The sequence below is a fragment of the Pempheris klunzingeri genome, chromosome 16 (assembly GCF_042242105.1).
Source record: "Pempheris klunzingeri isolate RE-2024b chromosome 16, fPemKlu1.hap1, whole genome shotgun sequence".
Classification (NCBI taxonomy): domain Eukaryota; kingdom Metazoa; phylum Chordata; class Actinopteri; order Acropomatiformes; family Pempheridae; genus Pempheris; species Pempheris klunzingeri.
The window spans coordinates 22,563,315-22,851,672 of record NC_092027.1 but is presented as its reverse complement, the minus strand read 5'-3'; the positions used below and the strand labels follow the sequence as shown (position 1 = coordinate 22,851,672).

Genomic DNA, 288,358 nt, shown 5'->3' with positions numbered 1-288,358 from the left:
GTACAAATTCATCTTTCAAAGCTCTCTGCAACCCTTCAACTTCACATTGTTCTTCTCTAAAATGATTCTCTGTCCCATCCCTCTTCTGTGAAGTCTACTTCCCCACACTGGTTTTGTGTTTGGCGTTATGTTTCTGTGCAATGCCGTAGGGCACGTGGGCAGCGATGGTGCCCATCTCAGCTGCTCCCTCCACATGAAACATCTGATCATCAAAGTAGATGTGAGGCCTGATCTTCTCCAACATGGGGCCCTTCGGTGCTCCTGCCAGGAACAAGGCCTCGTCGATCTCCAAGCCCCAGGCCCTCAGTGTCTTCAGCGCCCGGATCCCGGAGCTGGCGGCGCTGCGAGCCGTGACCAAATACGTTCGGATGGGACAGTCTAGGCGTTGGCCTTTAGCGTAAAACTTTTTCTGGAGCTTCCCCAGCGTCTCCAGGAAGCCTTTCAGGGGACCCTGTCAGAGAGGAAGACTACGATAAAGCAGACCTGCCGAGAGGGTCTTGTTTTGTGTATTTCATGCTTTGCATCATTGGTTGTTGTTGTTGATCTTTATGCGGACGCAGCATAAGAAAACTTTTATTGGATTAGCAGCATTTTGTTTTCATGGAGGCATGTTGAAGCCTTGTCAGCTTAAAGCTAATTCTATAAACTGCTGGCTGTCAGACAGGACGAGGCGCCTAGCTGACAGGCTCCATCTCAGTGCCTCTTGAGCCATTTATCATATCATTTTGCATAATTTATTCACAGAATAATCAGTTAATGAAATGGGTTTCATATCGAGAACATCTGCCTCGTCACTTACAGGTGATTAGAGTTTAAAGCTTACCTTGATTTTATTGCTTCATCTTATGTTACGGGAAATGCAATCTGTACTGATTCCATCTGTTATTTAGCATAAAGTAATACAATATATTTACAGACTGCCAGTGAACACTACATACGTGATCCAATAGCGTGTCCTCGTTGTCCCTCTCGTGTTCGAAGAACTTGTCCAGCCCGTGGGCCTTGAAGATGCGCTCGGACTCATCAGAGAAGAGGACGGCATCGCCATCGAATGCCACCCTCAGCTGGGACTGTGACACCTCGGTCTGCTTCTCTGGCATGAACATGGTGGCCGCTGCGATGCCTGAACACAAACACAGACGGAGACACCAACAAGAAGAGGTTCAACAGTACAGCAGTTGAAGGCAGTGAAAGAGAAGTGGAGGTTGAACAGACTTCAATACAATACACTTTACTGGATACTACTTTTCTTCGTTTCACTTCACTCTGCTGCAGCTTATTTCACTGCACTTCACTTTTGTTTTACTTCTTTACTGCATTTTCATTCTGCTTCACTTCGCTACGAATCAGGAAAAAACAGTAGAATCTATTATTATTATTATTATATCTGCTGATAATCAGATGCTTGTTGGATGAGAATTAAACACACAGAAGAAACACTTGTGGGGATGAAACCAGCCGTCATTTCACTTCACTTCATTTGTAGATCAGGAATGTTTTCACTGTTCTCAGAACAGATCCTTGTAATGGCCCCCAGCCTACACGAAGCATTAACAAACGGCCTCACAGCTAATTAAGAGCTTTCAAGTAAAATGTCAAGGACAGCTCCTTTGCTTGACCCGTGTGTGTGTGTGTGTGTGTGTGTGTGTGTGTGTGTGTGTGTGTGTGTGTGTGTGTGAGTCGCTGCTTTAGTGACATTAAGTGTGTGGGTCACATGAACAAAGTCCCTAAAGTCACCCTGAGGGGATCATCAGTCAGATCTCCAGTTCGTTTGCCCTCAGCGCTCTGCTCACTGACACTGTGTGACACAAAATACATCATGTTGTTTTCTTCTTCTGACTGTTGGAAAATCAAGATTCTGAAAAACTAAAAATGTTCCATGTCAACTGAGCCAATACCAATCCTGCTTTTCAATGAATCTGAAGCTGGTTTCATCCTTCATTCTGTTCTGGCTTTGCAGGATTTTTGCACTTCCTTTTGGTTTCAACCCTCTCTGTCTGCCCTTGGTGTGCCCTGTCGCCGTATGTTCTCTTCCTTTTTGACAGCAGTAATAATGCGTCAGGAAATGTGCTGCACCGAACTAAATTAAACCTTCAGAGGCGGTTGTCACCAGAGTCCCACAAATTTCACATCAACGTGTTCTGTCTCCGGCTCCCTGTCACCTGAGCATATTAGCATCTTGTATTTCTCTGGCAGAGTCCGTGTTTTGAAATACTGATGTTTATTCAGAGCCGCAGCCAGAGCAAATGGGATGTTACTGCTGCCTTTGGTGTGCTGGTTCACAGTAATGTCACTGCAGCTGTGGAGAACATGTCAATCACTGCTGCTCATTATGCAAACAAAAATCAGAGCATATACTTGCAGCTCGCAGTGTGTGTCAGAATTTTATAGCAGCATACTTTGCTTTTAAATTGAAGTTTCAAGGCATTACTGACGTTTTTGTGAGTTTTATTCCATTTATCTGAAATCACATATATCTGTCAACCTCATTATTCTGCACATGACAACAATACAAGATAGCTATGATGAAAAAAAAAAAAAAGATCCGATGCAAGGTCAAAGTTTCTGCATTTTCCACACTAATGAAGTGAGTGAAAACAACGGAAGCCTGGAAGGTCGGAAAGACATTCAACTTTGTGACACTACAATATAAGTGCTGCTGTAAAGTTTCTGTGTAGAGAATGGACCAAAGTATGCAAAAGCAGCGCATAGAAACGTATCTATGTTTCTAATCATTGTGCAGAGGCGTGTCCTCAACTGAATTAATGCAAAAAATGCTGCTGACTGCAGCTTTAGATATGAGAATGAAATTCTATCAATCTTTACATCTAACTCTCAGCAAGAAAGCTAATAAGCATATTTCCAAAAATGTTGAACTGATCCTTGTTCTTGTGCAATTTCCTCAGGTTACTTGCTTCAGTTTCTGTAAAAATCTAGATACATCATTAAAACATGTCACTGAGACATCTAAGGATTTCTGTGTAAAAAAAAGAAAAATGCAGCAGATGGGTTAAACCTTTGTTTCTGATATGTAATTAATCATGTGATCGCATGGGAGCTGGAATAAAGAATTTTGTTACTCCCATGTTGGCTCTTCAGAGCTGTTTTTTTTCTTACAAGTTTAATAAATATGGATAATATAGATAATATCAAAATCATTAAGATTTTGCAGCTAATCAAACATGTTTTCTATAAAAATGTCACATCCTGAATGTGGTAAAGAGAAAAAAGAATGGAAAAGCGTGAGTCTAAAGCTGGTACAACTGTTGGTCCTCAGCTTTAATTCTCAAGTAAAAAAGATAAAATTAGACGTTCCCCTCTTCATGTGTGTGTGTGCTCACCTTCAGCCAGCGCCTCCCTGACTTTATCAGCGTCAGCAGACAGGTAGAGGTTGGTGTGCCAGGCCTTCAGGTAGCCAATAGGACTGCTTCCTCCTGTCATGCAAAACCTCTCGATGAACAAGTCTGAGGGAGAGAGGAACAAACAGCAACAAGGATTTTAGTTTCAGTACATCGCTGAGTGTTAGATGTCAACATACAGTACACTGGATGCCTTACAGATCCATTACTATATTGGTCCATGTATTTATTTGTATGTTTACAGACTGTGGCTGAGCAAACATCACGAGACAGAACAGAAAAATCTGTTATTCCTGCCTGGAGATGGGGTTTTATGGAGTTCATGATATGCAATGTCAGGGGTCACAGGAGGTGAAGCGTCAGGGAGATGGGGGGTAAGGACAGGGTCAGAGGATAAACTTACAAGCACTTAAAAGGTGGATAGGGTCCAGAGAAGTGGGTTAACTAGAAGGGGCATGAGGGGACTGTAGGAGGGGCTGAGCTGTGCAGATGAGAGGCATTAGAAATTAAGACTGGTGGGAAAGTGTCTGTTGCATTTTGGCTTAAGGAGGCTCTGATCTAAAGGGCAGCGGGGAGACGGTATGTGGAGAATGAGAGGAGAATTATTAGGTAATTAGATCCATGATTACGGAGCTGTTCAGGTAAAATAAGCCGATATATTTTAGAGAACAGAGAGAGCAGAAGCTGGGGAACAGTTAGAAAGAGCACAGGAAACAAGTAATGGACTAATGATGGGATGGGGGATGACTCTGAGAACAGCTAAAGGTTATAATAGACTAAGAGCAGGTGGGCGACACCCTAGATAGAGGGTGATTTAGTAAAAGTGAAGGTTAGCGTGGGAGGGAGATCAGTGTGCTGATTAGGTAATGTCATTTATTTAAAGCTGCACTAGGAAGGAAACTTGGAGTTCATCCACATTAAGGGGCTCTCTACAGGGGGGGTTAGTACAGCACTTCCATAAAGACGGGGGACCTTTGAGAAGACGTACTTATAGAGATATCCTGACTATAACACAGCTGGATCCTACATTTCCCATAATGCGACCAATTTGTAATAAATGCCCATGTTTTTTTAACTCCAAGACTCAATTTTGTGATGCATTTTTTCTTTTACAAATTTGTTGTGCCCAAGCTCAAGACACGTTGACCCTGATGACGTCACTGTGACATCATCCGGGTCATTTTCTCAGACTTGACTTTTATGTAAAACCACCAGAATGCCCCTTTAAGCCAGCTGAAGACTGAATGTGCATTTAACTTTTTCATCTGTTTTTTTGCATTCCTTCCACAATTTGTAAAGTAGCTTTCCTGTGACTCTCTGTGTGATCACTCTTTTTAAATGCCAGTGAAGCTCATTTTGCCAAACAGCTTCACCGTCATAAATGCGTTATGTGATCGGCACATCTCTGCAGCAGCACACAAACTGCTGTTTGTTGCTTGACGATGGAAAGAAGACAAAGAGATTTTGGTTATTTTTGTTCTGCTGTGTCGGCAGAGGTCCTGTGAATGTTGCTCTGTGTTAATGTGGACAACAACACTTCCTGTCCGAGTGGAATTCTGACGTCAGGCGAGAAACTGGTGGGAAACTGTTGCTGTACAACAGTGTACGATGTATGAGAAATGAGAAAGTAATCATCTGAGACATTTTCATCTGTTTTGCCTTTTCTTTATGTTCTGTAAAAACGTCACAAGGTTTCCTTTTCCTCACTTTGAGAAGGCAAAACCAGCAAAGTGCAGAATTCTGAGAGCTTCAATTTTTAACGTACAACTGTTTGCATTGTAGGTTGTATTTAGCATGAGCCAGCATCAACAGTAAGTCTGAAGACCTGCAGGACAGAGGTGCACTCAAAGTGAACTAGTGTCTCTTTGTGACCCCTGGCTTTATGTTGAAGACGTCTGTGTTTAGTGCAAAGTGACTGTCCCATCTAAACTTCTACGATTGCTTATATTAAAAGCTGTCGAAGGCCTTAAGAGGTAAAAAACTATTCATTATTGCATGAGAAAGAAGGCAAGCATTGGAGAAAAGTCAACCACGTAACCGAAGACAAACTGTCTCCTGAATAGCTGAGTGACAGAACTCCATCCAGAAAAAAAATGGAAACCCAAGTTTTAAAAGAAGAAACACTTATGCAAACAAAGACTCATGAACAAACAGAGGGAACTGAGGGCAGAGGGAGATTAAAAGAAACAGAGACTTCTTTAACCCCCCCCCCCGGGTGACCTCGCCATCACTCAAAGAACCATCTGTCCTCTCCAGCGTCCCTAAACAGTTTATTTAGCTTTGTAGTGTGAGCCCTGGTGAGTTCGAGCCCCACACTACGCTTATCATACCTCATCATATCAAACCTCTCAAGCGTCCCCCGCCTCAAAAACAGGTGTGGGAGTCACTCGGGGAAAATGTCCTCGCCATTGATGTCTTTGAATCTTGTTTTTTCCCTCCTTGCAAAAATATTTTCACATCATCCATCTCCGAGTGGTTTATTTGCTTGTTCAGAAGATCTAAGAAATGGTAATGAGGAGGCAGGAAACCAGCCGGACTGCAAAGAGACGCCGGCGTCCCCTCAAAGGACGAGCAGCTTCGTTGTGTATGAGGTGAGGTGGTGAGGTGGCTCCAGTCGTCATTTCCATTGCAAACGATTATGTCAGCACAAGAAATCTCAATTACCAGCGCACAGAGCACATTACAGGGCGTGCCAGTCATCTAGGCCCTTGGGTCCTATGATGTATACATGCAAAGTAGATGCATGAAATCGCTGATATGGTGCCTATGCTTGTCATTCCCAGTCAGGCTCTGGCTGTACAGTTGTCCCCAGTGCATCTAAATGCTAAGTGAGAAACTTAATACTTCATCCTGCAGCTGTTAGAAATAGTTAGCGTAACCAGATAGACACATCAGTATGTAAGTGTTTCTCCCATTGCTTGCCGACACTGGAGGGACGACAATCCCTGTGACATCAGAGAGGCCATGTTTTCCTTCAGAACTACAGGAGAGGTCAGAGGTCAGGGGACTGTTTGAATGCGTCGGGCCCGTCACGCAGGGAGCCACCCGAGAGATCTTACGTAGAAGCATCTGGGGGGCCGTGCGTTGCTTTGGTGGCTCCGCTCGGAGCTGTTTTTGTTTCAGGCCTTTCGGGTTATTGCTACATCCCAAAGGAGGCGATGTTGAACTCTCCCCGGCCTGGGGCTCCGAGGATATGAAAACATGCGAGGAGCTGAGCAGGAAGTGGTCTGTGAGGAAGATGAGAGTCTGAGATTTCCCTGGGAAGGATACCCGCCAGTCAGCTGTTCATACACGTTGTTGTTTGTCTCTCGGCTGAGCTTGCGTCAGTTTCAACCAACTCCAATTATCTCATCCACATCTTCACATCTTCCAATTTACATCCACTAAAGAAGGGATACTCTGGGGTGGGGAATAGGATAGGAAGGGATATTCGACTCCATTCAGTGCAAGTCATCAGAGGAAGGTAGTGACCATAAATGCATTGAATGTTCCAATTCCTCTGGTCACTTGTGTGCAATGTTGATGGTTCCATCACTGTTTGTCACCTATGTGCCTTACTGCTTTTATGTGTAATACCAGGGGTTACATTAGCTGCAGTTATGCAGTGTGCGCCAACATACATTGTATATATAAAGTATACTCAGTATATATATATATAAATAAATATAAGTTTAGCATTTTTAATGTAGGTAGATCATTGTGACCTGGTCATTTTAAAAGTAGCTTGCGAAGCCGAAAAAGTGTGGGCACCCCTGGTCTAAAGGAAAGTAAAGGTTTTGACCATTCCTTATGGATTAAAGACATCCTCCACTATGCTACCTTTGAACATGTCTGTTAAATCTGCCGCCACTCTCCCAAGCATGCTGTCCCTCTGTGTGTGTGAATGTGTGTGTGTGTGTGTGTGTGTGTGTGTGTGTGAGTGTGTGTGAGTGAGTGAGTGGACACAGGTGTGCTCAAGTCAGAGCAGAGTCCACCAGCTGCAACCTGTTCTATAATCAAGACCTCTACAAGTAATCAGATCCCAGCCTGTGTTCTGCTTCCCTGCAGTTATCACTCTGTGCCTGTTTGGCCCAGTCTGACGCTGGAGTCCGTCTGCTTTGGTTCTGTCTCCTTAGTTCTCCTGGATCTCACTCCGGCCCTGCTTACTCTGCCCCAACTCTCTTTGCCCCAGCCTCAGTTCCTGGTTTCCAGCCTCCAGCTCAAGTCTTAGCCATTGATTCCCAGCTACCAGTCTGAGCTCCCCCCAGCCTGTACCCCCCCCTCCTGTCAATAAATGCCTTATTTAGGCATCTCCATGTCTCCCTGTACCTTAGCCCTAACTTACCCCACGTAACAGTGTCTGGCGCATATTGACTCCTATCCTTATTCAGAAAAGTTTTCCCCTTGGCTATTCCTGCCTAAACTAAGACACTGACCGTATTGGTCTCTACAGTATACACAGCTGGCAGCACACTTGTATTTGCACATTTAGCCATTTCTTCTGATCCCTTCCAAGTTGTTCTGTTGGACAGTGTTTTACTGGACTGGATGATTAAGTTTCTGTTTTCTACTTTTTTATTCTTGTTCCTTTTTCCTTTTTTCTACATAATTTCATGTGCATTCTGTATTTAAAGCCACGTTGTTTGATCTGATGGGTCGCCAAAGTCGAACATTTTCATATTCTTCGTTAACCTTGTGTTTTGATACCTGCTCTCTCTGTTTGGACTACTGTTTCTGTCCACCTCTGTAAGACTTACTGTGATGGTTGATGGTGTTGATGAGGCGGATTCCTACGTGCGCGTGGTTGTACGTCACCAAAACAATGTCGAACAGCTCTTCACTCTGTGGGTACAGCTCCCGCAGACGAGCGTTCACTGTCTCCAGAGCCTGTCGGGACACAGCGACAGTTGGCTGAGGACGGCACCGCAGGTGACACATCTCACTCTACAAATCAAAGTCTGTGCTGCATTTGTTCCTTCTGTGAGCGCGTGTTTGTGTGGCTTTAACCTTGACGAAGGGGAAAGCGGGTCCAGGCGCGAAGGGTTCGTTCTCGTGTTCGATTTGGTATCTCAGATACTCCTCCACTCCTTTCTGCTCAAACACCTTCTGCTCCACCTCAGTCCGAAACAACACCCGCGAGGACACAGCGATGGTCACTGCGTTCTCTGGCTTCGGCTGCAGTAAAAGAAACACAGGGCAGATGATGGTTTGATGAAGAGGAACAGAAGGAAAGGGGAAGATGAGCGAGCATTGATGACCTGTTGAGACAATGAGTGGAAAACACTGGGGGGAGGTGGAAGGTGTCAGAGGAGCAGATGAGCCTATTTTTACCTGTGCTGCCAAACCGACCCTCAAACTAAACCCTGCTATTAATACTTTAAATGTTACGGATGCACACGGATACAAGTGCTGTTACCTTTTTAACAAGAGGACTCGGGGGGGTCAGCATCATTAAACCTTTACTAGAGCTCTGCACATCACAACACATGCTGGGCTACATGCAGAAACCATCTCACTTTCTGTCATGCCTGTTATCTGTTGTCACCAGTCTGAGCTGCTACAAACTATATGAATGGAGATCTGTCACTATTAGAGCGGCTGCATACAGTCACATGACCACCCTGCAATACACTACGGCTGCAACTACAACTACCTGAGTACAGCTTCATCTGACGGGGCTGCACAAAAGTTATTGTAATGGTTTAAAAAACAAGACCTCCTCTGTGTTCTTGATGTTTTCTTTGACTTAGGGGAAAAAAAATGCAAAAATCCTCCCACTAATATCTTCAATTAACATAATAGTGCTGAGTTGGTAAAACTCCTTTCAACAATAAATAACTAAAAGAATTAAAGATGATGTCCCCAAATGTAAGAATGTAATATCTTAATAGAAAACATTTTTACAATGTGTGTTACGTTGGTACAAATGTGTTCAGCACTTGGGTGATGTTGAACACTGATGTTGAACACAAGCTGGTAACACTGCCCACAAATTCCTGTTATGTGGGGGGAAAAAATGTAAGATTGTTCTGTTCTGCCCCTGAATTACTGTTTATACTCTGAATCCCTAATTCTTTAGCTACATCTGGCTCGTTAGCTCCTCAGCACCAGATTCCTGCAACAAATCCTGGCTTCTTGAAGCTCATGATGTTTTCGACTGTGTCGTGTGAATGCTGATTCTGTGTGGTTAAATCATACTGCACACAACTGAGGGGGGGGGTTCTAGTACTTTGCCGGCACACATTTATGTCAAACGGTGACTCATAAAGGCACGCGCAGTGTCCCAGTCCTGCTGAGAGCGACGATGCCGGAGCTGTGTGTGTGTTTGTGTTTGTGATTCTTATCGAAGACCACTCCTCCATGAGCTCTAATGAGCAGCACTAGAAGGCACAGCGGCCTCATGTTGCCTAATGTGTGTGTGTGTGTTTACGCTTGGGTGCGAGTGTGTGGAGGGGGAGGGCGGCATTCTTGGGGGGGCAGCCGGCATTAGTGCCCACAGTGGGCAGCTGCACTCAGATGATGCCCGGTGGTGGGAAGAGGTCCCTGTGTGTGTGTGTGTGTGTGTGTGTGTGTGTTGTATCAGTGCACACAACTAAATGTGTGTCTGAATGTGCTGAGCAATAAATCATGCATGTTGCCTGTAATAATCTAACAGGGGAATAAATATTCTACTACAGGTGCTGTTGACTGTTGTATGGCTTGGTAGTTATTAGTTACTGTTATTAGTAATTAGTGCAACTGGAAAATTAAAAACATGTGCAGGCATTAAAAGGCAGAAGCACATAATGTCAAAGAACAATGCTTCTTTGTCAACATGTGTGTACTTCAGTCTGGTGCGTTTGCAGTGGGAGCAGGAATCTGTGTACTGAGACACGTGTGTTTGCTTCCATGCCCGGTGGCTGCGTGCTGGTAAATAGGCCACAGGCTGGCAGGGGCGCTAAGCCATTGTCCCTTAGCCTTATTCCATCACAACCACACTGCCTGCTGACATGTCACCTACTTACCTGTAGGTATACACACACACACACACACACACACACAAAACACTTTGTCAGGATTAAATCTGACCCACATGTAAAGCAGATTAAAAGTTGAATTTGATCAAACATTATCCAATTTCCACAATTTCTTGTGTGCACAATGACGAGCGTCATCTGTCTGCAATTATACAGAACACAAATGTTTTTTGTCCGGTGAAAAATATTCACAGGAGATGCACGGAGAGGCACGGGACCTTCCTGCAGGTTTGCCCACATATGGTAATGTATACAAACAGAGGTGTAGTTAAAGGTGGTGTTTGTAGCACACACTGATCAGACTAGCTTTATTTAGCCTGCATCACCAGAGTGAGGGAGCTTCTCCTCTGGGTGTAGCCAGGTTTGTCAGGGCAAAACTAAAAGAACACGCAGGTCCTCCAGAAGTGCGGTGTGGTGAAGGTAAAAACACTTAACCGCAAAAAGAGGCTGCTTTGTCTTCTTTGGCTCATTTAATAATAACATTCTCTCTAAGTAAACTTCAGGAACCGCGGGGGAAAAGAGGAAAAGGCTTCTTTGTTTTTAATCACACTGCAATTAAAACTATTTCTGCTAAGGAGCCAGGATAAATAAATTGGTGTCGCAGCTTTAAAGTCCTGGGGTTGTTTTAACTTGTGTACTTAGTGAAAATTAGAATTACTTAAAAAAGGAAATCAAAGTTATATTTCTTTATCAGCATCACATCAGTTTTCTCCACGGACCGTGAACCTTTGGTACAGACTGTCACTGGCAAGGCTGTAATTTGATTGGTGTAACAACTGTGGATTAAAGTCACAGTAACTCCCAGCTGTGACTTGAGCACTCAGAGGGTCATAGAAATACTCAGACTGTCCTGACAGTCGGATCATTTGCTATCAGCACAAGAGAATCCATTAAAAGAGACACAGCTAATGCCAGCTGGACCATCCCTCTTTGTAAAATGCAGGGCAAACACATTATGAGTGTGCAGGAGCTGTCAGTGACTCAGCAGGTGGTGAAATAAGCTGAACAAACGTCTGGTGGGAATCATTGCTAACAGCAGCAAACTCTCTGAATAGAAGCTACTGGCTTGCAAGCTTCCATGTTGCAAGTGTACAGGTGCGATTATATACGGAAAGCCTTTGTCATAATTCGCTCCTATGTACACCATCTACAGGTCTGCAGCATTACTGTGGCAGGCAGCTTTCATCAATGCATCGCTTTGGTCAGAGGTTACTCTTCACTGATTGTTTATAGAAACTTTTAACATATTAGCTATGTAAAACAGAAAGAGGGGCTCATTACCATACACAGAGATGGTCTTAAAAGCAGCGTTTGGATTGATGTCATATTCTTCACCAAAGGTCCCATATTATGCAAAATGCGCCTTTTAATGTCCTTTCGATATATCTGTGAGACCGCCAAACTAAGAGAGAAGACCGTTCTCTCTCCTTCTCTCCTACTTAATGTTTCTGTAAATGCGTGTGTGAAAACATGCTGTTTAGATTTGGCTCCCCTTATGATGTCATAAGGGTTTGTTTGCTCTTCTGTAAACGGAGCATGCAGACAGGAGTCATGTCAACAGCTGAAACTCACGTCTGGTATGAGAAAAATAATCTGTTGTTTGAACATTAACTTGAGTAAATGTTTTCTAGTAGGATCTCTAAACACAAAATATGGGATGTTTAATATACGTCATAAAAAGGTTCTTCTGAAAGCTGCGTCTTTGACTGATCTCAGTGTTGTAAACATTGCAGCATTAAAAACGAGTGTAGCATACTGTTGTACAGCATGTGTAAATAGAGGTGAATTATGGCTCTAATGGCCTTCCATAAAACCAGCAGTGGATCCTCCAGTGTTATAAAGAAACAGATGTCTTAAAAGGTACATCACCAACTCTATGTGGGCTTGTGTAAAAAGGTGGTAAAAATGTCTCCAACATGTCTTCCAGTCAGCAGGATGCCACGGACGTTGACAGTACATCTCCTAGCAGTACAGGCTCCTAAATATCAGTCAGCTGTTGCCATGGGAAACAACCACCCAGACTCTCAGGACAATGTGAATCAACATGACAGCACACGCGACGATGCATCGGGTCGGGTTGTCGGTTAGTAAAGTGGGCGTGTCCGTGCTCATGCAAGACACGTGGACAGCCGTCACAGAGGAGGTTAAAAGAAGGTGAGGGGGCAGTGGTGATGGTCATTCAGTAGCCATGGACACAACCTTTGGCCTCACATGATGATGGGACATACTTACGAAGAACACGCCTCCCTCCACCTTCCGGGCTCGTCTCCCTGTCACCTTAGCAGAATGACATTTTGTTTTTATTCATCGGGTATTCAGAGAGCATTCATTCACAGCCGAGCAAAAATACTTTGTCTGAATTTTTCTCCTGCAGAGAGATTGTCTGGCACTAAGTGCAGTGTGGTTTACAATAGAAAACATGGGTCTTGTGTCAAGTTCTGCTCAGAAACAGCCTCACTGATGAGCGAGACCTTTGGTGCAGCTTATCCATTCGAGTCAGTTTACTCTATGAATAACATGTCACACAGTCGGGGAGTGATCCCAGTGCAAGGGTCTGGTTCTTGGCTGTGATCTGATACTGGTAGTGTTAACTGCCTGCCCTATCTCAGTGGGCCTCCTACCCGCTGGGAATGCATTGATCACAAGGCTCCCCTGCACAGGAACCCACAGTCACTGTCTCTCCTACTTATTGAGTTGTGAGATGGCAAAGGTAAGTCAATATAATTAAACCTGCTGGAAAACTAAACACTCGTGTGTTTACTTTACGGTGCACTTAATTATAGCACCATTTATTATCCCGTAAAGCGTGAAAAAGAACCGTCCCCCTCCTCTCTTCCCTACACTTCTGTCAGACTGGTGTCTCTGCATAACCAAGATCCATAAGTCATCTGTTTTTTTTGTTTTTTTTTTATCTCAGGCTGTGAGACGTCCCCTCCATCCATCCAAGAAAGTGGAAGGGATTTCCAGGCAACAGACAGAGGGGAAGCAGAGGGGGAAATAGAGGTGTGGGCAGACAGTGACGGGTGGGGTGGGGGGTGAGTAGCAGCAGGGGTGCTGATATTTATAGATAAGTAAAGGCCAATGATGATGCAGTGTGTTCAGGCCTTGGCAGATATGGTAACAGAGGAGTGTGACTGAACGCTCTGCCAGTGAGCGCAGTTTCAAAGTAGTGGGTTTTTGTTTGTTTTAAATCAGGCCAACATTAATCTGTTATTAACGACCACATATGAGCCAGAGAGTGACAGAGAAGTCTGATGTGATGTTGTACGGCCACATATTTAGTGTATTCAGTATTTAGTAATGGATCAGTGCTTTGTGAAAAATAAGAATATGGTTATGTTTCAGCATAATTACATTATGTTAGTGTCTAAGGGTGTTGTTTCACTATATAAAAATATTCTTCAAAGATGAATCAGTTGAAACTTATTTGTGATAACATGAAGGATGTTTTATTATTGAAACACTGACAAAGGAAAGCGAAATTTAAAAAAATTACAGTAAAGTTAATGTCGAAATATGGCAAATAATGGCACATCATTTTCTAAAAGTTTTGTTCAAATAATGACAGCAGGGTTTCAGCCTTTCTTGTCAGCCTGTTGGTGGATTTGATCGGCTGCAGCTAGCTAGCTGATCAAGCTAATGGTGATCTATTTAGATGACACGGAAATAAGGAAACAGCGTTCCTCTTTTATTACAGTCTGGAGCTAACAGAACCTGCCTCATGTTAGCCAGCATCTAATAAGTTGGGTTGGGGTAAATTTACCCGTATTGCTAAACCCTGATAGCATGTGTAGTTGTGATCCCACGACACGTAGTTAGCTCATGACTTCCTCCATGGCCTGATTTATGTTAGGAAGTAAACTAGTTGTCCGCACATGCTAACGTTGGGTGCATAACACCCTGTTAAGTCCATTCCTTACACCTTTGCTCCTGTTTTTAAGTTGTTTCTCTCTCCAGTCCCTCTATTTATTACTTCATTATTGAAAATAACTGCAGCCCCTGAGTCATTTTCCTCTCTTGGTCCTCACCTTCACATTTACTGTGGGTGAGAAGTGGATTTAATTTATTATGAATGCTACTTAATTACACTGCCCTGGCCATTTAATTGGTGGGTTAAATGAAAGAGGTAGTGAATTCTTTTTCGTTATAACGAGGCCTGCGTTGTTGAGCGAAAGCTGCCATTACTAAAAATTACATGTTCCATTATCATCCCTTATTTATCTTTTGAATTAATTCTCTTGAGTAGGCAATTATGCATGATGGGGCTGTCATCCGTGAAAATGCATCATGAGGTGAAATTTCATCACTTGATTTGTCAGGTAAATAAAGTTCCAATTTAATGTGTCTGGAATAGAGATATGAAGCCTGTCTGTGTGTTTCCATTCATCTTTGTCCACCACCAACAGAGAAACGTGTAGAAAGAAAAAAATGGAAGGTTTTTAAAGTAAAAACACTGATAAAAAAAATGCTATTTTTACTTACATTTATCACGTAGCAATAGGTAATTGAAGAACTAACACAGGCACAGTAGAAAAGCTTGGAAAGTCTGAAACTGGTTTTACTGAGTCATAGTTCTGTGCTATGATAACAGCAATATCTGATGCTCTTAATAACAGACAATGATTAGAATAAAAGCCCTATAATCTGTGTGGACCATTACCTCTGATGAATGATCACATGCAGCAGACACTAATGCTGTCATGTATCTCTAAGTATGATATCTTTTACATGCGAGTGCAGATAAACCCTCTACGTATAGTTTGAGATGAAGGCAGAGATGATGGATCTGTGCTGTGTCATATCTTTATTATGTAAGAAATGATAATAATAATAATAATCTGGATAGATGGAGGATGTTTACAGTGTGAAAACACACCAGTGTGGTCGCACTAATCCGCAAGCAGCAGAGATTACTCAGCTTGTAGCTACTTTTAGCTCTAATACTTTGTCTCACTTTGCCAGTATTTTCTGCTCATACTGTTGTTTTTCTATTTTTATCATTCTCTCTTTTTTCTTTGTTTCTTTCTCGAACGTTGCGTATGTTTTTGTTTCATGCACATAATTCTGTTTCAGACAGCTGATGCGTTCTGGTCACGATGTTAAAAGTCTATTAAAAACACTAGAAACAGCACTAAACCCTGCCGCTGCAAGCGTCCAGCTCTCTTTTGCTCGTCAGCTCGGATTCATGTTAACCTTTTGCAAATACGACTTCACTTGTAAGAAGCTTCTCAGAGGCCAGGCTGCTCTGAGGCAGAGCTAAGGACCTACTGGTTGAGTGAAACCTGTCAGGGGAACTGAAAAACATCTGGAGTCAGAAATATCTGTTTGCGGTGCTTTCAGAGTGGCACTGCTCCAGCTGCCACCGTGTTTTTATCTAATGTCCAGTGCATTTTAAGCAAACTTTCAAAATGTGGAAAAGAATGGGAATTGGGTGCCTTTCCATTAGCTTGGAGCAGATAAACTAGGCTCAAATCGGGTCTGTGATGCTCTCATGGAGGCCAGTGCAGGTGGCCAGTGCACCCTTGGCCATGTTTCATGCTGTCTGGAGACAAAGACATGTAATGATCGTGATGCGCAGGCCAAGGCGTCTGCAGCAGAAACAGCTGATCAGTCATCTAAGTTAAAAGTTTGCTGCATCGAAACTTGTTCAGCAAAAATGTTTGTGCATGAACTACTTTTCAAAAAAAAGGCAAACATCACCTCAAATGAGTGTAAAAACTTTGATTCTGAATTTTGCCATTTCTGTCTACTTTGTCTAATGCTGTAGTTCAAAATGGTCGTAAAAATATGAAGGAGGAAACCTGGTTCATGCCATTCATGATAGATAGAGTGACATTACTGTAATTAATTGGACAAAAACAGATATATCTGAGAGACCGTAAAGTCCAGTGAAACGAGAAGGATCTGGACATTAAGCTGTGTGTTAGCTTGGTAGTCTAGCTGAAGAACTTACCTTCACACTATTCTTTGTTGTTGGTTTTTAAAAAAACTCTGTGGCACTCTAACCTTATCTAACCCCTGACCCCCCATTTAGGAACGGCACTTTAAGCCGCACGTGGGCGACGTAAACTCCAAGACTAAGCAATAACAGGACAAATGAGAGGACAGAAGGACAGAGGGACCTTGGGAAGAAATGTGTGGTCCAGTAAAAGTCTTAACAAGAGGCCTGATGACGTACAAACTCTAGTCTCTAAAAACCCACTTGTTTGGCCAACAAACACAGACACACCGACAGACGTCCTCACTTACTGGTTTCGGCTTGGTGCTGAGGCCAAGGTGGTCTTGATCAAACTTTTCTTTCTCTTCCCATGATCCTCTGCTGTCCCCGTTGGACGAAGGGGCAACTTGGAGCTCCTTGACCTGTCCGCTCATCACCTGTACAGGGTCCAGACTCATCTTCACCATAGAGAATCTCCCTCTCTGTGCTCCCAGAGGTGCCCTCCAACCCGCCCTCCCTTCTGTACCCTCGATCAGTTCCCTTCTTATGCAAAACGAAACTCAGAGAACGACCCTGCGACAGCCCCTACCATTTATCGAGATGCTCCTGTCAGTGCATCGGTAGCAGGCGTACTACAGTAGTTTGCACCTGCACTGTGAAAGCAGCCGAAGTGGGAAGTGTTCACTCTCCTGTCTCCTCTTCTGTATCCTTTCTTTTTTTTATTTCTCTGCTTACATCCAGTTCCAAAAGGACATGAAAGAGGCTCAGTCACTCACTGTAACACCCACTGATACACATTTGCTCTATCCTTTGTGAGTGTGTTGCAGGCTATGCAGCAGTCCATCTGCTGCTATCTCTCTCTCTCTCTTTTCCCCACTCAGCGCCCCCCACCCTCACCCCCCCGTCCCTGTCCCCCTCCTTCCCTCCCTCTCTGTCCTATTCAATCACTCTCTCTGCTCCATGGCTTCCTCCATTCCTCCCCGTCCTCCTGCTGACCAATCGCAGCCTCGCTTCCTTATTCAGCGTGGCTCCACCCCCACCCCCCCATACCGCCCCCCCCACCCGCTGTCCCTTGTTGACAATTTGCCCAAGAGGCTCATGGGATATTCAGGCACACACTAAGTACGCAGCAAAAAATAGCCATCACGGTGGGCCGTTTAATCTGGAGGCAAATCAGAATAGTTTTTCAGACAAGCGAGGTGGACTGAGATGAGTTTTACCATTTAAGAGCCAAAAAACAGTTTAAAACCCCACATTGACAGAAATTGTCTTCCTTTTACCATGTTTTTTTTTTAAAGTGTATCTTCCTATACTCATTATTGTTGTAGGTTTAAGGAAACTACGCTCATTTTCACGTGAGGCCTTTGGTCATCTCTAACGGCTGCACTGGAACAAAAGTCTAAATAAGTAACTTTGGGAGGTTAAAACAAGTTCAGCTGGGAAAGATAGTGGGCTGAGAGAACGAGACTGAGTAAGGGAGGGGTTGATCAGGGAATGGGGGAGTTAAAGTAGCCTAAAGGTAGCAGATAATGGATGTAACCTTCATTTAAAGCCAAGGTTGTTCACCAGGGCCATTAGTGTCCTTACTCACGCATGCACAGTGTACTTACTACAGCCTGCATGCTGTGTTGTCAGCTTTCATACAAAGGTGGCTTTACAAATTCATTCATTTATTTATTAATCACAAAGAAATGGATGCTTCTGTCCCATCATCCACGTTTCATGTGTTGAGCAGAGCCCTGACGCTGCACTCATATTGGCTTCTCTTCACCGCCTGCCAGTGCACTTAATTCATTTCTATATGACTCTCGTCGTCTTTGCAGCACATTTTGGACGTACTGCTGCACTGTAGCTGTACAGCTGTGATCTGCCAGTGCTCGGGGCTGAAAATGAGCTTCTTACTCTGTGAAACTAGCGAAACACACAAGGTTTAGTTATTCTGTGCATTTGTCTTGTAGTATTTGATTTTATTTGCATTTAAATGTATCAGTCACTGTTATAGATTGTATTTTTTGTTGAGGATGATCATTTCTAATTCACCATTGCTTGTAGTAGTAAGAATAGTCGCGGTAGTATAGTTGGTATCATTAGTAGTATACTATTCAGTCAAGTGATTGCAATACTTCGATAAAGGCAAAGATAAAGGTGTGCCTGTTGGTCAGTCCACCATGTCGGTCCAGACTGAAACATCTCAGCAGCTGTTCAGTTTTGTGCAGACACTCCTGGTCGACGTGCACTGCCTGTGGGGATCCCCTGCCTTTTCATCAGCATCATCATTAGGTCAGAATTTGAATTTGTCCAGTTCTTAGTGATCACTCAGTGATCAAAGAACGAATGAAATTCTCATCAGCTTTAGCTGTACGGTGTGTTTGGAGCTAATTAGCAAAGGTCAGACACTCAGACAGTGTTGAACTGCTGAGCTCTTAAGCTCGTTATTATGAAGCTTCACTCACACCACACTGATACACTGTAGCTCCACAGGTACTGTCTACTACCTGGTGTATGTATCTATGTATGTATGTATGTATGTATGTCTTTATTCATTTCATCAGTGCTGTATTCATCCTCTGTATTATATTTTATTTTTTAGATATTACATTTTGTTACTTGATCTCCTTAACTATTTTATGTCTTCAGTCATTTTTTCCTTTTCCTTGCATAATTTGTTCATATGATATGATATGATATGCATAAAGACATATAAATAAACATATATATATAGATATATAGATATATCTATATATATAGGTATATGTATAAAGACATTGCTGACATTAGCTATTAGCTCAACGCACAGAGCTGCCAGTAGCTGCCAGTAGCTCCTATTTCCTTTAAAAAAAGCCACAAAACCCATTTGACCACATGTTTTCTGATAGTACTTCTCATGACAAGTAGACACATTGGTGGGAAAACTGAGTGCCCCTTTAATGTTTGAACATGTGACCTGAACATTGCATGCAGGTCATTTCTCTGTATAGATCTGGGCCAGCTTTTGGGATATCAGATACTTGTTGATCTCACGGAGACTCGACAGGAGCGGAGAGGTCAGTAGTATTAGCAGGACCAGGGCAGCGGTATCAGTGCTACAAGTATTTGCTAGTGGCACGAGCAGTGGTGGGAGGTGGACTGCTGTCCTCTGCTCATTCACTTCTCTCCACTGGTCCACACAGGGTTGGTAGACAGGGTCTGGAGATGAGTGTGGCCGAGCCTCCGGCGCCACCCTGTGGCTGCTCTGCAAACTGCCACTCTTCGGTGTGACCTCTATCGCTGCAGTGTGATTCACTGATTCTCTGCTGCTCCGCCTGTGTGGGCGCATTTGTGATGTTTGGTTTTCCACTGAGCTGAAGCCTGATACAGCGAGGCTCAGAATAGATTTCTATTGATCTGCGATGGATTGCTGAAGGAGGGGCAATGGAAAACAAGGGTTTATCCAGCTGAGTTTAAGCAGAGAAATGAACTGAAACAAGAAGGCAAAGACTCCGAAATTGGGATGAAAGCTGGACCGATTAACATTTATTCTTTAAAACTAAACTGTGTTCATTTGGCAGTGCTGTCTGTGTTTCCAGTGTTACTGGGGTCTCCTGATAGACCGACCTTTTGTCACACCTGGTAAAAAAAAACACACATTGACAGACAAATGAGATGTTAAATAGAGCGGTTCTGTCCTTCAAAACAAACATTTGTTCCATTTCTCCTCAAAGAAAGTCTCTGTGAGTGAGAAGTGTGTGTCCAGGATAAATCTTTGTGAATCATTTCATCGTTCTCTACTATTTCTCCACTGCTGCCCAGCTGAGTAAATGAGGGTCCGCGGATGCCAGGAGCAAAATTAATTTCCGCAGTCATTACATCTCCCTGTGTGTGTTTTCTTGTATAAATATGTGTAGCAATGTAGGTGTGTGTGTGTGTGTGTGTGTGTGTTTGTACTCCCTGCCTAGTGGCTTCAGCATGGTTACCATGAGAACAGCATGGATGGTGACATCACTGCAGCAGTGTGACATCACTGCTAGACGGTGACTCATACTCTTGGCTCAATGGTGTGTGTTTAAATGTGTGAAGACGCTGCCGGAGGAAGACAAGCAGTCACTCTTGACATCCATGTGTTTTATTCTATGTAACAAAAATAATTACAGTGTCTTTGTTCTAGGAGCCTAACAATATTGAAAACAAAAAGAAAACAAAAGCAAAGTCATCAGACGGGACAAAGAGACATTTACATGAACATCATAGAGAAATGTTGAAGAATAGAATTATATTGCACAACCGAGCACAAATGATCCCCTGTCAAATAAAAGTACAATATCCGTGTTTGTGTTCATGTCTCGCAGCTCAGCACTGATGAACTGCGTCACACGTGATCAATACAGCACCAGTTCATGTCCAACTCCTGATAATAACCACAACAATCATATTTCAGTTTCCTCACAATCCCATCTTTGGCACATTAAAGTCTGCAGAGAAAATGCTGAATTGTGTCTAAGTGGTTTTGAATTGGATGGAAAAAAAAACAAAAAATCAAACCAGAGAAAACAAAAAGCATTTGTGTCTGCAATCTTGGGTGGTGGAAAGCAAAAGCGGCTCTCTTGGTTCTGAGCCGCAGCTAATTAGGATGGACAGAATCTAATAAGCAGAAGAGTGCGGAGATCAACACATTGTGAAGCCACTTTGTGAGCCAATCTGTTCTAATCAAGCTGTTTGACTGCGTCCCGCCCAGCGTAGAAGCAGGGTGATTAACCGAGCCTATGACAATAATACAGGCAGGCAAACAAGACGCAGCAAAACACTTGGGGCTGTGTGGGCGAATATTTGGACACTGCAGATAATTTGTGAGACATTCATCCAAGTGGCGTCGACCCTAATCTCATGTCTTGTCCTAAAATATGTGCAAAAAAAAACCTCCCGGTGGAGCGGGGTAATCTAAACGGAACAAAAAGACATTAAAGCCCCATACGTGTCGATTTTTTAAAAATATAAATAAAAAATACATCTTTCAAGTTGCTCTTATTCTGGCTGACAGTTGGTGTTTTGCTGTCATATGCTGGGATGCTATTACTGGGAGTTGCTAAAGTAAGACATTTCCAAATCCCACATGCTGCACAGGGGCTTTAAAGCTGCATTAATAATATTTTTTTCATAGTTTGTTTTGCCACTTGGGATCCGTAGAAAAAGCCAAGAAAGCCCTTCTGAGCTGAAAGTGTCTGCAGAGTTGGGTGATAATTCTCTGTGGGCTTGTCGCAGACATAAACCGTTGGATAAATTCTTACTCTGAAACGTCTTAATGCAGCTTTAAATACTGGTGGTTCATTCCAATTATTTCGCACAATAACAGAAGCTGCATCAGCGGCTTTTGTTTTTTGTTACTCCCTCTGTTCTTTTACATGTAAAAGAGGCTCAGCCTCTTCATCACTAATATTCTGGTCTGTTTTTCCGCCTCCTTCACCTTAACTTCTAGCATATAAATGCCACTGTGTTGCTCAATTCAAGAAAATCCATGAAACTAGCGGAAAAAAAAAAAAAAATTAAAGGTGAAAAGATCTCGCTTCCCTTTCAGATTTCTGCGCTTCTTTTGAGAAAACTCAAGACTGAACAAGTGCTTATCAAGTTGAACATCATTCACCATGTCAGGATTGATCTGGAGGCATGTTCATGACAGAATAAACTGAGCTGAACAGTAGTTGGGTTCTGTTGCTGTGAGGTTTAGACATTATACCTCCAACCACTGGGTGACACTGTGACACCAGTCAGCTGTTTTTCTCATCATTGACACCCATCACCTCACACCTCAGGCTTCTCCTGCCAACAACCTCTCAGCGACCCCCATTTCAGAAACACCCCCACCCCCACCTGCTGGCCACGACCTGTCAACTGGTGAAACCTAGCGTGTATATGTGAGTATAACTTGTAGAACTGCAACAGTAGACTACAGCAAACGAAACGACACGTCCCATGTTGGACACAGTACATACCGTATACCAGCGGAGCACAAAAGCAAGTGTAGGCGTGGGTAATAATACTCGGTGTGAGGGTTTACACTCAAGTTTTTACAAAGTTAAACTAGACTGAGGCATGTCCTGTTACACAAATGATACAAATACAAAACACGTGTGAACACTCGCAGAAGTGTCCCGACATACAGCACACACAGAGCTCAGGCTCACTCTATCACTCTCTCTCTCTCTCACAACCACACCCTCACACACCCACACACACACACACACACACACACACACACATGCACAGTAGCCGTGTCATCATATGAAATTAGGTCTACGCTAGTGGTACATTTACATTTACATAATATATTTGTTCATATTCATAAATACGATTACAGTCGTATCATAATGTACATGTAGTTTTATCATTACATTATCGCACAAACGAGGCTCGTTCTTTACCCCTTTGGGGAGGAAGCGCGTTCACTGGCCGGATGAGAAGGGAGGAGATGAATCTGATTCACTGTGAGTAGAGACGCCAAGGCGGGCAGACATATTGGACTAATCCAAAAGGAGAAATGTAGCGATCCACCCCAGTGAGTCACAGTGAAGTACCTGACACACCGGGCCGACCTCAAGGAACCAGCAGCGACGAGAGACGACAAGTTGCGTCGCCTCACGTCGCCTGCGTCTGGTCCAAAATGTCGCACTTGAACACACCGCGACGACAACGGCTAACGGCCAACTACCATGTAAGTTCTGCACAGTTGTGAGTCTGGGGAGGGTGGTGGCCTGTTTTTCATTCAAAAAGGGGAAACCGGAAGACCTAGGGTGAACAAAACAGCGTTTTCATACCATTTTCCCATTTTCACACTTGGTTTTGTCACATTAATTTCTCTTATTGTGCCAATCAGAGTGACTTCTGGCCAAGATGGGCTCGATTCAACGTACTGAATCGGTTGAAAAGCCACTGATGGGGGATCAACTAGTGTGGGACACACCGAAAAAAACTAAGGACACTGACCACTGACCCACCATCGGCCTGGTGTGTCAGAGCCTTTAAGAAGGAGGTGCTAAATACTCAAGCACAAAGAAAAGGTGCTTCATTGCCTCCTTTGGTTAATCCTTTCTTCCTCAAATGCACAGGTTCCATTCATACTCTGCTTATCAATTCTTCTTTTATCTTTCCACTTACTAATAATGTGTACATCACCACCTCTGATAGGATAAGATCCGTAGATTTTGATATTTGTCTTTACTGGCTTCAGAAAAAGCAGATAAACCTTGTTTCAGCTAACACCGGGTGTGTTTGCCTCTGTGAGTGTGCTAGTAGTTTTCAGCACTGACTGAAATGAATAAGAATAGTCAGATGTTTTGGGAATATTATTCACTTTTGCGATTTAAGAGAGAAGAATGATACCAAATATGAAGCTACAGCCAAGAGATATTTAGCTTAGCTTGCAAAGCACACAAACTAAAAGCACCTGATTCTAAAGCACTAATTACTAACTGTTTCCCCCTGCTATCAGTCTTAAGCTACACATCTCCTGGCTTTAGCTTCACATTTATTCAGAGATGAGGAAGTGGCATCGATACAGAGTGCTGCAGGGGACATGAAACGTCATCACACTGGACATGGACACTCATCTACTCACTAGTCCACCTTCACAGCTTCTAGTTGTGTTTAGAACCGCGCTGCTGCAACTATTCCTGCTTTCCAACTTGTAGATTTATCAATTTGAAGTATTTTAGAACTTTTACAGACTGTAAGTGTAGCCAAGGGGTGTGACGGTAAAGTCAGGCAAGCGTTGTGTAGTTTGTTCCACAGCCTAGTAGTTCGCTTTTTACTTCAGACAATTATGCAATTATACTTTAAAACTCATTAAAATGATGCTCATTTGTGGAGATTTTCTTGCTGAGTAAAACATTTAAGCAAAGTTTTAAGCTTTTGTTTTCCACAGAGACGATTTTCTGCAGTAATCCAAAATCCAATGGAAAAATGTCATTGTCTTTTTGGCGAGGGAACAGGGCGATGCTTCTGTGTTAGGATGTCATCCCTGCAGCACTCTACTCTCGTCTAACTCTCTATAATAAATGTAAAATTAGGCCGATATTTTATCTGTTGGGAGAAATCCTGCTTCTAGCCACATGCTTCCCTTAAGATTTTAAGACGATCAACTGGAACTCACAGATGCTGGGATTATAAACTACAACATCACTGACTTCTTTCTATTTTAATGTTCAGGCAGAACTACACTTTCCATTTATCTGCTGTCACAAACAGGTGAGCACACACACACACACACACGCACACACAAACACACCACCCAGGTTTCCTCTTCAACCTTTTGCTCTTTTTCAAATTGATTTTAGATCTGAGCTGAGTTCAGCTAAGTTCCTCTCCCTCCGCCTATTATCAAAGCGCTTCCTCTCTGACATTTAGGGAGGAAGAATACAAAAAAAGGGGGGAGAGCGGGACAGTCGGAGAGGAAGAGGAGATAGGGCTTTTTCAGCTTTTCATGTGACACAACTATGAATCATGGAGGCAGGTCTGGCCTTTCCGAGAAATACCGTATCTGTCATTGGGCCTGTAATTACTGTCCTGATTATCCCCACTCCACATGGCTCTAGTGGCTCCTCCTGTTGCTCAAATTACTGGTCTTAGAGGAGCAAGATCATGTTTCATATTATTCTCACATATCGTCTGCCTTTTTCTGGTGATGCATAAATTACATATACGTCAGACTGTCGACACGATGTCAGGGGAAGTTTAGTTTTGCTGCCCAAACCTACAAAATATTGCTGTACAATGACGAACCAGCTGTGATACTGTGTTAATGTAATAACTTACACTTACTTAATAACTTATCAAAAGTTACTTAAAGTCTCCTTTGCAACTGAATCTATTCATGAAATAAATGCCTAAAATAGTACCAGCATTTTTTAAAATGAATTAATTGTGATATTTTACAGCTAATAAACTTAATCTACTTAATACAAATGATAAAAAAGTCATTACTGATGAAGCAGGTTTAGTTAAGATGTTAAACTCTAAATAAATAATAGCAAAGGACATTGATTCTTGCTTTTTTAGACATCCAATCAGACATCCAATCATATCGACGTAATCGTGTTGGCATATTGGTGATGGGATTCAATATAAACACTTTTTTGTCGAACTTCCAAAAGTTTTGGTTATTTCAAAAGAGAACTCTCTGTCTGCTGTTTTCAGTGGTTGGAGGTGGGCAGGTCTGCGTTGGAGAGAGTCGATGTCATTTATTTCTGTTTTGAATTCGAACCAGTATATGGTGACAGATGTGGGGTCATTCTCTCATGCTGCCAGGCCTCCGTCTGTTAAAGCTGATAAAATCGCACCCACACAGTCCTGATGAAGCAGGTTAGCTAAGATGTTAAACTCTAAATAAATAAATAATAGCTAAGGAACATGCACATTGATTCTTGCTTTTTTTTTAGACATAAGAAGAAATTCTTAAAGTTGAAAGGAAGTTTTCAGGCATTTATAAGCCATAAAGTATAGTTACTTCAATATTTTGGACTTTGGTGCCCTCAAGTGTTGGAAAAAAGACAAAAACAACACTTGGCAGATAGCTGTGCACTGAAAAATAGGCTGAAAGCAACACATACACATCACCAGATTTCAATTCCTTTTTTTTTTGCTGCAAGCAAAAGCTTATTCCACCATACAACATAAGATCACATAAAACCTCTGCACATGGTGGCTTTAATTATGACAAGCTGATGTGGTGATTTCACGCCATTCCTCTTCTTTCTTATCGTAACAATCATTATTATATACTGTTAGTCCTCTGAAGTTCATTGTCAAATGTGGCCTCAGCCCTGAAAGCTGGCATTCCAATAATCACAAAAAGAGCCCAGATTACATTATGTGGAGGACAGGGCTTTATTCTAACCTGTCCTTCCAATAAAGCACATGTAGTCATTGTGAGAAGATATCGATTTAGTCAGATTTTAGTCGCAAGTCTCTGAGCAGCACATCAGTATGCTTCACCACGCTGCCGTCTCGTACATTCATCACCTGCCTGCCTCATGGGAAGCGTAAATCTATCATAAATGCTTTCTTTAAGTGCCATATTACTGGTTGTGGAATTGGCTGTCGAGGAATTAATGAATGCAACTGCACACACACACACACACACACACACACAAACACACACAGCAGGGGCAGTTTGTGAAGTGTACTTGGCTTGGAAAATGTCCGCACATACATTCTCACATTCACAGGTAGACATATATGAACACCATAACAAAAACTCACACACGGCTCGCGGTGTTGTTCATTTACATCATTCCTTCTCTATAAGCCAAACGTCTGCTCCACTCTTGTTGCTCTACACGGACCACGTGGACAAAACAAGAGGCCCTTAGCTGGTTTAATGCCATTCTTTTTTTTTCTTTTTCAAACTATCCCACGGCACACAGCATCCAAACACCGGATTTGTTTCGAAAATTGTCAGTCTGGGTGCCAGAAATTACACCAAACTGATGTATATGATAGGAGAGGTTTGACATTTTGGGAAATATGTATACTTGCTTTCTTGACAGGAGCTGGACTTGAAGATCAATATCACTCTAACATCTGTAAAGTAAACATGAAGCCTGAGCCGGGAAACGATTAGCATAGCTTAGCATGAAGGCTGGAAACAGGTGGGAGCATCTAGTCTGGCTCTATCTGAAGTGTAAAAATGACAAGTTGCAGTTATACCAGGGATTATTGACCAGATTATTTCTAGGCCTGGAGATGGGACTGTTTTTCCACATCCATACAATCAGTATATAACATTTAGAGGTTCTAGAGAGTTTTAGAGGTGCTGGTAGACAGAACCCTTGAACAGAGCCAGGCGAGCTGATTCCTTTTTGTTTCAGCCTTTATGCTAAGATAGGCTAGCCCTCTCCTGGCTATAGCTTCCCATTTAAGCAACAGACAGAAAGCGACCAGCTTTGGAATTATGTCTTTTAAGACTACTATAGCAGATGCTCACATAAGTCACGCTGCAGTCTTCTCATCTCACATGCTAGGCACAGAGCCTGACGGTGTCAAAGTGTGAGGGATGCCTCAACATATTTCCTTTGTAAATCCCTACAATATTTCTTAGGTCTGTGCCAAATGAGTTGGAGCACTTGATTGGATTTGTGAAGACACCCAGCTTGACTGAAGCAGGAGTGCTATGTGGTGGGGGGGGGGCAATTTGGATGAAAAGAATGGCATCAATCAGAGGGTCCACTGTGTTCCAAACAAGGCTCATTCCCAGTCATCACTGCCTCAAATAAAGGAGCTTGCCTACCTCCCCACCAAGCTGCATCCCTCCCTGTGTGCCCCAGCCCCTCTCTTCTTATCTCCTTCTCTTGTTTCAGTTCTCTTCCCCCGTTCCTCCCCTCCCTCCCCGTTTCTCCTCCCACCCCTCTCTCTACTTCTGCATGTCACACTGCAGCAGTAGGACGATGGAGGGGTCAGACTTGGCGGCCTCTTTAAACTCCTCCAGGGTGATCTCATCATTGTGGTCCTTGTCCATCTTGGAGAAGATCTTGTCCACGCGCTGCTGCGGGGTCAGCCCGTCCTCATTCATACGCATCATGATCACAGTGCCCACCATCTTGTAGATGGCCTGCAGAGGGGAAAGGGGATACAATTTTACATTCTTTTGTTGCTAAAATGTAGAAATAAAGGCATTTACACACCGACAGTGAATAATTGGGATTGAGATTCCTGACTTTTCACTTTAAGTGTGACACGATTTTGCGAATAAGTAATTAAGTTTCTAAAAAAAAGACAGACACGTAGACCAGGCTGTTTAACCTTTGTGCATCCCTAAATCATTCAGGAAATTATCTTCCCACAGGCGTGAATGCACACAGCGCTTCAGAACAGCAAAGCTGTTACATTTCTAAATGCAGAGGAGAGACTGAGCAGCTGTTCTCAGACAGAACAGCAGTCACTTGTACAGCAACAAAGAAAATATTACAAAGATGTTGCAGTCAGAGACTCAGGTGGAGATGAGACGGTGACTTGCCCTTCCTTTATTTACACGCTTCAAAACACAGCAGCAGTTGCTTACAGTCCACCTACATATTTTCTCTGCTGCTAAAGCCCACTAGCTTTGTGCTAACTACTAATAACATGAACGGAGGGAGCGCGGACAGTGCCTCGACATGCACACACACACTGTTATACTGAAGCTCATGAGCTATTCCTCCTCCACACGCTGTCTTTGTATTTCATTGTCTTTGTAGTTCTTTTTCCTTCATACAAAAAAAAGCTCTGTAAAACAAAGACAGGCCACCGTAGTGAATGTTTTGAATGTGACATTGTCAACATTTTGATCGGTCAGGTGTCACATTCTGCTGCTGATATGAAAGCTTGCATAGACACAAAAAAGCTTTGAACAAAAGTTAATAATGTGCTAATTAATCACACAAAGATAACCTGTCTAGTGTGTAAAAGCCTCAGGAGAGAGGATTTCTTTTATAGGAACAGGAACCAGTAAAAAGCCCATGATCTCATTCCTGAAACCTTCTCAGCTGCAAGCTAACAGGCACCCTCTGCCTCCTCACAAACCTCGATGATCTCCAGCATCTCCATGCGTGTGATCTTCCCATCCCCGTCCAGATCGTACATGTTGAAGGCCCAGTTGAGTTTCTGCTCAAAGCTGCCCCTGGAGGTGATGGACAGGGCGCAGATGAACTCCCGGAAGTCGATGGTCCCGTCGCCGTTCTTGTCAAATGTCCGAAACGCATGCTGGGCGAACTTGGAGGCATCACCATATGGGAAAAACTGGAGAGTGAAAAATGAGAATAAGGGGACACATACGGTGCATTGTGGGTAATGTAGGATCCAGGGTTTTTGGAGTTTGACCCACACTAGAGAGTCAGGATATCTCTGCTGCATCCATTTTGAATATTCTTTCTAAATCTGTCTCTTGTGAGTCCCCTAACTTTATTATAGGATAATAATAAATCACTGAATGTCTCCTAATTCTTAATTCTCTTAATTCTGAAATGTATAATTTTGATTCACTTACATTTTAAAGTTAAAGTTTTTGAAATGACAGCTACATTACTGTAAAGACATTTTTATATCCACATAATGTAAAATTTGCATTTTTCTAACTTTAATCTTACCTCTATTTTGAATGATTAATTGTGTATAATTCAGTTTCATTTTTGAACCCATGAACACACACATTCACATATCTCTGTGAGCATATTACTTTGCTTATTTTCTTCAGTTATGTCCTCAACTCTCCTCTGCTCTTCAAACTATTTGTTTTCAACTCTTTCTGGGAACCAGAATGTGAAAGTTGTTGAAAACTATGGACAGCAACACAGAGCTGGATCAGGAGTATTGGACAGTGTTAGCTCACGTCCCGTTAGCTGACCAGCCAGATAGTCGATCCCTGTGTTCAATGCACACAGCCACATGAGAACAATGATTTGTCATTACATAAATGATAATTAGCTGTGTTGTAAGAAATCAATACGTTTTGAAAAGCGTTTCTTGGCCTTGCTGAGTGATTTAAAGAAATGACTAAATTTGGGGGAGTTTACTGGTGCAATATTAATAGCTCACTCTGGGTTATATGAATAATGTGCCTCTAGAGACCAGAGGTGTGTATGTCTGACAAAACTCCCACACATTTAAGGATTAATCTTTCGTTTTAGGGTTAATAATAAGACAGTCTATGTATAACTGTTGGCTTAACTGGGTTTAACTTCTCCATCATTCTCTCTTTTCACTTATCTGCGGCCTGACATCTTCATATAACTTTGAATAACCGACAACCAATTCACAGTGACACATTAATATCTGAAGTACAAGCCACAGTTTTTTTTTTTTTATGCGATGGATGTGGGTGAATGAGAGGATGTGCAAAACTGCTCTAAAAATATCTTTAACCCCTGCACATCCATGAAAAATCAGCCTCTCTCTGTCGCTGGCAGTATTAGAGCCTCCGCCCCCTCCCTGTGCCCCAAACAGGATGAGTAGTCCGCCATGGTAACATAAGCTTTCCATGTAACAACCCGACAATGCTCTGAGTCATGCAAGAGGTAACTTTTTATATAACGAAAAACAACAATGAGCACAATTTTCACTGTAGGCAATGCAGGAAACAGCTATGAAAACATTATGTTATCCATTTGTAAACACCTCAGCTCTGCTTATTATTGCTTCACATCTCTTTTCATGCCTCTCTCCTGTCCTGCAAATCACCCTCACCTTAACGTAGAGCTGCTGAAACTCCTCCAGGTTGAGGATGCCAGAGGGACAGTCTTTGAGGAAGCCTTTGTACCACTGCTTCAGCTCTGCCTCGTTGAATTCGGTGTTCTTGGTCAGGTCATCCAAGACCTCCGGAGCCAGCTTGCTGTTGTGTTTCCCCATGATGCTTCACCTCTCTGGGGGGGGGGGAATACAGCCAGAGAGACAGGCTGAATACACAGGTGAGGAGGTGCTAGATAAACAACAGCCAACAGCAGTGATCCCCTTGTGTTGTTGCAACAGCACAGGTCTCTGAGGACGGATACAAACAAGGAATTACCTGCTCAGAGACCCATGTTGATGAACGCTGCATTGTCTTTATATGGCTCTATATATGTGTGTGTGTGTGTCCATGTAGTCCTAAATCTATTTCTAAAAATGAATTCCATTTACAATCACATTACTGACATTTTGTCAGTAACATTAGCTACTAAACTCAGCTGAACGGTCCACCTTGGGGATTGCCTGTCTGATTCTAAAGTACAATATTGGAGCTCCCCAAGGTTCAATATTAGGCCCCTTTAACTGCTTAGTGCCTAAATACATTATTCACTGTACATAAATATATGCAGTTTGGTATAATCATGGAACTCCATGAAAACCACAAGAGGCTGAGGCATTAATAGATGCCACGTCAAATTCCCTCCTCATTGCACCTACATATTAGCATATTACCACATAACTGTCTTCATGCTTTTTGTCTAGGAAAATGGCAAGAAAATTAAAAGTGTTGATCATTTTAAATATGTTGGCGTTGTTTGAGAGTTTTCCTTGTCCAACTTGAGACTGATGAGGCCTATTCAGCCACTAGATGGTGCTAAATTGTGCATGCATGCAATGATTCTCACTGTGTGGTTACTGCCTTCATGTTCAAGCCAATGGTCTCAATCTATAAACAATCACTTCAGATACTCAGTAACAAGCCCGACTATCATCACCACTGTTCTTTACTATGGAGAGTAATGCAGTAAATTATAGTTTAGTATAGCAGAATGGCACCTCCCCCTATAAGCCACTTTGCCACACTCAATACACTACTTCCAGGGAAAGAAGAGCAGTGACCAGAGGTGACCGTATCAAACCATTCAAATGCAGCAAAGCTTATTAATGAGCCTTTTCTGTGATTGCAGCAATCCTATGGAATACTGTATTTACTTCACTATATACAGCTGTTTCCAAATCAACCTTACAGAACATCTTGTGATGAGTTCACAACAGCAATAATCGGTGTACGGTGCCATGGAGCCATACTGTCTCGGCTGGTAAACATGCTTAAAATCTACTCTGATATGAACTGATGTGCTGACGCTTTTAGATACATTTTTAGATATGAACTCATGCTTCAGACTTATTTGACTGTAATGTTTGTTTCAGATTGCGTGAAGTGTTGTCATGCATTTCCTCTGTTTTTTCCTCTATTATCTTTGGAACTTCACTTTGTACCAGAAAGAGGCAGCAAAAACCCCAAGTCACTGCAAACGACGCAAATGTTTATATTCCTGTGACAACTGGGGGTACTGTAGGAGAGCCAAGAGCTCAGGGGAAGAGCAATAAAGGATATTAATAGGGAGACAGGCCGTTCCAGCATTAACTTGTTTTGAAAAGGTCACCTGTGATCTTATCAGGCTGAAACAGAAAAATGTTTCTCTTGTTTAATTAAAAGAAAGATTACTGTTCAGGAAGAAAAGGAAAAGTAAATGTGCCTGAATTGCAAATTTCTGAGCAGGTGCAATCAAAGAGTCAAAGCCTTGCCACTCTAAACTTCCACTTTTAGCATGCTCATAACTGGACTCAGCCTGTGTGTCAACAATAAAAGAGCAACTGCTCTTTTCTTTCACAAATGAATCTGTGTTTAACTCTTGCATTGACACAAATGGATCCTTTCAGATATGACTCAAGATTTTTTTTAGCATTTGTGTAATTCACCACTTGCACAGATGCAAATACGTGCATAGAGCACACAGTTTCACAGGGTTAAGTGCTGCAGGTTGGATGCAGACAGATGTTGAGGGCAGCAAAGTGGAGGAGGATCACACAAGGGGGTTCATGTTGTGGCAGCTGTACATGTAGCGCCATTTTCTCCTGAGAGGGAAGGGGTCACTTTGGAGGGAGCATCATTAAATTAGAAGTGTGAATTAATAAATCTCCACTCTCTCACTTAAATGTCTGCCGACTCTCTGCCTCAAGGAGCAGACATTGATAATGAAATTTTAACTATCTGTAAATTATTGCCAGTGTCCACTCAGGTAGCTCTGTAAATCGCTGACGCCATCAGCAAAGACACACACACACACACACACACACACAAGTCCACAAAGTTGCAAGACTGTTTCTTGCCTCTGACTGAGGCAGATGAGATTGTATCCCTCTGTTGGTGAAGCAAATGTAGCAGATAATAGAGTTTCCTGTGGAGGATGGTGAGAGGTGTGACTTGCCAGGTGAGCGAACGCATTGGAGACTTACTCCATCCGAAAGAGTCAAAACAAACGCTGCTCACACCAGCTACACAAGCAACCCGTAGGTTCATTCTAATCCCTCCCAGGTCTGATGCTGCCTTCCAGTCAGGTGCTCACACCTCTGCCAGCTCATCTTACTGAGGCAGGAATCTATTGTGGGAGACCAATTGGGTGTTGGGGGTTAACTGGAGATAACCCCGGGCTTCTTTTTTGTGGATTAAGCCGCCTCTCATAGCAAATAAATCAAATCCCTAGGGAATTAATGAGATGCACTCACAGTACAGATCAACTGGCTCCTATGGCATTTTCTCATTCTACCTGCTTTGGAGAAGGTGACGCTTATCTGAGCATATTTACACATGCGTATACGCGTGCATGCCTGTGTTGCAAGAGAGATGTGGTTCAAAGAATGAAAAGACAGACATGTGAATGCATGCAGCCTGGTTCAACATCTATTTCTTTAATGATTTAAAAAGGTCTAGTGCTCCCTGTTAGCTGATTACCAGCTTCAGAACAATCATCCAATCAGAGCTTCATGGGCAGGATTATGAATAGGGACGTCAGCGTCCATGAAAAAAGAAAAATTGCCACAAAAATTCAAACAATTGTGTATGAGATCAACACGGCTGTACAAATTTTATTGTAAATTGACTTACAACAGACTCTTAGAGCTAAGGTAATCAATATTTTTTAATATTGCAACTTAACTGTTTTGTGTCACTTTCAGCACTCTCGTGAACCTTGTTTTAATCTTTAATCTTACTGTACGCTACCTGCCCAGTACCGAAGAGCAGATAAAGTTAGTGACTAGCTGATGGACATTTTGCAGCGCAAAGCTCACACATTTCTCTCACGAGTTGGTGGAGACTAAAATAGAGCAAAAAGCAGAGTGAGTATTGTATTCATGTTTGCCAGGTGGACACAAACTCCACACCAAATCAACGCTAATGTCTACTGGATGTCCAAACAGGCAGCGATGTAATTATGTTCAGCATAATAACTTTATGATGACAGTATGTGTGTTGGGTGGTGCAGCTGTCAGACTGATCGTAAGCACAAAGTTTAATCTGGTTTACAAATGTGTGCGTGTATCTATTCAAACATCCTGCAAACCCACTAGTAGAATTTCATTAGCATTGTATTGAAGTGTCCAGAGACATTTAAAGCTCTTTCTGAATTTTCCATGGAGAAAATCCCTGTATCTTTTCATCTATCATCAGTTTTAGAACAAAATTAGCTATTTCAGCCTTGGCTTCGATAAGCTCTTAACAGTCAGACAAAGGATCAAATCCCAGGAGAGAACCCATTTCTGCTCTTTTATGCCAGTGAATTCAAAGTGGCTCCCACTGGTGCTAATATGAATACCTTTATTCACATGAATACCTTTATTATTTGCTGCTATTTCCCTCACATGCACAGGCCCGAATGCCTTCACTGCAACTCCCGCCAAATGGGATCAACTGGCCTGGCAACATGCTGTTGCTGTGCATGATGACGTCTTTGACAGTCTGTTCACGTCAACACGCGGCGAAGGATACAGCACACACATTCACACACAAAAACATGCAAGCTTCTACCAGGTACAAGCCGGATATATTAGTCCAATCACACACAGGCACTCTCTGGACACTCAAATACTGACATGAAAAACATCAAGATAAAGGAGGAGAAAGGACGCAGCAGGACAAGATGAGCAGGCTGTGAGGAGAAAAGGAATAGGGGAGGGAGGATGACTCAATCTGGATTCACACCTCTGAGGGAGAAGACAAATAGACAGACAGGGAGAGAGACAGGGAGTGAAAAGGCGATAAAGATGGAAGGACGGAGAAAGATGGGAGGCTGCGGGCAGATAAGCAGAGCTTGTGGAAAACTGTCCCAACAGGCGTTCAAAACAGAAAGACATGAATCTCATTGAGTCTGAAGGGGCCTTAATGCATGTTCATTCCAGCTGTCAGACTGATAGTAAACACAAAGTCTAATCTGAGATGTAAATGCGTGGGACACTGTGTGTGCGCGTGTGTGTTGATGGCAATTTAGCTGATTGGACAAGCTAGTTAAACACGTGTGCGTGCCAGAGTCAGTAGTAATAAAGCTTAGATTTTGAAGGCAGTTTTCTCAAAGTGAAGGCTCTTGTTATCAGGCTGATATATGACATGAGTGCTGTACATCAAAAAAGTGGCATCTGAGGACTAACAAATTAACAAAGGAGGAATAGTTTGGTTCCACTCGTATTTTGCTGTTTTGAAGTTTCCAGGATGTGTGAAAGATGTTGGCGCAGTTTTTCCAGGTGGATATGGAAGCTAAACTTTCTTTATTCGGGTCTCACTGAGGGAGAAATATGCAGAACTTTTAACGCTAACCTAAACTGTGATCTGGTGTCATGGTGAAAGTTTGTGCTTGTAGTATGAGGTATAGGAGTAAATATGGAAAAAAAAAACTCTAATGGGACCTAATGTGCATCTATTTGGTAATCACTGATAGGAAAACACTTCTTGTTGTGTTAAAATTTTGTTGAACGAATTAATTTATTAAGCAAAGATTCCAAGCCTTCCCTGGCTCCAGCTGGTGAGGCTTTGCTGTATTTCTCTGTAATGTGAAATCTTTCACTCAGTTTAGACCACCAGTTGGACAAGACAAGCAATTTGAAGACATCACCAGGAAAATGTTATAGGATATTATTTTGTGATAGATTAAACAATCAAAAAAAGGAAAGGAGACATTAGTTGGAGCTCTGAAACAAATGGATAATTGCAAAAGATGGACAAAACCTAAGATACCAATACCAGGAGGCTGAAACTGAGGCAGCTATATGGAATTCAGCCTTCATTCATTTTACTTCGCATACCTGTGACTTCCCTACCATGACAGGTCAAAATGTCTTCCATGAAAGACATTCAGTTCTTCTAAACTCTACAGAGGCCCAGATCAGCCACAGGCTACAGACATTAGAAAGGCAATAGTACGCCCCTTTCAAAGGAAAACACAAATAATGCTAAAAACTTTAAAACAATCAAGTTAAGTCAAATGGGTATTCAGGATGACACCATCATATTAGAATTATCCATTAAGGTTTTCTTTTTAATGAAAACATTTTTCGTTCCTGGGCACTGAAGCAGCCACAGGAGGAGCTGAACAAGGTTGAAAAGCAGTGGGTGCACAATGGCTTTGACTGAACGTGGCCCAGAGGGGGAAATGAGTCGGTGTCCCCTTGACTGAAAATGATTAGCTGGCAAAAGCTGTAATTGAGTTGGAAACAGAGCAAAAATGGAAAGCTGGGCCTCCCGTACAGTAGTCATTTCCTGTGTGGGCGCATGTGTGTGTGTGTGTGTGTGTGTGTGTGTGTGTGTGTGTTTGTAGTGGCAATAACCTCTGTGAGAGTGGAAAAAGTACAATGGACTGTAGCAGCAATAGGGGAGCAATCAATAGGATACCAGTCCAATACTAGCCCTCGCCTTGAACTACACTGTGGTGTGTGTGTGTGTGTGTGTGTGTGTGTGTGTGTGTGTGTGTGTGTGTGTGTGTGTGTGAGGGAGTATAGAAATCTGGTGGGAGACTAGCGTATTGATATGTGACTGATAAATGACACTCTGAATGGTCTTCACAGCAGCTCACCAAACTGTCAAAAGTGGAACAGAACAATATGTTGTCTTGACAACAGTTGCCTGGTTCACCGCCAAACAGCCGTCCAACAGCAGATGATGCTTTCGGCCAATCGAAACAACCCGCCTGCCAACTGGACCTGACCAATGGGCTAATTGATAAAATGGGCTTGATGTGGGGGTTTTATTGAAAATCTAAATATTGGCCGGTGTCTCACACATCGCACATGACGCTCTGTGTTTGATTAGATTTTTATTGTTGAATTCAACAGCAGTGTTACACTGGTTGTTTACCAGAAACAACCTGATTAAATCCTATATAAACAAGTGAAGATAATTGTTGCTTTAGTGCTATAGCAGCAATATTGCTGAGCAATATTGTGCTGTGATGATATGATCATATTGTGTTGACATTTCAAAATTGTCTACAAAATGAAATTCTTCACTTCTTGTTTTACTGATATGATAAAAACCATTCAAATGTTTATTTGTGACCAGCTAAAATGTAGTGTAACTGCGGGACAGCAGAGAAAGTCAGCCAACTGACTCAGTAATATCAGTTACACAGTGTCTACAGAGGCTAAAGCTGCATGTTAGCAGAGCGCCAACAGCAGCTTCGGCCCGTCTGTGTCGACACAGGATGCATTCAGGCACAGGACTGAGTGTAGGTCAGCCGCTTCATGGCAACACTCAGAGTCCAGCGCACAATCACTGCACTTAACGTGTGTAAAACAGAAGAAAACAGACCTGAAGCGTGAAATATGTGCAAGTGGAAACATGAACCATTACGGAGCCAGTATAGACAGCTGGATTTTATTAAAATACAGGAGTATCTGTTCCTCCTGTGTAGACAAGCTTTTACACAGTAATATCTATCTATGTTTGGCAACATCAGCTACTATAAGCGACTTGTCAAACCAGACCAAGTAAGGCTGTAGAGGTGAAACTGCTGACTGTAATGATTTGAGGAAAGGAAGACTGTGTGATTGCTTCTTTCAAAAGAGGAGGAATAATAGAGGAATAAAAATAAATAAGACAGTGTCACACAGCCATACAACTAGGACTAAGTCTAACTTAGGTTATTAAAACGGTTAATCTTGACATAATAGGGTAATTTTCAAAAGGTTACCTCTTGTACCTTGCAATTGCCCTGGAGTTTGCTTGTCTTAGACTTACCCTCACGGACTTGACACTTGACTTGAGACGTGTATCGAATGACTTTGAACTTGGCCGTAACCCCAAAAAACAGCTTTGACAAAGCTGAAAATCAGTGAGAAGTACTGCTTCACAAAAATCCTGCAAATCCAAAATTGCTGTGATGACATAGTTCATTCACTGGATTAACCGAAAACATCAGAATATATATCAATATCACAATATGACATTACATATGGCGTAAAAGAAGATTTTATTCTCCCATTTGCTATTTTGCACAGTATAATAATGTTGGAAAATGTTTTCAATATGATAATACCTTGACTTAATGTCATTATTATTCAACCATATCACCAAACCCCAAGTAGTAGTGATAGTAGTAGTTCTAATCTAGCGGCAGAGCAGAAGAAGTATTAGTAACAGTAACAGTAGTTATAGTAATTGTGTTATCATGGCGTGGAATGTTTTGATTTCCGAAAAGAAAAGAAATATCAGCAATCGATGTTTAAATCTATGACAAAATGTCGGTATTGTGTTGGTCTTCATGAATAATAAAAGTCTTGTTAACATGGCGTGAAAATGGGTGCTTATGTAATTACAGAGTTCTGAAAGGAAATGTTGGTGCCGAGGCGTTGCTTCCTATTAGTAAGATCTCCATATCATACTAATCTACATATATCTCTCTGGTGACTGGAGCAGGAAGGATACATCGCTATAGAAACGCAGCTCACCTCGGTGCAGTTCAAACTCTAATTTAAGACCAGGCAGCATGTCGAGCCTGGGGAGAAACACGGGGGACAAAACGAGTGTGTGCGTGAGCCCTTATGAGTCAGTCTCTCAGCTAACCTTTATCTGCCATATCTGCAAAACGACATTTCTTCACCTCAGCATGTATTTATTACCACAATTATTACACATGCACTGAAGTCTGGGTGACTCATGTCTGAGTGCTGCTCTGATCGTGGGCCATTGTTTCTGTCTGCGCCCTATTGAACCCCCACAGCACTGTAAAATGTGGACAATAATATTCCAGTGACACCTTTTAACTCTGGCATAAGTGGAAATATGTCTATACAAACATGCACACACACACACACACACACACACAAATGTACACACGCACTGATACACACTTTCTCAGCCCTGGTAGGGAGGTGTTTGGCTGTAAGGCTCAGGTGTTTCCAGATGAAAACAGTCTCTAGAACAAATACACCCTTGTCCCATAAGCGCACACACACACACACACACACACACACACACAGCAGTCGTAGTGGTATTGTGTAGTGTGTAGTAGAGTATGGGACAAATACTTGCAGCACTTGTGCTCCTGTGCTGAAAGCTATCCTCTCATCACTATCCACTGCTGCCATGAACATTTAATGTTCTCTTAAACAACGACTGATGGTAGCTTACGTCCTACAGAATAATGTCAGAACATTGTGTTCACAGCCGCTGTGTGTCATTTTAAATTCCACTGCATGTTAGATACCGCTAAATACGACCACCTAGCACTCTGTGTAATGCATGCATGATATACATTACACTCTACACAGAATATGTGTGCAAAGCACTAAAGGATAAGGTTTCATGCTCTAGTGGAAAGGTATTTTGTTCTAAATATGCGGTATTGCAGCAGAGGTATTTATAGGTCAATTGACCGTTGGATTGTTTACCTTAATGTATTTAGTGTCTACAACCTTGAGATGGACTGTTTGGCTTATTTTGGCAGCGTCTCTGCCTGTTTTGGACCTGGTTTAGACACTAACATAACTCAACAAACACTGGCCCTGACTTATTTTGACTTCCACTTATCTCCTGGTAAAAGTTGAGTAATTCCCAGGAAATATCTCTAGAAGACTGGCAGTGGTTGTTCGGTACAAAAATGTTGTACACACATTTTCACACATTAAATGACAACTATTTTTTAACTATTTTTAAACCTGGGCCCTATTTTTCATATTTTGAGCTTAACCTCTTCAGACCCGAGCTCTTGTTTGATATGCATTTTTTATTTCTCCTTGCTATTTGGGCTTATTGGAGCCTGATAAGTATAAAACCTAAGCATCATCTTTTTGCATGGTGTAGTTTTAGAGAAACATTATGTCCACATATGTGGACAATCGGTCTTAATTTCCAGAAAACACAATAAAGTCACCTTTGTGCAAAACTCTTTATTTCCACCCTGAACATAGCAGTTTTTTTTCCTGACTGCTTTTGCATGTATTTATAACACATGTTTTGAAAATCACGGTGCAAAAAACAATATGAAATATCAACAATCTTGCCCACATACATGTCCATACGGCCCCAGCTAAGCAGAATTAACTACTATGGTAATATAACCCTAAATGTGATGTCCACGCATGTGTACGCCAGGTCTTTAGAGGTTAAAATGACTGGTAGGTACATACATTTTTGAATTTGGTCGAGTAGATCAACTCAGCCAGCAGCTGTCAGCAGGCTGCAATTTCTGTATTAAAATACTTTTAGGCAACTTCGTCCATCAAAGTACTTCCACTGAAAATGCTTGTTTCTGCCACTGACAAGCTCAGATTTTGTTTAAAGAGTCTGGCAACATTATGGAAAGGTTCTCTACAGAGACAGACCTGTAAGACCCTTTTTGTTTGACCAAAAATAACCATTTTCTCCCTCAGTTCATTTTAAATGGCAGAACATAGGAGTTGTTGTTCTACCACTGTCTCAATCAGTACATTTGTTTGTGCTATTGTGTGATTTTGGTGTTTTAAATGGTTAATTTAGATCCAAACTTACATGTTAAAATACCAAAGACACAGCAACTAGACTAGCTGTTTTTTTTCCACCTCTGTTGTGGCATTCAAAAATCAGTAAGACAAGCTAAAACTCCAGTCTACAGAGAAATATCTCCTGGATGAAAAACCCCAACAACTCCTGTTCTAGTTTTCCTAACCGGGTGACTGTAGTTGACTTTATGAAGGTATCACATCGTCCATCCACCCACCTATTCTTTCAAATCCTGCTCAGGGGTGACTGGAATCTATACCAGCATGCATTGCGCTAGAGGCAGAGTGGCAGATTGTCAGTCACACATACAGTGTAGACAGACCTACATGTCCACAGTCACATTCACACCTACGGACAATTTTAGTATCATCAGATCACCCAGCATGCATGTCTTTGGGCTGTGGGAGGAAACCGGAGCACTCAGAGAAAACCCACTCAGATTTGAAGCCACGACCTTCCAGCTTCAAATGAGCAGAGCTAACCAGTGAACCACTCTGTGGTATTTTACTGTATTAAGGTTGTCGAAAACACCTTGATGAATATTTCTTTTAAGTGGGTTTTAAACTCAGCCAAAATGTGACCCCAATAACTACCAAACGAATGTCTCTTTTGTCTCAGCTCTGAGATCAGCAGTTGCCAGTTACCTTTCCATTGTGCTGTATGTATTGTTCTGTATCTGTCAAGCCACTGGAGGACACTATCAATGGTGTCCACTGATAACTGTGGGTGTTCATTAGTTATCCGCTAGTGATGCCAAACTCTTTCACTCAACATTCCTTTGTTGTTGCTCAATCGATACGAGTCGGTCCATGGGCTCACAGGAGCTGTGTGTGTGTGTGTGTGTGTGTGTGTGTGAGTGTACGCACAAACATCCAACATCTGTCTGCCTGGTTAATAAAGCATGTGACGGGAACGGATGAATCAATCTGTCAAGAGATATACACATGCAGCAACTCATGCAAGCCATCCCATACAAACAAACACACATGCACACAATGAGTCAGTGATCCATGAGACAGATGCATAGTACACCTGGCCACCGGCTTAAGGCAAAATGGAAATGATACAAAGGCAGGGAAAGAGAGATACAAAAAGTGCGGGGGGGAAGTTGTGGGTGTCATAGCGTCATTCATCGACGGCTGTCAACAGAAACAAGACTTGAAAAACAAACAACACACACACATTCGCACGCACGGACAGGAAATTGTAGCGTAACATGTGACTCTGCTGCTGATATTATTGTACTATATATAACATGGATCAATAGGACTTTCCAAAGTAGAGGAAGAAGCTATAATCATGTGATTTCCCACCCAGATGTCTGCCAGTCAGCTGTCACGTGTAGCTGCAGCTTCTCCCCGTCTGTTGTTGTAAATAACAGGGAGCTATGACTACGTCTAACATCGCTGCAACCACCAAGCAATCAACTTAGAGCATCTTTAGGAAATAGAGTGTTTCTCGTCTTAAGTGATGAGAACATAGATACCAAAATGATCCATGTGTCTGTGGTGGAATTGCTGCAGAAGTGCTAAAGCTGAATGATACACACCGCTAAGTGGCAGTTTTGTAAATCCGGGCAAGATTTATTGAGAATATACAATAACAATGTTCTTCTCTGAAAAGCCATACGGGAGAAGCTAGCAATGGGAGCCTGGGTCTGTATAAAGTCTTGAAGTATGGGTCAAAAAGAAAACAGTGAATACTCCGTCCTCTTTATTTGGATCATCACTCAACAGTGCGTACCTGGAGTTTTAGCATGGAGCGCTGGAGTTAGAATGGCATGATTTTGCAGTCTCAGACGCTCTAAAACACACAACTGTTGCAACAGAGTATGTGAGCAATCCTGCAATTTCTATGCAGAAAACAATAATTGGTTGGGCACATGGCGGTATTACCATAGGAGATGATAAAGGGCAGAAAAGATTTACAATGTGATGGCTTCAGGGGCATTTTGGAAGGGATGGTGGTTATGAATAAATGTGGCACTGTAATAACTCCCTCATGGGATGCTCAGCAGCACTTTAGACAGCCTCACTCTTATGAACTGTGCGCTGTGTTTAAGTGGGTTCCAGACGAAAATAAAGCTACAGAACCCACTGTATTTTTTGGCTTACTTAACAGACCTTATCACGAGTATTGATCGGCTGTATCACTTAAAGTTAACCCGCACTTGCTTCGTACAACAACAGACTAACGCGTACCCATCGGCACTGACACCCATCATGCACTAAAGAGCTGCTCCTGCTCAGTTAAAGGCTGCTAGCCAAGGGCTACTGAGCCACACTGAGCTGTCACTGCCACCAGCTGTCTGCCGTGGATGTGCCCATCACTGGTGAGCGCGCATGTGTTTGTGCATTTTCATGGAACACTGCCTTGCCGCTTTGTATTGTATATAAACAAAATCAATGAACACTACATTATGCACAGTGTATAGACCCAGCAAGGCACACATATATGTAGACACACACGATCAGTAACTATGATGCAATGACCAGTCTGGAATAACCCTTTATTGCACAGCGCCATGAAGGCCACCAGTTATGGGACCGAGCTCACACACTGGAAGGCGGCCCTATTGATTGTGGGGGGATCTGGTGTCATTAACAGAGGACTGAATGATGCAGATAGAAATGTATTTCTCTGTCTGTCTCTCCCTCCGTTTTTATTCACACACATCAAATCAAAATTGACTTTGAAGGAAAAACAGTGAGACTTTGACTAAGTCCTGACAGGGCTGTGCGATATGACCAAATATATCGTGTGATGATGGAAAAATATCCATCGTTCTATCGTAACACTTCTCTCTCTTCTGCACAGTACAGATTCAGGTAGGGAACTTACATGGCGGCAGCACAAGCAAACACTGAGGACGGTGAAAGTGGCACAGTACGGTGTGACTCCAAGTCAAAACCAGGAGCGCGTACCGAAAAGAGAGGCTACATCTGTGGTGATCTGGTAATGAAAAGTCTGACACAGAGCAGAAAAACGTACTTTAGATTTTGCCGCAGACCGGTCCCACACAACAGACTCAGTCAACGCTCAATCACCACCCAGTGTGCTGTATCGTGATGCGTATTGTTATCTGGATATGAAATGACCGATATCCGGATATGAGATTTTGGTCACATTGCACAGCCTTTACTCTTGATCTGTTGTCATTACAGTTCGTACAACCACCAGCTACTCTGAGGAATTCACACCCTACGCCTGCATCTTACAATCACACACACGGGCACAAACAAACACATATTCCATTCAATTTACACGCGTGCGTCCTGCTGATTTGTGCTCTGCATGTGCGCAGCACAGAGTGAGAGTCCAGTTTCAGTGGTGCGACACACAGGTAGCCTGATTGTGTTCATCCACTGATTGCTCCGAAAGCATGAAGGACATTGTAGCCCTGACTTCCCTGGCTCCGTCTTCAGACCCATGCGGCAGTGAACGGTTCATGCATCAGTCCACCATGTACAGGGCATCCTCTAAAAAACGACTCACCCCATGTAACACATACCAGCACAGCACAAATAGGCTGTTAGCTGGCACCACGGCAGACACCATCAACACAGTGCCCCTTGTCTGTAAACCAGCAGATCATGGCCCCAGGTTCAGGTGACTGTACAGCCTTAAGTGTCCTTGTTAAGTGTCCTTGTAAAACAGCTCAGTGTGACTGAAACCATGACTTGACCCATTTGTAGTGTTAAATAAGTGTAATGCACCAATACTGGAAGGGTTAAAGGTTCAGTCCCCCCCTTCCTGGTGAGACACCTTTGATAATAGTTCAGTGGAATAACGTCCATGGATTCCTTTCTCATCACTCATTGCTTCCCTCAGTTAGGAATTAAAGGCGAGCAGAAGAGTATCTGACACATTTTGACCAACACTTGTACACATTAACGTGATGGTGCAAAGAGACCATGTACAAATAAAAAATGTCCTCCACTTACCCTGTAATGTTTGGAAGAAGAATAAGCTCCTCACAGCTCCGGAACAAAAGCCTCGTCTCTGCTTTTCAGCTATTCTCGGCAGTGTTTTGGTCCAAAACAGTTCTTCCCTCAAGTGAAATAACCTTCGCGTTAACTCACCTCTCTCTCTGGAAGAAGATGAATGAACCGCTGCGTCTCCCTTGCCAACACATTTGCATAAAGGCCGCCTCCCCCGCGCGCTCATTGGCTATCACGCTGTATGAAGGTGGAATCTCCGTGTGTGATTGGACGGAGCGGCTTGTCAATAAAAATTACCGTGCGCGCGCGCCTGTGCCATCGCGTCCTCTGAAGCGCCGCCGAACGCGCGCGCACGCGAGAGGGAGAGAGGGGTTGGGAGACAGAGGGAGAGAGAGAGAGAGAGAGAAAGGGAGGGAAAGAGAGGAAGAGAGAGAGAAAGGGAGAGGGGGGAGTGGGAGAGAGAGGAGAGGGAGAGGAAGAGGGGGGAGAGAGAGAGAGAGAGAGAGGATGCCAAGGTTGTTAAAAGCTGAAAAGGAAAATCAAACAGCAGTCAGAGCAGGAAAATACAGGATAACTGTTCAATATGAGAAAGACTTCTGTGGCTGTCTGTTAGTCCTCCTTCAAATTCACCTGGTCTCTGTAGAAGATCCATAGTTTTATGGAGATGTGAGTTCAGTCTGTGGCTCGTTGGTCTTGTCTGTGGTGGTCATTTGGGCTACTTGATAGAGCTGCCTGGGTAATTGGCTTCATTAGCCCACTAGATGTGGCTTCATTTAAATAACATGATTTCATACACAAAAGCAATTTAACAATTCAATAGGTTTGACATCAAAATAAATAGAGTAATAATAATAGAAAGAAGACACATACAAAAAAGAACAGATGAGTTTAACAGTATAGAAATGTGACTTTGGGAAGCACTGGTTTAACCACCAGAGTTACACTATCAGTTCCTGGCAGGAGCTTTAAACTGTCACATGCATGGCTGGACAGACCTGCTGGGTGACCCTGGGAAAAACCAACTGCTTGGCCCCTGTTCACCCCCATTCCTTTTTGCATATTCAGTTCAGTTCAGAAAGTATTATGAATTATATCACCACAAAAGTGAAATAACCAAGGTCTTGAAACTAGATTATACACGAGGAGCCACTTCCGTACAGGTCCTCATGTTTACAGTATGTAGGCTGATAAAGGAGGGCTTCTATCTTAAAGACCCCCTCCATTTCAAAAATGTGTACAGTGGATGTTTGAGGTTCGCTGAGCACAACGATACATGAGCAAAGTCTGACACTAGTTTTTATATGTAGATGCTGAAGGAGCAAAGTTCCTCTACGCTCACCTTAAATCTGAATGGGATTTTATGACATCACAACTAGTTTTGAAGCCAATCGGGATCCAATATGCAACTTCCACAAGTGTGAAGTAAAAAGTTGAGTCCTCCAGTGCGCACACACAAACTCCAGCGGTTAAACTTCAGAAATGAGCAATATTTACACGTTCAGAGATTTGGGCTTTTTAATGAGAGAGAAGGAACAGGTGGAGAAGTTTTAATGAGGCGGTTCAACTTTTTGGTGGAAAAACCGTATCAGACACAAAGTATTACTCCAACCATCTGGGTACTTTCATATGTGCTTAAAACATGTCTGGAGAGGATCTTTAAGACCTTTATTATGCCTGCAACCCTGTCACTGCACAGAGCCGGCTGACATACAGTAAACCCGGAGCTCCGAGGGCCCTGGGGCAGTTGGGTAATCCGGCCCTGCTAATGAGGTTTACAAGGTGATTCTTTCTGTGATTAGTGTGTGATTAGTCTGCGCTCGATTGTTCTGCTTCCCAATTATCAAACCAGAACATGAAAAATGTGAAGAAATTGAATGAAAAAAAAAACCACTGAACAGGAATAAGGCTTCAGTAAAGTAGAGACTGTGACCACAACTTAAAAAAACTCTGTGGTATATACCACTGTATATGACTTCCATTGTGAGTACAGCTCACACAGACTCATTTTCTGCTGTCTTGCAAAGAATAAAAGGAAGTTAGACACGCTGATTATAGCGAACCATTTCCATATTTCATGTGTTACTGGGAGACAAAGAACACTGTCTCTACATTGTCTCGTAAAAATTTCAAGGGAGAAACTGACTGCAGATAATTAGTTTGTACCTTTTGTCCTCCTCTGTGGTTATGTAATGATTTCAACTGTAGTGCATTATTGATTTCTTTTATGCTGACATGGTTTTACACTCTATTGTGGTTATTTGATAAAATCCATTGACGATAGCATCCATTATGATTCTATCTGAGTTCATATAAGGTACTTATTATGGCATATCATTTGCTAAATTTAACAGAACTCAGGTTAGTGTCTGAGTGTTTGAATGGGGATAGTGTGCACAGTGGTTTGCACTAGTGAGTATTTCATCTCCATTTATGTGATGCAGTTTTATTGTTGTTCTTATTCAATGAGCTCTAGTTAAAGTTATAGAGTAAAACAGAAGCTTTTTAATTGTGCAGAAGGACAAGAAATGAAGCCCTGTGATATTATCTGTCTTTGCAGCAGGTAGACATAAGTAGATGTGTTAGTGTGTGTGTGTGTGTGTGTGTGTGTGTGTGTGTGTGTGTGTGTGTGTGTGTGTGTGTATCCTAGAGCATTAGTGCGCTGGGGGAGTGAAGAAAAACTGAGACTGACTTATAACACAAGGGAGGAAAAATATGTTGCAGTCTCATTAGCCAAGGTCGGCCTCTCGTTGGGAGTGACTCAACCTCTAGCACAAGGTAACATCCATCACTCTGCAGGACCACTGCAACGCACACTTATTGTATGCTATGGTGTGTGTGTCCTTCAATCCAAGGTAAGCATAATTCACTATGAAAGCAGTCTGACTGACAGGATGTAGGCTGCGGGCATAGAGAGCCTCCCATTGGCCGACTGTTTCAGTCGGCATCTCCTCTCCTTCCTCTATCTGCACATAGAAGTTTTGTGAAGTGGAACCGATCAGTACGTTGGTCAAATCAATGTCGGTGGTGCATGCCAGTGGTAGAGTTAAAAGCTGAATATATATATAAGTGAAAATCAGCTCTGACTTATTACGGCTGTGTCAGAAAATGGATCAACATCTGGCATTTTCCAAGGTGTGTTCACAAGTTTAATGACACTGTCATCTGTGGTCTTGATGAGCAGGGCTCTCCTCCCCCACATACAAATGTTCCACCAAAGCAAGTTACCTGCTGACACTAGTTTGCAAGAGCACTGTCGCTTCATCCTGGGGTTCAATACATCTGTGATTGGTTTAAAGAAATAAACAAGCCTGAGCACAGTATTATACCAACTGGGTACCGAAGGCAAAGGTGGCACCTATTCAGTCCTATAAGATTTGCTCACGTGGTGCATACGCCAGAAAAGTGTCTGGCTCCCACGTTGCAGTAGCTGCAGTAGTGATTGGCTCGTACCACAGCAGCAAGACTTTTCTGGTCTTTGGTGAAGTTTCCCAAAGCTCAAACCCCCATAGCTTACAACTATGCAACACAAGAGTGCTAACTGACTGTGTTTATAGCTGGAGGTGTCCTGTCAACAGTTTTACAGAGAAAATGGCTTTTGGGCTGCAGGGGATTTTTCGTTGCAAGTGGGCACTGGGAAAAATTAGAATTAGAAGCAAGGCTGGTCTTATAATACATCCATGGTTCTTTTTTTTAATATATCAGAATAATAATGGGTTCAGCCAGACCTTTCTCCAGAAACACGGTCTGGTGATAAGTTAGACTATGTGAGACGGTTCTGAAAGAGACACAGAAAACAACCTGTTTCAGCCCGAGTGGGAGGCTGTTCTGGTGAAAATCACCAGTTTAAAGACTAGTCTAACACTTATTTGCACTTTTTACCAAAACTTTGAAGATTGAGACCATATTCATGTCTGTCGGATAAACCTGGAGCTAACTGGCATTACCGTAGTTTAGCTTAGCTTAGCTCAAAGACTGGAAACAGGGGGAAACAGCTAGCCTGGCTCCATCCAGCACCTGCAGAGCATTGTTTGTTTAATGAGTACAAAGTACAAAGTGTAAAAAATGATGGTTTACAGGGTTCTATGAAGGTCTTTTGTTGCCTTTCCAGTCCAGCCAGGCTTTATAGGGTTATATTTACTGTTTCGGTATCAATCTTCTCATCCAACTTTAGGGCAAAAAAAGCAAATAAGTATGTTTCCCAAAATGTCAAACTATTCCTTTAAGTATTATAGCATGATCTCCTTCTCCAATACGTCTTCCGGCCTCTCCGTCCTCTCTCCCTAATTCAAATATGTATTATTGAAACCGCATTAATTGATATAAAATGAATCTCTCGTCCTCTAATTGAAACATGCTTTATTGAAAATGGCATGAATATAGTATGAGCCTCTCGCTCCCTTTTACTTCTATGAATATTCATGGCAGCGTGCGTGTGTCCATCGGCAACAGAGGGTTGCCACGGGAGACAACCCATCGAGCCTGTCCTCATCCTCTCATCGCTCTCGTCTCTCTTTCATCTCCCCTGTCCTCTGTCACCATCCTGCCATTAATCTCTACGCTTAAGCACTGCTCGGTGTTCTACTTTCCTCAACTCCTTTTTCAACTACTTATTCTATATACACTGCAGGTTGGGGTTTTTTTTGCATTTTTGTGCTGCTTCATGACATTTGATGTAATAACAGGCTCAAATAAATTCATCTTCCACTGGAAATGAGTGCAGGTATCTCTTCACAGGTCGATCTGTGTGTCACACTTGAAGAATGCCAATATGAATGAATATTTTTTACAGTGCGCTGTTATAATAATAAGGGCAGACCTGGAAGACGCAGTGTGTGTGTGTGTGTGTGTGTGTGTGTGTAGCTGTGATTTCAGGCCTATTCCCTCAGCGAGAGGTGATACAATCTTATTCATGCTAATTGATGGGTAAGTTGGCAGCCCGATAATGAAATTCAAACCTCCATTCATGCCTGGGTGTGCGCCTGAGCTTACGCGTGTGGTGTGTAATTGTGTGCGATGGTGGCCTGTAAACTGTCTAATTGACCTTTCCACACTCCACAAAGGACGGCTCCTCCTGCCCGTCTCCTTCCGCCTGCTATTCCCTCTCTTCTCCTCTTTCTCCCATCCTCCATTTCCATTCTCCCTTGACACTTCCGCCCCTTCAGTCCTCTAGTTTCTCCCCTCCGTTTTTACCCTTCATTCACTCCTTTCAGTGTGTGTCGTACTAGTTTATTGTTTGTTAGTCTGCTGGTCATGGAGTTATTATATCTGTTCTCTCCATCTGCATCAGTCCACTGATCTTTTTTTTTGCTTCTGAGGGGCACAAAGTCAGACAAATTAAAATTCTACACACACTGAAATATTTTCCCTGAAAAAAAGATGACACATTTGTTACTGGTCAGCCCAGAGATACTGTCCTCACCAGACCACACATGAAGCAACCCAGTTTATGTTTTCCTTGTAAGGACCTCTTGTGGTTGTGTAGTGAAGCAAAGGCAGAAGTAGCATGACTCTTAACAACGACATCAAGGTGGATGGTTGGGTACATAAAGTGTTTGACTTTCCAAGAAGCTGTTTGCAAACTACTAACACATTTTTCAATAATCTTAAAAAAAGCAGTTTTAGTTTCCTAAAATTAACAAGAGGGGAGGCAGATCAAAAGTAATGTATATGGGTGCTGGGATGTCCTAATGGCCAAGAGGACGGCCTCGTATCCTCAGATTGACTCAGATTTATTTGGATTTATGTAACATTTTGCACAAACGACCTTTCGCCGAGCCCTTCCTTAACACGGCTACTGTCCAATCACATATTAGAAACCATAACCAGGCGCAGGAGGCCTGTCGAGCTTCCAGTAGTTTTACTGAAGCCACAAACTGTTTTGACACTGAAAGTTTTCAGAACAAAGTGTCTGACTGCAGACATCCTCGAAGAGGGTGTCATATTTCACTTTGCCAAAGCCAAAGATGAGAGAGCAGAGATGTTGGATATGTATGATACATGAGTATCATAAACGTTTCCTGTTTCCTGACTCTGACACTTATTTGCTCACATTCTACTAAAATGTCTCTTTAACTAATTGATCAAGGAATGTTCTCATTTAATTGAATGGTGTTAAAGTCTAACTTCTTACTTTTCTAACAGCATATCGTTGTATACATTTACTTTAACTCCATCCTTACCCAGCAGAGGGATGCCATCGCTGTTTCCATAGACTGGCTGTTTCCTGAGTTGGCCAATGTTAGCATTACAGAGGAGGTTGAATATTAATAATCAGTTACTTATGTTTTAACTTTATGTTAGGTAGTAGTGTAACATTTGAGGTTGTACATGTTTGTCCTTCACATGAATTTAAAAGTGCCTGACACTCGCAGTGGGACCAGGGAGGTTTTCCCTTGATTTTAATGTCATCTATTTGTATTTTTCAGTAAAACCAAATTATCCCAGCAACCGCTCTCCAAAAAGGACTAGATGTTACTATAACTGAGCTTCTTGGCCCTGAAATTATTACAGAAGTAATTTTTCAATGTATTGGTCCTCTTGCACCTTTTGTCAAATCAAACGCTAGAAAATCAGCCATTAATCAAGCTGTTTTCAGATTGTTCTAAGTGCAGCAGTTAGGCGGATGGATGTGAAGTCTGAATTTAGTGCAGGAGATGGGAATTTGTGTCCTGTCATGGACTTTTTTATTAAATGTAACCACAATCTTTCCCTAACTTTAACCTAAGTAAGTGTTTAAGTTGCCATACCTCTAGTGCATTTGTCATAACCGTACTTCTATGATAGAGAGCAAAAATTCTAAATATGTTGTCAGTATACATAATCCAGGATTATGCAGGATTGCTCATCGTGGATATTCTTGTTTCTCTCTACTCTGATTTTCTGGCTGTCTCTATACCATCAGCTGCTAAAGGCAAAAATGCCTCAATAAAAGTGCTGACAGACGAGGTCCTTGTGCTAACTAAGGCATTTTGTTTTGTCTGTTTGCAAGAATTATGCTGCCATATGGCCAGGTTTCCTTTTCAAAAGAGATTTCTTCAGAGGGGCTTACCTGGTGAAATAAGAGACGAATACACGGGGTTCATCAAATGTTTTTCCTAAAAGTCCTGTTCCTGCCTTTCTCCTCTGTAATCTGAACTCATCGTCTCTGTTCTTCCTCCCCACCCTTCCTTCCTCTTCTTCTTTTCATTCTTCTCACTGACTGTCAGAGTGAGAATCTAGGAGGCAAGAATGTGTCCTTGAAGCTGATTAAAAGCACTGATGATTAAACAATGTGTGTGTGTGTGTTTGTGTTTGTGTGTGTGTTGTCTCTCCTTTTAATGACCCTTCTTTTCTTTCCTTCACCCTGTCTCCTTCTTCCTTGTCCTCCTCTCTCCTGTCTGTAGCGATGTAATGAGATTATGGAAAATGTCCTATGCTGATCTCTCCATCGCAGGTCAACATCTGCCTTTTTTTGTTTTGATGATGTAGATAGAACCTTGGAGCCAGGCTGCACACAGCAGTATGAACACTGTCATATTGGACAAGCAGAAGCATAAGGAGGTGTTGATTCAGGATGATCTCATAGGACCCACTTAAAACTGGCTGATATCCTAAATCTGGGATCATAAAAACCGCTGCAATAAAAACACGTAGGGAATTATTTACTATTTAACCATTTAGTGGCATGGAGGGGCCAACACAGCACACACCCTAGAGAGCAATTTGACACATTTTCTCCTCTGGAAAGGACCCTAGAAGGCACTGCACTGCATTTTTCCCACTGGAAAGGCACTCTAGTGGGCACTGCATCACGTATTCTCCACTGGAAAGGCACTCTAGTGGGCACTGCATCACGTGTTCTTCACTGGAAAGGCACTCTAGAGGGCACTGCATCATGTGTTCTCCACTGGAAGGGCACCCTTAAGGGCACTGCATCATGTGTTCTCCACTGGAAAGGCACTCTAGTGGGCACTGCATCACGTGTTCTCCACTGGAAGGGCACCCTTTAGGGCACTGCATCATGTGTTCTCCACTGGAAGGGAACCCTTAAGGGCACTGCATCATGTGTTCTCCACTGGAAAGCCACTCTAGTGGGCACTGCATCACGTGTTCTCCACTGGAAAGGCACTCTAGTCGGCACTGCATCACGTGTTCTCCACTGGAAAGGCACTCTAGAGGGCACTGCATCACGTGTTCTCCACTGGAAAGGCACTCTAGTCGGCACTGCATCACGTGTTCTCCACTGGAAAGGCACTCTAGAGGGCACTGCATCACGTGTTCTCCACTGGAAAGGCACTCTAGAGGGCACTGCATCACGTGTTCTCCACTGGAAAGGCACCCTTGAGGGCACTGCATCATGTTTTCTCCACTGGAAGGGAACCCTTGAGGGCCCTGCATCATGTGTTCTCCACTGGAAAGGCACCCTAACCCTAACCCTTGAGGGCATTGCAGGGGCATCTATGAATTCACCTGCCCCTGCATGTTAACCAAAAGAGCATCTAATAAAAGACGACACTGAGCTGTGTTTGTGGGCCTCGCAAATTCCAGTCTTTTTGGAGTTTGACCCATACTAGGGACATCTCAGCCATAAGAGAAAGTGTGGAACTCTTAAGCACCCTCTTTTCACTCCGCCTTGAAGTGTGGCTGTTCGGAACAACTATAAACACTTTTCATTTATGACGTGGCCAGCACAACACATCACAAGAACTGGTTCTGACCAACACAACCTGCAGCTCAACAGTCCATCCTTTCCCTCCACACCCACGCCATCATGCCATCACTGTCCTTAGGAGCAGCTGTCCTGTTAGCAGCACAGCTCCTGAGCTGCTGAGAGGACAGCAGGCAGACAAACTGTCATCACCAGACTGACTAATATCAGAATTGGTCTGGACGAAAATAGCTTTGGTGTAAAATGTTGTGTCACAGGTATGTTCTCCTCTACGTGAAAATCAAGTTTGAATAGATTATGACAGCAAAATTCTGTTTATAAGCATTTTCCTCCCCATTAGTACTGGCCTTAAATCCTGATATTACCTCAGGCTTTCTTCTTTGTATTTCATTACAGTATTACGTTTTTTTCCTGCCACTTTTTCTCCCATTGAACTAACGACTCTCACCTCTCTGTAGATGGAGTTCACTGATGTTAATGACTCTGTCTTTTAGCAGACCAATGGATGTACCACCTTGGGCACTGAACCGCTTAATCATAAGGGGACAAAAAAAAGGGGGGCAGACAGGGAGAGATGAAGTGAGGGAAATGGGGGGGGGGGGGTTAGGCGACCATGACGATCACCTCCAATCTGACACTGATTCCACTCCAGTGACTTCACATGGGAAGGAAAGAAGAGCAAGGGAGGTGATAAGAAAAAAAAAGGGGGGGGGGGAGAAAGGAAGAGGGGAAAGTAGTGACAGATCTTTAATTAGCTGTGGTAATGAGTCTGCGAGGAGAGGGGGAGAGAGAAGGGAGAAGGCGAGCGAGAGGATCCTCCACACCTTAATGCATGTGCAGGGTTTCATTATACACAAATCATGCAGACCATATGCCCCCTGTTGTTACTGTTGCTACACCTGTCACCTGGCAGATTTATCATCAGAATTCAGAGATTTAAAAAAGGTTGGTTCACATATCTATCTAGAAATCAGCTGCTGATTTTGTCGACTGACATGACAACTACAGTTTTGTAACTGTAGCAGATTTTATCAGACATCGCCTGCTTGCCACTTAAGCTATCATTAGTTCTGTGAGTGTGTGACCTCTCTGTTTCCAGCTGACTTGCTTGAAAATGAAAGTCCTGTAAAAGGCTCTTAAATATGCACTTGATGTCTCCATGCAGGATATCATGTCTGATATTCAAGTCTGAGGCTAAAGTTTAAAGCTGTCAGCGTCCCCACCAGCTGATATTCCATTTAGAAGACACAGGAACAGAGAACCTGCACAGTTCTTTGATTTGTACGAGGAATAACGTGTGGTCAGGATATTATTTTATATGTCTGCATATTCTCAAACTGTATGCTCCACTTCTAGTGTGAAAGGAAAAAAGGTTTTCTTAGGATGACAATTTAACATTGTCTTAGGCTGTGCAATATGACCAAAATTGCATAATTCCGATATAGGTCATGTCCATATCCAGAAAACGATGCATATAACACATTTTCTGTACATTTAAAAGCCGCCCCTCCGCATCCACATCCGCACGCCCTGCCACACACACACACACTAGCGCACACAGACATGGTCTGGAATTAACAACCATTAATAACAAAAGTACATAAAGAATTATAATACCAAATGTATAATTCTAAATTAGAGTAGCCCGACTTTTAATACACGGATACACTCCAGTGAAAACAACACCAAGGAATGGACGGCCTGAGAGCAGGTGATTAGCTAGTGGATTTTGGGAGTGGAGGATGAAGTTGTTGGAGGGTAAAACTACAAATGACATGTCTACACAATATACATATATATAATAAATATAATCTAACATAGGTCGTAAGGCACAGCCCTGCTCTGCGGTAACGTTAGCTGGGGCTGCTGAAGTGTAAAATTCCATAAATCCAATCCAGAGCAGAGCAACTCAACCAGTGTGTCTGCTAGTCTGTTTCCTCTGCAGGTAGTTAATGATGTTCGCCTTGAACTTGAAAGTTAGACTTGGTTATATTATGTAATATATATATTTGTAGGTAGTGAGGTAGTTATCATGGCATGCTAGTGGTTGTAAGTTACATTTGAGAGGATAAACACAATTAAAAGCATTGCTCACAGCCTCGCATACACAGCTTAAGCATGAGGAGAAAGTTACAATCGCTCCCCCATGATGGGAGCTCACTGGTCACAGGCATATTTTCAATGCAATGCAGGATTAGAACAGCATCAACATGGTACGGTATGCAATGGTATGATTGCTTTTATAGTGCAATGTTACTCTGATACAGAACATATTGTTATTATAGTTAGAATAATGTCATTGCCATGTGATGTCAGTATCCTCTAAAATGACCACATTATAACACAGTATGAGCCTCTCACACAGATTTACACATGAACACACACATGAACACACACACACACACACCTGTTCACACACTTGTTTTTCATCTTCCTCGCCTGTCTATTTCCAGAATGCCCCCAACCAGCGCACACATGTCACACACACGCTCACACTCACCAATCTCAGATTCAAACACACGCGAGCACACACAGACACGCACATACCTGTGGCAGGAGAACACACACATCTCACTGCCATGGCTACGGTGAAGCTGACCCAGTTTCCATGGCGACAGAGACAGGGTCGGTTGCTGGCTGCTGATCCCCAAGACACACCCTTTTTTCACTAATACAGAGAGAAGGGGGGGGGGGGGGGGGGGGCTGAAGAGGTGGGAAGAGAGACAGAAAGACAGACAGATGAGGGGATGAAGGAGTTGAAGAGAGGCAAATGGAGGGATGAAGAGATAATAGAGATGGAGGGATAAGAAAGGAAGTAGCTCAAAAAGAGGCAGAATGGAAGTTGGGCGTGAGGAAAGTGGAAATATTGAGACGATGGTTTGAAATAAAAGTGTAAACTTCTGTCAAAATGTGAGTAGTAAACTACAGAGGATTGTATTTGTCATGAAAGCGTGTTCATGTAGCAAAAAGTAATGACCCACAGTGGTGGAAAAAGGACTCCAATCTCTTCCGTAAATAAGAGCAAAATCATGTTCTAATAGTCCACTAAAAGTCCTTCCTGCCATTTCAGTATAATTGCATGAAATCTCCATGTCACCACATGCATGGATGGTAATTTGGTGTCTCTGTGGAGCGTTCATCCTACTGTATGGTCATGCTTCCTGTCAAAATGTTCCTACATTTGCATAAAAAGCGGCCCACATCATTGAAATTGGCTTAAAAAAACCAATATGTCACCATACAGTATATTTGCATTACAATTGCCTGTGAGTGCATAATTTGCATGAACAGGCTGTGCCCCCTCAGCTTTGTATCAGCTCTGCCTCTATACCTGTCTGCGAGTGGACACATTCTGTACGCAGATATATTTGACGTAGGCAGGTTACAACTTGCTTTTTACTCATTTAGGATTCAAAGCAGTGACTTGCAGCCTATTTTATCATATGAATAAAGTATTGTCTACATGTGAGCCCACATAATGTGCTGCATATGTCAATGACTTCTGAGTGGTTCCACTTAAGAGTGATTTGTCCCTCTCAGATTGTTTTTTTAATAATACGAAGAAGGAATTAAACAAAGAAGAAATAAGCAAATATTAGAGAAAAGGGAAGAATATGACGATGTTTGGTTTTTCTTCCTGTCTTGACTAGTGAATCCCTCAGGTTTATATGGTGAGTCCATGAAACCGCTGATCTAGAGGTCATACAAACGTTATATACATGCAGATGATGTGAGTTTCTTTTAAAATGGCACAAGGCAATTGGATGAAAATGTTAGATATTGTTTTTCCAATGTGTGACTCATTCACATTCACGGTGTTATTAAATGGGTAGATTTGATCTAAATACACTGTTGCCCATAAAGGTGGAATAATTGTTCAATACCCCCAATTTAGTTAAAGCCTGAATACACAGTTTGCAAAGGTTCATTGTGGTTTAAGTTTCACTGTGATATGTTTGGAAGAGTTTGATCAATAAAGTTGAGAAGATATAAACTTTATTTATCAAGAATAAATCACATTGCCACAATCATTTCATGAGAAGAGGTAAAAAACATTTTATTCCAACTTCATGGGCAACAGTGTAGATGGTCACATTGGGCATTTATTGCAAATTTTAGCGACCTAAGTAATGAGGTTTGTTCAAATGATGAGAAACTGAATGAATCAAGATGATACTGATGCCGTATAGTTGATAATAAAAAAGCAACTATAAAAAGTGCTAATATTTTTCCACATTTCACATTTTTATGAGTACTCATTTTATTGGTCATCATCATCATCATCATCATCATCACACCAGCAACCAGCCAATGTGTATTCCTCATGTGTCAGACCTGCTGACAGCATGTGGAGGAAACATCAAGTATGAAAACCCATTAGTTCATAATTATCTGTGTTTTAACTGTTGTACCTGTAAGAATATCGAGGCGCAAAAGTGACAATTTTCCATGTTAGAGTTTTTTTGCCATCTAACTCTTGACAAGAGAGCAAGTATATCTACCGAAATGTCTCATTTCCCCTGTATGTTTCTTGCCAAGTTTAATCATGTTTCCATCCTGTGTTATTCACCAGTGATAGTAAGAGCAGACCTTTTCTCTGCAGCTCTCCACCCAAACCTCTGTCTGCTCTTTCCTCCCACTATGAAAAAAAAAGATCTCTTGCTGGACGAAGTTGGAAATCAGTTTCTATTCTTGTAGATATAAATTTATTACCGCAGACAGAAAGTGATGTATGTTACAGAGGCCCTAAAATAACTGCTGGGATAAATTTAGGTGCCGCTCGCCTGCAGCACAGTAGAATCGAGCAGAATAGGATATGTGAATGAGAGCCGGGCTCCTGGATGAGCTGCGAGTGTGCGTTTACTATGACAAAGATAACAGGTGGTTGTCATTTGTGGTTTGTTTGTGTGTGTGTGTGTGTGTGTGTGTGTGTGACAGAGTGTGAATGAGAGGCAGCGAGAGGTGAAGGTGACAGGGATTTTCACTTCAAAGGCAGGCAAGAGCACAGCACAGATTAAAGCGCACCAGGAATCAAAGAGCCTCAGGTGGTCGGCAACACACAGGTGTCCCCCGTATGTATGCTAGTGTGTGTGTGTGTGTGTGTGTGTGTGCTGTAGAGGAGAAAGCCTGTCTATTTTTGCCTCTTATTCCTCCAAACACCTTCCTTGGTTGGACTTGGGAGTGTTGTCAGAGATGAAGGGAAGTCTCCCACAGACGAGAGCGTTTAGAGGAACCTTTTACAGTCTGTGTTTAGGTCTTTGTTTAGTTCTTCCAACAGAGCAGGCTGCTGCTGCTGCTCCTGCAGCGGTGGAGGGCACATTCACACCTCTGCTTAAAGGTGCAGTGTGTAGGATTTAGGAGGACTTATTGGCAGAAATGGAATATCATTTTCAGAACAATGTATTCAGTCGTGTATAATCGACCTCAGTCTAAGAATTAGCTTACACTGACCCCTCACTATCTCCATACGGAGCGGGTCCTCCGCCATGTTGCACTGCCATGTTCCTACAGTAGCCCAGAGTGGACAAACCGATGGCCTTCACTATTTCTCCCCGAAGTGGCGGCTTGAACTGGTTGGACGGTGGAACAGAGGAAGAGGAGTAGCTGGTTTCTGGTGTTGTGAGAAGTTTCAAAACCCAAATTTTGACAAATGGTTGGGGGGGTTCACATTCATATCATTCACCTGAAGGCCACCGTAGTTTCTCCTAAGGGAGGGGTGAACTGTAGGCTGGTTGCAATCTGCAACCTGACCACTAGATGCCACTAAATCCTCCATACTGTACCTTCAAGTGCCAATACAACAATGTAAAAATACTTAAATATAAAAATGAAAGTCCTGCATTCTAAATCTTATAGTAAATATAAGTAAATAAATATTATCAGCATGTATTTTTGGTTAGAAGTACTCAGAGGTAGTTCTTTTTTGTACTTTTTCCATGAATCTGCCTCTCAAGGTCTCTCACTGGCTCCAAATATAAATGTATGACACATGTACGCACTTTAACAGCAAGCTTCATTTAAATACTGAAACACGTGATGTGAAGATTCAAAGCACATAAGGGATTGTATATTTGTACATCTTTGTTATAACTGACAAAGTATTCACGACGACATCATAACCAATAAACAGCATTGATTATGAAATCCATAAATTACAGTATTTTTCAAAACTATATTTCGTTCAAACACCATTTTTCTTTATCATACTTGAGCTTGTAACACGCCTTTAATGTCTCAGGTGAGATATCGTGTTGAATAATGACGCTCCAAACTTTGCAGAATGGTTTAGTACTCCTTCATGCACATACTGTACAAGCACTTCTGTGCAGGGCACTTTCCCCCATCGGGGGGGATCCAGGACCAGAGACTCCCTGAAGATGATCTCATGGCAAGAGGAAAATGGAGGCAAACGGTGCGAATAAAGGGAAGAGAAGAGAGAGAAACCTGTGATATACAGGTGGTGAGAGCTGAGAGGAGGATAAACGCAGGAAGGAAGAGTGAGTGGGAAAGTAGAGGTCGAGATTACATGTGTCCTTAAATACCACACATTTCAAACGGAGCTCTGACACATCTCCTCCTCCGAGATGCACCTGTTTAGATAGATAGATAGATAGATAGATAGATAGATAGATAGATAGATAGATAGATAGATAGATAGATAGACAGATAGATAGATAGATAGATAGATAGATAGATAGATAGATAGATAGATAGATAGATAGATAGATAGATAGATGGTGCAAGGATCCGTGGATAATGAGAGAAGAGAGGAAGCCACTTTAGACTATTGACATTTACTTTGTGTTTCACCTCGTAAGTGAAGTGTGCAAAAGTAGCATCAGGGAGAGGGAGAGATAGTGCACTAACACACACACACACACACTCTCTGAAGTGCTCCCCCCCCCATCCAGTGCAGAGTGCTAACCATGCAGCCATTAGAGCCCCCCCCCCCACCCCCCTCAGCGGAGAGCACCCAGCGTGGGCCACAGGGCCGAACATCTCAGCCTCCCCTCTCTGCCAGCCACAGCTCTCCACACACCCACTCAGCACTCCACCGTGGGGGGGGGGGGGGAGCGGGTGAACTCCATTTACCACCCCAACTGCCAAAGTAGTATCGTGCAATGCCAAAAGTGTCTCTGCTGCTCACACTCACACTGTGCAAGGAGCAGACTACATCAGCTTAGCACGCTTTTTTATTATCCCCCCCACCACCAACACCACCAACACCACCAACACCACCAACAACAACACCTCTGTCCTGGCTGTCTTCCAAGAACACATAGCCACACACACACACACACACACACACACACACACACACACTTACACAAGCTGACAAGTGTCTGCTTCAACACAGGTTGCCATAGCAACACGGGCCGCAGCATTCTTGCTCTTTGGCTTCGCCGAGCATGACAGTGAGGCCAGTCAGTGTTTGAAGTGCACTCACACACCTAGCAGCCTCTTCACACACACACACACACACACACACACACACACACACACACACATGCAGCAGCATGAGCTGTGTCGTCTCACACACAGGACGTGTATGACAATGTTGGTTTTAGTCATTTGTAATATTTCTGCAGGACTTAGTGGTGATTTGGTGGCTCTGTATATATACATACTGTATATATATATATATATGTGTGTGTGTGTGTGTGTGTGTGTATATATATATATACACACACACACACACACACACACATATATATATATACATACTATATATATATATATGTGTGTGTGTGTGTATATATACATACTGTATATATATATGTGTGTGTGTGTGTGTGTGTATATATATATATATACACACACACACACACACACATATATATATATATACATACTGTATATATATGTGTGTGTGTGTGTGTGTATATACATACTGTATATATATATATATATATGTGTGTGTGTGTGTATATATATATATATACATACTGTTTTTTCTACCACATCTTTTCCTTCCCTTCGCCTCTCTATTAATGTGCTTGGACACAGAGCTCTGTGACCAGCCAGCCTCTTTAGCAATGGCCTTTTGTGTCTTGCCCTCCTTGTGCAAGGTGTCAATGGTCATCTTTTGGACAACTGTCAGGTCAGCAGTCTTCCCCATGATTGTGTAGCCTACAGAATTAGACTGAGAGACCATTTAAAGGCCTTTGCAGGTGTTTTGAGTTAATTAGCTGATTAGAGTGTGGAACGAGGTGTCTTCAATATTGAACCTTTCCACAATATTCTAATTTTCTGAGATACTGAATTTGGGTTTTTCATTAGTTGTCAGTTATAATCATCAAAATTAAAAGAAATAAACACTTGAAATATATCAGTCTGTGTGTAATGAATGAATATAATATACAAATTTCACTTTTTGAATGGAATTACTGAAATAAATCAACTTTTTCATGATATTCTAATTATATGACCAGCACCTGTATATATATATGTGTGTGTATATATATACACACATCTGTATAAAAATCTAGAAATCGTTATTGGTCACATTGTGGCCTCACGTGGTTCCAGTGTTACAAAGTTATTGCGGTATGTGGTATGAATGACTCCAGCTCCCTCCCACAGTTCATAACTCACGTCATTAGTGTGTGAGGAAAACAAAACAGGTGGCCGCACATCCTTTGGGTGCTCCGCATTTAGGATGATGTCAGAGGTTGTATGACTGCACCTCACCCCGTGTGAGCAGCTCTTAAATCTTAAATCTGCTGCACACGTTCACTGACAGTGTTCAGCGGGGCTTCGTGGGTTCAATGAATCACTGACACACAGGTGGAAACTAAAAGAGGACAATTCAGAACCGCGGCCAGCGACACACTGACTCACTGTAACGGACACATGTGACCACTAGAGGGAGGCACAGCTTCACACCAGCAGCTCCATGAGCGGCCGGAGGTCAGCTTCCATCCTGTGACCGCCAGGATCTCCATCCTGCTGATGGAGCAAGAGAGCGGTGATGAGAGAGAGGAGGGGAAGAGTTTCCCTTTTAGTTTCTCACTCATCAAACAGGCTTTTACATCAGCACTTACAGATGAACAATCTTGAGAATTTGAAGGCAAAAATGAGTCATGAAATATTCTGTGTGTTTGTGGGTGGACGCTCCAGTCGATAACCTAAAAACCAAAGGTCTTATGTGAGAACTCCAACCTTGTTTTTCATAAATAACATGGAGCACCGTTTCAATAAGCAGGCAACTATTATTCAGTGTCCTCCCATCATAGAGTGAGACATTTTTCCCTCTACCTTTCCATGGATGGACTTTGGTAAATGAGGCTAGTGTCATATCGTGTTCAACACACTCGGCTCTTTTGTTTTAAATAATTTACAACAAAAACGGAGCAGTGTTCATAAAGCACCAGTGAGGCTAAATGTGATATAAGATATAACTCTGTCACTATTTGGCCTGCAAATAACGACGAAGAAGAAAAACAGAGCTACTAAGAGGCAAAACTTGTTTACAAAAAAATCTTTATTTGGCTGTTGCTTGTTGACTTTGGTGTGCGGTGAATAACAGTCACATGACGACAGTGTTCACAGCCCATTCAGCTGATCTGAGGGCAGCACCAGTGGTTACACAGGGGGCACAACAAACAGCTGCACGTCACATGATCTACGTACTGCGGTGTCACACTCAGAAATAAATTGCATAGATGTGAAAACAGTATTTTCTCGAGCTACGTTAGAGTCACCGGTGCAACACTAGGGTAGAGCACCTAGGGCTGCACCTAGGGTTTCCTATGGTCCCCGTCCTCCAGGTTACAGTGCACAGCTCTGAGGACATCACATGAAGGTGCAACACTAAAGAAACCAGTGTTACACGTTTACTTTGATAGAAAAGCGAGGCCTCCCTCACTGAAGTGACGGGGTTAGGTGTGTGTTTTGGCAGTGCAGCCGATAAACAGCTCAGGTCACACAGGACTTCTAACTGTCTTCTAACAGCTCAGCTGCCTGCTCGCATGCTAATAGATAGCTGTCTACAGCTCAGAGGCCGTTTAACACCTCCTCCTCTGTTGTTTATGGGCGGCCTGTTGTGCTCGGCCAGTAGAGGCACTGCGGAGCATCACCGCTCAGGGCCCAGCGTGGTTGGCATCACGCCCACATAACAAGAGCCCACATAATGTAAAGATAAACAGCAGCAGGTAAAAGGAGACAAACACAACATGTGTACTATGCAGGTTTCATGACATTAAGAAGGCTTTGGAATGATTGTATGAGGTAGTAACTGATCTCAGTGTGTTTGTTACACCTGGATGAAGAAGAATTGTTTTTTGGTTAGAAAACATTGAATGTAAAGGAAACCAGGTTTGTTTAGAGTAAATCTCTGAGCCCATTGGTCAGCTGCAATTATAAAAATAAATAACGTGTTAACATGGCGTTAGTACTGACATATTTGTTAGCACGTACATTTGGCTAAAGTGTAAAATGATATCAGCTTTAGAGGTAAACTCTGAAGTCCTGTTTCCAGGTTCTGGATGAACGTGTGCAGCTTTGTGAGGTCGCTGTCGGCAAGGCAACAGGAAGCCCTCGCTGTTTTTGGACGTTACGTGACGGGAGCTCATCCGACAGATGAAGCGTGGGCCTGCCGTCACTTTGGAATGGCCTGCTCCTCCATGCCGGCCTGCGTCATGAGCTGGGCCACGTTCTTCTCCAGGTCATCGATGCGGTTTCCCATCTCGTCTAGTGTGAGAGTGAAGGAGAAATCTGGCAGGGACTGTCGGTGTCCCCGACGCCACAAAGCAAACACCAATTTTACAGCAACACTACGTAGCTTTTGACGAGCAACGGCACCAGTAGCCTCTGCTGCCACGGGTGGATATTACAGGGTGGTACCATAGACTGTATAAAAGAAATGGACTGTAGAAAAGTGAAGCCAGTGTTGAAGTGTCTTAAACCTGCAGTCTTTCTGGTGGCCAGCAGGGGGCGACTCTGCTGGTCCACACGAATGGAAGTCTATGAGAAAATGATGCTATTTCTCCCTCTTTACTTTATATTTTCACTTTATTACCTCACTAATAACTATATATAATAAATAATTATAGAATATTATAATAATTACCTCAGTCTTCACGATCATTTAGTAGATTACGGTCCCATTTAAAGGAAAATAGACGATAAAGCAGGGTATGCTTTAGGGCGGGACTACTTTGTGACTAACCAATCAGAGGTGGACTTTGTGGGCTGAAGATCCCTTCTGGCTCCAACAAAATCAAAGATGGCGACGGCCGTAAAGCCAAACTCGAAGCTTCAAAATGGCCGTCCATAGTCTAATGGGTGATGTCACGACGGCTGCGTCCACTTCTCAGACATCAACCGTACAATCTATGGTGGATATCTGAGCGATGGAAGCCGCCGCACTCGTCCATCGAGAGCAAAACACTCGAAGGGAAACGGACAGGACAGCAAAAGCTCAACCAAAGTTACTGTCAATCCATCACAAGTCGGTGTAGCACAAACAATGGTTTGAGGCTGTTATATGAAGGTAAAATAGTACAATAATAACGTAGCTGCAGTCATTAGGGGGATGGGACTGGACTAAAAGGCTGAAAGCATCTATTATTTAACTCTACATGAGGCCTTTCTCACAGAGGACACTTTTCTTACAGGCAGACACAAAATGTCTGCCGTGGAAAAGGCCTCGGGTTCAGTTTCACTTTCTGTTTGTATCCTAGTGTTCATCATGCTCACAGGCATCACTGGGGCTGGTCTCTTCCTCTCACGTTTACTCTCCTACTAGTGTCATTTGACAGACTGTCGCCCCCCGGTGGCCGCGCGTGTCACCACAGGTGTGTGTGACCGCCAGGTGCTCTCAGGTGAACACCGCTTCAGTCCAGACTCCCCCCTGAGCTCCCTGTGTCCAACAGTGACACTGTGCTGCGTCACTCCTGAGCTAAAAGCCCAGTTACCAGCTGTGAATAATTCAGATGAACGGGTTACAGGATATTTTTGGACTCCAGCTGTTCAGAAACCGTCTGGAATCGACCTTGAAGCCGCTGCAGCGTTTTGTCCATCTGCAGGGAGAGAAAACAGTCAGGGAGGGAGGGGGAACCGTATTTTTTAAGACCCACGTCTGATATTCCATCAAACTCACCGCATCTGTCATGTCTTTGGCTGCTTTGTTGTCTGTTCTAGACATCGTTTCTTCACCAACACACGCAGGTTTTACACGAAACCGGAGTCTGGGTCGAACAGCCGGGCTGTGTTTGGTTGTTCGGCTAAACTGAGGTGTGAAGACGACGATGAAGACCCCCAGTTCAGCCTCACCCCAACCACACCGGCAGTGACTCCCAGAACTTTGCGGTAAGTTGAGCGGACGGAGCCCAAACAATGCAACTTCCGCCTGTAGTGTTCATCCTTTCAAAATAAAAGTCACTCGGCGAAAGGGACGCTGCGTTTTCCTTGTTTCCTCAGTAAAGTCTCAGAGAGAGAACAGAGAAATATATTTGAAGTGTATTCTGGGCTTCGGTTTTTATTATTCGTTCGTGTATACGTCCACCAGAGGCGGAAGTTCAAACTGGATCAGCTCATATCATCACATTTAGAACATGTGTGTGTCAAGGGGAGGAGATAAAGTAAAGTTAGTTTGTACAATGAATATGCCAGTTCTTCTCGCTCCGACAAAACCACCACCAATCATGCCAGACAAACATTTACATAAAGCAAAATGAATGTCAATTCATAGAAGTTTTGGTATAAAGATTTAATCATTTCGATATGTGTCTGATGTGATTTTGCACATTTTGGTGAAGTCAATCTGAGAAACGCGTCTACAATGCAAAATGTGACGTTACCTTATAGTAATACATGGCAGCAACTATATGAAATTGTTTGATTCATTCTCTGCAACACTCAGACACATTTCTCCCAAGTGACATATTTCACGCTTTTATTGTGAAGGCAAATTTAGCATGTTTTCCGGTCTTCTGCTGACTCACTTTGACTAACTTGACTGTAACATCCGTAGTGGAATGAATGCATTGTTGCACACAGGCAGAGCATTTTTATTAACTCTTTGTGAACTGGTTAATCCTGTCAAGCGGGACACTGTGTGTGTTTTGGGTGATGTGGATCCTCTGCACCCCCCCGAACACACACACACACACACACACACTGAAGCTTTGGTTTTTATATAAGAGATCATCCTGGATCATAGTGGCAGATGAGACATGAAAAGCTTTCAGCCTGGAGGGTTACGTAACTTCCATTAAGCCTTAACACAGCTTCATAATCTGGACTTTGTGCCAGTGACATCCTGCATTTTACTCCTGCTGGAATGTGTTAAATATAAAGGCTGTGGTGTGATGTGCTAAGACAAGGAGAAATAAACGTGGTTACATTATATAGCTCTGCCATCAGGGGGAAAAGACAGGCAGTAGGACCCCAAAAGAGCCCAGAGGTCCCCGATTTCAATGTGTTTTGCACCACTTAATGTGTTTTAATGCATACAGAGGTAGGCCCCTTTCAGTGCAGGTCAGATTATTATAGTGTTCAGTTCCCAGCAAGCCATGACAGTTTGATAGTGATGCAGCAGGGACAATACCAGGACCCTGAAACTGAAGCAGCTAAATGGAATTCTGCCGCCATTCATTTTATTATCTACACCTGTGCTTTTCCTACACAGATTAGCTAGCTAACAATATTTAAGAACACATTTAACGACATGTATCGTATTATGGTCCATAAACAAAGCTGAATATATATATATATATATATATATATATATATATATATATATATATATATATATATATATATATATATATATATATATATATATATATATATATATATATATATATATATATATATATATATATATATATATATATACTCCTCCGAAATGTGCACACAGTCAAGCTACAAGTTAAGGAACCACTCTCTCCAGAGCTGCCGACCACTGACGCCACAGTTAGTGGGTCGGGTGTGAACTATCTTGATCGCGTCGAACATCTTTGTCGTAACGCATGACGTGTGACGTTTCAGGAAGTGTGGGCTAGAGCAGAGATCAGGAATACAGTGAAAATGGGCCACTTAGAGAAGACAACATTTGTAATGTAGGGACGCTGAACAAAAGAATGCTGTTTTTTTGCTACTTAAGTTTTCTTTTGAAAAACCTAAGAGCTTCATATACACTTTCAGGAACCTTGGGAGTTTCTTTTGCTGAGTTTTTCAAACATCGCCAGCTAGCATCAACAGAGGGGTTGAATCAGAGAAAGGAGACGCACGGAGCAGATTAGCAGCCTTTGTGGTGAGCGTCGCTGTCCTGTCGGTACAGAAGCTAAAACATTGCTGCTGTCACTGTATTCCTGTAACATTAGCCCCCCTGCTCGTCGGTGCTGCCGGTGCACCGCCCGGCTTGTGATGGCGTGGCAGTAGCTGCTTCTCTGTCTATGTAATCCAGCCTGTGCATGAATACCACGGATGTTACACTTTTTTTACACAGTCAGACTCGGCACCAGGAACCAGAGGAGGATCAGCACTGTACCTCGGTCCCCACTGAGCCTGGTGGCATCACTTCACAGCTTGTTGGCCCAGGTGCTGGACTGGTGAGCAGCTGAACATGGAAGATGAGGTGTTTGAACAGATCGTGGTCGTGTTTAATAAGCTGGTGTTGTGGGTCGCTGCTGGTGCCATGGTGTTTGGTGGGGTGGTGCCCTACATCCCCCAGTACAGAGACATCCGCCGGACCCAGAATGCAGAGGGGTTCTCCACCTATGTGTGCCTGGTCCTCCTGGTGGCAAACATCTTACGGATACTCTTCAGGTGATAAATCACTCCCTGTTTGATCCCCCCTTTGTATGGTGACAAACCTCCATTGAAAAGTCCTGCAATTTAATACTCTCTTGCTTATAAAGTAAAGTATACATCTGATTCAACAAGGACTCCAAAGCTTCTCGAATGGATGGGATATCTGCTGCAATTCTGCTCTAAAGAGATCAATCTAGGAGCTTCCATTGCACTGCAACACCAAGTTTGGTTCTCATTTGTTGCTGCCACCTACTGAAGTGGTGGACACACATTGTGACCAACAGATGAACCACTTCCACAAGCTGCTAGAGGATTGGATGCATACCGAATTAAGACTAACGATATCAAAACTCCAGCACCACTTGTAGTGTATGGAACAACTTTATTATTAGACCAACACGGTTGGGCTCGTGGCTTTCATCGGGATCATCTTGAAACACTGAAACAGAGAAGCAGGAACAAATTTAAAAAATGAAATAAAGGGCATTAGTGACATCAGTTTCTGGACGTATTTGGTCTAAAAACTGTAGAACTAAGTTTTGCTGATTTAAAAAGCGTTTGCTAATTATCCATAAAAGGTCTTACGTTGATCTTAAAGTTAAAGTGGAGCACTAACCAGGTGTGCATGTGCCCTGACACACACGGGGTTGCCGAAGCAGAAAGTGCATTCACCTACAGCTATTTTCAAAACACCAGACACAGCAGTAGTCGCTTAGTTGGCCAGCTAATCTAAAGTGGCAGGTACTTGGTGGATGTGTGAGAGAGAAGAAGTACAGTGGGACGGGGTAATTTTTGCATGATTTCTTCTGTATCCTCTTCATGAAGGGTAAAAGCATCATCATCATCATCATCATCATCTTTGCGACAGATACTGTAGGAGAACTGGAAAAGTGAGCACGTGTAGCACCCCTGGTGGCAAAGCTTTCACTGTGTTTCATTCCTGCTCAGCTGTACACATTCCTCTGTTTGTTTTTTTTCCCCCCTTTCAGATTTGGCCGCTACTTCGAGACGCTGCTGCTGTGGCAGAGCATCATCATGATCGCCACCATGCTCATCATGCTCAACCTGTGCACCAACGTCCGCATGGCCACTGAACTCAACACCAAAAGACGCTCCTTCATAGGTCAGAAACCGTCTGCAGGGCCTCTTTACGGCGCAGATAAAGCTCTGTGTGTGAGAGCAGCTTCAAATGTTATGTGTGTGAAAGAGCGAGTGTGTGTGTGTGTGTGTGTGTGTGTGGGAGGGAGAGGTGAGAGAATGTGTGATAGAGACGTGATTGCTCGTGAGGGTGTAAAAATATCGAGCAGGAGTGAACGTGTGTAGGCAGCTGCATGCGCGAGTGATCGAGAGAAACGGAAGTGTGTGTGTGAATGAGTGTGTGTTTGAGTAGTGCTGGAACTCGCTTCAACACTCGCTCACACACACACACACACACACATAAGTGTCGTGAGCTGAGCGGACTCACACTGATTACTGTTGCCTGTGGACGTGATGTGTTTATTACTGGAGAAAGTAATTCTCAAAGATCAGCCCACTGGGGGAAGAACTGTACTTGTCGTTGAGCTGCTGTTTAAAGTGATCACATCTGTCTCGAGTTCAAACTGGAAAAAATCAATTATTTGCATGCAAAAAAAAGTTTTTTTAAACCAGTTTTCAATTAGTAGACAGATGCCTGCTTGAAACAGCTTATAGACGCCTGAAATATTGGCCCTATTAATACTGATGATCAAAAATCTTTCAACAGTGGAGGCAGGAGGTCCAGAAGTTTAGGATGACACTTTTTTTTTATTGTCCTTTTAATTCTTAAAGTTACAGCTACAAATTAGATATTATATTATTATTATTACACCTCCGATCAAGAGAAATAATCCAAAATATCCACAGTTCAAAGCCCGCCGCTCTTTTCAAGTGCCTTTGTCTCTGTGAACTGAGCGGCTCTCTGAAGTTATTCAGTACATGCACATGCTGTGACGCACTTTTTTTTTTTTTATTGCACAAATGAACGAGGGGCAGCCCTCTGTGCTTTTACAAGTCATGTGTTTAAAGCTTGAATCATGTGTCGCATGCAGCGCTACGTCTGCTGCTGCTGCTGCTCCGTGACTGGACGGTCAGCGCCATGTGACAGTTAAGAAGATGTGGGGGGGGTAAACTTGGATAATGAGAGCTGTTGTCCTTAGGCTCAGTGTCAGGTGATAAAATACAGAGTAAGTGAATGAAACCCAGTAGAGAAAACACTGAAATACTCTATTGTCCATTCAAAGAGGAGAACCTGGAGCCTCGGGCCGGTCGGACATCTTGACTACCAGTGTGAGTCAGGAAATATGTCCCAGCAATGAAAAATTAATTTTCTAGCTTCTTTCCTTATATAAGTTGATTATATAAGTTATATAAGTTGACTGATGGCACCTGTTCATGTTAATGGAATCGAGACACAGTCCAGGTCAGACATTGAAAAGTTGAGTGATGAAAGCTCAACTTAAAGGGATAGTTTTACATTTTGAGAGATGTGCTTTATCGCTCTCCTGCCAAGAGTTAGATGAGAAGAGTGATACTGGTAATATACAACTACAGCTAGCAGCCAGTTAGCTTAGCATGAAGACCGAGGGGGCAGGGGCACGCAGGGCTCTTCCAGAAAGTAAACTAAATCTGTCTTGTTTGTTTAATCCAGACAGTTGTAGTTTTACAGGAAGTTTTGTGCACATGTCTCGGCAGGGAGCAGCATCGTCTTGAGTCAGTGTGAGGTTGCCAGGCAACCAGCGGAAGTGAATGACTGCATTCGCAAAAATGCCAAAATATAGGCGTGAAAACCTGGTGTCAAACCTTATGCTTTTTAAAAAAAATTATGAAGAATCACAACTTTATAAGCAGCAACTAAAGTTTAATTTAAAAGAAAAAATCTTACAGTGTTAATGAGATTTAAGCTTCAAAAACTGAAGCTAATCTGCTCCTCCAGGACTGTGCGGGAGCTTCAGTGACCCAGCCAACAAAGGCAGACAGCTTTAGCTTTAGTTTGAAGAGTGCAGACAGAAATCCAGACATCGCTCATCTGAAATAACCAAATCTGTTGGCAGACAGCTGTGTCTTCATGTAGACACAGTTCACTCAGAGTAACTGAGTGACTGAGAAAACACGTTTTAAGGGGCTTTAAGATGCGAAGATGCCGAAGATCCTTGAAAAACCTCCTGTACTAAATGATCCACAGTGTCACACAGTGCTAAAAAGTCACGCCCAGTCTCTGTAACCTGACACATCACGGGTCACCTCTGGCTTTGCTGAAAAAACTGAAGAAAACCAAGCTCTTTTTTTTTTTTTTTCTTTCCCCTCTTCTCCCTGTTTTCCCCCCCTTTTTATTTATCTTTTTGTCTGTAGCTACAGACAGTAAGGACGAGGAGATCAGAATCCCTAAGAGGCTCTTTCTGGGTACGTACAGAACTCACTGTGTCCGCCATGAAACATCAGTTGTAGTTCATCTGCCTCTCCATCTCTGTGTCTCGTGCATGACGCCCCAGTGTGGCTCTCCCTCCCTCCCCCCCGCTCCGGCCAGCACTAACCGATGACTAACACCCATCCAGCACACATTCGAACGAAGCATGAGCCCATTTCACTCGCACGTAGTCCCGTTGTCGCATCCACGTTTGACTCGCTGAACGTCATTCACTGCTGTGCCGCTTTCAGTGCATGTTCCACTTCACACCCTCGCTCGGTGCAAGTGAAGGATCAGCTTCCACTGAAAGGCCCGTGTGGATGTGACTCTGCATGCGTTTGAACCCGTCATTTATTTGAAATGACAGGAGAGCTCACACAGACTAGTTGATAGTTAGTAGTGACTGACAGTAGACTAATCTGTTGATGTAACGTGTTATAGCCACTTTCTCATCTTTCTAACTTTATGCTTCTTGTTTTTTCGTTTTTTTTTTTAAATGACTGTTTGATGTTCGCACTCAAACCAAATGTGTTTTCCGTGTGCGTGTGTGTTTAATGACCCTGAATATGGTGCATGCTGATGTGTTCCTGCCCTGGCATGTGAATGAATGCATCTTTGTAATGGCTGATTTGTGCAAAGTCAAATGCAAAAGACTTTTGATAGATGTTGTCATCTAACCGGCTTTTTCTTTGAACTACACTTGGTTTCAGCACAATGCCCCACATTTCTGATGGATATGTTGAGAAATCTGTAGGGTGGGATGTACCGAGTTTCAACAGGAGAAAAGCTGACAGTGTCTCCTTACACACGTGTTGATGTCAGACTTTGTGTGTGTGTGTGTGTGTGTTTGTATAGCTGTGAGAACAAATATTGGTTTTGACTTTCACTGTGAGGACATTCTGCGTCGTGAGGACAGTTTGCCCAGTCCTCAACTTCAAAGGTCTGTTTGAGGGTTAAGACTTGGTTTTAAGGATAAGGTTAGAATGAGGTTAAGCTTAGGCTTTAGGGTTAGGGTCATGGTTAGTTGTGATGGTTACGGTTAGGGTGAGAGGCTAGGGAAGGCATTAACTGTGGAAAGGTGTAAGTGTGTGTGTGTGTGTGTGTGTGTGTGCCACATCGTTGTGCTGGGATCTCTCCTTACCATGAACACACTGTGTTTTATTTTGACTCAATCCCACATACAGCATCAGGTTGCTGGAAATACTCACTAGAGCACCAAATGTGTATTGATCCGCAGCTGAAAATAGTCCCCAAACAAATGTGCTTTTTCCTCCCGGTTGAGTTTTTTTTAGCTGAGTGATTTTTTTTTGAGGATTTAAATCTTCATGAGTAACAACTGGGCTCGGGGCAAAGTGACACAGCAGACAAGGTAGGAAAAATAGGAAACTACCTGGAGACAGACCAGATCTTATTTAATGGATTTGATAACGGTAAAAAAGAATACAGAATAACACCAGATTTAACCATTAATACAGCAGAAACTTCACGTCCAAATGGAATTCAAACCTTATTTTTTACTGTTACACCTGTGCGACGTAACAAATTGCCTGCTGTCAAAAAAACATCTTGAGTCGTGGCTTTGGGCCACGTTTCATAAGTGAATCGCTTTGCCGTACATTTAAGAGGCTTGTTGTCAGCTTTACTGAATGGAAACCAGGCTTTTACTACTCCGTTTCACAAATGCTAGACATCACATGACCTGGATAAACAAAAACCAGTATTATTCTAAAGTTTCAGTTTGACGTCTGATGATGCTCGTTGTTGTTTTGTTTCTTCTTTGCCTAAAACTATAATGTATATTGATTTCTTGCATTCTAAAAAGCACTTCAAAATGAGTGATTAAAAGGCCAAAATGTAGTAATAGGTATGTGCTGTGGAATAAGGATGCAGCATTGGTGAAGAAAGGGCTGTTGTTCCTGGTGAGGCCACTAGATGGCAGTAGGAAACAACATTTGAATGATGTGCTTGTACGCTTGGCTCAGTTTGTTGTAATATATCAGAAATTCTCCTCTCGGGACTGACACTAATGCATACTAGATGGCTTGGTACTGAAGTGCTATTTTGTACCCTTTTGTTGGATGCTTTCAATCATTTTAAGAGCAGCAGGAGCAGAAAAGCAGAAAGCGTTTTCACAAACATTGCGGCCGTCTATGGTTCAGCCTGTTTGCCACGTCCTGGCACCAGAGCAGGAGGAGGATGTCTCTCATATTGTCTTCAGTGCCCAGGTGAGGTGCCGCCGGCTCGGCCCACGTGCTGTGGCTGGCTGTGCAGCGCCAGAAGCTCGAGCCTCTGTGAATGGTCATCGATCAGTGCGCTCTGCCAAGCATCATTAGAGCTGACAGAAAGCCATGTTGTTTGATCGCAGCTTTGCTGGTCTGCAGCTGCTCATTGATCTGCTAGTGGAAATATCAAGCATAAGCATGTTGTAGTTTACTATTGATAGAAGCGTGAAAAGACCCACGGAGAGGGAGGTAGAAATGGGGGGGGGGAGTGTCAGAGAGGCCTGGTGGTCAGGAGCACGGCTGATGCAGCAACAGAGAAGAACATTCCACAGAGCTGAAAGTATAACATATAGCACTGAACTGTGTGCAGCCATCAGTTTCACAGTGTGGCTTCCTGCAGTGACCCGCCATAGTGTTTAGCCAGCAGGACAAGTTCTCAACCTGTACGTTCCTCTGTTCATTGGTCACTGTGCTCCCTATGTGTCCCCTAAGCCTTCACCGTAGTTCATGTTTGTTCTCCTAGCAGTACAGCTCCACTGTCACACCAGACACTTCCATCAAACAGCTGGACACTTGTACTGGGAGAGAAAAACACCCCGTAGCTGACTGTAAATAGAACTTCCTAGGAGGAGGAGGAGAAGATAATAAGGCCGTATTATAATAGATGTACCTGGCTGTGACCATTTTATGTGGAGACGTCGCACTTCATCATTTGGTTGCTGAGATAATGTCATGTAACTGAGGGCGCACACAGGTTCAGACAACTGGACGCAATCTGTGCTGTTACAGTATGTCAAGAGTCAAAGGCTGTGCAGTTTTGGTTTTCAGACAGGAGAAATCCCGGTGTAATAGCAGCTCAGCGTGATTTATATGGAAGACTGCCTGCTGCAATCCTTTAAGGAGATTAAAAGATCAGATCATTTGGCTGTGTCAGAATCGGAAATGCTGGCGATCGCTCAGGTGGAGGTAAAAGGCTTTGAAAGGAAAAAAGTAAGATGAAATATTTGTAGAAAAAGTTCCGACAGCGACAGTGGGGAAAGTTTCACTGTGTCTCTAATGTGAGCCTCAGTCAAACTTCACTGTTACTGTGGAGATCTGGAAGAGTAAAAAAAAAAAAACCCTGATTGGATTTTTCTAAATCTCCAGCAGCATAGAAATGAATTTGTGTCAGCAAGCAAACCTTCACACCCCGTGATTGAAAATCCTGTATGCTAACCGTAGGGTGCCCGCGGTTTCACACTCCGGGGTGGTTTGTTCCTGAGAGGCTCCATATTCTCATTCACTTTCAGCTCAGTTTAATCTTGGAATGACTTTTTGATATTTCAGCTGCAAATAATCTATGAAATGTTTTTCTGATTGCCAAGGGAAGTAAATTCACCCAATCATTACAATTTTTGCGATAGGAATTCTGAAACACTTGTGGTGGAACACACTCTGTTTTAAACATTTTCCAAAGCACATCTGAATCATTGTCTGCGCCCTGAAGATATGAAATCACCATTTAAACATTGGGACGTTAATGATAACTGGTTTATTGGAATAGAGTCCACAACATGGGGAAAAAAAAAGATGCCAATTTTTATTACCTTTCCCTGAACTAGCTGTGGCTTTACCCAAAAGGAGCCTGGAAGAATTTCATGGAGTCTGCAGTCATCTTGGTGATGCCACAATGATTGAGTGATCCCGTACCACAGAGATGTCGGCCTAACGATGTTACAGAGGTACACGGCAATACAGGAGAGATCCATTTCTTTTTATTGTTTGGCTATGGCTCGTTGCTCATTCTGGTCCCACTGGGGTCTCTACCTGTAGCTTAGTTGGGTTTGTCAGCTTGGAATAAATCACTTTATCGTGTAGGTGCAGCCATCCCCTCCCTAAGGGTAGGTGGAGGCCTAACTTTTAGTCTTTTTATAGAGGAGACATAGCTTTTAGTCTTGGTGGCAGTGCAGAAAAGTTGCTGTGTTTTGGCTCACTAGTGAAAGCCTGTTAGTCAGTGTGAAATGGCTCCATGTCTAAAATTCAGAAAATGAAGCTTGTTGAAATCTGAGGTTCCATTTCCCGGACTCTTATGCCTATCTTTCATAGCAATGTTTGCTGCTTCTCCCATGGGTGCCTTTGAGTGACAGCAAGCCATTATTTCAACTACCCCCATAGACTTTTCCAGGGCCTCACCATAGCTGGCGGGGTACAGCTGGTAAACAAGCGACTGAAATCTCCAAGTCTGACCCGTGTCTTCCTACACACAACTCTGTGGGACTTCAAACCAGGCTGTGCACAAGACGTTCGGACACCTCAGGGAGTCCATTGTATGCAGCTCCAGTCAGTTCCCACACAGCGATACCGCCACCGCCACACAGCACGGGGATAAAAGAGGAGGCGAACAATGCCCCAGGGTGCACAAGTGGCACAGCGAGAGAGGGCGAATTGGCAGGATATGGCTCAGGTACAGCACTGAGATGAACATCCCTCAGCGGTCAGCAGGAAACGTGCGAAACGCTGATCTGCCTACAAGATGTTGTTTTTTTTTAACATTTGCCATCATTCAGAACTGGAGGCAGGTTTGCGTGTACCTTCAAAGTCTGCACACTCAGGGTGAAGAGTTGACGACAGTGCAGCTCCTCTGGCGTGAAGAAATGTGCAATTACTAAAACATGAGGCTGAGAAAAGGGCTGCACAAATAATTGAGAGGCATGTCATAATCACAGTGTTGCCTTTTTTGCCAAAGGAGTGCGTAAGAAAGGTGCTCAGTACTTTGCGGTCCCTTGCCACCAAAATTATATTGCAAGATGGGGAAAAAGATCTATAATTTCACCACAGAGGTAATTTCATGTATTTTCCCTCCTACTCTCCTACCCACCCCCTCACAACAGAGACTCCGAGAAAGAAATTCTCAATCTTTTTTATTTTAAGAGCTGAAAAGGAAATCTTGTGGGTGAAGCCGTGCTCATGTATCATCGACATCACAGTCAGTCATTCTAAAATATTGCCTTTAGAACAAATAAAAGGCATATCTCAAGAAGTTTGAGGTGATGTAGAATAAGATATAAGACGGCAAGAAAATATCCACCCTTACCAAAATAAAGTGGTGCTCTTGTGAGGATGGAACTGTACTGCATCCCAACGGGAACTTTTGGTTTCTCTAAGAACAAATTGGCTCAAAAGCTTGACACACATTTGTATTAACAAACTAACATTATATGGAGTAACGAGACCTCAGACATCATAAAAGTACCGATGCACTCTTAGGATATTGCGAACTTTAGCTTTAGCGTTTGTGTGGCTAGTTGTGGGCGGTAGAAACGAGCACACGTGGTGGAGATGTTTCTGCTAGCGTGGTCGCACACCGCTGCTTTTTTACAAACTTATGTCACATTGGCAAATTAATGCTGATGTTAGTTCTGTTTTAGGGGCCACACTTTTATGTTCAGCCTCAGTCTCTACTCCAAAAGTCTGCTAAGGTTGAATATACTGTTAGCTAGCTTACTAGCTAACACTAAGTTCCACCGTAACTGTTTCCATGGCTCCTGCCACCCATTAGTGTGTGTGTTGTCCACTAGCCAAGCTGGGGCCCAGTCGTCTCATCACTTGGAGCCATACATTAAACATATCATATGTTCAGTTTTGTGTTGTGTGTGAAGCTGAGCTCGCCTTTAGGAGCCAGCTTGGTGGTAAATGCTGCTCTTTTGCCCCTGATTGCTTCCCTCTGTGTCTGGCTGTTATCAGGCAGCGCCAGCCTGGTGCTAGTTGGCCCAGATTCACAGTCCTCTGGCTCTTCTGCCAGCAGGGCTCCTCTGCCAAGTGCACCATGCATTTGCAGCCACAACACCTACAGAATTACTGCTATACAGTACACATAACAGCTCTCAAAGGATGGAGCTCTCAAGTGTTGATTATACTAAACGGGGCATGTATTTCGGTTTTGTTTGCTTGCTGGATTGTTTTGCCGTCCTACAGAGTTGTAGGGGTTTAGCCGTGGTAAATCTTGGTGTATGGGGTGTGTGGATGGTTGACAGAAGGCGGTGACCTGGTTTAAATTGCTCTTTGAGATTTATTCGATTACCATTTATGGGATTTGTTTACCGTATCTGTCAGAAAGGAACAATTGGATTGGATCAATTCTGCACAGCCAGTTTACCCTGCATGCAAGAATATGTGCCTGCCATGTGCATTCATGTAGAAATGCCATCTAAATGTCAGGATCGGTCACCGTTAATTCTCTAATAAAACAATATTTCATTAAATCATTAACTCAAATGTCATCAACGCGTGTATGTTTTTCACTTTGGATTTTTATCAAGTTTTGGAAAATAGCAGGTTTCTTTATTTTAGGCATGGTGAAAATATACCAAACAATGCTCTGGGTTTTTTTTTCTGTTTTGTTTTGCTTTATCTACTGCATAGGCATTTCTCTGGAGGCCTATGCAGGCCTATGCAGTAGGCCTCCTCGGAGTGCTTAGATGTGCCTCATAGATAAAGAGAAGCTCATTTAAACGTGATTAAACGAATCGGCTCTATTGCAACTGAGGCTCGCAGAAATCCCATTTAGGATACAGCAGTGCAGAAACATCTTTCGCTCTCAGCCACGATAGAGAGATTTTCATGATTAAACTCTTTCAGTGTCCTCCGCTCACACATTAAACCAGCAGCTACACGAGAACTTCTTTCACAGCCCTCATACATAAAGATAAGTTGAACGTGTAGAAGAAATTAGAAGATGTCCCACATTGCTCAGTGTGCCTGTCCTCTCTTCAGCTGTAGTTAAAGTCGTACCTGAGGCGATCAACACTTCGCAGCCTTAAGAATATTATCACAGTATGATTAGTTTTGACTCTGCTGCTTATTACAGGAAGCCAGTGTTGTCGTGCTCACAGTCTTGTTCTAATCATTTCCTCAGAGAAGGAACTCACATGAGAACAGGGCTGAAATCATTCAGCAGCATCCAGAGTCACACCCAGCCCGTTACTACTGTGTGGAAAAACACTATAACCTCGGCTGACTGTCACAATCCCTCGGGGCTTTTTTTCCACCTTCAAGTTTAAAAGCTTTTTTGTTTTTGCGAGAATCTGAATGAAAGCGAGTCCGAACCATGTGCAGTTCAGACAGCCTATTTGTGGCCGTGACATATAGTTTTTCCTGAATACATGCAGGGGATTGTGGGAGTGGTGTGAAAATTCGCAGCTCGAGTGTGAAGTTCGTTAAAGAATTTTCACAATAATAGAGTTTTTGCTTCCTTTTATTAACTAGACAAAGCTCAAAAAAGAACAGGAGGTAATGGAGGTGAGGACAGTGGGGAAATTTGACTGCAAGTACGAAAGAGTGTAGAAGTGTCTCACGGCTGATGCTGTGATGATGATATTATGACATTTTCCTGCAGAGAAACATTTTTCGTGACAAGATTTTTGCAATATTTATGATACATTGCAATTTTAAGCCACACTATAAAATTTGTATCAAATTTTTCCTGAACTGAAATTTCCACTTTTACACAAGAAATACATTTATAAAATATATCCAGTAAATATACATATATACACATATAATATACATATTTTACAGAGATCCCTCCAGACCCACCAAAGATATTAAACAAACGACCATATTATACTGACCTGTATGTAGTGGACTGTCCCTTTAAGTAAAGCAAAATTATCAAAATGTTTATTCATTTAATTTGGCAACAACAACACTTTTGTATCTTTGGATGTAATTAATATTTTATCTTCTAGGGGTCACTAGCTAGGCCCTGTGATTGGCTGGCGACCAGTCCAGGGTGTAACCTGCCTCTCGCCTGAAGTCAGCTGGGACTGGCTCCAGCTCCCCCGCCACCCTGACGGATAAGCGGTATAGATAATGGATGGATGGATATTTTTCCCCTGGATTCACTTTGTAGTAAAACTCTGTGTGATGTGTCTGCAAAGTATTTTTTACGTCACCTAGGAACAACATCACTGTTGCATCTCTTTTTCTTTTTTTTTTTTTTAGAACCGCTGCTTCACTGGCTTTTATATTTAGAGATATAGCGCATATCACATTATGTTTCAGTTGTTCCCTTGATGTTAATAAATATTCAGTTCTGTAACCTCATTTGTGGTTTCCCCATGTTGTGCACCTTTTTAGACTTTGACTGGAACTACTTCTGGTCGTGGAGTCGCTTCATGGACTACGTGGAGTGCGTGCTGGCCTTCACGCTGCTGGCGGCCTACATCACCTACCTCCTCCTGGATTCCACGCTGTACGTGGAGACCCTGGGCTTCCTGGCCGTCTTCACCGAAGCAATGCTGGGCACACCGCAGCTCCACTGCAATTATCAGAACAAGTCCACAGAGGGCATGAGGTACGGATTCAATACTGGACATCTCAGCTTATTACGGTCATGTACACAGAGAATTCAGCTGTTTTGGCAGTTCGCCTCGAGAGGCCACAGTAGAGACGCAGAGAAGAGCTTTGGGTCAGGCCATAGACAATCACATTGATTTTTGCATGGTACACACTTTAACTGCCTGAACTTTACTGCATAATATGGGAGTTTTACTCCCATATTGAATCGGTCACAAAGACTCACACAGCACAGTGGGAATATTTTGATTTCAAAAAAGCAATACTTTGCTCTTAAACCTTTTCTTTACATGCATCAGGTATAACCAGTCAGTCAGTTTGATTATTGGTTCGTCAGACTCATTAGACACAGTCACAGGATATCAAACAGTCAGATAAACAGCTTTACCCAATATTCTGTTTAACAGCTGCAGTCACAGTGTGTTTCTTATACACGCGTATGCATTCAGAAACTGCTCTCAATCTGTTGAATTCTAAATGAAAATATATTCACAGAGCTACTGAAACAAGTGTTTTGCCTCTCGCATCCCCACCTGACTGGAGGCAGACAGCTCAGTCAGTCACAAAGGTTTTCTGTTTTCTTACTTACTTTGCGACATGCTGCCCTGATTAATTACTGCAAATCGATCGCCTACAATGTGATCGATCCATCAGTGTCACCCGCTGAGCTGAATCAGACACATGTTGACATACGGTCTGGTAGGACTTCCCTCTAGAAGTTGATGAATCAAGTCGTCCGTGGAGTCGACTCGCATTTTTTATTTTTTTTTTTATTTTCCGTCAAATCGGTGCACTTTACATTCAGCTGTGTCACTGTACTCAGTGCAGCGCAGCAGCAACAGCACGGCAGGCTGTAAACTACACAAACTGAGTCATGTTACGAAACAGCTAAACCACAAAGCTAACAGCGATGGAGACGGAGACGGAGACGACTGAAAGGAAACGGAGAGCTGTGCGACTGGAGGCAGTGCCACTCGCTTCTGTCGTCTGCTCCAGTACTCTCAGCTCCAGTTAAAGAATTTTAGAACCAGACGCTGGTACAACCTCCTCTACTGTGTCATTGACTCCTCAGCTGTCAGCGCCGTCAGCAGAGGCCTCTGCCGGCTCATGCCGCAGCTATTTGGGCCTTAAGTATAGTTCACCAAGAGTCAGTCAGATGGCAATCACAACAAAGCTTGTTGTATTCTTGATTAATGATAATGATAATGTCTCTCTCCTGATGAGTGCTGTTTTATTTATGAGTGCCACCTCCATCCCGGCAGCTCTGAGGGTGTGTTGTACCGGAGCACACGCTTCTGAGTAATGGCTCCAGATTGTATTGTCTCACATACGATCATTAACACTGACACGTGCTTATTAAGTATTTCTGGCACCTGTCGAGCAGGAAGTAAGGACGAGGAGCCTGACAACTATTTATTATGCTAAGGTGACACTTGGCCCTGTAAGGTTTCTCTGAAAATCAGCATGGTAATGAGGTATTCTGTCTTGCTCTATTATTTTGCTAATGTATCATTTTGGCTCATCAATGTAGATTTGCACCCAGTCTCAACCTATAATTAGAGTCCCAGTCGTAAAATAGATTTTTATAAGCATATACAGTCTCAACGCAGGTTCCTCTAGCTGTCTGAATTGTAGCCAACCCCTGGAAACTGCTTTTTATTGTGTCGAACTTTTAAAGCAGTCAAAGTAAAGCAATGAGATGTAAACGGATTGACAAAGAACCCAACAGGACCTGGTGATTCAAAGCAGATTGAGGCTAAAGGAAATCTGTTCAAGTAAATGAAAAGATGAAACTGAAGTCTTGGGAGTTTGAGATTGTCCACAGAGCTTGATAAAAAGCTTTCTCCCAGTGTGTGTCCTTCCTCGGCAGTGCCCCCCCACCCCTCTCTCCCCCCTCTCTGCTGGTTGGCTTTCTGCAGCAGACAGATAACAGAGCTCCAGCAGGGCTGCTTGTCCATTTAACCGGCCATGACAGCTCCCACGCTGGGCTCGCTCGTACCCTCTCTGTCCCATGCCTTATTTATTTTTGATTTTTTTTTTTCCTTTTCTTTGTACTTCCTACTTACACTTTGTCTGCCCACCTCATCGTCCACCAAGATGTCTGCAGTGTGTGCTTACAGGAGGAGCTTACCTTAATATTGCTAGGTCTGGATTTTATGGTTTATTTTGAGATTGGTGGCTGTATCTGACTTATTTGGTGCTCCCCACTTTCTGTGACCTCCCCAGCCAATTGCTTTTTACAGATTCCCAGAATGCATTTCAACAAACCCCCAGACAACAGTTGTAAACTTGCTTTCAGTCAGGGTGAACATGGGGTCTCTAAATGTGGAAAGCAGCATGGGACAATGTCTGACGACTGCACCCTATACTCACAGGGCAACATTTGACTTCATTTGTTCATTTGTTTGTTTGCACATTTCATTTCCCACATCAATGAATATGTGCCAGAGTTAACTAACGGGCTAAGTCTTGATTGCGGTTGTAATGCATTCTGATTCTGGTCTATTTCGGCTAATGTAGAGGCATAAAATAGTGGGTACGCCACTCCTTCGAGATTGTTCCTCCTGTATGATTGTTGAAGCCTGTAGAGAAAAAAAAAAAAGAAGCACTTTCTCTTTTATTCTAAAGTCCTGAAAACAAAACCTAAGAATTGCCATTGATGTTTTACAAAGAGCACAACAATTTTCTGCTGTCAACAGCAGCGGCAGGAAGTGTCTGCGTCTATATTTGACCCGTCACCCATTGAGATAAAGTGCACCACATTAAAACCACAATGCAGAAACGCAAGGCATATTGCAAATAGCTGCTTCAAATCGTTTCATGATAAATGTTTGTGTGGGTTGTCTCCTAATACCCTCGGCTCTGTTTTCTCAATAAGTTTCAACGTGCAAATCTCTTGCAAAAACTGGCATGCTGAAATCTTACCTTAAATGTTGTTTGGCATCATTCTCACTCTGCATCACCTTCATATACAAACTCCTGCATTTTATTTTAAAATGCGACAATGATTCAAATTCAATGATAAGTGTACACAGTGTTGTGCTGGTCTGATAAAGGCACTGCAGTCTGCATAACCTAATGTGATGCAGGCGTTTTTATTTATGCACCCTGCAAGATTTTGAGGCCAAGAATAAGGGATCTAGCATTTCGTATTATGAGATTTGCAAATTGAAACAGAGCTAGGTCAGTTCTGAAACACTGTGATGCCCAGTGTGTATGAAACATGCAGCTTCATGTCAGTTCTGCTCGTCAGTCCCTTCGTCTTAGCCTGCGACATTTTCTGCCAGCCATCAGCAGATAAAGCTGCCATAGGAAGGAGAGGTGGCCATTGTCATTTCTCGTTCTGTTTATTGTTTGTGCCCTCGCTTCCCCTGTGCCAAACCTGTTGAGTCTGGCAGGCTGTTGCTAGGTTACTTTACCTCAGCACTCCGTTCAAGGATTGTGTGCGTGTGTGTGCGTGTGTGTGTGTGTGTGTGTGTGTGTGTGTAGGGACTGGAAGCAAAGTCTTATAAAGAGAGGATATTTTTAAACCTGTGTAGTTTTTAAAGCAATAAAAAAAAATACTTTAAAGATACATTTAAAGTACTTGGCTGCAAACAGGCCAGATCTACTTCTGTTTCGAGGGTATGTTCAGGCAAGCAGGAGTAAGGGTGAGAGAATGAATGAATGATTTGGTGTTTGTGTGAATGAATAAGCACACACAAGCATTTTGCAGTGACAAAAGCAGACAGACAGGAGAAGTAAAGCAGAGTTCTCTTTCCTGTAAGCGTGTGGAATCAAAAAAAGGAAAAAAAAAAAGATCCCATGCAATACATCTGTGTGGGAAAAACCTCACATTGACTTCCTCCCAGTTAATGGCCCAGCCAGTGTGCCTCCATGCCAACGAATACAACATTTCAACAAGTGTCAGACTACTTCCAGTACTTGCACACTCAGGAACACAGTAGGAGACTTCACTACCGCATGCACCCTCCCAAGTAGGCAGGGGATGGAGTCAGAGCAGAGTAAAGGTTACTAGTAGAATGAGTCATGTTGGATGTCATCAGTGTGTATAAACACCATTCCTACACCATGGCACACCGTCAGGTAGGCAGTAGCAAGGCAGTTTTTAATAATGAAATATGGATAGAGTTCAGGGAGAAGGTCCTGGAGTCGTTTGTCCCATGAGGACCTTGCTGAGGGCGCTGGGTATTTGTCTCATGTTAATTCATCAGCAGGGCGCCTGTTAACCTCACTGATGCTGTTTGACACCGGTAACTGGTCTGTTAGCATAATGTGGCCCCAGAGGTTTGCACTAATGACACCCATACATTGTGTATTCTTCGTCCCATCCAACCACCCCAGTGTCATTGAACTACTCTTCTTCTCTATGCCGGTTGCAGTGACAGCAGTGGCAGAGGTTTCTAGCAAATTATCATCAACTTTGCAGGCTGAAATGACAGCTGTTGCTAGCTCGCTAATTAGCTAATTAACATGAGCTCCGTGAGTTGCAAACACAGTTTACTTGGTGTCTTGGACTTTAGCTCAGCTCATGTTTTTTAGTTTTGATAAGCTTAAAGGGTAATTCCAGTATTATTATTATTTTTTTTTTTCATATTTTGGGTTTGAAATGACTGGCAGGTATAAAAAGATTTGGAATTAATCCAGTTGATCCAATCCGCTGGCTGGAGAAGTGACGAACGAACTACAATCTCTGCAGTTTAATCTGGGGCAATAGTAGTCGTGCTTGTTTCGCCACTGACGGTGTCTGACAACATTACAGCAATAGGCCTGTAAGATCCTTTTTGTTTAACCAGAAACAGCTGCTGTATCAGGTTATTCAAACCCACCAGGTTCCATTGACAGAAACAGTCATTTTACCACGTAGAACACAGGAGCGGCTGGTTTACTGCCATTTGTGTTATTGTGTGTTATACAAATACTGTGTTGAAAATGGACTCGACCTTGTGGACCAAGCCACACAATAACGAAAACAAAGAGAGGCAGTAGTACACTAGCAGCTATTGTGTAAATTAAAGTTTTGTTAATGGAGTTTGGTGACTTTGATCAAAGCAATATAATGGTTGTTTCTGATCAAATAAAAATTATCTTACAGGTCTGTCTCTGTAGAGATCCTTTATCTCAGATTGCTATTCAAATTGTCTGTCAGACACTTTGAATACCAATCTGAGCCTGTCCTTGACAAAAACAAGCACCTTTAGTGGACGTGCTTTGATTTGACGCAATAGATAGATAGATAGATAGATATTCCTTTATTTATCCCACAATGGGGAAATTTCAAGTCATCAGCAGTTCTGATTCACACATACAGGATACAGTTCACACATACAAAGAAAGGGAATTGCCCCGAAGGATTACATTGCAGCTATTACAGCCCATTTGTGTCCCATTCCTGGCTGCCGGCGGAGGCGATCACCCGGACCAGTTGCAAAACTTTTCCTACTTATCGGTCACTTCAAACACAAAATATGTAAAAAAAAAATAAATAAAAAATAGGAAAAAAAAAAGCAAGTATGGCAGCGACTCCAGCTCCACGCACACCTCTTTAGCAGGTGAAGGATTAAATGTAACACTTAATGTTTCAAAAGCATCTGAACAGCTATATGCACTGTTCAACAGTAACATGTTGTGGTCAAATTGAATATAATACCTTCGTAGAAATGCTGAAACAAATGACAATATGACTTGTCAATGGGACTGGTTGCCTTTTCCGCACTGTTAATATGTAAAGAGGATGTTGTGAAAGCAGCAGTCCTCCTCCTCAGTCTCAGCCCGTGTGTGTATTCTCTTTGGCTCATGATAGCCATGTTTGATTTTGTTTATTGTCTTTTCACTCCCCAGTTGCTATTAACATGTCATGTCAAACTTTCACCCATATTTGGACTGAAGAAATGGCACCCTCTCCTCCTCCTTTTTTTGTGCCATTAAGTAGTCCAGCTCTTGCGTTTCGGCCCCAGGGTCCTGCCCTTCTCACAGACTTATCAAGCCGTAACAGCTCACAGCCCAGACTTCTTATTTTGCAGCACAACTGAACCCTTGAGAAATGGAGAAAGAGGCAGAGAGGAATCTGAAAACACACCAGGATCATGATTCATTACATTGAAAACCGAGCAGTCAAACAATCATACAAGACGGAATGAAATAACACCCAGTGCGGAGGCCCACCTGTGTTGTTGGGAATAGACTCGCTTGCTATTCATAATTAGACGCAGTGATTTGTCTCAGACGTTAATTGTACTTTTCAATAAGTGGAAACTTAACTTAGATTAAATGCTAGGAATGGCATTTAATTTAAAATGAAATAAAAACTAAGTGCCTCTAATACTGGCTGCGTTATTATGGCCCAATTTTTAATTTCAATTAGTTTTCTGATGTAAATCAACTTAGTTGAAATATTGCCTTGAATCTTTTGAGGTAGATGAAACTGGAGTTGGAGCCATATGAAATTATCTCAGCCAGCGCTACTGTAAATACTTGAAGACAGATACTTTATGGGGGACATTAGAGCCAGATGAAAGGTGTGTGTGTGTGTGTGTGTGTGTGCAGCGTGTCGAGGATGTGTTAATAGTTTTCTGGCTGCTGCTATTATTAGACACAGAGCGTTGAGAGCCAGAGGTACATGCTGATACTGACCAGCCTGCTATAAAAAAAGCAAAAAAAAACAAAACACAACACACACAGACAAACACAAAACAGGGAGATGGGACATCCAGACAGCCAACTGCAGCCTTATAAGGCTTGCAGTCTTGAGCTGCATCTCAGTATGCTAGATAAGAGTGCCAAAGCCTTATTTAGCCAGCAGGCTGCCGTCTACACACACATGCACACGTGCTGGGTTGGATCTGTATTGACTGCTGATGCTGCCGGGCCGTCGCCCCTATGGCCGGTACGTGGTGCTGCGGCTGAGTGCAGCATGGCTGGAGAACAGAGCAACTCTGGCCCCCTGTAGCGGATCACTGCAGCCGGAGAACCTTAAGATCATCTGTCCAACCCCCCTGCCCCCCCCCCCCCCCTCTTTATCAGAATAGATGAAAATGAATCACTCTTTTTCTGTTCCTTCAAGGTGAAATCCTGTTGAGCTGTGATGATGGAAGTCGATCTTATTTAGCTGCTGCATGTGTCTTTTTCACAAAACAAACTAGACATGATTTGAGACGGTGACAGATTACACTGACAATGTAGACAAGGACCACCAAGGCGAAAACCACTAAAATAAAGTTGCTGGTTAAAGGAAAATATTTGGATAATGATACATCAGAATCTGGTGTAAGAAAGAGCGTTTTTGTTCAGTTCAACTGTTTTTACACTTGGCTGAGGGAGGACAGTTGACGTACTGATGAAAATAAAATCCAAAAAAGTGCAAAGGAAACCAGCTTGGTCAGTAAATCATGATGTGCATAAAGCGTGTGACTCAAACGTCTACTGAAGAGACAAAAAAACAAATTGAGCAGATGACAACATCAGGTCCATGTAGAGCAAGTTAATCCGTGAGACAAACGCTGTAGTCTATTATTTTGAGAGACATTCTTCAATTCTTCTTATCCCTCAAACACCTCTCCTCCCAAATAATTTCCTTGTGGTCTCATACCATAGTGGTAACCCCTTTTACCTCTTGGTTTTTAAAGTATTTCAGCAAGTTCATGAGGACTCAGTGCTGAACTCCACCTGATCTCCACCATGTGCTCACTGCTGTGGCGTCGTAGTTTAGAAGTGAACAGAATTGCAGCTAAATCCAAAGAGATGCTCTAAAATGCATAAAAGCTGGCAAGAGACGATAAGATTAGGAAAATTAATAGCACAGGCAGCAGACTTCACTAAGCCTGTTTAGTAAGATAAGACTACTTATGAAAAAAGTCTTATAGTAGTATTATATTCTGGTTTAATACATCAAATGGGTTTGGCTTCCTCAAATGTGTTTTGGTCCAAAATAGGATTTAGTTCTGTGGCGGTTAATCCAAAGTAGCTGAGTGATCAGGATGTGTCCAGTTTACAAACATCTGTAGCAACTGGCTCAAATTTAACTTGTTTATAGCTACATCATGTGGTTTGCGTGTCTCTACAAGTGTCTATACAGCCATCAGGTGTAGCTGTTGTTGCCTACTCTAACCAAATCAACAATAACGTTAGCTTGCTAAGATATGACAAAGACAAAATGCTGTTTTAAAAAGAAGTCAAACTACATTTAAGAAAAAATAATACAACATAGATCAAGTTATGAAATATTGTGTCAATAACGATGGACTAAATGACCCAATAACATTAGCTATCATTGGCTATCGTTAGCCAGGTAGTTATAATCAGATATTTCCCACCCATTCTAATCCGTGTGAATACTAACTTTACACTTACTACTAACAAAGTAATACCCAGACAGTCACAACTAATATATCTTTGCTTCCTAAAACTTTTTTCCTCTACAGAACCTCATTAACATGAACACATTTACTAACAATAATGACATGAAATTGAAATTTTAGTTATTTAAGTTAAGGTAAATAATACATTAAAAAAAATAGATTAAACATACAAGCACATTTAGAGGAAGCCTTGGGTGTGTGTGTGTGTGAATTGTACGTAGGTGATATTTGCTTTGTTCCAAAAATGACTTCATAGTGCTTAACTGTAGGAACAACATTTATATTCGGGTTGCTTTTGATTGAAACAATGCTGCAGATGTTTCCTGGCACCTAGCTAGTAGTTATGAAGAACTTTAAGCACAAATTTAATGGATTTAAGAGCAGAGCCAGTCCTGTGTCGCCTTCTACAGCTTCACTTCTCCTCCTTTGTCAGTCTTACTCAAAGTAATTGATTTTATCCTGAAACGGATCCAAAATTCTTGTAGTTCGTTGCCATTTCCTTCATCCTGGTTTAAAACAGTCCATAGAAAAATCAGTCTTGTCCTTTAACCTTCAGTGTGGCGTTTTTGTATTCAAAACAAATACAAAGCCAGAGCTGCTGTGGAAATTGTCTGGTCCACTGCAGCTCGACTCCACTGCCAGTGTCACTTCAGCCCAGAGCTCAGCATGCTTTCTGTCCTCCTCCCTCTATATGTGCCTCAGCAAAAGTGACAAATAAGTAGCCAGACATGTTTCGCACCCTATTCCCCGGCCCTCCCCGTGTTACCTCTTATTAGGGAACTGATCAAACACGAATGCTGCCTCTCTCATCATTACCTGCAGGTACACCTCGTCATAACTCAGGCACCAGCCACCGAGGAACAGGGGGGAGGAAGAGGAGAGACGGGTGTGAAAGGGGGGAGGAGGATCTCTTTCCACAGAGCTAACAAGCTTCTTACTGAGAGAGAATAGTGCATTTGCCTCACCCCCCCACCCCCCTTGCCTACCATCCTCACAAACCAGTATAGAGAGGCGAGGGCGACTGTGGAAGGAGGTGGTGGGAAGATGAATGGCCAGGCAGGAAGAGAGAAGTGCTGTAGAGAGTGGGCTTGTGAAGAAAGAAAGAAGATGTAAAAATGGAAGCCAGAAGGGAAATTCGGAGATGCTGCAGAGAAAGAGCCTTGTAAAAAGAAGGGAGTTTAAGGAAAATGGCAAGGTTTGCACAAATTGGCCTTACAAATGAAAAGGGCTAAGGTGAAGCTGGAGGCATGAATAATGTAAGAGGAGATTTGTCTGCAAAGCTTTGCCCCAACGAGGCCAGAAGACAGACAGACATTTGGGGTTGGAATCCGCTCTGCTGGGGGAACACTGGCTTACCTCTCATCCATCCTTTTACATCTGCTGAGAGGCTTATAGAAAAGCAGGGAATCTGCTAACACAAAGACTGTTTTCTTTATCTTCACGGCACCGTGTTTCACCTGCTGCAGGAAACAAAGCCTCTGGTCTGTGACGTTTCTTTCACGTTTCATCTGAGGATCCACAGGGGTCATGGATTTACAGACGATAGTTGACCGTGCCATGGATTAATGGTCGTGACCCTGTTATGAGATCACAGCTGTGATTGATCTATCTTCCATCAGTGGAATGTTAAATTGATACGTGTCCGATGTGGAGAGACATATCATGAACATCAGCCTGTGGTCAGTTGTTGAGTGCACTTCATCTTTAAATTATAGTGCTTTAATGGAAAGGTCAGTTCGCTCCAGCTATTAAACAGACAAACAGCCATAGACATCTCATACCAAAACCGTGGATATTGATCTTCTGCTAAAACTAGAAAGTCTTTTCACAATATTGTGAAACTTGGCTGTAGGAATTTACTCTCCTTCAGCGCAGAGTGGACGATGCTGCTCCTTACAATTTATGTCCAGTGTTAACATTCGTTGCCGGTGTACGAAGTAGTGCGGCCTAGAAGTAGTCAAGCGAAAAGTAATTGTGTGGGGGTCAGAGTGGTTTAGCTTTTCTGACTCTCAGGAGACGGTAGCTTGCTTCCCAAGACAGACATGCAATTAATATTCACATTATTATTAAAATGTTACCACGGTCTTTCCACAACCATAACCGAGTGTTGGGTTCCATGCACAGATATATTGTAGAAAGCAATAATGATAATCCTGTATCTATGTTTGGCTCTGCGATATGATTGATCCACTTAAAGGAAATTAGGCACTGATATTGGGTAATAAGTTGGCATCCCAGTTCATCCCAAAGTCCCAAAGTTGGAAGGGGTCAAGGTCACGACTCTGTGCAGGCCAGTCAAGTTCGTCCACATCAAACCTTTCTTTATAAAGCTGACTTTGGGGGCAGTGTAATGTAATTGTCATGATGAAATAAGGGAAAGGCCTTGGCCACACTGTTGCCACAAAATTGGAAGCAAACTAGTTTGAAATATCTCTGTGTGCTGCAGGATTATGATTTCCCTCAGTGGTACCTGAGGAGCACAGCCAAAACCATGAGCCCCAGACCGAATAAACACAAAAGTATGAGAACAGGGCTGTCGGCATATTTTTGGCTACATAGTTTTAGCTTCTATTTCATCTGCCCCTGGGGTTTCTGCCTGCACCCAAGTATAATAGAGATGAAAAGTCCTCACAGCATTGAAAAATTACATGAAAAATGTCAACAACAGCATGTCTTTCCAGAACAGTTTCATAGGCCGAATTAGAAGTTAATTAAAAAAAAAAAAAAAAAACAGTTGACAATGAGGTCTGTGGGAACCTTGTCTCTAATAAGATAATGCTGATTATTTGTTTAAAACCATAGTTCCCAAGGTCTGTGCCTTGGCACCCCGTGGTACCTTTAGAATGGGCCACTGGTGATGCAATAATTATTTCCAGTTTTTACTGTACATATTCATCATTTAATGAAACAAGGCGAATTTTACTTTATCGGTTTTCAAATATATGACAACAGAAGCCCGAAAACCAAAAATATCTAAATCACTATATTAAACTCTAATCTAACTATTTTAACTCCAGCGTTTTTAAACCTGAGCCCAATTTTCACATAGTTTTGGTTCAAAATGACTGGTAGGTACAAAAACCTTCGGGAATTGGTCCAGTTGATCGTCTTTACTGGCACCAGTATCAGGTGGTGAGCAGACTAAACTGTCTGTAGTGTTATCCAGGGCAACTGCAATCAAAGTACGCCCACTGAAAGTGGTTGTTTTCACCACTGACAGGGTCAAATTGTAATTTGAAGTGACAAACCTGTAAGATCATTTCTGTGTAACTACAAACAGCTGTCATATCGCTCAGTTCAAAGCCTCCAGACTCCATTGACGAAAACAATGAAAGCAACGTTACCTTGCAAAACATGGAAGTAGCTCGTCTAGTTGCCTTGACTTTGATGTTTTAACACATTAGCCAAAGTAATAGTGTAACACTAACTAACTGAGGCAGCGGTAGATTAGCAACCCACGTATTCTGCTAGGTAGTATTACTGTTTTTGTCAATGCAGTCTGGTTGCTTTGAACCGAGCTATATAACGGCCATCTACACGACGACACAAGTTGTCGGAGTAACACAACAGACGTTTTAAACTACAGCAGGTGGTGCTGAAGTGGTCTAGTCAGTCACGATTAAGTGCTGATGCGTGAGAGAAACAACTCACTGCTGCACTGCAGGTTGCCACCAGGCTGAAGTAAGTTTGATTACTAACAGCACTTCAGCTGGAAAATGTGCTTTGGATTTGGGTGGAGGCAGAAAATCTCAGCGGCAGATATCTCAAAACCTGGACAGATAAAACAAAAGCTCACTGGGGATAAACCCAGTTAAACCCAGTTAAATTCAGTAGCACTTGGCTCAATGACAAAAAAAATTTCCTGCAAAGCTTATTCAAATAGTGCTGACCAACCAAACCGACACGCCTGAGTGAAAGGATTTCAAATGTCGCAGCATGTGTTCGTATTGTTGTAGGCAGGTTGCTTTAGAAAGCACCTCCAAAGAGTCCTGAGTGTGTATGTGTGCACACGGGTATATTGTAGACACAGCCAGAGTGCTGGCTGAGTCCTTTCTTTGTCAGCCTTGCCTACACATATCCCTGCCTCCAGCAAAAAAAGAAAAAGTTTATGAAAAAAAAACACACGAAAGTGAGCTCTGCAGAAGTTGATAGGTGTGTTGAGTCATAAACTGTTGTGGAAAACACTAATAACCAGCAACGCTTGACTTTTTGGGGCATTGTCCCCACATTTCCTCAGTGCAGGGGCGTACTGTGTCTTTGTCTATTCTTGGAGAGTGGGACATTTATATAAAGTTGTGTGTTTGCACCCCAGGGTTTGGTTCTTTTCCTATGTTTCGCCCACTCTAGCCAGACTTCCTTTTCCATCTCATTAGTTGGGTTCACAGTGCTTCCTAGTGCCACGAGAGGACAAAGCTTATGCTTAAAGGAACTCTGCCATCTCAAATTGCATGGGCGCTTTTCTCCAGCCGCTTCTAAAACAATAACTCTTTTATTTTACTTGAATTCATCCCCTGGATCGTCTCAGGAGCACCCTATAAACAGCCGGCTCAGCACGTACTAGAAATGCATTTATGAGTTTCATAGTTAGAAACGTGCCACAGGATGTGGAGGTGATGAGAAGCTTGTGCCCTGAGAAGATTCATTATTTCAATTTCCCATGGTTGTTATTGTGGCAATTTGCTACTCCCTTCCTGACTGAACTGATATTGCATTTCTCTGACCCCCTTTCCCTCCGTCATTAACATGTGCTGTTACTGACCAAATTGAATTTAGACAGCAAAAATACATCAAGACCAGATGGAAATGTATTTTAGATGCCTTAAAAGTCTGGACAAGCAGGGTCTGGTGATACGATGTGGAAAGTGTTTGATATGAAATAAATAAATGAAATGAAATGAAATAAATGGTGTAAATTAAATAGAATAATTTCTGAAATGACTTCAATAATTAGAACTTGACTGTACAAAATTTTTTTTTTCGTAACTCTCATTGTACGTTTATTTGTTGAGTTTTATTCTTCTATTTTATGTAAAAAGACCTCTTCTCAAAAGTCAAATAATTCTCAATCAATGAACTAGAGGTTAATTAAGCACAGTACACTAAGGAAGTGTTAAGACTATACGTGCTATTTACTTAAGCTAACTAGGATGGCTGAGTTGTTGGCTTGTGAAGAGGTCATTTAGAGTCACCAATTTACCTAAGCTGCATGTGTTTGGACTGTGGGAGGAAGCCGGAGAGAGACCATTCAAGCTCGGGGAGAACATGCAGACTGCACACAGAAAGGCCCCACGTTCAAACTGACCACCGTGCTGCTACAACTAAAACTATGGCAGTCCATGGGAAGGGGACAGACTTTGCATCTCTATAGCTAACAAGAGTTCGATGGTTACGTTTGGTAACGGTTGTTGAGCTTGCCAGCTTAAAGAGGCAGCAGGCTGAATGAATGACTGTTGAGGCCGCTGTCATGAAAAGTGACAATATGAAATAAAATAATTGGGAAAATACCTTAATAAAATAAAAACAGATGTTTGAAAGGGGGCAAACTCTTGCTTCAACTAAATCACCAAATTGTATTGTTCTCCTTTATTCATCATCCCCTCTCTTCCTGTTTCCTCCCAGCATCAAGATGGTGCTGATGTGGACCAGCGGCGACACCTTTAAAACGGGCTACTTCTTGCTCACCCAGGCTCCTGTGCAGTTCTGGACATGTGGCCTGCTGCAGGTCTTTGTGGACTTCGCCATCCTGTTCCAGGTTTACTACTACAGCCGCTACCCACAGAAACCAGTGTCCCACACCGTCTCCCACACCACCAGTGCCAAAGCCCTCTGAAAGCCTCCGAGCTCTCCGAGGATGTGCCAACGCTCAAAAACACCAGTGAGGACGCACTTTTAGAGGCGCTTTGGACATGTATAAACATACATGAGTACCAAAGCGCCTTGAGAGAATGCAGGCTGCTCAGCCTCACCTCCATGTATACATAAAGGCATACACACATCCATAAATAAGGCATGAACATACACTGATGCTTGGTGTTGGTGTCTGCAGCCATTCCTGAAGGACACTTGTTACAAGCAAGACCTTTCTGTTTTATTTATCCTACTGACTCCTCCTCGATGCACCAGTATGCTTATGTCTTGGAATGCAGACTTCTCAAAGAATATACCCTTCAATCAATTTGTGCATGTGGGAATAGTGCACATTTATGAATATATACAGTACATAAACTGCAGATGTTCGCAGTGAAATCTCTGCTCAAGGGAACTTGGACCAGCTTTTCTCATCCACGTTAGCTGATGATTGTTGCATGGACCCTCTGCCTTAAAAACACACACACACACACACACACACACACACACACACGTTCAAACATGGCTTGCTGCATTACCAGCAATATAAATGTATGAATCAATCAAAAAAAAAAGATACAACACTGCTGAATGTACAAAATGTCATTTGTTAATCAGTTTTTTTTTCTCCCAACTCAGTGGAAGAATGCGGGTCAGTCTACCACTTGTTGGACAGATGGTTGACATGCAGTCTCAGTGGGATAATAGAGGAATTATACTCTTAGGAAACCACAGGCAATCAGACTTTACCAAAAGAATTCAAGTCAAACATGCAGCACATATGCTTTTGATAAGAAAACGGTCATAAACAATAATGATCAGTGTTCAGGCTGCTTGGGTTGTCGAAAGGTCAATGCCGAGCTTTTTGTACTGAAGATGGTGATGACATTTCGTATATAATTTTCATTCCACAAATTCCAAAAAGTGATCTCAAAATTTTAGAGGAGCAATTGCATACAAAGTCATTAGCGCAGGTGAGCGAGTTATGCTACAGCTTATCCTCCGGCCTTAGGAATCCACTTCATTGCTGTTTGGGGCAAATACAGAACACATTTGCAAAAATAATCCCATTCAAACATTTCCTTCACTTTCAGCCGGAAACAGGATTATCATACAATTGGTTGGGCTAGATTTGCAACTCCTTAAAAGATCATTTTGGATAATTATAACTTAATGCTACATTCATAACACTCATAATGAGAAGAATGGGAAGAACAGAAAAACCTGCTATTGTTCAGTTTGGGAGTTTTCGTGGCATTATCATAGGTTGGTTCCTCCCACTGCCAGCCTTGTGTTCACCCTATAGACTGAATACAAAGATGGCCGTCATGACAGCTCCCCAAAAGTAGAGCCAAAACGCCTGGATCGTCCCCTGGCGGCTGGCTACAGTATCAGACGTAAACAACACCCCCTCTATGGGTGTCATTTTAGGGAGGTCTTATAACACTGCTTTGTTTTCAGTGGTTCATATTTGCTGATCAGTTTGGTTTTGATTAATCATTTGATGTTTTAAAAAGGGGGTGTGATGTCATGATTGACAGCTAATCCTGACAAGCAGATGAGTCGGGTGGGTGTACGGCAGGCACCTCGGTACTGTGGCTTCACTATGTCTGGGATATTTTGGCTTGTTTTTGCACAGTTGGAGGAAGTGGCGACACGTCATCCATCTTTATATGCAGTCTATTAAAACATAACTGCTAGCGGCGGCTGCTTTGCGGCCATTTCGCCACCAGTTTGTTGATACTTGTGTCAGTTCTTTCTCACCTGGTGGGACATAATATGACTATCACAATTTTACAATACCTCTGAATTACGTCTAGGAAGCTGTTTTTTTTTTTTCCACCACTTGGCTGCTCTGAGTTATGGTCTGAACAGAAGTTATTATTCTATAATAGAAATTTGCCAAAGCTATGAAATGAGAGCCAGTAAACCCCAATTATCTTTTGAGAGGCTCATTGTAGATTTTACAGACTGATACTTCTGAATATGCATATCTTCACTTCCCATTATATTGGCTCTGAATAACACTGACTGGCCAGTTTGTTACTGATATTGCAAATCCAATAACGTCCCCCCGATACCATCGCTCATGACTCCACATCACCGTGTGGTGCTGCTTCTGGGCAGGCTGAGCTCATCACCATTTCGGTATAAGACATGAATATCCTGTTGAAAAGGAGGAGCGGACACATAGCACAGTGAAGATTTTCTTTGTTATTGTTGCTGTTTTGTAATTTTTCACTGGGGAGGAGGTGAAATGCCAAACCAGGAGGTGTACGACTGTCAGCCCTTCAGTGAACTGTGCACCAGAGAAGACCTGATTCTGTCCTCCTCCTCTTAGGCCTCAAGAAATGGAAACTTCCCCTGTGTTCCAGTGGGACGTAGCAGAAGTTTTTTATGATTTATTTTTATTTCTTCTCTCCTCCTCTCCTCTTAAATATACACAAAAAGATATGGTGGAATAGGTCTTTGGTTTCCTAGTAGTCAGTGTGAATGTTTTGTCTTCACACCTGCTTAGTCATCCTTTTTGTTTTAGTATTTTTATAATCTTCCAGTGTCGGTGTAAGATAGTGGATGTCTGTTCTTTACTCAGACAGCGGTGCATTGTTAATAATGTGAGATACCCAACTGGCTCTTGTTGTGCTCAGCTGGATCAAAATGACCTCAGTTACACATTATTTACCCTTTCATTCCATGTTTCTGATATTCTTATATGTATAAGTACTTTTTTTTTTTAACTTGTGTTTTAAATCATTTGGTTCATTCATTTTATTATATGAAGGAATTTTCCCATAGAAACTGCCATACTTTCCATTTTATTATCTCTGAACCACACACCTAGTTTGATAATATACCAAAAATGTAATTTCCACTATGTTTCTTATACCATTTTCTTTTTTACTGTTACATCTGTTGGTCTGTGGTTCATCTTTCTATTAAACTGCCAATTGTCCACCTAGATAACTAGTGACATCCATCAACACTCTAGGCTGTTTTAACACAAAGTATTGCTGAAAATCTGATATGGCATTGTCACCCAATAAAGAGGACACAGACTCATGCGTCTTGTTTTGTCTGATGGAGATGTTTGTGTCAGATGTCCACCGTTGCTCCCATCAGCGATGCAGCTCTGGCAGACATCAGTTGTCAAAGGAAGAACAGGCCCACCAGCCGTGGTCCTTCTTTGGGCTTCGGGCTTTGAGCAGATCTAAATAATAGGCACATAAATTGCATTGTGCCGGGCTTTCACATCAAGGTCCCCACTGCTACAGAGAGGAGACAGCACGCAGATAATACATACTGCTGTACCAGCCAAATAGGGGTAAAAAGATAGATTCGAAAAGCCGATTTGCAAAAGCAGAGCCAGATTATTAAGATGCATTCTTTTTTAAGTCTTTCATAAGACACGTCTGTCTCTTATAGATGAGGCTTGAATAACATTTGTGCATTGGTTTTTCATTTTTGTTGATGTACGTTGTTAATTTATAATTAACCACAATACTGTATGAACGCCTCACTGTATAGACAATACAAATATACCAGTCTACCACTTGGGCCCTCACAGACAAATCTGTATTTAAATTGTATTTCTGACTCAAGTTTAGGAATTCATAAACACAACCCTCAAAATAAAATGCTGAATTATGCCCAGTGCCTCAGGAATGTGAGTGGGTGAGAAAGAGCTTCCCTGCATGATAAATGCTGTAAAATCGCAAGTCAAGGTTAGATTTATGCCTTCGTTACTGTGTTTTCAAATAGTATATTTCATTTTTAACAGTACAAATTTAAAGTCCTTTCGGCTGAGGGCTAATCGATGAGTTTGCCAAACGTAACACTATCTGGGATAATAAATTTGGCTGTGTTTGCTGGAGTGTAAACTTCCCCAAACCCAATAAAGAGCAGAACAGAGCTGCTAACATCAACCCTCATCTCTGATATACTGTAGTAACATCCAGGACCAGTGCAGTAGGAGAAATACTACACAGTAGATATGTTAGCTGTGAGACGGTCTGTGTTTTTAATATAAGCAGTAACCCCAGAAAATAAATGTATGAAATTCTCCTCCGCCTTGGAAGTAAAGCTGTAAGTGAAGCTGTAATGCTGCACATTTTAACATTTGCAGCTTTGATAAAATTGTCTTTTGGGTTTGGAAAAGCTACAATGGAAGGCACCACCATCCAAACTCTTTACATAAAGTGCACATAAAGAGTATCATCTTACAAGAGCCCCATGAAATCCGCTTCACTATGTGGTAAAATCCAGTGGTGGGTACTTAAAGTCTGTACTCCAGTAAAAGTACAATTACTGTTATAAAAAGTGACAATTACCATGTGAAAATGGGTTAGGGTTGATCAAGTACATGTAAAAAAATAACTTCTTTACTCAAATTACTCAAAAGTACACGTTGCTCTCCATTTTAATATTTTTTTGTGTAAAATAATGACAAAACACCAATTTCTGATAAAACTTTAAACAAGTGTGGCCTGATGGAAGCTGGCTCTTGTTCAGGGTTTTGCTCCCAGGTGCTCCTCGCTTGCTTTCCCACATTTAGAGCAGACTCAATCAATCAATCAATCAATCTTTATTTATATAGCGCCAATTCATAACAGTGCTATCTCAAGACGCAGCAGTGATTCATGAAGCTGGAGAACCACAGCAGGAGAACCAGGACCAGGATCCACAGGAACCTGAGGAATGAGAAAAGCACAGAAAGGCTCCGGGGAAGATGCCAAGTTAGTAGCAGACATTAAAAAGACATGAGGCATAATGATGGAGAGGAAGAGGAGGAGAGAGGAGCCCAGTGCATCATGGGGAGTCCCCCGGCAGTCTGAGCCTATAGCAGCATAACTAGGGGCTGGTCCAAGGCCTGAGCCAGCCCTTAAATATAAGCCTTATCAAAGAGGAGCCTGATAGCTGAAAGCTCTGGCTCCATCACTACTTTAGAGGACTTTAGGGACCACCAGTAGGCCTGCAGTCTGGGAGCACAGTGCTCTAGTGGGGTAGTACGATAAGATATGATGGAGCCTGACCATTAAGAGCCTTGTAGGTGAGGAGAGGGATTTTAAACTGTATTCTCCGAAGCCGAAGCCTAGGTAAGCTAAATTAGTGACTAACTGGTGAGAGCCAGATATTTTTTGAGAGTGAATATTGGGCTTCCTTTCATTGGGGGGTCAGAAACATCCAAACATCCAAATTAATGCTAATCTAGCTCCATGTCTGCTTTATGTGTACAGAGGCAACTGTTAGCTAATTAACGTTAATATGTTAATGATAGCATCCTTTGAAAATCACCCTTGGCCAAGAATGTAACGTCTTTCTCTGTACAGCCTTCTAAATATTCTCTCACTTACTTGTTATCAACACGTGGCCTTGGTAAACATACTCTGAAGTGCCATGCTGCAGACTATAATGAACTGCTGAAGGCCATGAGGTGAAATCAATTCAAGGTCTATTTTTCCCTTTTGCAGCACTTCTTCAGCTTGACCCCGCAGCGCTAACAGCGTGAACAGGAGAACCCACTGAACAGGCTCTTTTGTCGTAAGATTTACATTTCATTGAAGCCAACATCACTCCTAGAAACAGAATTCATTTATTATTAATAACAGATTTGGAAAAAACACACGAACCAAGGCGCAGACAAACCAATTTGGGATGTTCTAAGTGCAAAAGTACAGCACACGCTGTCGTGCAAATTTCAGAGCATCCTTGTGAATAATACTGTGTTAAATCAAAGCCTCTCCACATGAGACTCGATTCATTGTCAACTTTATTACATTTTTACAACAGGCTCTTCCTCAGGCTATGGATTCATGACGCAAAGCCCAAATCCATTTAAGTTGGGTTTCTTTTCAAATTATGTCATTGCTCTATCTGCTCCTGAAGGAAACAGTATCTATACTGTATGTCTTAAAGCCTAAATATTGTAGATTTATTGTTTTAAGTGTTCTGTGCACTATTTCCATGCTTTAGAATGATTCAGTTAATCCAGTAACTGCAATTCAGAGTTGGCAGACTAAATCTGACGGCATATTAAAAATATCAAAACCTAATTTGCATTCTGAAGCACTTGCGTTGCTTTGATGGGTTCCAACTTGACAACAATTTGGGGAAATTGCTTTTTAATGTACAAGGCACTCAAGTCAAAGAAAACCAAGTGGGGTATTTGCAATTATTTGAGGAAATCGTGTAAGACTGTGAAAATTATTTGCAATATCTGAAATGGTTTTTGGCTTCAGTATTTCTTTTCACTTTCTGAGGGTGGTGGTATAATGTTTGCCTCTTTGAAGAGAATCAACTCTAATTACACCTCTCGGTAAACGTTTGCTCCTCTGACTGTTTTCATTTACATTAAAAAATTACTTTTTTGCTCCTCTGGTCACTTTAACTCAATATGTGACAAGTAGGATTGGCACCAGCCATTTCATCACCATTTCTCCAACAGATATAGTGTCTCTACCCAGTGCATATTACACATTTGGTATCAAAGAGGCTAAGAAATCACATATAATGTCCAAAAGGTGAGAAAATCCATGCGTCACTATGGGAAACACTATCTGATGGGGAAACAGACTTCATCACAACAGCTGTGCAGACAAGATGGTGGCGAAGATTAGGGAATTTATTCATGTTGTATCGTACGTGACTTAAGGAGATCATAACACATCAGGTATGGAATCAATCTACAGATGCTTCAATGTTCAAAACTAGATCAAACTTTTTCAAATGGGGCCTGCAAACAGATGAGGTAAAGACCGCATCCCCAAGAGGTCGCTCAGCAATCAGGCATAAAAGTGCACAAAAAATATGAGGCTGATTGGTCCAGTAGTTTGAGAGATTAGCTGTGGACAGACAGATAAACACACACACATGACCAAACACCTGATCCCTTCTAGGTTCACACCTGGCAGAGATAAAAACATGGAAACAGCACAGGTTAAGTTTTTCAGAGTTAAATTATAAGCAGTTGCCATTTTTAAATGACTAAGGCAGCAACTAAAACCACATTTGTTGATTAAAAAATCTCAACTCAGTGTCCACGTACTATTTTTTTCCAGTGCTTTCAATCACATTTCTATTTTTTTCTTTAGTTGATGAAGTTAAGTAAGTTGCTAAGTTGCTATGGAGATGGTTTAGTTTCCATCAAGTGCGGAATTTCAGCCATGCATTAAGAGATGATTGTAGATATATGAAGAACTCCATTCTACCTGTAAATATACTGTAGGTATAAAAGATACAGCCAGGAGGTGGTTAGCTTAGCATAGCATACAGATAAGGAAACAGCTAGCCTGGCTCATGTTTCTATTTTTCAAGCTTACTGACATGGTATATCTCGTTTGCATCATTTGTACAAAATCTAACTGCAAAAACAACAACTTGTGGTTTTCTGTATGCTGGACCACCTCTTAGGCCGGCGCTGTGACTTCCTGAAGTCCTATTGTCCTGGTGAGGTTGCTAGGCAACCAGTGGAGTCTTGTTTTTATGTTTGATGCTTTTTATACAGATTAAACAAACAAGATCCAAAATGATAATTGGGGAGTTTTAGATGTGCTGGTAATCATTATGTTACTTTCTGGACAGAGCCAGGATAGTTGTTTACACCCATTTCATGTGTCTATCCTAAGCTAAGGAAGCTGTCTTGTGGCTGTAGCTCATAGTTCGTGACATACTCTGATCTAACTCTCAGGATAAAAGTGAAATGCCCATAAGAAAAGTGAACTATTCTTTTTAAGCAAGTGCATCAGACAGAGCTGTCTAATGGTGACACTAATGTGAAATTAAGCCTCTTGTCATTTGCCAGTGAACAAACCGTCCCAACCAACTGAACAGCCCTGTGACAGAAAATTAGTTTGTGTTGGAGATTAATTATAAATGCACAGAGAAGATCATGTATATTTGTGAACCTTATATAACAGAGCCCCAAATGGAGATGATATGGAATAACAATAATATACTGCATGTCTGTCATCTCAGCAAAGAGCTTTATTTCAGACAATCCTCTCAAATGCAGCTACATGAGGAACATTAATTATTAGTCTGAGGAACACGTGTTGTTTTGGTATTAGATTTCCCTTTTGCACAGACTTATCACAAGTCTGAATTGCAGTCAGTGTCAGAGTAATGTCTCAGTCACTTTCTTAATCTCATTTGACTTCAGTCCCTTAATCATGAATATTGTACTGTTCCCATCTTTTAAAGTCAAAATTGTGGGGGAAAAAAGAACCCTGCAGCTCCTCTGTAAAACTTAAGAAACTCAGCTACACTCTGGTGCACAAGTGCTTCATACGATCAAAGCAGAGACCTCAAGCTCCAGAGAAGAAAATCTCCTCCCTGCTCACAATCCTGCAGCTAGTCATCTTTGAAGTCCCAGCGCTGGGTGTCACGGCCTCCTCGGCTGCCACTTGAACGAACACAGACAGACAGAGAGAGCAGCTAAGTTTGCATGGACGCTCTAATCTCAGCAGCCCTCTGAACAGCCATCAACTTCCTCCGCTGCAGGGACGAGGCCGCGGCTTCCGTGATGCCGTGGTAGCTGTCCGTCTCCTGAGAGTCTTCGCTGTTCTGGGACTTAGTGCTGTCCTGAGAGTCCGGCTTCTGCCTCAGCGCCCGGCTCTGCTCCTCCTTCAGCTCCAAGTAGGAGCGAGAGAAGGTGTGAAAGATGGACGTGACGGGGAAGGCCATGAGGAGGATGCCGCTCAGGATGCTGCTGAGCGCCACCACCTGGCCGGGGATGCTCCGGGGCACCATGTCCCCGTAGCCAACTGTGGTCATGGAGATCACGGCCCACCAGTAGCTACCAGGGATGCTAGTGAACTCCTGCTTGGCGCCCATTTCGCTCTCAGCTAGGAACACTAGTGGGGAGAAAAGAGCCATGGCAACGCAAAGGAACAGCAGCAACAGGCCAAACTCACGCGTGCACCTCCTCACTGTCAGACCAAGCGTTTGCAAGCCTAAGGAATGGCGAGCCAACCTCATCACGTAAAAGATCCGTAGAGCTCGCAGGACTCGGAGAACTAAGCCCACCTTCTCCAGGTAGTTGTTCCCTGAGCCTGCAGGTTTCTCTCCCACTGACAGAGCGTCCACGATGAGAGTGATGTAGTAGGGGAGGATGGCCACCACGTCGATGACGTTTAGAGGCGTGCGCAGGAACATGCACTTGCTCTGTGTCTGAATGAAACGCAACATGAACTCCAGGGAGAACCAGGCAACGCACACCGTCTCCAGCACAAAGATGTTATAGCACCTCTGGGAGCACTCACCCTGCAGAGAAAAAAAAGAGCAGACATTAGAGGTTATGTTACATTACGCAGAAGAATTAAAGCTCCCATACTCTGCTCATCACAAAGTTCTACTAGAACAGATTTACATGGTCTAATGTTCAAAAAGCACACTGTGTTTCTCTTAGCAGACGTGGCTGCTGGAGCTGTGTTCATCCTCTGTCTGAATGCTCTGTTTTAGAAGAACATAACCATCGGCTGCTTCGCTGTCGTGAAAAAACAACAAGGTGGATTCGGGAGGTTTTTTCAGGAGGACACATATTTCTGTTGAAAAAAGTGAACTCCAGAAGGGCTTCAGGAAGAGTGATGTGAGGACGCAGCATCAAGTCAGTAATTAAGAATCAATTTCAAAGCCTGCCATTGATTTGTGGGCTGTCATGGACTAAAGACGCAGACTGATCTCTGTCCTCCTGAGGAGTTTGTTGATCTCACATCAAAAAGGTGATTGTGTTCACAGAACAAAACACGACAGCGAAGATGCTGAAAGATCCATCAAGCGTAAAACAAAGGCTTTAATTAAGTCGTCTCTTAGCCCTTTCTGACTTATACACTTCAAACCTGAAGCCCTGTGAAAAGCGAAAGCTCTATACGAGCAGACAATGTTATGTAAGAAATTAACCAGAGCCAGTCATAGAGACGCTGATGCTGTGGATTCTTAAAGCCACCACAGCTGAAATATTCTCTCTTTTAATGATAATATATTTCTTTAAGACTGCTGAAATAGCGTTCATAAATATTTAAAAATACAATTATAAGAGATTACTTGGTTATTAAGTCAAAGTCACCCCTGGAGGAGACTTTGAAAATGCTTTTCATTTTTCTGCACATACTTGAGTCTTATTAATGGAAAAAATATATATATTGTCTTAATTTGTGTCAATTAATTATGTGTGGATTAATTAGAATATGAGGATATGCGGAGAAAAAGCTATAAAGAAAACTTTTAAATCTTTCCTCTTTGAAATGCTGTGCAACACTGTGAAATAGCTCTTCCTAAAAAGTCTTTTCAGGCTCAGGCCCCTGCTGTGTTTCGTGGCTCAGATATTCACGACGAGGCTTTTGTGGTTTGTGCAGAAACATGTGATGACATTAGCGAGTCATCAGGGTGATAGCTACATACACCGGCCTTCTGAGGGCTATTTAATGGTGTGAATGTGCACAAGTGTGAACATCTAAGCACAACACTTCCCTTAGCATTTAGCTCGGTTCCATGGATATGTTCTTCCAACTGACTCCCCCTTATGGCGAAGAAGTCCTCTCAGACTGAGCCTCGTGCTTTTTTCACTGAGTGAACTTAATTTTGCATATAGCGTGCTGTTTGCCCTTAAGACATCAAACTTACTAAACCCATTAAGAACCGTGTGACTCACTGATCGCCAAAGCTGGAGCTGCAGTTTTTCACACAGCAGCAGCGGCAGCAGCAATATAGTGCTAAAGTGAAGGCTGGCAAATGAAATGAGACACAATAAGAGAAAATAACAACACTGAGCAACTAGTCATCATGATCAAAGTCTCTAGTAACGCTAATACTGCAGAGTCAAACTCAACACCTTTCCACTGACAGTAAAAGCTGAGGTGTTTTGATTGATCATGGTCAGAAATCGCCCCCCCTGTTTTGCACACACCCCCCCTGCCTTCAGTTCAAGTAGAGTCTCAAAATGCTAGTTTGAAATAGATTCTTTCACAGGCCTTGGGATAAACGGCGCCTCTGTGCCAGTGTGTCAGTCGCTCAACCACTTTGGTCCAGACTAAAACGTCTCAATAACTACTTGACGGATTGCTGTGAAATTTGGTTCATACATTCGTGGTCCCCAGGGGATGACTTGTAATGACTCCTGATTATCTTGATCTCCTGACTTTTCATACAGTGCCATCATCTGGTCAAAATGTTATTTTGTCCAATACTTTGATGTGTGACCAAAACCTCTCTCTGATCTCTTTCCTCAGAATACCATCATTTGAAGCCTCTAGTATGAAAGATTAACAGTGGCCCCCCGTTAGCATGCTGCATTAGCATTTAGCTGAAGTGCAGAGCCATTAGCCATTAGTTTGGCCATAGGCAGTTATTGATTACACCTTTATTTTAGTGATTTTAATGACTAGATCAGACTCTACTGGATCTCCTGCACATATTTCTGAGGAAAAACTGATCAAGACTGGTTAGAAAATAAATCCCTCCATAAACGTCTCATTTTTTTATTCTGCAGGCTTTCAAGTGAGCAGTAATGGAGGACATATGGAATCTTATTTTCAATTAGACAGTGTCACAGCAGAAAGTCACCATTAGGGAGTCAGTTCCCTGCTCCATGAGTCCCCGGCCAGCTGCTAACAAGCCTTCATAATCATAATTTGAAATGTGAAATGATAAAACAACTATGAGGTTAAGAGCACAGATTGTTAGCTTCGATTTGAGTGCATTTGAAGCCAAACTGGGCCAGAAATTTGAAAACAGCAACACTTTTTGTTCTTATTCTCTCTTTTCAGAGAGCCAAAAACATTTGGATAGATTATAGAGGCAACAGTGTTTTGCTGAATTATTATTATTCAGTAAAACAGCCACTTTATTCAGTCCAAGCTGAACTATATATGTGCTCCTCGGTAAAGTGTAGATCCCCATATCGCCAGTATCATATTTTCAAAGTTTCTCACTCTAAACCATTATACACTTGATGGCTGGGTTATCAAACCACTCCGGAGTCCTCGTGTTCCTGTGGCAGACCTTTCGGGGGAACTGCTAAAGTATTTTTCTTCATAGCAGTTTTCCTAAATAGCGAGAGAGACTAAAGCACCGCAGCACATGGCAATCTTGAAGCTTTGCTGTTGCAATGCAGTGTTTCAAGTTTGAGCTGAAATCCACCCTCTAACCACATGCTGTCATCTCACATCCAAAGTAATAAGAGTCTGGAGCCAAAACAAAATAAATGTGCTGCTGTCTGAGAGCTTGAGGAGCTCACTCAGTTTCACATGCTAACCAGTACGTTTCACTTCATGCTGCTCCTCTGCATCCACGAGGGAGTCTGTCTGCTTGTGACACGTGTGCAACTGATAAAGCCCCTTTCCTTCAGTTTGACCTGCGTGTTTGCATTGTTCTCCCACAGAGACTTTCTGCCTGAGTGCATTTTCCACTCGCTGTCGCCTGTTCTTCATACTGAAAAGCCTCTGATGTTCACAAAAGGGCGGGGGATCAAATTAAAAGCACACAATTACTCGTCTCAGCGATCTGGGGGACTCTGACCCTGTCACAGCTGAAGACAACCATGTAAACCAAACAGTGCAGGGAGCGACGGCTCACCTCCGATCCCCACAGATAAACTGGAGTGGGTGAGATTCACACAAACTGGCAGACGTCAAGTGCCGAGCTGGCCGTGTTTTAAGTGCACCCATGCTTAATGAACGTATTTATCACTCTTATTTGTTCTCCTCAGTGAGCTCTGCTGTGTGCACCGAGTGCCTTGTGTGTTTGTTCTGCCAGCCAGATTAACACTCCTCTCTTCCAGAAACCATCTTAATATGCTTCTTCACAAAGAATCTTGCGACAGAACAGTGACGCAATTGTGTGTAAATGCTCAGGATTTCAGGATGAAACAAGTACGTATTTCCCTCCATGAGAAGACATGTCACTTTAGCACTGGTTGTGTTTTAAAATGTCATTGCAAAGAAAAAGCTACATTTGTCTGGAAAAGGAAAACTTGTCTGGATGCTCTCACACGTGAGCTGCCGGGCATGTTGAGTTCACACATAAATATTTAAATAGGTTGAAACTAGTTATATACAGGAGGAAAACAGCTCCATTACCAACAGCTGGTGCTGTCAGTGAAGTAAATGCATATGGAAGCAAAACTTTGCCTAATTTCTGCTTCTTACATGCTTTACACAAAGACACTCATCTGTGTGTGGGTCAGCAGCTGCCATCTAAAACTTCAGCAGGACAAAAACTTGTAGCGGTTTAAGAACGAAATACAAGGACATAATGGTTATTTACTGTTGTATGCTGTTGTTTTAGACCAATATAATTCTGTGAGATATACAAAATGTTTCTGAACAGAGAGTCTACAGACACACGAGCCCTTCTGGGGAATATCTGCTGCATGGGAGACAGTTACAGATGGTTCCGGTAGTCATCCAGAGGTGCATTTGCTGCTCCAAACAATTGGTAGTTGTTCTTGAAGCCCTCTTTGTTGTAAAACTGAAAAAATGTGGTTAGGATACATACAGCATACATTTCATGTCCAGTTTCCCAGTGCGCTCTCTGAGGCCGGAGGCCGGAAACACCGTCTGGGAGTACAGCAGGGTGAGAACTGCAGTCTTACAATGAGCACATCCCATACTCACAAACACAGAGACTAGCCACACATTCTTTTGATCCCATGGATTCTTGTTGGCAGATCATTTTTAAATTATTTTACATTTTTTTGTTTTCTTACATTGGCTCTTTTCCCATGTTTTTGTGTATATTTTTAGCCAAATGGCATCACATGACACCACTGCTGTAATCACACAGTTTGGCCTCTATATTGAATTGGCTGCAGAGCTGAGCACACTTCTTGTGGCCTTGCCGTGTCTCCTCGCCCTCCACATCACTGCCCAGCCACACCTTGCTGCCTCCCTCCTCCGCTCCACTCTTTATTATGCTGGGAGAGAAGGTCCCCACAGAGTGTGCGGGTGTACTTACCCTGTAAATTTTTAAGTGTGTTCAAACCATATATTTCTGTTTTACACAAGAGGGCTTCAAGGATGAAGACTGTTTGGTTAACTTCCTCCCCCTCCAGTAACTCCACTGCTTTTCAGTGGAGAGACCACAGTACACAGCACACTGTCTCCCACACACAGTGGATGAGAGACACATTGGCTGGAGTGGGCACAGCAGTGCTTTGGGCTGAATCCTAATGGCAGCATGCTAACAATGACAATGTTGGAATAATGTTTACCACTGTGGCGTTTTAATGTAGCACGTTAGCTTTCGCTAATTAGCAGTGAACACAAAGCTCAAAGCTGACGCGTCATCCTGCAAATTATGTTTTGCAGGTATTGTATTAGATTGATTAGATAGATTATTTCTTTTTTGCTTTATGTATTATTATTATTAACACAGTGAAATGATCACACGTCATCCTCTGGGGACCATGACTGTCTATAGATGATTTCATGGAAGTCCTTCCAGTATTTGTGGATATTTTACTTCTGACCAAAGTGGTGGACCAGCTAAAAAACAGGGCCTACATTTTTCAAGGTTTCTCTGGGTGCGACTTTCTTTATTTCCATATGACATCATCATGGTATGCAAGGCACTAACTGTCCAAGCTGAAATAAAACTGCACAGCCAACACACGTTCACTTAACACAAGCTCTTTAACAGTGTTTCTGTTCCACGGGCAGAATTCTGGTCATTTATGGACGGGTTGCAGTTTAAGTGAATTGGAAACTCTGCACAGCCCATAGAGGAAATATATTTGTCTGCCTATTTATAGTCCTGTAAAAGACTGACGACCTGTCCATGGTTTACCCTGCTACTCACCCAGTGCATGCTGGGATAGGCTCTTTCCCCCCACAATTAACGATGTATTCAATAACCATTAGTGCTTATTAAACCTGCTACATTTCACCGACAGCACAGGTCCTCAGGCCTGTCTACTGCACATCGACACACTGTCAGTCAAGTATTATTTTCTATCCTTATCTTAATTTTACTTCCACAGCCTTAAAATTACTTTCATTCAATATAAAACCTGTGACATTCAATTTTGGGTTTGAGATTACTGCTAGTACCCAGGATGTCTGGGAAAATGGAGAAAGCAAATCTGAAGAGCAGGGTGGTAGAGAGGGAGAAATGCGAGCAAATAGAAGTTTGCTCCAGTAATTTTACGCAAATTATAAGAAATGAGACCAAACTTTCCAACACGTTAATGGCTTAGTGACCAGCTGTGTGTCTCAAAATGGCAAAATGATATCTTATCTGTAATTCACTTTGTCTTTAGAAACCAGGATGTCTTCTCTTACAGCTGCAGTGAATTTACTCAGCACCTCTGTGTGTTTGCGTGTGTGTGATTACGATGCAGAATCTTGATCAGCAGGCAAAAGTCTTCTGCTCAAACCCAGATTCAATAATTACATAATCAAGATTACTTTGTCTGGAAGATTTTAATCAACATCGTCTTTGGCAAGAAGAAGAGGTCTGCTCCACCTCCGCCGTGGAGATTGATCAATTCTTTTAATCATTCGGGACATTTATTTGTTTTTCCGTAGCCTGAAAATGCTGCTATAACTCACACACACAGGGTGCTGGCCTCGACCCGAGCACTTCTGTCGCTTGTCAATATGTATTTATTACAGTCAGTGCTTTGGGAAGGGCAGTGGAACTTTATTGCTTTCTGTTCTTTGCCGTCCAAAAATATTTTATTCCATTCAACCTGCAGCTTTCAGAATAAATGCACCCTGCTCCCTGTGGTAAAAGCCACTAACGCACATTTAAACACCTTAATACGTGCATGTTCACTATAACTACTGCTGTGCTAATTGCTTGCACTGTGTATTTGCACGTCAGGACACATCAGTGCATTGTCCTGTACGTTACACCTGATAATGGTATATAGCTGAATAGCAGGCCATTCATTTCCTACATATTAGGAACACTGTGTCTTTGCACTGTATGCCCATCCACTGTTATTTATATCCTGTTCTCTGCTGCTGCGACAACCCAAATTCCCCATGGGGGTCATTACAGTTTCATGTGATCTGATCTCATCTTAAGTACCGTCGATATTGATGGCTGTAGCCCCAAAGTATATGCTCTCACTCTCTCTGTAAAATACACCACTGTAACTGATGGACAGAAAGCGGGAAAAGGGGAGTAAATGAGCGAAAGTGGTCCAGTTTTAACATCTAGTTTGCAGCTTCTTTGGAGCTGAAGTTCGTCCATGGTGTTTTAGGTTTATTGTGATTCAACGAGGAGTCAACTCATTTGTTCAAAACGGGTCTTACACCACTGTTTCAACACAAAGCCATTACAGTGAGACTTTATTCACATTAGCATTTATGACCGAGGCTAATGCAGCTCAAATGGGCTCAAAATGACTGCTTTTAAAGATGTACAAACATATATATAGTTTTGAGTGATATTCTACTTGAGAAGAACATTTGGACACAACTTGAAAGCTCAGGGCTCAAAGTCCTCTCCATGTTTTGATTAGATTTTGGTACAGCTGTACCATCATATCCCCGGAGAATCATCACTGAATATCCTTCATCTTTTCCACACAGCAAAGTGCTTCCTTTGTGGTTACACTGGATGGAATATTTTAAAAATATTGGGTGTTACTGGACATTGTTTCAGTTAATGGCAGGCTACTTTAGCTGCAAATTCAAATGCTTCTATGGTAACAGGAGAAGGATTTTCTAATACTTAAAGTCAATGGCCTCTTCCCTCTTCATGTGTTGAGAGGCTGTTCAGCTGGGTGTGCTTCCAATTCCACAGGGAGGAGCAATTACAGCAAGCACAACTGAGGCATTTTTTCTGTTAGCAGTAAGTAGCCAAGGGGTTGAAGGAATACATTATTTAACCTCTTTTACTCTCTGCGGGTAGGTTCTCAGTGTATTCTCCAAATGGCAGCGCACCGGCCTACTACTAGCATGTGGAGAAGAGTTAGATACCTGCTGTGGTAAAAGCTTCAATTTAGCCCCAGCAGTAAAGCCATGTCAGAGTGAGGTTTACATGTGAAGGGTAATGCAATCAGAGCAAAATTAGTCTTCAGATCTTTAGCCTTATTATTAGCCTGAGTGCATCAACACTGAAGAAATATTCTTTACAACAAACTTTTAAACCTTTTCTTCAAACTTTCAAAATGTTAAACCTGGTCTTTGTTGCAACTTTACCATGCTTTTGTATTCAGACAAACCAACGAAGGCACTATAATCTCTCTTATCTCACTACTAAACATTTAAGAGCAATAGAGCAAAATTAGTAATGTAAAAATAGCTTGGTTGTTGTCTTCAGCCAGCTCAGTACAGTAGCTGATATCATTTTTGGTGGATTTCATGGTTTTTGTTTGAAGAACAAGCAGATTTTTACAAACAACATTGTGAAACTTAAATAGCTAAATATATATATTTTTGAAATGATAAATTGATGGTTTTGTGCAGCTGGCCAACTGTGACTGAGCCCATTTTAATTAACATTGTCTACTCATTTGCTTTTTAGTAGTAATAACTAATGTGAACCATTTTATACTGTACTGTACTTAAACGTCTCTCCCTGTATATCAGCCATAACACTGTGGAACTGGCAGAGGGTTTGCTAAAATTCTAGCATAAAACATGAGAATATTTCCATGGGGATTTAGAGTTTGTAATCACTCTTCGACTCGCCAGAAATTATTCACTGAACACTGGATGAGAAATACAAATCAACACCAACATGATGGATTGCACATTTCTCTGAGCATGAACAGCGGTATGTCTAACTCACAGTCAGGAGGAATGACTGATGTGCACCTCCTATTTTCAGCATAGACTCAAATTCTCTCTATTTTCCTACAGTATTTGCACACATTTCTCTTCCACTAGTCTCTGAGCTCTGGTTTCCCATTCCCCCGTGATGATATATGGCTGGGTTAAGGGGTGCACTTTAAAGTGATTGGGATTTACATCAGAATAGACTGTATAGGGCTCTGAAGCATGAGCAGAGTCACTGAGAGGTTGGATCCACAGTCGGGACTCTCACAGGAGAGAAATGGGACAAGAAGAGAGTTTTCAAAGATGCTTATGTGAACAGAGTAACAAATTCTGGGGGTAGAAATCGACAAAACACTTGAGATATTTAATGTTCTATTCATCAAGTGTGTGGACGAGGGGCCATGAAATGTGAAAGGCAATATGGCTTCTTCTTTTTTTTCCCCTGTTTGTGTGTGTAAGGGGGTTGGGGTGGGGTGGGGTGGGGGGGGGGCAATCCTCCCAGCCACTGAATGTTCCTCTAAGAAGCACATTAGATTAGACAGCCAGGCTAAGTGCTTTCTAAAAACTTCTGGTTTCTGGCCGAACTCTCTCCTCCGGCTCAAGTGACAGAGTGCATAAAGACGTCCACTTCCTGGGTTTCTGTTGCATTGCCCTCCTGCTTCACAGTGCAATTTAATTTGGGCCAGAATCCACATCTGACACATTCATAACACGACTCTGTTGTTGGAAATAAAAGGTTTTGCTTTGAGCGTCTTGCATGGCTAACACGACTATGTGTTTGTGAAAGGGGTTGCTGATAGTGACTGATCCACAGAGAATTATCACCAGACTCTGCTGCTCTCTTCAGCCCTCCTCTTGTTTAGGGGCTGCTTAGATGTGCCTCTGCCTCTTTCACATGTACAAATTCATTATTTTCCGTGGAGGCGCGTGACGAGCACATTAAAAACTGAAAGCGCGTCCACTGCACACTTTTGCTTTACCTTTTCCATCCAAGGCTGAAAGGTCAGCCAAACTGAGGATAGAAGAGCAGCTGATTGTATTAGTTCAGGGATACAACACGTGGAGATATAGCAGCTCAGAACTTAGGATGACTGTTTTAATATTACTATCTGTATCGGTTAATGGTTGTGCTAGCTCGCTAATATGGTTTGTTCTAATATTTGCTCTAATGTTGTCTTGCTATGCTAAACATTTCCAGTGTCTGGTTTTAGTTGTTTGGCAACCAAACCAATAGCACAACCTCAGTTTCATCATTTGTTAAAATGATGAAAGCTGCACAGCCGACATTTTTCTAGACACAACATCTGAATGCACCCTACCTGTGCCGTGTATTGATAAATCCATGGCGCTGTCCAAGGTGCTGAAGTACAGACGGATTTGTAATTGCACCTTTTCCCCTCAGTCCTGCCCCAGTGTCAGGCTCATTTTGGACCTATAATATTCTCTATATTATAAACTTAAAATACTATACTATATTGTAGCCTTCAGTATTTACTCTATTGACATGTAGAAACATGTAGTCACGGATCATAGAGATGCAGTATTCCTACCATATTAGAAAAAGGTGGGGATGCTTCCTTTGGGCCTTTAGCACAGAAAGAGGCGTATATTTTTCCAAGGAGTTGGTGGAGACCAAACAGAGAGTAAAGGGACAAATAATAAATAAGCCTGTTAATAATAATAATAAACATGTTAGCCATATAAATATCCATCCATCCATTTTCTATACCGCTTGTCCTTAAAGGTCGTGGGGGGCTGGAGCCAGTCCAGGTGATCAAATGTAGAAGCTTGTTTGTGCTGCACAAACAATTCCTTTCATTAAAATGAAAACCAGAAGCTTTAGCGTAGCAAATATGTGATTTAAAAGTTAACAAGTCATGGTTGGTTTACGTAAGTTTAGCATTATATTGTACAACAATGTGTCTGACGTGGAGCGCTGCTGCCAACACTAAAGCCAAGACTGAGGCCTCAAGACATTTGTGATAAACACACAATATATTACAATAAAGAAATGGGTATCTGAGGAAATGATCATTTCATTAGTTTCATTAACATTGGGAGGATCTGTGCAGATGTAAACGGCTGGCTATCAAAGCTAATGGATATTAGGAGGCCGTGTAATGGAGGAGGATGAGTGGGCGGACTCAAACTGAAAGAGACGTGGTAATTAGCAGAAGCAATTCACCAAGTTGAGCTGGATTCATGAAAGTGCTCAGCTGCTTAAATGCTTTGCTTGACATTAGCGTGACTGGGGACAATACTGGAAGCTGAGCCCACTCGCGAGAGCGCATGCATACGTTTTCAGAGCGAGGCCAAACTCTCTCTCCTAACATGGTAATGAGGAGAGGAGACGCTCCACAGCCAATTCTGTCTGACACCTCGGTACACACCATGACTGCTGGGAACATAACAGTAGGGAATCATCACACCGTTAGTTTTCTTCTTGAACTATTGTCGACTAGTTTTTGTACAAAGCACTGTTTTCACTAATGTGACACCTTATTTTAATAGGCTGTGGCACTTGGGAATGACACTTCTAATTTAGCATCTCTGGTGTTTACGGTGCTTAAGAGTATGTGAAGAATTGGCAGACTGCGGTTTGCTTCCCTTTGTTGTGTAATGCTCAGTTTTCCAGCCACCTCATTATACCCATAAACCCTTTTGAGTTTTGAGAGACTGTCTTGTGTGCTTTTTGGGGGGGGGGTTGCCTCCCATGGCTGGTGCAGGTTCGGTTCTCACTCCTAATGAATCACTTTTTCAGGCATCTCCATGCGTTTAATTGGTGCCACAGTGACACTGCATTCAGGTGTCTGAAACACAGAGCGTCCGTTTCTCTTCTGAATCAAATAATTAAAGCTGCAAATTCGTACAGGCGCATAATGACAGATGACACTTCATTAAAGATAATATGAGACTACGTTTAAGCTGGTCTTCATTCAGCTTTTGCACACGTTGTCTCCCTGATTGATTCTCCCTGTGGAGCTCGCCCCCCTCCCAGCCCACTGATAAAGACATATCTTTGACAGGGGGAGAAGCTGCTGGGCTCTTTAATCATACAGTGGCCTGCTGATGTCATTCAGGAGGTGAATGCGTGCGACACAAAGGTGCTGTGGAGCCAGATCTCCAAGGCTCTCTTAAGTATCAGAGGCAAAGGCGGACATGAAAAGGCTCGGGAGGAGGACATTGTCAGTTTTAATATGCTTTTTTGCTCCACTTGTCACAGACTGTGGCAACATGTGTAGTTAGCGGGAACCAAAGCCTGAGGTAGAAATATTTCTCTTCCTGCGAGATCAAAGCTAAACGCAGCAACAAGTGGATGTGCTCTGCTCTCACTCTCAGGCCTAATTAGAGACCAGAGAATGTAAGTTATGAGTATCATCGTTTTATTTAGACATTTCTGCCAAACAGCTGTCAGCTTTGGAATATTATCAGATACCAAATAAATTACTCACCAGAGTCATGTTCCATATGTTCTATAATTAAAGGAATAGCTCAACATTTTGTAACCAAACCTGGAAAACTAGAAGTTAGATGAAAATATATGGGATGACAACAATGACTCACTACAACAATAACTAATATCAAAACTGGTCAGTGTTAATTCATTCAATGAAAAACATTTGAATCTTTCAAAGTCTAAATCTTTTATAGACATGTTGTTTTCTGTCTACTTTTTGAGGAGCTTAAAGCTACTTTCCACTGGAAATATTTAAGTGGCTGCACACAGTCACTGCACCCAGCTACTGTTTGTTAACCCTAGAACACTAACGTCACCTACGTGATTGTGGTCACGTGATTTTCATTGTGTTTTTTAAGGAATTTTTTGTAAACAGTTCCCTAATTTTTCACTAATTTTAGAGCCTTTTTTAGAGCCTCCCCCCCATGATACCTTTTTTTCGTTTTATGAGACGTTGTATAGGGCAAAATAAAAGAAGAGCACTTCAATTTGCCATGTTTTGTTGTACTTGTTGTATTTTTTTATCGGGTATATTATATCAGGTAAAATATACCCGACGTTAGTGATGGTGTTACTGACTGTTAGGTTAGTTTTCTAGGGTTAAGTAAATTTCCTCTACAACCACCATTTGGTGTTTTTATATTTCTTTCCATGTGGATTAAACCAAAGAGATTTGAGCAAAGTGAACAAGACCCCAGCTGCGTTAACGCACAAACCTGAGGTTGATGCTAATCTTCTTACTTCACTCTCAGAAAGAATGCAAATATACATATTTCCTAAAATGTTGAAATATTCCCAATTTTCCCCTCAGGACTAATGCCTTTCCGCAACATCAAACATGTTGACATATTTCCATTTACAGCTCCCAACTTGTTTACTGGTCAGCTGGTCTGAACATAGTTAAACAAGCTAAGTAAGCCTCTTACTGCATGGATTAAGACTTCATGGCTACAATTTGCATAATCATCATGTAGCAATATAAAGCTTATTTCATATTCATGTTAACTTATTTCATATTCATCTTTGGAAGCAGGTCAAGTAAGATCAACAGTATGAGGAGAATATCTAATCACAAAAGCAGAAACCACTATTTATTTAAAGATGTGTGAATATATTGCCCTTTCCCTCATCTTCGTGCTGTGTATGCGCTGTCAATTACCGCATACATTTGGGAGAACATGGATCTCATGTTGCTATGAAGGAATGTATGCTGCAGAAACAGGGGAGCTACACAATAACCTGGCATTCAAGTGAATGGAGAGGAAGGATCGTTGTCCCTGAGCTTTCGCCTCTGTCTCTGTCAAGATGATTTACAATAAAGCCCAGGAAGACTCTGTATGTGGGCTGCTGCATCAACATAATCTGAATTCTACTGTAGCTGCTGTAAAGCATTCACATCCCTGAGGCTGTTGTGAAAAGAAAAGGAATCCTGAGGCCGGAGTTCCTCCAGTTTACAGTTATGTGTGTTGTATAATCCCATAACTCCAGTATTCATCATGAAAATCTGTTCATCGTGATGGTTTTAACATTTATTCTGCCGTTAGATGCCACAGAGAGCATACTATTCTACTCTAATGCTATTTTACTGACTGCTTTTTCTTTTTTTTTGCTTTTCCAAAAATGGTAATTGGATCCTGTCTTACCTTCAACATTGAGACGGCTTGCTTTGGAAGCTTTGTGTGAATTACCATGGTTACTAAATGATTTTGATGCTGAGCGCTGCTGCTTCTGCAGAATAAAATCATTCCCATCCAAATGTCAGGACTTTGCTCAAGAAACTAAATATGAGAATCCAGATGTGAGTTTGGACTTTCTGGATAACGTAAAGTGAATCTGTGAAAAAGAAGGGCAAAGAAATAAGTAATTCCTGGAAGTGATTAGTGAGTGAACTCACCCTCTCCTCCTCCTCTCTGAGGTCCGGCATGGTGCTGACACACAGCGTCACAGCGGTGATGGCTACAAATAACACTGACAGACAGGCGAAGATCTTTCCTGGCAGGCCAGAGTGGGGGTTCTCCACCATGTCCCTCAGTCTTCGCATGCAGCCCCCCGTATGGTTCTCTTCCAGTGAACCCACTCCAGGAAGTTGCTGGCTCTCCTCGCAGGATTGCGGCGAGGTGAGCTCGGTATCCTCCTCCTCCAGCCTCTGCTGCTCCTTGTACTCCTCCTGCCTGAGCCGCAGCTTCCTGAGGCAGCACCACTCCAGGTTGTTCTCCTCCACCCCCCAGTACAGCAACTCCTCCTGGAAGGACAGGGCGCACATCTCCCTCAGCAGCCGCAGCTTCCCTGCCGCTAAGAAAGTGACAATGGTGCGGAAAGCTGACGGACTTCGGTCGAAGAAATATTCGTTGCGGCTGCCGTCGTAGTCGTCGCACACGTCCATGATCTCGGCCTCGTTGCTGCAGCTGCGCAGCTTGCCCAGGCGCGTCAGGGGGAACTCCTCTAGCGTGGACCAGGGGATGTGGTACTTGATTCCCCCGACGTTGATAATGGCTGCTCCATCAGCCAGGCCGATCTCATCCCCATCCTGTTGGCGAGGCTGAGGCTGGAGCAGCAGCTGGGCTCGCTTGTAGAACAAACCCTTCTTGGAGGTGACCTCACGTGGGTTCTCCACACGGTTGAAGCGGAAGGTGGTGAACTGGTGCTCGGTGCTGCCTGCCAGGAAGGCCACTTCCTGGTACATCACTGCCACTCTGCTGGGGGACCCTGTCCTGAAGAATGCGATGGGAGGGGAGCTTCACAGGGTACGAGAGGTGACTGGGAGCTCGTCACCCATTCAGCAACACAGCATGTCTCTGTGGGACAAAAAAAATAATTTACCTTGTGCAGTGTCTTTACACACTTCTCTGTCAAGCATCTTTCTACGTCTGCATCTCTATTCTGTCAAATATTCCAGACAAGAAAACACCCAACAGTGTCGGGTTATCTCACACAAAGTGCTTGTTATATGGTCCAACACTATCAGATGTCCTGTTCCCCTCACATCTGTCTGACGCTGAATTAGCAAGGCTGCATCCAATAATTCTTCAGAAACTGACATTTCGACGCTCCTGTCCACTTTACCTAATGGCTGACCAGATGTGTGTGGCATGTGTGCTTTACTCTTGTCACTCTTCATCCATCCAAACAACCATTAATGCCTTCAAGGAGAGGCTGTCCCCATTACTCCCATTTAATCATGATGTCATACATCTTTAGAATAAATTGTGCGATCATTAGCTACCAAGACGAAGAGCTTGCGAGCCTCTGGAAGGAAATATTTTGAGTGGATGTGCAGGTTAATTTTTGTTGGTCCTATTTGTGTCAGGTCTATAGAGGTCAGGCTTTTTGTCTCGCCATGCTCTGAGTTTGGCTTTTCGCAACAAACACTTCAGATGTGTTTGGACGACATGTTGTACGAACTGGCTCTTTCTGGACATTAACTGTGACTTAAGTTTCATATCGTCAGGCTGTGAGGGTAAATTCAGTGAAACACAATATGAAAGAATAATTTGTAAGCTGTATTAAAGTCATTGACAGAGTAGAGCCAAACATCATGGTTTTTAACCTCCAGGGTTAGGGACAGACTTTTTTCTTCCACTAACCCTTATAACAGGTGAACTGTAAAGCAACCCAAATCCTAACCCTAATGCAGGACAGGTGGAGTTTGAGAGGTTAACCACCTTCCTTGTTCGGCTGACAAAAGAACCCCCAAGAGATCCGATCACTCAGACCACATTGGGAGGTGGTCTGGGCTGCATAATGTATACATGTGTCCTGGACTACATGAAGGACCACCTACTCAACTGACTAAGTCTGCCTAAGCGGAAGCTACACCGATATTAAGGCGAAATTTAACTTACTATCAGAACGACAAGATGTTATAAAAAATAGAAGACCCACGTGTCAAAACAAGCTGTAGTTTTTGAGAGCAATGTAACGTGCTACTTCTGTGGAGTCTAATTGCAGCAGAAGCTCAAAGAAAAAGCAATTCAGTGTCAAGTTGTTCAGCTGGGCCTGAAAGGAAGACATCAGCCCATGTTAGGGAAACATATGTTCAATGTTTAACCTATGTGGTAATGTTTTATTCATATTTCATTTCACATGAACACAAAGCTGCTGTAAAAGTAGATTATTATTCAAAACAGGCTTTCCTGTTCTGTCCTGCATGAAAACTAGTCAAAGGGACCAAAATCCAAAATGAAAGTCACAACATTTACAGCTATTAAACAAACCACACGGTGACATTTTCTATACCTCAGGCAGAACTGATAGCACAAGCAGAAAAGGTGAAACTTCGCAGGAAAATGGAAATGATTTCCCTTTGAATGCTCTGAGTGGCAGCGGCAGAGTGAAGTAAAAGAAAAAGAAGGGAAGAAATGTGGATGAGTAAGTGATCACACTGTGTGTGTCTTTTTTATATGGATGATGTTCTTTTTCTATGTCGAAAGTGTCTTATGTCCAGTTTTTGGTTTTATGATGGGTTTACATCTTGGGTTGGGTTTACTCTTCTAAGTGTGTGCCACACCACCCTGGGGTGCCTCAGGGATGGGCCCTGGGTGATTTATCATATCATGTGTGGCTTTTACTGTAATGGCGAAAACAGATAAATAGTGATGGTCACAAATGCTGATACATCTCTGTTCCCAATGCAGTCTGGGACAAACTAAGATCAGATTGAAAACTACTCGTCTAACTGCTTAATGAACAGCTTTTGGCTGCTTGTGGAAAGTATGCATAATTGTCTAATACTGCAATCTCTCTGTATGTGTTCCTAACATTTAGCAGTGGTAGTACTACATCTGTAATGCTAAATGGACTGTACTTTTATAGCACATTTGTAGTGTTTTTTTTAACCACTCAAAGCGCTTTAACACTTCATTCACATTCACCCATTCACACACTGAGAGCAGGATGCCAATCCTCCATTAGGAAACGAATTATTCACTAAGAACAGCTTCGGGAGCACATTAGTGTTCACTGTCTTGCACTTGGACACGCTGACTAGAGTGGTGGTCTACCTGCTCTACCTGTGAGCCAGCCACCACATTTACTTTGGTAAATTCTGAGAGTGGCTGTTATGCCGAATACTTTTCACTCTTACTCACGTACATTTGCGATAAAATATATGCAGCTTTACATGCATTATATTGGGCAACACATTTCTCCATACTTTCACTGACATATTCAAGGCAAAAAGTGTGTGTGGCGAGTGTGTGTAGTGGAGCAGCAGAAGAGTTTAGCAGTAAATGAACAGGTCGCTAAGAATAAAGGCTGCAGCTTCCTAAGAACAACGTAAAGCTCCCGTGTGTTATTTTGCTGGCAGCTGCTGGAAAAGTGACAAGTGTTAGCCTCGACGTAGGGATCAGCTTTGGCCCTGGAGGCCCTGAATCTCCATTTAAGATTCAGCAAGTGAATCAAATACTTTTTCTTGTTGTTCTAAGAGATTTAGCAGCGCTTAACAGCAAGTATTTTGTAATTTGTCAAGTTCTGAATGTGGCATTTAATGACAGTTAACGTGCACTTCTCTACCTGTTGAGGACCTGTTTTACTCTTACTCAAGTAGTAATGTTTCCAGTACTTTCACTTCTACGTGGGTGAATATAAATATAAAATAATTTAACTTGGGCACCGGTTTTGTTTATTCTGCCCATCATCATGTATGTGTGTATGTGGCTCTCTCATGCCTATGCATGAGAACAAGACGGGGAACCTTCTCTCAGTGGAGTCAGATCTGCAGGCAGTGTCACACACACACACACACACACACACACACACACACACACACACACACACACACACACACACACTGTGTGCAACAGCAGCAGCTGTATTTAAGATGAAAAATGTAAAGGCTTGCGCACCTTGTTTGTTTTGCATTGTTTGCCCTTGTAGACCTACAATAGATGCTAATGTTAAATTAGAATAAAATAAAATAAATGAATTGAACATATTTGGGTAATTCATTGTGCTCAGGTTTAACTTCATGTGTCACAGGAGAAGCCCCGTGCCAGCACAGGATTAAATATTCTCACATTTTGGCGGCTGATGCAAGTGAAGAAAGTCACCATCAAGGAAAAAAGGCTACTTTTACAAGTTTTTCATTTTATCGAGACAGTGGTGTCCGGCTGCCTGCTGTTTTTGCTGCTTCTGTCACCTTCTGATCAAGCAGTAGCACATGTCAGCCTGCGTGGACCCTTTTCACATCTTCGGGAAAAAGAAAAGCTTTTTAGATCCAGTTACATATTTCTGAAGCTATGCTGTTTTAACAAGCTAAGACACTTCTTGTTTTATTTAGCATGAGCATCTGGATACACAAATACACAATCCAGATAACACAGGCTGCAAGGGCAGCAACGCGCCAGTGAGCCTTTACTCGCAAAGGATGGCTGGACCTGAGGCAGTGGAGCTGATGTAGGGAGGCTGGGCACATCATCACAACAAATTAAAAGTGGGACCCCTCCAGCTATCCTCAGAGTTTGCTCCTCTATTGTGAGGCCAATCATTTTTGAAACAGGCCGCTCTCTCCGAGGGAGGGGGTCAGAGAGCAGCGCCTCCACAGCCACTCAGCAAAGTGCTTCTGACAGGAGCAGTTTATTGAGCATGACACTGCAGCCAGGGGTGGCTTCCGGAGCAGGCACAGAGAGAATGAATTCAGGTTATATAGGAGAGACTCCAAAGTTGACACACACAAAAACACATCTTCTAATTTAATAAAGCTGACCATTAAGACAGCAATTTACCTATTACATGTGATTTTATGTGAAAAATTGCTTTCATTTCAAGTGCTTTGCGGCCTTCTCATCCTCGTTAAGCGGTGTGATTACAACATACATAACGTGGTTGTGTTCTTTCTACAAGAGGCTTTTTCCATAGACACGTGACCCTCAAGGCCCGTGTGCTTGTATTTCAGAAGCTGAATGTGGATCTGTGGCAAAATGACTCAATTAAAAACATTCCCTAATCTGTTCCTTTTCACAAAGCTAGAGGTTAAAGATGCCTCTTTTAGGAAATGCTTCCAAGGTGGATTGAAGTGCCCTTTCTCTTATTCTCTTTTCCAGAAAAACTACCTGAAGTACTTTTCAGCTCTGCATTATTCCATCACCACCACTTGCTCACACAAATATAATTTACATGCCTCTTTGCATAAATCTGCTCATCCATGCATCACGATCTGCCTTTCCACATCCACTCTGTCTTCATCTTCATAATAAGGCCTGATGTAGAAGTCTATTTTGGGACACAGAGATCTTAAATGACACTGAACCATCACCTGACCTGCTGCTAAATCACACTGATTGGTCCTCCTCCGAGCGACTTTTTTGTTAGTGACAGTCTGCACTCAAAAATATGAGGACAATTACATTTCTTGCCTGCAGAAGCGGGCACGGCAATCAACGCAGAGACAATGGAGTTTAGAACATAGAATGACGCAAAACGTCTCTCTTGAACTGCAATAATCACAGAAAGAGTACTTCTCACAACATAATCACACACAGAAGAGTCTGAAGAGATGAGGAGAGGAGATGAAGAGAGCACATTTCATACAGGAAGTGATCATTTTGTTGACCACACGGGTTTTGTCTCACTAAAAAGATGCTTTATTATTGATTCAATGCACATGTCCATAATTGAAAATGGTAAAACATCAAGGCTGGTTTCTACAGTATGAATTATAGATGGGCTAAATGAGTTGATCCAAGCAAACAACACTTCCTATATCCCAAAGCTCAATATCTTTCTTATTGAAAAAGCTTTAAAAGATTTTTAAAAATCTAATTAAAAAAGACTCAAACACATAACTCATTCAGCTTGGAGCTGTTTCATACTGGAAGATTTTCTTTTGCAGAATACATTGAATTGCAAAGCCAGTAAAGGTCCTGGGGGGCACTGACCCGCCTATGTTGCTCCCAGGACCACCCAGCCAAGTTAGACCATAATCCATTTTATAACAATGAATGTGATTTAGTTCTGACTTGTTTATGTTGCACCTGAGTCTGCCCAGCCCAGCCTCTCAGACCTATTAGCCCACAGTGAGGTTAGCATGGCTGCTAGCTACAACTAATCCCAATGGTAGCCCTTTGTCCTAGTCAACTTATGTGCGAACCTCCTTCACAGCCAAATATGAACGTTTCCACGCAGTCAGGAATGAAAAGTCGAGGTGCTTCTCATCAAAGCTGTATTTTTCTTTGTTGGAACAGAATAAGGATGTGATTTTCTGTAAATTGTACAGACTTTTCTCCAGCTGAACTGATGGGCCTTTTTCTGGAAAGCTGTTTGTGGACTGGAAGAATTTAGTGTCACTGGACAAGTTAATGGCTACAGGGCCAGCAGGCTGAGGCCATGATGCTGTGGACTATTTCTTTATCCACAGAAGTGTGTGCACCTTCAGAGCTTTCTGTTTGTATGTTTGATTGCTGCTTTAGGCAGTGAAATGGTTCAGTGTGGTCATGCACAGCGCTGTGTGCTGTACATCCAACATGGTTCCCAGATTTTTCGGTTTTAAATGCATTTTCTCTCAGAAGGCGTGTAATAACAGCACAAGCAGCACAACAGTGGCCCGCTGTTGTTACAGATAAGTAGTGGAAAACAATGACGGCTGGATGGATGATGAAAGACAGGTTTTTGTTTCTAATCTTGTGCCCATCCTGTTCATGACTGGCACTCTGTATGTTGAGCATGTTGCACGGGCGAGTAAAACTGTCATTTTTTTTCCAGTTTGTCTTTGTTCTTTCTTCTGGTACTAATGAATGCACAAGTCCTCCAAATTAAACAACTATTTAATAAATTAATCCAAGCCTTCTTGCACCACACATAGAGGTGTCTTCTGATCCGACACCCTTACTAGGAGGACAACTGTGCCTTCCAAGCCTGTTACACATCAGTATTGAAGAATAAATCTGTTTAATGTCGCAATAGTGCTATGGTTAAGGTTTGGTTAGATTTAGGCCTGAAAACGTCTGGTTTGGTTTAGGAAAGCATCATGGTTTGGGTTAATATCACTACTTTTTAATGTTAGGAGTCCTTCATCATTATGGTGATCCTCCTTGAATTCTCTGAGAGCACAGTCAAGTTTGCATAAGTAATTTTTTCTGGGAAAACTTGGCCCACTCACTTTTGCATGGGCCAGCACAGAACACAATCTCTGCCGGAGCCTTCAGGACTTCATTCTCAGTCTATCACACTTCACATCAGTGCAGCTTTTCAGAAGTTTCAGAAGTACTCCGACGACGGAAAATGAAACCTGCGCTTCCAGCCTGACAGTCAGTGTCAATCAGCTGATTCAAAGGGCTGGATTTTAAGCGTGAGACAGGGAGAAGGAGATAATGGGATGAATAAATCGCTGGAAGGGAACGGATCTATTTGATGGTGAGCATGAAAGTGGATAACGTGACGTTTGTGTGCGGAAGCGCAGCTATTAGGACAGAGAGATTAGAGATCACAGCAGAATGCAACAACAGCAACCTTCTTATGAACACATGAAGAATATGGCACAGCTCCCCTCTCTTCACTCTTTTCTATGTTTTATCTTTGCATCGTGTTACTGTGTACATCCAGGAAGTAGAGCTGTAACTCTATCTTGTGTCAACATGGCCCAAAAGTCTGCAGGTTCTCTACACTTTTCAACACTTTGACTGATTAGTGAAATTAGCTGCTTTGGTATTTGGTTGCAGGAGCAAACCTGATGCACAACATGGTGAAACCCACGGTGATACAGAACAGGCTGCCATATTCGGCGCAATCTGTCCTCATTAGTTTGTTCTCTCTGCTTGCAGGAGGCCACTGGTGAGTGCTTTGTTATGTGCATTTACTACGCAGGGGAAACACAAGCGTCCGTCTCCACACATCAACAGGTTAATGATCCGGGCACAGGGAGGCCGTGACATGTACATATGGACAATCCATACCAGGGCGTAAGAGGGGTGCGTCTCTGAGAGGCAGGGGAGCTGTTTTAAAAGCTTCTCATCTACTTAAGGTGTAACTCATTTGCTCAAACATTGGCAGGCAAATCCAATTATCCACGGATGATGCTCCAGAAATGTATGGATTGTCTGCTGAGAGGGAGCTGCACACTGACAATGCCCTCCCACTAATTTGATCAAATTAAAAGTGGAGCAGTGTGATGACAGCAGCTCATTCAGTGTGCAAGGAGACATCCCTAAATGAAAGGGAGCATCCTATAGTACTCCAGCTACACCCCCCCATAGGAATAGTGTAATACCATAACAGGAGGAGATAACATTAAGTATCATCTGGACACTTCTGGCAGAGTCCCTTTAGATGAATGAGAAATAACAGGAGGACATTATGAAGGCATTAATTGAGAACCATTAGCCTCTGTGGCCCCTTTATCACCCCCCCAATGGGAAACTAATGGGATATTACAAACAAACTGAAGAAAGAAGTAATGGTTAAGAGGTGAAAACAAACTGTGCCTCTATTCTAAAAGACTTGGATCTACTTAGTGCGCGTCATGTTAGGTTGTTCTGTTGTTTTCCCCGTCATGGCTCCTAACGCACTGGACAAATCCGTCCTCTTTGTGGCTTTAATAAAGCAAAAACAGAAGGTGATGTGATACAAATCGCAGTTGCCGGACTTACCCAGGGTGTTGTTGGGCTCGTGTCCATTTGCTCCAGCTCACACGCACGTTCGCGCCCCTCAGGATGCAGCATGCCTTTAAGTTTTCCACGCAGACGGTGCGGGACATTGTAGTACAATGAACGCTGGGGCTCACATGCCGCGCGGAGTTTTAAAGGCTTCTTTAAAGTCGCCGTTTAAACGTTAAAAAAATAAAATAAAAACGTGTCTGAACGCCCCCAAAAGAATAATTTGGTCCACGGGAGCCGCCAAAGAGGTAGACATGTTACTCCACGTCCACGAAGACTCCGTCAGACTGGTCCTCTGTCTTTCAGAGACGACGTGGCAGATATTGCAGAGGTGTGTGTGTGTGTGTGTGTGTGTGTGTGTGTGTGTGTGTGTGTGCGCTCGGAGCAGGTGAAAGGCTTGTTTCCAGCTCACTGGTGGTCACACCGCTCTGACTGTTCAGGTGCGCCCGGAGATGCGCGCTCCGCGGCGCGCTGCGCTCTGCCAAACTGCGTCTCTGGGAAACCACGAACTGCTTCAGTACAGTGTCACAGCGTCAGGGGGAGTGTTTGTTGTGCGTGTCTTCTCACTGTTGTGACACAAGCATGGACTCTAATTATTTATCTTGCCTTGTGGATCATTTTGGACTATATTGTCATCATCGTTTTCCTCAGCAGGCACCAAAATCTGCTTCTAAAAATAATTTTGTGAGGTGAATCAGTGACATATGACCGATGCTTATGTGGGTCATTTACCTATCATCTTAGCTCAGCTGAATGTTAATACACACACACACACATTTATCTATATAAAGACTGCAAATTCACTTCTGAGACACCTCCTTCTCCCCAGTGTGTATATTTGGAGAGATTCACAGGTTCTAGGAGAGAAGAACTGTCTAATAGATTGGGACAAGCACCGTGTGTTAGTGTGGTTAACATTGAGGCACCCACCCCGCTGGACACAAAGTGAGAGGCAGACACACCCAGCTCATACAGTAGGTGTGGCTACCAGCTCAAAGCCTGTCTTACTGGCTGGACTTCACTTTAATTTCAGGCCAGTCTGTCAACACGATGCCAGCTCAGCTGAGTGTTTTCAAAATGAGAGACAGCAGAGAGACAATAATTGCAGGAGTCTGATTGATGCCAAAGTAAACAGTGGTGATGGCAGTAGAAGCATCCATTTGCAGGATGTGTGGTTTGCTAACTGCCTGCTAACAGCTCAGGGTGAAAGCTGCACATGTGGTGACATGAAAAAGGCCAGATTTTAAACAGGAACAATTTTCACAGACTAAAAATAGCATCAGGAACAGGTGATTGTTTTTAGGGACTGCATGTTGCTTGCAGAAACTGCCCGTCATACACAAGGTACGATGCTAAACTCCCATTCATCATGCTGAAGTGTCCTTGAGCAGAACACTGAACACCCAGCAGTTCCAGAGTTGCTGCTCTGTGGCTGTGAGTTTGACCTCTGACCTCTGTATTTCCCTGTGGAAGAAGCATTTTGCTATTATTGACTGAACGTTTGTGCACAGAAATAGTACAGCTTTCAAAATCCACGAGGAGATTTGCATTTAACAAAAGAGTGATCAAAATCAAAGCAGCACAGGACCTTTAGTCCCACGGGTGGATCAAACACCAGAAACAGCTACATTTCTCAAATGCAACTCCATCACGTCATTACATGAAGGCCCATTGGTGGCATGATTGGACACAATGATGTATGTGGTCATTAGAAAAAGTCAGGTAAAGCATCTGCAGCAGCCTATGTCGGGTGTAAGGCAGTTACTGGGAATTGGATAACTGCATTTTTCATTAGTTTACATTCATCCTCCTTAAGAAGCATTGACTTTAAAGTGAGCGTTTGCAGCACATGGGAGAAGTCTGCCCTCAGGGCGCTGTGGCAGAGAGCCTTTGGGTAACCCTAGCCCCTAACCCAGGAGGGAAGGGCTTCGATTTCTGTTAGAAAGGCTCTCTGGCAGCAAGCCCTGAGGGTAAACATCTCCTCAGTGTGCATGTGTGATTTTCACTGTGGCGCTTACAGGATAATGGTAAATACTAAAATGAAGCACAATAGTAGCAAGAGTAGAGAAGAATGATAAAGTCAACAGACTGTGCAGTAAAGGCTGTTGTACAGAAATAACATTAGCAGACATAAGCCACCAAAAGCTCCTGGTAATACCAGACCAAGTACGACTGTAGCAGCAAAACCCATCAGCGTACTGAAATAAGCAAGGGTGCATTTTAATAGCTGTGAATCCAAGTTTGTATTTGTTAGAGGACGAATGTGTTATTTGTTCTTTTAAAAGTCACAGTGTTTAAACGTTACAGAGAGCTCACATCCCCAGAAGACCCCACTTTAAAATAACGTCCTGTTTTGAAATGGTGGCACTTTTTCATTTCCTCCCAACCTGTCTGTGAGAGGAACTATAGGAAGAATCAGAGGTCTGAACTTTGAAGGCATTCAGGAAGACAGATGCTGAACCCTGAGCTCCGTCTGTAAGGTAATCCTGAGTGGGAAATGTGCTTACTCGAGTCAAAGACAACCCAGTCAGATGACTGTAGAGAAAATCATTATGGTCTAAAGATTTGATAGTAAGAGATCCTTTAGATTTGAGAAAAGTTAATTGGACTTTTTAATGGTGTGGAGAAACTCACAGTCAGCCAAAAAATGAGCCCTGTGGGACTTCTGAACTCTGCAAGGCCATTTCCCCTCTCTGTTTGTGGGACTTTAGTTGGTGTGTTTCTACAGTTAATTCTAACTCGCATCAAGGCAAGACTCCTTTTGTCTGCCAACAGACATTATTAATCTGACATCCGTTCCCTTGTATTCATCTCTCTCAGAGACCAGACTCCACGCTTTTCCTGTCCCGGTTGTTATTCGAGGTGTTCTCAGTTCACATCACTTGATGAAATGAAAACAGAAGTTTGTTGTGCAAAATCATATTTAATTTAACCATTCTGAGTCATGAAGCTATTTTAGGCTTTAATCCATCACACCAAAAGCCTGCATACGTATTGGTAGACAAAAAACCAACAGAAATATCAGCACAATGAGTTTACAGTCTGATAGATAAGTAACTATGAGTAACACTGATACAGCTATTAAGTGCTCTCCACAAGCGCCTGACATTGATGAATTACCGTGTTGGAATATGCTGCATCAGCCATGTGGGTACATAATAAACTTTGACTGCATCATCTCAGCTCCCCCCTCCCACACTCTGCGGGGGGATGAAGTGACTGGGCCGTGAGTAACGAGCTCCCAAACCTGTGATGATGATCACAACATGTGATTTTACTCTAGATAAAGCTGGACTAAAAGAGTGTTTGTAGTCGGTGATTTACAGTGATGATTGTTTCTGCTTTTGTTTTTTTAATAAAAACAGTCTTTCCTCGGTCTTCGAGGGTCATTAGCCACATTTTTAATTCTGGATTCTAGATGATTGGCCAGGTCGTTTTCATTAAATGGCCTCTTTCAGTGGTTCCCAGCCGTGGCTGTCAGACATGCCCCTACCGCCCAGTCAAGTTCCACGTGTTCATTTGAATATTAGATAGATAGATAGATAGATAGATAGATAGATATTTATTTATTGATCCCTCAGTGGGGAAACTTTGCTGTTACAGCAGCTCAAAGGGACAGATAGAAAAATAAAAGCACACAGTTAAGAATTAGAAAAATTAAATAGCAGAATATAATAGAATTAGAAAAATTAAATAGCAGAATATAATATAATATATACAGTGGTAAAAACCTATGTACACAAAAAAATGTAATTACAGAGACAAACAACAACAGGGTGAAGTGAAGTGGGGTGAGAATTATTGTACAGTTTATGTTATAGTAAAGTGTACAGGTGGTGGTGGTGGTTGGTGCAGCAGATTATAATGCAGCATTGTACAGTCTGACTGCAGTCGGGATGAAGGACCTGCGGAAGCGCTCCTTCTTACACCTGGGGTGTATTAATTAGATTAATAGCAGATATTGTTATACTGTTTTCATTCAAGTGTTTCGGTTGAATTTGTGTCTGCCACTCGGATCGGCAGAAGCTGGATGTTTCAACCATTCGTCAGTAACATTTAGTAGATGTGTTTGAATCGAATTCTTGTAACGGTATTTTCTCAGAACAGTTGAGCTGCTCCACAGTCACTCTTGCTGCTGTCTGAGTTGTTGAAAACATGTTATATGATGTGGGTTTTTTTTTACATCACTGTTTTCAGGATTGATTGAATATATCTTTGCAGAGGCTTTCCTTTGGCCGTGCTGCTAATATTGATCCATTTTCTTTACACAATAGATTTTTTTTTTTTCAAGGGCACAGCAGCTCTACCTGAGCGAACACGTGCAGCCTCCTTGCACGATGTAAATAATGAATCAGTTAATACCAGGTTCGGCCTCGTGATTATGACCTGCAGTCATAATAAGATGCTCACCTTGTGGAAGATCTCGTCATTATCCGAGGCTGGTGGAGAAGCTTCGATGTTAATGTCACAAGCTGCGGATGTGTATCTAGCTGTCGGTCTGCTGAGGTTCGCCTTACAGCTTGTTGATATCAGGCAGAGCAGAGACCTTCTGGGGAAAGAAAGAAAATGAGCTCAAAACCCTGCATGTCCTTGTATAGTCAGTGAAGTTGTTGATGTTATCTAAGCTCACAGACTAAGTACTTGTGGTTTTAGGGTGCCCACTAGGCATGTTTTATTCACTCAGACTGGGGTAAATTAGTCCTTCACTTAGGTGTATTTGTGTTGAATCAAATTTGAAACTGGGGTGCTGCAAGTTAAGAGCCACAACAACAAGTCTAAACCAGGCACTTGAGTCTTCCTCAATGAGAACTGCTGTGCCATTTGCACGCATGGGGGTGAATGACAGCGGAAGTGAGGAAGTGACCTCCAGCGCGAATTAATGGATATTATGACATGTGACTGTGTTCTGTCTTGTTACAGTCAGATAGTGATAGAGTGATTTCAAAAGTCTCTTATTCATGTGTCTTTCACCAAATATTCAGAGAGGCTGGATTACGATGAAGAGGTCTGACTGCTTAGACAGCAGTCTGATTCATCTCACCTCCTTCTATCTTGGCTGCATGTTTTTTTTTATGTCTGTCCAGTGAATAAGGTTATTGCCTTTCACTTCCTTTTTACTGTTATACTCAAAATTTCTGTGATGTCCATCTGACCACACTTCAGATTTCTTTGCTGTTATATCGAAAGACTTTCTATAAAACCGTGTTGTAGCTCAAACTGTGAATAAGATAAGTGCTGGCAGGGTCCAGATATTTAGTCTTGGTGAGGTATACACTAAACTAGTCAGTCTAAGCCCTAACAAATCTAAGAGTGAGGATAATTTAGATAATTTAGATCCTTTCCTCCTGTGCTTCAGTGCTGATTGAGTGCTGAAACTGCTCAGTTTATCCCATTACTTAAAGGTGGTGATCAAAGTGATTTAAGTAACTACCGTTCAATCTCAAAATTGTCATGCTTAGCTGAAATCCTGGAGTCTGTAATAAATTTTCAATTGCGACCATTCCTGGAGTCAAACAACGTAGTAGAGCCAGGACAGCCAGGTTTTAGATCAGGTCATAGTACAACAACACCAACAGCAGTATGTGTATTTAATAATATTACTGAAGCCTCAGAATCACCAACACTGCACTGCGCTTTTTATAGACCAACATAAAGCATTCAACTTAGATGATCATGATATCCGACTGGCAGAACTTTGCTTGATTGGATTAGACAGTAGTTTCTTATGGTTCCAAGTCCTTGTGACGTTAGTATAGGTGTACCACAAGTCCATTAGCTGTCCTCTTCTCTTCAAAATTGGTTTTTGTAAAGAAACAGATCGTGTTTCTCTTTTATTAGTCGAAAGGCCATTGTTCAATCTACAATCATGTCTGTGTTTGATTATGGTGACGTTGTATATATGCATGCTTCTCCCTCCACTCTGAACTTTCTTGATTCTGTGTATCACAGTAAACTGCACTTCATCACAGGCAATACATTTCTCACCCACCATCTTAGAAAGTTAGCTTAGTAAAATAAAAACTAATTCTAACCTCAAATGGAAGAATGAGCTCATGGTACAACGTGGAAAGTCCTGTCAAGTGATTACTGTTGCTAGGCAACATGGATACCAAAAGACTCCTCGTGGTTGCCATATACAAGCCACAAAGGCTAGCATACGGGTAATGTAACGGTAATAGAGGAATTGTGAGGCTGCTGAGAATATCAGCATTTACCTCAGAGATAAAATTACTAAAAATCACTAATATATTAACTTCCATTTTGAAAACATCAACAACTTGTGAACTCTTTCGCTTTCAGGAAAAGTTCACAAGAGGTGGGCGCTATCTTATCGTGAAGACCAAACGCACCAGCCAGCATACATATAGCTAAGTTTAGTTTGGCATAAACAGGACTATTTTATGGTAACTGGAGTCTCCACTGGTTGCCTGTCAGACTCAGGGAAGTTACTGTACCCTACCAAAAAAGAGATTAAAAAACACATCATTTATTATTTAATGGGTTTAACAGGTGTTTGGAGACAAATGTTGTTACCTGTGGACAGAGTCAGGCTCGCTGTTTCTGCCATGTTGAGCTAAACAGTTGCTGGCTCTAGTTTCATATTTAGCAAACGAGGCATGACACATGCACACATGCAGTAATACTGTCTCCGTTTAATGCAGTTTGCAGTTCCATGTTGCCACAGTCAAGAGAGGCAGATTCATTCATTATCTCACACTCTCACAACAATGAAGACATTTGGAAAGTACAATGCAGCACAGCAGACACACGGAGATCTAAACACAAACAGACATGCCGATATAATTTGTCAGGCATAATGGAATAGAGCTATTCCATTACTTTTTCATTTTGGAGACTGTGGTGAGACAAGTAGTTACTGGGGCAACAGCTAATGGAGATCTGAGCAGAAATAAAGCTGTAAAATTATGCTCATTCAGAGTGGAGCCCAATGTCACCTCTGAGTGGCATTTATTCCCACATCAGCCTCACAGCCATTTACCTTTCTCACTGCATTTTCCTTTAAGTGAAAAGATATATTCCTCCTTCTGCAGAAGGTCTGGCTCTCCGACATCCATTAATCATTATGAGATAATGAGTCATAATGGCCACATCGTTTTTTTTTTTTTAAAAAAGCACTTTCAAGTTGAATAAATTACAGAAATGTATTTGTGAGCACGTTTTCCGTCTTTTGTGGACTTTTCTGAAATGTCATTCGACTCTGAGTGGGATAGGCTCCACAATGTGTCAGACAAGACCAGACCTTGTCACCATGAGGTCGCACAGAGAAAAAGGTGCTAAATCCTGCTTGTGTAACCAAGGTTGTGCATAAAGTGATAAATATGTTGTTAATCATCCATATTCAGCATTTACAGCTGCCCTAGTAATCAAATGTCTGTGTGTGATGAGGCGGGGGTGTCTTCTAGTGAAAAACCTACATGGAATTGTCATCTGACTCTGCAGTCCCCCCCAGCTCCACGGAGCATTTTTAAACTCAGTGTTTTGATTTTCTAACCCTTCTTATGTTGCTCCATATCTTCTCGATGTGTAAAAAGTAACAAGTTTTACTTAGAGGTGAAAATATGTCTGCAACTGTGTTTACAGCTTGTTTCCACAGCCATCATGCGACTCATTTCAGGCTTAAAACTGCACTAATGAATATTTTCTATAGTTTATAATAATGGATTAAATGACATTGTAATGCAAAGCATGTTGCTTGTGGTGATGTACCCACAGAGAATTATCACACCACTTTGAAGTCGTCCCTACAGAGCCTTTTTACTGTCTTTCAGCTCACTGCTGTGGTTCTGTGGCACCCACCTTTCCTAGTGTGGTTCATTCTCAGTGTACTCATTAGCCCCGTTTCAAGCTGCAGCAGACAACTGTTTTCAGCAAGAAAAACTGCTAAAACCCACTGTAAGACTGTTGTGTTTATAGCTTGCTGTCTTCTAGTGGCCAAAATGGATTAATACTGCTTTAATCCCCAGCCTCGAAACAACGAAGAGATTAAAGTGTTGTCTTACTTTCAGAGGCATGAAAGGCTTTTGAAAGCCTCTGCTTTCATTTCTAGGTTCTGTTTTTTTTTTTGACTGGCTTTGATTTTGAATTTAAGGACTATTTGCTAAAAGGAATACCTTTAAGCTCTATTTTTAAAGGGACGAAAAGAGGGAAAAGCCTGGTGAGCTAAGTACTAAGTGAGGATGCTGGTCGCTCTCCATAGTCTGAACCTTTTTCTATAATGACATCATGTTATTCAAGATGGGTGTACATGTTGAAGACAAAGACGTGGACTTCTGAGTAGCTGTTTGTAGGTTTGCTCTGCAAGAGATATGGAAAGTGTAGTTCTGTTCACAATCTCTGTGCTGTAGACTGTTTCATCAGGAGTTCCAGAGATGAGAGTGTCAAAGACAAGAAGTAAATAATGTAGAATCTCCTGGTGAGCTTTCTTCTTGCTATGACATTTTATCAGAGAACAGGTCTTTCTCACTTAATTGGCCCCATTAAGTTGACAAGCACTCTGCTGCTGTTGTGCAATATTGAAGAGAAAGGAGAGGAACAGAGGGAAAAGATTCCCATGCCAACCGCCACTCTACAACACTGTGACGTTCCTCCGCAGACAGAACAGCAAAGGAACCTCAAGGCTGAATCTGAACGATCTGATCTGAAGTGCATTGGCGTACATATTGTGCACATGTGCATTAACACGTGTGTGTGTGTGATTTGATTTGCAGAGAAGAGAGGAATTTGAACGAGGTTGTAGCATTTTTTGATTTGATTTGGGGGGAAACATGCAAGAGAGGAAAATGTCAGAGTGACCACCAGGAGCAACATTTCCAGCATCTAAAGGAAGGAGACGCGCGACACTTACTGCATAGTTTACATCAGCTGTTCCACCAGCACGCCTTCAACTTGCAGCAGTCCCACGAGTGGGATGAAAAAGGAACCCGTGTGCAGAATCTGACATCCCGTGTCAAACTGTTGTTCTGCCAGAATCAGAGAGCAGCTGCAGGATCCCTGGATGAACCTCTGACCGCTGACAACCTGCACTGCATGCTGGCACACTTCCCTGAGTTTAATGAGAAAGAACCTACACACTGCAAAAACATCTGTTGTAGCAGTCCTCACAGTGAGCTTTTTAAGACGTATTTTTCTTGAAACAAAAATGCATTGGCAGTGGGATAATCCCACTTGCTGCCAGTGCACTTGTACCAGGAATTTTATAGGACTGAGTGCAAACATCTTGAGACAAGCTGCACTTGTGAAAAGAACATTCTTAAACCCAGCTGATCTATGAAGAAGTGGAAGGATTTCACCATAATGCCAGATTATCTTGACTTTTTGAGACAAAAGAAGTTGATAAAGCAATAAAACAAAAACTAAGAGCAACTGTTTGAGCAAAAATAACTTGATATATTCACCAGTGTGCTTTAGTCGAGACTTTGCATCAGTTCAGTTGCTTCATTCATGCTTTAAGATCTGTGGCTGATTCATCAGCTGCTTGGCTGCCAGCTGTAACCTCTAATCACATCCATATCGGTTTATATGGCAACATTTGTAATCTAATACCACTTAATAGCTGCTCTGCTAATACATTGATGCCAACACCATTTGCTCCTGCAGCTCTGTCTACCACCTCCACCTGGCAGGCTAAGCTTTTAGTTCTATTGAGTTAACTGACACCTAAGTTCATGTACGCGCTTGTTAAGGGGGGAGGGGGGGGCTCAGTCCTCCAGTAGAATCCCAGTTACTGCTTACAATACACAATCAATTCCTGATGTGTGGATTTCAAACTAAACTCAAGCGGTGGTGTGATCAAATCATAATGGCTTCTTTCAGCCTAAGCTTATCACATAACTTGATTGAGTTCGTTCTTCCTGTCTTTTCTGCACAGCACGTAACCTCCAGGAAATGTCCTTCATAAAAATAGGATGTTAAATGGCAGTGGAAATGTTGACCGATACTGAAATATCAACAATCGGATGGATTGCTATGAAATTTTGTTCAGACATTCATGGTCCCCAGAGGATGAACAGATTTCAGTGATCCCCTGAGTTTCTGTCTAGCAACCATGAGGTTGATACTTGGTTGATATTGTCTTTTCAGTTATTTGCTGAATTGGGCCAGATATTCAAGGCCCCCAGAGGATGAATTGCAGCAACATTAATGGCCTACTGACATTTAGTCTAGCACCACCATCACGTCAAATATGGCTCAATAATTGTTTAATGAGCAGCCAATAAATGAATGGCATTCCCATCCCATCATATGTACTTTGTGTTTAGTACTACCATGGTAAACACGACCGGCTAAACATGTTAGCATTGCCATTGCAGGCATGCTTGCGTATTGGCATTAGCATTCACATTAGCAAGCAAAGTCTTATTTGGGAAAATATAGAATGATTTTGGTGTCTATACACTCTATGTTGACTCTGTGTAATCAGTGTTATTTCAGATGTACTCTGAAGATCATATCGGACAAGAGTGGACATTGATTTAGTGATTTAAAGTCAGAGTTCTGGGAATCTCAGAGTCAGTGGGAGTTTTTTCTCCCCTCCCAGCCTGACAGAGCATCTGTGTCCTACGCCCCTCACGGGCAGCATGGCTCCGGTGTCACACACAATCAGCAGCCAGCCACGCAGAGGCGTGTGGGGCAGATTCATGGGATGGCATTGTCTGCCACATTCGTTACTCCTGTCACCAGCTGCAGGAGACATCTCATAAATGGAGTGGGCTGTGGGTGTCACAGGACGTCCGTCTTGTCACAGAGCAACACTCAGGTTTGTCTATGCCCACACCCCCTCTCACCCCCATCACCCCTCCTGTCTGCACACTGTCTCCTTCCCTGCTCATTGTTACTGTAGGACAATGAAAGACGGTCAGAGCTGCACAGAGTAAAGCACACTGATTTACAAACTGACTTTCCGTCTCTTGATTGGCTGGCTGTAGACTCTTAGTCCTGTTTTTTTAATATCTTCCTCAGAGATGATGTCATGGAGAATGACCTTGAGCCACCAGTGCTTTTAGGAAGATACTTTGCACTAACTTGAATAGAAACTATGAAGTCGTGCACAGACAGCACAAATTCTTTTCCTCATTGTATGTCCTCTTCTTTCCTACTTCACTGGTGGAATCTTAAAAGGCTAGAGCTCAAGGCCAGTACAGTACTTATTTTCATTTAGGTAATTGATGGAGAACTATGTAGCAAACCTGCAGTTAACAAGACTGTTTGCTGCTGTTGCATTTAAGAGCCACGAAGCGTTTCTTTTAGTAAACCAATAACCCCTGCAGACATTAAGGCAATCAGGCCTGAGCACTACGCATGACTTGAATCGCTGAAGTAATAATAACCTGGTAAAGTCCGGCTTCTGCTGCAGTAAAGCCCCTTCCTGATTAATTAACCCTGGACTGCACGCTTTTCTATCTATGGCTGAGACATGAGCGAGCACGCCGTGGCTCTGGCTAAAGCCTGGGGCCACTGGCTTTATGAGGACTGTAAATCAAAGTGGCACAGATATGTAATTTTTTATGAAGTCACAAAGTTTTGTTTTTTATTGCAGGAGATATATTGTCCTGGTGGTGTACCTACTGCTACTTTTGGTGAGAATACAATGAATAAAATATAAACTTCTCTGTCTATCACTAATGGTGCCGGTGATATAATTCCCTTTGTTATTAAGGTTGGTATGCCAGCTGCTGTGTGAAATCATAATCACCAATATACTGTATATTACCTCTAATATAATTATCTCATTAAGTATCAGCGATCTACTCAAATCATAACGATGTTTGAATCATCAAGGATGTGCAGTTAACTGATAAAGTGTAAAAATGAACTATCCAGATACCAAGAAGGGCATGAAAACACTGATTGGATGGAAATGATATTAAGAAATAAACATTTTCTACTCCCTTTACTGTCAAACTGCTTGTTAGCAGGATCATAAACTGATGTTGTTAACTTTGAGGCAGGGGAATAGGAAAGCAAAATGGTACCAGTCATGGGTGTGGACATGACAGGAATATGTATGACCCACGATATTGCTGATCTCCCTGACACAGATTCTGGCTCTAAAGGTCACCTGGAAGTGGCTCATAAAAGCCCATGAAGAAGTCGTGAGACAGTGATCCCTGGCTGAGCCTCGTATCCCACCGACAGAGACGGACGAGAGACACAATCATCTCGTCATAAAGATGTCAGGTCAGCCAGTTATCCACATCGGTGAATGCAGTCACATAAACTGCCACAAATAACAGATTCGCCATTAAAAAAAAATCCGTCATGCTCTGAAGGAAACACAGTAACCAGGGACCAGCTTTTCATTTTTCCTTGAGACAGTGGCAGGAATATTTTCTCTGGAAACAAGTCCGAGTGTGTCTTTCAACAGAAGGCTCTCTTTGAATAGTTGATGAGAAGCATGTACTTGCTGTTGGCATTGTTTTTTGTCTTGCCTCCTACGTCCTGCTCCTTCAAATCTGTTTATTTAGTTATTAAACATCATGCTCAGCTCCATCTGTCGCAGAAAATGTCATCTTTTGAGAAATCTTGATGCACATATCTTAGTCGAGTCATGCAAATGAAAAAGAGCTTTGTCGCTCGGATTAAATGATCTCAGCAGTGACATTCTATTCGGCTGCACGGAGATAAGGAAGGAAATCATTTGAAAAAGTTGATTTGCATTGTAAACAGTTGAAATAATCCACCCAATTAAAGACTCATTACATGCTCAGATGGAGTTTTTTGATCTTTATGACATTGAGTCAAGCTTTGCTTCTGTGCAAAGCTTTGGTGGTGTTCTGTTACATAAACAGTGCAACCATTACAATATATAATCTAGAAAAGTCTTTGATGTTTTCAAAAAAGAAGCTGAAAAAAATCAACTACAGCACATGGCAATGGACAAAAATACCCTGGGTATTAGTGAGGGCTGTATTTCCAGAGAAAGGAACGGAAATTAGCTGAGGTGTGGGAATTTGATTAATATTCTCAGTCACTAATGATGCAGGACCAGAGAGCTATTGGCTCAGAAAGGCCAGATAACCCTGTGAGAGGCTATGATGTGGATATGTGGAGAGATTCATTAGAATTTGTTGCAATCCAGCAATGTCTTAAATTATTATTACACTACTACATCTGAGCAGTGAGAAAATAATGTTTCAGAAGCACTTCTTCGCTTTGTTGCTGAAAGTCAGATGAGAAGCTAAATATTAAGCTAGGGCTGGGAGATGATTAGCTTAGCTTAGCATAAAGACTGGAAGCAGGGGGAAACGGCTAGCCTGGCTTTCACAAAAGTTATTAATAATAACTTGCCCTCTAGCTGAGAGTTAGATGAGAATTCTTAATACCATATCTGTACAGTAAATGTAAGGTTACAGCCAGCAAGATACAGTAACAGGTTTTTGAACTTGCTAAGCTAAGCTAAGCTAAGCTAAACCTTTACTGACTCTAGCTTCAAACTGAGTGTACAGACACCAGAGTGGTATCGATTTTCTCATCTCTCAGCTAGAAAGCAAAAAAGAGTGTGTTTCTCCAAATTTCACACTATTCCTTTTTAGTGTCAGAAAAAAAACCTAAGCTAGGAAGTGGTTAGCATTACAATGGCAGTTGGGACATAGTGTTGACCTGGCCCAGTTATCAGCTCTAAATTTCCTCTTTCTACACATTTTATTAATATAGTGTCCCTCATTTATTTCTGGAACCTATTAAAAACTAACTTTATTGACCTGTTTTAAAAGTGGGCTTCAGTCTATCATTCTGTCTACGGCTTGACTTTAAGTTACGTGAAAAAGGAACACGTCTGTAATTCTGAACATGCCCTCAGGCGGTCAAATCACACGTCTGACTTGATTTATCATGTTTCATTATGCAGCTTTGAGCTCGTGCCGTTATCTATCTTGCTAACTTAGACTGAGGGTGATTGATTATCATGCGCATGGACCTTGCGTAAGGACTTTCCAGTAAAACCAAGATTTTGAAGGATTACATGGCTGGAAACGTATGTATCATGCAGCGTACGCACAGTATTAATAATACTGGAGCGATCCAGTCAAACTGCCACCGTTCAGACAGTTGTTGCAGCTGTTGGAGCCCACATGCGTCAACATGCTGCCCTTTAACTAGTAATACCCTAAGAGGGGATTTACTGTACTGTTAATTTAAAATATGATAAATGATGAGAATCCCGAGCGCAAAGTTCGCCTCATTTATTTCCATGATAAGTCTCGCTTACAGAACAGATTGAGTCAATAACTGTGAATGCCGGGTCCTGTAATAACTTGCTAAAATCAGAGTAATCAGTCTTCTTTTCACTCCCTTATTAATGGTCCGAGTTACAGCAACTTCCAACCCCCCCGCCCCCCTGCTGGCCTACATACTGTACTCTAACAGCTGCTGCATGTCTGCATTCTGGTAATCAAGGGTGTGAAAGGTTTGGACAACCTTTGATCTGAGCCCCGTTATTATTCTTCACATCATTTCATCTTTGAGTTGCACTCACATGACTCAAGATGTAGAAATCCACCGCAAAGCACATGAATGATCCACGGTCTAATTATACCTAAACTCAGCCGCTGACAGACAATGTGGGCAAATAACCTGTGACTGTAGGTAGTTTTTTTTAAATCAATTTTCATGCGCAATTTCAGCTTGTACACACACAAAAGAAATTGGGCAGAAACGGGCAAAAAAAACATATGTACATATGTGCATATTGTGTGGAAGATTATTATCATCTACTACTATCAATACCTTGTTTGTTTCACTGTAGTATGCAATACAATGTGCCTGTTCATTATGTATTAGGAAAGATGGTCAGTTGACATTGTGGTTCAAACTAAATTACAAACATATCTCTGGACCATAAAACAAACACCACATTATGCAGAGTCACATCAGTGGCTAACAGACCCCGCGGGCTCCCTGCGGCTTCTTATGTCAAAGGAAGACAACGTTCATCAGAACTGCTCCTCACCTTTGAGTTCCTCTCGTCAGACTGACTCAGTCTCTGAGCTGTCAACCCTGAGCAGGACTACTCGCAGGGACGCTGCAGGTGGAGCACAGATCTGTCTTCAAGTGCCAATCAGAGCACAGCTACCCATTGGCTTCCTGGTTTATCAATCACATCTGTGACTCGCCACCTTCGGGACGAAGACCAAAGAAGAAAGTCAGGCTCAGCAGAGGAAAGATGAGATATAAAGCAGTATCCTTGGGAAAGTACCAGCGGGAGCAGCTGTCACTCACCAGTTTAGAAAGCATTTTTCAAGTTGGCCAACCTTTAGTTTAGGACGTCTGGGAAAAAGAAGAGCGATGAAGGAGGCCAAGATGTGATCTGCATTTCATGTCTTCCTAAATACACCAGGAGGTTTTTCTTTATATCTTTATATATCTTTACTTTTAATGAGTCATTCAATGATATGTGTTAGCACTGTTCATTTGGGATAAAGAAAAACATCAATGTGAAGTGTGTGTACTTGCCCATTGTGCTCTTTTATGTCCAGGGAGCCACATCCGGCCATTTTTGCAGCAAGCACACGAGCCAAAGCCCGTCTGCCCTGTGCCACGGCTCTGTGAAGAAATCTGGCAGTTTGGTTAGCAGGTTAACCAGCAGGTTAACCACAGCCACCTCAAATTCTTTAATAACTTTTCATCGTTAATGCCTTTTCTACCAGCTGACCAAGTTTGAAGTGGATCGCTTCAACCCCCTCGGACTAGTTTGTTCATTTATGACCCCTGTAAACTGCCAAAAATGTACGGAAAATCCAATATGGCCGACTTCCTGTTGGGTTTAGGTCATCGCTCCAAGAGACTTTTTTGTACGTCTTGAAGAGACACATGAACCCACCAGATTTTGTACATGTACATAAAACACAGTTCCGGGGCTTGAAATTAGGGGGCGCTATGGAGCCATTTTGCCACGCCCATTTGCAAGACCCATAAAATATGTAATTTTTCACCACGACTGATGCGTGTGCAAAGTCTCATGAGTTTTTCTGTATGTTTAGGCCCTAAAACTTGCAAGTTATTTCGGATGCACTTCCTTACATTTCAATAGGGTCCTCGCACCGCTTGGTGCTCGGGCCCTAACAAGTCTGACAAAATCCTTTTAACTCGAAGTCCGCTTACAAGTTTTCCAGAACTTTCAGCCACATCTCATGGTTTTCATCCTGGAAGACTTGAAAGCCTGGCCACATCAGTATTTAAAATATCAAAACCACTGACTGATAACAAACTGCTGACATCTGGACACTGCAGCCTTTTGAGTCTCTACATTCAGAAAACACTGGAATCAAAGCATGATCACATCAGTGCTCTGTCACTTTTCTTCTTTCTGTCTCATTTGTTTTTGTCTGTTTGAGCTCAGCCACTAGCTAGCTGTCCCTGCTCATAACAACCACTCAGGTGTCATAAAGTATTTATTCCCAGCACGCTGCAGTTGGCTGCTCCCTCCGGTGACGCCCATAAAAATGTTTGTTTGGCTGTAACAGTGTGTTCACCTGGCCTCACACCAGGCTGGAAAAACAACATCATTCTGGGTTTGTGACTGACGGAACAAAGGTCGCACTTGCTTTAGATCATATCTTCAACCATAAACTATTTTAGGACCCTCTGGTCGGCATTAAATCACCTTTGTGGATCATAAACAAAACACAGCTGCTAAACATTTATTTACATTCAAATGTGGACTCCGAGGGCAGCCACGACTGTGACACTGTGAGGAGCATTCATCCCAGAGGGGGCTCCTCGCCTTCCTCACAGGACCAACAGCTCTCCATTTATTGCTGTTTGCTTTGGCTTTTAATGGCGGCGGATCATCAGGGCGATCCGGGAAACAAACGCTTCGAGCACCACGGCAGAGCGGCCGCACTCACGCTTTTAATAGACTTTATGGCTGTGATTTAACCTGCTGTTTCCTGCAACATTAACATCACACCTGAAGACAGATGCCTTTGGCTGAATGACAAGATGAGAGAGGGGCCCACCCCAGTCATCCCCTAACCCCCTACAATGACTCTGAATACACAATCCCATTCTATTTTAAATGAAAAGACAGTTGGGGATAAACGTATTTTCTTTTTTCTCCTTCATGCATCTAAAATTGGAACAACAAGGACCAAACAACATGTTCTTTGCAGGTTGGAACACGTGCATCAACCCAGGTGACATGATGGGATCAGGCCTAATGGTTCTGCTATGGTTTTCACGACACAAAGCCATTATTGGAGCACTGTGTCTTGAGTCTCATAGTGCCGTGCACATTATGACTCTAATGTTTAAAACCCAGCGAAGAAGAGGCAGCATAAGGCTAATGGACTTTCTCTGGAACACCATTTAGTGATTATGTTCAGAGAATATTGGATATTTAAAAAAAATATCCCATTTCTCATCTTCAGGATGCAAAAAAAAAAAGAACAAATTCAACCGTGTTAATTAGAAAGATCTTTATTTAATGAAAGTATTTTTTCTCTCGGGGTCAAGTAGGAAATAGACTTTACAAATACTTTACATGTCAGTTGTTTGATCGAAGCTTATGGTCGAACCACAGGCAACACAAACGGAACAAAACAGGATGACTGTCACTGTAAAAGACATCAAGATGTTCTGTTGGATGCAGGAGGTGAAGGTTAATCAGAAGGTGAGGTTAAATCTTTTACTGGGCAGAGCTTCAAACAGGCCTCTGTTCTCCTGCTTTTGGACAGTAATTACAATTATTCATTTCTACAACCTAAAATGCAGGAGGAAGATCGCTCACTGCTGAATGAGACAGAAACAGATTCAGTGCTGTGGCACACATTAAAGGGAAACGTTGCCACATCGTTACGTGGACATCCGATCAGTGTTGTTGGGTCAGAAACTCGTGTACAACGCATTGTGGTGCACGCGGGCACTTTTTCACTTTTCAAGTCAATAAAACACGCATGGACGTCATTTATCATCAACAGCGATTAGACATCCACCAAAAAAAAGTGGCAAAGTTTCCCTTTGACAGTGAATGTGACCAACAACACGTATGCTCCACGACAGTCGCACAAGGTGACAATTGTGGGTTGAAAAGACAGTGAAATAAAAGTGTTTGATTTCCAACGCACAGAAATCCTGTGATGTGTGATGTCAGTAAAGTGCACGCAGCACGGTCATGACTGCCGGTCAGGCTGCTTTAAACCAAAGGGATGACAAGCTGGTGAGTCCTGCTCTCTCTGCTCTCTGCTAATAACTTTGAGGCGATCAGTTCCTTTGGACAGACAAGGGGGGAAAAAAATCATAATTTGGGATGATTTCTGACAATTTTATACTGCGGATGCATCTTTCCTCATCCTGGTTTCAAGAGTCAGCTCACCCCTAATAACCAGCACATATTCGCTCATGTAATCTAATGGTTCGGATATTTTTGTCTCAGATTTCTGCCGCCAACCCAATACGTTGATTATTTCTGGTGTTCCCATTTAAAACATTTAAAAAGTTCAAAGCATCTTTGTCCAGAATCACTGTTAACCTGGAGAAATCCTTGTAACTCCCTGTCAAATATTTTCACTGGATATAATTTATGAATTGGTTCCTATGAAACAAGTCGACAGTGTTTGGTGTGAATTATTGTGATTAACAGAGACGGTCTGGAGAGAGATGTTGCGCTTGAATCTTTTAAATGTTACAGTTCAATGCTGTGAGCACCGCAAATGGAATTGTGGCCTGGAAATGATTAGCCCCTGGCTAAAAACATTTCTGAACTTTTGCACCAGCTCGATGTATCATCATCCAGTAAGAAACGGCGTCGGCACTCCTGACGGATTACACATCCCCACGTCCCTTGTGATGTCTGCATCAAAGGAAGGAAAACTGCCGCCGTATTAACTTTCTAAAGTACAATTCTTTCTCATATTATTATAAGCCGCTGAGCAGCATATCAACTCATGCATCTGTTGCTATAATTGGACTAATGAAATGTATTCAGTCATTTCACGAGCTCACCAGCACCTACAACAACACACCTTCACCGACGCAGCCGCTTGCATTTTTATTAAAATGGTCTAAATGCCCTCAACAGCTTCTGGAATATACATCTGACCTTCCAACCCTGTCTACTAGAAATTATATTTATATACAACTAATCTGCAACAACAAGTATGTTTGCATGGTTAGGTAACACTAAAAGTAAAATATGTGGGTTCTGTTTTTGTTATTGAATATTACCTTTGAGGCAACATCTCCAGTGTACAGAGGCCTAGTGAGAGTGCCTGTCCTGCTGAACTGTACAGTGTGGGTATTAGAAGAGGGTTGACAGGGCCAGCTAACACTTGTGAAACACGTGAAAGTGAGTGTAACTTCAGTAAGTTGAGTTGGCTTCAGTTCACTGTGGTAGCGCACCAAGAGGCTGGTTATCACAAAGCTCACCTTACCATTAAGTTATCAAAAGTAGAAACACCGAGAGGAGGAAGTAATGACTTGAGAAAACACATTCAAACGTCTAGATCCGCTGGTTGCATTTATGACCCTAAAAAACTGTTGAGGCCAAAAGAAAAAGTAAAAGTGGAAGTCCAGAGTAAAATATTTAGCTGCACGCCTTGGCAAACCTATTCCAAACTCTTTGGCATGTACGACCAGCAAAATTCACGGTTTATAATTTCATTTATCTTTTTCTCATCAATATAAAAATTGAAATAGAAAAAAGTAAAACAAAAGTATCAAATTTCATGTCCTCTATGGTTTGCTATCTTACAATAAAATGTTAACATCAAAGTGTTTTATGCCAAAAAGGCCATATATCAATGCTACAAAAAACTCTAGGCCTTTATTTACACAGCAACATGTCATTTCTGTACAGGACATTCATTTTTGTTACAGCACACACTCATGGCTCATACATCCTAAGCACACACTGATTCCAAAGCAGAAAAATAAGATTTTCAGGTACCAGTTGTCGGGGTGACTAGGGCTGATTTTTTTTGTTGTCCTTTTCCTGTGACCCTTCATTTGTCACATAAAGTCATTGAGCTCCGCCTCCAGGGCAGCGGCCATCTCGTCCGCCTCTGAGCTGCTGCCGCCCTCCTCCTCGTTGGAGTCTTTAGAGGACTCGTCAGCGGATTCCTCTGCCTCCTCCTTCTTCTTGTCGTCGTTGTCCTCCTCCTTGGCTTCGTCATGCTTGCGTTTGTGGCCCCTACAGGAACAACAGAAGATGAGTTAGAAAGACGCGGCCGGCCTTCGACCTGTGGGACTCGTCAGCGAAAGTCTCGTTTATGTTTCGTTTCATGTTAAAATGCTGCATGTGCTTTTTGCTTTGTTACCAGACGGAATGAAACCAGAGAAACAGCCTGAACTTCATATTTGAAAATGATAAAACCACGGAGGACACTCCATTACTTAAAGGAAACAGATCCCTTTGTAGTTTATGGACGATTATTTTCCTTTAAAACTGACATGAACACCTGATCACATTTTGTTACTCTACCAGCTGTTATTGGTTTTTCTCACTAAAAACAAATGGTGGCTCTTCTGGGAATCAGTGTGTTTCTAAACCACCAACTAAAACCGAATGCATGACAAGAAAGGGGCTAGTTTGAATGGCTGCTCAGGAGTTTGCAGAGGCATCATCTAAACATTTGCAGACTGGTCATGTACGTGTGTTAATCTAATCTCAGGTGGATGTTTTCCAGCTTGTAGTGAAAACTGAGCTCCCTGGATGTAGTCAATAAATTGGAGCTGAATAATGAATGTGAAAATAATTAAAATACTAGTTTGTTTGTTTGGAATATGAAAGCAATACAGTATACTCCCCAGTTACATAAAAGAGAGAAAAACAAAGGGAATAATTTGCTGTACTGTTAGTTCAGCACAGCATACCCCCCCCCCCTTGAGAATAACACAGCACAATTAACAAGTGCTTGTTCTTCATACAGATTGTTTGTACTGTAGCCATACTGTGCAGCCATACTGTGAAGCCACCCCCACCCCACCCCCAAGCTGAAGACATGAAGAAAAGAACTGAGAGAAGCTGCTAGGAGATGTAAAGGCGCTCCAACGTTAAAGAACAAAGCAGCACTGTGCTGATGAGGGATTCAGAACAATTGGGGAGCTGGGGATACGGAGACGGAGGAGACATGAACAGAGATGCAGACTGAGGTAAAGATGGTTTAGGACGAGCAAAGAGGACGAGACAAGAAGGAAACGCCTTGGGGGGAAATAAAGTGCACTGAAGAAGAAGAAACAAGCCAAAATCTCCTAAAATCTAAGTTTACTTTACTTACTTACTTACTTTAAGTTCCAAAGCAACATGGCAATCAAATCAAAGTCAAAATGCCACATCTACCATTAACTGCATAGTTACAGTAACAAACAAACCTTCCAGTAAAGAAGCCTTTGCAGATCTAACAGGCTGCAGGTATCTTGGATTGTAAAGTTTGTTGCATGGGTGGCTGGTTATCGTTTGAAATGTCTCAACGCCAGTGACAGTGCAACGCCAGAGTTTTGACACACATGCCAAAACAATGTCTTACTTTGAAGAGTGTGCACAAAAAGCTCTAAAAAGTTGTCAAATGTTAAAGCAACAGTCTTTATTTTGGGGAAATATGCTTATTTGGGTTTGAGAGTAAGAGAAAAGATTTAAATCACTCCTATGTCTCTCATCGGTGTTAAAAATGTAGCTTGGGTCAGGATGCAGTCAGCATTATATGTATGCACGTATGAATATGTAAATAGTTATGTCTTGATGTCCTTTATATGCAAATAAGCCCTTGAAGTAATCTAGCAACTTCTTCACCAAGGTTTTCCTACTTCCCACTGAAAATAGTAACAACACTGGTTCAGCACGGCTGAATGTAGTGACGTTGCACAGCTGTCTGAAGTGTTGTCACAACGCCATGCCACTGTTCCAACGGGCCATTATTCCAAACCTCCAGTAATGAGATAAATGTCCCATTGGAGTGGACGCCTCGGTTGAGACTAAGTACCATGTGTTAACTGGTGAGCTTTAGAGTTGCTGGTACGTATATATTTCCTCTTTGGTCAGAGCCTGGCTTGGTTTTTCTCACGATACCATCAGCTGGTGTTTAAATCATAAATCAATTTAAGATGTGTGCAATGACATAAAATGAAACATAATAGTGGAGGTGTTTTGAAAAAATAAAGCACACATTCCTAAGTGGCTAAAGAATTCTTTAATATGGCTATAACCATGCCATCCCTCTTTCCACTCTACATTAGCTTCTCCGTGACATCCTCTGCAGAGCGGCTTATTAGCATGATGCTAATGAGGTGTGTAGGGGTTTTGTATGGTTATTGCGGAGGACTGACACCGGCTCTGCTGAGAGGGCCCCTCTCATTAGACCACACCACTGTCAGACAGCCTCGCTAAACTCCCACAACAGCGGGGCCCTGGTTGTGTGTTCATTATAAGGTCAGGTGTCGGCTAATATCAGCGGAGAGGCTCGGTGACATGACAGTTGCACTGGACCCCTGTGTGCAGACTGTGTGGTGTGTGTGTGTGTGTGTGTGTGTGTGGGAGGGAAGGGGGTTGGCACCGCACAGCTCTGATCCTCCAGTTTGACAGGAAGTTTAATTTTTAAAGCCGCAAGATCAAAGCTCAGTGGTCAGGGGGTAATGTGAGGCTGAGTTATAATCGCAAATGATTAATGATTATTTTTTGGAAATAAGGAGGCCACCCCCAGTGTTCCACCATTAGTGGTGGTGTCCCTGCTACCTGGGCTGGTGGGTGACACTCTGTGAGTCACTGCAGTAGAGTGTGTGTGTGTGTGTGTGTGTGTGTAGATATATATATATATATATGTATACAAGGAGAGGATGAGTGAGAACTTGATGTTTGTGATTTTACACCCGTACCCCATCATCCCTCTCCCATTCCCAAATATTAACATTGAGACAGCAGGGGATGGCGGAGACGAGTTCCTTCATTGCATTCTGCTTCGCATCATTACATGCAATCTAAATCCTTGTCTATTAATCCAACCACCCACAGGCGCACACACACACACACACACACACACACACACACACACACACACACACACACACACTCTACAGACACTCCTGCCATGCTCACTCCTGTCAGCTCCAAAACTGGCTTCAGTTGTAATTCACTTTTATTACATTTCTGCTGGTTTCACATGCTGTTAAACTGCACTGCTACAAAGGTAGACCAGTTACTTACAATTTAAGCAGTTTAACGGATACACTACAGATACACTGATCTCGGGTCTAGGTGTGACTTAGTTTGGAATTTCACAAATGTTATTTTAATTTAGATTTCAAACAGTAATAGTTGAAGTTTTATGCATAAACTGCAAAGCAACAATGCTTGAAATGGTTTACAAAGGATTGTTAAATTTGTTGCAGGAGGGGAACCAATACAGTTTCCACCACAATCACCTGTTTTTGGGCCGATAAAGACCTTAAGAGGATCATGTATCACCCAGGCATTACGATCCACAGTTTCTTTGTCAATGTCATTATACAATTCTGTTTCCTCTAGCAGTTATAATCACCCAGTCACAGTGGGTCGCATTTCCACACAATATTGTGCTCATATTTCAAATTTGGGAAAAAGAGAATGTAGCATTGGATTGAGATCCATAGTTTGAGGCAGAACGAGGCACGTAATGTAGTGCCCAGTCCATGTCAGCAAATTCACTGTTGGATTTTTGTTTCCTGAGCACCAGATCTGTGGCTGCGTGCACCATATCCTGAACTTTGACACAGGTGCAGGTTTGGTCAATTTTGAGCGGACATCTGGAAAACCAGCAGGGCCTTGAGGAGATGTCCAGTTGCCAATGTACTGTGCTCCCTAGGCACTGTATCTGAGCCAATCACAGCATCTTCATTTGCACCAAAGCAGATGTCCTTGGCTGTACTTTTACTCTCTCAGTCAAACCAAAAAGCAGCGTTAGAGCACAGATAGTGGACACTGATGCTGAGAGCAGCAGATGGGTAGGTGGAATTATGATTCTGAACATACTGGATTGTGGGTCTTTGCATTGGGAGGTGCCTGGAAGTCAATAGGATTCATCCCCGGGGCACCGCGGATGTCTGTCTCAAATTTCATAGCAAATCATCCAACGGTTGCTAAGACACTTCAATAAAAACCTAAAAAGTCAGGATCGCCAAAGTGGACCATGAATATCTGTACAGAATTTAATGGAAATCCATCCAGTGGTTGTTCAGTCTGTGGTGCACTGACTGATCTGCCATCCCAAGAGCCACCCAGCTGGCATAGCTTAAAATGATTCATAAAATAACTACTGAAATCATCACTCAAGGATATACAACACATCAACACATTGTTCTTCCTGAGCTGATGGGAATCCAGTTTAATTCAAAATGTTTATGGAGCTCTGAATAAAACATTCTCACTAACACATGATCAACAATGGTAAGGCTGCATCTCAACTCTAAAGCAATCAATACCATCTCCCCTTTCCAGCGCCTGGGGGTTTGTGGGTTTGACGAATGCCCTTCAAAGCTCTCAGTACGGTCCTCTAAAAGGGGTGCAAGCCCATTGTTTTAAGTGGCTCCCCTAAAAAAGTTGAGAGCTCATAAGTTGAAGATGTGGCTGTGAACAACAATCTGGCACCTCAACTTCAGCAGAAGGCTGCAAAACATGTATTCTTAATTGCTAAGCAGAGGACTTTTGACTATTTTTTTCAGTGAGAGAGAGAGAAACACCGACATGTCCAGCAGTTGTAAAATGTTGACAGCTGACTGATTTCCGCCAAGAGAGGCAGCCCTGGAGGAGCACTTTAAATCAGGCTGCTGTTAATGACACGAGAGGCAAGGCGGGCCTGATCTGTCAGATAGTAATCATGACGAGGAGTTGTAGCTATTTATTTTACTATTAGGAGCTAAATTTGAGTGAAAACAGGAACCAAATCGACAGATTTATTGGTGAAATCTCTCATTTCAATCTCCCTCCAGATGGTTTTTGAAATAAAAGTAATGCATGCAACTAAATTGTGTTCCTCAAAAATGCCACAAATGTCAGTTATGTGGATAGAACAAGGTAATAATGTGTCTGTTACTAGAGACACAGATGTTTGAGGCCATTACTTTGGGATGCTATTATCTCTTTGTACTATGACTGTATGATTGCATTAGGGGTGTCAAGAGGACATGCTACACAGTGCCTGCTGGTGAACAAACAGCCTGCAGCTACACCCGCTTCAACACATCATTAGAGATACATAAGTGATACAAAATGACTAATAGAAGCCAGGAAAAGTGCATCAGCCCCAAGTCGAGATACATTTTTATTAGACTGTGTGTTTAAAGCAGCCTGGGGGAGCATTAAGAGAGACTACGTATGGGAAAGACTTCACAGTGCAGGAAAGACTAGTTTAATCTTGTGATGCAAAGTGACTTTCACTGCTGATAAAGACGTAAACTCTCACTGAGGTCCAAGGTTAAAAACTACACCCAAAGCATCCAAATCTAGGAGGTACAGAAAAATGAGGAGAGGAGGAGGAGATTTCAAATGCTCTGGCAAGTCCGCTTACAGAAAGAAGGAAGGGGGAGCTGTGGGAAAGATGGCGTAAAAAGGCAAATGGAGGGAAATTAAGTGAGACAGAGGAGGAAACAGAGCACAGAATACAGAGGAGGAAGGTAATGGACTAAATAATGAACTACACGTGGGGGTCTCAGGCCAAAACGTATTGGTTTCTTGCAAATTTTCCTCCAGCGTGGGACAGTCAACATCCACAGGTCTCATCTCAAGAGATCGTGCTCAAACTAAGTCACGAATGACTGACCATGGCTGAGATCAATGAAGTATCCCACAATCCTCAATCGTTTTTCAATCCATAATAGTGAAAACAGTGAGTTACTGCTTTAAAAACGGACTCTCTCCACCACAGGGCCATATCATTTACAGCAGATGTGCCAAATGCAGATGGGTAGATATATAATCACTTCCATCCCTCATGAGTTGAACAGCTCCATATGCAGTGAGCTGATAAGCTGTTCAGTTATACAGACGTTATCTTTCCCTGACCCTCATTATGTCATCTTACTATGAAAACTGACAAACACGAAGATAAAAGAGACGAGCGCTGCTGTGGGGGAGGGAGGGTTGATGACGGACGTGTCACTTTTGCTTAGCTATGCTTAAAAAACAATCCGACTTTCAACAGCGTAGCAAGGAAATGAGAAGCAGAACTGCGTAACAGTGCAACAACAAGCACTCACACAATGACTATGTTGTTTTCCGATGCCTTTAAGTGCCACTTATACAAGTTGACAAAGATTTGGGGCCGCGTGCTTGTAGTGGAGATACTCAATATGCTCAATATGCAGCAGCACTGTGCAGGACTGTAGTTAGTGGATAGTTGGCCTCCACCTGCCGTCTGTGGGGGAGAGGTACATATACATATTTCTGGCTAGTTAAAGAATAAATTCACACCTTCAAGTCTGTCTAAAGTTTTAAAACAGTACTCGCATGTCCATATGTACGTTAAAACTGTTTTTGGCCACTGTAATGCTCTGATTGGCCAGACCCTGTGCCCCACCCTTCACAATTAATAAGCGAGTTGATGAATGTTAATGAAGGTAGTTAGGAGATAACAAATCATCATTCTTTGGCTTTCCACCTGTCTTGGCTCCACAAATAAAGCAGAATTACTCGACTTTTTTGCCCACACAACCAAACATATTATCCCCTAATACAGTTGTTATGGTGAATGTACTGGAAAACATTTGCCTTGCAAGTCCCACAAAATGTTCCACTGTGCTCACAGATGAGCTGCTAACATTGTTTGTCTGCTGTTTGGTGCTGGGCAGATGCTGTACAGTTTATTTTGCTGAAAAAAATCTGCTTGCTGTGGCTGATGTGACCAGTGAAAGTGAACCAAAACAGTAAAGCGGGGAGCAAAGTCTAAGACATGGTGCTGGAAGACACATGCACATACTCAGTGCTTGTGGTTTTATCATACATGCAAACTGCATTCTTTTTATCCCCTTGGATATTAACCTCATTGTGTGGTTCATAAAGGAATAATAGGAAAGTCTGTCGCATGCAGTTTTAATGGTTTACCACACACAAGGCTTGTGGCTTGTCTTTAATTCAATGCCCTGAAGTTTATAGACTACAAATGGCTTTCCGTTTTTTATGCAACGTGTGAATCACAATGGGTTGTAATATAGTTGTCACATACTACTAGATTCACTGTCCCCCAGACATGAGTACTCATTATGTGTAGGTTACCTAGAGACTTGTTCTTTTCCTGCATTGTGGCCTTGACACAATTACGGAAACAGGAGATGTAAAACTGAACAACCACCTGAATTACTGCCTCATGGTTGTATGCTTCACTAAGCCTGCCCGGTTGCGGTTCACATCCACGTCCGTCCACACTCATATGTTATATGTAGTGAAGACTTGTAGTGAAATGTATTTTTTTAGGCAAAATGGAAGTTATCACTATGATTCAAGTGAACCATTCCAGTATGAAACATGATGTCTTTGCTTAGAGAGTTGTCATGATTAGCGTATGAACATTTGCGTTATGGCCAACAAGGTGTTTTTGAGGTCACAGTGATTTTGACCTTTGACCACCAAAATCTAATCACTTCATCCTTGAGTCTGAGTGGACGCTTGCCCCAAATCTGAAGAAACCCCCGCAAGGTGTTCCGGAAATATAGCGTTCACGAGAATGGGACGGACATAGATGTGTAGGTACAGACGGATGGACAACCCAAAATATACAGTGCCTTTGGCCATGGCTGTTGTCGACATGGAGGCATAGAAATGTTCGTGAACAGTAACATCGCAGGCGATGACTGTGACAAAGGTGTGATGCAGTATGTCAACTGTGTGATTCACCGTCGCGTGTGTGTCAGTGTCATTTATGTTTCCCTCGTCACCCATGTCTGCATCAAACCACCCCTATCTCTGGCTAAGCCACAGACAGCAGATCGGATTAAAGCCCCCAGGCGTCCTTTCATATGAGTTACTTCTTTTTTTCTGGCTGTTTACTGGCAGCCCCAGTTTTGACAAGGCTGAAGAGATCGTTTCACAAGAGCTCGAGACAGATTTGGACTCAGAGCTGTGGGCCCTACAACTGGTTCAAAGAGTTCAGGCAAAAAAAAAAAAAGTATCTGCCGCCTTTACAGGCTGGCAAGGTTGGACATCAATTAAAGATGCTATCCCATAAAGAAGAGTAACCTTGGGACCAGTCAATGTGCCAATAAACAGCCATAAAAAGTCCAACTGCCCTTTAGAAAGGACAGAAAGCTCTTAAAACACAAACTCTGTGGATTTGGATTCTTAAGCACTGGGATAGCTGTGACTTTTTTTTATTCAAAAGGACATTGTGTTTGAACCACCTCAAAGCTGCTTAATTCATTTATAAGCTCAGAGTGTCCCAGCTCATAAAATATTTGAGATGAATTTTTGCTTTGGGGTTTTCCATCTCTACACTCTACCAGAGCTATGCAAATAACCCTGTTGCACCTGCTGTCTGCTTTATCTTTCATATCTCTGAAATGGTAAAGTGAGCTGACAGTGAAAGGTGACACATAAGAGCTAGGCTGAGGAATGAAATTCAAAATGGTAGAGCGAAAAATCGAATGCCTCTATCCCGATCCTTAGACAGCTCTGAGAAAATTTTGCACAGGCGCCCTTGGTGGCAATAGAAACCCTTGTCCTTGCAGTGTGAATGTCACACATATAATCAATGCGTGTCAGCAAAAACAGCACGCTTCACTTGTTTCATGTGTTTGTTCTTTCGCTGGGGAGTGAACTGATGGTGCTCATATGTTCCGTCCAGTCACTTGGAAAAGTTCAAAGTTAATAGTTAATCTATGTGAAGGGGAAAGAGTGGCTGCTAGATGAAACGTGGATACGTCAGAAGGACGTCTGTGAATATGTTGTGTGACTGAAATGTTTAAAAAGGGACACAACAGTGTATTCAGGGTTATTTTTCGGGCTTTGGAAAACTGTCAGGCTGTATTACTGCTCTCTTCGATGAGTAAACTGAAATCGCTTTAAAGAAATAGTTTGACATTTTATGACATACACCAATTTACCTCGGCTGCATCACTATGCTGCTGCATTTGCATTTGAGTGTCCAAAAGTGTGCAACTTCTATCTACTATAAAGTGCCCTGAAAATCCAAAATGGAACAAAAAAAATTGTCTATTGCATGTGCATCCTGCTAACAATCCCACAATGAATTACAACACAATGCTTTATGTATAAGAAAATCTCCATTGTGCAACTCCACACCTGAGAGTGATGGTGAAAAATGATGATGATTAGTATGTGTATGAAATCTCACTTTACACTTATCTTTGTACATAGACAAAAGTGCCATTTTCCTGTTTCCAGTCTTAATGCTAAACTAAGCTCCAGTTTCATATTTATCGTATAACATGAGAGTGGTATCAGTCTTCTCATCCAACTCTCAGCAAGAAAGCAAATAACGTTGCATTCACATTGATTAAGGCAGCTGGTAGACTGCAAACCAGGTATCATTTTAGTGCACGAGAGCAGGATGGTAAAATGATGTGAAGCCAGCAGAGGATACCGTAACAGCGACACTACATGACGCTGCCGTCCGAAGTTAAAACATTTTGACTTTTTGTCGTACTCAGCAACAGAATTTACAATCTGATGTGACATAGCTCGAGGAGCTAATCATTTCAGCTACATGCATTTCTAGAATAATTACATAAGACACTAGATCATTTTATTTAATTCTTTGTAAACTATATGAAAGGACCACCGTGCTCAATTAAAAAGAAAACGAAAAATAAATCATACAATATGGACTTTCAGTGTGACATGGAGCCAAACCAGAGCGTGAGCCTGGTGTATATCTTTAAAATCTGGGGGCAATAATTGAGGACCCCATAAACTCTTGACAGAAATCTTAATTATAGTAGCCTTGTGTATAGTAGAACAAAAACAATTTCCTGTTTGAGTTTTTTTTGTGTGTGTTTACACAGTGCGTCTGGGGTAATTATAATATAATATCAACGATATAATATAATAATTATTTACAGCTTTTATACTAAGATCTGCTCCACTCTGTCAGAGGCATGATACCTGCTGAGGCATAACCCCTGGGGGGGGGGGGTGTTGTTTGATTGGACATGAAACAGAATTTTAAACCTCTCATCTATGAGTTGCAGTGAACAAGCTGGGGTGAAGAGATGCATAAGGTTGACAAGACGGAGGCTAATTAAAACGAGGCGTATACTGTACTACGAACACTGGCAACACAGAGGAAACCATGGTTGAACAGGAAGGCTTTACAACAAAGCTGAAGAACAACCTCAAAACCACGACTACTGTAATAATACCACCTTCCTACCGTCCATGTTCTCCTCATCAGTGTAGCAGTGGGTGGAGAGCAATGAGCAGTGTCTGAGCTCAAGCCTCCCAAGCCGGTTAATTGGCTCACTATGGCGAAGTGGCTACTAATAAGGTACTCTTCTCTGTACGCCTCCATTATTGGCAGCCTCCTACTGACAGACTTAATAGTCGCCTATTTCTCAATACTGAGACCTACACAGAGACCACATTCAAGGGCAGGGTCTAAATCAGTGGTGGTTAAAGCGTGTGTGGAAGTGAATGTGCGGTGATAAAGCTGTGAACAATTATGAGTTACAGATTTTTGTTAAGCTACGTTGTTCTGGTTCTGGCTCACTTAAGAAGCAAGTTTAAGGTTAAAGAAAATGTAGCTCTGAGAAGTTTTAACCTCAGTGATGACAGTCTTGGATTTTGTTGTTTGATGGTTTCTTTTGCTTTATCCCAAACAGCCAATGTGAGGTCATGTTGTGTTTTCAGTGCAGCTCCAACAGCGTTTGACAGAATTTTCAGGTAACAGAAATGCTATGCTTAGGCAAACACCGACACTGCCTCAAAAAGTGCAGCCTCCTAATTCCTTTAGATGAGACCTTTGAGGTGTCAGGGCATAGCAACTTGGCATAGACTTACTTTGCCCACACAAAAAAAATCCAATATTCATGGAGATTCTATTGCAAGTAATTTTTTTTTTTGCTGCTTTAAACCCTGATGTTCCAGCCCTCGCCTTCAAACTAATGGATGTATTGTGCAAGTGGACTTTCTGCATCACATTTCATATTGTCATCATACAGGAACATACACGCCGTTTTAACACAATGCTATTTTCAGTCAGAATACGCACTGACCCTGAACTTGCAAGACCAGTGGCATCGGACTCCTAGATGAAAATTTGGGCTGCATTTACGTTTTCTTGACCAGAAAAGAAATTGTACAATTGCGATAACCCAAAGTAATCAGTTCACTGACAAGAAAAAGTATTCTACATTTCCTCACAAAGTAGCCCTCCATATGCACTGTATCTCATAACCTGGTCAAACCTGGTGCAAGGGACATGGAGTGGCGAATAAAGTTGGAAAATGAAGATATCAAATCTAAGCTACTTTTTCTCAAAAAGCAAAACATACTGTATACACTTTCCTCTGTGAGGAAAAATAGCTTATGCATGCGTGTATGGGTGGTGATAAACAATAGCTATTAACAGGCCCGCCTTCCCCTGGGATGCATCTCTTTGCTTCATAGTGAGATCAATCTGAACCGAGAACACAAACAGAAAAACTGCTTGCATCACCAGCTCAGAGCCACGAGCCAAGAGGGAAAAACTGGGTCAGATTACTTGCAGTTTTAGTTTTTTTTTTCCTACTTATGTATTCCTGCTTCTTTCTCTCCTCATATATGTGAAAAGCCTGAGTAAGCACTCCTATTTCTCACCGCCTGCCCTCTCTCTCGCACTGCTGAGCTGTGTTTATCAGGGACAGGGAGCACAGGGATCATTGTGCGTTTCTGCTCCGCTGAGAGACACATACGGCTGGATTTAGTGCGCTCACAAGGGGCAGCCGAGTGACACGGACGCCTGTCAATGTCTTTTAAACCCGGCGTTACATTCATAATCCTCCTTTCTGCATGTAGCATCTCTGAATGCACCCCTGGGATCCAGGTGTCAGGCTTGATTGTCAGGCTAACAGGACAGCTCGGTGTCACAAGACAAAATGTGCTGTGGGCCAGATTGATGGACTGAGCGACTCCATGAGGCGAGAAAGGCTTTCAAAGCCTCCCTCACAACACATTCGTACCGTATCGTTTAACTATACATACAAATACCTTGATAGCTTTTAGTTTTCTTGCTCCACGCCACTTTTTTTTTTAAAAACTCTCTTTATTCTGAGAGGTTTCACCAAATATCTCTTTTTGCAGCAACTCTGATCACACTCAGTTGCATGCACTCACACCTCCTCACAAGCTGCTGCCCAACCACAGTGCTTTTTTTCCCCAAAGTGCCCAAAGCACTACATAAATAAAGATTGTTGTTCTTATTATTAGTCCACTGCAAAAAGCAAAGACAAAAAAAAGTGACTGTCGTGGTTAGTCTATGTGTTGGAGAAAAGTTTGATCAGTCTCTCTGAAAAATGATCTGCACCATGACTCAAAACCGTGATATGATCGGACCCGTGAGTTGTGATCCGTTGCACCCCTAGTCGTTATGTTGCCACATGAGCAGCTCAGTGGACAAAGTAAGGGAGGGGCCGCTGTCGCTCCTGCACTGTTGTCACTCAGGAATCTCCATCATTTCTGGGGAGACCTCAGTGGATGTGTTTCTCCTACTACTGACTTTATATGGTGACATCTGAACTCTAAACCTCATCTGTCAACAATTCCACTGTTCACAAAGCCACAACACTGATAACAAGAGAGAAACATTCTGGCTCTGAACTGGAGCCCAACCCATGCTGGACTTTTCTTTTAGCTTTGGGATCTGGATTTTAATTTTCAATCAAATTTGAGAATTTATCAAATCCAGTAACACATAAAATCAACAACTGATCTGTGTGCTGACTGGGACGTTTTACAGTTGAAGAATAAACTTTATACTATTCTTTTAACTTATTTCTCTCTGGTCTGTAATCGATAAAGGAGGATACAGCGTGTTAAGGCGATTTCATCAACTTTTTGTACAACACTTCGTTATTACTTATTGGCATATGTGAGACAGACACATCTGTGATAAGCTACTGTGGGCTAGCGGGTACGAATAAGCCTCAGGGCTTTAATGGGTGTGAATAGGCCAACATTTGACAGCTGAGTTACAGCAGTTTACCACTCAGCACCCAACAAAGCATCCTGTAGGTATAAATGCCTGAGGGTACCCACAGTTCACCTCGCACTCTCACTCACACCATGCCTCCTCGACTAATCTGACAGCTGACCTTACAGCCACTCCGCAAACTCCAACTCACCTTTCCAGCGGCAGTTTGTCTGAATATAAACTCTGGGCAGCACGGCAGAATGAAACGGAGGCTTTGTTTGCTGAAACAACTGTGCTGGCCACAGCTGCCAAATTGTGTTTGTACCTGGCAAATCACATAAAGGCAGAGTCCGGTCGAACAGAGGCAGCTCTGACTTAAACACAGTCAATGCAGCCAGCTGTGTTTAGATATGAATCAAGTGTTGAGGAAAAAAAAACTGTCTTAAGCGACAAGCTAAATTCAATTAGGCTGTTTGTTTCACTCTCAGCCTGAATGTCGGACACCTGCATAAATTCCAGCTGTAATGGAGGACATTTAATTATCTGCAGAAAGCATCAACATGCCCTGCAGCAGAGGATAGATATGAAAGCTCTGCCCTCAGAGCAGAGAAAAAAAAATGCTGTGATACAACAACATCATCTGTCTACTGAAGCTGAATACAACAACTTTCAGAAATGCAAACAGAATAATTTGAGCACATACAGCAGAGATATAGTGCCATTACAGCAGTCCTCAGGGTATCGGCTGATCCTTAAAAACAATTACCCACAACAGGGCCCTCGGGTGCAGATGTTCTAATTGGAAAGCTCTCGGAGTCTAACTTACAATACAGGCATGGAGATAACACGCTTAATTCCCCCATCATGGTCTCCATTAAAAGACGAGGAGTGAACCGTACCAAACCCCAGCTACTCAAATGTAACGAGCATTACAACGAACCTCTAAGTGTTTGATATCTATTTCCATTTAATACATTAACCAAGTTAATGTGCTTCTTGCCTAAACAGTGATCTCACAGAACGGAGCGCTCAGCATTAGACTATATTCAACAGACTTTTCCAGACTTTGGCTCTACGTGAAATCTAAACAGAAATCTAGATTCTTGACATTTCTGTGTGACTTGTGTTTTAATTCCTGAAAATGGCTTAAAACAAGAACAACGCCCTACTGTCTTCCATTTCTAGTCTGCACACGCCTCTCTTTGTGATTTCTTATGTTTCAGCTACACTGAGTCTGAGGACAAACAAACTGAAGGGCATGATTTCGGTCTCAGAAACGGAAGGACGCGATAAAGCAGACACTTTCGAAATTAGCAGCGACGTGGGAAGCATCCAAGCGGTCTGTAAAGTTTCCCCATTTCTCCAAAACTCCAAAATAATTCCACACCGCTAATGTATTCCCGAGAGGGGAGCAAATATCCTCGTCTTCATTTTCTTGGCTGCTTGCCAATATCTGCCTGGCACTAGAACTGCAACTGTAAGAAAAATGTATAATGGGAACTTCAAAATAAAAGCGTATTCGTCTTAAAGATGATGATATAGATCAATGTTTTCACTTTGCATCAATGCTATTGGATCGTTGATCACTGAATCGTTACACTTCTACTTAAAATCCAATTAGTTTTTTTCTGCATATGAAAGATACCTGATACTTTAAGATACTTGTGGAGTTTTTGACCTCTCTGAAGCAGTGTTTTAGATTTTAGTGGGTCTCAGTTTTCTTTATTCTTCATGTAGGATTAACAAAGGTAACAAAACAAAACAAAAACTTGTACAAAGCTTGCTTGTTAACGAAAAACCTCAAAGGGTGTCTTTTAATGATTGAAAATGTTGTATTTGGATCTTTATGGAAAAGAGTGTATATTGTGTTAAGGCCAAAACACATTCACAGGCACAGAGACATCAGTCACAGAGAAGATGCATAACAGCTGTGTGTCTCAGCCATCAGGCTGGAGTGGCAGAAGGCCGATGATTTAAATGGAGCAGTCGCTGTCGGAGGCAGGTTACACTGGCCTTTTGGAAATTACGCCTCTTACTCATTCGTCACAAAATGCAGAGGACCAGATGTGTACGTTGATGTATGTTTCATCCAGCTGCTTTGCTAAATCAACTCAGTAGGAAAAAGCAACACCTTGCAAAGAAAGCCAATCATTAGAATATCCAGCACACTGGATTTGTTTTAAGCTTTCATGCTGCAGATAGATAATTGGTGTTACACTGTTTTAAGTATAATGCCCACAAATAACCTTAGCAAGACAGGAATAATTATGACTAGCAATAATTACACAACAGGCTCTGCGAAGGAATTGAGATTTCACACTGAATGATTAAAAGCAGTAGAACAAGGACAGACATTTCAAGAGAACATGAAGTCCATATACAAAGCTTTCTGTTAATCCCCAGTAAAAGGGCAGGGTGCCAGACTAGATAGCCAGCTCCACGCGGAACTATAGCCTGGAGAAGAAGAATAAAAATGGTACTGGGGTGGGAGAAAAGAGCAAGGCAGGACAGAGAGTGAGAGGAAGAAAGCGAGAGAGCCCAATTCACAGTGCGCCAAGATGGGCTATATTTTTATTTTTCCCTTTCATCTGGGCCAAAGCACACACTGAACAAAAGGCGGTGAATGCTGATGAGACCAAACAGCCCGAGCACGTTGTTCCTGCGCTGCTGTTTGGAGAGGAGAAGGACGAGCAGTGGGATTTAAATAATTGTTTATTTCTATTGCTCCTACAGTATTTTAACTCAACAGCAGAGCAGTGAAGATCAAGATGAGGTTTCTTTTCCGATAATCAATATGATTTGATTAGATTGTCGGAAACATGCTCTCCATCAGATGTAAAGTTACAAATGTGGAGTTAAAAAAAATGTTAATACTGCATATCATGTTATGCAACTATGCCATTAGCAAGGCTGAGGTGTTTTCACCATGCAGCTGTGAACACCATGAACCTATCACCAGCAATCACAGTGTGTGTGTGTGTGTGTGTTTCACTTGTCCAGCAAACAGCCCTTTATCAAACACATTCTGAAACAATACACCTTGTACAGAATGTGAAAAGCTTATTTAATTTGATTTAGGAGCACCATCCACATGCAACGCATCACATGCATATGCATTTTCTCCATCATAGCTGCATTACCAATTACTGCTTTTGTAATAAACAGACCACTTAGTAAAACAGCAATGTGTTGTTTCATTTTGAATAGTTTTCGATATTTCATTTTGCCGAGATCAGTTCATAACATTTGTGTTATTTTGTTTTCTGGCATCATGATGAGCGGCATGCTTAGCATCACTTCTGGCACAGTAAAAATTAAAAATAAATACCAATATTGCCAACCAATAAGTCTTTCACCTTTCAAAAAGTTGTAAGCAAATCCTCTGTTTTTTTTAAAGTGTTGTAATTGCAGTTACACACTCACACTCTTCAAGTTAAATTACTCATTAAGCTACTCAAAAAACCAAAATACATCTAATATTGACAATAAAGAAAAAGTGCTGTTGATTACCAAACGTGACTTATTCTGATGCCAGAGAACAGAACACATAAGAACTTCAATAAACAAACATTTTACCGCCTTTGAATTTCTGTACAGCTTATATATAGAGGCGACTGTAGTGTACCTGCTCTGCCTGCCCACGGGTGCTACACCTTGGGGAACATTACAGGTTTGGCTGCTGTCTTGATGGACTCTCTGAGCTGAAAAACGCTGAACACAAGACGAAGGAAGTTCACAAACAAAACCTCGTGTATAAAATGTTGATACATAACCACGCAGTTCAAATGAATGAATTAAACTAAAACTCCACGACATGATAACTTGTGTATCCCAGAGGCTTTGTGAGACATGTGGAGATTCTGCCATTCAGGTATACAGGTTCCCGGGCTCAACTCTTTATGCTGATATACAATGTTATGTTATGTTATATACTATATTTGATTAAGAGACATTGTTTCAACCCAGAATGTTTATTTTATAAAATATCTATTCATCATAAAACTGGAGGGCATATTTGCAAGTCACACTGGGGTTTCTGGTTATAAAATTTAGTAGCACTGTCTCCAAAAATGATCACGTAATGCGACTAAATGGCCGAAAGACTGGAGCCCAGCTGATTTTGCTGCGGCCTGAACATAAGTGGTACTTTGAAAAATAACAGAAGTCACACTGGCTGGGCCGTGAGGGGGCAGTTGCATCGAAATCTGATGATGTGATGCCAGTCAAGTATGGTAATTTAGTGTAGCTGCACAAACTGTTTACCAAGAAAAGTTGCTGCTGGCGGAGAACTTCCATGGTGTGAAAAGCATCTATTATTTCATTCGGGAAAATCTGAGTTCTAGTAGGCGGCCAAGGCTCGCTGCAAACAAACAAGCCATCAGTGACTGACTTTTTACAGTCAGCAAGATGACACTGAGACACAGGGAGTGGGCCTCAAAACAGTGATACAAGTGTGGGTTTTTATCGTGTACCAACTTAATCAAAAAGGCATTTAAGACATGTTAAAGTGTCATTTGGTAAGTGTTATACAATTACGAAACACCACCTGTCTAAATTCAGCTCTATCAGCTGCAGAGAAACCCATTTCCACAAATGCACTTAAAGTAAAGTCTCATTTCAGATGTCCCAATTTGACGTTTTACCAACATTTAGTCCCGTTTTGCATAATTTCGTGGAACTGCAATAAAAGAGCTGAAGACAAAGCCGCCCTGTAGAACTGATGGCCTTAGTGTAACAGCTCTGCCATTCATTATTATTATAGTTTAAAAAAGGCTTTGAAGTTTCTAACACAGCTCATTAACTACTGATTATGCCTTAACCAATATATATTGGCCTTGACTGGCAAAAAATGAGAAGAAATCAACTGCCTTTACAACATTATCATGTGTTGGCGTAACATACATGTCCTCTTCCACCAGTGAATCATTTCTGATAAGACACTGCCGAGGTAAAATCTAAGAAGTTACTTCTTTGTTCTCTTTGTTTCTGTGTCTTAGGACGGCGAACGCTCTCTCTTAGCTTTACCGTCTCACATCAAGGCAGAGCCACAAGTCTTCTGTAGACACTCGTCTTCTCACTTAGCAGTACTACAGAGCCAGCTGACATATATCGGCCACCGGACGCTGCCAGGAACACTGCTCATCAGTCACTTATCCAATGCTCCATCATAAAACTCGGATGGGATGGATGGATGGATGTGTGTTTGCGGTCATCATGCCACTAACACACCGCTGTTAAGCCTCACAAGCCAACAGTGGTAACTACTGCTATTTTTATAAAGCAATAAAACTAATTAAGTTTTTCCAAGCTTTCCTGTCTCCTTCACTTAGGCTAGCTATGCTAATGTTCCTTGGGGTGGCAGAGGGCAAATCATCAACCAAACAGACTCCTTCTGATTGCTGTGGGGTTGCTGTTAATGCTTCCATTAATGTTTCTTGCCACCATGTGCCGTTTTGGGCACAAACCCTTCTTCAGAAAAGCTTTGTTCGTGTGAGCATTATCTCGTGTGCAGGCTATATTTTTCACATTTATTCTGTCCAGCACCAAAGATTTATTGTGTTTGGATGTGCATGCTTCCGCAGCTTTGTTTGGGTAGTGTAGCTGCTGAAGAGGACAGATGAAGCAGCATTTTGATGAAGCTTTTGGTCTAAGAACATCCCTCTTTTCCATGTCACGTGAGATCCTATGGATTTATCTTATTTGTCTAAAAATCACTATGTCTGTATGTAGAGAATAAAAATCTCAAGGGTGAAAAACAAACTGTCTGAACAGAAAACAAGACAGGAATCTGTCCAGTTAGACTGTTAGATCTTTTGCCTCTCTTCTCCCTGTGGTTCCTTTGCATAAAGCATCACAGACCGGCTGGGCTGGCAGACATGAGTGTGCTGTATCCAGCTTAGTGACATCACATTGGATGACTTCTGGAAACCAAGTTAAACTTTTTCAGAGTCCTTGGTGCCAGTTTGAGTTGCCAAATTAAAACTCAAATCGACGTCGTGGGTTGTGTAATGATGGGGATGACCGAATGAGACAATGGAGCAATCAACCAGAATAGCTTTTGTCAGTCCAACGCTTCACCAGGGTGGAGGTGTGTAGTCTGGAAACCCTGAGCTGGATAGACAGGATAGAGGTGAAACATTTTCTCCTGGAAGAAATTCTGTATTTTATCAAAGAAAGAACAAGTGATATCTGCTGAATAAATTGGCCTTCCTTTGGAAGTGGGGAAATCTGAGAGCAGTGCTTAAAATGATGGGCTAATGTGGATTTGGTTCTAAATGGCTGGTTGGTTGGTTTTATTGATTAAAAACAACAAAACAAATACACCAGTGCTGTCACAGCAATAACTATTTTCATGAAAGAAAAAGTCACAGTGATATCACAATAAAGCCCTGAGGCTTATTTCCAGTGCGGTCCCTCTGGGGATGGGGTGTGCGCAGGGGAGAGCTCAAGACAACAAGAATGACAAAAGCATTTATCAAATTCGTCGCAGTAACATCAGTCACTCCTGCAGTGCTTCTTTGGACAAATGGGAGACAAATTGGGGGCTTTGACTCGACTTCTTTGTATTTAGCTGCTGACCACTAGAAAGAGAGAGGACTCCGCATCAGATGTCATCCTGCAGCAAAACCAAACTATGAACAGATTCATCAACCAACTCATGCCTCTTCTCTCAGTGAGTAACTGTAGCTCTCATGTAATACAAGGGAAAGAATTCATTTCTGCGGTAATCACTATCATTTTCTTGATGCTCCAGACAAAGTGCCCAATTAGAGTAAATTTGCCACAAGCAATTTTTAATGAATCTCGGGTGCCAAGAACAACAGGCTGTACTTGCTGCTGGAAATGCACCATTCCCAAGAAATTTAGCAATGATGCCAGCATGAGAGAGATGACAAATGAATCTCGGGAAGCCGAGCCGGTGGGAGAGGACTGTTATTCGATTTTACAGATACAGAATAGAAAAATTACTTTCACACCATGGGACCTATTCATCAAGGTTATTCTTCAAGGTGTGCTGCATTACACAGCCTGTAGTACAGCCTGCAGTATGTCCTCGTCATTTAAAGTACACCAGTTGCAGTGACATATGGATCCTGCTTATACAACCTATAAAGCAGCAATGGTTTTTACATAACGTGCATCAGCCTTCCCAGAGCCTATAGCACACTTTATCAAGTGTCTACAACTGCCTGCAGACCAACATTAGTACTGCCAAAAACCACAACCCTCTTCAGAGGTTCTGCAGTATTCACCAAATGACATTTAAGACTTTTTAAGACGTTTTAATACCAAACAGGACCGCTAACAACCACACTAATGTTACTGTCTATGAAGGTGAGGAAAAAACAGCTGTATAATTGAAATGCATGACTAAATCGCACTACGTTGGTCAAATACGTGCGAGTGCACATTCCTGGTAGAGTGTGTTGTATGTTGAGAATGAGAACGATGGTGTTCTGCTTGCTATTGCTGGGGTAAAGGATAAAATGATGGTCGCTGTAATAACTTTCCAGAGTTGTAAAATTTTGTCTTATAGTATGATGAACAACTGTGAAGTGTTTTGGAGTCTGATTGGCCTTTAAAGTCATGGGCTTTATCCCTGAGACCGACCTCTCCGGAGCATATTCAGGTTTTCAATCAGTAACTGTAGAAAACCACAGACAGTCTTTTTTTGTTTAATGGAGTGCTATTTCCAGTCGAAACGCCTGCTCTGCCCTGCCTGGACCAAAAAACACAGCACTGAAAAAGTAGGTGAAGACGCAGTTCTTAGCTTTCACAAGTCGTGTGGACACAGTATTACTTCATGATGAACATAAAATTATGTTGTGCTTGTATATAAATCCTATGCACAAGCTTGTGGTGAGAGACACCGATGTCCTGTGCTGTAGGTAATTGACCAAAAACATAGCACAGTGGACTTGAGAGTGTGACAGGCCATAATAAATCTCAGGAGTACTGAATGCATAAGGTAACCCCTGGCTTTATCCATTCATATAAACCTACTGTATAACAAATACTGCTAAAACAGCACATACAGTAAAACTGCTCAGACTATGCCATCGCGCCAGAGGCAAAATACATCCCGTGCTGAGATGCGCTCCCTTTAGTTTAACTACAGCAGGCCATTTGGTTGAACTCATTTCTAAAAGGTGCCTCAGGTTTATTGCCGTGGCACCAAAAACATCCACTAAGAACATACTGTGCATGCACCATTATGTCAAATATTTCCCAGGGCGCCAGTTACTAGTAAACAACATGTTACTTAAGAACAGCCTCCATGTCCACGTGCAGAGGCACACGCTGACGAAGCACCTACGACAGACAGATTTTCCCACTAGAGTGGCTGGTACATACTGTAAAGTCCCTCAGAACTGTGGTCTCTGCAGAAAACTTTCCTTTCATAGCTTATCGTTTTGTTTTATGAAGCAGAAACTGTGCTCTGAATCAGATTCTTGACAATTAAATATTAATATCAAGTTTTAAACAATAACCACTGAATTACAACCAACAAAGGATACTAGGGCTGAGTGTGCCACTTTCAACTGCAATTCAAATTTAAAGACAGTAATGTAATGATATTATGTCTTATGCTGGAATCTGAGCTAAAGGTTTAGTTGCAGACCCTCTGGCTATAATGGAAGCTGGCATTAGCCTGTCCAGCCTGATGGTCATTTCAACAGCAGGACTGGTTGATATCACTTCAGCATTTGTGATTTTGCTTGGCACCCACATATCATGGTTAATACTCTGTAGACCAATGCCACAGGCCAGGGGTTTAATTCACAGAAAATAATTGCAATTTAATTAATTAGATATTTTGTTTCCAATTCATTCAGTCCTATCTTATGCTGTCCTTTAATGGGACATGTAATGTAAGAGGGCTAAAGGGCCTTTTCACATTATGCCCCTCACAGCCACAGCTAACAAACGAAAACCACACATTGCTGTATAAGAATTCTTGAATTCGGCAATGACTGAAATTTTATTCGTGATTGGGCCCTTTCTAAAGCAGAAGGATTTTAGAGAATAATTTAGGCCAAATTAACTTTATCACTGCCTGAGTGGAATCTGGGGAGTTGTCGCAGCAAAAGACAGAGAGAGAGAAATATCTCACAACAGGCAGCAAATTGCTTGTATAGAGAAGCTTTCGAAATGGCTTGTCCCACAGCCTACAGGTCTGTGACTATGCTGTTGATGGATAATGATGCTGCCCTTGGTCCCACAGGAACTACTGGCAGATAGCCCCCCTTGGCTTACCCAAAAACTTGAAATTTTTGATGAGGAGGATGGTAAAAAGCAAGAGGATCCAGAGCGGCAATCAGGACTATTAATCTTTAAAATGTAAGGAAAGTAGGGCATCACCAGCTTTTATCCTTCACTGGAGACAAAAATCAATTCCTATGCTTTATACTACAGTCTGGCCTGCAAAGAAGAGCGAATATTGAGTGACTAAGTGAGAAGGGCAGAGACGCAGGGAACTAACAGTGTGTGGGGGGGGGGGGTAGCGTGAGCTTCTTGGTAGGTCCGAGGCGTTTTGGTGCTCTGGGTTTCATTCATGTTTAATCGGCTCTCAGGCTGTAGCACCTCTTTGATCGCACACAGTGGGAGACGTAAGTTCATGCTCTGCTGTGCATCTATCCTTTGATTAATAAGAAAGCACAATGTAATCACTGGCTTCTCTTCGCCAATTTGAATAAGGTCCAGTCCTCAGACGTAGCTGCAGGACACCCGTCTGTGGAGGAGCACTGCCCTCCGCTACGTTCCTGAAGGGTGCCGTTTGAATATTCTCTACTGATGGTACCAAATGACAACACTAAAAAGAGCATGAGAGCGAAACGGAGCTAAACGAGAATGAATATCGGGCTTCGTCAGGTGGAATGAGCTGCAACTGCTGGATGTGTAAGCAAGCAACCCGGGAATTCTTCATAAAGACGCCAGTATTAATTACTATTTTATATTATTTATTCAGAGGAGACTAGACTATTGGTTTAGAAAATACCTGGTGGGTGTTGTTCTTACAAGTCAGTCAAAGAAGATTTCAAGTACAAACAGAAAATTTCTATCTCCTGTGGTTGGTCAATACATTTAATTAGTTAAACCTAGAAGCTCTTCAGCTGCACTAACCGACAATTACATGTTTTCAAAATGATTGATTACTTTGAGTGGTTAAAAACTGTTTCTCTGATAAGATCCGGCTAGTACAAACCTTCACATGGTAAGCCTTCACTGCAATTGGTGTCTCTTTTATCAAATGCATTTAAGTCTTTCTTCTTCTTTGTTCTACAAGCAGCTTCATACAGAAGGAACACATGTGTGGCCATGTATGGGGGGCAGAACACAGGAAAACCAGCTACCTCTGGTTCAAAACACAACCAACCAAGAGTCGTCCGAAGATGAAACACATTTTGAATTTCACACTTTGCTGTGTGACAACCTGAGTGGCAAACTTTATAACCCATTTGCCTCCTCCAACACCTCCGCTCTGACAATGTTATAATAACATGCTCACTCAAGCTGACAAGTTTCCCACTTTCATTTTCACTCTGGAATAAATACACTCCAGAGGTACAGGGTGCAGGAAAGAGGAGTGATGAAACATCTGAATGGATGTGTATCACCTACAGAGACAGGAAATTAAAAGTGAGTGGAACTGATAGCAGCAGACGTGTCTGAGCCGTGAGTGGGTCTAATTGCTGTAAAAGTCAGAAAATGTGTGATGTAATACGTTTAGTGATCAAAGGACAAAGCAATGGATGGAAAAAGTTAGTGGTGAGAGATTAATGAAGTAATTAATGAAGGCTTTACAAACTTCCCTCATATGTCAGTGTAGTTAAAATTTCAGCGGCGCAACATCAGTTGCCTTTTGCTTAAAAGATAACAGCATGACAGCTGATTGTTTCTAGTGAATTCTGTCCCCCCCGTACTTGGTTAAGCAGACTATTTATCAATGAGCAAACAAAAACCAAACACCACTCAATCAATTTAATCTATCGGCTGTGACGCACTTCACACTATAAGAGTGCTTGTGTAGACGCATTCAATTGTGATCATCTTGGTAGTAAACGTGTAACAGTAGTTAGGAGCAAATCCCTGAGTCATGCATCACACAGCAGCAAATGTTCACACACTAATCCTCAACTGGAAGCCTCTCTTTGTTGTTTGGCTTCAGCTCCATAAGCAGTCTGCAGCCTCAGAACTCCCTCCTAATGAACTGAGTACAGTGCTAAGCAATCCCTCACAATGTAAAACTGCTTTTTATAAACCATACCCAAAGACAAATGGCAGCAACCAGAGCCAACGCCAGTAGAAAACGTACGTAAACTTAAAGACTCCCTGAGTGGTGCAAGTGATCAGCGGCCCAACCTGGCTGATGGAGTTTAAACTCTTTAAACTCCTCCCGCCTGGTAGGCGCTACAGAGCACTGTACGCCAAAACCACCAGACACAGAGCCAGTTTCTTCCCCCAGGCCGTCACCCTGATGAACTCTCACTAGTCACAGAGACTCAGGAACCACCGTGCAATAGTCCCATACCTCTACACATTTGCACAATACTTGCACTACATAAATGCACCACACCTACCTCCACTGTATATACTGTTGTTATGAGTACTTATATTGTTCTGTTCTTCTTATTGTTGTAGTTTATTTCTAATTTTCTTACTGTACATAGAGAGACAAGTTTCTTCAGAGTCAAATTCTGTCTTTGCTTGTACAAACTTGGCCAATAAAGTTGATTCTGATTCTGAATACATCGACAGTGACAATTTAAATCAGCATCAATCCTGCCCTTGGTTTTATGAGTGAAACTGGGTGAAAGGATGATGTAGTGATGGGACATTTCATGTTTTAAGGGCATCATTAGTATAACTGTGTGTCCAAGAAAACATGGACATGTCTATCTGCCATTAGCTGTTATTAAACAGGAGAACCAAGAGACAAGTTCAGTCTGAAAAGGAAAAAAACCCTCACAATCCAAGGTGAGGGGACAAAAATTAGATCCAGCCCAAGGCCTACATATGCTTTGTTAGATGTATCCTTCAGGGTTGCAGTTTCTACCACCAAAGAGTATCAATTATACATACTGTTCATATTACCTTTAGAATAATTGCATTTGAGAAACCTTCCATTTTGGTGGTTCAAATTTTACGGCCCAAGACTTCCACTAGCCTGACGTATGAGACGCATGATGAGATGTAGGCAAAAAACATTTATATCGCCAACTTCTGTAAAACTTTTAAGTAAGGCACTTCTTCTGACACAAAAAATCAAACCACTTCAGTCTAACAAGTGCAGTACACCAATGGCCTGGAACTGCGACTGCACCGCTTCAACCAGGATGATGAGTTTCTGTGAGCCACTGGGAGATGGAGGTTCATCCACCTTTTATATCCACCCTGCAACCTCCTTGTTAAATCTTAAATCTGTTAGAGCCCTAAGTGCCACTGCTCATCATAAATCATTCACATAAATCCAGACTAACAGCTAATGACTACCAACACATCCACTCGTGGGCTGAAATACCACCATGCTGGACATTTGAGTTATAGAGATGAATCTAACCTGTGTTAAAGAAACTCAGTGTCAAGGAGCACAAACATGAGCACAATAGACGGAAAGTTAAGGCAGTTGGGGTTAAGCCCGTTCAAGGCTGATTTTGATTGGACAAGGTCACTTAGCTTCCTTTTTCTCAGCAGCTCAGTAAAGGAGACAGTAATGGAAGGGGTTATGCTTGAAACACATCAGCAATGACTCTGCCCTGCATCATACTTCATTTGCCAGTCATGCAAGTGGAGCTTTGTGGCATACAGCAAAACAAAATGACAAAAATATTACACAAAATGACATTGTTTGTTATGCTTTGACAGGCCTGACTTCTTAAAGCAGCATACTTGCTCAGTACTGTCTGCATGTCATAGCTGGCAAGCTGTTAAAAACTTTCATCTTAAATCTTCAAATGTCTGTGAGGCTGTTAAGACAAAAGGATGTCAAACTGACATGTGAATTCTCCCTGGTTTGTGTAAGAACATATAAACTACCATGGCACTGCAGCTACTGTGCATATTTTCCCCCATTTTCTAAAGAGGATCGGACCATTTTTGGACACATTTATAGAAACAGCGTCTAAGCTGTAAACCTCTGGGTGGGTGTTTTAACTCAGTGGTCTGTCCCTTTACACTCAGCATCTGGATGGACCCATCGAGCTGGACCACTAGACGCCCTTAACGTTCATGTAATGTCGACACCTGGGGAGTCAGTCCGTGGCTTAGTTGATACTACGAACTGTTCACATTGGCACACCCATACAGAATATGGCGGATACAGACAAGTACTGACATTGTCAATGTCTGAAAATAAGTCGGAGGACGGAGGACACTCCATATTAACCTCAGACGCAGATTCTTGCTAGCCCATAATGTGCTAACAGAGTTAAAAAATTAAGCAAGTGTAAAGATTTGTGTGAATATGACTTCTTACAATGTGCAGGAAGATAAATCATCTCCGGATCACCATTGTTGAAGCCAATTTGATTTGCCTCCAACAGTGGTTGCCAACGCTGGTCCTTGGGACCCACAGCACAGCTACATTTCAACAAAACCAGATTGTTGCTTGCTTTAACCTGGCACTGTGGGTGTAAACTCCTCCATGCTTAGTAGGATGGATCTCAACTGGGAAAAAAAATAAGATAATAAAAAATAAGCAAAACATTTCCTGCGCTGCCTTTTGTGTTTGTAAATGGATTAGGTAGAACGAAGGACAGAAATAAGAGCAACGTTTTTATTTTAGACTGAAACTGGAAAGACAGGCAGGAGCGCACACTGAATGATGGTGGGAACAAAACAGACACATTCACATCACTACAGTATCTTAGCAACAGATGTATGTCTATTTTGTGCCAAATATAAGAAAGTAGTGAAGCCAGGGATGGAGACTGACAGAATGGCAACTATTAAGCCAGCTCCCGAGGGAGTGGAGGTCCCTCAGAGTCACATCTAAATCAGGAAGCAGCTATACGACTTCTTCGATGAATCTTAAATTGCCTCTAATGATCTAATGGGCAACAATAACGTCAAATTCTTTTCTCTGTCAGACAGGAGAATTAAATTAACGCAGTCTGGCAGACAGTCAGAGGTGGATGTCAGACTCTTTTTCTTTTTATATAACTTGAGTACAACAGGGCTTTAAAAGACGTGGGAACATATAGGAGGCAAGTCGGGGTCTAAAGACAGACATCTTAAGTAGCATTATGGGAAATGATCTAGGGATTCTGGAGCTTGACCCTTACGGGAGATGAAAGTCAGGATATGTTGTCCTCTGCTGCTTTGATATTGACCGAGTCCCCCAACTTCACGGAGGTGCAATACTTAATTGCTGAAGTAGCCCTTTAAAGGCTATTACTTTTGTATGCCCTACTTTCCTTGAAGAGATCTAATACAAACTGCATGTCCTTCATTCGAGGCTAAAGGGAATGCGTAATTGATGAGGAAATTATATTTTTATTTTGAGTATTCCTTACTCAGACTGCGTAATTGTACGAGATAGCGGGCGAGCTTGTCATTTAATCTATAATTTTTATGCTGGTGTTACGGCACGCAAGGACGTCAGTGCTTGTGCAGTTCTTTTATTTACACAGGGCTTCTGCAGAAATGAGTGAGCCAGTGCAGAGCCAAGGCATTGGGTAGAGGTGGCCAGCTGCGAATTAGGTGCTACATTAGCAAATTTGTGCATGTTACTGATGCTTGAGCATCGATTTAAACACATTTCTTAGCGGGGGGATTCTGACTTGGAAGTTCAAAAACAAAAACAGAACCAAAAGCAATTTCTTGGAAGGACCCAGATGGAAGTACAAGCCAGTAAGGCATGAGTCTTTAAACATCAAACTTCTGTAGGGATCCTTTCCATAATGTTGCCAGACAATTCAAATAACAATTGGAGACTGTCGGTGACAAAAACAAGTGGATGCAATTCCAAAACGTTTTGTACTTACCAGAGATTTTGAACCAAAAGTATGTAGGGTAGTCCAGGGTTAAAAATACTGAAGTTATCCTTTAACCTTATAAAGAATGTCATTGATATCTTTCTATGGGAGGACCCTCAGGCCTACCTCCCAATTTGAGTCCACTATGCTGTCAGAGTCAAACTTAGACCCTTTCCCTTGTGTGTCAGGCTGTCTAATCATGTGCTCCTCTGCACCACTGCACTGACTGGAGTTGGACTTCCAGAGGATTTCAACAACAGCTAAATAACAAAGCAGACAGTGCATTTCAGACTGTACTCATTAGCAGCAACAAAGGTGTCAGACCAGGTGACAGATGGACCGATGTCCCAAAGAGACAATCATCATGGCTCAGGCCGGGGTAGCCATGGATACTGAGCTATAACCAAGGTTAGCGCTATCCGAGTATTATTGGTGTGGAAAAACACCCCAAACAAGGTATCTCCATTTTTTAGGCTCTGACAAATCAGTGTGAGAATGAACATGGACTGACAGACAGGAAACCAAAGTCTGGGTGGGAGGAAGCGCTGCAGTGGTCCAACATGAGGGCTATTATCAGAGGAGCTCAGACTACAGGCTGCGATTTCTTTGTGTGATAGCTCCCATCCTCGCCTATTCAGTGAAACTTTTCTGTACTTGTCAAACAAGGTGTAACTAATCACACCGACTGCTGCACTGCATTGCAAACACTTGCTGGAAAGCGCCATTATTAATGTAATTGATTTCAACCTGAGTTTCCTGCTATGACAAGTAGATGCGAACATTACAATTTTATGACACTACACCTGTCAGTGATGGTGCAATATGGTGATGATTCTCGACTCTTAAATCTCAACTGCATGCTCACTGCAGTACAGAGTAAATTATTTAGTGTCTACTATGTAGTAAGATATTGAGTGAGAGAGAGAGATGTTGGACACGTTTTCAGAATCTGATTCATTCAGCAACAATAAAGAAATTAATTCGAAGAATAAAATGGTATAAAAGCACGAGATTAACAGCATATTGTCGGGGAAGAGAAGAAAAACTGAACTGGCAATGCTCATCAAACACATGCCAGTGAAATCCAGAATATACACGAGTCTATCTTGCTTTCGAGTTCGCTCTCAGTATAGCAGGGGAGCCTTCGATTTTATGTGGAAAAGTTGTGGTGGTTTGGGACCAAAGCTCAACTTGAATTTTACGTTTGCACAAAAAGCCAATGGGAAGTTATTTCAACTCGGTTTGTTACTAGTTTCCCCAGTGTCGTTGGAGCATGACATAGTATGTCTGGGAACCAATTTATTGTATCAGACATCATTTAATTGTTGTGCTATGTATATATTTGGAACTGTTGTGATGCTTGTCCATATACCTGATGAATGTCCACCAGACCGAAACGTTGTAAATTAAATACACCGGCAGTAAGCGAAACAGGGTGCAGGAGTTTTTCTCATTTCTCGATCAAATTATTCTTTCCTCGGAAGCTCCTGTCGCAGATTTAGGTGTGTGGAGACCTTTTACATTTTTTGAGGACCCTATATTGTTGTATTTAGTCGCCAAACCCACTCAATCCCACTTCTCTTCAGAGAGAAACACAACTTCTTTATCTTGCTTATTGTGATAGCAGTAAACAGAAAGCACAGCAAGCCCAACCCCTGACAGAGGAGGAACATGCTAAAGCATCACTGGCCAAAGTTGGAGTTCACACAGCAATGGGCAAAGTTACAAAGATGTGCGAAAACTGCGTAATGTGCACATTATTTGTGTGAGAGGATTAGGCAATAACTGCACATTTGAGAGAGCTGTAAATGTAGCTACAGAACACTGTAATACTGTATTTCAATTACTAGTATTTCATGCCATTTAATATTTTGATTGGTTCCTAAATATCAAAATAAAATGCCCTTATTTCTGGAGAGTTTCACAGACAAATATGCTGAAGATGTACAAAAGACAACTAAATAATCTGCTGCGAGAGGCTGAATCTAACAGCTCAGCTCAAATCAGGCCCGTCCTTCAGCAATAAGAGACTCTCATATGTTCAGGACTCTTCGACTGCCTGCAGTCTGTTTGAAATGTGTCTCTATGGCAACGGACCAGACTGCCTGGCTCCAGAATGGCTGCGCTGATGAAGTGGTGTGGTAATAAGATAATAGTCATTGGAGAAGTAAGACCTGAAAATATACAGTGCATCTGCGAGGACTCTCAATGGATTTAGATTCTTGCCAACCACGGTTTAAGTTAAGCATCCATCTCACCCGGAGGTGTCCGTGTAAGACGCTGAGAATCAACAGTGAAACAGGAGATGCCAACACTAAGAAACAATGAAGGAAACACATAATACTAAATATGTGGGCTATGGAGAGATAGAGAAAAGAGGAAAAGAGAGTTATGTGATATCTAAGCACCACATTTTACTGAAGGAGGACACAAAAAGGGTCAGCTAAGTGGGAACAGCAAAAAAAGGTTATACTAAATGACTAGATATAAGGGAGGATTTTATATCGAAGTTCTGTGTCTCACCTTGACACACAAGGCAGCAGACTGGGTTCACTACACGGTGTCTGGATCCTCTCCTCCACGCTCAGTGCCTGAGGACCAAGTGCCCCTCCTGCTATCTGTCCGGCTCCTGGCTGCTGCTGCTGCTGCTGCTGTTGCTGCTGCTGCCGCCGCCTCTCCTCCTCTTCATCCTCCATCTCCTCATTGCCTGGCTTCTCCTTCCCTCGGCCCTCACTTTCGTTGTCGCTCTCCTCTTCCTCGCCTAAGATGTCATCCACCTATTTTTCAAGAGAGGAGCGTTTGTGAGATATTGTTTTAAGCTTTGGACAGGACCTGCTCATGGGGGCTTTTGTGTCAGTCAGAAGATTGGCGGTTCAATCCCGGGCTCCTCCGGTTCACATGCTGAAGTGTCCTTGGGCAAAACACTGAAGTAGCCCTTTAAAAGGCTCCCAAATTGCTCCCAATTGCTGTGCATGTGTGAATGTTTATCTTCCTCCTGATGGCAGCTTGGCAACCTGCCATCAGTGTATGAATGGTGTGTGGATGTAATGTTTGTGTGGTTGGGAAGAAATGCACTATACAATCAGTGCATTTACCATATTTTATTATTTTGTATGAGACATCCACCTGATCAGAGCCAAGCAATAACATTGCTAGCTTTTGGCAAACTTAATGACAACTTTCATTAGTAGTTAATCATTTAAAGAGACATAATGACATTTTCTATTTAAAGAATAATCAGCTTAAAGTATCACAAAGAGGAATCAGGTGTACCAGCCATTCCCTTGATGCACTGCAGATTCCAATTATTCATCTAATTATATCTGGAAAGTGGTTTTCCTTCTAAAAATGATTGGGTTACACACTGCACTGTAATCTTGGAAGGTGATTAAACTTCATGCCAACAGTTAAAAGTGTCATTTAAACAACAGGAGACTTGGTCATGCTAATACTGTGTGTATGCTATTTAATTTAAAAAAAAGAAAATCACCCAACCACATGTAGCTGAAAAATACTGTCCACTGGACACACTGTGTTATGGTATCGCTATTTCTAAGCTACCTCAAACATATTTTTGGCATTTCTTATTACATAATACGATGATATACATGTCTGTGCTGCTGTATTTGTCGTCTGCCGAGCCGATTTATCAGTCAGGCTAACTTACAGTTGTTGGGGTTGCTTTGACAATTGCAGGATATGGACAAGAATAAAACGTGTACAGTTTAATGCTGTCCAATACATGCAGACCCAAAACTAAGGGTGGAAAATTCACCATAAAATGACATCATCAACAACAACAGGTACATGGCTTTGGTAAGTGGATTGACTGATTTTTTCAACCCTCCCTCCTCAGATGGAATAATGTTGCCATGAGGAAACAACCAAGAGCCAAATACAATAACCGTCCAGTAGGATATCCTGCCAGCTATTGAGAATTGTAAGCTCCAGCAACTCATCAATCTTGTATTCCTAGAGGAGCTCATAACTTGTTAATACCCCAAGTTGTTGACCATTAGGAGCAGGTTAGCCAACTGACAACCATCAGATCAACGGAAATCAGGTGTGAATATTGCCACAGCAAATACGCTGCCTCATGTTCACTGACTCATTAGCAGCACGTAGCTGAGGGAAAACTGGGATTAATGCAGGGGGACACTCCCTCAGGGCGAGAGCCCAGACCATTAGTGGCATCACGCCAGACTCATTAAAGCCTTATTGTTGGTTATTTGGACAGCCAAAGAGCACCTTGGTAAAGGTAGAAGGTAACTGTGCTTGAGGCGAGGCAGACCTGGAAACAAAAAACCCGTCTAACTCTGAACGTGTTAGGTCAGTGTTGTTTGTCCTCCAATTACATTTCCTGTATCAAATTGAAATGAGATGACCCCATGGGCCACCAACAAAGTAGGATACAAATAAGAAGCGGTTTTGTTTGTTCCATAACTGCCTGCCACACACAATTTAAGTTTTCATCTCATCACAAATTGCTTTTTTCTCCTCATTGGCATTTTTCCCACCAGTATCTCCTATGATTGCTAACAATTTATTGACTTGCCTTTTGAGGTTTAAACAGAGGACTATTTTTATGACAGTACATTGAAAATATAAGAGGGACATCGGTTGGCCTTCAGACTGCAGAGTTTCCTACAGAAAAGGTGCACACTGAATGTCACCATGCTCATCACATACTTCTAAAAACTATCTCAGGAAAGATATTTTAGTTAAGCAAATCAAAGAGAATATACATGACACATGGATGTATATGTAGTGAACATTATAATTCACACATTTTATCAATACAAGTACCACTGTTGGTTCTGACTGACACTTTCAGCGCTGCAATTTGATCAATGGGAATCTGTGTGGGTGGGCACTAAACCTGCTGTGTGAGATGTTGTTAGCCCCATAGTCCCTTCTGTGATGTGAAAGCATCCTACATTACTTCCTACATGACTGTGTCATAATTCTAATCATAGAGTACGGAGATCTGCAGGACAACCTAGTATTGTGATAGTGAATCGGGGGCTTGAAGCTTAGACGCTGTTGGCATTAATGTCTCCAAAAATAGTCAATCTTCCCAGCAGCTGCAGTATAATATGGATTACATGAGAGTTTAAATTATTAGGAAAACTGCTGTTAAGACAACAGGTCTTCATGCAGAAATAGGAAAAGGAAAGAGGGTGCTTTTGGTCCATTTCTCTGATACCTTTTCTCAGGTAGCGAAAGATAACAGGGTGCAAAACACATAAATAAAAAGGCTACATACTTTGGATGGATCCTAGCAGTTCTTGTCTACTGAGAAGTACCACTGAGGCACAGTGCAGTATACTGCCTCTGATCACAACCCTTTAAAAGCCAGTCTACAGTTCATTGTGTCAGGAAGGGTCTCCCAACCTCAGCAGAAATGGAAGCATTAACAATCCCGACAAACGGTGTAGCAAACTTCCCACAGCATCTTTTTCCTGGCTGTTATCAAAGGCCAAGCAAAGAGTTCACCATGAAACTTTTCAAGGCACAGCACGGCACGGCACCCCCTCAAAGCTAGTTTACAGTCAGGATGTTGGTCTCATCGCTGCAAACTGCAAATACAGTGTGGTTCTGGGGTGTGGAGTTTATTCTTGGCTAGACGCTTCAGTTGCTGCATTATTAGGCACCGTTTGTAACCATCATGGGGTCTACTGTGATGATTTATCTGTTTGGAGAAAGATGTATCAGATGTAGAGGACAGAAGAGCAAATGTGAAAATAGCATTCACTTATGATGCCTATCATTTACAAACATACTGTGATCACACAGCCGAAGCACACGTGATGTTTCCTGCCCAGCAAAGCTATCAAAATTTCACTTTTAAACTCTAGACACAGACATTTTAACCTCATACTCAAATCTGGCCTGAAGTGTTACTCACACTGAAAGATTCATGTGCAGCAAAAGAATCTGACAGTCAGTCATTTTAAATGGAAGCCAGCAATTAGGAGTAGGTGTTACTGTGGGGGCAGTGAGCTGCTGTTGCCCACAGCAATGACTCTCAGCTAGAGCTGAGGCCAACTTTAAGCAAATTAGAATCCATTACATAAGGCTTTGATTAAAGTTCCTACTGCGACATCTTACTCTGTACTAATCTGTTACGCCTTGATTGGTTAGCCTGCAGTCTATTGATCTCTGTAATTTGGTCCTGATTTGCTGCTGTACATGTGCCAAAATGAAACAGTGTTTAAAGGTTTTCCATTGTATCAGTGTGTAACTTCATGCAGAATTATTTTCATTACTGAATAATTTGCTAATTATTTTTTCAATTAATCACTGCACAGACAGACGTTAACAATCACCGTATATGTTTTCAACTTACTGACCATATCTACACCAACTGATCAAGGCTCCCCGTCTGTCTGTGAGCTTGCATGTTTCATTAACTTTACAAGCACTCACTTGGTGGGTGAGGATATGAAATCAATGAATCAACAGGCTACATACAAACACTGTTGATTTCTTCCCACAGAGCTGACATGAAAACTGCTTTGGTTCAGTGCCTTTCTGCTGTCAGTCAGCCTGGTGAGGGCAGGTCAGCCGGCCGCTGTACACTCAGCTCTGCAGGAGCTGCTGCTGACCCAGTGCTTATGTGCCGCTTACATCTTGTTCACATCTCGCTTCCTATGTAATAACAATAATAATAATAATAATAATAATAATTCCTATGTGCACTAAACTAGACTAAAACTACATAAGGGGCTTCGAAGCTTCTACGGCCATATCAGTATTTGAACGGTTCTTCCTGGACCATCCTAGTGGTCCACTCTCCCACCAAAGAAGATTCAAATATTCGTGGGTAATTCTCACTGAAGCTTCAAAGCCCCAAAATGGGTATGTGGGACAGAATTGACACTGTTATGAATAGCACAGATGTATGAGTCGTTAGATGTTAAAGAAGTTAAAGAAAAACTTTCAGGGAAGCAAAAGTTTTTGAAGAGCACAGGTTCACCTCAGTTCTGACTTAAAAAGAAAAATGTCAGTGTCTCAGTAGATTATCATAACTTGGCAGAGATACAACCGTATACCTGCCAGTAAAAATCAGCAGCAGAACAGGTGAAGCAGGAGCCCACACATTTCCATGCAGCCAGTCAATCATCGCTTATTATCCCTACCGATTTCTGTTTGCACTGTGGTTATTGTACAAGGAGCTCATGTCTTCACCATACTGAAGACTGCCAAGGAGGATATTTACACAGCAAAGTCCCACTGAAGGGGGTTTATAAGAAGCTTTATTCCCTGGCAAAATTACTGACTCTGTCTGCGACAGGTAGTCAGAGGTGGCAATAGGGCAGACAGCTGATCGCTGAATGGAATAAGACTGTCAGCTGGGTGTTTTAATATGGTTGCAGGGGGAGGGAGGGCTTTGCATTAATCAAGGAAAGCTCAACTGAGGCTCAAGGGAAAAGGAATGAATGAATGTGAATGCACAAGAGGGGAGGCAGATGTGAGGACCTGGTGTATTACTAGTAAATCAACCCACAAAAGAAAAGTTTAAAAGTGCAAAAGTGCTAAGACCTCAAACGTCACTCTTCTGATAACCGCATCTACCCGAGTGGCTCGGCGTCACAATAAAGGCCAAATGCCAGACACCCATCGAGTCATGTGATAGCAACACGAATTCACATTTTTCCTCCACCTCCGCCTGCTCCTACATGAAGGAAGCACTCAAAATGTACAAAATACAACCATCTTTTGAGAGCCAGAATTCTTAAGCGTTTCTGGAAACAGGTAGATATTGGCTTCTTTTCACCACCATCTCAGAGAGACGTGCTTCACTGCGGCTGAGGTTAGTTGAGGGTAGTTACATAAGGCTGGAAAACATTACTTTGAAATCTGAAGTCTCTGAATGAACTCCGGAGTATTTCATGTCCGAGGCTGTTCCATTTCAGAGTTTTTATATCAATGATGTGCTTTTCTGGATCTGTATGGGTCCGAAAAAATTCCTGACTAAATTAATCCTGGTACAATGGATGAGCATGGACCAAAACTGGACATCTCACCACAGTCAGATGACTGAAGACATTTCTGTCAGGCTGCCAAGGACTGTGAGCAAATGGAAGTCGGAGCAGAGGGAATATTCATAGCGCTCCAAGTTTAGGGACAGACAGTGGAGTCTGGTTTGCATGATGGAGGAGCTTGTCTGGGAACAGCAATTTGCTGGTTATGTTGGCATGATGGCTGACTGCATCTGACCCTGTAGCACTGGCCTAATATCCTGTGACTGAACGCTTTTTAAACTAGGGCTGTGAACGTCAATGAAATACAAGCAGTTTCAGAACCATGGACAGCACCACACACCGAGAAATACCAAAAATTCACTGGCTCCTGCTTCTCAAATGCGAAGAACAGCTGGTCTTTTTTTTTTTTCTTTTTTTGTTAAATATGGCTTTGCAACAAAACATTTTTAAGATCTCGGTTGGACAAAACAAGCAATCTGAATGTGTCCCCCAGGACAGGCATTAATCAATAATGAAAGTAATTGCTGGCTGCAGCTTTAGTGCAGTAATTGTCAAATATCAGGCTTTAGGAAGCTTAGAATAGGTACAGATTGCGTTTATTGTTCCAATACAGAGGAAGCTGAATTTTATTGAAATAACATTATCAAAAACAGAAACTGCCGAACTGAGGAACCGCTTCCTCATATTTTGGTTTTGACTGACTGACTGCTCGTTGAGCAACGCCAGCTTTTTCTTCCTCGTTTAAAATCCACCAGTCGTGTGCTATAAATGGTGATCGGCTCTCCAAGTAAATCTTGCAAACCTGAATCTTCATAGTTCACAAACTGTTTCTCATTTCTTAATAGTATCAGCATCATAGACTTTTCCAAGGGTAGAACTCATTCCAGCAATAATTGCAATGACAATGTGGCAATCAATAACGCTATTAGTTACACGTGTGTTAGAGGAGTCAGAATGTCTGCTGAGAGCTGCAGAGATGAATCGATGTGCAAGTCAATCACCAGAAAATTTATTCGTAGCAATTTTGATGCGTAATCAATAATGCCAAACAATCACATGTGAGAATTTATTGCCTTTCACATTTGTCTTATGTGCCTGTAAACTGAATATCTATCTAAATGTATATGTTTCATAAATCCTGTGAACAATGTGTTATTGTATATCTGAAAGCTCTGTCTGGACTGGTGCTGCTCTTCACGCTAAAGCTGTAATTCCGAGTCTGTAAGTTTGGATAAAGGCTTTCATACACTGCATGCTGGATTTCTTCAATTCTCTGGTACAGAGAAACACTGCTCTGGGACCCAGCCTGTCTGAACTAAAAACACACAATCATACCCACTTGTGAAGTCTACACTTTGCAAACTTACCCAAGGACACTGATCTACTCACACAAGCCACATCATTCTTTATTTTTGGCAGATTTTAGAAGATTAAGCTGATGTTTGACCTCACAGGAGACTGAATTTTGGCTACAACACTACCGTACTATCCAGTGCATCACACAGAAAAAATGCTATATCGATCTCAATAATTTGAACAAGATTCCCTAATAAGGCTCGATATTCTGCAGACTCAGGCAGAAGCTTGTCCTCCCCAGTAAATCCCAAGGACCGTCTCTCACCAAGGATGTGGGAGATCAATAGCTGCAGGTGGAGGGAGAGCAGGGATCACTGTGACTGATGACTGTGTTAGATCTCCTATGATCCCGGGCTTAATGAGCAGCGTCTCTGCCCATGGAGTCAAACATGTCACACCAACACTGACCTGTGTCTGAAGCTTAAACTCATCTTGGTTTCATTTAAGTTTCATTTCAGAACACTTGGAGGGTGTTGATAAATCCACTGTGCAGAAATAAAGGCAGTTCCAGTGTTAACGCCAGCGGAATTCAAATCTAGCAGATCTTACATTCACACTGCGCTCTATAAATAGGATGACTTGCATTTCAACTTGGAAAGCTGTGCATTCAAATGCCCTATTTTACAACTGAAACGGTACAATAACTACTAAATAAATATAAATATAAGATTGCTACACCACAAAATTAACAATTAAAATCTTAATTAATTACATATTCAAAGACCCAGATTACATTAAACACTGAGAACTGGCAGAGAATGCAGACTGAGGTAATGAAATATCAAATTCACATCCCACAACAGACCTTTTTCAAAGCAGCCAGCAGCATATCATGTTAGCACAGATGTAATTAATTATTATATAGGACTGCATCCTATTTATGGGAGCTATTTCCAGAATCCTGGTGTAGTGCATATGGGCTCGGTGGCATGGCTCATCGAAAAAGGTCTATTATCCCTCCTTGGTGTGATAACAAGCTGTTTTTGATGCACAGAAATGTAAGAGAAATTCTCAAATGTGAGCAATGGGTTATTTCTATTTTTTAAGCATCGTAGACACGTTCAGAGAGGGATGACAGCATTATGGATGGAGCAGACAACCCTGCCTGAACTCCACAGACGACACATGGCTGAGCCATGCTTTGAGCTCTGCAGGTGACACATGACAAATGTCATGAAACACGATGAGGGCTTGCTGAAATCACACTCTTCTTTATCTTGTGTTTGTGAATGCCCTTAAAGCAATAATCCATTAACTGCAGGAAATACCAGTGAGTTTGACTGGGAACTTTTAATGCAGTCTTTAACAATATTTTTGCATGAACAACGGTGTCAAATGCTGCTAAGTGATAAAGATACAGATTTATTACCAACTCTACGGAGCATTTTAGCATCTTCTGGCTCAAGGTTTTGCTTTTACAGCCCACAGTTAGCGTCGGTAGTTGGTTGAGACCAAAAGATTTACAAACCGTACGGCTCTTCACTACAGTGACCACTTTATACCTCAAATCCGCAACATCTCAGAGGGAATTACTGTACTTTTTACTCCACTCCATCTGTCTGACAGCTTTAGTAGTGATACCACAAACATATGAAGATCTTACAGAAAATGGTGCGTTGCTATAAATCTAACTACCCAACAGAATTCAAAGTAGTGAAAATGAGCACGACCTTAAACATCTAGAGCTGTGAATGCAACACACACATTAATCCAACAACATCAAATATAATCAGTATAAGTATCAATAAGACTATCAATAACTATTGGTATAGATATGAAGTATTGGTTTTGGTGTCAGTATTGATAAAATCCTAACGATACCCATCACTACTGCCAGCACTGCTAATTCCACCAGTCAACTATTTTTAGATTTTAGATTTGTTTTGCATACCCATATGGTTGAGTCTTAATGTCTCCTTGAAGACGGGGCACATTTCTCAGGTTTTTTGTCCATTGCAACTCCTGTGTATCTAAACTATGGTTCCAAATAGGCGACTAAAACATTTGGTTAAAGTTAAGTACATCATAGGCATGACTGAGTATTAAAAAGGTCTGTGTGGCTCATTGTATGCCAGTTTGTCCTGTCAGTAAACAATTATTGAATTATTAAGAAGTGACAGTCCTGCAGAAGGCTACTCCATAGGGTAAGCTTATCTGACTAATAATGTCTAACAAAGAAGATAGTTCATATGATGCATTGTGGTGTTAATGAAAGCAGCAGACGAAAGAGTATCCAGCCAGCCCCACTCATCACACCGCCAACAAGGGAACAGCGATTTCAAAGAAAGGTCACCCCAAGCCGCTGTGATGCTTTGCTGGGCAACTCCTCACAAGTTGCTCCATGTAAAGTGACACATACCACCATGTAACCACTGGTGACATTTAAATGTGAGGCTGTCTACCTGACTCAGATGTGTACCTTGCTCCTGCCAATTAAGACTGGTTCTGTCCCTTTGCCCTGAAGATGTACAGCGTTTAAGAACATCCCAGGCTGCCCTTTAGCTAAGGCAGTCTGAGGAGGATGACATTTGAAATACAGTGTATCTGCAAAGGATCCTTCCCTCGAGTCCATTTCTTTACTTTTTCTATAGTACAACGGTGTTGGACATGCGTTTAGTCTTCAATTTATGAATCATGTTCTATTTCACAGAGGCTTAACTAACAGGCCCCTGTAAAGGGCTTAGCCATTTACCTTCACTAATTCATACATTGGGAATATGCACGTACATAAACGCAACATAATTGGACCCAAAAGGGTACAATCAGCCCTAAAGAGCAGTACTTTCACCTCGTTCTGTTTGGTATTCTGTGATATGAGCATGAACACTGGGTGGTGAATATGGTGACATTATCGAGCGTTATAGAGTACGGAGACTGTCTGGTAGCATAATACTTTTTTTTTTAAGTGTTTCATCACTGTTCTGTCCCATGTTTGAGTGCATTTCAAATTATGTTTCACTTTCAGGCAAGTCAAATCAATTGTATTTATACAGCCCAGTGTCCACCCATCAGATATTTTCAGAATGAAAAAAATTAGCTGCCTGAGCCGAGAGAGGGGTCAGAAGCCTTTTATGTAACACAAACAACCAGATGGCACCAAAAATGATAAAATCTTCTCCTCTAATTGTTGAACTTTTTTCAGCTTTATGCTCAAGCATGCTAAATGTCACATTTACACAATAATTGCTGCTGGTGTTTTGGGAACAATGCCCAGTGTGGAGCACTGGATACCTCATTAACCAACTCAATCCTCAACTATGATAGTGCTACATTAGCAAGAGGTTGGCCTTTAATTAAGACTGAAAATGAATTAATGAAATCCATGCTACCATGACGATGTTTTATTACAAAATGGTACTAATTAACAAAAACGTAAAAGTACAGTGCTTTGGCACTAGGAGGGTAGGCGTTGTGTTAAAAGATGAGATAAATGAAAACGTAGTAGTTTTGACAACCTCCTACTCCGTCACCACCACAGACTCAGAGTGGTGATAGAGGGTAGATTACTCTGGTCTCTGTAGGAGTTCACAGAGGATGAATAATTAACACATTACTGGCATTAATTCTCAACTTGTTTAGAATTTGGCACACCTTCAAAAGAGAAAGAAAACACAACATACTATAACTAGGGACAGATCCATTGGAGATCCATTATTCTTAGTGCAAGACAACACGTGAACAAATGAAAACCGTCCATTACCAGAGCTCACAACATATTACTGATATTTGCATTCATTCAAATAATCATGAAGAATACCCCATTTTAAATACCCCATATTCTTCTTTAAAAAAAAAAAACCCATATTCTTCTTTAAAAGGAACAGAGAAAACCTTTTCAGTCAAACCACTCCGGCTGAGACATAATCATACAAAAGGCCTGACCCAACCGCTGACACAATGTACCATTTGCAGATTAATAACAGAAACACAATTTCCACTTTGCTTCCTGCTGCAGTCGTCGTGATGTCTAATAGGCACAAACACAGACACGATCTGTGAAAATATGTCCTCCTTTTGCCATAGCTGCTGTATGTGGAGGGCAAATTGAGCTGCACCGGGAACAATTACCTTTAGGATGACTGTTTCATCACTCGTGGAGAGAGGGAGGATCGCTGGGTTCCAATATCATGAACACTTCTGTGTCATTTTTCAGAAAGAAATACTTTTTTTTTTTTAAATCAAATTCTATGTTTAAAGAATGACTTTCTACTTTTGTTTTTCTTTAAGTCACAATCGACTGTTCGCTAAACTCCTCTGAGCAATCACAGCTTGGTTGAAACTAGAAATGGCGGACTGGCTTCCTCAGCATGCTGAACCAGTGTGCATGTACACGTGTATGTAGTGAGAGCGGTGAAGTTTCAGGATGAACCTAAAATGCATTCTAACCTTTCCAGGTGAACTTAATGTGACCTTCTCTAAACTTTTGAATGCACATGTCCAACTGTTCAGTGTCTCAGTACTTTCTGCACCAGTTGCTGTTCTCTAACAAGAAGCTTAACAGCAACATTCACAACAGGTTTGATCCATGAATCCACCAATACATTTCCTGCTTCAGGTAGAATTGGTATTTAAACAGTCCTCCTCATCCTGCTGTTCACATTCTGACATCATGAGACCAAGACGACACCTAACAGTTGATCAGCAGCACCTCAACACTGGAGGCTTCAAACAGGAAGTCCTCAGACGGAGGTGTTCACTGAGCTTAGAGGGTCACAGAGTGTCATCAGGAGGTTGGAACAGTGATACAGAGACTGGAAGAGTCACAGAAAGGAGAGGAGTGGACGTCCTTTGGCCACATCCCAATTTATTGAGACACTGAACATGTTTTGTTGTGGTCTTTTCTTTCAATACATTGTTTAAGATGAATAAAATGACCATTGCATGCTTCTACTTAAATGCCCTACTTTCATGATATAATATCACTGTAGCATTCACTTTTTACATTTTCCATATATTTCACCTGAAAGTCGAATATCCCTAACTTTTTGTGAGTAGTGTAGTTTGGAAGATGGTGCTTTGCTTCTTTTAAGCCGCTCCAAACCCCCCAAAAAACAGGAGCAAAGCTGGAACAAAGGGACTTAACGGTGAGTTTATCTGCTCTAGCATGAGCTGTTAATGTTAGCATGTTGAGCTAACAAGCTTAGTAGTAACCTTGTGTCACTGCAGGGGCCAGTGGGCATTTCACACTTTATTATTCTGTGGGGCAACAGGTTAAATAAAAAGTCAGATCGCATGGAATTTCCCCGATGTTCATAAGCGGCTCCTGGAAGCTCTTTAGAAACGCTGCAGCACCACTGGGGGCTGGTAAAATGAAACACTGCACCCACCACTGTGGAAGAGGCAGCAGGAGAGTACTATACTATGACCGAGTAGCTGTAAAGCACAATCTAAAAACAATGCTGTTTCTTTACTTCCATGTCTGGTGAACGTGCTGGCATGTTAGCCAGGGGCATGCTTCTTTAGCCTCAGTGTTTTAGCACAATATCATGTATGTAGCCATCAAGTGCAAATTTAAGACCCCTTTAACAAGATTCTTGCTTTAAGAAGAGTCAGCTGGAAACATGTATGAAAAGGTCAACCAGAGGCCGCTCCTCTGCACTAACGTTAGCTTAATTAGCTATCTACAGTCACGGCTAGAGATTTAAGATACAATCCATCTCTTTTACAAGTACGCACCATCAATAGATTACGCCTCAGCTTCATCCTCCAGCAGCAAAAAGAGATTATATCATAGGGCGTCTTGAAAGCTTGGAGATATGGATATAAAACGAAAAGTGAAAAGTTAAATAAATGTTGGCTTTGGCAATATTCTAGGTCAGCAGTCTTGAGGGGATATGTGATGCAGCCCTGCATCTCCTTCAAACACATACGTGTAGGAGAAAAAAAAAGGAAAAGAAAGTCTATTTCCAGAAAGTCATGGCGCAGCAGTTCTCAGACTGAGCTGTTGCCTGTAGCTACAGAGCTACTTAACCTCAGAATTCAATTGAGTTAATAACTGGGCCGACTGTTTTGCATCCCAGTAAGAGGAGTCTGCTCGTCATTTAAAGCGAGACCAATCACACCGACATCCAAATCATTCAATTAAATTTAATTAAAGTCCTGTTTCCTTGCAGGATCTATAACCTGTGTTCGATCCGATGGAGGAAAAGCCACAGAGCTACTTTGCCATAAAGAACTTCATTGTTTCTTTGTAAAAATAAAAATACATTTCCCTTTATATTAATGATTTCTCAACCAAATTCATTGTGTGCATCTATAATATAAATTCACCCTACCAAAAAATAAACTATTAAGTAGTTGGGAAACTTGTTCTGCTTCTGTTTCACATCCACAATGCTAGACTTAACAGGTGACAGCACATTAGCTCCATCAGCAGTCAATAGAATTACTCGCCTATGCAGTGAATCTATTCATCCTTAACGACTGGATTCAATACATGTAAACACACAACGAATACTTATCTTTAAAAAAAAAAACTTGGGTAAACATTGCTGTGATGAGAATATTTTTATCCCATCACGAAACAACACAATATTCCACTGCTGCGCCTGAGAACAAGGCTGATAAGAGCTGGGAGAGTTACTCACATCAAAACGACAATGAGGAACTACTACAGAGGTGTTATAATTCTCTATGGGCTTTTTACTACAACACCCCTTTCACACTACACATCCCGTTCATCCATTGTTAATATAGCAGTGCAGCTTTAAGATGGCTATGATACATAGTGTATTAGATGCAAAATCAGACTTTACAGATACTTTAGAGAACAGAATATTGCAATGTATCAACTTTTTTTAAGGGAAAAAAGTAGACGTACTTTGGTGGTAATCAATGCAGCTTTCAGATGAAAAATTATATGGAAATGTGACAAAATAATTATTACTGGCCGACACGTGCCCTCCCTTCAAACGTGGCTTGTCACATGTCATGTCCCATGTGAACGAACCACAAAGCTCTTTCTTCAGAATAAATCGCCTGCTGAGGGACTCTTGACAGATCTCAAGGATCCACTTTGCACATTTCCCCTGCCGAAGCATTAGCTGACTTCAGACTCCATTAAAGAGTATTATCCAAGCAGGAGGTGCAGAGCTCTCGGACATTAGCAAACACGTCACCTACCTTGCACAAAAATAGAAAATGCAGAAAGGAGAAGGACAGGACAGCATATGGAAGGAAACGTATGGAGGAAGCATCATTAATAGATGTCTTTTATGATGTTTTTAATAGGAGGTTTATAGATCCACATCATTTCTGTCCCTAACATTTGCCAAAAGCTGTCTACAAGGGCTGCGTGATGAATTGGATTATATCGCAATTTCAGTTCATACTTCAATTCACGCTTTGACGTGACAATGCAGTAGCCAAGCTATCTTATTCACAAGCTGTACTAGTAAATGACAAAACTAGATTACGTGGGAAACCGCACACAGGCGCAGGACGGACAACAACCTGAAACAGCAGCAGCAAATACGACGAGGCCACAAAAACCGACCACACAAATATCCACAACGTTAATACAGATGTAATTATAAAGCACTGTACAGTAACTGGCCGCTGACTTTGACAGCACACCACGCGACTGCTAGTGGTTTGCTGGTGGAAGACTTTTATTGTGGAGTAAGTGAGTAGTAAGAGCCGACTTTGTAAATAAAAACTTCATTACAGCTCGATCAGCGGGCTGTTATCAGATACAGTTAAGAACAGGAGAGCAGGAGGGAAAGAGAAGTCCAAAATGACAAGAACTGGAGCTTTGAGTCTACTCAAAGATAAACACAGCAAGTCTGGAGAAAATTAAGTTGTTTGCGGCAGCATCGACAGCTTGTTTGATTGAGGAGCCCGGCACAGTCTGGCCTTTCACTGCAGTGCAATAATACCGCAGAGGGATATTCTTGTCCCCTGCTATGAGAACGACAACTCAATCACTGCTGAGTCAAGAGCATTTGAATGCCTTGATTGCTCCATATACAGCAGGGGTGTCAAACTCAATCAAAGAAAGGGCCAAAATTTAAAACACGTTATAATAATAATAATTAAATAAATAAATATATATATATATATATATATATATATTTTTTTTTTTTTAAATCCAGAAATATGAATTTAAACAGCCAAACTTCAACAACTTTTCATTCTTTCTCATCCCATTGTGGGATTTGTAGTATTAGAGGTGGGAGTGCTGTTTACCGACGGGCCATTCTTAATAGTCACATGAAATTATCTCGCGGGCCGTATATAATTGTATCCTTGAGTTTGACATATGTGATATACAGTGTCTGTTTTTTTTTCTCTCACCGATTTTCTCAGACACACAATGTGATATTTGTCACTGTGGGCAAAATGCAACAAGCAAATAAAAAACAGCTCTACATGTAACACAGTAGATGTCTCGGCCTTTCCACACATTCCCACATCTTCTCTTCATGAGCTGCTCTTTGACTCTGCCGAACAACACCATGTTGCAGGTAGCAGGAACGGTCCTTACCTCTTTGTCCATGCTCTCTAGATCCTCCTTGCAGAGCGTGTAGAGAGGCATCGTTTCTGACATGCTTGGCTGTCGTTTCCGACGAGACGGCCCCGGCTGCTCGTCGTCTTGGCTGGACCCCGCCGCGTCGTCTTGTGAACTCCCTTGTGGAGTTCCCCTGCGGAGAAACAACAGACAAATTTGCATGAAATAGACGGAGTAGCTAGCTACTTAGTTGAATAGACAAAGGGAGAGAATAACAGATCAGATATCATGGGTATCGGCGGCTGAAATTGTATCAAATGAAACAGTATAAAAAGACAAATCATTGAAAATGAGATATGCATGTTTGCTTGTTCTACTTTTAAATACACTCTTATGTTACAGTGTTATGTTATGTTCACAGGAATTGCCAGAGAGCTGCATTCTTTTGCAAACACTGTGCACACTGTAATGAGCACAACAAAGACAACCTGCAGACGTAGAGCACAAGGTGAAAGAGCGACGGTTGAGGCTGGAGAGGCACAGAGGCTTCCTCTTTTATAACGAGGGCCCATTAGATGTAAATCTCATGCAAGTGGGAAGAGGAGGTTTTCATACTTCCACTTGGCAGTGCTTAATTGAACAGATCTTCTTTGATGATTAAATCCAAGTTTATGCAACTACCCACAAACTGCACAGTGCCTCTAATCCTTAAATTACGTGGGCCAATTTTATGCTTGCGATTATTAATTAAAGTATCATCAAAGACATATTCAATTCAAAACATTTTAAGCCACCGTGACTGTCCAGTAAAAGGCAGTTAGCGGTTATTCCTCCAGCGATGTGTGAAAAACAGTCCGCCTCTCTGTGGCACCCCCATAACAATCACACACACACACACACACACACACAGAGGACACACTAATTAGCATCTGTGACAAACACATGAATGACAAACGCAGCGGAAGTTCACAGAGGTGACTTTGAGGAACTGTGACGCCTTTCTTGCACCTGCCACATCATTCTGATCAAACCTTTTGTGGAAGTTCGAGCACAACATGAGGGGGGGGGGGGGGGGGGGGGGGGGGGGGGGGGGGCATGTCTCCATTGTGGGTAATTCCTGTCACTTCAAAGTAAGGGAGCACTACACCAACAACTGTTTTAACCTACAGAGATCGGAGGGATGGAAATGATGCCCAGAGGACAGACCAATACATTAAAGATCTGTTAGGAGCCAGTCTGCAGCCAATAGAACATACATAACTCTTAAGCTTTTTTACACATTATAGTTCTGCACTGTCAGTATGAAAGGTTGAGTGTGAAGAACAGCACGGCGCTGATGCAGGCCAGGAACGTGCACTCAGGAGCAGGAGTCTGACCACACGTGAATATTTCATGTTTTGCTTCATGCTTAATTGAAACTTTGCACATAGACTCTAGATAAAAGGAGGAAAATAATCAAATATGAGTGACTACCTTTTATTTATTGGGTATAAAATTCAAAATATAATAAGAAATAGGCCTTTCCATGTGGTTTATTTTATCATTTATTAATTGAATTTACAGAAAATGTGCTATATTGCGCATCGTTATCTGGATGTGAAATGATGTCGGGAGTATATATGACCATCGGGATATGAGATTTTGGCCATATAGCGCGGCCCCATGTTGTATAATGTATTATGTGGCTCTAGAGGTGCTTTGTGATGTCATCGGGGCCGTCCCAGCTTGAGCCTGGAGACCCCATGAGGAGTGTGAAAGACGTGGCTGTTTACTAGACAGGAGGCTCAAACACGGAAGTTGCCAATCAAACTCTGGTGCGGATCAAACAACAACACTGAGACTGCTTGGAAAGGGAGGGTGTCTTGGTTTTTGTAGTCTAATGCTTTATAAATATTAGTGTATATGAAACCCCTGCTGTTATTCTGATGAGCACAGAAGTTCCCCTATATGAGTGTTTATTCCAAATCTTTTTACAAAACAGTCCACCAGTAAACCAGGAAAAACAAGTGCTTTATCATCTCTATCATGTTATATTATCATGACATTAACTAATAACTAAAATAACCCACATAATACATTACCTTTATATCATAGCATCAACATTTTAATATTACATTGCACTCTGCTCCAGTTCTGTTCTCACCTGAGACAAGACTGCCCTCTGTGATCAGAGAGCGATAAAGACCCGGACGCCTGGAGGTAGGGTGGCGGCCGCGACACCTGAGGGCCCCTGCGGATCAGCTTCCCTGTGACGGGGTCGTACGTCCGAACCTCGGGGGCTGGAGGCGGGGATCTGTGATGGATGGCAGCTGGGTGGAAAATAGGCTTCTGCATGGAGCCCAGATTGTCGGGGAACGCTGCTGGACTCCTTCAACGGGCGAGAAAAAGATCTCAGATTTGGACTCGTCTTCAGGAAACATTTTGATGTATTGCAGTTAAAATGTAACAAATATCTGTATTGTCTTTTAAGTTTGTGTTCCTGGTAGTTCTGATATTGCTTCTGGCTCATTAATCAGCTCCGTTACCTTGGCGTCTTGGAATAGTCCTCCTTTAGTGGGTACAGCTGCTCCTCCACCCTCTCCCAGCGCTCTAGACAGCTCCACAACCAGTCGGGGTTGACAACATGGAGGTGCTTGCAGCCTTGTGCCTGACGAACCTTCTCGGTGCCTGGGCGACAGGAGCGAAAGGTGGACATGGGAACAGGTTTTGACCTTACAATCAAAAGCTATCGCCAAATACGCACACTGAATACTTCAGATCAATGATCAGACTGACTTCCCTGGAAAAGAAAAGAGAAAATAATTGCTCGGCCGATATTATTAGAAAGATAAAAAGGAACATTTGTCTTCTGGAGTCACTGGAGTTGTTGTTTTCTTAGAAATCCAAAAAGCCATGTTTTCTGTGGATAAATCCACAGAGAGTAGTGTTTGTGCTTGAATAAGACTTATTGATGTTTGACACAGAAAGTCTAGAGGGATAATTAACCCTGGGTTATTTTCGTCACGCATGGCTAACAATCCAATGCTTGTTCACATATCGACTACCACTGTTCTTGCAAGATTTCCTCTTCAGTAGGTTTACAGTGTGCAATAAGGGAATAAAAAATGCATTATCATCAAAAACAAACTTTGCGTCATCGGTTTGTGCATTAAAACAGAATGATTTTCTTTTTTTGTGCCCATCTTAGTTAGTGAGTTGGGAATCATGCAGGACCTGTAGAGGTCACTGAAGAGGGTGGGATTATATACCTTATATAAACACATTTGATTTGCTGTTCTGACCACGCAAGGAGCATTTTCAGCATCTCTTTCTAGACTGAGTGACCTACTGCTCAAAATGACCTCATTCCAGCTTTGCCTGGCTTTTATTTTCTCTGACTGATGCGTGCTGGCTCCAAAGGCAACGCTGCCGCTTCCTGTGCTTGTGTTCAGACAGTAAATTGGATTGGTAGCAAGAAAAGCAAGACTCCACTTTTGTTACCCTTCAGATAGAATAGCATCTTCTAAGCTGAGCATTGTTTGTATCTTGCAAACTACCAGAAAATGTACAAAGAGGTAATAGACATTTCTGCTGGCAGTGTGCTTCACAAACAACTGGCACGACTCAAAGCAAATCAGGACATTTGGGAACTAACAGGTTTACTCACGATGGGTCAGGCCCCATCCAGAGGCAGTACATGAACAGCCTCAGCATAATCTGGGTCAAACAAACACAAACATAGCCTCCAGCATTCATGTGGTTCTCTAAAGTCAGAATGCACTGAACTATGTTTCTGTCAATCAAGTAGGACTAATTACAGACCAGGACCTGCGGAAAATCAATTATAAGTGACATTTAAAGTTGCGTTAATCAAATTTTGGCCAATTGTTCACAGGGGAACTTCAAAAGGAGGTGGCAGGTGAGGAGCACAGAGGCCCACAACTGGTTAATCTTGCAGGCACTCCGCAATATGATCCTTGCTTTACATGCAAAACACTGCCAACTGTGTTCATATCCATCTTCACATCACAACTTAATTATCAAAATAAATAAAGAAAGAAAAGTTCTAATACTTAACATTGTCATGAACCTTAACCCCATTTTTAATACTACTTTTAGCCATGCAATGTATTAACATTCTGTAATTACTTCTCTGCTCAGTAGTTTTTAATGGCAGTGGCGGAGTCCGCCATTCCTGAACTGGATTCAGACGCCTACCTTCACACAGGTGACTCACAGGATACAATTCATGCACACACTGAAGCACAATTTCATCAGCCTCGCTATTTACTGTTCGCTCCATTTAAACCGTACCAAACAATACAATACATTTCCTACTGCTGCTGTTTAGAAGTGCCAGGAATTTAACCAAGGTCTCTACAGTGGTACACCCGTCCTTGCTCTCATATGTGCTCATCACACTGGCAGACGCTCTACTGGAATAGCTGACGCATTCAATCTCAATTATTGCTGCCAATATGTTAGTAAGCCCGGGATTTAAACAGGCCTTGCATGACCGTTGTTGAATTCTAGTCTCATTAGCAAACCAAAACTTGCATCAATTATGAATCCTTCCAACACACAGATACTAAAAGAGAAAAAGAAAATGAAAATATGCAGGAAAAGGTCACAAAAAGCACTAAAGATGACTCTGCTGTGATACTGCCGTATGCTCGCTCAACAGCATACAAACACTTCTACATACCAGCTCTTGCTGCGATGAGATGCGTTGTCCGATTGGGATCTTGGGAGTTAAGAACAAGATGCTTGCCAATCTTGGCCCCCAGTGCTTTGGCGTGGTAGTATTCTCGGGTCCTTTCCATGGGGTAGTTGGTCGGGTACAGGCCACTGAACACTATCGTCGTGTTATCCAGTGTCTTGCCTTTCAGCTCTGGGACAATCTTGCGGATGTCTGGCGTTTCCGAGGCCTCCTCTCTCAGGTAGGCCTCGTATCGTGCGTAGTACTCTCCATGGATCCTTTCCAGCACTTCCTCCAGGTAGATCAGGTGATCGTCCTGGTCGTTATCAGCTTCCTCTTCCTCCTCCTCCTCCTCGTCCTCCATACTCTGGTCCAGCAGCTCCTCCCCCATGGTGACCCCAGATTGTTCACTATTCTGGGACTCGGTTTCTGGCTCTCTCCTTTCTGAGCAGCCATTTCCCAGCTCTGGGTCGGGGAGAAGAACTCCTGAGGGTTCGGTTGTGTCGCAGCTGGTTTCGCCTTCGCTCTGACCTTTGCTCTCCCCTTCTCTTGGCCCATCTTCATCAGCAGGCTCTTGCGTGAGTTGTTCCTGCCCAGGCTTCTTCGCCTGGCAGGACTTGCCTTCACTGTCGCTCTCCGACGAGGGAGGCTTTTCTGTAATGGAGTCACTGTCATTGTCACTGTCACTGGAAAGGTCAAAGTCAAAGTTATTGGACTCATGGCTCACCGCTGTCGAGTTTGCACTGTCCTGTGCCTCTTGTGTCACCAATGTCCTGTTGCTATCATCTTCCTTAACATTTGTTTTGTCACCCACCTGAGTTTCCCTCAACCCCGCCCCGGACTCAGCCTCAGTGTCGGGCCTTTTGTCTTGTCCTGATTCATCCTCCACAACCCCCGTGGGATGTGTCCGTTCATTTGTTGGTGCTCCCTGAGAAGACTGAGATGCTGTGGACTCCTCTTTTCCAGATGTGCTCTGGTCTTTCGCCCTTTTCCTGGGACCATTATTTTGCTCATCGGCACCTGACGTCCCTGCTGGTTCTGCGCTCTCTGCTGATCGACTTGACGAGCCTCCTGTGGGAACAAGACAAGGTGACCACGCTGAAATCAAGGACACATGCCTCAGGATCAGTGACAATAAGAGCAGCTAAAGACTGAAGGATTCTTGAGTTCATCAGATGAATTTGCAAGAATTTCCTGACAACCCTGGAGCGCCAAAATATGCAAGATAAAATTAATTATTATGATAATAATAATAATCACAGGAATAAGTTGGTTTTTTAAAAAAAGATATGATTAAAGCTCATGTTATTCATTATAAAAAGTTATTTCATCTGTATTTTTTGATCTCTTTTACTGTAGCCACCTGTTTCAGATTTCACCCACCATTTGACAGTGATGGTTATGTTACTTAGCATTAATGCATTCTGGACAGTCTGTGACCCTGTGGTTATAAACCTCTTAGCAATAACCTCCCTCACATTTTACACTTGTCCATTTTACCCAGAAGATAGCCCAGATTTTAGCTCAGGAAGACAGAGCTGCTCTGGCTGTGCGTGCTGACAAACACCTCTTGTTGTAGAATCTTCCTCTAAGGCAAATCAGAGTCCTCAGAGTACACTGAGTCACTCCAGGGCAAGTGACTCTATCTGAGTGTGAAATAAAATTGTCAAGTGATAACCTGTCAGCAACACAGAAAAAAATCAACAAGACAGTAGAGCCGATACTGAGAGAGTCAAACTCGACAAATAAGAATTGTGGTTTTTGGAAGTATATCATTTTTGAATGAGTCAGAAATATGTGCTGTAAACTCTGCATAACATACACCTCCATCATACGTAATACGTTTATGCTTATTCAAAAGAAGCGTGCGTGCTGTGTGCCTGGATGGAGGGCAGCTAAAGTAGGCTTGGGCCAGTGGACACAAGCCTTCAGAAGAATGCAGCCAATTAGATAGGGAGAAAAACTTTTTAATGTTTAATACATTCTCAAAAACCCTTTATGGACTTTATACTGCTGTCAAGAGTATACTAGGACACAAATGTGCTTGAAGCTTCGCATCAGTATTTTTATATTTAATTCAAACATTTTTGGAATTGGCCATGAATCGCCAACAAAGAATATTTAAATGCAAATTAGTGAATTATTCAAATTTTAAAATTAGTTTCAAAACTCCACATTATGAATCAACCAGTATCTTTACTTAATACTGTGTTTCTTTTAGAAATATAATTGCAATTGTAAATAGTATTACTAAAACACAATAACTGCCACCAAGAGAAATGCTGATTAAGTAAAATCCTTTATGTAAATGTGTGTCTGTTGTTCATGTGATTGCAATTATGAGAACTTGTATAGATAGACGTTTGCTTTAACTATCTGACTTGCAAAGCAGTAAGAGAGTTGCTCTAGGACAAAAACATTATATCCAAAGAGTTTGTATTTCCACTGGACCAAAGGTGCTTTGGGCAAATTGAAGCTTGAGTAAAAAATATACAGGCCATTGCTGAGCCAACAACTATCTGTTGTAACATGGGATCGGTACAACCAGGAATTACCACTAATTGATGTGACAGCCAGGGAGTGGGTGTAAATGAGGGGGTTACTACAACAGCCCCCAAGGAGACACACTGGCTGGCTCCGGGCAGCTTGTTTCCTACTGATGATAATGAAGAGAATACCGGAGTGTCTCTGAGAGGATCCCCTTTATGAGCTCGACACAGAGGGACACAGAGCGGTGAAAGTATTGGAATTCTTTAAGGCAGTTTTGTTGGTCCTTGTTCATTTACGGGTACCTTTGATTCCCGATGAGGTTTATGGATGGAGATGTGCAGACTCCCCATGTGAACTAAGGATGCTGGCTGAACATAAATTCAGTGTTGACGAGTATTTATGCTGTGGGTCTAGCCTAGGTGGTTACCGATAATAAATGATGACCAAGGGACCTAGTAGGCTAATCATTTACCTAAATATACAGAAAGGCTGTCAATATATATGTTAACTCCATTTGTCTTCCCAGGTGCGTACAAGGGGAATTGGGTTTAACCAGTACAGGCGTTTTTCCCATGGCTAAGTGAACAGTTCTAAACAGATTATATTAAGTTGAGTACTGAGATAACCATTTGCAGGGTTGCTGCACAGTATTAATTTAAAAAAAATGCTTTTTTTTTTTTACCTCAGCATACAAAGGCAGCTGGAATAATGCACATTAGGGCTTGTGATTCGTTGAATATTAATAGAGGCATTTTTGTCAATGTTTCTGCATATTTGAATACAATAATGTGTGCAATGTTGCATATGAAATGATCAAATAAATGAACCGTTTTGGATTACATTAATCACAACTAAAAAAAAAAACTGCAGTTGCTAAATTTTGGCCATTTAAATAGAGTTTGCTTGGAATTTAGTTATAAATTAATAAATAAATAAATAATAAATTTAGTAATTAATCTATATTACGCTAGAACTATGTGATGTATTTCCACTGGTCTTCAGACATCAGATTTGACCCGACAAGTTGTATGTTCAACGACTGTAGCGGATGACGTGGAGGCTGAGAACCGGCCAGCGTGGAGAGCGGTCTGCCTCCGTTTCTCATGTCCTTTCCGCTGGAGCTCTCAGAGCCACTGTTAAAATGTTCTCCTCTCTCTCTTCTTCTTCCTACAATCATCAAGTATTCACCTCACTGCTCCTGTCCTTACCTTCAGTTTAATACTGCCACACTAATTCAGAACTGTGATCGATCACCTGTGCAAAAAATATCTGTAATTTAAAAACTATATATTATCTATATTTAGTGTATAAATAAATTCTCAAAATGAATCTCAGGTCCGTACTGGTAATATTCACTCATTAATAGCAGTTGCCATTAACAAGGCTACTACTCAGTGTACTCATAACATAGCAGAGATTTTTTACCATAATTAAAAGAGTTTGACACCAAGTGAAGTGCAATAAGATGACTAACTCTGTGCAGAGCTGAGTGCCAGTGAGATACAGTCCAGTCAACCCCGTGCTTCTATTTCCAACTATGTAACGGACTCTGCTGTAACCCTCAGCATTAGCACTAGGAACCGGCTCAAGATCGGTGATTGTGGACTGACTGGCTTGTTAACTTCAGCTATAAGCGCCACTCACAGGGAAATGTGCAGAGTACTGGAAAGGACTCACTGGACGGCGCATTCTTGGCTGTCCATTTGACCCTCAGTGTTGCATAAAACGTCAACCAAATTTGACGCAACAGGGCCTTTCCTACAAGACCGTCATGTTGTCTGGGGTGTGTGGCCGCGGTACCTTTCCTCGCCATCTGAGCCTCCCGTGAACCCGGGGGAGCGTTGATGTCCCCTGTGCCCTGGAAGTAGATGTATTTCTTCACAGTGATGAGGTTGGGTGCAAACTTCCACACATCCTCTCGGTCGTCGATGATGCAGACCATCGAGTCGCCACAAGGGAAAAGATTCCTGTCAGGAAAACCACGCATAAGAAACTAGCAGATGTCCAAACGTTTCCAGATAAAAACCGTGAAGCCATTATTTAACCATCTTTGGCTGTAGTGATGTTGCAGTGAAAATGAGGGGCACTTCAATATTAAGATATTGCATTATATGTGTTAATGAGAGAAACTAACAGATCTCTACTCTCTCTGTTGTCTACGGTCACTGACAACACAGACAGACTGTCAGTGGTACAAACAGTCATAGAAGCTAACAAACCATCCCATCATTTCCTAAGAAACCCAAATGAGACATACTGTGATTTTTAGCTATGCGAAAAGGAAGCAGAGTAAGATGATGTCTAGAGAGTGGACAGGTGCAGGGCCACCACAGAATAAACTGCCAGCATCTGAATTAGTTGTCATCTTTAGCAGAAGGCACTTCCCACCTAAGATTCCCCGTCTTGGAGAAGGGGTCGATGCATTCGTCCCTAGAGAGGATCCGATGAGAGAAAAGCTTCTTTTCGGGATCCAGAAAGCCTACAAAAAAGAAAATAAAAAGGGGTAAAATTAAGCATTAAACATAATAAGCTGCTTTATTTCTCCACCTTTTCTATGACACGTTAACAAAACTATCAACTCTCACAGAAAAAGGCTTTTTCTCTCATTTTAAGACATTTTCACGACTTTCTCTCCAGTATATTCTCAGAGGATTGAGCGATACTTTCTTACTGTGTCTGAAAAGAAGTTTGATGAAACCTTGGACAGAGACAGAGGCTGACCCTGCCAAAACAGCCCTCTCCTTTAACCACAATAGGAGCTGGAGAAGTCAATAGCTGGAGCAGTGCACTGAAACATGCCAACCTCCCTGCACCAGGGCCAGCAGTAAAATCCAATCCAAAGGGCATTAAACATTCATCATATAGGGGCAGAACAGTACTGGGCCGGGGCTGCTTCTATTATATGCAGTGTGATGAACGACTGTAGCCTGAATACTAAAAAGACAGTATATAAAAATCACTACCTGCACTTCAGTATGGTCCCGCCTTGAATCGTGAAATGAAATACGTTCATTTAGAGGGAAACCAGCATCAGTCAGCTCCCGACCAAATGCTGCTAAAAACTAGGCTGGAAATGGGAGGAGCGTCAAGTACCTCAATGTTAAAGCTAAACATAAACTGCCTTAACCTGCATTTTTAAAATTGAGCTCCCCTGCTGCGTGAAGTTGACACATAGAGACATTAGACAACAGTGAACCAATACAACATCAGCTGGAACACAAAACATGAGCAAACACTTCCCTCTTATGGACACAAACAGGCAGTACAAGTACAAGACCAAGGTGCTCCCACAATGCCAGAACCTGAATGCATTTTACAACACTTCTCCCACATTATAGGCACCAATTATATAGCCACTTTTATTGATGTCAAAGTGCAACAGAATGCAAAGCAACGAGTCCATTACCGGCAATGGTGTGTGCGTAAAGTCGGCTCCCGAATGTAAAGACGTGTAACTCATAGAGTTTAGCGATTTTCTCCAGGAACTCCTTGCAGTGTGGGCGTAGTCGTGTGTGGAGCATAGGCTCTCCTCGGCCGAGCTGGAAGTGGAAAATGCCCTGGAGGAAATGACAGGAGACACACACATTTAGGTCTCAGCATCTGCTATTAAAGTAACATTAAAATAATGGCGGAAAGATGAAAACGGTCAATGCAAAGCACTTTTACCAAAGAACTAGTAGACTGTGTTTCTAGTGGTGAATGGAGAGTGACACTGCACCAGAAGTGTGCAAATGACAGCATGTACTAAAATCAAAGTCATTTCTGTTGAGCCCTTGGCATTACACTGGCAGACTGCCCTTTGATCTAGCTCAGGAGAATAACTCTCAACCCACCCTCCTCCTGTGTGGCAGAAACCCAGACGACACTATCATGCTTGTCACAACCAAAAGTGCTTATAGTTATTCTGAATGGGCACTCAAAGGCTGGGTGGAAAGCAAACTGTCATAGAGAGAGCAGAGAAGCAACCTTGTTTCAGGGGTTGACAGTGACAGTGAGTCCTGGTGAAACATCCTGGCTGCTAAACACGGACATCAGGCCTGCTGTTAGACCAGTATCAGGTTTACACAAGTACACATGTTTTTAGATTTACAAGGCTCATGAATTTAAAAAGTACCCCTTAGAGTTCTTGACCACTTTGTACTGCACACACGCAGCAAGATGTGGATGTGGCTGGCGCAATATACATTGTGACATCAGTTCCACCCTATTCTGCCCATGAACAGTTTACAGTGACGTGCTGACGAATGTAGCAATTCACCGACAACGGCAGCGAAGAAGAAGTCCGTTACTGTAGCAAGCAAACAGGGATGCAAACAGTGCATGGCTTAAAATATACGAACCCTAACCCTTACTAATTTAATTCTTTCAGGAGGCAGGAAATGTGTTCATCGTGAGATCTGTGCAGCCCGAGGTGAAGCACTTATCATCACAGTGATGACAGCACAGAATAGTGATATCTGCAGTGTATTGTGGCTTTATGACACTGAAAGCTGTATATTTTAATAACGCTAAGCCAAGTTAGAGACAGGAGTTGAAAATCAGCATTAGCTCTAGACGCTGCACCACATCAGCTCCATTCTCTGTATTGGAACTATGTTTTAAAGCACCGTCCCTATCAAAAAAAAAGTAAATAACTACAGTATGACGGAATAATACCTTATTAGACATCCGCTGGCAGTGCTGCTCGGTGGTGTGGATCAGCGTCTGGTCCAGATCCACCATCAGGACCAGCTTTTTGTTCCGGTGGAGCCTCTGCTGGTCTTCCCTGCCCAGTTGTTCTGCTTGCTGTTGGAGTGAATGAAGATAATCAACGGATTGGCAGAAAAACCTGAGCAACACGCTGTGTTTTTGAAAATTTGCAGTGCTTCTGACGTATATATACTTAATTATGAATAGTCCATTAATTACAGCATATTATCATTTTATTCTTTTTACGCTTTGTGATTAACTGCTTTTTATTTGTGAGTTATATGCTCTAAATACACCAAAGATTTTCCACCCTGAAATATTTGAAATGCCCCTGGAAACACTGAGTATTAAGTTTGAATAAAAAAATAAAATAACAAATATCAGCACAATTCAAAAACTCTCCACAGACTATGAAATATCTTGGGAAAATATTGCAGGACACTTCGTCTAAGAGCAATGCACACACGTTCACATAGAGATCTTATAATGCAACGAATGTGAAGTATTTCTGTCCTACTAGCCCAGTCTTCCAGTTATCTCCATCATGTGACTCACCTCTGAGCTGACCATCAGCTCGGGGACACTGTGCACCATGGAGACTGTTGCTGTGGAGATGGGAGTTTGCTGGTTCCCATTCGTGCTCTGCAGCCTGAGAGGGAGAGGGGGAAAAAAAAGAAGAAAAAAAAAGAGTAGGAGTCCGCGTTTTGCGGTCTGTGCATCTCTTGCGTCCTTGAACACATTGCGACAGGGAAAAAAAGTCCTAACAAACTTGCAAATCAAAAAATGTTCAGCTTAGCAGCAGTTACTGGTGTGATTAGAGCAGAAGTTTTGTTGTGAGCACAGATGATTTGGCTGACTGTTTGCAGTTCCACATACCTTTTGAGCAGCACCTTTAATAACAGACACACTTTTACCTGACTCTGATAATACAATGGCACATGTGTCCTAATATTAAGAAAATCTGCAATAAATTGACTGTCTTGGATTCTGGCTGAGAGCTGTAAATGTATCTGTCTTTATCAAACTGACATGAGGGAGAGAGCAGAGTGTGAGCACTTGATTTAAGACCTGAGTTGTACTCAGCTCTCTCTGTATGATCTCTGGTGCCCCCTGATGGTATTAAATTATACAGAATCTACTTCTAACACTTCCAGTTGGATATATTTAGTCCATTTCAAAAGGCACAGGGATGGGACACCCTTAAAAACAATAATCATGTATCAGTTCTAAATCGTTTCTTCACTGAGACGTGTCAGGTGACTGTGTGACTGGGATGTTTTATGACCACTTCAGTGCCCTGACAGGGTCATTGTGTGAGCAAAAGTGTCAAACACATCATCCCCAAAATAAAAAATAAAATAAAAACATCCGTGTTTCCATTTAAGTGTAAAAAAAAAGCAAAAAAAAGTGACTGTGTTTGCGTGTCCTTACTGAGTCAGGTCCTGGCCACATTCAGCACATAAACCCTTCATCACTATAGGGTGACTGCATTCTTCCACTCTGACGATCACACCCCTGGAAGACAAAAAAAGAAAAGCAAACTTAGTGTAAAGCAGAATAGCACACCCGTTTTGGCAGGATTCTCATTAGATGAGCATTTGCTTTGAGGCATGCAGGGCCCTGGTCTATTAGACGTGACATGTTTTAGCATTTGTAGCTCACAGATTAGCTGCGACCCTCAAAACTCTGTCAGTCACTTGCTTCCAGTAACTGGCAAATGTTGGGTTTTCACTTAGAGAAAAAGTGGTCAATCTAGTCATGTCTGTATTTACAGTACTGAGTAGCTTGCCTTAATGCTTTGTAATTAAGACACCACAGCTGCTACTACCTGTTTTAAAAAAAGATTACAAATAGATAGCAAATCTTCTCCTTTAGCTGCTGCGGATCAAAGTACCTCTGCTCCACCTGATTGATAAAAGCAGTCACTTCTGACACAGTGTCCATTTTGCTGTTATTTCAGACTGAGGGCGCTTTACTGCCTTTACAACTAAATCTGACAACAGGAGTGGGAGTTTACAAGGAGCACCTGAAAGCAACACACAGCCATTCGTTTTAAGTTTTGAATCAGAGCTGTCAATGTTCTGATCATTTCCAGGAGTGTTTATGATGTCTAATCTCACATGACTGCAGAGTGGACCCCTTGTTCTTTTATTAGGTGTACTTCAGTGAACAAGTTGACAGTTTTGGGGCTTATTAAACCTGTTCCTAAGATGATGAATACCTGTCATGTCTGACTGCTGTCAGCCTGCTCACCCTGAACACATGGTGTGCACGCGGGGGACGGCTGCGTCAAGAACAACTAAACCGGACAACACTTCATGTGCTTTTGCCTTCAGAATAAAAGAATACGGCTGTTTTGTCTGAACGCGTGATCGCACTACATCAAAGTAACAATTCGAGAAATCATATAGCGCTTCGTACAAATTCCACTTACAGGTGGTTTTCATTTCCAGCCTACTTGCAACGCCTAAAAGTGTCCATCCAAAACAACACACTTTTATTTTGAAAGTGGTGGCCAAAAGTCTCCTTGTTTGTTTAGCCTGACTTGACGCTGGAGCAGGAGCTGTGAGTGATGCTGTGAGCTACACACTTTAGTCTGAAACTTTAATGCAAAACAGCGGTATAAAACGAAACCAATAGAAAAACCACTTGAGAGAAATTAATGTGTAAATGACCTGAAGAAACAATGTCAGGCAAATATACACCCACGTCCCTTCGCTCTCCAGCATGAGGCTGGTGCGTTCAGGTCCGTCAGTAGCTCCACTCAGTGGTCACAGGTGTCCTACCGACGCCTGTTTTACCTTAGTGAGTCTCCACGTTAGCTAATGACCAGTGATAGACTTTACTTTTCAGTCCTGCTCTACTACCAGTATGCTAGCATTAGCACTGTGCTCTGACTGGCCAGCTAACGTTACGTTACAGCCTTTAAGTTAAGGCTGACATGTGTTAGCTGGGTCAGTGTAGCCTGAGCTCTGTTAGTTAACTGTTAGAAGCCTGTAAGGAACACGGGTCCGGTTATAAACTATTCTTCAACAGGCTATGAATCTTTATACACTTATTAGCTGCCGTGATTGTGTCAAGAGGACGAGCGCTCACGGGCTCTCTGCCTCCGTCCTGCCCATTGGTCCTCCCCGGTCTGACTGACAGCATCTGTGCTGGTAATATTAATGCACAGCTGTTCACATTAAATTCACGACAGTAAAGTTGGTATCTCTTTATAAATAAGCTGAGCTGCTACACAGGTGACACGGCGGCAGGAGAGCGAAGCAGCGGCTAACACACGAGCATGTAGCGTTAGCATGTAGCTTGGAGCCATAAAACCTTCTATCGGGATCTTTTTCAGGACATGGCGGGGGGACTAATCGGAGATCAGCGATTGGGGATTTAATCCTGCCGCAACCAACTACACAGCATCTCTTTGGCATGTCGTTATTATTAGTTTACACCAGCTTGTTTAAGTGTGGATGCTGCTGCCGTGTAAGTGGGATTGTTTTCCCCCAAAAAGGGGCGTGGGGATGAGAGCCACTCTGGATGACGTATCTGAGCTGTAACAATGCTAGCTCGTTAGCTAGCTAATGTTACACTGCGGCTCAAGTCAGCAGCGGCACCGAAACTACAGCTGACATGTTGCCTGTAGCCTGTCCGGGCAGGGGGCAGGGCAGCACACACTAGCTAGCTACAGCAAGCACAGTGACTCACCCGGGAGGTATGACTTGTCCAAGTTGACAGCATAGCTCCTTGACCACTCCAGCACGGTCCGATTTCACCTTCTTCTCTGGCAGCCTGGCAGCCTCTGCCCCCCTCTCCGGAGCTATGGGAGCACACAGTGCTAGCACGGAGTCCACGTTGACGAGAGAGCCGGGTTTGACTTTCCACTCCAGAAGCCGTAGAGGGAGACCCCCGGTCGGCCAGCAGATATCCGCCACCTGCACCGCGGGGCCCTCCGCTGCTGCACCGCCGCCACCACCGCCAGAATCTGCAGGAGGATCCTCCATCTGCCCCGCACTCTCCAAAAGCCCCTGTAGCGTTCACTAACGGCCCGCTTAAATCGTATCCTCGAGACCTCGCGGTGCCCCGTGTATCATTAAAACGCGCAAACCAGCAGCATGAGGGGAGAATTAAAACAAATGTGCTGCCAATTTAAACCCAGTAGCCTCCACTGTCAGCTATGTTCGCTCTTCCCGCCCGTAAACAGGAAAGCGCAACACTGCAGCGACACGGGTCGCTACAGTATCCGGTAGCAGACCACGCAGCCTGCCACAAGGAAAACACAGTTCACACTTAGATTTCAAAATAAAATCCGCGGTAAAATAGTAGCGCCACAATTTTTATTTAATCGAGTTAAAATCAACACACTGTCCACAAACGTGCCCTGGTTATCCCATCGATTATCTTGCATGCTTGTTGTTATGGACGTCATCTGCATATTTGTATCTTTTTGTGCAGGCGGGCGATTTGAGAACTTTTCTGTTGAAGGCCAACCTGTACTTCCGGTTTCGTTCTGGCTAAATCCGGCTGCTTTGACGTTGCTAATTAATTTTGCACACTGACAGCAACGCACATGTGACAGGCATAAAACTTACTTTTGTGACACAACAGTATATTATAAACGCAAATCCCAACAAAATCTGACTAGAATAAAAAAAAAGCTGTCCTGCACTTCCCCCTGTTTTTTTTATTTCCTATAACTTCCCCTAAAGCTTGAGATGGGACAGAGGAACCCGTAGAGACCTACATGATGTAAGGTGATGTAACATAGGAATAATACTCCACCAATGCGTCTCGTGTGGCACTGTTGGGGGTAGCAGGCTCATTTACCTGTAGATTCATCATCACCTATTGGCTCAACAGTATGTAGCCTGTGCTATTAAAGTGCATTGAAATACAACAGGCCCTGTCCAACAGGAGCAAGCTTAGAAAATGTCTTAGTTCGTATTGCATGGGTTAAATAACAGACATTCAAGGTCATATCAGCATCTTTTTTTTTTTACTTTTCATGAATAACAAGTAAATACATCAGAAGGACAAGGGCACCTCTCAAAGCAGCCTGTTTAATCAATGACTGATCATTCTGGTACCTCCTACCAAAGAGTGCACTGTCCAGATAAGTCACTGCCCACTTATGTTGTGCTGCACCGTAAAGTTGCACAGTTCATAATTCATACACGGTCATACATAGACACGGGAGTCAGATGACTTGCTCTCCCTCACCACACTTTTTACTGTAACTCTGTGGGTCAGACCTCTTTAAAGTAGTCTCACAGTATGTTAATAAGGAGAGCTTCTTGTTTCGCATGCATTTGCTTAAGGGGGAAAGTTCCTCTGTGCTCACTTTAATTCTGAGATGCAGACCTGCAGCATGATTTTGTGGAACAACTCTGGAAGCCAATAAAGGTTCAATATCCACCTTGGACAAGTGTGATGTCCAATGCACATACACTGAGAACTGAAGAAGAGATCCTGTGTCCAGAAGTCAAGCGTTTTAAATGAACAATATTTACATAGTCATTGATTCTGGGATTTTTCAATGAAAGAGAAAGAGTAGATGTGGTTTTATGAATTGTTAACTTGGTAACTAAACTGTTGTGCGGAAAAACCATTCAAGACACAAGACTTCTCCAAGCAGAGTTTTTGTAGTGATCACGTAGGAGAAACTCTCAACATCAAAGAAAGATACAAATATTAACTACCTTACCATATAAAAGCAGAATAATTAGATTTTTTTTATTCAACACTACATTCTTTTTGTATTAGTAGTATGAATTGCATGATTAAAATGTATTGTGACTCTAATCACTTACTCTCCATATATTTTTAGATGAAGAAATGAATGTAATGATTATAATTAACCATTTAAAGAACAAGCGAAAACGGAAGTAAGCAGATGGGAGGGCACGCTCTCGCTGTCTCTGCTTACTCTTCGGCTGAGCCAATAGGAAGCTCGCTAGTGTGCAGCTTCCGCTTCTTAAAGGAGGAGTCAGCAGCGGTCCCTCGTTCTCCGGCAAAGGGGGCATTCAGTACAATAATTCACTACTGCGGGCGGACATAATTCATTACACCAGAAAGCATGTCAGGGGAGACCAACAGAGCGGTAAATAAACCATTGTTCTAACTAATTACAGCTCGGTTTGATAGCAGCGCTAGCTGGCGTTGACCAACGGCTAATTAGCGCCGTTAACGCCATTAGCTGGTCACGTTAGCTACAGCACCAATGGACTGATGCTAGGAGTCAAAGAGTCACAGCTGAGTATATGTGGAAGACAAGCTGGACATAGGAGTTATTCTTACTTTCAGTGGAGTCCATATTTTGTCAGTGTTGCTAAACTTAATTTCACAATTTTTGCAGCATTACCGTTAGCAGTTGTAGGTTAAGGCTAGATTAACAGGTGAAATGCGCCTTTATGTAACAGCCCACACTGATTCCAGACACTGGTGGCATTAGTGCTGTGAGTGTGGCTCAGTTCACTGACAGCACTGCTATCTATCCGTACATCCATTTATCAGCCCTGGAGACACTTTGTCCCTCAGATGTAAATAGCGAAGAAAAACAGCAGAGTATCCTGGCTGGTCTTATTGGCCTTGATCTAGACCCCCCCCCCCCCCTGCAACAACACTATCTGGGCCTGTCATGTGAATCTAGTTTGATGTAAGTGGGCCCTTTAGTGAGATCTAGCTTGGAGCTAGGGGGACAGGGTATGGAATAAGTGATATGTATTTAATAATAGATCAAGTGTTGTAAATCACTTTTCTTGCCTCTCAAATGTGACAATTTGCTGTAATAGTCACAGAGCGACTTTGGGGAAAGAAGGCCATCACAGCAGGACCAACGGAAGAAGTAATCAGGACTTAACCAAGAAATGAGAATTATGAGAAAGGGATGATTATCAACAATTTTGATGTTTAAACGGGGGACATTGCTTTTAATGAATAAAAGCGTGCAATCCAGAGCAGAATAAATCCGACGCTCCAAAGTGTATTCAAGTTGTATTTGCTACATCAACAAGCCTGAAACCTGCACTCTCAACGAGAGGCTGTTCAAGAGTTCAAATGATGTATTTAAAATATGTACAATAAGAGGTTTTAAGGATAAAACTGTATTTCCACCCCGGGTGTCAAATCAGAAGGAGTCCTCCAGACTTACCTTGCTATGCTTTGCCTGGTTTACTGTGAATTTGAAAGAGTCAAACGTTGTCATGAAGTGCTCTTTGTTGTCTTCAGCTGAGGCTGTGTCTGCATCACACGGCTCTGCTCCGAAGGTACCCGCTCCCCGGCTCCCCGCTCCAAACAGCCAGGTCGTTCACTTCACTCAGGTACCAAGTAGCTGCAGGCCGTAATCACAGATGGACTTGTGCCAATGATGATGCTGCCGTCTAGATGAACGAGGCTGTTTCCTGCTTCCAGGGAAGGTACACGCAGAGGGCTTCTGTGGAAGACACTTGTTGGCCTTTCTGTCGGCGTGCCCGCGGCGGTGGGGGTCCAGTATGCTGTGTCGGGGCCGAGAGAGAGGAGGAAGATGAAGGTTGTGATTGAGGGATTTGGTCGCTTCTGCAGGTTTGTCTGTGTCTCTGTCAACAGATGTGACGATTCAATTCAATTCTGATTCTTCATCGCTCACATTTAACGTGAGACTACGGAGCTTTTGCAGTACAGCAGCTGCTGTGGCTACAAGTCATACTTACTGGATGATGGTAAACGATAAAACAAAGTGTAGTGAAGAAGAATCATCACATGAAGTTACATTACCGACACTTTAGAAAATGTGTTTCCTCTTGCCGGACTGGCAGTATGATGAATGTCTCTTGATAGTCATGTCTCGTTACAAACCTCGCTGAAGTGCTCTCATCCCTCTGTGTGTCCTCAGAGCTCTCTCTGTGGGAATCTTCATCTCTGTGGATTACTGGTGGACCACCAACGTGGCTCTTCGTGGCCTAGACGAGGTAAGTTTGATGCAATGAAAGTGTGTGGAGGCAGCTTTACCCAGCAGGGCTTCGGCTGCAGCTGCAGTCGCGCTCCTGAACGTGACTGCTGGTCTAATTTTGGGTGTTACTGTGGACAGTCGTGTCTCACTGCCGTCCTCCCCTGCTAGAGCAGCTCATCCTACTTGGCCGGGATGTCAGCGTGCCACCAGAGGGCGGCGGAGTGCATGGTGGAAGGAGCGGTGAAGAACGGGGGAATATACATCAAACTGGGCCAAGGTCTGTGCTCCTTCAACCACCTCCTACCCCCCGAGTACATCCGCACCCTGCGAATACTGGAAGACAGGGCCTTGAACAGGAAGTACAAAGAGGTGAGGACTGCAGCACAAACGAGGCTCATGGCTCGGTGAGAGAGAGAGAGAGAGAGGACAGCTTGAAACTTCTCAGGACTGCGTTTGTATCAACAGGTGGATGATCTCTTCCAAGAAGACTTCAACAAAAGCCCAGAGCAGCTCTTTAAGACATTTGACCACGAACCCATCGCTGCTGCCAGCTTGGCTCAGGTGCATAAGGCCGAAATGTTTGATGGGACTCCTGTCGCTGTGAAGGTGAGCACCCATTCTGGCACCGGAGTTAAAGTTTCATTTCCTTTTTTTTTTTTTTGCCTGCTTTGAGGCGAAAAGCATCCAAAAAGTCAAAGTCATACTGAATAGATTGCAGAAAGTTTACTGTGCAGAATCGCACCGAAACATTCAGCATTTTCCCCTCCAAAGCCTGTTTTTGTTCAATGGTGGTCCCCACAGGTGCAGTACATCGACCTCAGGGATCGGTTTGATGGTGACATCAGAACGTTGGAGATCCTGCTGGAAATCGTTAAGTTCATGCACCCCAGCTTTGGATTCCGATGGGTTCTTAAGGTCAGAAAACCACTGTATTGGTTAACTGGTCGTATTTGTCTGTGAGAGGAGCGGGGGCTCTTTAGCCTGTTGTTGTTATTGTTAATCTTTACTTTGTTCCGTAGGACTTGAAGGGTACATTAGCTCAAGAGCTGGACTTTGAGAATGAGGCCAGGAATTCTGAGAGGTGCGCCGAGGAGCTGAAACACTTCAGCTTTGTTGTTGTGCCCCAAGTGTTCTGGGAGCAAACCAGCAAGGTGAGGACACCGTTAATGGTGCAAAACACGTGGACTCGCACCCTTTTGCTCGGCTAAACCTTCTTAATCATTTTCACTTTGTCCAAAGAGGGTGTTGACGGCGGAGTTCTGCAGCGGATGCAAAATCAACAACGTGGAGGAAATAAAACGACAAGGATTAAGTTTGAAGGATGTGAGTTGACGCACTCTACACAACAGATGATATTCAAAGTGGAGTTTTATCACAGGTGCTGTCTGAAACACCTCTTTTAAATATTTGGTTTTCAGACTGCAGATAAACTAATCAGAACATTTGCTGAGCAAATATTCTACACTGGTTTCATCCATGCAGACCCTCATCCTGGAAATGGTGGGTACATTAATGTATGCGTGTGTGTGTGTGTGTGTGTGTGTGTGTGTGTGTTACTAATAATGCCGTTCTCTTTCATACTGTGTTTAACCAGCCCATAATAGATCCAGGCTTAGCTAATATTAGTGTATTTTAGATCAGCAGCAGTATACTATATGTGTATTTCTTATTACTGAACACCTAAGACATGTTAAAGGATTATTCAGAAACTGTTCCTGTTGCACAGTTTGTCCACCAGAGGGCGCTAACACGTCCATTTGTCAACGGTTAGATCTGGCTATAAAATAATAAAACACTATAATAATTCTATTTTATTTCAGTTACTGATTTATTTTTGTGGCTCTCCAGACAACACAAGTGAAACCTGTGTTGTGTCTCTGGTAGAAATAAATGCACTGGAGCATTAGAGAGCTCCGTCCTCTGCTTTGTAGTGAAGCACTGCCTGAGAGAGCACCGTCAGCCTGTCCTCTGGCTTAGTAGAAACTTTAACTCCAGCTTGGTTCTAATTCAAATACATTTTATCCTTCAGGTTTAACCTGATGGGACTTTGTTGAACAGATTTATATTGGTGCCAACAGTGCATATATTTATTTTATTTAGATTAGATTTAGATTTAGCTGATTAATTGTTTGTCGTTTTTTTTCTGTCTGTTATTTTCTTTGTTTTGTTTGTGAGTTGGGTCACCTGGTGGGTGGGTGTGCAGGTACAGGACCAGCATGCACCTGTTTTTTTTTTTGTACTAGCACAAGAGAGACAGCAGGATTTTTATTCTTTTGTCTGCTTGTATTTGAGAAGGTGTAAACCACATGAAACACAGAAACTCTGCATGGACAGTGGGCTTTTTTCTTTGCCTGCGTACACCACATACCCATCAGTGGCACTTTGATTCTCAGTTTGATGTAGGTTGGATTTAGATTTTTGGCCACTTCAAACTATTAAACTATAAATGGAGGGGAATAGAAATATATTTAGCTCACCCAGTGACAACAGTTTCTTTTTTTTCAATGCCAAGGTGGTAAAATGTAAAAAAATATAAAGTTTTCAGGATTGTGATTTTGAGTTCATCAGGCAGACCCCCCCCTCCCATTGTCCTCACTCTGTTTGTGCTGGCAGTTCTAGTGAGACGAGGTCCTGATAACAAGGCTGAGTTGGTGCTCTTGGACCACGGCTTGTATGAATACCTCGGTCAACAGTAAGACCCCTCCCCCTCCCCCAGTCTGTTCAGGAACGACCTCTGACAGTACTTTGCTCTGAGCTCTAACTGTGAGCTTTTACCCCAGCGACAGAGTGGCCCTCTGTCAACTGTGGAGGTCCATAGTCCTGAGAGATGAGGCAGGAATGGAGAAGTACTCCAATGCCCTTGGCGTCAAAGGTGAGGGCACTTGTGTTTGAATGTAACATGCCAGTAAATGCAGAGATGTCCCCTCATAATAATGATCTGTCATGGTGTGTATTTGTACGTGACTTTTTGTCTTAACGCTCTGCAGAGTACTTCCTTTTCTGCGAGATGCTGCTGCAGCGGCCCATCAACATGCGGGAGCTGGGTCTGGCCAACATCATAAGCAAAGAGGAGACGGCCTACATGCAGGAAATGGCCGTCAAGCGCTTCGAAAGCATCATGCAGGTGCTAAAGTCGATGCCCAGGCCGATGCTGCTCGTCTTCCGGAACATCAACACGGTCCGAAGCATCAACATCACTCTGGGAGCTCCAGCCGACCGCTACTTTGTCATGGCCAAGAGGTCAGTGCAGCCGCCGGTCCCACTGTGGTCGCAGAAAGTGATGTGCAGTTAAAGGATAATGTCAGTATTTGTAAACCTGGGCTCCATTTGCACATCATTTGGGTTTGACATGACTAGTAGGTACAAAAGGTTTTAGAATGAGTTCAGTAGATCTAGTAGAAAACAGGCTGCAGTAGCTGTAACGTAACTACCGTGCCAGTCAGACTAAACATCTCAGCCTCAAAGCAGCGTCCGTCCGTCCTCCGTGTTTGGTAAAAGTGAGTCGCTGAATGTACCAGCTATCTTTGTACATTTCTCATTTGGTACAGATGACGTCCCTGTTGTGTTTCAGTGCGGTGCGAGGCTGGGGGAAGATCCAGGCAGAGAGGACGGGGATGCTGCCGCGGCTCTGGGTCTTCCGCTGGGCAGGGGCCACGTGGGAGAGCATCAAGTTTGAAGTGGCTTTGAGGTGAAGACTCGTTTAGCTTGTGTCAATAACGCAAATCCTGTCGTCGGACCGGAGCCAGCGAATACTAACGCCACGGCTCCTTTCACAGGTGGGAGATGGCGGTGATGAGTCTGACGCGCTCGTTCCTGAGCCTGCTGTCGCACTTCGGCCTGATATCTCTGGACGCAGACACGTACGAGTACCTGAGATAGCACGCACATCACACACCACCGAGGAACAAGGGCGCCATTCAGAGCATGAGTTAATGCAAACCAACGGCAAGGATCCAGCTGCTACTGGAGCAGCTCCAAAAGCTGCTAGTCATGGTGCTGTAGAGTGAGTGTGTGTGTGTGTGTGTGTGTGTCTGTCATGTTTCCACACCAAATCATCCTGAAATCTGGTGGCAGACAAACTCCCAGAGGCTCCGACAGCCTTGTTTTAAATCAAATTGTTCTAGATTTCTTGGTATTTACATCTTTTAATTGGTTTTAGTGTAATCTTAGTACAGCAAATTAAAAAAATGTAAATTAAATGAGATATTTTTAGCTGCGGTTTGTTTTAGAGAAACTGGTGACACATATTCTGTGAGGCAATATTTTGTGGCAACTGCAGCCTCCTGTCAAAGACATCAAGTACTGTGGAATAAGTGTACATTTGTTAGAAAACAAGCCGCTATACACACGATAATGTTGAGCTGCATCTCTGGAGCGAGTATTTATATAAAAAAAAAAAATGAAGGAACTGCAGCACTAATTAACTATCACTGTTCAGTGTCACTTGGATAAGAGCCATGCTGTTTGGTGTTTTGGTCCTATTTTAACAATGAATGTGCTCCTTGCAGATTAGGCCAGCATCTTTAAACATGAGCCCTATTTTAGCATGTTTTGCCTGGAGGGTACAAAAAGTTTCAGAACTGCTCCAGTAGATCCCCTCAGTTAGCAGCCGTGACCAGGCAACAGTGGCTGCTATGGAATCCTTTGGGGCAGCTACACCCGTCAGAGTACGTCCACTGAACATGCTTGTTTTTGCCACCGACAGGCTCCGATTGTTATTCAAAGTGTCTGACATTATGGACCTACAGAGACCACCAGACTGCACTGGTAAAAACAGTAACTTTACAGGTCTGTCTCTGCAGGGATCTGTGAGGTCGTCAGACAGTCTGAGCCCGACAGCGGCAAGCAGCCATTGGCTGAGGTGATCTACTGGTACTCTGTACCAACCAGTGATTTCAAACCCAAAATATGTTTTTTTTTTAAAAAGTTAGCCTTTAAAGAAACAGTCCAGTGCCACTAGACCAAATGTTTTTAAATTATTTAACAATGTTAATAAAATGTTCCACCTCTTTTAAAGGGAATTGTGTCTTTATCACTTAAAGCTCAATAAACACACACTGGGGCTTGTGTAAATTACTTTTACTGATTTTTGTTTTTATACAAAATATCCTAAGAAAACATGACTGCCCTCTTTTTTTTTTTTTTTTTGGTCTGAAGTAAGAAAAACAAACTTTTGCACAAAGATGGCCATAACAAAACACTTCCTCCGCTCTATATAAAACAGCTTTCAGTGGGTGAGGTGTGGGAAGGTGGCTCTCAGAAATGAGCCGTCACTCTGTCGATCTCCAAGAGGTCATCCAGGATCTGTTGAGGAGAAAATGAGAAGGAAATGAGAAAAAGGAGGGTGACTCTCCTGCATCCTCTCCTCTCCTCTGCCGGTGTACTCACAATGTCCTGAGTGGTACCGATCTTCTTGGCCAGCTCACTGCGCTCCATTGTGCTGAGGTACAGGTACTTGTTGAGCAGTTCTCCGTCCAGGATGTTGCGCACGGCGTTCTGCAGGCTTCGCCTGTCAGAGTGCAGCATTCTGCACACAACACAAGAGGCTCCGTTACATCACACACCGACCGTCCGAGCCAAGTCTGTCACTTAAACTCCTAACATAAGTAGACATGATCCCGGACTGTGCTGGAGGCAAACCTGAAGGCCTTTGGGTTGAGACCAGCGTGATGGGGCATCATGGTGGTAAGAGCATTCTGCAACATCAGCAGGCGGCGATAAGTCTTCTCCTGCATGGGGAGGAGCATCCCAACTCCTCCATCTAGGGTTGCTGTGGGAACCGTAGATGCAAAAAAGATTTAGTCCGTGTCTAACGTGAACTTCTCTGCCAGAGCATCATGTGAAGGATTGATTTGATTTAGAAAAGCTGAAACATTTACTGAAAAGCTCAAATTCTATTTGCAGAAATACTTCTTTATTTTATATTTTTATTTTAGTTTATTTTGTTATTTATATTTTTGGTAAATTAGGTCAGTGACAAAAACCTCATTTTTAAAATGCATAAATGTCTAATACCTCTCCAGTGTTGTGACATTTGTAATACATTAACCACAGTTAGTCTAAACTACACTTAGAAACCATTGTGGCAAAATCTGCTGGATCTGTGAGCGGCTCACTTGCTGCTCTCACGTGTGCTGCTGCTGCTTTCACTGACGTCATGTGGCATTCACTTGACAATGGAAAGGACTGTCTGTGTGTGTAGTCACCTTTTACAGGATAGTAATGCTTTGTGCTTTCATATGTGCCACTTATGTAGCTGTGCAGCCGTCTGTGGCCAGCTCCAAGTGACACTACAGCTCTGACCAAATAATTATTTTTAAACTTAAGCAGTTATTATAATTATTACACATTCTAGTTGTTTAAGTTATTATAGTTATTATAGTTATAGCTATTCCAGGTTTTATAGATGATGCACTCAGATGGACAATCTCTTTGACTGGGTTTAATTTGTCCAAAAGCCTTTTTACCTGCTAAATCAAAGACAAAGTAACAAAGCTGTTAGCTGTGACACAGGAGTCCCGGCCACTCACCAAACCATGTGATGTGCTTGTTGTCCCAGGTCAGAGCCTTTTTGCTGCCTGTGTCCAGCGCTCCTCTGCACGGCATCCGCCAGAAAGTGTTAATGTTGGCGCCGACGTTGAAGTCGGCTCGCCTCAGCAGGCGCATTCCTCCGAAGCTCTCTTTGGCTGCAAACACGGAGCACATGTTACAGAGCTGCACGCGTCTTTGATGCTGAGTTACATTCACCGTTCCAACACTGTCACATACCTTCAGGCAGATACATGTAAACGTAGAGGTTCTTGTCTCGGTCGGACACTAAAAGACAAAGAAGAGAAACGTTAATGAGAACTGAAGGACATTTTTTGCAGATTCAATGGAATTTACTTCCAAAGGCCGTGACCGACATTACCCAAGAATCCGAGCTGGTTGTTATCCACCATGAACTCGATGCTGTAGACCTCCAGTGGCTTTGCGTCCTGTTGCCAGAACAAAAAGGAAAACAGTTCAAAAACCCAACAAAGACGAGCTACAGTGCCTGAGTTCTCTCCAGCTGGCAGAGTGGCTCTCCTGAATCCAGACACCCACAGGAGGAGGCACACCATCAATACTCCCCCGTACTTCTCGATCAATAAACACTTCATTGTGTGTACGGCAGCCCGCAGGTTATCTGCCTCGCTCTAAGAGATAATTGAACGCCTGCAATTATCGGACTGCTGCAGCGGTGGCAGCTGCTTACCCTGCTGACGAGCGACAGCGTCTTGCTCTCCTCCTGGTAGCGCAGCAGCGAGATGCTCTTCATCAAGTCGGCGGCCAGGATGAAATTCTTGATGCTGAACATCTGGTGGATGTAGAGCTGAGTGTCGATGAAGGCCATGCCCGTCAGGTCGTTGTCCTTCAGGACCCACAGGAAGATCTGCAGGAGCACAGGCGCAGGTCTATTATTTCATTTCCATAGACTGTATATAAAGGTGTATGTAAAGGTGGATGACGTGTCTCCACCTGCTCCCACGGGTGTCATTTGGAGCCATAAAGTCACACCGACCAGAATACTGAACACATGAAGCTAAATCAGCGTGATAAGACAGAAACCATCCTTGAGAAAAACTATTTAACATGTGCTGTGCTTCTTTAGCTTGGCCCATGTCCCAGCTGCCACCAGGGGGCAAAACCAGATGTTCTGGCTTCACTTTTGGGAAGTGTCACGTCGTCCACCTTTATATCCAGTCTACGGTTACTTTGGATCAGTTCAAGCGTCGCTCAGTGACTAGACTAGCGTGTGGGATGGTGGTGTCAGGTGTGATGTCAGAGTGAGGCTGGGACCTTCTGTCCGATGGCCGACACCAGGTATCCGTGGCAGTGACACAGAGCCGTCACCGGTCCCTTCTGTTCCTTCTCGTACAGCACTTTGAACTTGTTCTTGGTGAGGGGCTGGCCGGGCTCTGGCACCACTTCGATCACGTCCAGGATCAAAATCTGAACACAGAGGATCAGACGACAAGTCATCAGCGGACGTTCTCATCTCTTATTTTCATTGTTTTCTACAAATAGCCAAAACACTAGTATGGTGGTGCTGCTGTGTGCTGCTCACCCGGCCCCTGCAGGTCACCTCCTCCCCCTGCATCAGGCAAGTCCCTGCAGCCACGTAGCCCTTCAGTCCGGACACCGTCTCCTGACTCCTCAGGGCCACCGTCTTCATGCAGGTCACATGTTCCCACTCCTCCAGGTCGATCCTGACGGAGACACAGAGGGGTCGGGGTGAACTCAACCACACACTCTTAATTGCAACACTTTGCTGTTCCCGTCTGATAATCAAGATTATACATTACATCACTGCCACAGATGTGCAAATGTGCTGCTGTGAGTAATCAGCCATCAGCCTCTGTGCTTCTTATCACAGGCACACTTAAACAGTGGAGGGCTTGATTGGTCCAAAGTGCCGACTGTACATTTCACAGGAAATTCTATTTTTCCCTATTCTTAACTTTTATCTAGACCTTTAAATATTTGATCATATTCATTTTATCCTCATTTGGGTTGGATATTCTTTGTTAGGAAGAAACCCATGAGATGTACCATCTTATTTTCAGGGGTTAGGGTCCTGTCTAAGCACACTCAGACAAAACATTTAACAAAAAAGAGCAACGAGGCCATTAAATGATGCCAAATGTGACAAAAATAAACAAACAAATATAAAAAAGGAGATCAGACTCCAAACAGAGCAGGAAAATGGATCATTCATTCATCGGTTAGATCAATAACACGACGTAATAACGTTGGCTTTTACACTGTTCTTATGGACAAACACGTGGTCCTATCACGAGAAGACAGGGTGTTACTGAACATGCAGACATATGATATGGAGTATTTACAGGTAGATTATCACTATCGGAGGGAGCTTTCCACACAAAGGCTTTCTTAGCCTTCTTCTTCTGTTCTGCAGGAACAGAGAAGAAGTTGTGTGGAGTCTTAACTGATAATTAGAGGAGAGGGGTGCCATGAATGGCTGTAAATAGTGAGGACACATTATTGTACATTGGTGAGTTCTGTAAGGAGAGCCGGGAACATTATCACCCACACTGAGAGGAAGATGAATAGTTCTGAATGTGGTCTGATATACACCATCAGCACAATCCAGTATTAATATTAAGATGGGCTTCTTTCTAACAGCGAGTGAAAAGCAGGTCCTGGACCAGTGAGAACACCGATGACGAGGCTCTTTCTCTTCACAATATAATTCATAAATGGACATTCAGAGTCGAGCCACAGTCCTCTGTGTTTGGTCTGCTGAACTCTTTGCAGCGGCTCACGATCCAGACAGGCCATTACACATGAATAAGCTCTCGATCTGGACCGAAAATCGTGATGTGACATTTAGTTTTATTGACTGATAATTTGTTCTCTGAGAGCCAGTGTTTGCCAGGGTATGAAAATCAATTTATGGCAGTCAGTGCCTCCTGCAAATTCTACTAAATGAACATGAATAATCAGTTTGGGAAAAGTGCTGCATCTTGCTTTACTTTTAAAGGTGACTTTGTGAATAATAACAGTAAAAGAGGGGGGCGTTACATGGTCCGTGAGCTGCTGACACTGCAGCATAACAACAAGAAAGGGGAAAAAAAAAGATTTTCTCCTCTCTGCAAAATCCATTTTGCCTTTGTTAGGCCAGTGGCACTGAGAGGGTGACAGGAAATATCAGGACAGTCAAATGACGAGGAGTTAAACTTGATTCAAAGCGTGAACGTGTGAGTCATTGCGGGGCGTTAGAGCCAACAGGACGCTTCAGGCAGCGAAGTAAATACGTCCGTACAGTGAAGAGAGTGCATAGTGCAAAACCCTCTCAGTCTGCCGTTTGTTGTCCCTCAACTTTGCTCCTGAGCTTAATATTAAAATAACTGAATGTCACAAAGTAGTTGAAGACACATGTGCTCACACAGTCGGTGCTCCAGCAGATGAGGCTAAAACACTGCAAGCCAGACTTCCTCTTTCTCTGAGAAGAGCCCTCACAGAGGTAGGTAATGATAATGCAGAGCAGCTAAATGTCCTGGGACTTGGACAAATGACCCGACATTTCCAACTGACCCTCATTGAAATGGGGAGAAGCAGCCGCATGAGACCGAACTAATTGCCTACAACTTGGATAAATGACCCAAGGTTTTCAATTAAAGCCCACGGTTCTCTAGAAGCGGCACAAACTGGTGCAGAGAGAATGAGAGAGAATGAGAGAGCAGGAACAGCCGCGAGCTTGTGCGGGCCTCTCTGTTCACGGCCGCCTGATGCCAATTGAGACGAGGTTCTCTTATCGATTTTGCAAACTGCGCTCTTGTTTTTCCAGCGCCGTGTAAAGAAAGCAGCTCTCACCTCGTGTTGGGAATGGCCTCCCAGCTGACCGGAGAGATGAGCTGGATGGAGAACTTCTCCTGCTGAGGATTGATGTAACGCTCGTCTGCAGGGCGACACGTGAGAAACATTTGTGTTAAGGAGGAAAATGAACAGTCAGGATTACAAACATCATCAACAATACCAGTAGGAGTATGAACAGCTGACCGCACAGGACGTGCCTCTCAGCTGGCTGTGACACATTCACAGCACATGGTGAGGCTGAGAGTGTGTGTACTGTAGTTAGTAGCGAAGAAGTCTGAACAGTTAGCTAAAGGAAGATTAGCTAAAAGTAATGGTTAAATGCTCTGCTGCCAATCCAAGTGGTGGGATGAGTCAAACTCTACAATGTCGTAACCATATGAGGTTTGGGTACAAAACTTTTAAGAGGCACCGACTGAATTGTATCGATACAACAGAGCGCTGATTCATGTTAAATAAATCGGCCGCAAACTGTTATTACCTGAAAGCGAGAGACAGTAGGCTCAAGTATAAATTAGAGAGAGAGGCAATGACGCCCCTGTGGCTTGTTCAAGTCCAACACTGTCGGGGCGATGGAGAGCCAAAAGCTGCCACGAGTGTGGTTACTCCTTTTAAAACTTGACGCTCACTCACACTAAGTCTATCTCAACGCTGAAGGGAAGGAGTCCCTGTTTGCTAACATTAGGGGACGCTCAGCCTTAATTATCATTATGTGTTGTGTGTAAAAAACACATAATGTTGAAATTGAGAAGTTTGGACGTATTTTTGCCAATGAGCACTACTTCAAATGTGAATGGTGCCCAACCCAAACCCACATATACACATGTGTATTTAAAGCAACTGTTCAATAACACACTGGGAACAAGGCAGGTCGTATTGATGAAGGAGTGCTTGAGTTCATCTCACAGGACTGTGGGGGCACGTTAGACAAAACAGGTTGAGCACCGGTGATGTAAATAATAGATCTGTGTGTGTGTGTGTGTTCATATCGGACCTCTTTCAATGGTTTCGTACTCCTTCTCCTCTCCGGTCATCCTGGGGATGCGTGTGCAGGTCTCTTTTACACTGGTGCACACAGCATACACCTGTGAGGCAAAGAGCCGCAATCTCAGAGAAAAACTTCACATCAAAGACTAATCCCTTCAAAGTCACCCCCATTGATTTTTCTTCCTCTCGCAGTAAGAAAACTTTAAGAGAGCCAGAGGGCTTTCATATCAAACTTTTTCAAAGCGGCTCGATCGATGCGCTTTTATTTTGCATCGCGTTATGCAAGTTGGAGGTGTGTGAGTCCTGGGGAATGTGTTTCAGCTTCAATTTGTGTCACGTCGCTGCGTCAGTGCCTCTGGCTCTGTGTGGGCTGAGTGAGAGGAGTCTTGCCTTGGATTCAACGTGGTAGGAGACGTAGTGGACGGTGCACCTCAGTGGGATTTTTCTGACGGGCCAGGGGGCGTCGTAGGACAGATATGTGGGCAGGACGCTGATCCTCAGCTCGCCCTGTGGACACACACAGAAACACTGAAAACTGTCCAAAGAAACAGAATCTACACATAAAGTTTATATGAACAAAATGTGCACAGCAATTCATTTTTAGGGTCACAACTGCAACAATGTGTGAAGCTTCCAGACTACTGTAGTTGACTGTAAGCTGGAGCACTTCCACATGGAAAGATACTCTCTCTGTTGAATCGCCAGTGTAAAAGACCAAAGTATCCAGGTCTTTCATAAAAAAGTCAAAGGTAGAAGCCTGTACACAAACATCTTACCATTTGGAGTTTCATTTGCATGTGTTTTCTAAGGGTAGTGTAAAAGTTAGTGTCGTTTTTGGACTGAAGCTCTTGATCGTATGTAATTTGACACCAATAATTATTTCCTGTAAAACTGCACACTGCAACAATACAAATACCAACACTGTCGCTACCAAAGTGAGAAGGCATCTCCTGTGTACCTGTTTGTTGAAGTAGAGGAAACCTTTGGGGCAGTTGATGTTATGGAAGGGCGAGAAAGACTCGATGGGGCCATCGATGCTCATGGGGTGAAGCCTCATGGCTCCACGAGAGGTGACCAGCATCCAGTGAGGAGACGGGCCGCAGATAAACACCTGTGACATCGAGGAAACGTGGGAAGTTATGTGCTGTGAAGTGAAGCTCCAAAATCAGTGTCAAAGACGGGCTCCCTTACCCCCGAGTATCCGGAGATGTCCTCGAAGTATCTGAACCTGGCAATCCGACTCTTCACAGCTGAACTCTCCTCGGTGGCACCACTCTCTCCCTTCTTATCCTTCTTAAGCTTGGATTTCTTTTCTCTGAAGTTAATGTTGTGGGGCACCTGTGTAGAGAAAAGTAGCAAATTAAGACTCACTTCGTTCAGTGCTGATGTCATTTAGTAGGTCTTCATCAGTCTTAGCCTTACTTTTTTGAAGCGCACTTTCAGATTGTTTTGTGGCTGCTGTTGATCATACGGGAACGCTTCATAGATCAGGAGCTCCTGCTCCACATGGACCTTTGGAAACAAGAGAAGTGCTCAGCCATACCCTGTTTTCATTTTTTGATTTGGACTTTTTACGAGGCACTATAATCATGTGAAACACATCATTGAAGTAAAACCTCACCAGTAAATACGGCCTGATGTGATTGTAGCCGAGTGAAACCAAAGCCACCTCTTTGACTAGTGGGATCTCTCCTTGACGTGTTACTTCCTCTTTTTTACCCTCCTGTGTTGCTGATTGGCCAGATGAGCTGTCCACCAGCACTCTCTGACCAACTGGGAAGTTCTTCACCAGGAAGACCAACCGCCAGTCCGGTAGCTGGTAAATCTGTTCGAATAAAAATAAGGACAGTGAAAATTAGGACTAACATGCTGATTAACAGATACACACACACACACACACAAAATCAGACTATATATATATATATATACACACACACACACACACACACACACACGATGTGACCCCATACCTCCATTACGCCATTCTCCCTGGTGATCATGCACCAGTGGCTGGGTTCTGCTTTGCTCAAGCTTCCCTCAGTTCCAGAGGGCGCAGAGCTGCGGCTCATTTCCTCCTTTTGGGCCGCTGCACCAGTGTTTGAGTCTCCGTAAAGCATTTCCTCCTCGTCATCCACTGTGTTACTACGCACACATTTAAGATCGATTAAACCAGAATCTAAACAGGACACATGGCGTCTGGCTGTATGGAGGTGATCTCCCCCCTCCCTACCTGAGATCCTGGATGATGGTCTCTGCTTCAGACTGACTCCTGATGACGGAGTCCTCTTTGATGGAGCAGCTCACTTTGTTTTCTGTGGTGAACATTCCACTTACATCTCGGTACGCGCACAGTGCGATGACTCGCGATTGCTGTCGAATCAGAGACAAGTTAATTACTGTTTATGAGCTATAATTACTGAACTATGTCAGCTAAGTGTGAGAGTGCACTGTCCCGGTGAATATGCATGTTGAGATCACCGAAGCACAAAATTGAACAGAGTGTCACTGCTGAGACAGCAGAACCAGCCGCTCCAGGACAACAGCACGAGTTCGGCCAGCCGGGGGCATGTTTGTCAAACGCAAAGCCTGATGAGCCTGATTTACTCACGGTGGGGATCTGTGGTTTCTGCAGGGCCAGCCGGTGTGTTTTCCCCATGTATGAGTCCGTCTTCAGCACAAACATGGTGACCACTCCCTCTGCAGTCATGATGACCACGTAAGGGTCCGCCACGGAGCAATGCACTATGGGAGAGCCCAGGTCCACAGGTATGAAGTGGAGCTGTGTCACTGACGGCAGAGAGACAGAGAGAACACGTCAGCAGCAGAACAGGTTGGCATTACGTGTGAAACGCTTTAATGTTATATTCTCCTTTGCTCCTGCTGCTGTTTGCTTCTACACATGTTCTCATTATCATTTGTGTTCCACTTAATTAAACTACACCGTTTTCTCCCGTTTTTACCTCCTTCCAGCAGTCGAATACCCATGGGGGAGACTTGAATGATGTACTTATTGTCCCCGATGTTTCCAGCAAACACAGTGGGTCCCTGGGTAGCAAAGCCACTGGTGTCCAGCTCCATGATCTCCTGACCTGTCTGAAGGATCTGCACAAAAACACGGCCAGGTTACATCCAAATCCATCCAAAACAGATATGTTTTGCTCTCCCTGTGATAGACAGTTTCAACACTTTCATCTTTGCATTTCTTCAAATTAAAATTGCCAGACGTAAGATGTTTTTACCATGGTTGAATCCTCCCTGCTCAGAATGAGAAAGCCGTGCTTCTTGGAATCATCCTCCAGGGGAGGCTCCGTCTTCTCCTCCTCCTCCTCCTCCTCCTCTTCCTCCTCTTTCTCCTTCTCCTTCTCCTCCTTGTCGTTTTCTCCCTCTTCACCATCCTCACCGGTCTCCGTCTCTGTCCCGTCCTCTGAATCGTCGCTTTTTACAGCCTGGGGAAGGAACGAGACACATTTTACTGTAAAAACCAAAAAAACAACCCCCCCCCCCAAAAAAAACAAACAAAACAAGAGGTGCCACAGGATGAACCTTCACTTGAGTGAAAACCTGAAGCTATTAAGCAGAAATGCACAGTACTTTTTTATCCTCCTTGACTTCACTTGAGATGACTGTCCACATGTCGTGGCAACCTGGCAACTCAAACGTAGTGACAACTTGGGGTCGGATGCTTCTCTGAGAACAGAATGGAAACAGCGTAAGCAAGTAGACAGTCAGTCAGTATGCCGTACATGTCCGGGCTTTCTAGACGTAAATATATAGCCCGCAACATCCTGGTGTTAAAAACAGTATGCAAGACCTGTGACTGCATAAGCTTGTGTCTGGGGTGTTTACAGGCTACTCCGTCGACCTCTGAGGCAGCCGTGGTAGACCCAGACTTCACTGTAGCACCATCACTGGACCTGAGGCAGACGGCCCTCACGACCACAGGTTTCAGGATGGTGCAGTAACATTTAGCATGCACTGAAACGATCTATAACGTCGGTGGGAGGGTTTACCTGAAGTACAGACAGTGCGCCGTTCTTGCCGTAGCCAGAGCAAACCACAACCTCCAGGTCAGGCTCGGGGTTTCCCTGGAACTGTGGGTGCGATGAAATCAAAGTGAGAAAGGTAAAGCTTCAATCCCTATAAGTAATGGGTAACACCCACAGTAACCTACAGAGTAAATCTACAGAGACGTGAAGTGTTTTAATGCCTGTACCTCCTCAGACAAGAAGGCAGGTTCACCCATGGAGGCGTTCGCACAAGGTCCGATGTTGAGTATGCTATCACACACCTGCATGAAAAACACAGAGAGGTCACCTTCCACAAAGATCTGCATTTACATAAAAAGCTAAAGAGTTTGGGGGATCTAATTTACCTCAAAGGAGTAGGTGGCCAGCTGCGTGCCTGACTGCGCCTCACTTCCGTACACCTCTATCTCATCCACCTCATCTGACGACGCAAAGAAGTTGGGTGACACACAGATTGGCACATTCACATACGCGTGTCTGGCATGTGTCAACAATAAAATGTGAACATACCCGTCCAGTTGGTGGATGATTCTACTCGCTTCTTTTTGTTTGGTGGTTCTTCCTGGAATTTATTAGGAATTATTTAATTCAAAGGCTATTTTGAGGGCAAGCTCATCCAAGTTAATTCCTCATTAAATAATTGCCCAAGCACACAGTGAGTGAAAATAAAGACGGCACTTCAATGGTGCTTCACAACAAAAGGCTTTATCAAAATTCTAATTTCATGCAAACACAGACTTGCCTGTTTATCTTTCTCCTTCTCTTTCTCCTTTTCTCTGTCCTGCTTTTCTCTGCCTTCCTCTGGAGGCGTCTCCTGAAGTTTCTCTGTGTACTTCAGGAGCAGAGAGTTTCCGAGGCGGGAGCCCAGGAAGAGGTAGCCAGGCTCCATGGTCACCATCTGGAGGAGGAAAACCCAGAGTGTGAGATGCAAGTTTGGCAGGTTGCCTCATATAAATCCTCTAAAAACTGACAGACTTGGTGTATATTGAATATTTACTTTATACCCTAAAAGGTCAGCAGGACATAAGGAACTACTTGTACCAGTTTTATCTCTTCACTAATATAGTTTTGGTATAAAAGTGGTCATTTCTGTGGCATTCAGCAGCTGTAAAGCACATTCACACTAATACATTTTAACCTTAAAACAGATTTATAAAACAAAAACAATCTCCACACACACAAGTGTTTTAGTACTATTTCACATGTCCACTCATGCACACAACCGTCTCCATTTTCACCAAAATAAACCACAATCCTAGAGTTTTCAAACAATCAAGATAAAGGTACCAAGATTTGAGCATCTTAAAACAAGAATGTGTTAGTGTGGATGTGTCCTTAATCTTAATGAAATTAGCTTTTCATAATGCAAGTCACAAAAACTCTAATCCCTCCATCCTTCTGTAAAGAGAAACCCAAAAGACCGGGTGTTTGTTTAAGACAGAGACTTCCTGTCTCACCACACCATTGCTGCTCGCAGGACTTACGCAGGTAGTCAGGACGCTGGCAGCAGCTTTGTCAAAGTGGAAAGCCCGAACACTTCTCATGCCATCAGTTATGAGGGTCAACACGTAGCTGCAAGACAACAAGGGTCAGTGAGGAATCACCACCTGCCACCACTGTTTGTGTACATTCTGCTGGAGATCACGCTGACTCACATTTCCCCTCCTTTCAAAGAGATGACCATCTTGTCGTAGGCGATAAAGTCAGACTGGGAGCAGTCTAGTGTGATCTTCACTTCATCCTGGATACCTGGGTGAGTGAAACACGTCATCCGGTGATGAGCAGCAGGAAATACCAAATGGTATGTAAAGTCCAGATAGATAAGACACAAGCATAGGTAGGTGCGCGTGTGTGTATGTTCAGATGATAATTCTTACGCAGAGGGAAGGCTGTGGTCCCAGTGGTCTGAGAATTGAGAGAAACTCCATATGGTGGAACACTCTGGTTCAGATACAGCAGTGAATTCACAGCAAACACGACCACACCACCTAAAAAGATTTGATACAGCACCGCTTTAACAGCACAGCACAGCACTTCATTCTTAATTCATACCTAACACAGAAGTTGTCTTCACAGTAAACTTAGCAACCAGACCGTTCACAGGCAGTGACAAAATAGAGGATTCACTGAGCTCACCGATTGGCTTGGGTACAGCCATGACCTGCGTACAGTCAAAAGGCAGATTACTGAGGGACCAGATGACGGGATGAACCTTCTGCATTATGTTGAGGGAGATGGCAACGATGCTACAGGTGTCCTGACGCACAGCCACGCGCCTGGCAGGATGATCCGAAAACAGAAGTTAAACACCGAATCAAACCTGACACGCTTAGTGTGGGAAGTAAAGAAGTAATGGCAATACTTATAGCAAACAAAATCGCAACTTGGCAAAAAACTTAAGTTACGCTGCTCAATATATACTGACCCCGGCCACGTCTGGTTGGGCTCAAACAGGATGAGCAACGTGGGCTCATAGTAGCCATGGAGGAACTTCATGTCGATGATGTTTAGCAGCTTCTCGTCCAGCTCACGGACATCAATGATGTAGCTGGGCAGGAAGCTGGACTTAGGTCTGTGGATGAGACAGTGATAGATGTGCCCGCAATTAGACAATACTTTGTACTAAGCTTGGGAGGACAGTAACAGACATTAATGAGCAGAACACATAGCAGACTGCAGGCGTACCCTTCTCCAACTCCACCCTCCTGTTCATCAGTTAAAGTGTCCTTCCTGAATGGCAACACCACGAGCTGGGTGCCATAAACGAGCATTACAGCACAGCGATTCTCTGGATCTACGCGGACGATGGGAATATGAACATTCTGTACGAAACCATCCTGAAAATGTAAAAACAGAGCAAATGAGTTCAACAATTCATTCACTTGTGCATATCAACATTGACTCCAAGCTCTTATTGATTTCCCTGCTCTTATTTCTACATACTCTGAGCTCTGGCTCCTCAAAGTAATGGAGAGACAACGTCTTGAGGTCGTGTGTCCCGGGGTCATACTCCACTACAGACAACTGGTGAGAGAACAAACACATCCAGAGGTCAGTCGAACACTATTTTAGGTGGGTAAATTCAATTTGATTAGGCTGAGCACAGCATAGCCTGTGATACCTTGGCATCTTTGAAACTGAGGAGGAGTGCATCTCTGCTGGCTCCCACAAGCTGCACGCTGGCCATGGACATAACATTTCCAAAGAGAGAAAAGGATGCCACCTGCTCCAGCTTCTCCTTACGAGATTTGGAATCTATGGGAGGAGAAAACAGTGTGGTCAGACCATAAATGCACTCTTTAAGTTTATAGCATGTTCTTTAACAGTAACATATGGATCAGTACGTGACATCTACACATACCTGAAGACTTGTCAGCCTTTGATGCACTCTGAAACAATGGCAGAAGATGTTCATATCATAAAAAGCCTATTAGACGCTCTCATTTTAATACTTTGACGCAGTAAAACAAGCCAAGTGGCGACTTCTTGTTACCTCCACATCGTGGATAATCCTGTAGACAAACAGCTGAGATGTCCCAGCAACGACCAAATTCTTCTCCTTGCTGGATATAAAGTTGCAGTAGACGGAGAACTCCACCGCAGTGGGGGTGTGTGCTTGTCTGTACACAGCATACATCCTGGCAGGGCACCCTAAGGATCTGACAGAGGACAACACTCATGTCAGGATCTCTGAGCATCACACTGAGATGACTGAGACACAGACAAGCATTTATTTATTTACTTGTAAAGCAGACTGGAGCTGCTGGTTGTGTCTGGCTGTAATTATTTAGTGAGTAAAGAGGCTAATATGCTACATGCCAGATTAAACACAATAATACGCGCTTCACAGTTACATTAGCTTCACTCAATAGCATTGAGATACATTTAGGGGCAATATATAGATATGATTTGGTTTTGCTTAACGGTATCACTCCAATAAACGTGTCTGCTGCCCTCATAGACTGTGCACATACACATACCACTTTATATCACCTTCAGCTGAGGGCAGCCACTTTCAGCACTTCTATATCAACTCATGCCACTGATGTAAAAAGATGCTTACATGACACACAAACCACAGCTAGCTTACAACTTACCAAAGGAGGCGTTAAGCTTGGCCGACTAGCTAAATGGTTACTATTCGTGGACAGCTACCATCTATTTAGTGAGACATGTGGGCAGCACTAGGCTTTCAGTCACTTTGTCACCGGTCCCTGTCCGCCAACAGCTAGCTTCAGATAACTCTATTAGCCATGTTAGCTACGCGCTAGTGGTTTTAGTAGCAGCTAACACATTAGCTAGCACGGGACAGCGCCAGCACCGGACTACCTCTTTGCCATATTTTAGCAAATTGTGAATTAAACTTGGCAACCTACCTATGTCAACCACGCTATCAGAGTCTGTAGCTTTATTGGTCCTTCTTCTGTTTACATTCAGGGGGCCATATTTTGTGGATTACTAACTTAATCTAGCTAGCCGGCAGCCGGGTTAGCTAGCAGTGGGCTATCTTTGTGTTGTGGATGCTGCAGTCTTCTTCTTCTTCTTCTTCTTCTTCTTCTTCTTCTACAGACGAGCTGCTCCGAGGTGTGTTGCTGCCCCCCACAGTTCAAAGTCTGGACCAGTTCTTCAGTATCTTAGAAATCAGCAGGCTACATGAGGCCAGTCTCAGTGACACCCAGCAACATTTTTATTTAGAGCCCGTATCATCTCATCACATCAAATTAACCAAATCATAACGTATTCTTCTCATTTTTATATTTATTTTTCATGAAAATAATAATTATCTAAAAGACTACAAATTTTGATTTTTTTCTTTAAAAAAACAAAAAACAAAGCTTTCACAGAGTTCAAAATCATAATAAAAAAAGATCTTTGGTAAACACATTCCCAGTTAAGAGTCACTTTGTATAGCAAAAGGGAGACCAATCATGTTTTACAACACGCTGCACAAGGCCTTAACCCACAGATGATTTTGTTTTATTAGAATGATAATACACATTCTTCTGAAGTAGATGTGATAGATGCACAAGGCTTAAAAGTTACATCATTTGTGCATGGAAGCTTAAAATGTAAAAAAAACAAAAAAGAAGTCATAATTTGTTACATTACAATAAAGATTCGTTCTATTTTTTCCCACACAGGCATAACTCTCCTTCTTTTTGTGAACATGCTGATCACTTTTTCCAAATAGGGTTTCTTCGTGGTAGCACAGAGGACCTAGAACTGCTGCTTTTCTAACAAACCAGGTCGTTACTGTGACCACATTTAGGAGCTACTGTCAGTTATTGTAATATGACCAAAAGAAAAACCTGCAGAACCTGGACACGGAGTTACTTCAGGCAAACTCGAATAACTGAACCCAAACACATATAACTATACTTTCAGGTCAAATCATAGCTAGACAGCAGCGTATTCAGCACTGTGGGCAGGCTCTAATGTTTAAGCGAGGGTAATGAGCACTGGAGTGTGAGAGCAATACTGACTATTACAAGTGAAATGTCAAGAAGTACTTGCTGATTCTTACCTATTTATAGCACAACAATGAGCCTTACTGGGCTGAAAGGGCATGTTCAGAGTTACTTAATTAAAATGGGCTTTTTGGGTTCAGCTGTTTGAGTTTCTCTTGAAGTATGATCATAAAAGTAAACAAATACTAACTGTGCACAATAACACATTAGCCCTTTATAAATCAAATGCACTTTTTTTTCTTTTTTAAATCAAGGCAGAGACAAGAGTAAAACAACAGCAGTCCTTTTCTCCAGCTGTTATCCGACACAGTTAATTCAGCGGTGGATTCTCTGGCATGTGATGAGATATTCAGGAAAAGCCTGCGTATCGTTGAAGATGACAAACATGGTCGGCTTGGTGATGTCGTCAGTCACACTGTCGTATCTGAGGGGAATGTCGCCCGTCTCCTTCAGCGGCGCCGTCTTCATCGCGTGGCAGCCTTTAGTGTAGTCTCCTGTTAGAACTTTTGACACAAAGATAAACTTGTATCCGTCTGTATTCGGGGGTGAATACTGCTCCTGGACAGACAGTGCCGAGTTGACGGCAAAGTACACTCCCTGTCCATAAACGGTGGCTGCGGAGAAACCAAAATGTTAGAAATCGATACCCAAACTGAGTCAGACAAGAGAACGGTGATATCAGAAACGTACCATTCTTTCCACAGAAGCTCCTGTTGAACCCATGAACGCAGATCTCTTTCACGCTCGTCTCATTCGTGCCGTGGTAGAGAGTCCGCTCGACTTCCGGACACATGGCGCGCTGCAGTATGCTTGCCTTCTTCAGCTTGTATTGATTGTACAGCAGTCGATTTGTGAGCTTCTCCACCTGAGGAAAAAGCTTAGTGTTATTACCACACACACCGAGTCCTTTGGTGCAAAATGAGTAGCTCCTTTTATCACCTGTATGATCCTGATTTTGCTGTGGTATTCCTGTATGGTCTCGTAGAAGTGCTTCACCACATTCTGAAATTCATCAGATTCCTCGTCCACTTTGGTAGCTTCAGGCAGGTTTGACAGCAGAGAGTATTCCTCCTCTGTTCACAAAGGATGTAGTTTTTATCATGTAATTGAGTGTTGAGATTGGATTTAGCAAATTCATAATTAATACAATTTATCAACATAGATATTAGGGGTGTCACAATTCTCCAAACCCATGATGCAATGGAATTTTCAAATGTTTATCCCCAGCACTGATGGCTATGCCACTAGTAGAGTTGTCTTGATTTGTAAGGATGAACAGATCATTGGTTTTACGCCCTGAAAACTGTCATAGTTCATTAAAAACACATGGTATCTGGTGTGATATAACCGCCATTATACAGGAAAGTATACAAAAACAAAATAAAAGTAGCCCAAAAATACTCTTGAGACTTAATATAAAACTTGGCCGGCAAAAACCATTCCCAAGTGATGCCTCTTGTGACTAATTGACAAGCTTAGCAAAGCTGGGGATCGCCAGCGTTACCAGTGCCTCAATAATCTGGCCTGTGTGCTGCAGTTGTTTCATGGGGATGGACAGTCTGGGAACCAACTGGCTTGCTGGTGGATTTACGAAGTGGGGGATGAAGTTGTTGGAGGGTAAAACTACATACAACAAAATGTTTGGCTTGTTGCCGGATGTTGGCAACTGCTGTCAGGACTGTGCCTGGTCCACTTCCACATGTCCCTGAATGACCGATGCAGGCTGTGCGACTCTAACTTAAGCAGGGGAGGATTTTCCATCTCTTTACTTAATGTAGTGTCCCTGTCATCCCCGACTCCAGCAGTGGCCACGGTGTCTCCAAATGTGCAGCTGCAGGCTACCACCAAGCTACGCTGTGTTGTCTTTGAAGTGCAAGCAGGTGAAGAGACAAAAATAAAAAATCGACAATCTCACTTTTGATTTAGATGATCAAAAATGAGAGCTCATTTCCATCAATTTGGGATTTAGAATTGTGACACCCCTAAAATATATGAAGCCCCAAATCTAGCAAACGGCAATAAAAGATGGTCATTATTATTATAAATTATTATAAATGGAGAACAAACCAATATTATCATCCACCATCGATATAGTGTTCTACATACTGCTGTAGCATCACTGGTAAAAGTAGCTAAAGCCTATTAGCCAGTGGGCTAACACTAACAAATTTAGCTTGCTACCAAACTTCGAAGCTTGATGTTTAGCTTGACAAAATGTCAACGCTGATGTTAACACCACGAAAGCCAAATGTATTTCCTTGCTATGTATGTTAGGGGCTCCATATGTGCTGTAGTCATTCTGCAGAAAACATGAGCACTAGAACACAAGAAAATTCACTTTACCTGGTACATCCTCACCCACATCCCCTAAATTGACCAACGTCCTGGAGATTTTCACAGATTTCCCTGAAGATATGCTGAATTCCTGCATTTTCTCAAAGTCTAGGGTGTGGGGCTGATTGTCTAGCAAAATGTCAATCTTTTTCAGCTTCATCCTCCAAACATTTTCGATGAACACATTGGCTTCAGGTGAATAAGGAGTCGTGCCTGAAGACGGTGGGCCATGACGCACCCACTGGACAACTCTCATGATTTCCTCGTCAGATACAGAATTGGAGATTTTCTCCAGCAGCAGCTTCACATCACACAGTGCTTCGCTCACAAAGTCCTTGAAGCCAGAAACGGTGATTATGGTGCCCTGAATTTGAATCGCGACCGCGTGCTTCCGCTTGATCATCTCCAGACATTTCATGTGGTACTCGGACATGTTCTTCACACTCCTGTGCTCCAGTTTCTCCTCCACCTGCCTCTGGTTCACCTTCTTCCCAAAGGCTATGTCCACACGGATCAGGTCGCAGTTATAACCTGCAAACACAAACAGCTGCAAGGTGTTGGCTGCCTTAATGGCGTCCTCTATGGAAATATTGGCGCCGCTCTTCAGATGGGGCACCTCTAGACTCTTGTCAGGACTACTCGAAGAGGCTTCGTGTTGGATCATTTTCTTGGACAGCTCCAAGGCTTTTTGCAGCTGTTCCTCTTCATACGCCAAGGACCAATTGCTTGACTCCATAGAGTACTGGATGGCTAGAGACAGCTGGGCCTCTTCATCTAGGTCGCTAGAAAGACCTGGAGCGCCGTTGTTCAGGGGGAGTAGCCCGCCGGTCGCCTGCCCTTCAGCTGAGGGCTGGGGAGCGTCGACAACTTTGACATCAGAGTCCTGGTCTGCCAGGCTGGTCGGTTCCTCTGCTGTGTACAGGTCCACATTATCCATGTCAACAAGGTTAGACACATCCCTTTCATCAATGGCCGAGACGATTCTCTTTGCCTCCTCTAAGAGGCCTACAGAGACGTAAACACACTGTTTGAGACCGCACAGGAACATGAGAAATTATTGAAAAAATGAATAAGTAAAAAGCAGCATTACCTCTGCCTGCAGCTCCATTATGATCAATTTGTACTTTTAACTCCTGTGCAGAATCAGTCAAAGACGTTTTCTGGAAGTTTTTCTGGGACATCAGCGTCCAGGCAGTTTCAAAAATGTCCTGAAATGATAAATAAATACAATGTTTGTGTGATCACAGACTGTTTCTGCACTTCTGAATTACTTCACATGTTCATGTTCTTTGACACAATTTGTAAATGAAGAGAACTCCGATGTTATTTTGATAAAACAAACAAACTGTGATATCTAGTACAGAAGTACAGTTCAGGAGCAGATCTCCACAACACACGATGATGAAAAGAAAAACTAGCGACTGGAGGGACAGAAAGTGCATTCATCAATCTCAAAAACTGGTCTGCTTAGGAAAACAGCCAGAAGTATTGTAGTTAATGGTTAAACGTGTTACGCGTTATTAATCTTTGTATGGCTTCCTCTGATATGCTTCAGTGCCTTCACCCCATCGGTTTGCCTGAATGTTTCTCTATGATCTTTGTGACATCTCTGAATTTGTGTATGTGTGTGAGCAGTAAGAAAACAAGCAAAGTACAGCAAAGCTAAAAATAAAAATCTGCAGGCAAGACGTGCTCAAAATCACAGTGCACATAAGCGTTTCACTTCTGCCTTTTGTAAGCTGGTAAAGTCAGCCTGAGGCTAGACTGCACGAGGCTTCAAGGTAGACGGCTCATCAAGATGAATGACAACTGGTATAACTGTCCAAGTGAGTCTGGAAGAATATATCATGGCTTCAAAAACACAGAAGACACACAAAGAAAGATCAGAAGACTTTTGCTTCGCTGAATTATTGTTACCTGCTGTGGCAGAGGTTCCCAGGGCACATACTTTTGGTAGATGTACACCAGAAACTTCCTCTCCATCTCCTTCAGGATGCTCTTGCAGTCGTGATCATTTAAAAACCGGGTGACTCCTGGAGCGTTTACTGTGATGGTTCTGGTGCAGATGGAGGACACCACACCTTGCAGCACCTCCTCGGCCATTTGACAAGCAATAGCGTAGCCATGGATCTATCAGGTGCATTCACAAATAGACAAAAGAGGAAACAAAAAGGTGAATCCAGGAAGTTCAAGAAAAACAATACACCAAAACTTAATAAAGCGATGACATTTACACCACTGTAATAACGGCCGGTAGCGCAGTGGATAATTGCGCATGCCATCGGCCTGGGGAACCCGGGTTCGACTCCCTCCCAGTCCCGGCTACCAAAAATGGGCGAGGGTTGCGTCAGGAAGGGCATCCGGTGTAAAAAACTAACGCCAAAATCTACAAGCGGATCATCCGCTGTGGCGACCCCGGAAGGGAGCAGCCAGAAAAAGGACAACAACATTTACACCACTGTAGTCACACAGTTGTGCCTCTATATGTGATACTGATGGACCACATACCTTTAACCCACACACGTCCCCTGCCTCTAGAGGATAAATAGACACTTGGTCCATATCGGCCAACAGCTGATGACAATGGATCTGGATGTATTTCAGCATGCCTGGCTCCATAGAGATGACCGTCTCCCTTTCAATAGGCGTAGTGAGAAACTCCAGGATTGCAGTCTTCTTCTCGCTCTCCATCCCTTTCAGAGTCACCACATCAACATTCCCTCCTCGTTCCGACGCCGTTACAGAGGAAAAGCCCAGAGCCTGCATGAACTCAGTCCATTCTCTGCAGTACAGCATGCCCTCGTATTCCATTTCCACCTGCATGCTGAAGTGGCACGGCTGGGACTTCAAAAAGCTACATGCCTGGTCAGCCGAGGTCTGTGATAGGGAGGTTACCACGACATTACAGTCAGATACCGTGTACACAGCAGGTGAGCCACTCTCATTCAAGGTCTGCAGTAGTCGCTCTTTTACATCTTTTCTTGCAAGCAAACCAGCCTTTTCTGGTTCGAGGGTGAAATGAGTCTCCTCCATTTTGTCAAAACAGTCCAAGATGGTGTGTTTTATCTGCTCGAATGTTTGTCTGTCAGTTCCTGCAATGTGCACGCCATTGTCTTTGATTTGGACGGTGACGTTTGGGTGAGCCTTGTCAGTTACCTGTTGAAAGGTGCTGAGCTGAAACAAAGCAAGTTTTGCTGGGTCAGTGACAGCAATATGGTCTGATGGTGTACCTTCGTCCTCCGTTTGATCGTCCATGACCTCCTCCTCCTCCTCCCCCTCTACTACTGCTTCATGGGCAGCAAAAGGCTCTGCGGCTGTCTGAGAGGAGATCTGGCTACTTGCACCAACAACCGCAGGAGGACTGGTCTGCATTTGAATATCACTTAGATCCTCTGAGTCTCTCCCAGCTGTGTCTTGGCTTCCCCTTCCAGAAGCTTGTGATGTTGAACTTTGTGTAGGTTGAAGAAAATCAAAGTACAGCGTCACTACGAGGTCAGCGCCATCCAGTTTGTGCAGTTGATCCAGGACAGGGCTCACAGCTAATAAAAAACAGACAACACATTTTGTCGATTAAAGAAAACTACGATGAAACAATAAAAAAAGTTTGATTGTGCAATGCAAACCTTACCGTCAAAATTGACGAAGGTCACCTTGGCCGTACACTCTGAGAGCATTGTGACCTCCTTTACCTTCTGACTCCCACTTCCCGTGTTCTCAAAGTACAAAGTGAGCAGGTCTGGAGTGGTGCCTGGGTGCAGGTTCTCCACCAAGATGGAGTCAGTTTGCTCAACCTGTTCCAGAGTGACCTCGGCCCCATCAAGAGTCTTCTTGGCAATTTTAGCATTAAGACTTTGAAAATCTACAAAAAACCAAAAAATGATAAACAATGACATGAAAGAAAATGACAACCTGAAACACTGGGAAACATTTCAAAAACATCAGTATGTTTTTAAGGAGAAAAAGAACATGTGTGCATTCACTACACCTTTTGAGAAAGGCTGGCTGAGGAGAATGAGGATGAAGTCTCTCCTCGGTGAGGGAAACAGTTTGTAATCCCACTCGTTCAGTCCCATCATGTTCTCCACATAGAGCTCTATCAGCTCAGTGCTGGTGTTGGGGTTGATGCCCTGCAGCAGCAGCCTGTATTGGTCCTTAGAAGCAGGCTTTCTCACATTCAGCTCCACATTATGCAGAATGTGGTCCTGTTTCGACAGCACTCGGGCTGCAGCTGTCAAAATGATCAGAGCAGAAATAAAGATTCAGCATATTAATGACTAATTATTGCACCATTTTCTTTCATTGTCTTGAGCGCATATGTAATGTTTGTTTCTAATTAAGTCCTTCTGGGGGGAGGAAGGAGTGATGTTTGAAATGGTTTAAACTAGGGCTGGGCAATCAATTCCTTTTCTATTTCCACTTGTAGCTATTCGACACTGCTAACAGGTAATTCGATCATCAGAGAGTGGCGGGAGAAAGAGGGGGTGGGTGGAGTTATGCCACAGCACGCAAGAGAGATGCCAGCATGGCTCAGTGCCTGACTGAGCTTTGACATAATCAAACCTTTAAGTTTTCTACAAGTGATACAGTCGAAGTTATGTGACTGAGCATTTGTAAAAGTATGTGAACATTCTATTTGAAATATTAAAATTCATTTGATCTTTAAGATCAGATAAGACAAAAACAGAGTTTTTCATTGCCGTTGTGCGCCAGATGCAGATGTTTATATAGTTAAAACTCAGTTTTGGATAACTGCAGCTCACTATGTAAGGGATAGTGTACAGTGAGCCAGTTATTAGGATGATTCATGCCCTGCAGCACACATTGCTATGCATTGTAGTTTTTATAAAGTCGTGTCTGAATGAGATGTACTCTCTGTTGCCACTTGCCTTCTGCCTCTTCAAACACCAATATAGCACGGTCCCCCTTCTTCTCCACAGAGACGAGTGGACCTCCCCCAGACCGGCGCTTATTCTCAAAGTACAGACAGAGCAGCTCCTCATCCACACCTGCGGACAGCGCCAGCACCTCCACCATCCTCTCCTCTGGGCTTTCAACAGGCATCCTGAAAAAATACAGAAACACACAGATTATACCATGCCAGTTAAGGTGGCTCCAGGCATAACACTTACAGCTTCTTGGCTCCATGTGAAAGCTGTAGCCTGAGCTTTATCCACATTTCTGGGGTCAGTGCCTGTGACTGACAGGTAAGGATTAAAGCAGCTCGGACCAGACAATAATCCTGCATTATAGTTTAACACCTCCATATAGGTAATTTTCTAAGAAAAAGCATTTGCTTTTCAAACGTAAGGTTTCTTTTTCTGTTATTGCAGCACAATGAACATCTTTAGGATTTGGATTGCTGTTCAGATGACGCCAGACAAAGTGAGCAATTAAAAAACTGTCATGTCATGGGCTCTGGGAAACTGTGCAGAGGTATCATTCACTATGTCAAAATTCTCTCATCAGTATATAATTTATATGAATGACACTCTACTAAAAGCTGTCACATGTCGCATGAGATCTTCAAATACTTAAAAACAAATACATCTGGAAAATTATTGGATTTTATTGTGGTAACAACAGAATTAGCAGCTGACCCAAATGCATGACAATGAAGTTTACTTTTTAACCGTGTGATTTTTAATATTCTGATTAACATCTGAACATATTGACAACAAGATAATGCCGTGCTTTTAATAGCGTATGATTTAATTGATCAGTTAGACTTATTATACCTCCACACAAGAGTACAGAGTGTCAGGGCCATCTGTGAGCACTGTAACTTACTTTCACTCTTTGACACAGCATGCACAAAGTTTACCAGGTATAATTCTGGTTCACCCCTCAACAGACGGGAGAAATCACTCGATCTGTTCTCTTTTTTAACAAAAGACAGAATAAGTCAGAGTCAATGGCTTTGAGTGATACTCTCTCAGTGATGACTGTTTGTAAATCTCCCCCTATGGGGGATCAATAAAGTAAAAGCCTAAGTTACCAACAGCACATTTTACAGTACACCTGTAGTGCAGAAGTACAGTAACTTAATTCACATACTTAAAACAACAGTGTTTGTGTTTGGGGCTAATGTAAGGACTTCTAAGTGTAAAGATGAGCCCGTCTCGATGGTGATCATGGCGAACATATATCAGTGAAATGTTACCTGACAGGAAGCTGTACAGGCCGCTTCACAACAGCTACAGTGCTCTAGCAGTAGTTAAATGCAGTGTAACGACGACACATTTCCTTGAAAGGTCTGCAAACACAGGTACTGTCGCTCAGTTAGTTGTGTTTTTTGACTGCGTAGTTTGTCTGAAGTTCACGCATGTTCGTGTCTGCTCTGTCATTTCCCCACATACAAAGTGAAACCAGGAGGTGCAGTTGCCATGTTTAGTCACTCAGGAAGGAGCGGAGGTAAACGCAGACGCTTTTTATTCTGGCGACATACAGAGAAAATACATTTACACCGCGGGTTAAAACGTTTTTGGAGCTACTGCTTACCTGTGCTACAAAGAGGGAAACATTGGCTCACAACACTGTTCGGTCCAGACGGGTTGAACTGGAAACACTTCCGTGTTGTGCTGCTTGTTGAACAGCGGGTGGCGTCATCAGCCGCACGTGTTAAAGGGAAACAGACGTCAATTCAATTCAATTCAATTCTATTCTATTCTATTCTATGTAAGGACTGGACTTCTGCTCTAGTTACTATTTGTTTCTCCACTTGTTAATCCACCATATTTAGTTAATATCTTAGTTCTATTACTTGTTGTTTTGCATTTTTATCTAATTAAGATTTTACATGACTTGTTTTAGATGAAACTACCCAGTTTTCTCCTGCTGCACCATCAACATGTTTCTCACATCAACAATTATAACAATAAGATAAGGTAATGTAAACTGTAAAGGGCTAATTTTGCATACTGGCCTTTTTATTATACCATATTTTGTCAATAATACCTCTGTCCTTTTCCTTTCTAACGTAGGAACTTTACTTGTAGTGGATTATTTTTACATTGTAGTTTAAGCCGCCGCTGTATGAACATGCCTTGTACTGTAAGCACATGAAAACCTACTAACTTAACTTATAAGCTTCATAGCTATATAAGCACGTTTCTTCACCACATGATAATGGGGCTACTTATTAAGTTATAGGCCAGAGACATGCGGTCTATGGCTGGAGACAGCGATTCTCTTACACTGGTACTTACATGCATGGTACGTCTCACATGAAAGTCATCATTTGATCAGAAGGCCTCGCTGAGTATGAGTGTGTTCAATCACTGATTTGTAGTGTGGGTACAATCATATGATATGGACTAAATTAATGAAAGTAAAGGGTGGATCTGTATGCGGTACTGAGCTTTAAGTAAACTGTACAGTATATAATGGCTGAGTTATACATTCAGTGGCTTATATTCCCATAGACTTCCATGCATCATATGCTACAGCATTTTATTATGAGTTTGCTTTCGCTCGATCAGTTTTCCATATTGAGTATGACAAAGCAGAGTTTGTATTGTTTATATGATAATGAGTTCTGAGACTAAATGCCACCGTATGGGCTGCAATGCAATGCATAACTTCAAATTACTCAAATGGCATTATACTGTATGTGTGAAATGAGAGCTGCTGGAATTCCACTAAGTTCAGATCTATTTTATATCTCATAAACTATAAATGTTTTCATTATACGTCGCGTGTGTATGATTGATTCGTGTGCCACACCGAGTATCTTAAAATAGACAAGCAAACTTTATGGGCTTTAAAGAATCATGTAACTCATCAATAAAGAAACCATACATGTCATCATTATGTGCTCAGACAGAGTTGATAAGTGTGCAATACTGAGCATTTTGAATTTTGATTGGTGTGTGTCCTCCTTGTACATCGGCTCAGATATAAATAAAGTAGTATCTAAGCAGACTCCATACAGTTCAATGCATTCTATATCTTATTACTTTTCCATGTCATTATTATGAGCTTCTCCATAGATAATCAGTAGGCCAGAGTGAGCATTTTGAAATTTTAATGTAACATGTACAGTGAATAAAGGCTGAGTTATAAATACAATATGAGTGAATGGGACTCCATAGCCTTCCATGATATCATTACAAGTTGAACTTAAAACTATGGATAAAAAAGATAGTTTATTAATAATAATTAGCATTACTGCCGTTTCAGCAACCACACTAATTATAGTAATTTGTGAAAAGTTTCTCCAACAACAGCCACAAAACAGCTGCACTGTGAAGTCAAAGTGCACGAAGCTGAGCTGCCTCACGATGAGCAAAGAAACAAAAAGATAAATGTGTAGTAGCACAATACTGCAAGGTTTGTATGTCATTCAAGCAGAACATCTAAAAATCTTTCACATTTCACAAAAAAAAAAAAAAAACGAACCATGGGAACCTGCTGGCATAGACACATTTTTATTATAAGTCTGTTAGTTGTAGTGTTTAATAGTTGATTCAACAAACTTGCCACAATAAGAGGGGCACTCAAGTGAACCCCCCCCGCCGCCCCACACACACACACACACACACTAATTAAAGCTGACAAATAACCATGTTTCTGATTTTGTCCATTAAAAGAAAATAGTTCAAATGAGATGAATATCTATGAGGAAAATCCACAATCTTCCCAACAGCAGAAACAAGAGAAATATGTTCAGAGTTGTAAATTCATTTCATTCATTTATTTGAAACACTGAATATTCTGTCCAGAACCACTGAACAGTCATGTACTTCTTCTCAAAAGGAGAAAATCTTTTATTTATAATTATCCACATTTTCCTTCGTCTAATTAAACCATTTACACCACATCCAACCTGCAGAGACTGGGATGCATTTAATTTGTCTTCTCTGCTGTAGCCTAATGTTTTTTTCGTGTAGTCTGTGTATGCCAGTCCGTAGACAAGCTACCAGTCACTTAAATGACAGCGTACTCGCACAAAATTTGCATACAGCTGTGAAATGTATTATTCATAATTAATTAACCTCCTTGTCCTTCCACACAATTTGCCAAAAATGCTTCAAATGTGTTTTTACTGTGGTGTGGCGAGTCTGCTGATAAGTGAATAACTGAAAGTTTTTCATTATCCATCTCTCCCACACAAGTCAGGACCAGTGACCTGAAAGTTCACCAGAGGAGGAAAAATACACAAAGATTAGAAAGATTAGATTTTTCTGCTTTAATGGGTTTTATATAAGTATTCAACAGTTAATACCTCAGCTGGATGGAAAAGGAGCTCAAATACAGGTGTGTGACAGACTTTGTAATCATGTTCGAACATTAAACAATGAATACGGCCTTGAAAGTGTGCCGTGATGTCAATGCTGATGCATGTTCTCGTCCACTAGGTGACAGTGTCCCCTGCTGAACAAACGGACACCACTGTCGCCTACGAGGTGCCTGACAAATTTGAATTTAACAAATGTTGTGGTTTACTCACTCTGCTGCACAGAGAGGAAAAACAAATCATGAAGACACTGACCGAGCGCATGTCCCATTATGTTTCAAGGCACATGGAGCAAATCATAATACATTAGATAAGCGCCACCAAGCTCAGTTACCAACAAATCCCAAATATCACCCACAACATCTCAGATCGGACATTTGTTGGAGAAAATGATAGGATAAGAGCTTCTGTGTGTTTTTCTTAAAGTCTTAAAGCGTTCAAACATCTAGGTTTACCAAGAGCAGCTAATAGATAAGAGAAGATCATTTCAAGCCTGGCCAAAACATAGCTGTATTTCATCAAAACTGCAGAGCCAAAGATGTCGATAAGCCTACCCTACATGTAAATACCAAACATTCTGTGGCACATACAGAAGAATCTTACTGACAAGTACTTAAGATGGTTATACTTTGTGCATCATGCATATGATTCTTTAAAACTGACATTGTGTACACAACAATAACATAAATGTGTAACGGTTGCTCACATACATTTGTTCTGATAATGATTATAATATACAATACAATTGAATGGTCTTAAAAACTCCCATTGAAGGCACTTAACACCTACTTTTCATTGAAAATGGATCTCACAATGTACATGAATGATGTGCGGTACATCATTGGTTTTAATGATAAGGCACCCCTGCATTGGCTGGAGAACAGGTCACATTTCCATGATGGCCGTTAAAAAACCTTTTCTATCAGTTTTTCGCTACACTGAGTGATGACGATGGCTTCACTGCAGCACAGCTCTAAATCCACACCTCGCTACACCATGCTACATTTTCAACCCCTGAAACCATGTCTGGAGCAGTTTCCATGCTCGTCTTGAACACTGCTTCGGCGCTGGGCTGATAGCTGCAGCTGCAGTTTGCCTGTTCAGCCTCTGGGACTTTAAATGCCACATGTCTACTGCCATGCTAGCGAGTCTGTGAGGCTGCGGTTTGAGCTAAATGCTAAAATTAGCATGCTAACATGCTAAAAAATACCAATTCTAACGTGTTCATGTGAGGCAGATGTAATGTTTCCCATGTCCACCATGCAAGTTTAGCACGTTAGCATACTCATATTTGCTAATCAGCGAAAAACACAACAGAGGCTGGTGGGAATGTCTCTGGCTTTGCAGGTATTTAGTCATAACTGATGTAGTGGATGTGATGGGGATGTATACTGAATCTATATTTACAGTTTAGCCAATATTGTGTTTTGTCACTCAAACAGCTTCCAATACACCTTCTAGATCAGCAGGCAGTGGGATGTTTCACTGAGATGCTGCTACGGCTGCATCAATGACAGTAGCTACTGAACTTTGCAAAAAAAAAAAAAAGAAAACCCTTGCTATGTCTATACATCAGAGGGATTATAGCACTTTGTCTGACTACTGCTGTTAAAAGGAAGATTATGATAGATAATAGTACTAAAGCTTAGCATGGTTATCAACAAGACATCTTCTTTTGTCCTCTTGTTAACTCCCAGACAAATTTGACTTGGGATTACAGATTCGGAAACAAGTGGCAGTGTTGCTTCTGTCTTGTTGAGACAAAACCTCTGTTCGTTTGCCAACAGGGATATTTCTTTATCACTAGCTCAAGCGAAGAACTGAAAAGTGGACAGAACAGAAGAGTTCATGTGAGAGTTTCTTTGGAAGTCATGATAAAAACCTTCTTCCGGCGTGAGGCGAAGCAGAAGTAAACATTAAAAGGATGATGAGGTTCATTTGGTGGTCATCCCACTGCACATATGGGCTTTGTATCATCTGCCTTTAAACATTCGGATTTTGTGCTTGTCTGCCAGCAGCAGGGTGACATTATATTCATAATCTCCGTCATGGACTCCTGTGTGTCGGAAAGCTCCGGCCAAATGGTTCTCCTCCCAGTAGTGGTGCCAGTTTCCGTACTGGTCCGCACCGAATCCAAACACGCTGACCTGGAGCAGAGCGGGGACAAAAGCACTGTGTCACAAGCATCAGCCACACAAGCTTTATACACTTAGGTATCTCTGGAATTTGTTCAATTTTCACATCACTTCAAACACACTTATTGTTCCACTTTACGTCAGAATGTCAGCAGCACTTGTTTGTCATGCATGTACTTCACAGACACAGAGGAAAGTTTCCCTATAATACAGCAGTTTGCCTTACCTCATCGCATACGTGGATAGCGAACAGTAAGCTGAGGAAGCCGGTGGAGGGGTATCGTCCGTGGCCCTCGAGCCAGGACTCATAGACGTATTTGAAAAACGCGGGACTGTAAATCAACACCTGCGAAAAGTAAATTGTAATATATTGAGACGAGAGTAAAAAGATTCCTGTATTCTGTATTCTTACATAACTTTGCAGTCATATCAATAACTAACCCTAATATTGGAAGAGAAACATCAGGATAAAATAATAAGCTATACACACTACATACGGCCAAAAGTAGAATATGCTTTGAGGTGCTTTGCTTTGGGCTCTGCCTCTCAGTTAGAATTAAGGGAAATCTTAATGCGACATCAGAAGTGGCTGATAGTATTCCGCTGTTGTTTTAATATGTTGATTGTAAGTAGCATGTCAATGTCACACTGCTGTTCTATGGGCTTATGGCACTTTAAAACAGCATGACATTCCTGTTCACTGACAGGTGGCTATATGTCATTGGCTGATACCAAACCCCACCCATCTCACTGTCATATGCAAATGTAGGCCATATACAACTATTATCCTACCGACATACCACTTCTTACATGAATTTACATAAAATATTTTAGGATAATGCCCACTGGAATAAAGCTAGTTGTCAATGGTTTTGCCCAAGGCTATGCTCGCTAGTTGACCAAGGCTAAAACATAGCTAGCCACGCTATGGGGAAAAGTGGTATCTGACAGTGGGATGTCATCTGTATGTGGCACAGTAGCAAGGTATCATGGATCAAGCATCAAGCATCAGCATACCAACTGTCAAAGTGAAAAACCCTGAGGTGGTAGAAGCACTCAGATACTTTCGAGTAAAAGTAGAAATACTGTGGTCAAAAAATACTCCAAGTTAATGTTAAGCAAGTGAAAGTACAAAAGAATTATCTGCAAAATGCTCTAAAATAGTAAAAGTGAAAGTACTCATGATGCAGAAACACTCTTAGAGTGTTATATTATTATTAATTAATATTATTACACAATGCTGTAATGTATCGATGTTTAGCTCTATCTCTGGGTGCTTTAATACGTTTATAGATACATAAATAAAATCAAATGTTTTGCATGTAAATTCTTCATCTGAAGATGAACTAATAACTGCATTCATTACATATATATATAGTGCAGTATTTGCCTCATATATAGGGTAGCATCCAATGAAAAATATACATATATCAAAAATTATACTTAATTATACTTGTTATACTTATGCAGTAGTACAGTACAGGAGTACATAACTACTTTCCACCACTGGAAATAGCACTAAGAACTGGCACATAGGAGTCAGTACACAGTGATGTACGTCCACTGTTTTTGGCCATGTAGTATATGTATATATTAAACCTTGGATTCTTTAAAAGAGGATATTATGCCCAAACAAAAGTAATGCCAGTGAAAATGTAAAGTAAAAAATATGCAAGATTAAAAACTCACCTTATCTTTGTTTGCCTTTATCCTGGAGGTGACAGGTATGTATGTTCTGTAACACAAGCAAACACCAAGAGCTCAAAATCTAGGCTTTAACTGCTTTGAAAACCCCTAAATTGCTTTTTTTGCTCAACAGAGTTCTGCTTGTTTATCTACAATCAGTGGTATCACATCCACAATCACAGCATGAGTGTCCGTGAATTTAATCTCATTTAACCGAGGGCATGTCTAAAATTAAATGCCCAGTGTATTTCCTTATGACAACTGTCTGAGCAAAGTTGATTTACTGTCATCGGTGGATTTCTCTCACTCATTAATCACAAGAGAGCATGTGCATCATTCCAGTTTGGTGAAAACTCTGCCAAATGAAAACATAAAAATGGGAGAGGCTCTTTGAATGAAGGTGTGTGCGTCTTGCGTGAAGCAGTTTGCATGTGAAAATGCAAACTGAACGTACACTTGCATTTAGACCATTTTCATAAATAAAAAAGCTAAAAGAGCATATTGAGCTGACGTAGTGTAAATCTAAAGACAGAGTAAATTCCACTCCACACCTGTGCAGACTTCCTTGAAAACATAAAGGGATGGCACACTAATGGCTGAAATGAAAAGTAATAATTATACGGTACGATACAATCCAGACAAATGTTTCCAATTAAAGTGAGGTTTATCAAAGCTATTGCTTATGCAGAAATGGCTCTCATTAAAATTCAAAGATTATTCAGACTGGTCTAATGTCCTTTGGAAACGTGTGCTCAATATAATATATATATATACTATATATACACTGTTGCCCATAAAGTTGGAATAATTGTTCAATACCCCCAATCTTGTTAAAGCCTGAATACACAGTTTGCAAAGGTTCATTGTGGTTTAAGTTTCACTGTGATATGTTTGGAAGAGTTTGATCAATAAAGTTGAGAAGATATAAACTTTATTTATCAAGAATAAATCACATTGTCACAATCATTTCATGAGAAGAGGTAAAAAACATTTGATTCCAACTTCATGGGCAACAAGTGTATATATATTCAATATAACAGTCCGACCAGTTCCTCCACCTCTTGAAAGGGATGAATATGGAAATATTCTGTCATGTATCATGCATTACACTGCACACTACATTAAATGCCTAAAATGTAGTAAATTTAGTGCATTAACACGCACAGGCTTTACAGTTTTTGCACAGAAAAAAACTTTGTTAACCAATCAAAGTCCTCTCTGCTCTGCCCTTTCACCGAACCATATTTGTATTTAACCAGACTAGGAGGTGTAACAAGATAATTCACAACACTCAGTCAAGACAGTTGGGTTCATGCTGACATTACTGCCAGTAAAGTAAAATTTAATGATGTAGAGTTGGAAGACAACTGCACATTCATAGGAAACATTTGTTTGGATTTACTTATCCTTCCTTCTCCCATCTCAACATGTTGGCGTGTTTGAGTTATTGGCAGTGGCATTAATTGGCAGCGGCTTCATTTTTTTTTTCTGGATGTCCAGTAATCGAGCTAATGCTCCCGGGTCACTGGGAATGAAGCAGCTGAAGGTGAAATTTACTGGAAGATTAAAACTGGAGTGATTATCCTTGTTATGGCAATCTGACAAATAGGGATACTGAGTGAGTGGGATTGTTATGACAATCTGGTATTTGGAGAGTGTAAATGAAACTGGGAGTGCAACACATGCATGATAATGCATTCACGCCTCCTACATTCCTCAGACAGTTGAGGTTTTTCAACACTAGTTTCATTGAGAAACGGGGCGGTAAATGAAGCACATTTCCAAATGAGAATAAAAGCATATTTAAATCTTTCTAATGTTATATTCTATTTTGCCCAATGATGACATTCAAGTTAAAATAATCATTCGTTATTCATTATATATTATTTATGTTTTGTACAGTTTAGTCAGACACCAACATCACAGTTCAAATTTAGAATCATATATATTTACTCTTATTTTCAAGCACTTCTGCTGTGAATCACATAACTACATGACTGGCACAGATATAAAGCAGCATGCATCCATGACTGGAAAGTAAAAATGGAATAAGAGGAAGCTCACAATTACATGAGCCACGTGCCACAGTGCCTAGATCAGTGAACTAGCACATTAGTTTGGATTCAAAATAACCATTTAAAACACCACAACATCACAAGGGATCTGACTGATTGAGGCAGTGGTAGACCAGCAGCGCTCTTTTTTTGAGAGGTAAAATTACGTTTTTGGCTTTGAAGAGAGTGAAAAGACGGTTTTAGCTTCATCAGACAGAGATGTCTGGGGGCAATGAAAAGCTGTAAAAATATTCTAAATATATTGTACACTGCCTAAAATACATTTTCCTACTGCCCCGTTACCAGCAGTGCACTACTTAGCATCTGCGCCAGGACTCCTGCCTGCCTCTTCAAACTGGGGGCGTGCTGAATGCCATCTCCTGCAGGTAATACACTAACTAGGGATAAGTACCTCATACAGCTGCACTTGAAATAATCCAAACTATCCCTCTGAGACTGTTTTGTCCCCAAACGACTCTTAAATGCTCCACTATGTCAACCAGCTAGTTTCTAAACTTTCCTGCCAGCCGTGTGATGCTGGGAAAGAAGCACACAGTGGGTTTAGCAGAAGTTTTTTTTGTTGCTGAAAGCTACCTGCTGTGGCTGGAAATGAGGCTGATGAGAACATTGGAAGTGAACAACACATTTAAGTTGCTGGCAGTAAAACCAATGCGTTGAAAAACACGAGGAGCTCCGTCGAGCCGAGAGGAACAACAGTCGGGCGTTCATTTTCACTATGAGCGACACTTTTCACATTACACAGGCATTTCATCCATTCTTGATACAAAAATATCGATCGGTGCAGCTTTAACTTTTCATAAAGTACACTTACTGTTTAATGGTGCCCGTGGTCAGAGCACTGATGATCCACTGCAGGTCCAGAGTCTTGAAAGGGATCAGCACCAGGTTGGTGGTGTTGTCCAGGTCTATGGCACTTTCTGGATACATGACATGATGTGTTGTTCTGGCGCCCACATCGTCCTCAAAACCAATGGTGGGAGCCTGGTTCATTCTGCAGGGACAAAGAAGCAGAGATCTGTGCCTCATCCTCTTTCCCTTTTTTTCCTACTTGCTTTGCCATCCTTATCTTGTCCAGGACAGCACAAATTAAGGTTTATTTCATCCATATGTTACAAGGATGGGAAACATTTGGCTTTTGTTCTACTCATACTCGTAATCTTCAAAGGGATTATAGTAATGGACAATGTGTTCAAACCACATGGCACTGGGACATGCCAGACCAGCCATGATTCCTATTTAAAATAGCAAAAAAACAAACAAAACATGTACATATAAACACAAAGAAAAACAAAAAGCTCAATTTGTCCTGCTTCACCATGTTTTGGACTTCCAAACAACAATTCGGAACAATCCAGTGTCCATTTAGAGCTAAGCAATTACTGCCTGGCAAGCTAAGCGAGCCATCCCTATTATCACGTCCAACAATACTCACTCATGCCTGAGCAGTAATTGGCGGGAACATAGTTTGACAATGGCAGCTGGTTTCGGTCAGTGGAGGGAAGTGACACAGAGAGGAGAAATCATGAATGTGACCTGCTGTGTGAATATCTTCACCTGTTTGGAGCGCTCTGGTCTGAGCAATATCATCTTCCTCATTACAGACTCTGAAATGACAGCTATATAACAAGTTGACATTTTCAGCCTGAGCCTGTCAGAACTGAAAAAAAAAAAAATCCTTCCGCAAGAGGCATTTTGTGTCGAGGCTAGCTTACAGTTTGCTATTTCATGTTGCATATAACATATAACATGTAGCCTCTCGGGTTAAAAGAAATGACCACGACCTTTTTTGGAAATAGCTCCATTCCCAAAAGACCTATAATACCAAAGTGACATTAAGCATAAATGGAAACAGTTCTGGGGAAAAGGGACAAATTATCAACTTAATAATTAATCAGTCACCACCAAATCTTACACTCCATCTTACACTCCATCCTACTGGTAGATGGCTGCCATTCATGCTCGGTGCTAATGCTAAAAATATGCGTAGGGGCTCTTAGGCCATAAAACAGACTAATTAGTTAAATCAATAATTACAATATGGAAGCCATGGTTGTAATCAATCAAGTCTAGTCAGCTCAGTTTTATTCATGCTTACTATACCTATTTTTTTTTTTTTACATCCACTCTCCGTTATAAGACTGGATTTGGACAAGGAAAGACCTCACATATCACTCACATTTTGTCTTTAAACCAGTTAATAAACACACTTATTTACTTAGATAATTCACTTTGTTGATTCTCTCTGGAATCATTATTACCCATTTCACATGTATGTAGTCACTTGGTCCACTTCTGATATAAAACTGTTGATCATAGCAGCTTTAAAGCTGCAAAATTCTTGATTCATTTTCAGTTGCTCAATTACAAATGCATACACAATTCTTTCTTACAACCTTTCACAGTCAAGTCAAAAATGTCTAAGCCAATACCTCTTAAAACAAGCTGAGGGGATGATATGTGAACTAAATTAAGCACTTTATTTGAAACATAATACAAAATCAGTTTATTAAAACAGGAGGGATGTAGAGAAACGATGAACAGCCGTCTGTAATGTGACAGCTGTGAAATATTAGGAAGGCCAGTCAGTCCCAGAGGAGAGAAGTTTTGTGTCACCAGTAATAAAACAGCCCCTACAGATGTGGCTGTTATCAACACAGCACTGATGATTGCGATATTGCATCATCGGTTATAGCATTCTGGGGGAAAAGGAGCTGTACTTATACTTAATAACAATGGGCCATTTTGTGTGAAAACGTGTACTAAACAGGCTGTTCAGTTCGTTTTACATCAGAAATGGAGAGACGGAGAAGGAGCAATTAGTTTACTCTCCATTAACAAGTAATGTGGACCGTTTCATCCAAACTACACCGGGCTCATAGCACTGACTAAGCTAAAACTGCAGTCTATGGAAGAAGAGAATCATTGGCAAGATGCTTTATGGTGCAATATGTCAGTAGAAAAGAATAGTTTTTGACAGCACTACATTGGCGGATTTCTCCTTTAATGGTAACTACAGCTTCTGGGGATTTAGGAATAGCTCGACAAATGGATCCCTGCTGTCCAGAGCAGATGAAACAGTCTGAAAGTGAGGGCAGAGGAAGACCATGCCACATATTAAATAGTCTAAATGAAATAGTGTGAATTTGTAGATTCATCACTTCTGCAGCACATTCTGCAGATATTCTACTGTAACACAGCATTTCTTTGTGTTAGTACATGTGGGTAACATTGGTTTTCCTTAAACTAGGCTCTGGTGGAACAACAAGAAAACAGCTCTGCCTTTCTTTCTTCTTCTGCTGTCTTCCCAAAATGATCAAAATAACCTATATCCCATCTGACATCTTACACAACAGCTAAAAAAGGCAATTTTCTATTGTTGAACAGCACAAAATTGTAATTTATTTTGTTCAACATCACTAACATAAAACATTTTTTAACAATTTTTTGTGTTACTCAGATATTCCTCTGCCATCACTCACTGCAGGGGTCAATGCTAAGATAATGCATGTATATAAGAGCACTCAAGAAGAAGAACTTAAGTTGTTAAGTGGATTCAGTGGGCTGCTCGTTCACTCAATCTTGTGGGGGCGTGTGGTGTCAACTGCTCTAAGGAGGCGAATATTTCAGATTGGTCTAATCAATATTCAACTTCTGCTCTAACTTCCCCCTGGCACTAAAATTTGTACCAGATGGACTTGAAACAAACTGGAGCAGATGAATTGAGACTTTGAAAAGCCCATCTCACCAACAAGATGGTTTGCTCACGCATTGGAAACCAAGGCTTTCAGCCTGGAATACACAAATAGTCAAGAAACATAGACACCTTTGATGAAGAATGCTTTTTCTCTGCAGCCCTCTGTTATTATAGATTCGGAGAACCATGAAGCTTAGAGGGTCTGCAACACCCTTCCACTACAAGCACAAAACATGGACAGATGACTCATTCTCAGCAGAGGGGTGAAATTCAGAGTCGAGGTCTTTTTACTGATGACAGATGTCTTGAACAGTCAGTTATCGCAGGACTTGATGACAGGTACAAGTATAAAGTACCAGTACTTTAAGCGTCAGTCAACTTCACTCACCCTAAAGGACAACTGAGGTATAATCCTAGTCCTATTTTCACGTATTTTGGTGTCCAAATGACTGGTAGGCACAAAACGTTTTGGAATTGGTCCCGTATATCACCTCAGTCGGCAGGTGGCAAACAGGCGACAACCTCTGGGGCAACTGCACCCCATAAAAGTAAGTCTTAACACAAATAAACTAATTGATCAGGGCAGTGGTAGACCAGCAACTCCTGTGTTCAGACACTCAAAATAACAATCTGTGCCTGTAAATGGCAAAATGTGGTGGATGTACTTTGATTGGGCGAAGTTGCCAAAGCGTTAAGCTGCAGCCACGGCAGCCCAGTCTGCAGCTGCAAGCTGAGACAATCTACTGGACCGATTCCAACATTTTCTTTTTCTTTTTCATTTTCAACCCAAAAATGTTTCTCCCAGATGTTTTTCAGAGTTGAGGCAAACAGCAGCACACGGATACATTATAGACACCAAGACTCTGCATCGGATCAGATTGACTGAACCAAAAACATCAATGACCGATTAGAAAAAGAACAAGCAATAATGAAACATCAACATGGTGGACTTTAATATGACCGTAGTAATAGGTATTTATTGTGACGAGAAGGATTGAACAACCTTTATAATTGACTAACATTTGTGCCTGCCTCACCAGGGACAACAGATTTAGCTACTTAGCTAGCAGCCAAATCTGGTACAAAGCATCTCGTAGAAGTAATCTTTTTTTGGACATTGGTCTGTGACAAATAGATGCTAGAAAAACTACAACTCTTTTCTGCATTGAGTTTTTTCTAGAACTAGATTTAGACACTTTGTGCCCGTTTTGTCAGGAGGTTGTTATAAAATGTTGAATGGACTGACTGGCTCAGCGGAGCGGCCTGTCGTTAATCTCTAAAATTTAACCCCCATCAACTCGAACACAAAATGTCACACTGAATAACTAAAGTCAAACAAAATGGCAGTGCAGTCTGGTTATGTAGCTATTGATCAATGTGTTTAAAGATTTTGTCTGTGCCGGGTAACTAATTGATGAGAGCTACAGTGTTTATGTCTTCAGATTTACAGTCAAATCAATGGCTCGCTTTGACATTAAAACATTAATGAGATCAGAATGGATTTGGGTCAGGCATTTTGTGTGCTGTCGAGAGAGGGCTGAATTCTCAGACCTGTGCAGTTTACTCTCTGGGAATGTCTTGTCTTCTTTTCTTTCATCTTGAAAAGTAAGAAAAGTGAGATGCTGATAAATGATTAATGGCATCTTTAATGTCAACACTATTTGCCTGCCAGCAGGCTGTTGGACATTATTTATCTGATTATTATTCATTTGTCCTCAAAATGCTCCAAGCCAAAAACCCTGGTATTCCACAATATGGCCCAGTGCTTCCAGGAGCAGCCACATCACGCAGCGTGTCATCGCCAACTAACACTTTAAAGGTCAGCGGTATTTCAGTACTGTCTCATTTCTTCACATTCTCACTGGGTCGCTGCTGCTTTGCAAGCCTGAGTGTAAATTTTCAAAATGTCTTTGTAGTTCCAGCTGACTAATAGTCATGATGATGAATGAACGCTGTGTACATTTTTATCAGGTGAGCGAAGCAGTGGGGCCAGAGCGAGGCACCGGCAGCGCCACAGATGAAGGCACAGAGTCACAGGTGTGGCTTTTAAAGCTCCAGGCTTTGTAATTAACATGGAGAATACTACGCTTGCTCTCACTGTGCCACTCAAGGCTGTTCTGAGAACAGCGTGGCGCTCTGTCGGTTCGCTGTAGACGGAACCTCAGCTGACATTATCCACCCGCTGACTGATACCAGCGGCCCAGACCGGTGGACCAAGAGACCAGGAGAAAGATTCCTCATATTGTGCAGCCTGTGGGTAAATGGCAGCGTGATGCAATCGATTCTTGAGCTAATAGGTAATAGTGAAGAGTTGGGAGATTAAACCCTTTGCAGTTTTTTGCTGACATTTTGGGTGCTCTCACCTTGTGGTGGTTTATACAATATTGCCAAACTGGGGTTTTGATTATAATCTGTGTGATCACGTGGCAGCTTGTCTTTTTTGCCCTCCTGGACTTGCTTGTAGCTAAATAGCTGCATCTTCAGTAAAATATATAACATATAAATAAAATATATTAAAATAAAAACATAACATACATAAAAATGTAAAAGCTATACCACCCAGTTTAATTATTTTTACTTTAACGTACAGTTCATATTTTTATATTTTGGCTCTTCAGACAAAGCAGCCAGAATTTGTACTGCCAGCAGTTTTAGCTGCCAATCACTTAGTGTGGTTTGAATAAATTCAAATGAACGCACCCATTTAATTTCACGCTGCTCCTCAACCCATCACCAGTGGGAGGAAGAAAAACACTCAGCAAGACATACAGCAGTCTTTACTAGTACATCCATACGCTCTTATCTAGCGAGTGTTGTGATCGGTTGACACCGAAGACAGAATATACCGAAAACATATCAACAAAAATTAAGGTCGCCTGAAAATGAACTGCAGTTAAAGCTGGCAGTCATTTGGATTCAAGTCACAAAACAGACATTTGGAGGATGCTCTTTAGCGTGGGCCAAAGTGGCAATCAAGCCCCTGAACTCAATTGTTCTTCGTGTCACAATAACAAATAGATTCACAGAGCAAAAGGACAGGACTGATTGCAGAGAGAATTGTGGCAAATGAAGTCTTAAAAGGGATACTTTGCTGATTTTCAACTGGCTTTGTGTCATTACAGTGTGAGTAGTATATGCAAATGAACACTATATAACTTTCCTTGAGAGAGGAAGAAAGCTAAACACTGTTCAGTCACATATACTAATCATACTGTAATGACACAAAGTTGGTTGAAAGTCAGTATCTCTTTAACTAGAAATTTTAGTAAGGGATAGTTATAATAGTAATGGCTCTTTGAAAGCACAGTTCCTGATGTGCTACGATAATAATATTGCAAAAACAAGCTTTCACTACTTGGGCTTTGTTCAAACTGTAGGGTACCGATTACAAACACAAAGTGCAGTTAATCTGGATAAGAGGCACTCTGGTCATTTGTGGGCCCTCAGGAACATTGTCATTATGGTAATAACACCCTGACAATGGAAGGAAAAAGTTGATCTTTGCAAACAGGCTTAGAGCACATTATTTCTAGTTGCTGGGAAAACTCAGATGACAGCTACAGCTCGAAAGCTCATGTGCTGGTTGTGTGAAAATCCTGATTTTAAAGCCAATTTCAAACAGGGATTTTGAGTCACAAATGTGATGTGCCTACCTATTACATCTGCTGGGCTTAAAGATCCATCTTAATGAAGTTATTTGCAAGGGCTTACATCATCGTGTAGAATATAAGCTTGACTGATCCTCAATTCAGCAGAGTAAATATGAATGATGAGACAATCACACATCCAAGACAGCCTACTTATTTTCAAATAAAATCTGCTGCTGTGCCCATAGAGCATACCGACGTACCGAGGGGACGTGATTGCATATGATCAGATATTCTGTGTTCAAAAGAGATGTGTGATGAGTGAGTGTATATATATATGTATATATATATATATATATATATATATATATATATATATATATATATATATATATATATATATATATATATATATATATATACATGTATATATATGAATCCATATTTGTCTGGATTGGGAGACCAACATTTCCTAAAAATACATTTTGGATAGAGCGATGCCCTCAGGCAAGTTTTGTGAAATATGTATTCCACACCTTAGTGTTAAACTGCTTGCTCCAGTGTAGTAAGGGTGACCTTTTGGCTCAGCACTGTGGCTTCCAACCAAGCATGACTCGAGATATGATGTTCAGGCTAGAATAAATAACAAAGAAATACACAAAAAAAAAAAGAAAAAAGTATTTCCATAGCATGCTTCTGCAGCAAACTATTCCATAACAGCATGGTAATAACTCTTGTCTTGGTGATGTACCTGCCATTTGATAATTGAATTGGTAGACAATGCCATGCTGCTGTCACCGTGGGGGTTGGCAAAGAAGATAAGTGCAGTAATTTGGATTTATACAGAGGCAACATGTCACGGCAGGTTGACAAAGCCACACTGTGATAAATGAAGAGCCATGCAACAATACTGCGTGAAATTTGCTTTCGGATATTTAAGCGGCACTCTGGTTACTCTCTTGATAAGATCTTCGTGTCAGCCACATCATCATGAAGCCCATTTGCCATCATTCTTAACGGAGTCCTCATTTCACCCAGGAAACCGGTTAGGCAAGTGTCCAACCCCCCCCTCTACAACATCCACACCTTTATGCCACGGGCTCAGACTGCTGTATACTATGTAAAGTTGTAATTTGTACTACTGGAGAATCAGAAAGCTTAGAGGGTCTATAACAAACTTCCATTTTAGTGTGCAACTCTGAGCATGAAATGTATGCACTGCGCCCTTTACACTATGCCCTCGTGCCCTTTTAAATTTCCACTATCGAGATGAACAAAAGTTGCACCCATGGCATGTACACACTTTTCTAATAATCCCACGGTGCAACACTCCACATTCTATCAGTGCAAATTCTAGGAAACCAAAATAGACTCTCAGCGATGAAACCAGTATAACTATATAATATCTAACGAGTGTCTTTTTCATTTGTATTCATAATAAAAGAATTCACATTTTAGTTTAAGTTGCCATGGTTACAGGTGTCCCAGAAAAGGCTCCTGGGCATCCGTTCATACCAGGCTATAATGGATCACTTACACACAGTAGACTGACCGTCCTAATTAAAACAATAATTGATATTTAATTTAGTCACTGTGCTCACTCATTTGTTCACAAAACCTTTCATGTGCTTTTCACTGTTTGGGTTCAGCTTGAAGTCAGAAGCTAAAATGCCAAATGTCAATAATATTCAGTCTAGAACACATATAGAAAAACATTTAGAAGGTGGACCGTCTAATGAACAGTCCACTCATCGCTATTGACAGCAACACGACAGAGAGCTGTGTGAAATGAACTTTGCTATCATCACAGCTCTTCATTATGTTATGTCAGCTTACCGTTTTGTAATTGATGGCGTGCTAGCCTCCGTGTTTTTCTAGTTCGTCGCAGCGGTTTTGTTTGCCCATTCTTGTCTAAGTTTAAGTCTGGTTGTAGATGAATTTAGCTCATGAATCTGTTTGTATCCGGTCCAAGACTCGGTAACGTTAGCTAAGATTACTGGCAGTGATATAGAGTAACATCACTGCAATCCATGATGCTTACTAGTGTGACTAGTGTGTGATCGCCCTCTGAAGAAGAGATCATCTGGGTGGTGGAGGATGTTCTCACTAACCAGGAGGATACTGTGTGAGCAGGTAGTTGAACTGCTTTCATAATTCTTGTTCTCAAACTTTTTAATTGATTTTCAGTTTGTCTTGTTTTTTGCACTGTGGAAAACAAGACTGTCAAGTATTATTACAAATTACAAATTAACACTGACTTTATCTATTTATATCGGCAAAATTAGTTTTTTATTACAGATATAAGCAGTCAATCTCCACGCTGTGTAAATAACTGTGGCCCACTGTGCATGCCATAACTGACATCCTCCTTCACGCATTATTTGCATGTATTTTCAATCAGTAAGGGTATATGGAAATATTATCACGCTATATTTGTGACAAGTATTAAGTATTTATACAGGAGCAACTGCTTGCATACTTGTTCTCTTTGTTGTTGTTTTTTCCCATTATCTTGCATTATTTAATTCAGTCTAAGTTTTCTATGCTGTATTATTTATACTGTATTTACACACAGTTTAGAGCCTTGTTATGCAGCTCACCTTTAAGTTGCACTTCCCATTACACTTAATTGATCATGACGCGAGACAAGCGTCTACCGGGCCATTTTTGTTTGTTGTTTGGCCCAAATTGGTCTTCTTTATCTCCACTATGTGCTCGAGCTACAGGAGAGATGAAGTGCGATTCCACTATCTCCACTGTCTTCAACTCCATAAAGATAGCTGTATTTTCACATTTGCTAGATAAAAGCATTGACTTTGTGTCTAAAATTTACTTTTTATCTGCAACCAAACACAAACTGGAAATGGGTATGGTGTGTACTTTTCAGTTTCCTTAAGATAAGCAATCGTGTGCATCGGCGTATCGAGAAGTGTGTCTTAGAGGAACAAAAAACATAATTCAAATTTAATTTTAATAACTATGATGACTTAGTTCTTCAAACAACCCATCCTTATAAAAATTCATTATTAAAAACCCACAGAGCTAATTTTTGTCTGTTGAAGGCAGATGCAAAGGCTTTTTTATGACTCAGATCTATTTTACAACTTCAATCTGCTGAGCAAACAAGAGGCTTTAGTGGCCGATTAGACCAATGCCGCTCAAAATTCATAATAGTCTATAAAGGAAGCTTTAGAGGAGCTGGTCGAATTGCATTGTGGATATCAAAAAAGCACTGGTTTGCAGTTTCTGCTCACATATCCTATCACTGATATCCTTCAATCAATATCACTGGTTTGAAACATTTCAATTGTAAATGAGTGCTATTTTCTGTTGCTCATTATACGTATCTACTATGATCACCCTCCTGCTTCCTTAAGGCAATCATCTCTGGGCAGAAACAATCTCAGGATACTGATTGAATTCTTATTTCCTGTGGTGTACTTGTAGTAGATAATGCAGTCGCTGATTGTAACATTATTCAAAATTCTTCTAAGAACAATTCAAGGCAACGCCACCCTACACTTTAGGGATTTGCATATTCCGCCCCTGCAGCCCTTAACAAAACCTGCAAAAACACAGCCAAAGCCTCAAACCGGTGGCCTGTCCAGCCTTGAGATATTGCATGAACATCAAACTGAAATCTGAGCGACAGTGTTTGTTTATCCTTTGACGTGCAAATGAACCTAATCTATCATAAAGCCAACAGTTTTGCAGCAGAAAAGCACACCCGCAACCCCTCAGAGAGAATCTCCTTGTCGTGTTTTCCATCTACTCCAATTCATTCTCTGCTGAGCTGCAATTGGTGTGACAGATTACAGGGAGCGGAAAACGCCTCTCTTGTTTCCTGTCGCCCTAAAGGCACACGATAAACATTTGGATACCCAAACTATTGTTTTCATCTGCTGCTTTGTTAAGATAATTTCCTATGCAGAATGCAGAACGCCGTTGTGTGAAGTCTATTCAGCAACCACACCTCTGAGCTAAGTGCATGCTGGGACTCGGTAGAAAGAACTGTGAGGGAGAGTAGGGAGCGCAGAAAGCAAAATGAAATCTTTTTCAAACAAAGCATTATTGTATAAAGACAGTATAGTGATGGATATGTGGAGGCTGAATTGATTTGCTTTAGGACTAACAAACTAAAAGCACCAAAGCCTAAAACTTTCTCACTCTCTATCAGGTGGCCTAGTGTTTAATAAGCCTATAATGTAATCACAGCATTCGGGGACATTGTTGCATGTCATTTCCTCCGTCTCCCTATATTTCCTGACACGGCTTCACTTTCTGCCTTTGAATAAATGCAAAAATGTCCAAAAAAAACACCTAGTAAAGCACATGCTGAGGATAATAACAATGCATTTGTTGTTTAAGTAATTTAAGACGAAAACACTAAAAATTCTCCCTCCTAAATGTAGATCTTTGCTGGCTTTAGTCTATTGATTAAATAGAACAAGCACTTTGACATGTAAGGTTGGGCTCTACGAAACTGAATGGATGAATATTTCTCAGTATAGATCTGACATAAAATAAAAATAATCATAAATTGAAGGTATAGTTTATTGCCAATGGGGTCTTAGTTTCATAGATTTGACAAAGATTCCATTCAGTCATACAATTACACACACAAATGTAATTAAAGAGTTCCTTAGTTGCGTATTCTGCGTTCACGTCAGTGTACAACTATACAGTATATATTTCATTGTAAAGTGATTGTCTAGATGGAATGACTGGAATATAGTTTTATATAATAATTAGGGGACCATGTTTCATGTTTCTATTTCATTTCATCTTTACCTGAAAAAATATGAGATACTGAGTCCAAACAATATCCCAGTGAATAAAGAAACCCAAACAGAGGACAAGAGCTCACTGACCTCAATAGTAGCTACAGCCCTGAAAGAGGAGGGAATACAGAACCATTACGGATGCACTCTCAGTTTTACCTCCAACGTTATTCAGATAACACGCCTCAATTCTTTACAATCTGTTTGAATGTCTTGTTTCGCCCTGTCTAGGTTTGTCACACAGCGACTGACTGTATTTCCAAGATCTAAGCCTTTATTTTGGTGGGAACAGTTCCATCATAACGGATACAGCTGTAAAATAAAAGTTGTATGAAATGAAACGATCTTTTAACCAAAGAGAACAAGCAGTAGGAGACTATTGTCAATGACAAAAATGAATAAATGTCATTGTAAATGTCAAAAGTGTGTGACTCTTATTCTCAGACAGACTGAGGTGCTAACTGACCTTATGATGAAATCACTGGAGTCGATGAGGTCGCCGTACTGAGACCCCTTTAGGTTCCCAGAGTTCCCCACCACGGCGCAGGTCCTGCAGCGCTCAGGGCTGGCGTCCATGTAGAGCACCTCATCAGGGATGACTTGGAACAGCTCCTCCACCACTCCGCTGAAGTTGGCCGGCTGCCTCTCTGACTGCAACCACTGGTGACACAGCAGACACAGGGCTCAGAGAGAGCCACGGCTCCAGGGCCACTTTAAGCAGAAGTGATTGAACAAGGCAGTGGCGCTCGAGACACCGAGCACATTTCTGAAATAACCTCAGGGGCGGCTTAGCTTCGTCTGCGGGGGCTCTTTTGGCTTGGTCTTCTTCTGGTGGCTTTGAACTCGGAGAGACAGCGAATGGATGCAGGAATATGTGTGCACTGTATACTGTTAGATATCAAAACACAGCAGCTTCAAAATGTACTGAAACAATCTCTCATGAGTTTTAATGCAGGGTTTTAGTGACTCATGGGCTAAATATTATTGTGGAGGCTTTTTTCACCTTGCCAATACAATTCTGGGACAGCCATTAAAGGTTTTTGATTTTCTTTTTGGTGCTGAATATATTCTTTAAGATATTACTTATTGAAATGTAACTTTTAGTCATAAGACTGAACCCCTATTTCAGTATAAACCTTCAAAAGATTACACAACATGTATTAGACTTTACAGAAAAGACTTTTAGCTGTGTAACATGTAAGCTTTGACATGTCCCTGGAACAAAGAGGCAGAGTACACCTGAAGGGTCATGCCCTTGCCTTGCAGCAGTGCAGCCCGGACCATCTGGCCGGGCTACCGTTGATATGTGACACTTGGCTCATCAAGCTCCCTCTGAGAAGCATTTCCTGAAATGAGTAGTGACAGGAGGCAACCTTGCAGTAATTTTTCTATTCTTGCCTCTAATTGGACATGGTGTGAGGTGAATGTGGGAATACCTAAGGCAGCGGATGGAACGTAGGATAACAGTGTGACATACATTTTGTGAATAGCCTTTTCTAATTTAGACAGCTGCACTCTAATAATTTACAGAGTTTACAGAGACCACAGTATATATTGGCAGGATTGAATCAAAATAATGCTGACGTGAGTTCTGATTTACAAGACGAAGAATTTACAACAAGAAGTCCCTTTTTACATTTGGTGTTTTTCAAACTTTATAGGTGCACTCCAGTAATTCATTACTGTAAGAACTATCCTCAGTCCCCAGCGTTGATCAAAGCTCTACATAAACTGGAGCCTAGGATCTCAACATCCCCACTTTGTAACACAGGCTCTCTGTTACAAAGTTCAAAGGTCACGCCAAACCAAAGATAACCCTTATGATGTCATCAATAGTCATTCCGATTGGCTTACAGGTGTAAATTAGTTCTATGGAAGTATAACCGCACACGTATGGTGCAATAGTTCAACATTTAGGGATGTAAGATTTGCTTTCTGGCTGAGAGCGATGAGACAACTGCACACACACTCCTGTCTGCTTTCTAAGCTTAGCTAAGTTATCTAGCTTAGCATAATGACTGGAGGCAGGTGGAAACAGCGAGTTTAGCTCTGTTCAAAAGGTAAAGTAATATGCGATGTCTTATGTCTTATTTGTTTAATCTGCACAATCTGATCTTATTCTCTTATTGTCACTATAAGGCAGCCAGCGGAGTGGCTGTAAAAATCCCATAAAAACGCAACTTGTTATTTTCATATTTCTGTTTTTGTATGCATTAAACACACAAGATGTATTCGTGTTAGTTAGTGAGCTCCAGGCATGCTTCAAGGTGTATTTTGTTCTTTGGAGAGAACCAAGCCAAGCCGGTCACCTGCTGGATCTACCTCCATATTTGACGTACATAAATAAAAGTATTAGTGATATTCTCGTCTAACCTTTGGCAAGAAAGTGAATTAACACTGAATTTAACTGACTGAACAGAGGTGTTGTATGTTCACCCTGACATGAAACCTCTCAGCCAATCAGGAACGAGTATTTTCTATGGCCATGGTATAAATAATAAAACAATATAAAGCAAAATACGATATCAACATCTAGTCAGAGAAAGGCATTATAGGGAGATCTTGTCGAGGAAGGAGAAGTTGGTACTCCAGAGTTAAAAGTAGAGTTATACAGCTGGGAATTACTGTGACCAAAGCACATATTCATGAGCAGAACTGGCATATTTGCATTATTTCTGGAAACCCATGCAGATAACAGGGTGCAGTGGTTTTCAGTGAGGTTATGATATCGCCTGTGTACTCCAGCTATGATGGAAAATGTCTCTCCTCGTCTATAGATGTGGGAAAGACGGTGAGAGTAAACAACAATTTCCATTCCGCTTGTTTCATGTGAACAAATTGTGCGTGGGAGTTTGCTTCACAACTTGATCCTAGTGAAGATCCCTTGGATTTGGAACAATCAATGTGGCAAAAACAAACACCTCTTGGAAGCATCACGGCTCTGTGTGATCTCTGTTCTTTATTCATGATCTGTCTTTTCAGCACCTCATCTGCTCTCAGAGGCTGAATATGTATGTCTCCCCCCCACCACCACCCAAAGCTCTGTAGGATAGCATCGTAAATCCCCTAAACTTATACCCAGGAATCTCACCTGCCACCATTTAAAGGTTTCATCAGAGAGGACGCTGTTCTCCCTGGTCATCAGAGGGTGGATGGACTGATTGAAGTGCTCGGCAAACCAGGGGTCTTCCTCCAGCTCCGTCATGCACTGGCGACAAGAGCACAGCCCTTTGGAGAAAAAATTGTCCGACAGTCGAAAAGCGTACTTGAAGAAGTAGAGCGAGGGGTCCCGGAAAGTGTAACTGAACAGGAAGGTTGTGAATGTAATGACACAAAACAGCAGAGCAAAAGTCCTGATTTTCCTCCGCTTGGGTAGAGACATGTTGTCACAGTCAGAAAGAGTTGGCTGGGAACTTTGGGAGTGCAACGGACAAAAATAGCATCATGATAAATCTAGAGTCCCAAAGGTGGGAGAAAAAGCAACACTGTTGGCCGCATGGTGCGAGCGGCTAAAATTAATCACTGCTGTACAATGAGCATACCCTGTTGTTCTTATTGTCCAGACAACACAGGGTTGTGTTCATGGATGTCCTTAAGAAAATCCATGAATGTGGTTGTTTTGCCGATTCAAAGGAAGGATATATCCACTGCGTGGTTCCCTCAGCTTGATGGCTCCTGGTTAATCTGATTCAGCCAGTTTTACTGACTGCTCAGATGTTGACTCCATGAGGTCAGTGACTGATGTGTCATCCATTCTTTAATGATCCACCTAGAGGGCAAAAAAAAAGGACACCTGTGTGACAAACATACAGCCCATAGACCTCTAGTGCTGTTGAACCTCAAGCACACAAAGGACTGTAAATTATGCACGGCTCAATATTCTTGTAATTTCACAATACTTACATTTCCAAGATGAAACTTGTCGGTAACATCACACTACTATTTTCTGTGACTGTGGAAAGTGTTTCATTTACAGTTTTATTTATGGCTCCGTTCGCACTGCCAAATTACACACAGGATGCCTCACAGTCTCTCGGCTCTAAAAAAGACCATTGAAAACCAAAAATGTCTTTGATTGTGAAAATAATTACAGTTCTCCCTGAACAAACAGGCAACAACCTGAATCGCCATCCCACCGCACTGCAAACTACCTGAAAACAGCTTTTGTTATGTGGACAATATGCACAAATCATTGATGAACCAGAATAATATTAAAAATCAGTCATTAATGCATTAATGTCACATTCACAAATTAGGGAAACAGTTTGCTGTCATTTTGCTGTTTTAACCAGTCTGCCACCACGAGTTATTATAACTATATAACAATATATATGGTCTGATTGTCTGATTATGGTTGCACTGATTATTCAAGCTCCATTTGGACAATTCTCTTGACTTACCCATATGTCTGACATGCAACCAGATGTCACTGTGAACAAACCCCCTCGCCAGTCGGGGTATTTGATGGGTTCTATCTCAAGCTCACCTGATGCAACTACTGGCGCCCTTGATTAGCTGCATCAGGTGAGCTAGACACCTGATTTGCAAAGTGCTCATAGGAGGGATTCAATTCAGGGAGTTGAATACTTTAGAGACGGCTGCAGTCATTAAAAATGGCATTTTGTGTTGAATTTGGAGAAACAACCTGTGATATCAGTTGTGTTTAGCTATTTAAAATGTTATTTGAGTTGTTCATTGAACACAGCTGAAAGCTGAATTTTGCCAATACACCTAATTTGCAATGGGGGTTGAATAATTTTGAGTGCGACTGTACATATTAGTATGTATAATAATGTATGTATTAGTATTTTTCTTCTGCAGTTGATATTGGTATATGGAAGGATTGTGGGAGAGTAGGTCAACTAATGACTAACTAAAGACATAAAGAGAGAGAGTCTTCTCTAACACCTGAACATTACTAAACATGATGTGTGGCTGTGGGGTTGGTGAAAACTAGTGTCAACAACCCAGCGGTAAAGTCTGCAGAAATAGCTAAATGTACTGTAAACATGGTTGGAATAAATAACTGGAAGGAGCAGAGGAATAAGATATATAACATATATAACTAAAAGTTGCACCTCATCACATCTCATCACTGACAGTCTCGTTGTATGAAAAAGTAATTGTAACACTAACCATTTTATACTTTTGAGTACACCTGATGAAAATGGTTGTGAACCACTGGTCTCAGCCATGTTGGAACCACTGTAGAGCCAGTTAGTCACAAAACCTGCTGGTGACAAAATCCCCACAATAAAATGGAGTAGGGGAATGTTTTTTTCAGACCCCGGCTTTTCATGACTGACAAAGCAGGCAGACCTCCTGGGGTTTCATTTTCAACATGAAAAGGCCACCTCTGCCTTTAAACAAGGCGCTGGCTTCATTGTGATGTGCAGCTGTGTTTAGGATTCCGCAAATACTTCTATATTTAGCTAACAGCAGATCCACGTTGCAGATAAAGCGCTATCGTCGCCATACAGGGTGAGAAATATATCTGCACAATGATCCTAAGAAAACACGCTACCTGCCCTTTGCTCCAAACAATTTCTGAGCAAGACCTCCATATAGAAGATTTGTGGGAAACTCCATTGCATGGAGAGAAAGGCTTCGGGTCTTTCGTGATTAGAAATTGATCAGGTCATTCAAATTCCCCCCTGGAGGGAAGCAAAGAGGATTGGGTTCAAGACAGGCAGAGAAAGACTACACAGCGGCACAGCTTGCCTGTTGATTTCATTCCCGCTATCAGAGCCGAAAAACAAACTGTGCAGCCGTTTATCAGCAGCACCGACACAGGCCATTGCACAGGAAGGCTTATAAGTGATCCCGTCTGCTGTTCGGAGCTCCATAACTCACAGCAGACTGCAGATTTGCATACAGCCCAAGGTTGGTTATTGTCTAAGGCAGCAAGTTTGACAAGGATACCTGGGGACGCTGATAATGGACACTTCAATGAATGGACCTACTTCTCTAAAGCAGGCTGTTGACTCCACTCTGTTTGAAGCCCCTTGGCATTAAGGGTGCAGGTAGATGTGAGAGCGAGCGGAATATATTCTCAAACAGGTGGCAGCTCCCCGCTTCTGACAAGCACCGACCATCATCTCGTTCCTCTGACCTTGTCCGACTGAAGGCTGGCAACCCTGCGCTGATCAAAGTTCGCTAAGCTGAGACAGCAAAGCGTCTGTTCACACTTCAGAGGGGGGAGAACGAAAGAGAGGGGCGGTGGTGGTGGGTTGGTGGGGTGGGGGGGGGCAGTCAGCAGTGTGTGAGCTGTGATTTTCAGCCTAATCTTCAGTTCTGAGACGTCATCAACTTTGCAGGGTGTAGTTACAGTAAAGTGTTTTCAGTTTGTGTTGTGTGGAAATTGTTTTTCTCCCCAGCTTACCTCTGCTACTTGCAAGCAATTGGAGAAATCAAAATTCTGCAGCTTTGAAGACTCCTTTGTGCTATAGACTTGAGGAAGGTATTTCTGCTGAGCTGAGAGAGTGCGCTTGCTGTGCTGAACCAGGCCTCTCAGTGGGAGTTAACCCTCAGAAGTAACCTTGACGCAGACGTGCAGCTCGTTACATGGATGTCACATGTCTGCGCTATGTTATAATAAGCGCCTGAGTCACTTGTACTTTATGGCCGCGGTCTTGCTCGGCACAGTATGGCAGCAGTCTGAGTTGAATGCTGTCATATTAACAGCAAAAGCTTCCAGCACGAGGTAAAAAATGCACAGCTTGTTCGCTTCATTAAGAGCCCTCTATAAACTTAGATCCCAATTATCACCCTTGAACTAAAATCACAAATAAACCACAAAGCCTCACTCAAGGCTAAAATGGGTCTGAAGAGGAAGGCTGCATGAGGAACATTTACATAACAGACACTTATGTCTGAAAAGCAAAAATCCATTACTTTAACAGATGGATGAAGCCAGCAATGCTATCTATTCTATTCAGTTGTATTAATATGAACAATATTATGCCAAAGCAAGGGGTAAAAAAAAACAAAAAAACATTGAAGCTCTACTATCACCACTGCTCAATATCTGAAACGGCACCGGGCAGGATGAATAAGAAGTGATGTTAAAGGCAACACAGAGAAATCCAGAGGGATTTCTGTGAAATTTCCGCTCCATAACTAGTAATATAATTTGGAGAATAAAAAATGAAAAAGCTCCAGATTTTACATTTGATGGCATCACATCTATGAGTCTTCACGCTTTCGTCTCCGGCTTTGGCGGAGAGTATTTCATTTTCACAGGTATTGACTTTCAGTCTGTGCTTTATTTCTATAATAAAGGCAGGCATGGTTATGTTTCCTGCTCAAGCACATAAAGGGGGTTCTGACAGATTGAAAGGTGTGGGCAAGATCTCCGGAAATTTAAATAAATGGAGAAATGGTTCTGTCACTCCACAGATATGAACATAATACGAGGTCAGTTGTCAGATGGAGTTAATTAAATCGAAGGTGGGTTGTTTGATGAAAACATACAATATAACCACCTCTTCGGCTCTACACCCATGAAGCTAAAACCATCCTCGCTGTGAAAATCTAACATCAGTCGTCAGATCTGTTTGCTTCAACTGAGGGTTTATATCATCTCAGAGGGCTGGAAACAGCGTGTGACCCCTGGTGTCATGAAATCCTTTGAAAAACCAGAGGACAAAATAAGAGATGCAGAGTGGTCAGCTTTAAAATGCTGCTGTTTATCTAGCTCCTGACATTTTGAAGGTTAGAGGTTTTATTTTTGCCCAGTGGCATTGTGAGCTTTTCTAGCTATTGATGTTTACACGTCCTGATTTGTGTATGTGAGCGGCATCCTCGCACAGGTCATCAGGAGCAACATACACAAAAATAATAACATTCCAAAGTGGCCACTGAAGGTTTCTTATTTGTTAAAGGATAAGGCTGCTGGATGCTTTAAGACATTTTCCTTATGGTCGATAAATCTCATGAGATCACCAAAACCAGCAATAAATCGATCTAACCAAAAAACCTCTGTATCAAATACCCAACAAAGCTTTTCCCTCTATGCCATAGAGCTCCGCTGTCCAAAAAAAGATAAGGCTATGATTACAAACAGTGGTAATTTGAGCTAAATGCTAACACTAGCCTGGCAACATGTTCAAAATGACATGCTGAGGTTAAACACTATATGATGAACATGGGCACTGTAGTTAAGTTTGAGTCAATCGCACTTACATCAATCAGTCGCTGCTGTAAATACTCACTATTAACTCTAATGGACCTTTTCTCATTTGCCCTTGCTCAGCTGCTCATTACGGGTCTAATTTTGTTATTGCAAAATTGTATTATCCACACACTTTGACATTCTCTCATTGCATTTCCACTGATTACTGCAGACTGTTATTTGTCACGTCCTTCACGCCCGTCCATGTACCCGTAGTTGCCGGGAGCGATGAAGTTTCCCAGGCGTGGTGAGTCCCCGTGAGGCTGTCTTATTCACTTCAGGCTGGTGTCACTGAATACAAGCACAGAGCACTGCAGTCTCAGGTGAACCTTCACACTGTAATTCTTAGCAAAATCCACCAGCTCCGACTTACTATTTTAAATCCCTCAGCATACAGTTTTCCCCTTCAGTGGCTTTCATTTTGGAAAAAGCATCTCATTCCACCCTGTCTGGCAGCATCATATATATTCTGTATCAGCTTTTTATTTGAGCTATATGATGTTTACACTGAGTTGATATATTATACTAAATGATTTTTATGGTTGCAAGAGTGGAAATATTCAAAACCCCCAAATTCAGCCTTGGATACTCGGGCATCTCTGCTAGAATTCAGAATAACCAGACTATAATATGATCAATAATCAAATCTTCAATATGTGTCTGTCGTGATGAATCAAAAATGCATTTGCAAATACTAAATGTTGAGGAAACGCCCGCTACAAAGCCTGATTAACACACTGACAGCAGTGGCAAATTCATGTTTAAGCCAGAAACCAGTGATATTTCCAGCTATGCCACATACAAATTTACTCCATTGTAGCTAATTACAGTTAATTATGTGAGTTAGCAATTGTGAGTTAGCAAAACAACAAAAAAGAAATCTTTTGCCTGGTTAATTTGCAGTCTGATTTCTGTGTAAAAGATGTTTTTGTGGATGAAAAACAAACACCACTCTTTATCAGTTTTGATGTGATTTTTAAAAGAATAAAAGATGGGCTGTGTCTGCTCGCTAACTTTAAGGGGTAGAAGATGGTCGCTAGGTGGTTAGCAAGTATTATGGCAGTTGATGAAAAGCTTAAGCACATCATATCTCTGTTTCTAAGCAACAAGATTCAGAGCTGTGAAGCAGCTCTGTTAGTAGAACTAAACTTAGCTTAAGCGGCTACAGTGATTCTCAATTTGTGTGTCCTCTGATCGGGACATGAAATGCATGCATTATACTGTAATCATCCACGGTCTGTTTCAATTCCTTCACTATTCGCCATTAATGCTTATCACTAATAATAATAATAATAATAATAATAATAATAATAACTCTGTGCTGCTGGAGAAGCTTTCTGGCATTTTAATGTTCAATAAATACTTCATTGATTTTGGAATTCGTTTGCTGTACGTATGCTGTATTTGTGTCGTTGTTTGCATTTTCCTGTGTGGCCCTCAATCATATTCTGCCTCCCTAAATTGGCACTCGGCTATCGAATCTCGGCTATCTATTGCGAACCCGAGTTACAGTGTTGTCGACAGCATCATCAGGCCAACTATGTAGCTGTTAACAGTAATTATAACACCACCTCTGAATGTCATGACTATGTTTGAATACCACTGTGTATACCAAGTGTAATGGTGTAATATGTGCAATGTGAGCGAGGTGCTTAGTTTTGCTAACAAAAACTTTGCTTAGATGTTTTTCTCCGTCTAACGTGTTTTATGTGATTCTGTGGTAACAATAACTTCGTGATGATACTTAATGCAGTCATATCTTGCAGCTGTGGCTCAGGAGGATTGTCCTCTGATCTCAAGGTTGCCGGTTCAACCCCCACCTCCTGTCCACACCACATGTCAAAGTGTCCCTGGGCAAGAAACTGAACCCCAGATTCCTGATAATTGGCCAGCACCCTGCGTGGTGGCTCACTGCTATCGGTATGTGAGTGTGTGCGTGAATGGGGGAATGAGCGGCGAAAACTTGGATAAAAGCCTCATGTGAACATTTACTATGTATCTTTCTTGGTACAATGGAGACCACAAATACAGTTCAGATCATAATGAAATCACTCCAATCCCAATATCAGTCAAAAAAGATGCAGTTAGACACTATTCTTCAATTATTTAGCTCTATAATGTGTTGGATATTCAAAGACAGACACAAAAAGAACAACAAAATTCATGAATACATAATGAAACCAACAAATATACAACACACACATGTTATGAGGTGCAGGTGAATTGCACGAACAAATTGCTTTTGCCAGCTCAGATTTTCAGTTAGGAACAACTCCCTGATGCAAAAAAAAAAAAAAAACATACTCAGGTAGCACCAGCCTCCCCTGAAAACTGGTTTTGATGTTTGCGCTCAAATGGAAAATTTTCATCCATTTTGCATGCAGTCAAGTGTTTTTTTCCCCCTGCACTTCCACTGATAGCATGGTGGACAGAATGTAAAGCAGCTCTGATTATTGATGTGTGTTGTCAAGCACGTTCTCTGTCCAAAATGAGACGTCTGTCCCATTAATCATTAACAAAGCGAAAGACGTAGGATGCCTCCGATGGAATGAAATGGGTAGTCCATTTGCACATTTGTCAACACAGAATATGTGTTCCAATGATACTGGTGATTTTTTTTTTTCTTCCATTTTCCTCTGTGTTTATCGCTATTTTTTTGATTAGGCCATTTTGCATGCAGACAAATGTTTTTCCTGCACTTTCACTGATAGCTGGATGCAGCCTGGAAGAGAATGTAAAACAGGCATCAGTATTAATGTGTTTTGTCAAGTAAGTTTTCCATCCAAAAGGCGATGCCTGTCCCATTAATCACCAGCACTGGGGAAGGTGTGGGAAGTCTTGAATGAAATAAACCAGCCATTCGCATTTTTGGTCAAAATATGTCTACCATGATGCCCGTGATTCTTTATGTTGAGTGTGTTTGATCATGGATGCAGAGGGATACATTTTCTTCTTTATGTAGATGTGCAAATATCAGACCCAAGAGGAGATCACAGGGCAAAGCAGCCTGTTTTCTGAAAGGCTGACTGCACATGGCAAGTAAATCGCTTACAGCATGGAAGAATCCTCCTAGGATTGCACAGATTTGGCACCCATCTAGAAAACATGTTACAAACAGAACTGATTCCAAGCGCAAGTGGTCCTGAACATCGGCATGGTACAAGGACGCTCAGGATGCTCTCTTTGTTGAATTTCTGTATCTTTAGTCAGACATCATGGGGGATAGCAGATCTAACGTTCATTAACAGCATGCTTTCTTTTTTTTTTTTGCTGTATTGGATGATTTCTCTATCAATGTCAGTCAGATCCACTGAGGGGTTCAGTGTGCCTCTGATCTTGTTCCAGATCCGCTTCTGCATTTGGAAAAAATCCACTTCTGTCAAGACGAACATGAAAAGCACACTGTCCTCTCCAGAGATTGACAGCACTGCTTGTTTGTTTATGTTCAGTACCATGGCACAGCAGGAAGTGCTGTGATGTCCTTATAGTGGAAGGAAAATTAACCATGTGGAGGTCTGGGTGGATAGTAAAAAAGTGTTTGACTTGATTTGCAATTTGCATCACATCCTTTTACCGTGTTTTACTCCTATGACATTAACCAAGAAGGTCTTGTTGCCTGAACGCACCTAAAGCCAAACCACAGGGGAAAAAGCTCACGGATTGAACGGTCTATTTCATTGCTAACTCTAACCTTCCACCTGACTGCTGGAGTAAATCAGCCCAGTGACCGTAATACTGTATATCTGCAGGGATATCGCTGCTATCGCCGATGGTCAATATCAAAGACTCATATAATATATGTCTGAGCGCCGACATTTCTGGCTTTCACAGATCACTTTCAAGCCTGGGCTCTGTTCGGACACAAAAACTCTCTGCCCACCGTGATCCCAATCTTCCCAACCTATTAGCAGCTCCGCAGTGGAGGATGGACCAGTACATTCAAGCTGTACTGGTCAAAGCTGTTGTTTATATTAACATTGAATCATGTAATAAACTGATTGATATGACTGTAATTAAATACATCAACGCTGGGGTTAATATTGACACGTCTTACTGAATTTATAAAAATCTGTCTTTTGTGAGTTGAAAATAGCTCAACATGCCATCTGCTATTCTAAATCAGCCCTGAACCTGAACAAGGCCAGAGGACAGAGTTGACCAGTTGGCACCATCTACATCATGAACTTCATATATAAAAAAAAAAAGAATGTTACTGCCCACCTCCCCTCGTTGCTCGTTGCCCTCGTTGCCCTCGTTGCTCATTTTCAAGAGCTCATTTTCAAATATATGCCCATTGAGACTGACAGGAGGTAACGCTGGAGAGGGGGAGAGAGAGATAAGTGCTTATTATTACTATATGCTTGTTATTCAAAGTGTCTGACAGCATTAATTACGATGTTTGACCATAAATCACTGTCGTATCGCTTGGTTCAAAGCCACCAGACTCTATTGACAAAAACATTTTAATTTAATTTTCCACAGGCTTCGCTGGTGTACCACTGTCTTGATCAGTTAGTTTGCTCGCGTTATGTCCAACACAATATCTGTGTAACACACAATAGCACTAACAAACTAGCCTGTGTTCTGCAAAGTACTGTTGTTGTCAATGGAGTCTGGTGGGTTTGAATGGCGGGATAAATCACCTGTTTGTGGCTAAATTAAAAGGATCTTCCAGGTCTATCTCTGTAGGGACCCTTTCCATAATGCTGTCAGACACTTAGCATAACAATCTGAGTGTGTCAGCGGCTAAAACAAGCACTGTTAGCGGATGCAGACGTACTTTGATTCGTTGCAGTTGCCCCAAAGCATTAACCTGCAGCCATAACAGCTCCTTTGCCACCTGCTCTTGGCTTAGGTGACAGAAGAAATATGTTTAAATACAGCAGTTATCCTTTAATAACCAAGTTTGCCTGTAAAGAATGTACAATGTTACTGAGCAACAGCTGATGACCACAAATTGTCAAATAAAAGTCAGAACTGGAATAAAGCCTTGATGTGATTGAGCAAATACAGGCTGACCTCATGTGAAGGTTGGAGAATAAAAAGAGGGAATAAATCTACACTTTTAACACACATGCAGCTCTACTGTGATTTATAAACTCTGACCAGTTCAGTTTTGCCGTGATATATTAACATTTAGCCGCAACACCTCCTCTTCATATTTCACAACAAAAGACTCCCAGGGAAGTGAAATGAGAAACTGATGAGGGAAGCGTTGAGTTTGCATTAATGGCAACAACAATTTGACAGTTTGACAAATTAAAGCACAAACAAAAACAGTTTGGCTTCCCACTAAAACATGCCCTAACAGTAGCCTCCCTCAACCTGAGAATTGAACGTTTTTCGGTTTTGGTGTAACTCACCGACACTCTTTGGTGGACTTGTAGCTGCCACAGAACATGTCTGACTTCCTGTCACTTATAGCATGCCCACGGAAATGCTCTTCAGCCAGGAATGCAAAAACAGCCGCGCTACTTTACATGCTGAGACCGCAGAGAGGCCGCTCGGCTCTCTCTGCGGTCTCTAGTCGTGTCTGCTATGAGAATGATGTGCCAGTAACAGAGGAGGGAGGGGTGGGGGACACAATCGGTGTTGTTACAAATTGTACTGGTCCCCAATATGAAAAACACATAATGGTTAGTGGACTTCTAAATAGATACGATGCGTCTTGTGAAATCCCATTCAAATCACTGTTTCACTGTTTTCATTGTGGCACTAATCTCAAAATGAACACAGGAAATGATTTTAAATGCTCTTGTTATGCTCTCTTTCCACATTCCCATTCTAAATCAGCTACATCAAAGGACCTCTCAAACTTTCAGAAAGTTTCAGGGCTGTATACATTCAGGAGGCCTACGTGCGACGAACAGATGGACTTTTTTGGCAGACTTTTCAGTTACAGTGTGTGGGATTAAGACAGGCTGCATTAAATAACCTGAACCTCCTCAGGAAGAGCAGCCAGCTCTGCCCTGTCTAATCTATTGCCACGCTGTTATCGGACCACTGCAGGTTGTTAATAATGTGACCCCCCCCCCGCCAAGTAGCCTGGACTGGGCCGCCATGTGGACCGTTGGATGGACTCAGAGCCTTCTGGCTGTGTCAGAAATTCAGCAAGTTTGTTTCAGTCCCAACAGGATGGCAGTGCTGGGGTCTGTGAGGGGGGGAATCTGTCTGTGTGAGTCAACAAGAAAACCAGCTTGTAATGAACAGTGCATTGACATCCAATATGGTATTTACACATTTCATTCCTATATGACCTTTATCGACCAGCACAAATCACAGCAACGTCAGGCTACATCTTATCCCTTGGTTATGTATGTAAAGGATTTCACATTTGCAGTTCTTTTGCCATGAAATAAGTCCAAGAGATTAAGTAGAATCTGTTGAATGTTGATAATACAGTGATCGAATGTCATTAAAATACAGGTTAGAGTCTAAAAACACCACGAGCGTCTATTCCGTGAAATCAGCTTGACTTTAATTTTTGAATTAAAACCGCACTTGCATTCTGAGCAACATGCCCGCCGACCAGGGACAAGTAATCAATATGCAGAGCCTCTCCTTACACAGTGTTATGTTATTATATGTAGGCAGCTTACATTTATTTGTAGGGGCACTTGAGACTCCTAAAGAATCTTGAGACAGAGGATGCACTAACACAGAAATGTACTGTGCTTTATTAATGCAATGGTTGCATGTTTTGAATGAAAATGTGCAGAAAGTGCAATATTTCCATTTGAGGCAGACTGGAATAAAAGTATGAAGTAACATACAATGAAAATACTCTCCAATGGATTTGTAAATGCATTTCCTTACTTTTTAAAATGTGTGTTTCATGTTCCATTTGAAATGCAAGGATTTATATCTATAAGCTGGCAAGTAATTCCTTCCCACTTTAATAAACGCCACGGCACTTTTACATCCCTACTGTAACTGTTATATAAGCCTGTGTCACCAGTAATTTCACAGGTGGGGGGGGTGGGTTGGGGCGCGAACACTGTCAGTAAAAGTGGCATCAGACAGCACAACACATAAATCATTGGCCTGTATAAAGAATGGTTTTGTTTTGTATCATGGAGGAGTATTTCCTTCACCAACGCTTTAAGCCCTTTAATAAGTCATTAGCTTTGATTAGCATTAGCTTTCAAATAGAACAAAGAAACATCAGCTGCACGTATTGACAGTGTACCTACTGCTGTGGGTTCATGAGTGTGCAGCATGATTTCCTTTTCATGATTTCAATTATCAGTAATCAATAACTTCATGAGACGCTGCACAATCAATAACGAGGATGCAGAACAAACAAACTACACGCAGGATGCATTTGAATACTGCTGAAAAATGCTGTTTTTTTTTCTATTATGCTGAAACCACTAAAACCACTCACTTGCTAACACATAGGGAACTTATAAAGCGTCTCCAGGTGGTATTTACTCAAACTCACACCCCTGACGCCTCAAACAGACACAATGGTGAGTGATGCCTGAAGTGTCCTTGCCTGTCTGAAAAGCCAAAAACACCCTTAGAAATGTCGCTGTTCGGGCGACACCTATTGAAACAGATGTAATTAGTGCTTTAATTGCTATGCAGCTGTGTGTAATTTGCGTAACCAAAAGATCACGGTCGATAATGAGCATGATGACTGAGGGCTATTATTTTTCCATTTTAGTTCAACCACTCGATGCATTTTATAATATATTTTACATACTTCACAGAAATAATAATTCTAGTTGATTCTGGGTCCACGTGTGGCTGTCTGTCATCAACATTATATATATATATATATATATATCTAACTATCTGATATTGTTGGGGAAGAATCAACAAACCCAAAAGGAATTGTCTTGGATAGTGAAAATAAATGGTATAGTGCAAAATTCATCTGAGAAACACAAAGGATGGATAATGTGGGGTCATACTCTGTGGGCACATGTTGAATCTGAGCTGCAGAAGCATCTTTTGTCTACTCGCTTTTCACAAAGCACAATTTAGCAGGGTATTAACTAAGACTAAAGACGTAAATGTTCCCAATCTCAGTTGATCTGATGAGCAGAAAGTGCTGCTAAGTAAGTACCAGCGCCGGGCTGTTTCAGGCGTGAGCTGCTCATGTCTGGAAAACCATGGTGCGCTAAAGAAACTGCCGTTGAGCTCGGAATATTGTTTGAAGACATGGTCGGACTACTGAACGAGGCTATCGAGCACAGTCCCAGGGGCCCGAGGAGTCGGGGGGGCCAGACTGTTGCCACACAAACTAGGATTACCTCCTCGACCTTTAATAAAACATCATCGCATCATTATTCTATCCTGAAAGTTTGCCATCATTTGCATATGAAGTCTTGAGTTATGGCCAAAAAACATTGTTTTGTGAGGTCACAGTGACTTTTGACCGCCAAAACAGTTCATTCGTGACTCCAAATGGACTTTGTGCCAAGTTTGAAGAGATTCAGCTCAATCGTTCCTGAGATCTCACAAAAGACAAGGAGACACAAATGAACACGCACACACACACACACACACACACAAAACACAATTAGTTGTCGTAAACAGACACAGCTTCCACAAATGTATTTTCATTCTCACAGTTTCTCCCTCTGTCTGTCTCCCTCACTCACTATTTCAACCTTTTATTTTCTCCCTCCATGTGTATTTAATAAATCAGTGGCGCACATTGTAGACAGTTTAAGCCCCCCCCCCCCACCACCACTGTGTTCAGCCCGCGGTGCTACACACGGTGCAGCAGCTATTTGGATAACTGTCAAACACCACCTTTTAAATGTTGTGCCTCATAACTAGAACGCCTTAAAATACATTTTGCATGAGCCTAAACACACACAGTTCCCACGGCCAACACGGACCGGAGCACACAGCCTTTAACAGACTACTACACACTACTGTGTCTTTATCACAGGACAAAAACACTGGAGCTGGGACATCAGTATTAAGGTGGTTTTCTAAACACATCAACTCAAATATTTAAGGAGGAAGTGATTTGATCTGTATGAAGTAACTCCTGCCTGGAACATGACCTCATTTATCAGGACGTGTGGTGCCCCAGCACAGCAGAGGAATGCTATCTGACAGCAGACTTTAAGAAACCATTCAGCCGTTTAATTAGCAGCTCACTGGATTGTTTTAAACTGTGTTTGACATCTCACTACCTGAATGACAAATATGAATCTACGCAGACCTTTCCTAAAGCCATACTTGTCCTTATCGATGCTGAATCCTGTAACTGAGGTTTCGTCAGACTTTGTTTTTAAGGTGGAAAGGAAGAAGTCCAGCTCAAATCGGAGGTAGGAAGCCAAATGGGAGATAACAGGACGGCGCCTTGAGGTGAACAGTACCAGCCACGGCCTGTGGGCAAGATAACCTATAATCCAGGACACCGCAGGGGCATCAAGCTGCATCGCTCACGGCCAGCCCCCCCCGTCCGCACGGAAGCAGTATGTTGTTTAAGGCACAGGGAGAAAAATAAATGATCCTTGCAGTGCTATCACAGTCATCCTAATGGGAGGAGGAAATTTGGAGCAGCTGGGTGCTGGTATCATCCGCCAAGGAATGAGCTGGGAATACAAACTGAAGGGGGTCCAGACAGTCTCAGGAGGGGGCCAGGAGGAATCCACCACTGCTTTACAGAGTGGATTTACATGCACTCAAATAATCAATGCAAACCTGATAAAGGAAGGACTCTGACTGCAGTGATCGTGTATGTTTCTTTATCCGATTAGTTTAATTACAGTGAGCTTTATAATCACACTGCACCTTATTTCTTTTTTCATTGCAGCATGGATTGTTTTTGTCATGTAGAAAAAACAAAGCCGATGAAGAAACGTTCCTGGGAAAGCTGGTTTTTAGCTGGTTCATCCTTTCAGACATTTACATCCGTTACATGGAACCCTTATAATGCCTAATCCATCCATCCTTCCATTGTCTATACCGCTTCTCCTTCAGGGTCGCACTGGTCGCCAGTCAATCACAGGGCCGACACACAGACACAGACAACCATGCGCGCTCACACCTACAGGTCATTTAGAGTCACCAATTAACCTGCATGTCTTTGGACTGTGGGAGGAAGCCGGAGTCCCCGGAGTAAAACCAAGGAACAACATGCAAACTCCACAGAGAAAGACTCCAGGTTCAAATTCTGGATTTGAACCAGGAACCTTCCTGATGTGAGGCAACAGTGCTAATCAATGGATTAAATTGACATTGACCACAGACATTCCCACTAATCCAATGCTGTGGTAGTAAATCTACCGAAGGACTTGGTACAGCCAGCTGGCACACAGGAGATGTTCGATATCTCTGTTTACAGAGCACTCTGTTTGCATTACAAAGTTTAGAGCCATTAAGTGTCCTTTGCTTTTGTTCCAATACTTTGGTATGGGATTCCTTCAGTGTTCTTTGGGTCCAGCTTTGCAAAGGAAATTAATCACTGTCCTTTTCCAAAGCAGGAGCTGAACAAAATATAACGTAACATGTGGCCACTTTCCATTTGAGTCATTTTGTTTCCACTGTTCTCCACCTGCTTTGATGAGTTCATGCACTAAATTATGGTCAGTGCTCAGTGTCCCAGGTGTTTTCATGGGTTACCTTCACTGCTGTCCATCATGTCCAGTTATGCATCACAAGGACAGCACACGTACGGCACGTACGCCTGGATACAACGGAAAGGTAAAGCATAACGACGCACACAGAGGAATGAATAGAAGAACTACACAATTTGACACACTGGGTGCCATCATGGGCCACCAAGCTGCCTGTGCCAGCAGGACACTGGATATTTGGTAAATATTTAAACGTCCATCTCATGTTTATGTTAACATGAAAGAAAATCACTGGCAATATCAAAGCCAACACTATTACTCATTGTGGCTTTGCACGTATCAGATATAACCTTAATTTTATGCTGCTTGTTTCGTTTCCAGGTTGCAGCAATAGGTTGTGTGTCCACAGGCAGGAGAAAACGGTAATTTTACCTTGCAGAACTTGCTGCAGGAGTTGCTGTGACTTAATTTGGATCTGAGCTAACCCTTTAAATCACATAATAACACAAAGAATCCAGACAGCAGCAGACCAGCAACTCCTGAGTTTTGCAAGGTAAAATTGATGTTTTTTTCAATGGAGTCTGACGGCTTTGAACCAAACAGTGTCTGTTTCTGGTTAAAAATTCAGGATCTTACAGGTCTATCTCTGTGGAATCTTTTCTGTAACATTATCAGACACGTCGAAGAACAGTCTGAGCCTGTCAGTGGCAAAAACAAGCACTTTTAGTGGCTGTACTTTGATGGCCGTGGTTGCCAGGAGGATCGGATTACAGCCACTGGAGCGTGTTTGCAGTCGTTTCACTCTGCTGCCGGCTGAGGAGATCTACTGGACCAACTGCTAAAAACTTTTTGGGCCTACCAGCCGTTTTGAACCTAAAATATGTAAAAAAAAAAAAAAGAAAAATAGTTGCCAGGTTTAGAAATACAAGAGTGACGCATTGTTTACCTGTCAACCTTCACCTGTCAATGGATTTAGTGATGTAAGTACGCGACGTATTCAGTACAATGCTATGAAACCTCAGTCTACTCGATAAGTGACACTGGCTGATTGAAATGAAATCAAAATTCCCAAATCTACATGCAGCTGGCGTGACAGGCAGCTTTATGAATTCACGAAGGTCGGAGCTATTCTCAAGCTAACAACATCCCATCATTCACTACAGATGAAGAAGCGAGACACTCATGTGGAGTGGAGTTTTTGAATGAATGCGAGTGAATGGTTGTGCCTGCACTTTCCTCCTTTTCACTTTCTCCAGCCACCCCCTCAGCTCAGACAGAATACCCTGCATGAATGTCAAACCAGAAGTACATTAATGTATTTCATTCTGTGGCAAAAGAAAATGTGCAAAGAGAAACTCTTTTCATGGTCGAGCTATGGGACTCCAAGCGAAGGTTACAGGATAGATTTTCAACTTTAAGATTTCTCCAGAGCTTTTTTCTTTTTTGGCAGACACTTAAATGGGGGATCGGGACAGGGTTGATACCTAAAAGGCCAGACATCTAAATGTTGCATGTGCCGAAGACCAATGTGCTCTTTACACATTTCTGTCTTACGCACTCGCCAAATATGTTCGTGGTTTTGACGAAGAAGTAGCTAAATGTCTCTTTTTATATAAATGTCCTGGATTCTCTTTTCTTGTCCTTAACATTTGAGTGCTCAGTAATGCTGTGTATGTTTTACTTAAATAAATCCCCAACTATTTTATTACTCTGTCAATTTTTTTGCATTAACATCCCCCTTCCAGCTGTCAGGCTGCTTTGTACTGAATGCTGATTAAAACTGACAACGCTGATGCAGTTGTGAAATAGAAAGAATCACATAAACATTCTGCGTTAATAACAAATGAGAGCTGCATTGTTGATAATAACAATGATGAACTCTCTGAAGAGCTCTCTCAACAGACAATGTGCTTTGAATGTCAGTCAAAATCCATTAATCAATAAGAAATAACATCTGTAAACAGGCAGGCGGCCACGTTTCAAATCGCTGCAATCCAAACACGATAACCGATGCAAAAGCTGACAAATAAAAAAAGCAAATACATTAATAAATCACGTGCACCTGTTATTCACAACAACCGCAGTACTGCTTCTTCAGTGTCTGCGTCTCATCAAATGGACAAAAGCACATTTCCTGAGTATTAGCTGCGGATAATTGTGCACCATATTCTGCGGACATGTTGTGCTCATCACACGCCTCGGATCAGACGTAATTTAGCTGTAGCAGCAGCATAAAAGTCGTCTGAGGAACATCCAGCATGTGGTCAAGGCTCTATTTCTAGGCTCATAGCTGTGATGGCAACATAATAAAACAAGAATCTAACTCAGAACATACATATTTCATATCATTATCATCAGCCACTAGAGCGCTAGAGCTCCACTGCCCCCTCCACGGCATTGTGTATGTAACCTATGGCCTTCATGTATTCCACCAGTAGCTACCATGCACACAGTTGATTCCGCATAACAGCTTCATCATGCATCAACAACGTCAGATTAATATCAGTGTTGAAGGTTTTAAAACTACATTTGACACTGGGTCCCTCAACAAGAGTCTGACCAGTACTAGATGTTTGAGGCCAATACAATAAAATCTGACAACATTGTAATGTGATATGTCCTGAGTGGGACATTTCATCATTCTCTGAGAGGCTCTGTGAGGCTGTTTGTAGGCACACCTTTGAGCTCAATGCTGGTGTCAGCATTGTATCAAGCATCAAGCAATTAGCAGTAAACACAAAGTACAGTTGACACTGATGGGAACGTCATTAGTTTTGCATTTATTTGGTCATAAACCAGAGTATTGGGCCTTTTTTTTAAACCTAATTATGACATCCTATAAAAGTAAAGGGATTACCAAGGCCACAAAAAAAATGCAAATTTCAACCTGCTTGTGACACCAGAGGAAAAGTCAGAGGACTACTTAAGTCGGTAGGGTTCATCCTCATGGGACCATGAATACTTGTACCAAATTTCATGGCAATCCACTTGATATTTATTGAGATATTTAAGTCTCGACCACAGTTGTGGACCCGCCAACTGACTGACATAGCTTTCTCTAATGCCATGTTGCTAACGTGGCTAAAAATAAACTTGAGTGGTTAACAAACTTAGACTTGGTGACACTAAATGTCCTCAAACACACAGTATTTGGACTTTTCTATACTATAATTTCTTGTTAGATATCAGCTGGCATACACCAATACTGATTTACCTGCAATAAGCTACTGGCGATCTATATAAGACTTTAACTGTGTCTTTGTTCAGCAGACTAACTTGTAAAGAGAGGCTCAGCCAAACACTTGGTTTGGGGTTATATTTATTTTGTCTCCTGCATCCTGTCTTCTAGATAAATGTAAAACCCCGAGTAGGTGGCCATCTTTGCTTTGATTTTGATCCGTCACTCTTTGCTGTGCCTGTGGGGGGTGCTGTTTTGCATTAATCTACCTTTAAGATGGAAGTGGGACTTTCTGGGGATTTCTTTCGGCAACTAAAAGTACAGGTCTTATCCTCTGGAGAAGACAGTTTTAATATTTAGCCGGAAATTTATTTTTCCATTTTCTGTCAGCAATCTCTGTTTGGCATGCCGTACCTTCCTGGAGCTCATATATCCTGAGTAAACTTATCCCTCAGTGTACTCTAAAAAAGCTGGCTGCTTTTGGGGCGCTTCAAAGGTTTTTTTAGGGGGTATGTGAAGGTACGAACAGGAACCCTCCGAGGCTCCTCTCCAGGTTTTTGAAGAATAGTTTGCCTCTCTCCTTACCTTTCAACTCACATTAACTTTTAACACAGCTCCGACGGGCTCTGCAATACTTAATAAATCTATAGTCTACTGTTTGTTTGTCTGGCTTTTCAGTGCCAAGCAGCCCCAGCTTCACAGTGATACATGCCTCCTCTGTGTTTTAGGGCCTTGTCAGAGAGCCTGTCCTCATAAATTATTAACCACCCTGATGTATGCTGTGATTTTACATTATGAATCAGCCTGCAAAGGTGAGTAAACGGGATTCTGCAAATAAAACACTGGGTTAACTTCAATTTACAGCACAATCCTGCCACCAGTGTACACAACTATCAACACTTCAAAACACCCTAATGTGCAACCATGCACATCCCATCCCACTGACTGACAAGTACTCATGGGCAACAGGGACCATGTGACAGGCTTTGATCATGGTACAATATTTGCGAGCATGCCTCATGTGTTAATACAATGGATCAAAACAATAGTGTGTCTCTCTGTTCTGTTAACGCCTGCCTTGTGGCCGTCGGCGACAGGAATAGCTGAGAGCCTCTGAAGGATGTAAACACCGCTCCTCAGCTTAACAGTCAGTATTAATGAGAAAATGTAGAAGCAATTTATTATTCGGCCGTGTCCATTTATCAATTAGCATCAGCAGGATTTAACTTTCTCTACAATGAGCTCTGAAATCAAAGATGAGGAGGCTGGATCTTGATTAATGTGTCTTTCGTGCCTCAACATCCGACCCCTCTGTGTTGATTACACTGATTGGCAACACTTGACATTTACATTGTTAATTCTGTTATAATGCTTTTTTTTTTTTTATGGCAAACCATGAAAAGACCAACTACCTTACTGACTGTGTATCCAATGTCTGATGTATCTCAGTCATCTGCACCATAGAACTCCACTGATTTCACATCAGTGAGCCACCCTGTTGCACCCTCTGTTCCTTCACTACAATGAACGCACTCTCTCGTTCACTGTAACCAGCACCACACGTACATAAAGTACAGACGTGAAAGTACAGCCTTATCTTTTTACCGCACATTATTATCATGTTTCAATCGCAATCACTGCATGTGCGTATGAAAATAGCGATGTCAAGACGGGCATTGTTATCCCGTGCGATTCTACTTTGAATGGCAAGCAAGAAGAGGAGAAGGACGACGGACCTGATGCAGACAATGTGATCTGTTCTGCAGAACTTTGTTTGTATCACTGCAGTCGGCAACATGTGAAACACTGCACGTAAAATCCAATAATATTCAAATAAGCACCTTCAGGTTATAGGAAAGACTGACAATCGTTCTGGTATGATTGGGGTCAGGCAACCAAAGCAGTTTAGAAAGTACGTGACCACTGTTGATAAAATAAATGAACGTTAATTGCAGGTCCGTAATGGGGTACAAACACAGATAAAGCCTGAGCTGAGTTTGTAGGTGTTTTGATAGCAAAGAGTACAATCAGCAAACTAGGAGTCAACGACAGAAAAAGAAAATTAATCAAAAAGGAGGTGAAACCTGATGGGAGCAGAAGGTGCTGACTGACAGTCACAGTTGTATCCATCCGCAGACACTAGGAAAGAGCTCTACTCTATTCATACTCAAATAAAAGAACTGAATGGCATTGTTTTCATTCAGTCGGCCTGTGCATGTCGATGCCGGGCTGATTCCATCAACGTCAATATATTCCCTGTCACAGTTATATATCACGAAACAGCAACTCACCCTGGGGTCGTGTATAAATGGAAGAACATCTCTCACGGGGGGGAGGGAGGAGAGGCCGCGCAGTCGGGCAAAGCTCCACTGACTGGTGATTTTCATTTTGCTTACTTTCATCACATTCACTCTCGTGGATAAAATGTTAAGTCTTCTGATGCACGCAGGAGGCAACGGGAGCAATAGAATAAGTTGATTCAAATTTGTGGAGAGCGAAGTGAAATCGTCAGGGTGGATACAGGAGATCACCAGCCACCGGAGATAAGGAAAAACTCAATAATGGTGGTATTATCCTTTAAGCTGATTACTAGCCCCTATGAGATGGCTAGGCCTAATCTGACAAAGAGATTGCGTGTGTTTACCTGGGTGATGGGAAAGTTAGAGGTGTGATTCACATCCTTACTGGCAGAAGAAACTTTTTTTTTCTTTTGTAAGGATCATTTGATTAACTGGAGGTGAGGATCTATCTTTTTCATTTCCTTCACTCTGTGTTCCTTTCTGCTGCTCGCCTTTGATAGCGACATCTGTGGCATGGCCAAATTTAGCTGTTTGATCAATGAAAATGAAAGCTACGCAGTTGGAGAGCCGAGCGGGCACGAGTTTGTGTTTCCATTTGGAAGAAATGAGATGAAGCCTGTCACGCTGTGAAGCTCAGTGGGTGAGTCCAGCACGACAGTGAATCAAAGGTAGAGGAAATTCAGCTCTCTGCTCACTGGATGCACTGGATTTACTGTGGAAACTGGACTTCCAACGGTATCGTCCACATGCCACCGTCTTTCTGTACACCACATACATTAACTCAGGAACTTACTAACTTGCATTTGAGTTATTTGTTTAATGCTTTATAACAGTGAAGGCTGAATGAAAGCACTTCAATCATCCATCCGTCCATCAATCCATCCATTGTCTATACTGCTTATCCTTAAGGGTCACGAGGGGGGGGGGGCTAGAGCCAATCCCAGCTGACACTATAACTTCTAATAACATGAAATGGTTTAGATTACTTGTGAATTATAATCTCATTTTGTTAGAACATCTACAAAATTCTTACTAGAGCCAAAACAAATATGTAAATACATGGAAGTAAGATTGGTCAGGAAATAAAGTGGTAACATTGACAATAAAAATGTATAGTGAATTATTCTACAGTACAAATACGGGTACATGAATATTGCTCCATTCCTCATTTTGAACGAGGTGTATTTCAACCTAAAAAGTGGTTAGAAACAACCTTCCTGTAATGTACCAGCTCACATTTTAATTTAGCATAATGTACACTTCCCCAGCACTAATCAGGACTATTACACAGTCATGTCATACTCTGCCATGGCTGGATAACAAGGCTGTGAGGGGCCCTAAAGTCTATTGGTTTTGGGGATTTGACTAATTTTTTTAAAGAGAATTTGCTCTGCTAAAGTACAATGTCAACTGAGGCGAGAGCTGCATTATTGCCGAATGTTGTGGCCACATTGTAATGAGGGATCCTGTGTCAAAATCTAATTAAAAACGGTTTTGTTGTAATTATCTTAGTTTACTTCTAAATCTTTGGTCATCTCTTCTTTTTTTTTTTACTGGTATTTAATCATAACATAACCCATTGGGCCTAAACACTTTAATTAAAACTAGGGCTTCATACATCTTAAATGTGGTATCATTTAAAAGGCTGAGATTAAAGAGGGAAATAAAAAGATTTCCAAATCCATTAACACAGCACACAAAGAAAGCTGTAAGACTGGAGGTAAGACAGCAGCAGGAACTCGCCAAGATCAGGAGGTTCCTCTGAGATGAATGGCTGAGCAGAAAGAAGCTCATCAGGGAAGCGCAGAGGCCTGCAGCAATATTAACAACTGCAGAACGTACTGTGTGCTCGAGTCTTCCCGCTCATTTGCATGTTTGCAGGGTTTCTGGGCTGTGCGGTCAGGTGGCAAGGAAGACAGCACTTTCCCCTAAAAATAACATCCAGTTCATTTTAATTATGCAAGAAGACGCACTCAAATGATGTAGAAAGGTGTCATATGGCCGGGCGAGAGTGGAGTTTAAACCTTTTTTTGGTCTGGATTGTGAAATGTTTGATGAGAAGCTCATTTTACAATTTAAAATGTGATTATTTTCTTCTTCTTCTTCTTATTATTATTATTATTAGTAAATACACTTTCCGCCAAACATAAGGACAAGTTCTACATTAATGAAATCAGATCAAATAATGTTTGTTGCTGAGGTTCTTCCAGGGATTCAAAGCAGTTAGTCAAAGGAGAGTCAAATGAATAACTAATAACTAATAACATTATAAAGTGGTGTTGTATTTAATATTGTATTAATAGTTGGCCAGTGACGACTGCTGATAAGTCACATCTGAGAATGCTTTGATATCAGACGGACGACAGCTAATACAACTCTGCAGCCAGCAGCCGTTTGCTTAGCTTAGCATAAAGACTGG

General features: G+C 42.2%; 10 protein-coding genes across 10 annotated transcripts in view; 2 read left to right on the top strand and 8 right to left on the bottom strand.

Annotated features, from left to right (window-relative positions):
• nt5c1aa (5'-nucleotidase, cytosolic IAa) overlaps positions 1–17,165 on the bottom strand; it is a 19,662-nt gene extending 2,497 nt beyond the window's left edge. Inside the window, exons 1-7 of the mRNA XM_070846045.1 lie at positions 16,604–17,165; positions 12,587–12,631; positions 8,346–8,513; positions 8,096–8,225; positions 3,342–3,464; positions 939–1,123; positions 1–451 (exon numbers count right to left, since the gene is read on the bottom strand). The exon at positions 1–451 is cut by the window's left edge and continues 2,497 nt beyond it. Of these exons, the coding sequence (XP_070702146.1) occupies positions 95–451; positions 939–1,123; positions 3,342–3,464; positions 8,096–8,225; positions 8,346–8,513; positions 12,587–12,631; positions 16,604–16,759 (1,164 nt within the window). The 5' untranslated portion in view covers positions 16,760–17,165 and the 3' untranslated portion in view covers positions 1–94. The remainder of the gene's footprint in view (positions 452–938; positions 1,124–3,341; positions 3,465–8,095; positions 8,226–8,345; positions 8,514–12,586; positions 12,632–16,603) is intronic.
• Positions 17,166–27,669: 10,504 nt separating this feature from the next.
• On the bottom strand, positions 27,670–30,638 carry LOC139215460 (hippocalcin-like protein 4). The gene is made up of 3 exons (XM_070846431.1): positions 30,477–30,638; positions 28,818–29,033; positions 27,670–27,867 (listed from the first exon to the last, which is right to left on the bottom strand). The coding sequence occupies exons 1-3, from the start codon at positions 30,636–30,638 to the stop codon at positions 27,670–27,672; spliced, it is 576 nt and encodes a 191-aa protein (XP_070702532.1).
• Positions 30,639–63,619: 32,981 nt separating this feature from the next.
• Positions 63,620–65,339, bottom strand: LOC139216027 (heat shock factor-binding protein 1-like protein 1). Its single transcript, XM_070847075.1, has 3 exons — positions 65,180–65,339; positions 65,033–65,099; positions 63,620–63,771 (listed from the first exon to the last, which is right to left on the bottom strand). The coding sequence occupies exons 1-3, from the start codon at positions 65,222–65,224 to the stop codon at positions 63,677–63,679; spliced, it is 207 nt and encodes a 68-aa protein (XP_070703176.1). The 5' UTR covers positions 65,225–65,339; the 3' UTR covers positions 63,620–63,676.
• Positions 65,340–67,626: 2,287 nt separating this feature from the next.
• Positions 67,627–94,245, top strand: LOC139215850 (solute carrier family 66 member 2). The gene is made up of 4 exons (XM_070846882.1): positions 67,627–67,851; positions 68,826–68,959; positions 79,600–79,816; positions 93,795–94,245. The coding sequence occupies exons 1-4, from the start codon at positions 67,649–67,651 to the stop codon at positions 94,003–94,005; spliced, it is 765 nt and encodes a 254-aa protein (XP_070702983.1). The 5' UTR covers positions 67,627–67,648; the 3' UTR covers positions 94,006–94,245.
• A 7,683-nt stretch (positions 94,246–101,928) lies between these two features.
• Positions 101,929–125,852, bottom strand: kcng2 (potassium voltage-gated channel, subfamily G, member 2). Its single transcript, XM_070846638.1, has 3 exons — positions 125,783–125,852; positions 117,097–117,997; positions 101,929–103,280 (listed from the first exon to the last, which is right to left on the bottom strand). Exons 2-3 carry the CDS (start codon positions 117,883–117,885, stop codon positions 102,453–102,455), a joined length of 1,617 nt encoding a protein of 538 aa, XP_070702739.1. The 5' UTR covers positions 117,886–117,997; positions 125,783–125,852; the 3' UTR covers positions 101,929–102,452.
• A 17,356-nt stretch (positions 125,853–143,208) lies between these two features.
• On the bottom strand, positions 143,209–207,633 carry ctdp1 (CTD (carboxy-terminal domain, RNA polymerase II, polypeptide A) phosphatase, subunit 1). The gene is made up of 13 exons (XM_070847035.1): positions 207,157–207,633; positions 204,889–204,972; positions 204,013–204,106; positions 203,425–203,553; positions 202,175–202,325; positions 201,157–201,247; positions 200,569–200,735; positions 196,285–197,349; positions 194,126–194,267; positions 193,744–193,968; positions 191,637–191,793; positions 176,331–176,584; positions 143,209–145,934 (listed from the first exon to the last, which is right to left on the bottom strand). The coding sequence occupies exons 1-13, from the start codon at positions 207,450–207,452 to the stop codon at positions 145,754–145,756; spliced, it is 3,036 nt and encodes a 1,011-aa protein (XP_070703136.1). The 5' UTR covers positions 207,453–207,633; the 3' UTR covers positions 143,209–145,753.
• Positions 207,634–209,439: 1,806 nt separating this feature from the next.
• Positions 209,440–215,781, top strand: adck5 (aarF domain containing kinase 5). Its single transcript, XM_070846578.1, has 15 exons — positions 209,440–209,548; positions 210,676–210,767; positions 210,859–211,008; positions 211,319–211,394; positions 211,544–211,744; positions 211,841–211,981; positions 212,177–212,290; positions 212,395–212,526; positions 212,615–212,698; positions 212,794–212,875; positions 213,989–214,067; positions 214,156–214,247; positions 214,363–214,615; positions 214,947–215,063; positions 215,152–215,781. The coding sequence occupies exons 1-15, from the start codon at positions 209,525–209,527 to the stop codon at positions 215,252–215,254; spliced, it is 1,740 nt and encodes a 579-aa protein (XP_070702679.1). The 5' UTR covers positions 209,440–209,524; the 3' UTR covers positions 215,255–215,781.
• Positions 215,782–216,446: 665 nt separating this feature from the next.
• On the bottom strand, positions 216,447–231,260 carry cpsf1 (cleavage and polyadenylation specific factor 1). The gene is made up of 38 exons (XM_070846711.1): positions 231,123–231,260; positions 230,240–230,405; positions 230,108–230,135; positions 229,868–230,001; positions 229,690–229,770; positions 229,432–229,583; positions 229,172–229,318; positions 228,883–229,022; positions 228,624–228,734; positions 228,402–228,495; positions 228,231–228,318; positions 227,485–227,644; positions 227,257–227,304; positions 227,094–227,167; positions 226,935–227,009; positions 226,732–226,812; positions 226,313–226,408; positions 225,961–226,167; positions 225,682–225,823; positions 225,330–225,508; positions 224,952–225,091; positions 224,692–224,863; positions 224,343–224,546; positions 224,144–224,233; positions 223,913–224,059; positions 223,680–223,832; positions 223,112–223,228; positions 222,729–222,819; positions 221,735–221,819; positions 219,465–219,606; positions 219,197–219,349; positions 218,613–218,789; positions 218,286–218,352; positions 218,144–218,191; positions 217,906–218,061; positions 217,016–217,145; positions 216,764–216,902; positions 216,447–216,679 (listed from the first exon to the last, which is right to left on the bottom strand). Exons 2-38 carry the CDS (start codon positions 230,381–230,383, stop codon positions 216,632–216,634), a joined length of 4,440 nt encoding a protein of 1,479 aa, XP_070702812.1. The 5' UTR covers positions 230,384–230,405; positions 231,123–231,260; the 3' UTR covers positions 216,447–216,631.
• Positions 231,261–231,411: 151 nt separating this feature from the next.
• parp10 (poly(ADP-ribose) polymerase family member 10) lies at positions 231,412–241,130 on the bottom strand. Its single transcript, XM_070846941.1, has 11 exons — positions 241,047–241,130; positions 239,435–239,610; positions 238,534–238,776; positions 238,177–238,407; positions 237,057–238,087; positions 236,466–236,678; positions 235,639–235,756; positions 234,558–235,553; positions 233,154–233,287; positions 232,905–233,079; positions 231,412–232,828 (listed from the first exon to the last, which is right to left on the bottom strand). The coding sequence occupies exons 2-11, from the start codon at positions 239,607–239,609 to the stop codon at positions 232,530–232,532; spliced, it is 3,615 nt and encodes a 1,204-aa protein (XP_070703042.1). The 5' UTR covers position 239,610; positions 241,047–241,130; the 3' UTR covers positions 231,412–232,529.
• A 4,202-nt stretch (positions 241,131–245,332) lies between these two features.
• Positions 245,333–265,123, bottom strand: LOC139215419 (CMP-N-acetylneuraminate-beta-galactosamide-alpha-2,3-sialyltransferase 1-like). The gene is made up of 6 exons (XM_070846379.1): positions 264,833–265,123; positions 262,208–262,401; positions 250,491–250,670; positions 247,608–247,653; positions 246,145–246,264; positions 245,333–245,930 (listed from the first exon to the last, which is right to left on the bottom strand). The coding sequence occupies exons 1-6, from the start codon at positions 265,121–265,123 to the stop codon at positions 245,757–245,759; spliced, it is 1,005 nt and encodes a 334-aa protein (XP_070702480.1). The 3' UTR covers positions 245,333–245,756.
• Between the last annotated feature and the right edge of the window lie 23,235 nt (positions 265,124–288,358).

Bases quoted from the DNA above. Each gene is read 5' to 3' on its own strand.
- LOC139215460 (XM_070846431.1), bottom strand. From the start codon at position 30,638: ATGGGGAAACACAACAGCAAGCTGGCTCCGGAGGTCTTGGATGACCTG. The intron at 29,034-30,476 runs GTGAGGGTGATT...TTCACTCTCCAG, and splicing joins TTCAGCAGCTCTACGTTAAG to TTTTTCCCATATGGTGATGC. The intron at 27,868-28,817 runs GTTTGTGAGGAG...TCCCCTCTGCAG, and splicing joins AGATGCTGGAGATCATCGAG to GCCATCTACAAGATGGTGGG.
- LOC139216027 (XM_070847075.1), bottom strand. From the start codon at position 65,224: ATGTCTAGAACAGACAACAAAGCAGCCAAAGACATGACAGATGCG. The intron at 65,100-65,179 runs GTGAGTTTGATG...CTCTCCCTGCAG, and splicing joins CCAAAGACATGACAGATGCG to ATGGACAAAACGCTGCAGCG. The intron at 63,772-65,032 runs ATATCCTGTAAC...TCACTCTCACAC, and splicing joins TGAACAGCTGGAGTCCAAAA to TAGACGAGATGGGAAACCGC.
- LOC139215850 (XM_070846882.1), top strand. From the start codon at position 67,649: ATGGAAGATGAGGTGTTTGAACAGATCGTGGTCGTGTTTAATAAGCTG. The intron at 67,852-68,825 runs GTGATAAATCAC...CCCCCCTTTCAG, and splicing joins ATCTTACGGATACTCTTCAG to ATTTGGCCGCTACTTCGAGA. The intron at 79,817-93,794 runs GTACGGATTCAA...GTTTCCTCCCAG, and splicing joins AAGTCCACAGAGGGCATGAG to CATCAAGATGGTGCTGATGT.
- kcng2 (XM_070846638.1), bottom strand. From the start codon at position 117,885: ATGTACCAGGAAGTGGCCTTCCTGGCAGGCAGCACCGAGCACCAGTTC. The intron at 103,281-117,096 runs GTGAGTTCACTC...TTTTCTCTGCAG, and splicing joins TCAGAGAGGAGGAGGAGAGG to GGTGAGTGCTCCCAGAGGTG.
- ctdp1 (XM_070847035.1), bottom strand. From the start codon at position 207,452: ATGGAGGATCCTCCTGCAGATTCTGGCGGTGGTGGCGGCGGTGCAGCA. The intron at 193,969-194,125 runs GTAACGGAGCTG...CGCCCGTTGAAG, and splicing joins GACTATTCCAAGACGCCAAG to GAGTCCAGCAGCGTTCCCCG. The intron at 145,935-176,330 runs GTGAGACACAGA...TTGTTCCTGTAG, and splicing joins CTGCTGCCTTGTGTGTCAAG to GGGCCACAAACGCAAGCATG.
- adck5 (XM_070846578.1), top strand. From the start codon at position 209,525: ATGTCAGGGGAGACCAACAGAGCG. The intron at 214,068-214,155 runs GTAAGACCCCTC...CTTTTACCCCAG, and splicing joins TATGAATACCTCGGTCAACA to CGACAGAGTGGCCCTCTGTC. The intron at 214,248-214,362 runs GTGAGGGCACTT...AACGCTCTGCAG, and splicing joins CAATGCCCTTGGCGTCAAAG to AGTACTTCCTTTTCTGCGAG.
- cpsf1 (XM_070846711.1), bottom strand. From the start codon at position 230,383: ATGTATGCTGTGTACAGACAAGCACACACCCCCACTGCGGTGGAGTTC. The intron at 228,496-228,623 runs GTAAGAATTATC...TCACTCACCCAG, and splicing joins GACCACAGCCTTCCCTCTGC to GTATCCAGGATGAAGTGAAG. The intron at 218,192-218,285 runs GTAATGTCGGTC...TTTGTCTTTTAG, and splicing joins CAACCAGCTCGGATTCTTGG to TGTCCGACCGAGACAAGAAC.
- parp10 (XM_070846941.1), bottom strand. From the start codon at position 239,609: ATGCCTGTTGAAAGCCCAGAGGAGAGGATGGTGGAGGTGCTGGCGCTG. The intron at 235,757-236,465 runs GTAACAATAATT...TTATCATTTCAG, and splicing joins GGGAACCTCTGCCACAGCAG to GACATTTTTGAAACTGCCTG. The intron at 233,080-233,153 runs GTGATAAAAGGA...CTTTTTCCTCAG, and splicing joins GCAAAATCAGGATCATACAG to GTGGAGAAGCTCACAAATCG.
- LOC139215419 (XM_070846379.1), bottom strand. From the start codon at position 265,123: ATGTCTCTACCCAAGCGGAGGAAAATCAGGACTTTTGCTCTGCTGTTT. The intron at 247,654-250,490 runs GTAAGTGTACTT...CTTGTGTTACAG, and splicing joins ACCACGGGCACCATTAAACA to AACATACATACCTGTCACCT. The intron at 246,265-247,607 runs GTGAGTTTTTAA...TACTTTTCGCAG, and splicing joins TAAAGGCAAACAAAGATAAG to GTGTTGATTTACAGTCCCGC.